The sequence below is a fragment of the Mustela nivalis genome (genome assembly GCF_964662115.1).
Source record: "Mustela nivalis genome assembly, chromosome: 4".
In the NCBI taxonomy this organism is placed as follows: Eukaryota; Metazoa; Chordata; class Mammalia; order Carnivora; family Mustelidae; genus Mustela; species Mustela nivalis.
In genome coordinates this window covers 12,688,888-12,943,869 of record NC_139023.1, presented here as the reverse complement: position 1 = coordinate 12,943,869, position 254,982 = coordinate 12,688,888, and the positions used below count along the sequence as shown (strand labels likewise).

At 36.4% G+C, this 254,982-nt stretch overlaps 5 protein-coding genes and 1 long non-coding RNA gene across 16 annotated transcripts; 3 read left to right on the top strand and 3 right to left on the bottom strand.

The window, feature by feature from the left end:
- The first annotated feature begins 8,571 nt into the window (after positions 1 to 8,571).
- Positions 8,572 to 42,137, top strand: STAP1 (signal transducing adaptor family member 1). Of its 3 annotated transcripts, XM_082726383.1 has the most exons (9): positions 8,572 to 8,795; positions 17,077 to 17,148; positions 23,165 to 23,278; positions 26,373 to 26,429; positions 29,439 to 29,608; positions 31,118 to 31,246; positions 37,124 to 37,193; positions 39,813 to 39,909; positions 41,540 to 42,137. In XM_082726383.1, exons 1-9 carry the CDS (start codon positions 8,676 to 8,678, stop codon positions 41,572 to 41,574), a joined length of 864 nt encoding a protein of 287 aa, XP_082582509.1. In that variant the 5' UTR covers positions 8,572 to 8,675; the 3' UTR covers positions 41,575 to 42,137. The 3 variants fall into 3 exon arrangements, with proteins under 3 accessions (XP_082582509.1, XP_082582511.1, XP_082582510.1); XM_082726385.1 differs by lacking the exon at positions 39,813 to 39,909; XM_082726384.1 differs by lacking the exon at positions 17,077 to 17,148 and having other exon boundaries at positions 8,580 to 8,795.
- A 12,451-nt stretch (positions 42,138 to 54,588) lies between these two features.
- Positions 54,589 to 139,592, bottom strand: UBA6 (ubiquitin like modifier activating enzyme 6). 7 transcript variants are annotated; one of them, XM_082726354.1, is made up of 33 exons: positions 139,457 to 139,592; positions 136,812 to 136,874; positions 116,605 to 116,699; positions 115,651 to 115,679; positions 111,325 to 111,419; positions 110,695 to 110,806; positions 103,229 to 103,309; positions 99,931 to 100,053; positions 97,978 to 98,101; positions 95,978 to 96,081; positions 94,210 to 94,272; positions 93,206 to 93,282; positions 92,567 to 92,633; positions 87,699 to 87,842; positions 86,296 to 86,363; positions 84,911 to 84,989; positions 83,731 to 83,811; positions 79,665 to 79,742; positions 78,203 to 78,384; positions 76,799 to 76,904; positions 74,543 to 74,632; positions 74,355 to 74,435; positions 73,466 to 73,594; positions 71,801 to 71,852; positions 71,649 to 71,712; positions 70,606 to 70,675; positions 69,402 to 69,473; positions 65,539 to 65,656; positions 64,167 to 64,360; positions 63,242 to 63,369; positions 59,256 to 59,343; positions 59,001 to 59,095; positions 54,589 to 56,856 (listed from the first exon to the last, which is right to left on the bottom strand). In XM_082726354.1, the coding sequence occupies exons 1-33, from the start codon at positions 139,525 to 139,527 to the stop codon at positions 56,721 to 56,723; spliced, it is 3,159 nt and encodes a 1,052-aa protein (XP_082582480.1). In that variant the 5' UTR covers positions 139,528 to 139,592; the 3' UTR covers positions 54,589 to 56,720. The 7 variants fall into 7 exon arrangements, with proteins under 7 accessions (XP_082582480.1, XP_082582484.1, XP_082582485.1 ...); XM_082726358.1 differs by having other exon boundaries at positions 99,921 to 100,053; positions 139,457 to 139,567; XM_082726359.1 differs by lacking the exon at positions 139,457 to 139,592 and adding an exon at positions 138,974 to 139,380 and having other exon boundaries at positions 99,921 to 100,053.
- Positions 139,433 to 143,484, top strand: LOC309862498. The gene is made up of 2 exons (XR_014310548.1): positions 139,433 to 139,561; positions 140,092 to 143,484. It is a non-coding gene; the product is annotated as an uncharacterized lncRNA (long non-coding RNA).
- LOC309862496 (uncharacterized protein) lies at positions 139,576 to 157,836 on the top strand. 2 transcript variants are annotated; one of them, XM_082726387.1, is made up of 2 exons: positions 139,576 to 140,091; positions 143,347 to 143,484. In XM_082726387.1, the coding sequence occupies exon 1, from the start codon at positions 139,607 to 139,609 to the stop codon at positions 140,054 to 140,056; it is 450 nt and encodes a 149-aa protein (XP_082582513.1). In that variant the 5' UTR covers positions 139,576 to 139,606; the 3' UTR covers positions 140,057 to 140,091; positions 143,347 to 143,484. The 2 variants fall into 2 exon arrangements, 1 of the variants encoding a protein (XP_082582513.1); XR_014310547.1 differs by lacking the exon at positions 143,347 to 143,484 and adding an exon at positions 157,755 to 157,836 and having other exon boundaries at positions 140,038 to 140,091.
- On the bottom strand, positions 155,417 to 171,430 carry GNRHR (gonadotropin releasing hormone receptor; the record flags this gene model as incomplete). 2 transcript variants are annotated; one of them, XM_082726381.1, is made up of 3 exons in its annotated part: positions 155,417 to 155,661; positions 159,122 to 159,341; positions 170,915 to 171,430. In XM_082726381.1, 3 exons carry the CDS (start codon positions 171,428 to 171,430, stop codon positions 155,417 to 155,419), a joined length of 981 nt encoding a protein of 326 aa, XP_082582507.1. The 2 variants fall into 2 exon arrangements, with proteins under 2 accessions (XP_082582507.1, XP_082582508.1); XM_082726382.1 differs by having other exon boundaries at positions 155,604 to 155,661; positions 159,122 to 159,213.
- Positions 171,431 to 185,603: 14,173 nt separating this feature from the next.
- On the bottom strand, positions 185,604 to 232,036 carry LOC309863919 (transmembrane protease serine 11C-like; the record flags this gene model as incomplete). The annotated part of the gene is given in 11 exon segments (XM_082729160.1): positions 185,604 to 185,681; positions 185,685 to 185,729; positions 189,464 to 189,606; positions 190,470 to 190,619; positions 190,622 to 190,692; positions 192,203 to 192,373; positions 218,206 to 218,364; positions 227,104 to 227,207; positions 227,731 to 227,959; positions 229,128 to 229,236; positions 231,946 to 232,036. Coding segments are annotated over 11 exon segments (1,350 nt in total).
- Positions 232,037 to 254,982: the final 22,946 nt, after the last annotated feature.

Below are 254,982 nucleotides of genomic sequence, written 5' to 3'. Positions count from 1 at the left end.
ACAAAATACTGAATCAATCCATTAATCAAGAGTTGAGCTAATAAACTTTTAAAACTTGTCATGATTTAGCAAATTTTATCTCCTGCTAAGAGTTTTTTAATTTATTTTTGGTAGGGAAAAGAGGCTATATATTAACTCTGCAATCAGTCTGAATTCCATTCTGCTCCACAAATTCTATCATAGTGGGCAAGTTAATTAAACTATTTCTTTCTCAAGTCCCTTGTCTGTAAAATGTCTGTAAAACTGCTGAGCTATTGGGTTAATTCCTTTTAATATCTAGGTGAAATGCCTGGAACATACTAAGAATTCAATAAGTAATGCTTGGTATTATTATGGAGTTTTCTACTTGATCTAGCAGAAGTTTTGCCAATCAGACTACATAATATAATTTGATACTGTCACATTTGGAATAGATTATAATAACTATCATTTATTTAGTTCATACTGCATGCCAAGTGTTTTTTTTTTTCTTAATTCTCTCCCTGCAGTAACTTATTTAATTCTTAGAACATTCCTGTTAAGAAAAGATGACTAATATCCCCATTTTACTGACAACAGAACTGGGACAGTGTTTAAGGAAACTGCCCCAAATCACACTGCAATTAAAGAACAGAACTGGGGATGAACCCTGGTTTTCTGACTCTAGAACTGAGCACATAATCACTATACACTTTCTACCTCTCAGTGGATATTTTAGCAAGCACGATCACATGTGTAAAATTTCCACATGTAAAATGATTCCACTGGAGACAGTGACTCTCAGAGGTATTTTGAGAAACTTGACATGGTGTAAAATGCTGTTGGTGATGAACTGGTCTGTTCTACAGAGAAAAGGGAGCAGCACCTTTATGAAAACCAAAGTTATGGAGACTCCACCATTCCCAAACAAAATTTTTTAGTTCCCTAGGCATCTGTCCTACTATTTAATAGCTCCACCACTATTTAGTAGTTTTTACCATCTAAAATTAGGGTTGCTCATTAATTAACTAATGTTTATAAAACTCGGATTTGTCATTATGGGCCCTCTGCCCCCCAGAATACATCCAGATGGCTCCTTATGAACTTCTATGGCAACTGACTAAATCTTGAAGTTTTCTATCACAACTACTTAAACTAGATAAGGAGTGTTGTATACGTGTGTGTGTGTGTGTGTGTGTGTGTGTGTATCAGTCCATGGAAGTATGTATATCAGATGGGTATATGGGAAATAAAGTATTCAGAAATTTAACTTGAAAGGGTAGTAGTCACATTTAGTTACTTAGGATTTTATGTAGATAATTTTAAATTGGCAATTGTTAAAATGATTTTAAAGCATATCTTTATTAAAAATGGCACTCTAAAAATGAATTTGTTTTAGAGATTATAACACAATTGATATTAAAATCAAAAATTTTCTTTATTCATAATAAACCCAGGCCGGTTATATGCCATCAACTAGTAAACAAACAAATTGTAGTACATCCATACAGCAGAATATTCCTCAGCTATAAAAACAAACTACTGATACATGCAACAACTCAGATGAATCTCAAAAGCCTTATACTAAGTAAAAGAGGCCAGACATCGAAGACAACCTCCTGTATGATTCCATATATGTGACTACATAAAACTGTACAAATAGAAATTAGACCAGTAGTTGCCCAGAGATGAAGTTGGGGATTAAAGATGCTGACAACAAAGGCCATGAGGGAACTTTTAAGATGGTAAAAATAGTCTATATCTCAATTATAATGGTGGTTGTAATACTCTGGTATTTTTGTCAGAACTCTCAGAACTGTATCAAAACTCTCAGAAAGGACGATTTTTGCTGTAAATCATACCTCAACAAACTTTACTTAAAAAAATTAAGGGCATGGGGCGCCTGGGTGGCTCAGTGAGTTAAAGCCTCTGCCTTCAGCTCAGGTCATGGTCTCAGGATCCTGGGATGGAGCCCCACATCGGGCTCTCTGCTCAGCAGGGAGACTGCTTCCTCCTCTCTCTCTGCCTGCTTCTCTGCCTACTTGTGATCTCTTGTCTGTAAAATGAATAAATAAAATCTTTAAATATATATATTTAAAAAGTAGATAGAGGGGCACCTGGGTGGCTCAGTGGGTTAAGGCCTCTGCCTTCAGGTCCGGTCATGATCCCAGAGTCCTGGGATCAAGCCCCACATTGGGCTCCTTGGAACCAAAGGCCTGCTGCTCCCTCTCTCTGCCTGCCTCTCTGCCTACTTGTGATCTATGTCTGTCAAATGAATAAACAAAATCTTTTCTTAAAATAAAAAATAAATAAAATAGAGATATAGTTAAAGCAAACATGGCAAAACATTAACAATTACTGAAACTCCATGGTACGTGTAGGTGTTTATTAATACTGCTCTTTTAGCTTCCGTGTATGTTTGAAACTTTTCATAGTAAAATGATAGGGCAAAATGCCATTAATAAAATTGCAGGTGTTTTCAGAATTTTTGCAAAAAAAAAAAATTCTGCAAAAGTCAAAAATGAAAATGTTACCAAATTACTGTAAGAGAATTCTGCAAGAAAAAAAATTACACTCCAAAAATCAAATTTGTAAAAATTAAAGATGTTGCAATTATAACTTAAAATTTACTATAGTGAAATAAACTTATTTGAATAATTTTGGAGTTTACTTTTTGGAATGTATTTTTTAATATAACATTTCAATTTTTAAAATTCCTAACTGAGAAACATTATTCCTTGTGTTAAGTACATTCTCTTTAAGTATCTTTTTCTGACAAAATCATCCTCAGATAGAAAGGCTCTACTAAGACTCTAATTGCCACATTAATAAAGTATGTTTGCAATATGCATGTAGGTGGCAGCAACGTTCACAAAACAAAACAAAACCCCACACAATTTTACTCTGGGTTGGTTTAAAGGTCCCCACAAAGACTGCTGTTTAAAAAGCACAGTTATCTCGTGCCAAGTGTTTGACTATTACTTGCAATTGAATTCTATTATGTATACATTGTTGCTCTTAACAGAAAAAAACAGGAGTGGTTGGTTGGGTTAAGTAGAGCGGGTAACCCTGGATCTCAGAGTTGAGAGTTAGAGCCCCACCTTGGGGATAGAATTTACTTACAAAATTTTTTTTAAATCAATAAATAACTAGAGGAACAAAACAAATGCACTATTCTCTGGATCTCTGTTTTGCAACCTATTTTTACTTCTGATCAGCATAATTCTTAAAAAGGAGCTTTTGTCCCTTAAAACACATTTAATTTAGATACACTATCTTGTACACCTGAAACTAATATAACATGTGTCAATCATATATCAATTAAAAAAAGAAACTAAAAAAAGCACAATTACATTTTCAAAAGCTTAATGATATACTTTCTGCATTAGAATTTTAACCTTGCAAAGACTTCAATTACTCTGGTGGTACTAGGCAAAACTTTAAATAATGAATGTTAATATTTATTGACATGAAAATGTGCTATATACATTATATGAAAAATGCAGTTTATCAAACAGCATGTACTAATCTGATCATATAAATACACACAACTAGAGAAAAAGTGTCCAAAAAGTTGTGGTACCCATCCAAACAATGATCTCCGTGGCTGGTGGAATAGCATGTGATTTTCATTTTCTTCTTTTGCCCAAAGACTTGTTTTTGCTTTTGTTTTTCTAAAGCTTATATGAGTTTTCCATTTATGAGGGAAAAAATAAGATATTATTTTAAGTATTTATAGAGCATGATAGATGTTTGTCAATTCAAGTGCCTGTAGAGTTTCATAAACAATAAAGTGCCCACACTGTAGCTTCCAGGCATTACCTAGTCATAAGAGATGTAAGGGGTGAAAGAAGTAGGAAAATAAACTGCTAGCAAAAGCACGAATCAGAAATGACGCGCTGCTGACACAGAGAAAAACTGTCAGATACTGTAGAGGGCTCATGTTTGCAAAATGGAACTAGATTACGGAGCACCTTCAATGTTAACATAATTTTTCACTTCTTCCCATAGACAGTGCAGAACTGTATAGATAGGGGTCAATTCTGTAGAATAGAATTCATAATAGCTAACTTGGGCCAAAAGGGGGCTCTATTAATAATTTATCTGTTTACAAGAATTGTTGGGAGGGATGGAGAAATAATGTACTGGGGGCTTTCAGAAATCATTCCCAAAGACACACTATGGAACTGAACCACCAAAAGCCTGCTGCTGCTACAAACTGAAAACTTGGGAAGCTGATGCTGATGCCACAGCCTTCAGAGCCGTACTGCCACTGTGTCATCAGGAAGTCACTGCAGTTACAAAACACCATGTCTAGGAAGACACAACAAATAAGAAGTCTCCATGAGCAGGAAGCCTCGTTATAGCTTCTGGCTCCAGGAACACACCATCCCTGTGATGACAGGTATCAGAAAACTGATATTCACGCTTTGACTATCACCATTATGAAACCAGTGATCAGATGTGGGGGCTTCTAATAGTGTTGCCACAGAAAAACCAGATGTCCACTGACCATGCTTCCCTCTAGAAAAAAAAAAAAAAAGCCAAACTTAGAATAAATTCTGATTTCATTCTTCCTTGCTAATATGGAATGCATCCCAGCGCTAGCTGCAGAAAATTCTGGATAGGTAGTTTTCAACTTTCAGCCTCTGTAGTAAAGAATGGCACACTGGAAGAGGCTGGAAACGGATATTGAGCACCAATCTACCTTATCCCATAAAACAGCAGTAGTGGATTTTAAATGAAGCCAAAAGGAAAAAAAAAATGTAGAACTAACCTTTCTGTATATTGAGCTTGGCGTGGTTAAAACCGAATTCATTATTGTTCTTAACCGCCCCCCCCCCAGACCATCATCATATCTGGAGATTTGAATTGTTGTTGTTTTTTTTAAAGATTTTTTATTTATTTATTTGACAGGCAGAGATCACAAGTAGGCAGAGAGGCAGACAGGGAGAGGAAACAGGCTCTCCACCCAGCAAAGTGTCCAATGTGGGACTCAATTCCAGGACCCTGGGCTCATGACCTGAGCCGAAGGCAGCGGCTTTAACCCACTGAGCCACCCAGGCACCCTGAGATTTGAGTTTTTTTAAAGCTACCATTGTGTTATTACTCAAGTCATTTAGAAACCAGTGTGTTTCCTAGATCTATGTGACATCTAAGAAATGTTTCCCAGTAATATGAGTTACACCCTACACTACAAAAATAGTGAGAACATATAACTAGAAAAACTCTTATATCTTAGATATAAGATATACATCTTAGATGCAACACTTTGTGCTAAAAATTGTGTTAGCAAATCAAACCACTCTGACAGAGCTACTAATATCACTTCTTCAACAGTGATTCCTACCCCCCCCTTTTTCCTGGTTCCAAAAGACCTAGTAAAAATATTTTCTTGAATAATAATGACTCACCATGGCACAAAGTATTCCACATAGTTGTTAAAATTAAGGCTGTATTCTTCAGTTATTGATTGTAAACACAAATGTATTCAGTTCAAACATCTCCAAAATTTACTGCAATGAATTGTGATGAAAATGGCAAAAGGCAGCAATAAACATTAAGTAAAACAAATCAGAAATCTAGAGGTACAGAGGACGTTTTGGGGGCTCCTATAAAGACTTACTGATTGAATCATTTCTAATAAGTGGATGATAAAGTACTTTAGAGAACCTTAACTGTTGTAAAAATGTGCATTCATTTGAATTGCATTATAACATAAATGTCTCCAAAGAGCACAGAGATTTTGGTGTTATATGAGTTAATCTTATACTCCAATCAAACTTGCTACATTGTATTAGCCACCTATGTGACGTATAACAAACTCTTGTGGCACAGTTACTGATGATGGCTATAATAATTGCACTTAGTGAGGGTGTAGTATTTTGATGGTACCATGATCTACATGGCAACAAAAGAATCCTATGTCAACCAGTGTTTACACATATCAGAAAAAAAGAAGCTTCTGCACAGCAGAGGCTAAAAACTCCCAAATTAGAATTAGATTTTCTAGCTAGAAGTTACTCATTTAACAAATGGTTACTGCAACCTATTTCTTATCAACTTCAATTTCAACACAATCCCTATATTTGAAAAACTCAGTTTCCTGTTGATACAGAATATATACCAATCACTAAAATACAACAGAACAAATATTGTAATAAAAAATCTGTAAGGTGCTATGGAATGCAGGAGGAGAGCAATAAACTTTCTCCCTGGAGATGAAGAAGGCTTCAGGAAATTAGGGAATCTTAGCAGACAAGGATATATTCAATGGAAGCCTTGAAGGATGGGTAGGAAGTGTCATTTTTAACAAGAAGAAGAGCATGCAAACAAGATATATAGTGATTGGAAAGTTATGGTGAGATGGGAGATACCATGAAATATTGAGAGAATTGGGAGTAACTGAAGTTCCTAGAGCACATTGTTTGGTGTTCAATATATAGTGTTGAACGACAAAATGAATGAATGACTCTCAAAAGCACATTCATCGAAGTGTTTTAAGCAGGGGAGTGACTTGATTAGACTGCATTTTAAATGAATCAGAGAAGAAAAGTGTGAAAAGTAGACAACTGAGAAACCTACTGCAGCTCTGTAGACAAGAAGAAAAAGAAGCTGTGAGCCCAGGTAAGTTACATGGTTTGGTCAAGGGCTCAGAGATGGTTAATAGCAAAATTGGCTTTTCTCTCTCTTTTCTTTTTTCTACTTTTTCTACTATGATACTTTTTTTTTTTACTTTTTCTACTATGACTACTACTTTTTCTGCTATGATTCTTTACGTACAAATCCATTATTCACCACCTAGAATCTGAGGTCTCTCTAAGAGCATTTCCATTGTAACGATGCAGTTGTACTATGATGTTGGAAACTACAGACAGGTCTAACTGGCTAATCATGTTTCAGCAGGAGTTTTGCCAGCTTGGAGTTGTTTTTTTCAGGAGACACAATTTGAACATTGGTATATCAATAATTACTGTAACTTGCAAATCACAAACCAAAGTAACTTAAGTGGATAAGCTCATTTTTTTTTAATTTTGTTAATTTCTAAAGGTAAGAGAGACATAATTAATTAGATGATTATTTCTCAGAAATATTGCTATGTTTGCATTTCTCAGAGGCATTCTTTTCTCCCATGAAACACTCTGGCCTTAACACCAGTGACTGCTTTTCTCCTATTCCAGCTACTGCTAGCTCGCAGCATCCTGCCTCCCTCCCCTTTCTCAGTTCTCAGCCCTCCTCTCCTTTCCTCCCTGTTACTCCAGCTCCCAGCTCCCAAAAGGTGGATTAGGTCATTTATCAAAATCAAGAGGTTTTTCCTTTGTCAATCAATTCATTTTCCTATTACATTGAAACTAAAAAATAGCATGGCTTTGTCTCAAAAAAAATAAGCTGGACTTATATTTTATCGTTAGAAGGTTTGAGTAATAATAATAGGAAGCAGGTCTTGACTTAATATAAAAGCAAAGGAGTAATTTTAAATCTTCAACTCCGAATTTCTGTTTCAATCTATTTTCATTTTGATGATGCATTTAACACTCTCCTCTAGTTTACAAATAATTGGTCTGTACTGTGATACCGCACTTTGTAGACAATTTGGCTGCACATATCTATAGATGCCTACCCAATGGATACCCGTACTGGTGGGGGGAAACCATGTGATGTTTCCACTAGGAAAGGAAGAAGAGACTGGAGATTCCTGCCTTATTTTGAGTTCTAGAAATCAGCTGGTCTACCTGGAGGGAATGCTCAGGCCTGATCTATACTAAATCTAGAGTAGATCTGAAATGCAGAAGGTGAAATAAGAAATGGTGGAACTTCTCAGGATCCTTGCAAAACATACCAGTCAGTGTTCCACCCACTGGTCCCTTCTCCCATCATTTCTTGCACAGTGCTGAGCCAAATCCGGTCTCTCGCAGACCCTTTTTCACATGCAATGACTGAATGAATTTTGGACCCAGGGTGGCTCTCTAAATCACATGAGATAATTGTACAGACCCCATCTGTGCATCATAGCATCAGTGACCCACAACTCAGAAAGCATAAAAGAAGAAAATTAAAGTGTGAAATATTACAGTTTTCTCTGCCAAACACATTTTGCCCCACAAACTCAAAATCTTAACTGACAAAATATAAAAAATCCCATGTTCCCATGCCTGTCGTTTGTATTTAGAGGACCATGAAAATGGGCATAGGATAAGGAACTACATTTAAAAAAAAAAAAATGTAAACAAGCTCAGTCCTAAAAGATTAACAACACAAAAAGTAGTAATAAAATTATCCTGTTAAGTGATTTTTAATCAAGTGGAGTTAACTCAATTCTGTCTTCTGGGGATGAAAATGGAAAGCAATAAACAAAAAAGGTGGAAGAAAACAGTGTGACCTTGATGACTCCTCCAAAGTCCATAATGACCGCATTGGTTCTTTTCATCCCCTGGTGACATTAATCTTCTGTTTATTTTGCTACTGTAATCCTATTCTAAGTTTACCAGAAGTTGCCCTTTCAAAGTTGGTCTATGCCTGTTCTTTCTCACCTTATGAAAAGTAAAGGAAAAAAAAAAGTGTTTGTGTGCGTGTGTGTGTGTGTGTGTGTGTGTGTACTGTTGGTGGTTAAATATCGAGTTGGGACTTCCTCTTTGAACAGTTGCTTTTTCCTCTCACACAGGAGATCTCATTTTGAGACTGGATAGAGCTGAAATCAAACGACATACTGAGAGGGTATGATGGCTAAGAACCCCCCGAAACCAGCGCCTCGCAGGATCTTCCAAGAAAGGTTAAAGATTACTGCTCTACCTTTGTATTTTGAAGGGTTTTTGTTAGTCAAGAGGTCAGAATACCAGGTAAGTCCATAGATGATAACGTTAAACTAGCGGTTTCTGTCTTAATATAAAAGTTATTTCATGGGGCGCCTGGGTGGCTCAGTGGGTTAAGCCGCTGCCTTCGGCTCAGGTCATGATCTCAGGGTCCTGGGATCGAGTCCCGCCTCGGGCTCTCTGCTCAGCGGGGGGCCTGCTTCCCTTCCTCTCTCTCTGTGATCTCTTCCCTTCCTCTCTCCTACTGTGATCTCTCTCTGTCAAATAAATAAATAAAATCTTTAAAAAAAAAGTTATTTCATGGTGATTTGATATGATGTGACAAGGTCCTCCTTGTTTCTGTTGCGATTAAACCTTCTTCCTTGAGCTAAGAAATATGATGTCAATTTTGCATAATTTAAAGACAATGTATGGCTTGAACACATACATGCATATATATTTGTGTTATATGTAATATAACGTTCTAGTGTTGTTACTAATGTAAAAAAAATTCAATAAAAGCCACATTTCCAAAGAATTTATTTAAATATTACAGATTTCAACTTAGAAGTTAAAATGTTTCCTGTATTGTTTTTTAATATTTTATTTATTTATTTGACAGACAGAGACACAAGTAGGCAGAGAGGCAGGCAAAAAGAGAAAGGGAAGCAGGCTCCCCGCTTCGCAGAGAGCCCCATGCGGGGCTCGATCCCAAGACCCCGGGATCATGACCCGAGCCGAAGGCAGAGGCCCCAACCCAGTGAGCCACCCAGGCACCCCTGTTTCCTGTATTTTTTCTGCAACTTTCTAGTATGCTTCCACAATGATGTGTACCATTAAGATAACATATTATGTCTGAAGCTAAGCTGTGTGCTTCTACTCTCAGTTATTTGAAGTTTACAAATAATGATAACATTATTTTTAATAGTTAACTTTTGTAAAAAAATTATGAAAATGATTAGCCCATACTATTAGCATTTTGCATAGTTCTATATTCTAAAAACATTAACATAGTGACTTGAAAAGCTAATATGTAGGTACAGTATGGGTAACATGTAAACTAAGCAACATAAATACATTTACTCTAAGAAAATGCAGAAAGCATTTCATATTTTTAAAATGTAAAAATAAAAACTTATAGTTAGTTAAAATTAGTTTTTATAATACTAATTATGGAGATTTGAAATTAAAGAAATAAACATGAAAGTCCTTGTTACTAACAAAAAGCAAAATAATTAAGTTAGGTCAAATTTTATGAAATTTTAATAGCAACAAAGTAGAAAAAATTAAGTGTTTCAAGGAATGTCATAAGAAATATAATGGTAATACGATATATTTTCTGAAGAGTTATTAATAGAAAAATTGTGTGTGTGAAAATATCTATAATAGCACATTCGGGGTTTTTTGCAAAGACATGGTAGTTTACATTCTGTTATGGGTGTTAAACATGTATTAGTAAATTTGGCAGCTACGTTAGAATATTTTTCCCTTCTTTATGCTTTCAAAGTGAATTCTATCTTGTTACAACAGGTTAGCCACATTGTTACACTTTGCCAGGAAACTGGAATTGGGAAAGCAAAACTTCTAATTTGTAATTTAAATTTGGTTATTCATTAAATATCTATCAAAGTATTTATAATAACTGTTCTAAAGGGTTTTTAAAAATATTTAAAGAAGGCATTCCACTGGTATGGTTAATAGAAAAAGGATTTTAGAGTCAGTAAAATATGTCTTTACCTAATGGTTTTGCCACTTAAACAGCTTGTGATCTTGTACAAGTTATTCTATCTCCTTGAAATTCAATTTTCTCAAACTATAAAATGGGAAAAATACAACTTGCCACACAAGGTAATATGTTTGGGGCACAACAGGTGCTCAATTAATTTATTCATTCAGGCAGCGTTTATTGTATGTCTCCTATGCACCAAGCATCATACTGATTTCTACAGAACATAAACAACATAAAGACCTTACTTTCCAGAGGCTTAGTTCATGGTTAGGAGGGATGACTCCATGACCTCATTGCTACTCTGCCTGTTCTTAGTATGCTTTGAAATGGAAAGACTAAAGTATAGGTATAAATATTTCTGATGAAATTGGGTTGTGTTTCCACTTGAATTCATAGCAACGTATCTTTTACTTGTGTGTCAAGGAGAAGAGACCAAGAGGACAACAATAATTTCGACTTACAGGGTGGTTTCAAGGATTAAAGAGATGTATAAAATACCTGGTTTACACTAAAGATTAGATTCATTCTCCTTCTATTTCATCGTCAAATTTTTCTTAACATAACATACTAATATCAGTTTTAAGTCTGTAAGTACAGTTGACCCTTAAACAGCATGGGTTTGAACTGCACAGGTCCAATCCACTTACACTTAGATTTTTTTAAAAAGATTTTATTTATTTATTTGACAGAAATCACAAGTAGGCAGAAAGAGGGAGAAGCAGGCTCCCTGCTGAGAAGAGAGCCCCATGTAGGACTCGATCCCAGGACCCTGAGATCATGACCTGAGTCAAAGGCAGAGGTTTAACCCACTGAGCCACCCTGGCGCCCAACATTTTCTTTTCTCTAGCTTATTTTATTATAAGGACAAAGTATATAATACATATAACATAGAAAGTATGTGTTAAATGACTATTTATGTTACTGGCAAGGTCTCTGGCCAACAGTGGGCATTTGAAGTTAAATTTTTATGGAGTCAACTGTGCAGGAGGGTCAGCATCCCTGATCTTCCCTGCGTTGTTCAAGGGTCAACTGTTAATATGGCTCAAAGGAGAGCCACAGGACTAGAGTACTAGAAAACAAAAGCTGAGAGAAAAAGCTAAGGAAAACAGTGGGCAAGCAGAAGTAAAGTGCCAGGGAAGCTTTGAAAGTGAGGGTGAGTCAGGGGTAATAAAAGGTTATCTTCAAAGAAAATGGGTTCGAAGAAGTTGGGGAGCTCTGCAGAGCATTCAGCTGGGGTCTTTGCTGAAGGAATTCAAAACATTTAACTAGAGAAAATATAACCGAGGAGTAACCTAGTCTTTAAGGAGATCACACATTTAGAGGTGTTTCTTAGCTGTTTGGTGACAGGGGCACTTTTAAGAATTTTAAGGAGTGGGGCTCCTGGATGGCTCATGGGTTAAGCCGCTGCCTTCTGCTCAGGTCATGATCTCAGGGTCCTGGGATCGAGTCCCATATCAAGCTCTCTGCTCAGTGGGGAGCCTGCTTCCCTCTCTCTCTGCCTGCCTCTCTGCCTACTTGTGATTTCTGTCTGTCAAATAAATAAATAAATCTTAAAAAAAAAATTTTAAGGAACTTTGCCCCTAGGAAAAGGTGCCAACAAATACCATTTTAAATGCAATTTCAGGAAGTCCTTGGATTCCAGGTCAAGAACCCATTAAAAATAGATAATTTCATGGAAAAGAGAATGTGGGAAGACTTACTTAAGCCACCTAGAATTTTGGATTGATCAGGAAGATTTATTTGATAATAAGAGGTATTAAGTGCCATGGCAGGACTCCAACGTAAACACAGTTCTTGCAAATGGGGAAAGTTCTCATTTTTCTGGAACTGCTTGAAAATAAGAGAAAGCTTGGGCAATAGCTCATCGTTTAATCAGTCTGTGATATGCTTAAATTAAAAACAGTGTGGGGGCGCCTGGGTGGCTCAGTGGGTTAAAGCCTCTGCTTTCTGGTCAGGTCATGATCTCTTGGTCCTGGGATCGAGTCCCGCATTGGGTTCTCTGCTCAGCAGGGAGCCTGCTTCCTCCTCTCTCTCTCTGGCTGCCTCTCTGCCTACCTGTGATCTCTGTCTGTCAAATAAATAAATAAAATCTTTAGAAAAAAAAACAGTGCGTATACTATATCTTATCAGCCTGAATATAAGAATGTGTTCAATGTATTTCATTCAAAATTGTGTTATTCAAAATTAATTTTTAAAATACTTACATATCTATGATATGTATAGATACATACCGAAGATATTGATTATGGAGATTGATATTTATAGATGACTCAGATTATACTGATAAGAGCTTATCAGAAACTAAATCAGGACTATGATCTCAGCATTCTGAATACAAGTTTGATCTGTTTGTAGCTGTGGTTGGAGTCCACAGGACCTACAGCTGTTTGTAATCTTTCTTTTCCTCCAGGCTGCCTTGACTATCAACTCAGTGCCTTTGTTCTTGCTTCTTCCTGTACTTAATAAACCCTCTTTAATCCTTTCCATGAATCTGTGTGTTTGTTTGCCAGTAAAACTCTTTTTTTTTTTTTAAGATTTTATTTAGAGCTGGGGAATGAGCAGAGGAGGCGAGAGAGGGACAAGGAGACTCTGTGCTAAGCACGGAGTCCTACACAGGGCTCCATCCCAAGACGCTGAGGTCACGATCTGAGCCGAAACCAAGAGTCAGACACTTAACCGACTGAGCCAGCCAGGCGCCTCAATCAGTAAAACTCTTATTTTTCCCCGATTATTTCTACTCAGTTCATATCATTCTCTCATGACTGAACACCTCTGTAATTTTTCTTAGAAGCACAGATGGATGTCTGTCTGTACATACAGAAAAAACTCAATAAACTTTGGCTGTGAGTGATTTTAGTTTTTCTATCTATAGTAGGTTAATACTCATGAGGCTAATTAAGAAGATGAACAGAGGGGTTTCAATTGCTTTTCTTTTCCTCCAAGAATCATAGAATCTCCAGTTTAGATCTGATCTTAGATGTCATACTCCAGTAAAACGATACAACCTGTTGTTAAGTTCTCCAGCTACAATGCCTGCATTCTGATACCTTCCCAGTCTCCATCACCCACATCCCAGTCCCAAAATACAGTGTAGCTTTGGCCGGCTGCTCATGTTGCAGAGGCTTACCACTAGAGCAGAATGTGAATGCCTTGAGAGAAGATACAATTTAAAAAAAGAAGCTCCTGTCCTCAAATTAGAATTGTTTTCCTACTCATCAAAAGTCAAACCTGAGGAAATTCAAGTATTTTTCAACACAGTGACTAGATGCTCTCATGGTTTTTACAGAACATCTGCCTGATCGTAGAGATACTAGCATATTAGATACTAGCATAGAGATATTAGCAACTTCTCAAGCCAAACATCTTTTTTTTTTTTTTTAAGATTTTTATTTATTTATTTGACAGAGAGAGATCACAAGTAGGCAGAGACTCAGGCAGAGAGATGGAAGGGGTAGCAGGCTCCCTGCTGAGCAGAGAACCCGATGCAGGGCTTGATCCCAGGACCCTGGAGTCATGACCTGAGCTGAAGGCAGAGGCCTCAACCCATTGAGCCACCCAGGCGCCTCTCCTATGCCCCTTTGAATGAGTCTTTGTTAATTTGTTCTTGGCGCAGGAGGCATTACATTATAGCCAGCTGTCAATTAGGAAGTAGGAGGGAGTGGAAAGACCACAGGTCCTGAACAAAGAAACTTGTGCCATGTTCCAGCTCTGCCCCCGGGGTAGATTGCTACAGTAATACGACCAATTTTTTCAAGCCTCTCTGTATGCCTTCCCATTTGAAATGGGACTTTTCTGCTCTTCCATAAAGAGATTGCATTTATTTTTCTACCTACCCCTTGAAATCTGGGCTGGGTCGCACTTGGGTAAACGTGACAGAAACAGATTACAAAGTACTCACCCACTGGGGCTTGCCCTCTCTTGTTCCTGGGAATCCTCCTGCCGGTATGTGAACAAGCCTAGGTTCCCTGACTGGAGCCAGGACCCTATGGAGTGAGACTCCAGTTTTCCAACACCAACAACCACTTCTCTGTTTCTCTGGACACCAAATGGGTGTTCAACAATTCAGCTTAATTCTGACACTACCCATCCAGACTTAGTGCAGACCCCATAGCTTATTTAAGGGCTCAGTCCTACAAGGCTGCCCTCCACTTCCATCACCAATTTTAAGTTCCAGGCCTCCCATAATCCTCACCAACTCACTGTAAATCAAGAGTGCTTGGGCGCCTGGGTGACTCGGTCGGTTAAATGTCTGACTCTTGATTTTGGCTCAGGCCATCATATCAGGGTTGTGAGATCAACCCCTGCATCAGGCTCCATTGTCAGTAGGAAGTCTGTCTGGGATTCTGTCTCTTCCTCTCCCTTAGCCTCTCCCCATGCTGGCATGCTCTCTCTCGCTCTCTAAAATAAATAAATATATATTTTTAAAGATTTAATTTATTTATTTGACAGAGAGAGAGAGAGAGAGAGAGATCACAAGTACACAGAGAGGCAGGCAGAGAGAGAGGAGGAAGCAGGCTCCCCGCTGAGCAGAGAACCCGACCTGGGGCTCGATCCCAGGACCCTGAGACCATTGACCCGAGCCAAAGGCAGAGGCATACCCCAGTGAGCCACCCAGGCGCCCCTAAATAAATAAATCTTGAGGAAAAAAAAGTTCCCATGACTCCCTCCTAAGATCTGATAATTTACTAGAATGGCCCATAGCTCTCAGGAAGACACTTTACTTTAATATTAAGTAAAGGATACAAAAGAACAGGCAGTTGACGAGTCCTGAGAGCAAGGTTGGGAAGCCCACCTGTTCCTATGGGTATTAAATTGGGCCGCACTACCCTCTTACCCTGTGAACGCTTTCACTAATTAGGAATCTCATCAAATCACAGCGTTCAAGAGTTTTTACGAAACTGAAATCTCCCAGCCCCCCCCATCCCCCCCCCCCCCCCCCCCCCCCCCGCCGAGGCTGGGGTGGGGCCGAAAGTTCCAATCCATTAATCAGTTGGTCTGGGGCCTGACCTACCCTGAAGCTCTCCAGGCATCCCAACCGATGTTATCTCATTTGTATAAATTCAGGTATTCTGTAAAGGGACTTATTATGAATAATAAAAGCACTCCTATCACTCAGGAAGTTCTGAGTTTTAGGATCTCTATGCCGGGAACTGGGGACAAAGACCAAATATATTGCTTCTTGTATCACTCTCAGCTCTGCATTCCCAGCTAAGACCCCAGGCAAGTGAGTGAGGCCACCCTAGAGCAGCCACAGGGAGGTATACCCAAAGAATCATCACCAGACACCGGATGAGGAGAAATAGAAAACGTTTGCTATTTTAATACGCTCAATTTTAGGGTGGGGTTTCACACAGTAAAGGATAACTAAAATAGCACTTTATCAGGAACGAAGAAGAAGGGGGGCAAAGTTCTACTAAGAAATTGAGAAAGATGGTCCTTGTAATTCGAAAACGAATTTAATTTTGAGCTTCCAAGGAGCCAAGGTAAATAAAAACAAGGTGGGTTATAGAGTTCCCATTATTTGAGAAAAGACATAAATAAATTCCGAAGAGGTGACAAACATTTTGCTGGTCAAAAAAAAGGATAAACAATATTTCAGTATTAAAGAGACACAAAATACCATTATATATACAAGTATCTTTACATTTTATAAGCACAAGAAAAAAATTTCATGTAATCCCCTACATTAACTCTCAATATGAGTTGAGATAATCCACATGTTATAAAAATTGAGCTTATTAAACCCTAAAGGAAGGAATGGTCATCCTGTTTATGAATTTGGAATTTTTAAAAACATACTTTTCGAAAGAGCTGGGTATGAAGGTTAGTCTTTAGATGCGGAAGGATTTTATTCTCAAGCACCCCCTTGTCATTCTTTTGTAATACAGCCAGTCTTCATATAAAATGTAAATTCCCCTTATATAAATGAAGTTTCACTTGAGTGAAATGAGACTAGGTCATCTAAATTTTTTTAAACTTAAAAAGTTGTATTTTTTTAAAATTTGTATTTCTATAGAACCCATAATAATGTGCATGTAGAAATAAGGAAATGTTCACCACGTGAATGAAATTCGGACTTCAAAATTTGGATTTGATGATGTTATATTATTTTTATGATTATGAACTGTTCACAGTGCCTTTATTTATATAAACATATACTATTTATTGAACCCAAACGGTGAGCCATGTACTCTAAGTGCTTTAGATTTATCAACCCATTCAATCCTTTCAGCTGCCCTGGAATGTAGATATTTAATGCTTGTCCTATCCTGGTCCCTTAAATGACCCCTCTTAGAGAGACAAACCTCCACTGAAACCTACATAAAATGTCAAGTGTCTTAAATCAATGGGGAACATTTTGAAAAATGATCTATTTAAACACACATCAAATTACATCCTTACCTCACATCTTATGCTAAAATAAATTTGTGAAGGATTTAATCAAGAGCTAAATGTAATATTAAGCCATAAAATTAGGTGATTTATCTCAAGATAAAGAAGAACCTTATATCAAACAGCAAAGAAGAAAGTTACAAAGAAAATTATTAAAAAGGAGTTGAATATACCAATGAAATAATGCTTATAATTTATTTCCCACAGGAATATAAACATTACTGGACAGAGCTGAGAGGAACTACACTTTTCTTTTATTCTGACAAAAAAAGTCCAACAGTGAGTAGTAAAACATATTCAGCTGATTCGATTTTTCCTAATATGGACTTGGCGTATAGTTCTATTTATTTGGGGTTTTCCATCTTCCGAAAGTAAAGATATTCTAGTAAAAGCAATTCAAATAAGAGCTTTTCTTATGTCTGTGGGGGCTATCAGGTATAAGACCTATGGTGAAATTTCCAGGGAACCTGGGAAAAAGGTATAAACTCATGTCTTTAACTTTGCATTTTTTTCTTTTTGATCCCAATAATAGAAACTTGGTTGAAACGTGAAATTTTTATTTTATTTTTTAAAAGATTTTATTTATTTACTTGAGAGAGCGAGAGAGAGAGAGAGTGAGCACAAGCAGGGAGAGGGGCAGAGAGAGGGAGAAGCAGATTCGGCATGGCTGTAATCCCTAGACCCTGAGATCATGACCTGAGCTGAAGGCAGGTATTTAACGGACTGAGCCACTGGGGTGCCTTGAAACATGAATATTTTAACCAAATATCTGATTACAACTTGTTTATGCCAAGGGATAGCCTTAATTTTCCCAGCTTTTTATCTTGCTGTAGCACACAGTTACCATATGAAAGGAACTAGATAATCCCCAAAGCCTTATAACATAAAAAAATATGTCACAATTTAATTGTCCTAGGGAGACAAAAACATAACCCACTGAAGAGGACTTCTAAGAGCTTAAGCATGAGAATAACAATAGATTCCAGGATTAATTTATGAGTAGTAATTTTAAATAATTGATTTATATTTCAACTTTCCCACAAAAATCGAAAACAGTGTATTTCATTTTTCCACAGATAAAATGTAGTATTTTCATGCCAAACTCTTGCCTACCTTGGAATGTTATGCCCCATAGAAGATTTTATGATCGGGGCGCCTGGGTGGCTCAGTGGTTTGGGCTGCTGCCTTCGGCTCGGGTCAAGATCTCAGGGTCTTGGGATTGAGCCCCGCATCGGGTTCTCTGCTCCGCAGGAAGCTTGCTTCCCTCTCTCTCTCTCTCTCTCTCTGCCTGCCTCTCTGCGTACTTGTGATCTCTGTCTGTCAAATAAATCAATAAAATCATAAAAAAAAGGAAAGAAAAGTAAAACATTAAAAAATAAAATTAAAAAAAAAGAAGATTTTATGATCTAGTCACTTGTTTAAACACTTTAGACCATGGATGTAGTAGTTCCTAATTCTTTTTCTTTTTTCTTTTTTTTTTTAAAGATTTATTTATTTGACAGAGATCACAAGTAGGCAGAGAGGCAGGCAGAGAGAGAGGAGGAAGCAGGCTCCCTGCTGAGCAGAGAGCCCGATGTGGGACTCGATCCCAGGACCCTGAGACCATGACCTGAGCCAAAGGCAGTGGCTTAACCCACTGAACCACCCAGGTGCCCAGTAGTTCCCAATTCTTAAAACATCATCATTACCTGTCTCGATGTTATGGAAAGGAACAGAAAAAGAGCCTTTGTGATGTTTTCCACCTGGAGAAAACATTACACACACTCAGTAGAAGTCATTTTTTTTTTAAAGATTTTATTTATTTATTTGACAGACAGAGATCACAAGCAGGCAGAGAGGCAGGCAGAGTGAGAGGGGGAAGCAGGCTCCCTACTGAGCAGAGAGCCCGATGCGGGACTCGATCCCCGGACCCTGAGATCATGAACTGAGCCGAAGGCAGAGGCTTAACCCACTGAGCCACCCAGGCGCCCAGTAGAAGCCATTTAAAAAACAAAACAACACAACACATACACACACACACACACACACACACACACACACACACAAACAAAAACGAAAAGCAAACTTAAAATAAAATAATCATCTTTCTCCAGAATTCTGGATAGGCAAGACTTGTGTAAAGCTGTTTCCAAATACCGTAATAAATTTTAATAAAACTAATTCTGCCGTTGTGCCTTCCAACTGCTTACTGATGTCAGTAAGCCTGTGACAGCCCCTGCCCTCCACCTTGTGGAGCGCAGGAGAGTGGGCGACGAGCCTGCAGTTACTGCTCTCTCACTCCCGGGCGGAGGCGGTACCACTTAGGGACGGCAGCCGGCTCTTCAGCTGACTGCCGGGGCGTTGATGATGGCTCTGCTGCCATTAACTGTGGGTTTTCAGGCCAGTTACCTAACCTCTCTCTGTCTCAGTCTACCAGACAGGTGGTAAGGAACAGATGACATGTCAAATTGGGCATTTTTTTTTTTTAAGATTGTATTTTTAAGTAATCTCTACAGCTAACGTGGGGCTCGAATCCCCGAGATGAAGAGTTCACACTCTACTGACTAAGCCCGGCAGGCGCCCCTCAAACTGGACGTTTTTGAAGGAAGTATAATGTTGATGCTATATTCAAAGCTGTGGACAGGATGTAGGAAAACCACAAAGGGTAGAGCAGAACTTTGAGGCTAGTAACGGCACCCTACTCTTGTGCCCAAGATGCATTTTAGAAAGCGGGAGAAGAGTGAACAGAGGTGCGCAAAATGAGTGTGTTGAGAGGAGTATGACCTCTGACTGGCGAAGCAATTGTATGGGACCATAAATAGCTCATTCTCCTCGGTCTTCTGATCTGCCAGTGTTAACCAGGGTCCCACCCAACAGGAAGTCAGATTTTGTCCACATCAGTCTCTGTCCTGGTGCATAGCACTGTGCAGTGAGTAGATAAAAGTAAACCTAGAGGACCAAATAAAGGTCTTGTCCAGCACGCGTATTTTCACATCTCTAAAATTAGGTTGGAAAGGGTAGTCTGTGTCATGAGGTTATCAAAAGGATTAAACGATGTAGTGAACGTAAGGACAAGAAAATAGTTGGCACATAGTAAGCATTCGGATGTTTTATAATATTTTTTAGTTTTTTAAAAGTTTACTTATTTGAGAGAGAGAGAGAGAATGCACAAGCCAAAGGATGGGCAGAGAAGCAGACTCCCCGCTGAGCGAGAAGCCTGACATGGGACTTGATTCCAGAACCCTGGGATCATGACCTGATCCAAAGGCAGATGCTTAACCGAGCCACCCAGGCACCTGCATTCAGGTGGTATCTATATGCAATATCTCATCTAATTCTCATAACAACTCTAGAGTGGGTAGTGTTTCAATCACCACTTACAGATGAGAGTAGTCAAGTTTCAGGATTCAGAAGTTGTGCAAGATCAGAGAATGAAAGGGGTAAAATCCGGATCTTGCTCCTGAGCCTGAATTCTTTTTTTTTTTTTTAAGATTTTTATTTATTTATTTGACAGACAGAGATCAGAAGGAGGCAGAGAGGCAGGCAGAGAGAGAGGGGGTAAGCAGGCTCCCTGCTGAGCAGAGAGCCCAATGCGGGGCTCGATCCCAGGACCCTGGGATCATGACCTGAGCCGAAGGCAGAGGCTTAACCCACTGAGCCACCAAGGCGCCCCCTGAGCCCGAATTCTTAACCATTATGCCATGAAGAGACTGTTGTTACAATGAAATATCGCAGAACTGTCCATCTACTAATTTTGTTAAAAGAGGGTGCAGGCCTTAGGAACTGTGTTGGGTGATAGTTTCAGGAGAAAGCACAGAGATAGAACAGGTGAGAACTGTAGATATTAAGCGGTTATTGGGGAAGAATTTAAAGCTGCTTTTATTTGAAAGGCTATCAGGAGGTCATGTGAAAGAACCCATGGATTTGTTTCATGTTATTACAGAGAAAGGGGACTGGGACCAATGGATGGAAATTCTCTAGAGAAAAAACTGTGGCGGGGCGCCTGGGTGGCTCAGTGGATTAAAGCCTCTGCTTTCGGCTCAGGTCATGATCCCAGAATCCTGGGATCGAGCCCCGCATCGGGCTCTCTGCTCAGCGGGGAGCCTGCTTCTCCCTCTCTCTCTCTCTCTGCCTGCCTCTCTGCCTACTTGTGATCTCTGTCTGTGAAATAAACAAATAAAATCTTAAAAAAGAAAAAAAAACACACAAAAAAACGCGGCTTAAAACAAGGAAGAACTTGCTAGAGTGGCATAGGAGGCATGAGTTTGCTCTTGTCTGAGATCCTGGTGGAGGATGGCTGCATGGACGGCTGCCCTGAATCCGAGTCAGACATCGGATGGCAGTAGATTAGACAGATGACCTTTAAGGCTCTTTCAACACTACAATTCAAAAAAAAAGGATAGAACTTCCTTTCTTTTAATCAATAGATCCGTTTACAGCTCTCTGTCTAATTTGCCCACTTCTTCCTCTGTTGCTTCCTCCTTTGTCTCAGCAAAATTCACTTAGCTTGATGTAGACAATCTATCAGAAAAAGATCTTGTGTAGTTTGAAATTCTGTCTGGCTTCCCTTATGCCTTCCCTTCCATTCTAAATAGCTCTTTGTTCATTGAAAATGAGTCGGCCAACCCAAATTTCCATAACTTCATCAACACAGGAATAGGTCTGGAAAAAAATTTACTTATTTTTATGCCTTACTTTATTCGGAAAAATAAAATGAGACCTACAAGAACATCGTAAAATAAGTTATATTGGGCTAAACAGAGGCAAATATAAGGACGTCAGGAATAAGGCTAATTCAGAAAAAAATTATGCCATAAAAACTTTACTGGAGTTACTTACTGGAGGTGGTTCTGGTCTAATACTAGAAAGCAAGTTTGGCCAGTTGCATACAGAGCAATCCATATATACCAGTTGTTCAGAAGAAGTATTTTTATTGTATTGGGATAAGATAGGAATTTCTTAATAGGATTCTCATAACCAGTGGCATGTGATAAATGTCCAGGATTCTGGAAAAAATTGTGTATATGTATATATGTATGTAAATATATTGTAAATATTACTGATAAAAAGAATGTGTGGCACACAGTTAAAAAAATAAAATACACAATATTCTTTATTGTAATTTCCATATAGTCAGTTGATTCTCACAGAATACTTTCATTGATTTTTCTGAACTCGGGTCCATGGCTAACTATGACTGTAATTCAATTGTGACTTGACAAATGAACTTGTTTCCAGTCTGCTCTTTCCCTAATAAATTTATTGTCATTAAATATGACGTTTGAAATGAAAGTTGGTGATAATTTTGTTTACATTAATGAATAAGAGGAAAGCAAAGCAATATTTATGTATGTCACCTCTTTGTCAATGACATGGGCAAGTTCTCTGAGTAACAATAGTTTCTGAATTATGGAAGAATATTTTGGCAACTTTCTGTTCTGTTAACAATGAAAAAGTTTCAGACACAACAAATTTTAAAGTTTCACCTGCATTATTAACATTTTTCTCCTTCACTTTCTTATGTCTCAGCCAGAGCCAAGCAAACTGTGACCCTTGAGCCCAATCTAGCCAGTGGCCTGACTTGGTACAGTCTATGAGCTAAGGATATTTTTGACCCTTTCCAAATATTAAAACAACAACAGCTATGGGAATTTGCAACAGAGACTCTATGTGGTCCACAAATCCAGATGCATTTTCTACCTAGCCTCTGCAGGGGAAAAAAAAAATTTTTTTTTTGCTGGCCCTTAGGACAACTAACAAAAGAGTAGATCAAGCCCTAATTTGTAAGATCTGCCAATTTCCAGGATGTAAATACTTCCACCATCATAGCTGATTTCAACCTATCAGTGTGATCTCAATGAGTTGGGAAGAAGCATACAGTAGTGCACCATTAGATGGCATTTCCATCAAATAGAGGTGAAGGTGTCAACAACCTCCAGAGTGTAGCAGGAATACTATTCAGTAATATAATTGGAAAATAATGAGTTTTGAATTTGATTACCTTTGTTTTAAAATAGATTATGTTTATATCATTTAATTCTTAATAAAGGCTGTGTTTAGTGACTGGCTTGCAAAATTCCTAAAAATAAAAAATTAGCTTTTTTGAACCTGAATGAGTCAGGTCCAGCACACTGCTACATAATACATTTTCCAAACGCCCTCTCGGTTCAGAAGGGTCGCAACGCCCAGCTGAAAACCAGGATGTCGTGCAAGATACAAATCGGTTCAAGGGAAGAGATTTCTTCTATTCCTGCCTGCCAGACCTAATGTATGTTACCCATGAAATAATTTAATGAGATTGCCTTTCTCTTTGCAGTATGTTGACAAGTTAGACCTGATAGACCTCACATGTCTTACGGACCAGAATTCAACTGTAAAGAATTGTGCAAAATTCACCCTTGTTTTGCCAAAAGAGGAAGTGCAACTGAAGGTGAGTAAGGAGAAGCAATTAGTTGGAAACAAGTTGTAGTTATAAATAGTACTGGCCGCTGCACAACCCAGTGGCTGAGATAAAGAGGAATTCTACGAGGAGCTGCCAAGTCTCATACTTGGTTAATATTTCTTGCCTTTTGCCAAAAACTGCAGTTTTCTAAATAGGAATTTGAAAGGGCATGTTCCCTTGTTTAGTATACAAGCACGTTGAAACCATATACTTCTGTCCTCCAACAAAGTCAGGGATTCCATCTGTTGTTTTTAAAAAGTTGTTCTTGAATTGACATTCACCGACTTCCCAGATGAATCTGAGACACGTCCGACACGATACACTAAATTAGAAAAACTAAATTAGAAAAACCCCATATTTCACAAATCGAGACACATTTGGCAAGGCAATTGGCCTATAATCTTCAAAAATACCACTGTAAGAAAAGCCAAAGGAACACTGGACACCTGTTGGCAATTTTGGAAATTGGAGTGTGACGACTATGTGAGATGTGTGATCCTGGACTGGATTCCGTATTAGAAAAGGAAAAAAATGGTGAAGAACATTATTGTTACAGTGAGGAAAAAATCCAAAAAGAACTGTGTGCTAGATAGACACAGTGAAATATGATATTCAACTCATCTAACTCTAAACCTCGCAGGAGCAGAGATCTCATTTGTTACAGTCGTCACTGTACACCCAGAACTTCCATAGAAAAAATGTTTTTCTTGAATGGACATTCAAAGTGAGCCCATTAAAATCAACCAACAACTATTGTAATAGCATAAAGAGAATGCCGTGGCGTTGAATAAGATGTTGGAGTTGGTCCTGCGAGCTCTGGTTATAAGATTCACAGAACCATAGTCTCCACTGGAAGTGATTGCAGTGACCTGTGGTCAGCTGTGGTCCGGGAGCAGGTGATCCTCCTTCTGGCCTGTTATCAGAGGGTCCATAGTAGCCCACCACTCTGTCACAGTGCCCATGTCATTCATAGCTTTTCCTCACCTAGGTATTCTATCAGCTCATATCATCACAAGGAGATGGGTGAGTAGAGTACAATAAGATTGTTTTTTAAGATTTTATTTATGTGTTTTGAAAGAGAGAGAAAGCACGAGTGGGGGGAGGGGAAGGAGAGGAGAGAGAGAATCTCAAGGAGATTCCACACTGACGGGGGGCCCGATGCCAGGCTGGATCCGTGACCTCCCGCGACCTGAGCCAGAATCAAGAACTGAACGCTTAATGGACTGAACCACCCAGGCACCCCAGTACAGTAAGATATTTTGAGAGAAAGATCACATTCACAGAACTTTTATTACAGACTATTGTTATAATTGTCTTATTACATTATTGTTGTTAATCTCTTACTGTGTCTAATTTATAAATGAAACTTTATCATACGTATGTACCTATAGGAAAAAAACATGGTGTATATATAGTGTTCAGTGCCATCTGGGGTGTCAGGCCTCCACTAGGGATCTTGCAATGTATTCACACAAATAAGGGCACTACTGGACTAGAAATAATTTTTTAAAGATTTTATTTATTTGACAGACAGAGATCACAAATAGGCAGAGAGGCAGATAGAGAGAGAGGGAAGCAGGCTCCCTGCTGAGCAGAGAGCCCGATGCGGGGCTCGATCCCAGGACCCTGAGACCATGACCTGGGCCGAAAGCAGAGGCTTTAACCCACTGAGCCACCCAGGTGCCCCTGGACTAGAAATAATTTTACTTAGGAAATCTAGGCCCTGCCCCTAACCCTGAGCCTCAGAACCTTTGTCTTAAGCAAGCTTTGCACATGATTCTGATGCGGTGGTTAAGAACACAAGATTGGAGTCAGATACCTAGGGTTGATTTCTGGCTATTTTATTCATTAGCTGTGTAATCATAGGCAAGTCACTTAATCTCTTCATGCCTTGGTTTCTTCATCCAGAAGTAAGCCTTTACTCAGATGTAACCCTCTTACTGAGATCTGCCTGGACTGCTTTATTAACATTACAATCCTTTTCCCGTCCCAACCCCTCAAGACATTCCCAATGTCTTTTACACTGCTACACATTTTATTCTCCCATTTAATTCCTTCTGAAGCTATACCATTTACTCATAATTATATTTATGACTTATTATTCCTTGTAGACCCAAAATTTCATCAGAACAAGGATTTTTGTTTTGTTCTATGATGGAAACCAGTACCTAGAAGAGTGTCTAGAACCTAAAGGCACTCAATAAATATGCTAAATGAGCAAATGCACAAAATAAAAATTTTAAAACTTTTGCAGAGTTACCATGAAGATTAAATCAGTTAATACATGGAATTACTTAGAGCTGCCATGTAGAAGTACTTGACAAATATTGGCTGCATTAGTAGGATTTAGAGTTAAGTACCAGAAATTTTTCCTTAAAAATCTCCTTAAAAAAACTACATTGGTCTTACCCAGTTGCCCCAAACTTAAAGCCAGTCAGTGTTAAATACCAGTGGCGGGGGATTGGGGGACCATTAATTGACATATTGTGGAAATAAGTGTCCTAACATTTACATTTTTTGGAGTTAAGTAAGTTTGTATAATTTTACTTGTTGAGTGAGCAAACAGCTCAAAACTATATACTTATGACGAAAGAAAATAGTATTGAAATTTCATAACAAATGCACATTAACAGTTTTTTAAAAAATATTTTATTTATTTATTTGACAGAGAGAAATCACAAGTAGACTGAGAGGCAGGCAGAGAGAGAGAGGGAAGCAGGCTCCCCGATATGTGCAGAGAGCCTGATGCGGGACTCGATCCCAGGACCCTGAGATCATGACCTGAGCCGAAGGCAGAGGCTTAACCCACTGAGCCACCCAGGTGCCCCCACATTAACAGTTTTAAGCAAAAAGAAAAATGATTTGTTTCTTCCTTTTGACTAAAGTGCTTTAAAAAATTACAAGTAACTTTTTAAAACAATGTGCTTCAATAGAAGAATATGCATTCTGTCAATCTTGCCGGGTTTTGAGACTTAGAAAATAATTGTATGAAATTCTAAAGTTATTTGAAGTAATTAAAAGTATGAATGTTTACATTCATGTCTTTTCTTCTTTTGTCTTTGTCTTTTGTCTTCCTCTTTAGACAGAGAACACAGAAAGTGGGGAAGAATGGAGAGGCTTCATTCTTACAGTAACAGAGGTACGTAGGAAAGACCTTATTTTTGACTGATTCATAAATTCAGCAACTATTTCCTGGACACTGGCTATGAACCATACAGAGTGAAAAAGGTCAAAGATACAAGAACCGAAAAGAGGAGATATAAACCCTTACACTTACTCATGAAATTTATATTTTTTATCAGGTGGATGGAAAGGAAGAAAGACAATGAACAAGATAGGGGCGGCTGGGTGGCTCAATGGGTTAAAGCCTCTGCCTGTGGCTCAAGTCATGATCCCAGGGTCCTGGGATCGAGTCCCGCATCAGGCTCTCTGCTCAGCGGGGAGCCTGCTTCCCTCTCTCTCTCTGCCTGCCTCTCAGTCTACTTGTGATTTCTCTCTGTCAAATAAATAAATAAAATCTAAAAAAAAAAGAAAAGAAAATGAACAAGATGAATTAAAACTGTGATGATTGTTATGTAGAAAGTAAATAGATCCTTGTGCTAGCTAGAGAGCTACAGGTGGTCAGGGAGATCTACTTTTTTGGTCCTATCCCTTGACACAGTGGCCCTTTCTAATGCTAATATCTATAGCTTACATTGCATCTTCCAAAACTGCTTTCTAATTCATTTAATACATATTTATAAAATGCTAAGAGATGAATATTGTGAATGACATAAACAATTTAACAGCTCATCAAAATGAAAATTCACCTTTTAAACATTTGTTTAGTGAGTCTTAAGACAAAGCAATGCTTACACGTTCAACTCTGTGGCATCTTATCAGAGACAAATAATAAGACCAACAGTTTACAGTTAACTGTTGTAGCACAATCGCCACCATTATTTTAAATGAAGATACTGTAGTGACTGCCTTATAAATGTGAGGGTCTTTGAGAGCCAGCCCCGGAAAGAGAACCATGTTCTGATACTTTTAGAGGAGAAGAAAACTTTGTATGTTTATTACAGTCAGTTATATCCAGACGCTGTCCAAAGCTAGCTCTTAAGTGAAGGCTTTGCAGTCCCACGAAATACACACCGCACTTGACCGAGATGATAGATGCTGGTTCTTCAGGGCAGCCAACAACAGGTAAAAGTTGGACTGCCCTATGCAGGGAAGTCACAGGAGGCTAGAAGAGGGGGCTGGCTGAAGATGTGAAAGGCATGCGGACTTGTGACGGGGAAGAAACTCTTGGGGAAACGGAATCAGTGTTGTGGAAAAGAGACATTGTGTGGCATGGCCCTTCTTACACGGGGATCCAAGTCCTCCAAGGGCATGTGAGTTGTATGAAGGAGAACACTAAAACCACAGGAAAGCCTTGGGGTGCATCTTCCTGACACACTAATTATTTGGGGGAAAAAAATGTTCTTAGCTTTTTTTTTGAGGTAAGGATAAAAAGCATTGTTTTCATATTAACGTGTACATAGATATATTTAGAATACAAAATACAACTCACCTGAACTTCCAAGAGAAGAAAAATTATTATTATTTAATTTTGTGTTCTGTAAATTTTTTTTAAAGATTTTATTTATTTGACAGACAGAGATCACCAGTAGACAGAGAGGCAGGCAGAGAGAGAGAGACAGAAGGAAGCAGGCTCCCTGTGGAGCAGAGAGCCCGATGTGGGGCTCGATCCCAGGATCCTGAGATCATGAGCTGAGCCGAAGGGAGAGGCTTTAACCCACTGAGCCACCCAGGCGCCCCTAAATGTTGTTTTTTATTGTGTTCCCTGAACACTCCGTGTATATTCACAGCTTGCTATTGTTAGAGGAGAACTTTACCAGAAGCTTGAGAAACACAGATTGTAGTTAAAAGAACAGAGAATTTGCTTTTGAATTAAATAAAATGGAGGTTGAGCCCACAACTTTCTAGCTGTGTGACCCTGGACTAGTTATTTAATCTTTCTGAACTTTTTTTTTTTTCTACTTGTGGAGTAAAGATGACAATATCTTTATTATAGTATTGCTGTGAGGATTTGGAATGACCCCATGCTTGGGACGTAATAGGTGATGAATAAGCAGTAGTTTTTCATTTGTTTCACCTCATTCTATTATTTTTTTTAAGATTTTATTTATTTATTTGACAGAGAGAGAGATCACAAGTAGGCAGAGAGGCAGAGCAGAGAGAGAGGAGGAAGCAGGCTCCCCACTGAGCAGAGAGCCCGATGTGGGACGCGATCCCAGGACCCTGGGAACATGACCTGAGCTGAAGGCAGAGGCTTTAACCCACTGAGCCACCCAGACAGACACTCCCCACCTCATTCTATTATTTTTTTCTGGATTGGTATATAAGGAAATAACTTTACTGATTATTAGTTTAGTTATTCAGAAGAGTAACTTTTTGATTGTATACCCTTATTATGTTTTTATTTCAAATGTCATATATATGCATATATATAAGATAGAAACAATAGGATTAATAAGAACATGTAAATAGGTCATAAGGAGATGTAAACCCGGGGTATGAATATCAGGAGGGCATAGATTGCTCAATCCAAAATATGTCTCCAGAAAAGGTCAAAAACCAAATGAAGTAGGGTAGTATCATAATCCTAATATGTGAATGTCAGTTTGAAATAGACACACAAAAACACCAGAAGATGGACCTCCGACTACCCATTCTCAGTCATCTAATGAAGAGTTCCATTTCTACTCCGTGTTGTCGAGTGGCTGGGGGAGCTAATCCCAGGTTAGCTGTGGGAGAACACGGCGCCTTGCAGGTGCTCTGGGATTTCCCGGGCGGCAAGCACTAGTGAACTCAGCAGGAACAAGGAGAGTCAGTCGTTACTTGAATTAGCCTGTAGTGCGAGGCGGGTATACCGCGCTGTGTGCCAGGCTAAAAGGAACACTTGTGGGAAGACTGGGTACCATGCACAGGTTAGAGCTCTTGGGTTGGTTTGGAGGCAGTGGAGACACCAAGATCCCCTGTGCATGATTCTGTCCCTCCATCTGTATTAGGTAACTGAAGCCCCTGAGAGCCCCAGCGGTCTTGTCGCTAACACCAGTCAGTCATCCCGCCGTCCTTGTTTGCCTACTGCTGTCTTTGGTTTCAGCTGTCAGTTCCCCAACACGTGTCCCTCCTCCCCGGGCAAGTAATTCGACTGCACGAAGTCCTAGAGAGAGAGAAAAAAAGGAGGATTGAGATAGAGCAGACCCCGAGCTCAGCTGTGGAAAAGAAGGAACCGACCGAAGATTATGCAGATGTACTGAGCCCTATGCCAGCGTAAGTGCACCGCCAACTCTGGGGTTTGTCCCTCGATTGTTAAGGTTAATTTCTAATTATCAAAGAGAGTGAGCCCTTGACCTCATTCTAGCGGGGACAGTAAGCTGTTTTGTGGATGAACATTACATCTCTGAGGAGATGCCACAGTTCCTCTTCCGTGTCATGATCAACAAGAAGCGAAATGTAGGTTGGGGCCAACCTCTGACCACACAGGAAACCCCGATCCACCCACACCTCTACACTAAATATTTTTTCCCGAAGCTCAAACCTAAATAAAAAGTGCAATGTAGAAAGAAGGAAAAGATTTGTTTTTCCCCCACCATGCAACTCCATGATGGACTGATTTTCTGTCGGAAAATTATACCCAAGAATTTGAAGTCTGTGAATGTTCTATTCACTTGTCCTGTCACTCACTGAGTGGTCACTGAACTTGTACTTGAGGAAGGCCAAGTGTAAAACGTGTAAGGTGGTGTTGGGGAAATGAAGAGGCACAGACAGGCCCAAGTCAGCAACACTTTTATTTTCTACTCTTAACTTGCTGTAAATTGTGACTAAGATGGTGAGGTCTTTCCTCCTGGAACTGTGGTCTTGTTGTCCAGGAATCTTGTCCTGGTACCACCCGTGACGTCAGCTTCTCACATATAGTCTAGCTGCCCCATACTTGCCGAAACCTGCCTACCATCACATTCGACTGAAACCAGTGACATCTGATGGACTGATGGGTTAGAAGTCACAGAGACTGCTTCTTTTTCTCTTTTCTTCCATACAAGGACTATGCATCTATTACAGCCAGATAAAAAGAACCTGAAAATCATTCTTTGTCTTACCAGTCAGACATATTCACTGTTAAGATTTCAGGGCATGGCATATCCTGCCAGATATTTCTCTGTTGATAAAACAGACCTTTCACTGACCACAATATTTACTATAAAAATGGGAAGGGCTTTCTTAAAAATGTTACACACTAAAAATAACACCAATGCCATTAGAATGTCATATTATACCCAAGGGAGTGAATTCAGACATACCCTTAAATACCAGTTATTTAAAACAGACCATACAAGAGAAACATATAAAGAAAGGCTTTGTGTCCCTGAAGAGAAACCACCAATAAATATTATTTTTGCAAGAGCTTATTATAAACTGAGACTAAGAACTGGGGATACAGTATTAATTCTTATCTTAGATTTTTAGATGATACTGGTGATTACATACTGACTAACAGATAACTTTTCAGGTCTTCTTTGGTTAAAGAAAGAGGTTTGGAGGGACGAGGGAGTAAAGGCGTTAAGCATAAAGTGTATTTAATAGTGGTCAGGATTGTAATAACAGTAATTATACAATTGTAATTATAATAATAAAGCCAGGAATTAAGAAAAGTTAATAACTGCAGCTCTTAGGATTAGTTTTGTAGCATTTTTCAAAGTAATGATCTTCGTCAGTTAAAAAAAAAAATCCTATGTTTTTTTTTTTTGTTTGTTTGTTTTTGTTTTTGTCTCACCTCTGTAGATGTTTTTATACTGTGTCCCGAAAAGAAGCAACTGAGATGCTTGAGAAGAACCCTTCTTTGGGAAATATGATCCTGAGACCTGGTAGTGACAGCAAAAGCTACTCCATCACTATCCGGCAGGAGATAGAGTATGTTTAATTTAAAAAAGTATGGAACTGTTAAAAGCATGGTATCACTTTAGAAAGCAAAGTTGCACAAGATCACCACCTGCTATGTGTTCTGTTGGGGCTAAAAATACAAACATAAGAAAAGGGAGAGAATGTTATACAAGCAGAGCCAAGGCTAACATCTGCAGTAGGAAGAATGGGCAAATTACTTTGATCCTGGGTATAATTCTCTTACTCATTCATTCACTTCACACATCTTTATTGAACGACTATTATGAGAACAAGTGATATTCTAGACACTGAGGATGGAGTAGTGAACAAAACAACCATGTAAGGAGTTTACATTCTTGTAAGGCAACATGGACTGTAAATAAATGCATAACTGAAAAATCATATGTAGGGGCGCCCGGGTGGCTCAGCGGGTTAAGCCTCTGCCTTTGGCTCAGGTCATGATCCCAGGGTCCTGGGATCAAGCCCTGCATCGGGCTCGCCGCTCAGCGGGGAGCCTGCTTCCTCCTCTCTCTCTGCCTGCTTCTCTGCCTACTTGTGATCTCTGTCTGTCAAATAATTAAATAAAATCTTAAAAATAATCATATGTATAGTAATAAGGACTATGGAAGAAAATTAAACAGGATGAGGGAGATGGGAACACTCAGAGATGATTTATAGAGAAACATTTTCCGATTGCTATTGTTTTAATACAGAAGGCCTCCTTTATTGGCTAACATTTAAGCAGGGCCCTGAAGGAAGTGAGGGAACAAACCAAGCCAGTATCTAGGACAAGAGCACTTCAGGCAACAACAGCACTTCTCTCCTAGAGACAGGAGAAGGCTCCGTTTGTTCAAAAACAAAAAGAGGTCCCTGTGATTGCAATGCAGTAAGCAGGCAACCAGTGCCTACGAGATTCCAGCGGTGGGGGAGCGAGTGATCGCTCTGAGTCATGCGTGTCGCTGAGGGACAGTTATATACTCTGAACGACACAAGAGGCCACTGGACTGTGATGCATGAAGAAGTGACATAATTGACATCCATATAAAGGACAACTTGGAGCCTCTTGTCAAGGTTAAGAATTTCTTTCTGGTAAAATGGTTTACCTTTGATGAAGTCAGAAATACTTACATGCAATAGTTGATTTTTCCATGTAGCTAAGGTGGTTGATCTGCTAAGGCCCTTTCCAGCTCTGAGTCTTTGAAATCTTGCATGTCAATAAACAAGCACTCCACGTTATTAACACTTTGACAAATGATGATAAAATTAAAACAATAGGACATTTTTTGTCCTAAGTGAAAATGTTCAGTAAGTAATTATCTTTCATATAAAAGCATAACCAGAACTTTGACTCTTTAATTTGCTATTCTTTCTGGGGGTAATACTCCATGAATTATTTTAGCTGTAACATATCTGTCGGTGCATCTGTTTACCAGTCAGTCCACTATAAATATCAGTAATTCTAAATATATTAAATATAAAGACACTGACAATGGATAGAGGCAGTAAAAAGAAAGTAATTACAACGCACCATGGTCCAACAAGCTTCCTCACTTGCCAGTTACTCCATATAAACAGAAACTCATCTTTAGACACCAGACGTGTGCCCTGAATGGACAGCAAGAATGTCAGAGGCAGATCAGGTCCCGGTTCTGTGTGTGAAGTGAGAGAGCTCTTTGTGTGAGTATATGTGCTTGACTTTCCATAATGAATACCTATGTCAACTTAACCTTCTTGTTGTTTTATTATTTTTTATTATCAAGACTGACATTTGGAGTTAATATATTTTCAGCTAATATGGTAGAATATCACAGATTACTCAATTTTACTTGCTTTATAATTCAATTGGCTCTTTCGAAACAAATCCAAAAGAAATAAAAATTGTGACTGCCCTCACATATAAGTGAGCTTAGAAGAAACGCTGGGCGAACAGTGAATTTTTCTGTTGAGTACATACTGGTCCAGGAGCTTATTCTTTTTCAGGGTTTTAGGAAATTGAATTGAGTGTGCCTTTAGAACTTAAGAGCATATAAAACGGAATTAAAATCCATTTCTTAGATTTTGTTTTTAAAAAGAAATTTAACTGCTGGAAAGGTAAATCACACAAGGGAGTAATAAGCTTTTTTCCCCTCATTTTTCTTGGTTAGATTGAGTGTTTGATCCATTAGCATGTGAAGCCTACATTATTATTCTGTATGAAATGAACAAAGTCCCTGAGACCTAATGACTCTTTAAAGACCACATATTTTCTGCACAATAGCAACCTGATCTTTTTAAGATGGTCTAAATTAGCCCAGCTTTTGCACCTTATTTTCTGTAAACGTGAGCTATCAGAAATAACAGCGCTTTCTGATGTCGATGTGGTTTTTGACCGAATGCAGTGAGTTTCTATACTTAGGATATGAACTGACTGTCACAGTTTTTACTTATATCTCTATGGTATTTAAGCTATATTTAAACTCCCAAGAAAGAGCCTGGCAAAGAAATTCATATAAAACTTCTATAATTGTAATTTTAGTAAAATCACTTCCATTTTGAATTCATATAAAAATTCATGCTTTTGTACAACTGATGGTCCTAAAAACATAACATTTCTTAAACGAATCTTCCTCCCCACATAACTTCATATATTTTTATTTTTATTTTTTATTTTATTTATTTATTTATTTATTTTACTTCATATATTTTTAAAAACATTTTATTTATTTATTTGACAGAGAGACACACGGAGAGAGGGAACACGAGGAGGGAGAGTGGGAGAGGGAGAAGCAGGCTGCCTGCTGAGCAGGGAGCCCGATGTGGGACTCGACCCCAGGACTCTGGGATCATGACCTGAGGTGAAGGCAGATGCCCAACCAACTGAGCCACCCAGGTTCCCTCAAAAGAGAACTTTTAGAAGCCTAGATTTCATATCTTCTGTTTAACAGGGTAACCGTTATAGAGAATAGTAGAATGTTACCATGTTAGACTGTAGAGCTTAATGTAAAGACTTTGACAAAAAATCTAGACGATTAGGAAGCACCCGAACACAGGTGGGTAACAACCCACCGAACCAACTCATTCTCTCACAGGTTGTAGGAGAAATGTGCAGCCATGCACATTTAGGTGTGTCTGGCAAAATACTAACTGAAAAGGACAGACTAGTTTATAGAGCAGTGCTTAAAAGTAAAATTATCTCGGGGTGCCTGGGTGGCTCAGTGGGTTAAAGCCTCTGCCTTCGGCTTGGGTCATGATCCCAGGGTCCTGGGATCGAGCCCCACATCAGGCTCTCTGCTCTCCCTCTCTCTCTCTCTGCCTGCCTCTTGCCTACTCGTGATCTCTGTCTGTCAAATAAATAATAAAATCTTAAAAAAAAAAAAAAAGTAAAATTATCTCCATCAGTTAACAAAGCAGCTGTAGGAGGGAAGACTGTAGTTCTTGGGAAGAAGCAAAAGTCATTCAGTGCCCAATTATCTTGTGACCCTCTCCTGATGGAAAATAACCTCACTTTACCCAACCCAGTGGTGTGTGAATTCATAAGACAGAGCTATTCTTACAACAAACTTAGTGGTTTGGCCTTTGTTTTCTTAAAATTATTATGACTACATGGCAAACTAGTAGTATATATATATATATATATATACACTTTGGAAAGCCATTAGCCAAGGAAACAGTAGAAAATACTGACCCCACATTAATGCCTTTGCAGAAATTTGGGTAAGAAGCTAAATACACGTATTTATATCACATTTAAGGCCACACACTTGTTGAAAGACAGGTTACTTCTTTTTTTGAGGTCATAATCAGGAAACCTCAGTAGAGAAAATTTTATCCTTTTTTCTTCTATCTTTATTTCTTGGGAAAAACAAAACAAAATATGAAAGAAAAGCAAAGGTCTTAAATGAGATTCAAAGCCTAAGCGACTTCAACGGAATTTTTTTTTCTACCTTACTTTCTGCTCCAGAACTCAGTCCTTTTAGTCAAAAGTTCCAAGAGACTCTGTTAATCTTTGCTGCTTTTCCTCCCGCAGCTTCGTCATGAATAACGATGACGATGATACAACAGTCCTTACTAACAACCATCATTGTCATCACTTCCAGCGTACCATGAGGGGGTCCTGAGGTGGTGCTTGACAAGCATTTCCTCCAGGCACAGTAAAAATGGAGACCGTTTTTTCCATGTTTTATAAATGAAGCAGCTAAGCCTTAAAGAAGCTACTAAGTTAAAGTGATAAATTTAAAACGTAGTAAAAAGAGCTATAATTTGCGGCGTGTCTACATGTGCAAGATACTGTACTAAGGACTTTTCAGACATTAATTCACAACAGTCCTGTGAGGAATGGGATTACTATCTCCATTTTATAGATGAAGAAATGCAGGCTGAGAACTTACAAAGAGAACCAGAATTTGAACCTCAGTCTTTCTGGTGATAAAGATAATGCCCTTCAAGCTTTCTGTCAGTCTTTCAAGGAGTAAGAATCACTTGTTTCATAAAAATATAGGAGATTTAATTGTTAAGGATGAGAGATGTCAAAAGTAACTATGTGATTGTCAAAGTCTTTTTCAGGTAGGGATAAAAATAAAGCCAGAGCCAATCACTCCAAAAGAAGGTACTTGGAAGTCCTTTGTCCAAAAATGTTTCCTTTACCAGTCTGCTAGTGATTCCTGAGGGACTGGCAATCAAGAATACTTTTTATTTTTAATTATTTTTTTTAGGAGGGGATAAGGTTAGTTAGGTTTTATATCATGTCTTAAAAGTAAAGTTCTAGAATAAGACACTAGAATAAAATTATTAGCTGTTTTCCAATGACATTCAATGGAGAGAATATTGGGATAGAATGGTAGATGAGGAAAAAGTCCCTTGAAAAGAATTGTAGTTCAGTCCTAGAGGAATGTGACCCATAAGTGGAGAGACGGGTGATAAAGAAGGTGGGGGACCCTGACAACAAACTCAACCTGACAGACAGCTTTGGACCGCTTCTGTAAATCGGACAGATGTTCAATTAGTTTCTCTTTCAAGCCAATGGCAGAGTAATAAATGCTTTACATTTTTCAACATTAGAAAAACTCTTGGTCCTGACACTGTTGTCACGTGAATCAAAAGAATTCAGGGCAAACATTTTTACTTCTGCTCTCAGTATAAATTAATTGTAGCCAATAGCACTATAAGACGGGCTTGTAGTATTTTCAAAATTCAGTTTCATAAATATTGTGTGCCTAATGCTGGAAGACAAAGGTGAATAGATTGTGCTTCTTGTTCTTAAGCAATTCTCGTTAATGAAATATGTGTTCAGGGTGGTAATAATTTAGAGTGCTATGTGACCATAGAAGAGGAAGACATTACGCTTCATCTACTGTGCTCACCTTCTCCCAGAGCATTTTCCAGATCTCTAAGTCAGCCTGAAGTGAGCAGGTATCTAAGGTGGTCTGTGAGCTAGCAGGAAGGACGGCCATTCAGGGATTTCTCATTGGCATAGTGATGACGTGGAATAGAAAGTAATTTGCTTTCAGTAATTCTTTCTACTTTCCTTTTAATCTAGAGAATAAAAATCTGATTTGTACGTACCTACTTAGGATATTATAATGTTGCCTGCTTTGTAAATTAGTGGCTTTAAAAATGATAATTTCTGCCTGAAAGATTTTCAGCTCAAGATTTTTTCCTGTTATCCATCACCCACTCGGTGACTCAGTATCCCTAATGTATAACCCCTCCAAAAACAGACATAGAGAACTGGGAAAATAAAAGGAAAACCACCATTTTAAATTTTTTAAATTTTTATCATTGTTATTATTATTTTTTTGCCTAACTACAGGAATGGGAATGTAGGTTTTATTATAGAGGAGATATTTTATATTCACTTTAGTTTGATTTGATCCAATAGTACATTCAAATGGAGAATAACCTTTTTTTTTTTTTTTTTTTTCATTTTAGCATGCCAAGAATCAAGCACTACAAAGTGATGAGTGTAGGGAAAAACTACACTATTGAACTGGAAAAACCTGTAAGTAGCTATTTCCTTGTTTTTGAGGAATTTTCTCCTGCTTTTTCCCAAATCTACCTCATAGAATTCAAAGAAAGGTGGAAAAGCAGACCCGTTGCCCAGGAACATAGTGTGGTGAGCAGCAGCCATGTGAAGGAGCCCCCAAAAGTGGCAGAGATCCAGGGGAGACGTGAGGTAGAACAGGTGGATCGGAGGCTCAGGAGAGACTCTGCTAACAATTCTTTCTACTTTTGTTTCCCTGTAATCTTTATCAATATGATTTTTTCAGGAAGGGAAGATTTTTTTCTTAAATGCCTGTTTTCCATCCTCCAATGATACGTATTTCAATGTGATTATTTCTAATGGGGGACAAAAAATCTGTGAATGCCTAGTCCTCGAATACCCGTCATGCAGAAGTTCAGAAATCCCCCTCATACTAGCAACATAATCATGAAGAAACAGTCCCTTCCTGGTCTGCAACTCCTCTCAACAGTACCATGGGGCTCATGATACAATCACTAGGTCACGGTATTAGGCAGACAGCTAAGGAACTTACATGTATCACTTAATTTAATCTTCACCGTGACCCCGAGGGATGCCCATGATACAGGTGAGAAAACTGGTACTTACACTCATCTCAACCAATGAAAATGCAGTGATGTGAGCTATGGTCCAGGTGCCAGAAAAAGGGAATATAGTTCTGCGATCTTAGGCTGCCGCAGTGGGAAGACTAGACGGGGGAAGTGATATCACATAAATGGAATTGATGAGTCTTGAAGATACTTATTTTAACATCTTTAAAATTGAGCTCTTAGCGCCTCTGCCTCTTCAAGCCCATTGTGTTGATCAGATAGACAAAGGGGCAGTCTAGCTGAATTTTTATGGTGGTTTTGTTTTGTTTTAAACAAAGATTTTATTTGTCAGAGGGAGAGAGGGAGCGCACCAGCAGGGGGAGTGGCGGGCAGAGGGAGTAGCAGGCTCCACGGAGGAGGGAGCCTAATACGGAACTCAGTCCCACGACCCTGGATCTTGCATGACCTGAGCTGAAGGCAAATGCTCAACCGACCCAGGCGTCCCTGAATTTTTTATGTTTAGACCCTACTTCTTAGAATGCACTAGTGACTCTTACCAAGAGGAGAGCAGCTGATGACTCCTACACCTCACCTCCCTCTTTGCCATAAATGCTTCCCTGAGCTCCTTGGGTCTCAGGTCCATGCCTGCTAGGGCTTTTTCAAAAATTCTAATGAAGGAAACAAACAACTAGATTGCTGAAGGATAAGGCAAATAACCAACTGACCGGAAGCAACAGTCAGGGAAGAAGAAGGTGCCTCTGTGACTGGTGAACGGGGCTCATTTCTCTGTAATTAGCCCGAACAGGCCCCAATATAAGGAAAGTTAACTGCCTGGACCGTTTTTTCACCTTTCACACTCCCCTCCCTTAGCCTACAACCAGGTTGACGTTTTATGAATTCCAGGGGTATTCAGGTTTAGCCTGATTTTACTTGTATAAAAATATTGGTTTGGGGGCAGCAAGCCATTTCAGGTACTCTTGGCCAAGTAAACTATCCTGTTACAGTGAGATGTTAAAATGGTAAATTCTCTGGCTTTAAGGGTTCTTTGGTTTCAAACAGAAGAAACCAAATAACTAGCTTAAGTAAAGACAGATTTAAGAACATAGGAAAACCCATGAAATGACTGGACAGCTGAAGACCTCCAGGGACGAGGAAGCAGTTACTTGTACAGTTGACCCTTGAACATAAATGCATGGGTCCACTTACATGTGTTTTTTTTTTCTTTTGATAAATACAGAATAGTACTGCTAAATGTACTTCTCTTGTGAATTTTCTTAATATTTCCTTTTCTCTGGCTTATTTATTGTAAGGATACAATATATAATAATGTATAACATACTAAATATGTGTCAATTAACTACGTTATTTGGTAAGGCTTCTGGTCAACGGTAGGTTGTTAGTCTTTAATTTTGGGAGGAGTCAAAAGTTATTATGCGGATTTTTGAGTGCAGAGCGGGTGGCATCCCTAACTCCTGTTGTTCTAGTGAGGGCCTTCTGGTTAGGAACCTGCTGTTCTTCCAGCTTCCTCTCCTCAAGTTCAGACTTCAGGAAGGGAGCATTTTCTGACCTGAGTCACATTCTCATGCAATAACTAGGGAATTGCAGAGTACCTAATTATTGTCCACCAAAATATATCCCACGGTTGGAGGGGGATTTTTCAACAGGGAATTAGATACTATAAAAGAGAAAAAAAATGCATGGGTGGGAAACACTGGCCATTCAGTACCTTGTTGAAGTATCGACATGTTTTTACTAAAGATTAGGAAATTCACAGTAATCTTCATTCAATTTCACATGACCTGGGGCGCCTAGGTGGCTCGGTCATTAAGAGTCTGCCTTCGGTTCAGGTCATGGTCCCAGGGGCCTGGGATGCAGCCCCGCATCGGGCTCCCTGCTCAGCAGGAAGCCTGCTTCTCCCTTTCCTACTCCCCCTGCTTATATTTCCTGTCTTGCTGTGTCTCTGTCAAATAAATAAAATCAATCTTAAAAAAATTTTTTTTTCACACAAGCTTTTTAAAACGCTCTCCACATGGATGATACCGAGCCTTCTCTCACTCTCTTTGTACAGGTCACACTCCCAAACCTTTTCAGTGTCGTTGATTATTTCATGAAAGAGACTCGAGGAAATTTACGACCATTTATATATTCAGCTGATGAAACCTCTGGTATGTTCTTCACTGCATTGCTGTATTAAGGAAAGCAAAACAAAACAACAATCCTTCCCCACCAACCCCCATATATGATTTGTAATACCAACCAGGTAGGAATGTAGTTCAGCTTTTAAATTTATCTATCTGTAAGCCATTTTATCATTAACCCTGTGAAAATAAGGGAGGACCAATATATTCTGGTGGCCCATTCTAGAGAAAGGAAAGTCATAGGCATGTATTTTGTGTCTAATTTCATCATCATTCTAATTGGTTGTCTTTTTAAAGATTTTTTATTTATAATATGGAGAATGAGAAAGAGAGAGCACAGGGGGAGTGGCAGGCAGAGAGAGAGAGAAGGGGAAGAATGCTTTCCTCTGAGCAGGGGCTCTGATGCGGGGCTCAATGCCAGGACCCTGGGATCATGACCTGAGCCGAAGGCAGACCCTTAGCTGATTGAGCCACCCATGTGCCCTTCTACTTGTCTTGATCAAATAAGTTCAGAGATAAGACAAAAAACCATACTCTATTAGAGTCATGGAAACCAAACGGGATTTAAAAGTATGATCTGTTAACATCAAATGCCCTCGTCAGATTAAAATGGATGAAGATGGAATTAGCCCTCCGGGGGTAGATGATTTGAGAGAGAGGCTAATTCCACTGTAAAGGCAGAGGCCTGAGTGTCAGATAACAAAATAAGTCTCTGTTCCTACAGGTTATGAGGGAAAACAACTGTGTTTGGCTACCTGCATCACAGCATATCTGAAAAGTCTGATTACATTTAAAAAACCAGCAACTTTAAAAGTCCAAGGTTGAAAACATATGAATCTTGCGATGCCAAATAAAGAAACTGAGTCTGAAGGAGCTTTAGGGAAATTGTCCAGTACAGTGTCTCACTGTATATAGGAATCACCTGCACACTCAGTACAGAAGGCATCTCTAAGATGTGACCAGTCAGGGACACCTGGATGGCTCAGTGGGTTAAGCCTCTGGCTTCTGTTCAGGTCATGAACTCAGTGTCCTGGGATTGAGCCCCGCATCGGGCTCTCTGCTCATGGGGGAGCCTGCTTCCCCCTCCCCCCACCTGTCTGCTGCTCTGCCTACTTGTGATCTCTGTCAGATAAATAAAACCTTAAAAAAAAAGAAAAAAAAAGATGTGACCAGTCAGCTTGTTTGAAAATTCCTAATGATGGTCACCTCACTGCTTTCTGAGGCAGCACACTTCACTTTTGATCACTGCTCATCTTAGAGAATTCTTTCTTAATAGTAAGTCTGAAATATTTCTTCATTTAACTTCTATATATTAATCCAATTTCTGGTTTTGGAACAACTCAGGGTTTTTAAAAGCCCATCAAATATATAAAAGCAGCCACAATGCCCCCCCCTCCCTTAGTCTTTCTCTGTCCTCGGTAAGTTATTAGTTCCTTCAGCCCTCTTATCACATCTTTAGCTTTTCTGTATACTAATTTCCGAACATCTCTCTTAAAATAGAATTACAGGGGATGAACACATTACTATAGACATGGCCAGAATAATATATTACACAGGCTTAATTCAGGAAAACACCATTTACAGAAATCTATTAAGTATTACTTAATATGATTATTAATATAAGAAGTGGTAACTATTGATATAATTTTTTTTTCAGAGACTGAAGGATCTCCTGTAACACCTCTAAAATAAAAAAAAAAGTTTAAGGTGATGGTGAATCTGATATAATTTGCTTCTTGTCAGTTATCTACTGTTATGTAACAAACCACCCCAAAACATGGTCGTTAAATCAATAACCATTTTATTTGCTCATGATTCTGTGCATTGGCAATTTGGATTGGATTTGGCTGGGCAGTTCCTTTGCTAGTCTCACTTACTGTCACTTATGCAACTGTAACCTGCTGATGGACTGACCGGGGCTGCGTGTTTCAAGTTGGCCTCATTCACACATCTGGTGTCGGTGGCCAGCTGAAGCTGGCTGAACCACTCTCCTCGCGTATTCTCTAATACTTGAGGAGTTAGCTCAGGCTCTCTCACGTGAGATCTCAGAGTTATTAAGAGATGAAGCAAACCTCAAGTCCTTGGGCTAGAAATTCTTAGCGTTAAGGATCAAGTATGGCTCTGCTGGAGATTTCAGTGAAACTGTGAATTGAATAAATGGATCCAAGTGTGATGTGTCTTATGTACAAGGGTTAAACTTCTTTCTTTCTAAAAAATTTAACTTACATGCAATAAAACTCACTTTTTGGTATACAGTCCAATGAGTTGTGACAACCACCATCAGAATCAAGATACAGAAAGTTCCATCACCTCAAAAAAATGCCCTGATGTTCTTTCTTTGTAGTCAATCCTTCTCACCCACAATCCCTAGCAACTACAGATGTTTTCCACTCCTATAGTTTTGCATTTTCCAACCTGTCGTATAAATGGAATCACAGTATAGAAAACTTTTAAGGTTGATTACTTTCATTCATCATAATGTCTAGAGTCAGGTAAGTGTTATATTATTAGCTTGTTCTTTTTTATTGTTGAATACTATTTTACTGTATGGAAGAACTAGTTTGTTTATCCATCCAACAATTAAAATGTATTAGGGTTGTTTCCAGTTTTTGGCTATTACTGACTGAACTATATTAATAGTCAAGTGCAGATTTTTGTGTAAACATAAGTCTTCATTCCACTTGGGTAAAATATCTGGGAAGGAGATTATTGGTATACGAAAAGAGTCCATCTAACTTTGTAAGAAACTGTGGAACTCTCTTCACAAGCAGGTCTCCCTTTTTGCACATCTGCCGTTGGTGCTGGGGAGTTGTAGTTGCATGCTCATCAGCACTTGGTATTGTCATTACCTTAAAAAAAAAAATTTAAGTAAACTCTACATCACACATGGGGTTTGAACTCATGACCCTGAGATCAAGAGTTGCATGCTTTACCAACTGAGCCAACCACAAACCCTGGTGGTATTACCATAAAAAAAAAAAGTTATTCTAATAAATGTGTAGTGGTATTCTGTGCTTTTAATACGCATTTCCCTGGTGATTATGTTGAGCATCTTTTCATGTGCTATTTGACATTCATATATCTCATTTGGTAAAATAAGTCTTTAAACCCTCTGCCCACATTTTTGTTGGGTTGTTTTCTTGTGGTTGAATTTTGATTATTCAGTACATATTCAGAGTATGTCATTTGTCAGGTATAATTTGCAAATACTGTTTGCTTTTTCATTTAATAGTATCTTTTGCAAAGCATGTTTTAAATTTTAATGAAGTAAAAATGATCAATCTTTGCTTCTGTATATAGGTTGTACTTTTAGTGTTGTATCTGAGAACACTTTGCCTAATTTTTTTTTTTTTAAAGATTTTATTTATTTACTTGACAGATAGAGATCCCATGTAGGCAGAGAGGCAGGCAGAGAGAGAGGTGGGGAAGCAGGCTCCCCGCTGAGCAGAGAGCCCCATGTGGGGCTTGATCCCAGGACCCTGGGATCATGACCTGAGCCGAAGGCAGAGGCTTTAACCCACTGAGCCATCCAGGCACCCCTCTTTGCCTAATCTAAGATCACAAAAATTTTTCTTCCTATGATTTCTTCTATAAGCGTCAGTTTTGTATTTTACATTATTAGGTCTATGACCCACTTCAAATTAATTTTAAGGGCAGAATTCATTTTATTTGCATTTAGGTATATAATTGTTCGAGCACCATTAGTTAAAAAAAGATGATCTTTTCTTCATTTAAATAGCTTTTGTACCTTTGTGAAAAATTAATTTACTGTATTTTTGTGGATCAATTTCCATTGATATACGTTCTTATGCTTTTGCCAATACCACACTATCTTGACTGCTGTAGCTTTATAGTAGTTCTTGGAATCAGAAGATAAAAATCCAACTTTGTTCTTCTTTTCAAAATTGTTTGGGCCAATCTAGCTTCTCTGCCTTTTAGTATAAGTTTTATTTTTTTTTATTATTATTTTTTATTTTTTTATTTTTAAAGATTTTATTTATGCATTTGACAGAGATCACAAGTAGGCAGAGAGGCAGGCAGATAGAGAGGAAGGGAAGCAGACTCCCTGCCGAGCAGAGAGCCCGATACGGTATAAGTTTGAGAAATAGCATGGTACTTACAGAAAAATCCTCCAGAGTTTTGATTTGGATTTTGTTGAAGCTTTAAGATGAGTTCAGGGAGAACTGGAATCTTGACAGCATTATCTTCCAATTCAGGAATAATATATCCTTCCAATTAGTTTTTTAAAAATTCCTTTTACAGTTCTTTATAGTTTCCAGCATATAGATTCTGAACATATTTTGTTAGAATAATACCTATTTAATTTTTGGTGCTATTGTAAATGGTAGTTTTTAACATTTTGGATTCCAATTTTTCATAATATATAGAAATACACTTTTTATTTATTGATCTTAATTCCAGGATTCTATTTGCTAGACTTTCATTCATTTCTAAAAGCTTTTTTTCTTTTTTTTTAGATTCCTTGTCATTTTTTTTTTTCTAAGATTTTACTTATTTGTCAGCGAGATGGAGAGTACAAGCAGCGGGGAGAGGCAGCCAGAGGGAGAAGCAGGCCCCTGTTAAGCAAGGAACCCAAAGTAGAACTTGATCCCAGGACTCTGGGATCATGACCTAAGCCGAAGGCAGACGCTTAACTGACTGAGCCATGCAGTGATTCTTTGCTTCCAGTTTTAAAAAACAAAATATTTCATCTTTCACTAATAAGTATAATATTGGGTGTAGGTTTTAAAAAGATGATTTATCAGATTGAGAAAGTTTCCTTTTGTCTGGTTTTGGTATTAATGTAATGCTACCATTAAAAAAAGAGCTGGGAGGCATTCCTTCTTCTGTGGTGTGGAAAATATGTGTAGGACTGGTATTTCTTCTTACTTCAGTACTTCGTAGAATTCACCCAATGAGCCATAATGACCTGAAGATTTCTTTGGTGAAGGTTTTTAACTATGATTTCAATTTCTTTAAATAGATGTTGGAAACTCAGATTATCTATTTTTTCTCGAGTGAATTTTGGTAATTTCTTTTAAGGAACTGTCCCCCAGCCCGCTCCAAGTCCTTAAATTAGTCTTCTGGCCTAGAGCTTGGCACAGAATGGAAGCTGAGGGACAGTGGTAGAAGAGATAAATGAATGAATAAGCAAAACATTAGGGAAGGAGGAAACAATCCTTCCTTCTTCCTAGAAGAAAACTGTCACGTTTAGAAACAGGGAAGGACCATTGCAAGTAACTAGAGCCTGGGTGACTGTACATTTACTCTCTGATGGGCATTGTGTGAACTGCCATGATTAGATGAATTGTCATAAAACAAGGATAATTACACTTTCCTTATAAGATTGAGAGAAATAAAAAATGAGATGATTCATCTAATTACCACCCAAGTAGTTTTCACATATGGTTAAAGAAGTTAGGGCAGAAACACAACTAGTAAATGAAGTTGGAATCCAAACCCATGTTTTATTTCTGAAGCCTTTTTAAAAACTTGTGATTCACATCTCCGGCGCTATATATTTGTAAACAGATATTCATGTCCTTCCCCCCCCCGCCCCCGCCCCTAATCCTTTCCTATTTCTTTCAGTTGGGAGTTTGGGCCTCCCTTAGGTCTTCTGCATTTTTTTTTTTTTTTTTTTGAGAGGGGGGTGGGGTAGGGAGGGCAGAGGGAGAGGGAGATGGAGAATCTTAAGCAGGTTCCAGGCCCAGCACCTGCAGAGGCAAGCCTTGAACTCACAATCTGAGTGAAATCAAGAGTCTGACACTAAACCAAACTGAGCCACCCAGGTGCCCCTGGAGATTTAAAAAAATATTTTAAAGCAGACAATCATCCTGATTAGATTGCACCAGTTCAGTCTGCCTTACTCTTTGTGGGAAGAAGTTCCAGTATCAGTTCAGTTTTCAAAGCCTTTGTTATATTGGTTTGGGTCTGTCCTATGCATGTATGTATCAGGGATTGACCTAGGACTTAGGCAGTGGTTTATAGTTTAGTTATAAACTATTCATATATACAATAAACTACGTGTATAGATAAACTATATATACCTTATCTAGTTCAATAGTTTTTACTTATCAAAGGCTTCGGTATGTTTTATATATTGTGTGTGTGCACAGCTTAGAGGGAAGCCTGGAACTTAAGTCACTTCATACACAGAACTAGGGGGTGCTTTTTCAGTTCTCTCTCCAGGGTTTCCCCCCCTCTTCTGCTATCAAAGGTCCTTTTTGGGGCGCCTGGGTGGGTCAGTGGGTTAAGCCAAAGGTTAAGTCAAATAAATAAATAAAATCTTTAAAAAAAAAGGTCCTTTTCCTGGTCTTCCAAAGATGGGGTTTTTTAAGAGTTGTAACCACCTGTGCCACCACATAGTTCTGTGGAGACTGGGACTGCCCTTGGAAGAAAAGACATTAAGAGAAGAGAAAGAAAAAACTAGTAGGAATTCCAACCCTTCTTCCTGCCAGACCCCACCCCTCCATTCTTTAGGCTACAGGGTCCAATTTTCCCAGGTTCTCTGGCCAGGATAAGCTTTCTTTGGGGGTGCTTATGCCGTCCTCTGTCGCTCTGGTGCAGCGCCGTGAGACGGAGCCACCCTCAGAGCAGGGCCAGAAGTGGGGGATGGGGGGAGCATGGAAATTAATAACCAAAAATTGGCTGTTCATGTAAAACATCAATGCTTTTATGAGACTGACGTGCTACCTACTGCGCTAACGAGGTACCTAAATGTCAATGCTTTTAGAAACAACCAGATTACTATTGCTCTGCTGGCTGAACTGAGTTAGCTTTGTGATCAGAAACAAATTATTCAGCCTCCCTGCACTTCAGATTCCCTTATTAAAGAGTGAGGAAGTGACCTATGAACACATAGAATTACATGATCACATGGAGAGAGAATTCAAATAATCAGACTATCTTCTGTAGAGTAATATATTTTCTTTGAAAAGCAGAAAGATGATGGAACAGTAAACTGGAAGAGTACATGATAGTGGAGAAAGGACTTAAAAAACCCCAAAACTACAAAACACCAAAACTCATCTTGACAAACAGTGCTTAAGCTTCAAGGAAACGGTGGGGATATGTACAATTATTTTACGGAGTTTGGACTCCATAGCTAATTGGGCATAGTGGGGATTGGGAGCCCTTAGCTTTATTTTGCCCTGAGTTAGGAAATGGAAGTTGTAGAGCATGACAGCATCAGGGAAAACATGGAAATCGATCATTTTTATTTATTTCCAGTAAGAGGCATAGTTTTTCGGTTAGAAAAGAGCTTCTAGTACATTTAATGTCTCTGATTGCTAACTAGATATTATAATGGACCCATACTTCTGTAAAAACATTAAATCTACAAAGATGGTAAAAGGGTATGTGATCACCCATTTCACAAGTACAACACAATAGCAGACTGACTTTAATCACACAGAATTCTTTAAAAATACTAATTCCTTAGACCCACACTACATCTACTGAATTAAATATATTTTCATTAATTTTTCTCTTGAAAAACAAGCTTCTAAATTGATTTTGATGGTCATCAAATTTGAGAATCATTTTTGCAATCAAGTAAGAGTCAAAAGGTATGGCTAATATTCTACTCCTGGTTCTAAGGTTCTAAGGTTTAAAATCTGGAAACTTGGAGAAAATTAAAGAGTTTCCAAAAACATATTATCAAAAAGAAAATAAGATTTTTTTTTCCTCTTTGATCCTTGATGTTAACCCATGTCAGCATTCAGCTTTTTCTTCAACAGCAAAAGGAAAAACAAAAACAGAACCAAAACAAAGATATTTCCTCAGTTTATTTTTCTCAACTTCAGAACTCAGCAGTTTAAATAAAAGCCACTTTTGGGGTGCCTGACTGGCTCAGTAAGTAGAGCATGCGACTCAGTTTTGGGGTTGTGAGTTCGAGCCCCACATTGGGTATAGAGATTACTTAAAAATAAAATCTTCAACCAACCAACCAACCAACAAAACCAAAAGCCACTTTAAAATATGGTAGGGTTGGTAAATGGTACTAAGCTATTCAGGAAGAAAAAAAATGTTCCCTAGAGAAAATTTATTAGGAGCCAAATTGCAAGTCAAGAATAAAATAAAAATTTAAAAAGCATATGAATATTCATTATTTAATTAACAACATTTCCTAAACACACCACCAATGTTCTAAGTACAGCAGGAAAATCCATTCACATTTAAAAATAAAGAACTGCCCGGTGCCTTGAAACTGGTTCTTTATTTAATTAAGCATTTCTACCCACAATTTTTAGGCTAAGAAACCACCAAAGAAGGGAGGAGAGAAAGATAGGAGAAAAATCTGTATGTTGCATGAAAGTAAAATAGGAAAACTAGCTTTAAGTATCTTGATAGCTTATTTTTTAAAAGGAAGATCTTGCTGGTAAAGAAAATTACCTCCATTTTCCTGATCAAGTTGCTTACCTCAATAGCAAAATTAAACATTGTTTAATTTCATTATCTGAATTATTGATATTATTTGATTATCTTGATTAGTCTAATCAATAGGGGAAACCACAGAATATGGCTGTGAGGGTAACTCACAGATACGTACATTTTATGTAATGATAGAAGTTGGAAACATATGGTCCTTTCTAAATGAATTTTTTTCTTAGGCTTCAGTTAAATGCATTTCCCTCTACACAATTTTCCATAGCAGATTCTCCTAAATTCTAGCAATGCCAAAAAAGCCTCAGTAGCTTTTGGTGACATCTGATTTGATGAACTTATCAAATATAAATCATTATAATATCTAGTTAGAAATCAGAGACATTAAATGTACTAGAAGCTCTTTTCTAACCAAAAAACTATGCCTCTTACTGGAAATAAATAAAAATGATCGATTTCCATGTTTTCCCTGATGCTGTCATTTCGCTAGCTTAAAATCAACCCATACTTCTGTAAAAACATTAAATCTACAAAGATGGTAAAAGGGCATGTGATCACCCATTTCACAAGTACAAGACAATAGCAGACTGACTTTAATCACACAGAATTCTTTAAAAATACTAATTCCTTAGACCCACACTACATCCACTGAATTAAATATATTTTCATTAATTTTTTTCTTGAAAAACAAGCTTCTAAATTGATTTTGATGGTCATCAAATTTGAGAATCACTTTTGCAATCAAGTAAGAGTCAAAAGGTATGGCTTATATTCTACTCCTGGTTCTAATTATTTGGTTGTTTTATTTGGCTTCTTTGGTTCATCTGAAAAAAAATTGAGTTAGGATAGACTCCTAAGGTCCTCTCAGCTCCAATAATTTATACAGATAGGTCTTGAAAGGAAGAGGAAATCAGGACACACATACACAGAAGACAATGTGAGACAGAGGGAGAAGATGACCATGTACAAGCTAATGCAGCCTCAAAAAAAAAAAAATCAACTCTATTGACATCTTGATCAGGCTTAGCCTCCAAAATTCATGAGAAATAAATTTCTGTTGTTTAAGCCACTTAGTCTGTGGTATTGTAGCAGTCCTAGCAAACCAACTTAATGAATTGTATGGGATGCCTGGAAGTATGCAGAATTCTAAGCCTCTCTCAGACTTAGAGAGTTCATTTTGGGGGATTATTGATCCAGAAATCTGCCTTTTTATCATATACAAAAAAGTCTGTTCTGTACATCAAGTATGCGAACTATTTCTTTAAAATCTACTGTGATATCAAATGACTCACTGATGCAAAGATTACAAAAGATCTATCAAATCTGTCTTATATTCTAAAGGGCCTTACGATTAAGTCCAAATATTGATAAATAAGAGACTGAAGAACTCCAAACTGCAACAATCTTAAAATATTAAGGGTAAATTCTTGCATTTTATGAGAATAAAGGGCTTAATATAGAATACTTAAAAAAAACAGACTCCTGAAGATGATGAGGCAATGTCGTTCACAACAATAAAGTGAAAAAGAATGGATGAGGGACACAGAAACACTTGAGGGTCTGGCCAAGGAGGAGAATCTAAAAGAGGACCACCAACAAAGTGAGCTGGGACAAACAACAGAAAAAGAGCCACAAAAACTGCAGAAATTGAAACTGGCAGACAAAGACCATAAGATGCCCCTACAGTTTAAATAATAGACATTAGAAAAGTTCTGCAGGAGATAGAAAACTATAAAAGGTAAGCTAGCAGGTTTTTTTTTTTTTTTTTAAAGAACTAAACAGAACTTCAAGGACTGAAAAATACAGCCAAAATTAAAAATGCAAAACAGATGGCCGTAACATAAAAAAATAGATGAAGTAAACTAGAATATGGGCAGAAGAAATGATGCAGAAATAAAGCATGAAGAGACAAAAAGAACTGGCCAATTCAGAAAAGAGGGTTTTAAACACAGAAGGCAGAATAAGTCCTCTTGTGTTTTTAAAAATATTTTATTTATTTATTTAACAGAGAAAGGGAGAGAGAGAGAGAGAGGTATCAAAAGCAGGCAGAGAGAGAGGGGGAGCAGGCTCTCCACTGAGCAGAGAGCCCGATGTGGGGCTCGATCCCAGGACCCTGAGATCATGCCTACACTGAAGGCAGAGGCTTAACCCACTGGGCCACCAAGGTGCCCCAAGTCCTCTGTGTTTAATGAGAATCCCCCACAGAAGAGAATGGTTAAAGAGGCAATATACGAAGGAGAAGTATCGAGACTTTCTTAGAATTAACAAAAACCCAAATCTAGATTCAAAGAGCTGAATAAATCCCAAACAAGATTGATAAAAGAAATCCATATCTAGACATATAATAATTAAACTTTGTAAAATGAAAGCAGATAGGTATTTCTTTTAAAGCTGCAATGTTTAATTTGCCTGATGACTGACTCAATAGCAACAGGGGAAGTTTAAAGAGAGTAGATAAATATCTCCAGTGAAAGATCATGAAAGCCAAATTAAAATTTTACATTCAGCAAAAGTATCTTTGCAGAATGAGGGCAAATTTATTTTCAGACAAAGAAATCATAAGCAAGTATGCAACCAGTGTACTTCCACAAAGTGAAATTCTAAAGCATTTCAGGTAGGAAGAAATTCCGCCCAGATGGTAAGCCTGAGATACAAAAGAAGAATAAAGAGCAAAGAAGGTGAAATATGCATATGAGTAAATATAAACATTGACTTCATAAACAAAATAACACAATTAAAAGACATTTATGTAAATGAAAACAAAATTAAAGTAGTAACAGAAATAAAATACATGATCATTCCTAGCCAAACTAGGAATTAGAGTAGTTATTATAACAACAACTGTGTAACAAATAATCCCCCAAATTTACTAACATAAACCATGCATGCTCATGGATTCTGTGGGTCAAGAATTTGGCAGGACAGAAAGAATGGTTTGTCTATGCTCCATTAAGCTTGGGAGTTGGAATCAGCTGAACGTGCTTAATCATGTTGGACACCTGATGTTGGCTGCAGGTTGGGGACCTCAGTTTCTTCATGTGGTTTACTTTAGGCTTCCTTGTGACATGATGTCTAGAATCCAAGGGTGAGCTTTCCATGAGGGAGAGCGCAAAGTAGAAGCCATATAGCCTTCTGTGACCTAACCTGAAAAATTGTAGTTACGTATGAGGCATTTTGTTGTATTAGTTAGGGCAATCATAAATTCTTGTTCAGGTTCAAAGGAGAGTGAAAATAGACGGTCTCTTATAAGGGTTTGAGGAGGTTGCAAGATTCTAGAAGAGCATGTGAGACTGGAAATATTGTTGTGGCCACCTTTGAAAACTGTCATCACCAAAGTAAAGATAATAATTAAAATTTCATCTGGTTTAACCCGAATGTGCAAACTGTAATACAGGGTAATCATCAAAAGACAAAAGGTACTGAACTAGAAAAGAGAAAAAAAATGTGTATAGCTTAGGAAAAGAGAAACCATATCATGTATATTAAGAAAGAGTTTAACATAAAGAATTGGTTAAACAGGTTTGGGAAAATAGCAGCAAGGGACACAGCTATTAAAGGGAAGAGGGTGACCTTATCAGAACCTGGAAACCTAGAAGAGACACCCTGCTGAGTGCCAGAGAAAAGCTAGAGCCCAAGAACCTCTATTGAGAAAAAAAACCTCTATAGAGAAAAAGCCTCTATTGAGGTGATGCTGACAATGTCAGGAAGCAAATGTGCCAGCTTCCCAGTCCTCCTCTTAGTGCCATCTATTTATGGAACATAAAGGAAGCCAAATGGCAAAAGAGAAATGCAGTTTGCAAAGTTCCAGAATATGAAAGGGTATCTAGAGTTAAGATGTAATATTAGTAATCGGCGCATATGGAACAAAAAAAAAAAACTACAAAAAATTTTTTTAAAAGGCCAGAAAATAGAGACAAAGAATCATAGAACTGGCTAAACAAAAACAAACACAAAACAAAAAACAAAAGAAAACCAAGAAAATCAAACCAAATCCCATAAAATAAAATGTCAGAACTAAACCTAAATACATCAGCAATTACATTAAATGTACATGGCCTAGGTGTTTCAGTTAAAAGGTAGAGATCATCAGACTGGGTTAAAAAGAACACCTAAAATCTAAACTCTATGTTTAGAAATGATGTAAGATAATGATTAGCGCAAACAAAAGAAAAAAAAAAAGAGGCCCACAGGAGAGTTCCAGATTTGGGATTAAACACACATAATAAAATAATGCTTTTCATGTCCAGGTAAATAAAAGATTAAAAATTTTAGCAAGATAACTGGAAACTGCAAGAGTGACAAAATTTGCATATTTTAAATTAGAAACTGGAGAACTGAAAACACAATGGGCTAAGAATAACCAAGATACTCTTATAGAACAGTAAGTTGGGAGGACTTGTTCTGCCCAATAAAAAAAACAATACATCAGTTACAGTGATGAAAATACCAGACTAGTACAGGGATAGGAAAAAGAAACAAAAATTCAGAGATAAAAACATAAATAGATATATGACTTTGGCGGTAATGTAGAAGAGTGGCAATGCAAAAAAGAACATACTTCAGTAAAAGAACATATTTCATAATTCAATAAATAGTGGTGAGGCACTTCCAAGCATACACAAAATTAATTCCTCATGAACTGAAAACTGAAAATGTGAAAGGCAAAGCTAACGCCTTTAGAAGACAATATATAGGTAAGTACATTCATGACCTTGGATAGAGTACAATATTTTAGGCAACTCACAAAATACACTAACCTTAAAACAAGAGTGATACCTCTTTTAGCACCTAACTATTGAGAAACTCTTTTTAGCAAAGAACATCATAAAGAGGGGAAAGGGGAAGTCAGAACGGGAGAAGGTATTTGGAAATGTATAGCTAACTAAAAACAGGATTCATAAAGCAACGAGGAAAAAGACTAAAGACTAACACAACAGAAAAAGGGGAAAAACAACTGAGAAGACACTTTGCAAAAAAAAAAAAGAAAGTATAAGTGGCCAAAAAACTTAGAAAAAGGTGCTCAATTTCACTCAGTATCTTGCAGTTAGGGAAATACAGAGTAAAACTTCAATGACATACAACTGCATGTGCACCAGATTCACAGAATTAAAAAAAAAAAATCTGTTAAAACCAGTGTCAAGCAAGGTGTGGACATACTGGCTATCTCTACTGCTAAGGCAGTCCTCTGTTATTGTCCAGTAAAATTAAAGATGTGAATACCTACGACCAAGTAATTCCATTCCTAGGTATATTACCTCAGTTGCATTAGGAAATACATACAATATGTTCAATGAAGAACTGTGATTGCCCCAAAATAAAAACATCCCATAGTCAATACAATGAATAAATAAGTTGTGGTATATTAATGTAAAAGTAAACTATATAATGATGGATAAAGTGTGACTATGAGCAACAATACAGATGATTCTCATGTTGAAGAAAGCAGCAGGCACACACACAAAAATACAGTTTGATTCCATTTACATCAAGTTCAGAAACCAACAAAAAGTAAACTATATTAGTAAAGTACATGACAGGTGGTTAACATTATAAATAAAAACAAAGAATTATCACAAAAGTTAAGATAGTGCTATTGCTAGAGAATATGTGTAGGGAAGCATTGGGCTGAATGCTCCGTGGAGAGCCTGCTTCTTCCTCTCTCTCTCTCTCTGCCTACTTGTGATCTCTGTCTGTCAAATAAATAAATAAAATCTTAAAAAAAAAAAAAAAAAAGAGATTTCTCCTTAAGATCTCAGAAGAATCATTTTCTGTCTTCATTTTACTAATTATAAATTATTAAAAAAGTGGACTCTAAACATTGCTGACTTTTATGCCTTGTCACTGGCAGCACCAGGTAGTGTTATAATAGACAAAAAATAAAAATGAAGACATATATCTATTTCTAAGTTCTAGCTCTGGGACAATTTAGAGGAAATTACTGACAAATGTCAACAAAGTTTTGACTCTAAAAAGGATTATACTTTAAGGGTGCCTGGTTGGCTCAGTCGGTATAGCATGTGACTCTTGGTCTCATAGTTTTGAGTTCAAGCCCCACACTGGATGTGAAGCCTGAAAATAAAATTAAAAAAAAAAAAAATACCCTCCCCAAAATATATATGGTTTTACACAGTCACCATTTTTCAATTGTTTTAACAGAATTTCCAGAAGCACTTTTAAGTAATGTTCCTCTATCCTCAGTGACTGTTACATCTGCATGATTGCAAAACTTGAAAATCAGAAAACACCAAAGAAACATTACCCACAAAATGAACAGCAAAGTTGGAATCTCTGGAGTCAACCATGGAATAGGATTTACAAAGATACTGTCAAATTTCTTAATTTATTTTTAATAAGTAAAAAATCACTCAGTGGTACCATACAAAATCAAATAATTTTTGCACCTAGTATTTTCACCAAAAGTGATCTCATGGTACAGAAATAAAACATAATGAAAAAAAAAACCGTCATTAACTTCACACCTGGCTTTCAAGCTTAGTAGAACTGAACAGAGATTATTAATGGCAATTACCATTACCTACTAGGGGAAAAAAAGGCAATGATAAAATGGTTTCAGGTGTAATGACAAAATAAAGTTAATCCTTGTTGGTTTTGTCTATTAAAGCACAGATCACTATAAATAAGAACTGATAGCATGGTTCCAAATTTACTTCTGAAAAGGTATGGAGACTTAGATAAAATATAAGCAAGCTATTAGATCATAGTTGAGGGTTACTGAATGGGTACCTGGAAAACATCAGTTACTATTGTACAAAGCAAAGTGAAAATGGGGAAAAGGCTTCTTACAGAAAAGTCCTTTTATTATTGCTAGCATCAAGAGTTCCAAGACAGAGAACCCTGATGTTCCTGAATTCAATTTTAAGTAATTTTAAACATTATACCTGAATAAACATTACTTATTTCAAGAGTATCCATTTCCTTTAAGTTCATCCCGTCCATCTATCCTTGCCTCCAATGCAGAGTATCTTTTTTTTTTTTTATTCATACAAATTCACCTTCCACTCCCAAATAGAATTTTCCCAATTGGATTATACTTTTACAAAAGAATGAAACAATACAGTTGGTTGACAAAGTAATTTCAACTATTTATAAATGAAATAAAAGGGAAGTTAAGTAGGGAGTATAAAAGATACCAAACAGGAGTAATACTGATGTAAATCTAGTCTTGAGTTTATCAAAGTACCTACTAATGGCCTCAACAGATCAGACTAAAAGCAGCTAGAAGGAAGTGACTTCCTGTGGTTACAAAATGCCAGTAGCTTTAGAATGCATGACAGCCTTAGAAATAAAATACTTGCTGTTTTTACCAAATATACAGTGTTGAGTACATTTTACATCATTTTAATGAAAGCATTTGTATGAATTTTCTGTAATATTTCCTACCAGAAAACAGATAGTTTCTATCAATAAAGACCTAAAAAAATAAATTTTTATCTTTGTCAACTCCCTTTCTGGGAATGCAGAATAAAATAAATGTTTCCCTTTAAAATAATTTTATTTTTCTATCCATTAGGTTGCTGGAAGAAAAAAATCAAGACTCAACTAGTAATGATTTCTTTTAATTTCTAGTTCTCATCTACTTCTAAGGACACTCCCTTTACAAAACCTTTTAGTCTTATATACTATGACAGTCAGGTTTAGAGTTCTGAATAAATAAAACAGCTACATTAGAAGGCATATTGAAGAATCAAATGATTAGCCACATTTAGCTGTTCACATTTATGGATCCTCTAAGAAGGTTGTCAGAGTTCATATAATACTGTTAACATTTAATACAAGTTAACATGTGTCATCTGACCTACTGCTCATGGGTTACAACACTGATGCTATCAACAGAGATCCTGATTTTTGGGAGATAGTGATATTAACAAACGCCAGTTAAATTAGCAGGACAGTAAACTGTAACTGTATGTACAATTTAAAATGGCTGCTCTTCATTTACTGCTACCATCTCTCCTCTTCTCAATGGTGTTAAACTCAAAAGCCTAATTTTAAGAGGTGCGGGGTGCCAAACACTACTTGTGTAGAAAAATTGGGTCTCAAATAGTGAACAACAAAATTCACAAAAGATTAAACTTTTTGGATAGTTGCATTTGTTACTTTCAATTTCTTGATCTTTTATCTCTTCTGGTGATGGATACATACTTTTTTCCTTTTCTCTATCCAGAGATGTTAATACACACATTTTTTCTAAGCATTATAAAACGTCAGTCCAGTTCAAAATTGCTTGTGCTCATATCCACATATGAAGCACTAGACAAGTACAGATTATATTCCAAAATGCTTTAAAATTCTTCACTGTAGTTTTCTACTGATGTTTCCCTTAAATTAAAGCTTCATCAGAGAGAAATCCATAGTATTATGAATTGATTCCTGAATTAAATGCAATCTTTCCAAAATCAAGTAGTCCCGGAGTAAATTTACTACAACTTCTGTTAATCAGTGTCATGACTAAAATAGTATCTTACTGGAGGTCCAGGCAAATCTTCATCTCCATCAGTGTCTGGAGCAAATGATACAGTAAGATCCACATATTTCTTTTCAGTAGAAGGTTTCACAAGTTTATGCATTCTAAGAAAGATAATCAACGACAAATAATTTGGTAAATTCTATAAAATGAGAGATTTGCTGTTTAATGTTGCCCAGAGATTCCAGACCTGTGTGCCTAGACTTTATATTTATTTTTAAATCTAATAATCCACCTGCTTTCATAGATTATAATTTTTCTTTACTAAAATCTCTAAACTCAAGACATTCATTTATCTAACAGTGAATCAGTCTGGACTACTAATAGTATTGGTAAAGGATACAGACCATTTGTTAAAAGACAATCCCCACCCACAAATCCAAAATGTAAGCAATGTTTTTTAAAAACAAATACTCCCTAAAGTGTGGAGGCATCATAAATTCTTCTCAAGCATTTCTATGTAAAGAGTAAAAAGCAAACTAGATTGAAATCTTCAAATACAAGCTAATCACAGTGAAAGACATTAAGTTTTACCTTTCTCTTATATCCCATTCACTAAAAAAACCACTTTGCTGTTGCTATTGTCACTGATACGGTCTTTTTTTTTTTTTAAAGATTTTATTTTATTTGCCAGAGAGAGAGACAGAGAGCGAGCAAGAGAGGGCACAAGCAGGGGGAGTGGTAGGCAGGAGGGAGAAGTAGACTCTGCTGGGCAGGGAGCCTGATGTGGGACTTGATCCCAAAACCCTGGGATCATGACCTGAGCTGAAGGCAGATACTTAACAGACTGAGCCACCCAGGCATCCCTGTCATTGATACTGCCTTAAATCAAGTTATTATCTGTATATCCTTAGATTAGTAGATTAGCCTTGGGCCCACTGCCTCCTACCTCCAATCTACTCTGCTGCCAAGATCCTTCTAAAATGTAAATGTGATTTTACTTTCTTGCCTAATAATGTTATATATCATATGCCATGTACCTATCTCATGGCAGGCTCTGAACTATGTGATTTATTTAAACCTCAATAATAGCTCTTCCCATTTTACAAAGAAATTCGTCCCATTTATAACTTGTTATTCTTTCTACCATTTATTCTTATCACCTCATTCTTAAGTTCTTCCAAAATACTGATTTCCCAAACAGATCATGCGTGCTCATTGTTAGCTGTATGCTTTTGCATAAACTGTTGGTTTTGCCTGATACCCTTTTTCAAAGGCAGCTCAAATGAAATCTACCTACAGGGAAGGTCTGAGTTAATAGTGCCTAAGGTAGTCTGTAAAAACCTTTATTATATTAATTATTCAATTACATTTTAATGATTAACATGTCCCTTTGTCACAAGAGACTGTGAATTCCTTGAGGGTACAGGTTACTTGATAAAGATGTATCATGAAAAATATCAATAGGATTATTATTTATGGGCTACCTCTCAGTTGCAATTACACTACTAATCTTTACTATTATTTTAATGCTCAATAGTTATGGGCACAATCATTCCTATTTGTGGACAGAAAACTGAGTTTCAAAAAAGTTCAATAAGCTACTCAATGTGACAAAAGAAGTAGCTGGACATGTGAATCCAGATCTTTCTGAAGCCAAGCTCATCCAGCCACTTAGTGGGTACTTAGTAAATATCTGGTAAATGAAAAATACCATTCACAAAGTATATCATGCTGGAGATTCCAAATACTGGCCAAGTTATAAAGCACTATTGTGAATTACTTGCAACAAATTTTAAATTCCACTAATCAGTATGCTTCAGGACTGCACATTCCACTCTCATCTATGTACTATATAGAAAATACCATTATTTATGCATCCAAGACATACTCAGGGATCCTAATGACAATAATATAAGATAAATTAGTGCCTTATTTTATGTAATAGCAATTTTGTTTTTTTTAAAGTATAGATCATTAAGCCTGGATTATAGTAATTAAAAGGGATTAATCTCATTGATAATCATAGTTAAAATGTGCATATGTTAAAGCACCTATCATGCAGAGATTCATATGACAAATATTTTTATCCTAGCTTTTATTTATTTAATACAAGGTAACATGCATCATCTGACTTACTGCTCATGGTTGTAACACTGATGCTATCAACAAAGATCCTGATTTTTAGGAGACAGCGCTATTAACAAACTGGTTAAATTAGCAGAGGTCAATCTATTTGATTTCCCAGTGTGCATCCACCTTATGTTTTAATCCTTGTGAATCTTCTGATATAAAGTTCAATACTTACGTTAACTTCAATCTTTTTGCATGACCCGGCATTATGGGAACATAAAGCATTTTGACTCCCTGTACCACCATCGTTGGTTCAATTCCATACTTCTCCTAAAAGTAAATGCCCAAAGAGAAACAATCAAAGCTATGTCCAGATATAAAAGGCTGGGTGACAATGTTTTACAACCAGTAAAAACACAGCAGACAAATTTCTGCTAAATATGATTTATAAAAACCTCCAACTGATGAACTAAGTAAATAAATGTCTCACTTTGACTGCATTAATGAAATCCAAGAGGGTGAAGTCTTCTTTACCATGTATAGTCCATCTGTCCCAAATTGTAAATGATATTCCATTTCTGTTGTAGAAAAATATTCAAAACAAAACATTTTAGTATTTTTCTCTTTAGTAGTAATAAAAAGCCTCAGAGGTCCATTATTTGTGATTTAGCTACATAATAACATAGGGGAAAAAGAAAAATACAACTTATTTCTCCATTACACTATACGAGGTGACCACTTTTATCTGTACACCTTATTGATCCTTCCAGTCTCTCACAATAAACCAGCATGTCTTAGTAAGAGTTCTCTAATAGCTACATGGGTTTCACTGTGCGGATGTTCTAGTTCTCTATTACTGAACAGCTGGGTTGTTCCAATCTTTGGCTATGATAAACAATGCCAGAATGAATATCTTTATAAATATATCATTTGAGAGGAGTACAAATGTGTCTGCAAATCTGAAATATTACACTATATTTCTGTTATGGATTATACCATTCTATACTCCTATGAGTACTGAGGTATGAGGAGAGTGCTGTTTCACTCTTGCCAAGATAGGTATTTTTAAATTTTTGGTGGTTGTCAATTTAAAAGTGAAAAATGGAGGTCCAGGGGAACTGTTTTGCTCTGTCACATAATTTCTGAAACCAGATACTCAATCTCATAACATTAGTCAGACGTTATAATGCCTTCTAACTCAACTGAATTAGGATAGCAGATAAAACCGTAAGAAAGTACAATGCTAAATTATGTGGCAGATTAAATGCTGTGAGAGTTCTATAGCTAGTTTAGTCAGAAATGCTATCACAAAGCAAAAGTATAGAATTGGACCACTATCTTACACCATACAAAAATTAACTCAAGGGGTTCCTGGCTAGCTTAGTTGGTAGAGCAAATGACTCTTGATCTTGGGGTTCTAAGTTTGAGCCCTACACTGGGTGTAGAGATTACTTAAAAATAAAATCTTAAAGCTCCTAGAAGAAAACAAAAGGTGGTAATAAGCCTCTTGATGTCAGTCTTGGTGACAGTTTTTTCACATTTGGCACCAAAAGTAAAAGTAGACAAATGGGACTACATCAAACTAAAGAGCTTCTGCATAGCAAAGGAAACCATCAACAAAATGGAAAAGCAGACAAGGGGCGTCTGGGTGGCTCAGTTGGTTAGACATCTGCCTTTGAGTCAGGTCATGGTCCCAGGGTCCTGGAATCGAGCCCCACATCCAGCTCCCTGCTCAGTAGGGATCCTACTTCTCCCTCTCCCGTTTCCCCAGATTGCCCCCCTCTCTGTCAAATAAATAAATAAAATCTTAAAAAAAAGGGCAGATAAAAATGAACAGTGGTTAACTGTACAAACTAATAATCTTGTATAGAAGAAATCTAGAACTAGGCAAACCAGGGGTGTTTCATTTGTTTTATAAAGTTCCTAGTGATCCAGGCTTCTTGCACTATTAGGAGGCAATTTTTCATGACATTTCTATATGTCATATGACAACTTTTATCTAGAAATATCTTTTCAGGGTGCCTGGGTGGCTCAATTGGTTAAGCAGCTGCCTTTAGCTTAGGTCATGATCCCAGGGTCCTGGGATTGAGTCCCATATAGGGTTCCCTGTCCAGTGTGGAGTCTGCTTCTCTGCCCCATCCCCTGGCTCATGCTCTCTCTCTCTTTTAAATTTTTTACTTTTTATTTTGTTTTAAAGATTTTATTTATTAATTTGACAGAGATCACAAGCAGGTAGAGAGGCAGGCAGAGAGAGAGAGAGGAGGAAGCAGGCTCCCTGCTGAGCAGAGAGCCCGATGTGGGGCTCGATCCCAGGGCCCTGATTCATGACCTGAGCCGAAGGCAGAGGCTTAACCCTCTGAGCCACCCAGGCGCCCTCTCTCTCTCTCTTTTTAAAGATTTTATTTATTACTTTCACAGAGAGAGAGATAGCCAGAGCAGGAACACAAGCAGGGGGAATGGGAGAGAGAGAAGCAGACTTCCCACTCAGCAGGGAGCCCAATGTGAAGCTTGATACCAGGACTGTGGGATCATGACATGTGCTCAAGGCAGACACTTAACAACTGAGCCACCCAAGTGCTTGGCTCATGCTCTCTCTCTCTCTTGCAAAGAAATAAGATCTTTTTTTTTTTAAAGATTTTGTTTATTTATTTGACAGAGAAAGAGATCTCAAGTAGGGAGAGAGGCAGGCAGAGAGATAGGAGGAAGCAGGCTCCTCACTGAACAGAGAGCCTGATGTAGGGCTCGATCTCAGGACCCTGGGATCATGACCTGAGTCGAAGGCAGAGGCTTAACCCACTGAGCCACCCAGGCGCCCTACAAAGAAATAAAATCTTAAAAAAGACAGGAAGGAAGAAAGAAAAACAACCCCCCCCCCCCAAAAACAAACAAAAAAATAGAAATACCTTTTCAAAGATGTTTTCAGAATAAACAGCCCTAAATGATGAAATAGTAACTCCCTAAAGGTCAGGAGCCAGTTTTGATTCCTGTGCAACATATGAAAGATAAGACCTGTCTGCTGGGCAGCAACTGCTCAGATTTGCCAGCAGTCTTTGTATAAAAATGGTGTGTTCTTAAGCTCAGTATTCCTTAGCTGTGACACAGATCTGTTAGATCTATTGTATGTGCACTATCAACCTGGTTCCTCTGCATTATCCCCAGGGGACTTAGAGAGCGAGAGAAAATGATGCAAACATGAAGCTCATGTTACCTGCCATGCCAGAAGTAATGAACTGTCTGAATTAAAATAAAAAAAGGCAACCTATGGAATGGAAATAAATATTTGAAAATCATGTATCTGATAATGGGTGAGTATCCAAAATATATAAAGAACTTGGGAGATATACAGATGGCCAACAGGCACACGAAAAGGTGCTCAACATCACTAAACATCAGGGAAATGCAAATCAAAACCATAATGAGGTATCACCTAACACTTGTTAGTACAGCTAGTAGTAAAGAAATAGTAAGTGTTGGCAATAGTACAGAGGTTCCTTAAAATATTAAAAACAGAATTACCATACAATCCAGCAATTCTACTTCTGGGTATTTATCCAAAGAAAATGAAAGCAACAATTCCAAAACATATCAGTACCCCCATGTTCACTGAAGCATTATTTACAGTAGCTAAGATACTGATACAGAAAAAACGTAAGTAAGTGTCCATCAATGGGTGAATGGATAAAGAAAATGTGATACACACACACACACACACACACACACACACACACACACACACACGGGTGAATGGATAAAGAAAACGTGATACACACACACACACACACACAATTCGGCCACAAAAGAAGAAATCTTGTTATTTGGAACAATGTTAGCATTATGCCAAGTGAAATAAGTCAAAAAGAAAAAGATAAATAACTGTATGATCTCACTTGTATGTGGAATCTTAAAAAAAAGAAAAACCCCTGAAACTGAGCTCACAGATACAGACAACAGATTGTTAACTGACAGAAGTGGGGCCGGGGAGTAAGCAAAATGGGTGAAAAGAGTCAAATAGTACAAGTTTCCAGTTTATAAAATTAATCATGAGTATGTAATATGCAGCATGGTGACTACAGTTCATAATACTATACTGCACAGTTAAAAGTTGCTAAGAGAGCAGATCTTAAAAGAATTTATTACAAAGAAAAAAAGAAGCTAACTATGTATGGTAATGATATTAACTGGCTTTACTGTTGTGATCATTTCGTAGTACATACAGGTATTTAATCATTGTGTTGCACACTTGAAACTAACCTAATGCCTATCAATTATTTTAATTAATTAAATTTAATTTGTCAATTAATTAAAAAAAGATGCTTCGTGAAGATGGGATTGAAGTGATAGTCTTGAAGTGATGGCAAGGATCACTTCATATATATATATATGAAAGGGAGAGGTGAAACTACAATTTTTTCCTTTAAGAAGGTAAAAATTTTATTTCATTTTCATTATGCAAGAGAAAAAGAACTTCACACATACCTGATTTCAGTTCTTTTTACTTCAGATGTCTCTGTAAACACTATAATTGGAATGGCTAAGTTAAGGAAACAATTTTTGTAAGCTTCAAATGGATAGTCACCAGCTACTTTGATCATCTCCAATGCAACCTAGATAAAAGAAGGTGATCTGATTATATAAGGAGCCTAAACCTATTCATGACTTTTCTAAATTGTTCTCAAGCATTTCTTTATAAAGAATAAAAGCAGCTAATGGATTGATATAATAGGAATTTTGTATAAACCTGTCCACTTTTAGCATATCTTATACTTTCAAACTTTTCACCTGTTCTACATGGGGTGAGCAAAGTTACTTAAAAAATTATTTTGATCATGTAATCTTCCTGTTTTGAAAGATGCCAGAATTCAAGAAATACAACAGTCTAAAATCACTTAATATAAGGGCAGATAATTACACAGCTTCCAACTATAACACTACAGTACAGCAAAACAGCTAGAGTCAGCCTAAAGGTTTTGAATCATTAAGAAAATATTAAATTGTAAGAAATATTAATCATTAACAGGAATTATATTTTTTAAGCCAAAGAACTAAAATCTAATACAATCAAAGAGCAACCATTCGAGCAGTTCATCTTATTCAAGAAAAATATAGTATCTGCTTTCAATGGAGGATACAAGAATGACTAAAAGGATTGTAAAAATTGTAAAGGATTGAAAAATTGTACTCTGCCTTCACACAGGTTAATTTTTAAGTTAAAATATCTATATAGCTGTAAAAATTCAATATGTGAATTACCGAATCTTCAGAAATTTCTTGAAATTTAAAATCAATATGGATCTCTCCTTCTCTAAGACCTCTACGGGACTTGCTAGGTTGGTACAATGGGGAAAACAGGTAAGACATAAATGAAAAAGAAGTATTTCCATTCAAAGAAAAATAAACTCACCAAGCCAGAAACTGCAGCAGTAGATGTTGCAATAGCAGGTATAATTTTACCAGCTATGCGTTTCGTTTTGAAACGGTCAGCTGGTTCAATGCTATACATTTTGGCACGAAGGTTTGATGCAGCTGTAATGAAATCTATGTGTCCATTATGATCATCATCTTTTTCAAATGAAAGCACTGCCATCTGAAGATCACCTGATCATAACAACCAGAAAAATAAAGTTTTGTAGTAATTTGTTAAGATTTTATTAGGTAAAAAGCAATGTGGATTCATTACTCTTAAATATTCCTTTATGTTTTTAAATGACTGAAATATATTAGAAAAATCCAGGAAAATGAAGTTATTGAAGGATATGAAAATGATGGTTCTGAAATCACTAAATCAGAGAAGTTTCTATATTAAAAAATTCTTTCTAAAACACAGAAAACAAGAAAGCTATGTACCAACTCTGCTATTAAACTCTTTATGAATAAAAAATGTTAATGTTGGGTAGTGTTCTAAAGTTGATTCCATAAATAGTCTGAAACATTTTGCCTCTGATAAGTACAGGCTCAGTTAGTCTAATAAGAGTATGTATCTATTTGAAATATTTCTAGATTAGTGGTTCTCAAAAATCATTCTGTAGATAGGTGTAGTTTCATATGTTATGAAATGAGAAAGTCAGAAATGGAAATTTTTAAAGAATTGTAATGCTTAAATTAACATATATTTTATTTACAAAATAAATAGTTGGTTAACCTAGGTTCTTTTTTCCTGAATTTTACTGGTTTGTGCATAAATATCCCGAAAGTCTGGAAACTGCTGATTTATGTAATAAAAGATGGTAAGCAGGTCTAAAAATGATCAAATGGTGCTGTTTTTTTTTTTTTTTTTAAATGGTGCTGTTTTTAAGGAATCCAAGTTTGGTTTCCTTCAGTTTAAAACCATTTAACAAGGATGTATACAGGTCACGCTGTATTCCCTGTATGTAACTATGGAGACTAATAAGCCAAAAGAACTCTGTCTATGGTTTTTTATTCTAAAGTGATTTCACTGGGTCTAAGTGTTAGTCTATATAGGAACTCCATTTTTTTGCTCATTATGCTGGCCATGAGTTAAAAAGGAATCACACAGTAGACTCTTAAGGACTAAACCGATCAGAACAATGACAATAAAGCAGAGTACATTTCAGCAATTGAGGGTAGGGCAAGGGTGAAAAAATAATGAATTTAGTCACAAAGATGAACAGTGACTTTCAAATGATCACGAAATCAACTAACATCATCATTATTATAATAGTTATTATTTAGTCCCCAAAGCTTTTGGGTATAGAGTTTATTGAAAATAAAAACTCCCTCCAGGTCAAAGCATTTTTATAAAGATTTCCCCTTACTTGAGGTAGCTTTATTAGATGAAATAGCCTTTTCTAGTTGGAAAACAGCATTCCTCTCATCTTCACTGCTAATAGGAACATGCTCTGGTTTCCTTGCAGTTTCATCTGTCTGAACAACCTTTAAATACATGGACATATATTCATTAATGTTATCATATCCTGTACCTAAGTTTGATTAGCCTGTTTTATCAAATCAGTCATACAGAGAAGATATTCCTTTTATCCAGTTTAACCACATCATTATTTTTTTACATATGTTTTTAAATCACTGAAATACACGAGAAAAATTCAGGAAAATGAAGTTATTGAAAGATATGAAAACAATGGCTTTAAGATCACTAAATCAGGGTGTGGAGCCTAACACAGGGCTCCAACTTACAATGGTGAGATCAAGACCTGAGACTAGACTAAGAGTCAGACACTTAATGACTGAGTCAACCAGGTGTCCATAATTTAAACACATTATTAATCATTATGGTCCAATTTATTTTACACCTTCCATTGTTAAATAATATTGTTATTTAAATATTTGTTTTATTATCTATCTCCTCACACTGACATGTAAATTAGAAGAGGGATCATTACCTTGTTCACTGAGAGAACTTCAATGTATTTAAAACAAACTTGCTTGTGTTAAAATATTCACTGAGGGGCGCCTGGGGTGGCTCAATCATTAAGCGTCTGCCTCTGGCTCAGGTCATGATCCCAGAGTCCTGGGATCGAGTCCCGCATCGGGCTCCTTGCTTTGCGGGAAGCCTGCTTCCCCCTCTCCCACTCCCCCTGCTTGTGTTCCTTCTCTCGCTGTGTCTCTGTCAAATTAATAAATAAATAAAATCTTTAAAAATAAAATAAAGTAAAATAAAATATTCGCTGAATAGCTTGTAAGATCTGCATTCATACAGATCTCTTTTAAAATGCCACAGTAGAATACAGTTAATATTAATGAGCAGTCTTCAATTCTGACAAATGTACCTCAAACCAAACTGCATAGCTCTAACTAGTACAGAGCTGTTTTCAATCTCCAAAGAAATCCATAAAATATATATGATAGGCATCCTTTAAATATTTATTGATTGCTTACAAGAAGCTGTTTCCTAAAGAATATGTCTTCCTTCACATAGATGCATACTCAGAGCAGCACATCTAAGTAACTTATCTTTTTAAAGATTATTTATTTGACAGACAGAGATCACAAGTAGGCAGAGAGGCAGGCAGAGAGAGGGGGAAGCAGGCGCCTCACTGAGCAGAGAGCCCGATGCGGGGCTGGATTCTAGGACTCTGGGATCATTCATTACCCAGGACGAAGGCTGAGGGTTTAACCTAGTAAGCCACCCAGGTGCCCCTAAGTAACCTATCTTTAAGAAATTACTTATTTGACATTCTACAAGGGTACTAATTAAAAATACTACTTCTTTGTATAGTACACATTCAACTTGTGTTTTTACAGATTAAGTATTCTTATGAGTATTTAAGAAATAGTAAAGAGTCAAGGAAGCAGAAACTTTTATCTGCCAGAATGTCTAGTTGACATTTTTGGCCTCTGTTAACAGTGCTAGACTCTGAAGTTTCAGTGTGAGTTGCTTCAGGGAGTTGTGAAAAACTCATAATTCATTTTAAAACTAAAACCGTAGCTAAATTGCTCAGGCTAATTTATTACCCCAAAACTCTGATAGAGAAAGAAGCAATTCAGGCCACAAAACACTGAAGAGCAATAAAAATTAGTAAAGTTATTCATACATATTTCTTTGGCTTCTGTCTAGCAGTTCTGTCTACTAGGAACATGTGGTAGGAAACTTTTTAAAAAAATATTTGAATATAGTTGATACACAATGTTACATTACTTTCAGGTGTACAACATAGTGATTCAATTTCTCCATAAATTATGTTATGCTCACAAGTACAGCTACCATCTGTCACGATACAATGCTAGTACAGTATCACGGACTGTATTCCCTATGCTATCTTCTATTCCCTTGGTTTATTCATTCCATAATTGGAAACTCCTTAATATAGGAACTCTGTTTACTTTTCTATTTAATTCTTGATAAGCTACAAGTCATGAACATTTCATTCAGCACACCCATTTACTTGTACAATATCAAACAGCTACAAATTTTCCTTTTCCCTAAAATAACAGTGCAAGTAGAAGACTGCACACACCAGCTTCTGCTTGAATTTTATAGGATAGCAATCATTATTCCATATTTCTCAATACAGCTAGAGGGTAAGGGGAACAAAAGATTGTTTTGTACATGATTTTTAAAGTGTATGAAAAAGGCATATAATAAGCATGTGAACAAGAAAAATACTTAATATTTTAAAACTTTCCTATTTATCCTGCCTAAATTTCATGTTCTATCTTTATTAATACTCCTTACCTCTTTTTCCTTCCAATATACTTGCCCAGCAAAACCCAAACCTTCATTCTATCCAATTTTCCAGCTATTCTAAAGCAGCACCCAGACATTTAAATTCCTTTTTTTCCCAGCCACATTTAGTGTAATACATTAAGTGGATTAATATTAAGTGGATTCTCACTGCTGTCTCAAAATTGTACTCTATCTTCTAGCAAGTAACTTTCCCACCCCCTGGAGCAATTATTTCACACATTTTTTTCCCTCTGTTCATTCAAATTCCTTCCTTTAACTTCACGTCCTCATCATGTGGAGTATTTAAGCATGCTTCTTACTTCAACTAAGCAAATAATCTTTTTTCTTTTACAATCCAACTCTAATCCCTTTCAAATCCTGTCAGGACTATTACAACATATACCAGAATCCAATCCCTTATCACAAATTACCTTTACCTACTACTTCATTCAAAACACCACCATCTTTTGCCCATAACTGAGCTTTCCAAGCTTCCCCTCTTGTGTCCTATATGATCATTCTTAACGCAACAACAAGTCATCCTTTTATTGTTATTTTATTTTTAAATCTTTTAAAAAGGATTTTATTTGAGAGAGGGAACACAGGAAGGGGGAGTGAGAAAGTCAGAAGCAGGCTTCCCACGGAGCAGGGAGCCTGATGTGGGGCTTGTTCCCAGTACCCTGGGGATCATGACCTGAACTGAAGGCAGACCCTTAATGACTGAGCCACCCAGGTGCCCCCAGTCATCTCTTTCTTTCTTTCTTTCTTTCATTTATTTATTTGATAGAGAGAGATCACAAGTAGGCAGAGAGGCAGGCAGAGAGAGAAGGGGAAGCAGGCTCCCCGCTGAGCAGAGAGCCCGACGCGGCACTTGATCCCAGGACCCTGAGATCATGACCTGAGCCGAAGGCAGTGGCTTAACCCACTGAGCCACCCAGGTGCCCCCCCAGTCATCCTTCTAAATATAAGCCAGACTGCATACTCTGCTTAAAATCATACTGGTTTATCTCACAATAAAACATTAAGTACTTATCATAACCCCAAGTATCTCACTTATCTCACTATCTACCATTCTTCTTGCATATTCTCCCTCAGAAAAATTCTGGCCTTCTAAGTCTTCCAAGGCCTTTCTCTGAACTTGTTCCTTTCACCACATAATAGCATGGCTCACTCCATCACTTCCTTCAGACTTCTGCCCAAATGGTATTATATCAGAGAGGCTTTCCTCTTTAGCCCAACATAAAATGACACCAGCTGCATAACTCTTTATTTCTTTTCCTTGTTTTATTTTTAGTCCTTAGCACTATGCCCATAGTGTAATATTATATAATAGCATTTCTTTTCAACAGTCCATCTCTGGCCCAGTAGACTATAACTTCCATCAGAACAAGACTTTTGTTGTGTTCGATGTGGGATTCTGCAGGTTTAGAATGGGACCTGATGCAATTAAAAGTTCAGTAACTATTTGCTGAGTGAATAAATTTCTAAACATACCTTGTTAGAAGGTCTGAATTCTTGAATCTTTACTTCAGAAAGAATATTCAAGAGGGCATCTGCTGATAAGTCCTGTTTTTTTTAAAGAGTAATTTTATGAACAAACACTTTTAAAAATTCTGAATTCTAAAGCTAAATGCTAAAAAGGTCATTTAGCATACTAAACTATTTGGATGATTTATCATCAGACTATTTAGACCACATCCACTTGTGACATTAGCCCTTATTCTACAAAATACCATTCATAAAGGGTGGGAGGCAGGGTGATGTATATGAAAAATTACTTACTAGTCAACAAACCTGAAATCTTAGTTCTTCCCATAGATTTTTTAAAAAGTGGTTTAAGGGCTGGTTGTATCAGACTAAGTGCTCTGTGATCAGAGACTATTTTGTCATTGTTTTACAAAGTTTCCTGAACAAAGTTATACTGAATAAATAAAATATGTACGTAAATGGAATTCATACCTTTGGAAGCAGAAAAATATTTAAATGGTTCAAGATGAACCTAGATGAATTCAAGACTATCAGATCTATATTCATTATTAAGCTGCTTAGGAAAAACTGAGACATACTGCTTTTGAAGTCACCTACACTCATCACAAAACTGCCACAAATATTTTTATTCTTTTTACAAAAAGAATACCAGACTGAATGGCACTATTTTAACCAGACATTTATAGTATATTTTATCATTATACTCCAAAAAGGATTAATTTACAGTAGGCATTTTTATCTGGGTCCAAAACTGCCAGTGTTAATTACGGCTCTGGTTCTTACTTCCCCATTCAGCCTATCTAAAAGTATAGCAATTAATTTGGCTCTATTTTGTATTTGTAAGAAAAAAACCACGAATGCACGTCTGCCTCTCAATTAAAACTGTATTAGACCATTTAGATGTTAGTCAATAAAGATGATGTCTAAGGAAACAGGTAAGATAAGGGTTAAGAAATGTCGATATGGGATAGCACTTTAAATTTCTTGAAATCTGAAGATGTAAGTTATTATCACTAAATAAATCAAAGAAATGTTAACAAAGAGAATCTCTAAGGAATATTTAAAAATTATTATGAAATCCTTCACATTCTGTTTTCGGAATTCTGATTCTTGTAACATAAAAATATATTTTGATGATGTAATTAGCTGGTAGGTCATTGAATTTTTATCTGGTTTTGTATCACTTCCTAGAGCTTTAAGGTTATCTTACCTCTTCTGTAAGTGGAATGCAATAGACTGCAGCATATAGTTTTGCAGCATTCAGAAGAAAACTGAAGTGCCTTTTGAAATTAAAAAGTAAGGCAAAGTGTGAATGTACAGTTTCAAAGATGTTTAATTCACCAAAAACTACAGCCTTTGAAATGTTTAAGAAAAGTAATCACAGAACTTTTGATACAGGAATATTTAAAAGTTAGGCAATGAACTTCTGGCTTAGACAAAGAAATTACAGAACCTATAAGAAACATTAGGTATTTATCCTTCTAAGTACAGATATTTAGGAAATGATCGTGACTGCCTGGGGAGAGGAGTGGCAAAAAGGAGAAAAATTAGACTAGCGAAAGAAAATTCATTTTAATTCATAAAAAATTAGAAATTTGGTTTTAAAAAGCATACATTAGGTTCAAATTAAGCAAATGAAGTTTGTTTAAAAACATAAGTAAAGTAAGTTTTACAGGAGAAGCAGTCAGGATAAGGTGACTGGAAGCCTAACATAAATATCACATAAGAAAACTAAATGGGAGTTATTTGTTGATAGGAAGGAGAGTGTTTAATTGGAAAACAAACATATAAGTATGGGTGTGTGTGTGTGTGAATGTACAAAAATGTCCATCTAAACATTAACTACTTTGAAAATTAATTTGAGATAATTTAGGGAGACATTTAGTAGTAACAATATTTCCCCCCATTTAACAAAAGTTTCTTAAATAGTGGCTTCATTTAATAGGAAAACATTTGTTGTCATTTTATGGTTTTTGCTTATGGATAAAGCCAGAGATGTAATACTTTGGTTTCATTTAAGATAAAAATAATGAAATTATTTTACAATTTAAACAAACAGATTCATGTATGTGTGGGGAAGAGGACTGTGGCTGGCTTTGTTGGCCAGACTAATACACTAATTCTTAAGAGTAACAGGGATGCAATAATTTAACATTGCCAGAGCCTGAGGTTTTCACCCTGCAATGTAAACTGGTAAGACAGTTAAGAAATTTACAATAAAGGAGGCATATAAGACTAGATACAAATACTTACAAAGGCTCATTTAAATCAAATTTTATTGGAGAAGGGGGCCTCTTTGGTGATTGCCAAAACAAACCTAACAAAAGATACAAATATTATTTTCATTATAGGGACCTACTAATAAATTATATTAAACATTCTTCTCAACACTTGGTCATACTTACTGCCATCTTTTAATCGTGTGTCTAGAGGAAAACAGTGAAGAAGCTGAAGAGCCTAAAGAAAAAACAATCAATTATAAAAATCGCTACTTAGTATTATCTGAGGTAAAAAAAAAAATCAAAATGCATAAAAAGATACACAGTGAAGCCTCTAGCTACCTTTGTACTCTATGTTTCTCTTATCGCCACCCCTCCACATGTGGAATAACCTCTACTATTATTTTTTAATCAACACTTAACAGTTGTTTCTTTTCTTTATATCTACAGCAAAATGAATATACATTATTTTATCAATTTTTACACAGACAGTATCTTACATACCATTCTGCTCCTTTCAAAGAGTTAATTTAAAATAAACATGAACCAGTAAAAATATACCATATTCTGTATTTTGAAATGATAAATGATATTTGAGATTTGCTTCAAAACCATCTGGGGAGGATATATAGATGAAACAAGATTATCAACAAGACGATAAATGTTAAACCTGGGTGACGGATTTGTGAAAATTATGTGGGGGTTCATTATACTATTTTTTCCACTTCCCATGGTTGAATTTTTCCATAATCAAAAGCTTAAAAAAAAGTACAAAAGGTAAGGACTTAAAAAGAGTCCTTTAGATTTTGAAACAAGGGGTCATTAGTAATTACAGTAAAAATAATTTGAATAGGAGTAAGGAAAGAAGACGCATTTACTGGGTGAGGAAGTAGCAACAGTAAGTATAAGACCACTTTTCTAAGCAGCAGAGACAAGAAGGAAGTGAAAAGCAAGGATAAGTGTAATCAAAAGACTTTTTAGAAAAGATGAACTTACTTTATATTCCGATAGATAAGAGCCTAAAGAGAGGGAGAGACTCAAGAGAGAGTGGAGAACACATTCTAGCAACTGTCAGTAATGGGAGATAAGAGTAACAGCTAATATTTAGCGAGCACTTATGGGCTGGGTTCTGCTCAAAATGCTGTGCATGTATCATTCACTTATTTGATCCTTACACTACCTTATGAACTATGTACCAATTTATTATCCCCATTTTACAAATTAGGAAACAGACACAAAACAGATATAAAATGTGATTTTGGGTATCGGTGGGCAAGGCAAAATCCAACAAAATTTCTTATTCAAAATCTCTATTTTCTCAGTTTCTTGCTTTATTCTGAACAACAAACTTCTTTCAGACTACTGATGAAATGTATTCCTTATTCTCCAGAGGGAAGCCCTATTTAAAACCGACTTTTGCACAAGGACAAGGATCAAGTAAATGTACGACTGACATACCAATCGGTGGCGATTATTAAGTGCACTCTTTTAACATGCAAAGAGAAATCAGTTGTGTGCCCTGCACTTGTTTTCACTTAAGATTCCCAAAAGAAAGAACAGATGTTTGGTCCAATGACATTAATTTGGTAGCAATTAAATGCGCCAAGGTCATATCTCTTACCTAATGGTTCCCCCCCGCCGCAAGATTTTATTTATTTGACAGAGATCACAAGTAGGCAGAGAGGCAGGCAGAGAGAGAGGAGGAAGCAGGCTCCCTGCTCAGCAGAGAGCCCGATGCGGGGCTTGATCCCAGGACCCTGAGATCATGACCTGAGCTGAAGGCAGAGGCTTATTAACCCACTGAGCCACCCAGGTGCCCCTTTTACCTAATGTTTTATAATGCATACTTACCTTATGGTTAAAATATTTTTCAAACTTTAATCTTGCTAATTCTACACACTGGGACCAATTTCTAGGTCTTCTGCTAAGTAACTTAATAACTTGGAAACAGCCTTCTAAACTGTGTCCAGTTTGTAACTTCTAGAATGTGAGAAAAAAGAAACCCAAATAAATACATTTCCAATTAAACAAAGAACACCCACCTACCACCCACATCATTCCCAGGAAGTATAAGCTAAAGTTTGAAGTGCCAGCTCGTATGACCTGTGATTTTAATTTTTTCACCAAGAGCTCCTTGTCCCTGCCTTTTTCTTTTCCCTCTTTCTTTCCTTTTTTTGGGGAGGGAGAATGGGAAAAGACAGCACATGAAATTTCAACGGTAGTTTCTTATCTGACAAGTTGGCCTCATGTCTTGCTGGCTGTAAGTTGTTAGTACTAGAGATGTACTTCATATAAGAAGTGCTTATGAGTAACATTTTATACTAAACAGTTGACCTGTTTAGTACAGGAATAAAAGTAAGAAAACATCTTTAAAGTTGTCCTCAAGTCTCAGACATTCCTGTCCACTCATGAAATTTTCACTGGGACTCACATCAGTGTTTTTCCAAGAGTTTAACAAGCTACTTATTATTTTATTATTATGTTATCTTTCTTAGGTTGAATCATGTGAATTTCTTTTCTGTGGATCAAACATGGTCAAATACTGGCAATTCTGCATAGTTCATACAAACTAAAAAGGGGATCATTTCTGACTTGCTAATTTGATTCCTCATGGACTTACTATGTACAATAATGATGCTATACTTTCTTTAAAGAGGTAAAATAAACTCTTTATAGGCAATTTGTAAATAAGATTACACCGACACAGTGTTGGATTATATTAAAATGTATTGATTTTTACCTGTAAGACTTCTTCTGCAGATGGATAAGTTTGCCAAAATTTGTTAAACAATGAAGGCTTGTGGGAAAAGGAACTTTCAAACTATAAAGGAAAAAAAAAGAAAAAAAGTTACAAATAGAAGTCTGATTAAAAATCAGAAATACCTTCTTTTCTACTTCAAATAAAAACAAAATAAAGATCTTAATTACCTTATCTCTTGCCCACTGTATAGTATGTTCAATAGCAGCTGGAAAGGATTTTAGAGTACAAAATGGTATTTCCTCTTCTGGGGGATCCCGCTTATTTATAAAATATGACAACAGATAGTTAAGCAATGGCAATTTTTCGTTGACTGAATTTACTTCAGTGTTTTAAGACCATTAAAAATTAAAATGAATTAATAAAATGAATCTAAAATTTTTATATCTTCTTTCTCCTAGGCAAATAAGAGGAAAAGTGAATTCTTGAGACACTTAACCCATTTGCTAACAGCAATGTAACAAAAATCATGAATTTTCTATGACTTATCTGTGCACTTATTTGGTACCATGTGGTACTTACAGCAGGCTCCCATATATATTTCTCCAAGAATCAAGGTAACATTGAAAACTTTGCAATTCCCTACTTTGAAAAGTAATTTAAGAATTCCCCAAACAGTTCTCAGCATACCATGAGTTTCCTTCTCCATGGAGAAAAAAATTTAGCAGCAGGATCGTATGTCCTTGATGCGTGGTGTAAGTCCCTTACAGATCGTGTGTATAAATAAACAACAAATAAAAAAGAATGAAATCTTGCCATTGCAATGACATGGATGGAGCTAGAGAATATTATGCTAAGTAAAATAAGTCAGAGAAAGACAAATACTGTATGATTTCACTCATATGTGGAATTTAAGAAATGAAACAAAGAGGAAAAAAAGGGAGGCAAACAAGGAAACAGACTCAATCATAGAGAACGAACTGATGGTTACCAGAGAGGATGGGGGTGCAGAGATGGGTTCAATACGTGTTCGGGATTAAGCAGTGCACTTGGATGTACACAGGATGTTGTATAAAGTGCTACACTGTATACCTGAAACTAGTATTACACTGTATATTAACTAACTGTAATTTAAATAAAAACTTAAAAAAAACCCCAAAATTTAAAAAAATTAAAAAAAAAGAACTTTCAAAAAATAAAGAAAAGAAACAGCAGATATCTATGTTTCTTATGTAAAAAAAATCTTTAAAAAGACCCATTTTCTTTTTTAAAAAATTTTATTTTTTATTAACATATATTACTAGCCCCAGGGGTACAGGTCTGTAATCGCCAGTTTACAAACTTCATGGCAATCACCATAGCACATACCCTCCCCAATGTCCATAACTCAACCACCCCCCCCACCCCGCCGGCAACCCTCAGTTTGTTTTGTGAGATTAAGAGTCTCTTATGGTTCATCTCCCTCCTGATCCCATCTTGTTTCATTTTTTCCTTCCCTCCTCCCCAAACCTCCCACATTGCCTCTCAAATTCTTCATATCAGGAAAAAGACCCATTTTCTATTATAGGGTACATTTGGCTTAGGCTTATTGGTTTAACAAATCTAAAATGACTCACTGTATCTCTTTTTACCTAGAGATTTATATTTCAGTTTGTTCATAAGAAATACCAAAAAATATTTTATAAACCAAAGAGGGAAGCCAGAAGAGAATTCCATTTTTTTCTGAATATAAAGTTAGATAGGAAAAGGTCTGGAAAAAATGTGGTAGAATGACAGAATCAAGCATTTCCTATTTTGAAAATCATCTACTATGACCTCAGCCTATCATGATTTTCTCTAACTTCCTTCAAATTAAACTTATAAATTTTGTCTACTATAATGTTTTTACTATATAAACTTCTGATTTCATGAGAATTAATGGGAAAACAACTTATAAATATTTAAAAATTTTACTAAAGCAAACATAACTATTAAAGTGACATTTATACTTGTAAACGAAAAAATACTCTTTCCATTTTACAACTTGGATTGGTCTTTTTTAAAATCCTAATGCCTACAATTGTTTCCTAGGCCAGGGTTTTTCAATTTTGGCAGTGTATCAAAATCACTTGTGGAGGTTAAAAAAAATTACATCTATATGTGTGGTATATACATAGAGAGCTTGATTCTGCCCATGGATCAACTGAGTTTTCAGTAAGATTGTGGATGGGTCAGTTCAAATGCTGTTAGAAAATCAATTAACCACCTCTGAGAAATGAACAGTAAACACAAGAATAAGACTGCAAAAAGGCTATAAACAAAATTTTGATGACTTAACCTCTTTAAAAAAATACCGATATACATATTTATGCAAATTATTGACAGACTGACCAACAGATTAGGAAAGCTAAATCAAATCTGCTGACTAATGAAGAAAAAAAATGAGATATAAAAATTACGAGATATAAAGAAGAGAGACATTTATTTAAAAATGTCAGTTCACTTACATGACTATTATAGGATTCAGTTAAATGAGGTACAATAACTTCAGTGTGTCCCTTAGTGCCCATTGTTCCAGAATCCAAGAGGGGTCGTAGATTTGCTAAGCAACGGCTATTTGAAAAGGTAACATTTAAGTGAGCAGTAACAATGTAAGCAGGGGACATCTTACCACCTTCTGTTAATCATTTCACACAGTGATCACTTATTGAATGTAATATCAGGGAATAGATACATTACCTCCAAATAATGCATTTATCATTTCTGTCCCCCTCCTCCCACAAATTTTGTTGCTCAACCTATTAATTTTTGTCCTTTTCTTCTTCTATTACTACTACTACTACCACTACTACTAGATTTTGGGCTTCAACTTTCTTTTACTCTAGGTTAACTCTTAACTAATGTACTGACCCTTCTTGTCTTGCTTTCTGTTTCTTCTTTGGTTATTTTCTGACTACAAGTTCTGTCCTACTATATCTTCTCAATGTTCTCTTTACCTCAAACAATATTAACATTCTTTCTTAATATTCATAATACCTATATTCTATATACTTTAATTTCTTAAAGTTTTAATTCTTCCTTCCTCTGCCCAAGATAACAAAACTTTCAAGTACACTCTCCACTGGCAAATTTTTCTGTTAATAAATCTGCTCAAGTCATAAAAAGATGTAAGAAAAATTATGTAAGATGTACACATTATAGTCACTCACTCATCTACTTATTTAACGACCATTTACTGAATGACCTATGTTGGGCACTGAGGATACAGTGATGGGAAAAAAAATGGTCCCTGAAGAAATGATTCAGTGACAAAACAAGTATTAATTAAATAAGTGCATCAGTAAAATTAAGCACTATAATAGAAAAAACAAGAGTGCTGTGAAAGACTGCCATAGGAGGACCTACAGAATTTAGTGGTTAACAAAAGTCTGTTTGCATAAAGATATTTAGGATGAAACTGGAAGGCTGGAAGGAAAAAACAAAAAAAACAAAAAAAACAAAAAACCGAATCAGGTAGATTTGGGGTCGGGACTTTTAGAACAAGATAAGCATGATTTCTGAGTCTGAAGGAGAGTATGTAGAAGTGTCTGAGGTGAGAAAGTGCTGGATGCCTTATAAGAACTGAAAGAAGGAATGTACAGCTGGGACGAGGGGAGCCAGCGAAGACAGGTCAGTTTTAAGCTAGAGTGGTAGACGGATGGCAGACACTCTAGGAGAAACATTTAGGCCATGTAACACTTTTGAATTTTATCCTAGGTATAATGGGAAATCATAAAAAGGGCCTGGGCTTGATAACTATAAAAGAAACACAATGAATGTTCAGAAAAATGGGTAACTTTTCAATAAACAGGTGTGGAAAAGAGTGAAAACAGAAGAAAAAATTTTTATAAACCTGAATTTCAAGAACTTACCTGTCTACGTATCTCCTGGCTTCCACATTATCTAGTGCTGTAATAATTATATCTTGTTTAGTATAGAACTCATCATTGTAAATAGCCTCAGTGGCTGGACATACTTTGTTCAAGTGTGCATCTATCTTTAATTGAGGATTTATTTTCAGGGTTGCATCAGCAGCAGTATAGCTTTTAGGTTTCTAAACAAGTAACAAATAAGATCAGAAGAAATAAATGTTAAGCAGAAAAGCCAGGCCATCACTGAACTTACACATTTTTCATATGAGAGTAATGACATCAGCTTTCATCTTTAGTTTGTGGAAATTACATTCACCATGGTCACATTGCATTTAATAACCCATGTTAGTCTGAATAATTAACACATTATTAATGGAAACCTAAACAACTTCTATTTTGGCCATGTGCTTTAGGGTTCTTAAAATATCAGTTATTAAAAGTACATTTTTCCTAAGAACCTGGTAAGTGCCTAGAAAAAAATAAGAACATACTCAGTTAATTAGCAATCCTAACTGCAGAAAATAAGCTCTAAGAGGTATGGGAAGTTAACACTTTGGTACTGAAATCATAAATATATTACTATTTCTGGATGAAAATATTTTAAAAACTATTATATATGTTTCAATTTTATAAGAGTTCCCCTGACACATTTTTACTTCTCAGTGCTCTTAAGTATACAAATTGTAAGTTTTGTCAGAACTCAGTAAAATAAACAGGCCTTAAAAGTTCTTCTATAAATACAATGCAGAGTGAATGAATCGTGTGACATACATTTTGGTTCCTGACAGACGCTGTTAATTTTTTTTTGTATTTGGACAGGTGAGGGAATTATGCCACCTGCTTTTGTAGTTACTTTTTTGTTAATTACATTCCCTAATTGATCAAGATTATCAATGGGTTGTTGAAAAATAAATTGCAAAAACATTTTTAAAGTGAAAGCAAGTATGTTTCACTGACTAAAATGTTTCTTTTCCTAAATATTTTGAATTCTATAAAAAGACTGAAAACTGGCATTATTTTACAATAAAGAGGACATTAAACAGTAAGATCAAAGAGCAAAAAAATTCTAAGTGCTAAATTTTACCTATTTTGTAATAAAGACTCCAAAAAAGACACTGTCAAATGTGTGAGCTATTAAAACTTTAAATTAGGAAATCTGTAACCTTCGTTTCTAAAGTTAAATATGTAGATACATCTTGATTATATAATGAAAGAAATACTTCCCATTACTCACAACTTAAGATTTTATATCCAAAATCAATATAAAAACCAATTTTTACATTAAAAAATAATTATATATTTGTCACAAATGTCATTCCTAATGTTTGACAGTTTGAGAGAGTCTAATAATACAAAAACACCTTATGCTTGCTCATGCACCATTTTCTATTTATAAAATGGAAACCCTCTTTTTTGTATAACACAACAAATGTTTTAAATTTGAAACAGAGTAGCAACAAACCTGTATGTGGTGAGGACGAAATAGGAACTGTCTATTCAAGTTGGATTTTTCTATCAGGTCAGGATCTGTAACTGTAACCTAATGTCAAGAATAGAAAAAAGCTAACATTAGGTAAGAGAAAAATTTACATCTATTTAGCTTTTCTCAGAAAGACCAAAATAATTCCCACAAGTTATTCTAAATTATTTTAGCTGGTAGAAGTTATAACACAAATATTCCAACAGTTACCAATACTAATATTTTTATACTATGTTCATCTATAATTAATGCTCAGCATGGGAACATGTCAAACAAAACTGCTAAAACTGATGATAATTCGTGTTCAAAACTTTTTTCTAATTATTCATAACAAGAGGCTAAAACGTCACTACATTTTAGAAACATGTGATGGACTAGCCATAAAGGAGTTAGCTCTTCTTTCTAAACATATTTATTTTCAATTGCAACAAATTTGGAAAGAATGTCTGCATGTTTCAGTTTGAAAGAACTCTTGCTACATCAGAGGTCTACAAACTACAGTGTAGGCGCCTGCCTGTTTTTATAAATAAATTTTGTTGAAACACTGTCATGCCATTTGTTTTAAGTACAGTCTATGGCTATTTTCATGTTGTAATGGGACAGCGGACTTGTGACAAAGATCCTTGGTTCACAAGCCTAGAATAGCTGCAATCTGGTCCCTTAAGAAGAAGTTTGCAGACATTCTAAGGGATGCAAAATTAAAATAAACGGATCCAAGATAATCTGAAAAGCATGCATTTGTCACTTAGATTAGCATTTGTGTAAGATCTGACTAGGAGTAGTATTGCTAGAAGCCAGTTTATGTATCAACTTTATATTGTGTTTGAGTTGTTAGGTATTGACTGATGTTCACATTCACTTTCTTTTAGCTGGTATTACCTGAATACATCGGTTTTTTGGGGGTTTGTTTTCAACATCACTATACAATTATGTGTTAGAGTGTCTCTTTAAAATAGGAAACAAAAGGCATCAAATAGAAAATGTCTTTTAACAAAAACCTTATAATCAATATATGATTACTGTGATTACTGATATAAAGCTTTTTTCCTACCTCCCCCACCCCACTTTTTTATTCACTCCCTTTTGGGGAAGTCTTAAGTTTTCTTAACTCCAGTCCCCCTCAATCCTTACTAAGTTGGTTTGGAAGTCAACCACCTATTTTTATACGGTTATACTCAAAATTTTCACACACACATGTGACCTAAGCTCTAAAATTAATACAGTATCTTCCTCTCGAATAGAGAATATTTGAACTCTCTCTTTTAATATCAGTGAACATTTTACTTATTTTTAATCATCCCATCCCCAATGTCAATATTTTAATTAAAGCTTAAAAAATCCCAATGTTTATTTATATCTAAGAATGCTGACAAATGCCTCTACTTACCCTTGCTTCAAGCACTGCACATATTATCTAATAGTTCTTTCAGTGAGAACCAATAAATGATCATTTTTCATCATTTCACCTGTCAGTTATCTTTACCTCTCTTGAAAACTAATGTAGCTGGGTATAGAAATCCAGGTTGATAATTATTTCCCCCTATAATATTAAGTATAGTATACTATTAAATAGTATATTAATATTAAATAGTATTACTATTAAATAGCATATTAATAGCATATTATAAATAGTATGCTAATTATACTAATAGTATAATTATAGTATTAGTATAATTAGCATACTAATTATAATATACTATTAATTACTATACTACACCATTAATATTAATAGTATATTAATAATATATTAATAGTATATTGATATTAATTATATAATTGTTAATATCACTTATATAATAACTATATTTATATATAAAATAATAATTGTTCTTATATAATTAATATTAAATAGTATACTATTTTCTCTCTGAAAATTCTACTACACTTCTGTTGGACTATGCAAATGAATCCTCTTTCATTAAAGAAAGACATCTTTTTTAGAAAGATAGCTTTCTGGGTTTTTAACGTCTATGCATCAATTCTCATTTCAGTTGTTTGTGAATTTTAGGTTCACTGACTACACAAAAAGTCTTATTTGGTTTTCTGTAAAAATTTTAGTGCTTTCTGTCTCTCATGTTTCTATTCCTTTTTTTTTTTTTTTAATTTATTTATTTAACAGACAGCGATCACAAGTAGGGAGAGAGGCAGGCAGAGGCGGGAGGGTGGGGGAAAGCAGGCTCCCCGCTGAGCAGAGAGCCTGACGCTGGGCTCGATTCTAGGACCCTGAGATCATGACCCCAGTTGAAGGCAGAGGATAAACCCACTGAGCCACCCAGGCGCCCCCCCCCCCCTTTTTTTAAATCTTTGGTCATTTTAAAGTTTATTTTAAAGTTTGTTTGATCTATTACTTGTAGCACTCCTGTAATCTAGTTCGTCTATTTTCATTAACTTATTATTCTTCCAGGTGGTACTTTTTTTCTCATAGATTGTCACTTTTTATTGTGAATTATCTTGAATGGGTATTAATTTCTTCACATAATTCTATGTACTTTCGGTGTTTATTTATCACCACAATGCAGTTCCACATTTGTTATTGTCAGTGCTCTGAAGATTTCAATGGTCTTAACTGTTATATTCATCTCTCTCCTTAAAGTTTTTGTAAGATATAATTTTGGATTCTACACACCAGTATGGTACATACTCTTCACTAACAGTTTCTCATGAGTTACTTTCTTTTCTATTTAATGTTTGGGACATATACTCATATACACTTGTGAATAACCACAGCTTTTAGCTCAGAAATTAATTTCTCTCTTGGTTCCTGGAACCTGGGGATATTTCCTTCCTTCTTCCCAGTTAGTCGGGCTACACTTATAAACACTATAAAAGAGAATAATTTATATGGCAAGTCTATGTATTTGCAGGATAGAAATGTGTGCACATTAACTTACTGTGCTTTGTCATCTGAAATCAATAGGATTATTTACTATAGTACCTTTATATGCTGATACGCATTATGAATTTCCAGGAGTTAAGATATTCAGGTGATTCCCAAACTTAGGTAACCAAGATTTCTTAATTCCTTTATTTATTTATTTATTTAATTAGAAATACCTTTTAAAACCACTAGAACTAACAGTGGCTTGTGAAACACAATTTAGGAAATGTTAAGCAGGAAAAATATGTATGTAAGAATATCAGTCTACAACTGTGATAGTTAAGTTTTTAAGTGGAATATGAAGACAATGTTAATATAACTATAAACTGTGGGGCGCCTGGGTGGCTCAGTGGATTAAGCCGCTGCCTTCTGCTCAGGTCATGATCTCAGGGTCCTGGGATCGAGTCCCGCATTGGGCTCTCTGCTCAGCAGGGAGCCTGCTTCCTCCTCTCTCTTTCTGCCTGCCTCTCTGCCTACTTGTAATCTCTCTCTGTCAAATAAATAAATAAATCTTAAAAAAAAACAAACTATAAACTGTGAACTAGCATATAAATTTTAGACATTACTATTAATCACTATGATAAAATATGAGATTATGACTCTTGGAAGCTAGTTTATATATCAAAGGCAAAACAAATTAGTGAAATATATTCTTATTTAAATATATGACATGGCTTCCCAATTAACTCACATTTATCATCTTAAGAATTTAAACTACACCAGTTTTTATTATTCCCTTTTCTTTTGATAATCACTAACTGAAAATTTATCTGAGAACTCTGCCACTTTCTAATGTTAGCTGCTCCCATCTTAAAGATTTATTTAATAATTTGTAAGGAATCTTAACAGAAATAATAACAATTCTAATGTGCTTTATAGTTTGCAAACCCACTTCAAAAGAATTTGATCTTCATAATTACATTATGAGGTAGAAAGTAGAGATATCAGTTTCATAGTATTAGAAAAAGAAATGGAGGAACAGAGAATTAAAAACTATTTTGCCACAAGATCACTAACTTTCAAAAAGTTGTCAGAATAGAATCAGAATCTCCCAATTTCTAGCATATTCTCTCCTCAAAAATTAGTATTTCAGATCTATGCAGTCAAATATAGTACAAAAGCGAGCAGCAACAGAAATATAAACTTAATTCTCAAGGATTTATATCTTACCATTCCTTTTTCTTTGCCTGTACCAACACCAAGTAAAGCAAAGTTTTTTAACATTTCACAGCCTATGGCTCCACATCCCACCTACAGAGGAGGAAAAATGAAATATATCAGATTAAATACAATTAAGATGACTTACTACAAGGAAATTTCATCTTAACTTTCTTCAAATGCCAATTTTTAATATATACATATGATTTCTAAAATAATTTGGACATTGGTGATTCACTTTAGAGTACACAACTAGTTTATTATACTATTTTAATGGTTTCAGTTAAAGGAAAAAAAGGTATAAATTAAGTAGGGAAAAGCTTAATATTTACAATTCCTTTAAACAGAAGATATTTTACTATTCTAACAAAAGCAAACAATTGAGCTAATTATTTGTATGAAATAGAAACAAACACAAAACATCAGTGCAACATTTAGATGAAAAACATTCCTTGTTTATAGATAATCTTCAAAATTCATTTGATGAAGTTACCTACTCTAAGACTTTCCATAGTTCAACAACAGCTATTAATACTCAAAACATTATTTAAAAAACAATTACTACAAAATCAGCAATATTTTCACAACCGATTGTAATAATAAAAACAACCCCATTAATGGCAGGAAAAGGAATTTTATGGTACTGGGGTACCATATCCTGCCAAAGCACTAATTAAGATTTAAGAAAGACAGATTCTATTTAAATCTTCCTTGATTCGGTAAGAAAAAATTTAAATGGTGGAGGGAAAAAACCCATCCCAAATCTAATTTTTAATGTATTTCTAGAAAATCATTTAATTTTCAAAACTTATCATACTCATATTTTAATTCTGAATGTATTAATTCTTTATACTAGGGGTTGGCAAACTTTTTTTTGGTAAAGGATCAGATAGTAAATATTTTTTGTTTTGTAGGCCATATGGTCTCTTTCGCAACTACTCACCTCTGCTATTATAGCATGAAAGAAGCCACACACAATACATAAATGAGCAAGCTTGGCTGTGTTCCAAATGAAACTTTATTTACAAAAACAGGCAGCAGAATGGATTTGGCTTATCTTAAATTTCTACTGAATGTCTATTCTGTCAGGAATTATACTCACTTAGACTCAAATTTGCTTTAATAAATGAATTTGAGGATACACAATAGCAGTTTGGTTGTACTGTATATTCTCATCATTATTTATACTTACTAAAAAGATACTCAATTTTTGTAGCTTCTGACACAAAGTGTCTCCAATGCAAGCTCGTAAGGCATCATATCTATCTCCTCTGAGGAAAATAACATATACCAAAAACCAGAAAGGCATAAAAACATTATTAAGATTAGTTTCACCAACTTAATGTTAATAACAACTTAATGCTGTATTTTAAATAGAATACTCTGAACTTCCTCCAATCTGAAAGGAAATTATCTTATTTGAAAGACAAATGCCCTATTAAGAAATCAGTTTTTCTTTCTCCATTTAATATCCTATATTCAAATGACTTAAGTAAAGGTGACTTCAGTTTATCTAGAAACGACAATTTTCTAAAGCAGGGGTTTTTTTTTTTTTTTTTTTAAATAGAGTGCACGCACACACAAATGGAAGGGATGGACCGAGGGAAGAGAATCTTAAGCACGCTCCATACCCAACGCGGAGACTGAAGCCAGGCTGGATCTCATGATCTTGAGATCAAGTAAGGGAAAGTAAGGGAAAATTTTTTTAAAATTATTTATTTATTTATTTGATAGAGGGAGAGACGGAGTATGAACAGGAGGGCTTAAGGGAGAGAGAATCTCAAGCAGACTCCACACTGAATATGGACCGGATGTGGGGCTTGATCTCACAACCCTAAGATCATGACCTGAGCTGAAACCAAGAGTTGGACACTTAACTGACTGTATCACCCAGGCATCCCAGGTAGGGACTTTTAATAAAAGTTCCTAGAGAAGTCTATGGTAGGGCTTTGGAGTTGTCAATGCACTTAAATTGAAGGCAGAACTTTGGGACATGTGAATTTTGGGGGGAATAATCCATAAGCTTCTATCAGATTCTCAGAGCTCTGTGACTCAAAGATGAAGAATGATACAAATAAAAGGTGCAGATAGCAATTGTTCTCATCTATATTTTTTTAAAGATTTTATTTACTTATTGGACAGAGAGAGAGAGAAAGAGGTCATAAGTAGGCAGAGAGACAGGCAGAGACAGAGGGGAAGCAGGCTCCCTGCTGAGTAGAGAGCTGGATCCCAGGACCCTGAGATCATGACCTGAGCCGAAGGCAGAGGCTTAACCCACTGAGCCACCCAGGCGCCCCTGTTTCCATCTAAATTCGGAATGGTACTTTGAATGCTAACTATTCTCATGGCATATAATTTAAAACTTTATGTTCATTATTTATAAAGTGATAAAGAGATTCTGCATTATTCTAACACTTAAAAATAAGCTCTAAGTAGAGAAAAAAGTAACTGTACAAGTCAGCAACTTACAGGAAAAGACATCTAAAACAAATGCATATTTGAGCAGAAAATCTTTTAGCCTTGTTGTCTCTTACAAATATTCAACTAAGAAAAATGCAAGAAAAATTTCAGAATTACCGTGGGAGAAACTGTTCACGTTCAGGTTTACCTAGGGTTTCGACAATATCTGCTGCTTCAATGTATAACTTTAAAGTAGAAGATAAAAACACAACTTACTATGTATAAACATTAAATTGCTAAAAAAAAGAAAAGCAGTTTTTCTCTTCCGTAGTTACGAATAATCATTAAGGAAAACAATGATAAAAATACCAATCCTGAGTAAAACAATACATTAAAAAACAATTTGTTGCTTTTTTTACAATATACATCCCTATATTACTTTATTAAAACAATGGTTAAACTTGAAGAACTGTTAAAAAGATATAATTTGATTCATGTCACTTATCCATCTTAAAAATGATAAATTTTAACAAACCAAAGGAAATTTCACCTCCAAATCTATTTATAATTACATAAAAACTCTGGAAGCCCCATTCAATTTCAGCTACGTTTGAATAAATAATCTGATTACTTTTAGATAAGAAAGTACCTATTTCTGTTTTATTTTCCAGTTTGGGTATATTATGTGATTTATAATTACATATAACAGAAGGGAAATGATTTAGAAAGTCACAATTTTAACATTTAAAAAAACACCATGTTAAAGTTTATTAAAAAAAGAATTCACTCTCATTTTCATTTAAGTAACTTATGTGGCAAATTTGAACATAACTAAATGGCTGTTTATTATAACAACCCAGAATCCATATAAATAACAACTTATATTCCCCATACTGTTAACAGCTGCATCTAAATTAGACATTTACAACTGAACTTGTACTCTGTGTTAAAATAAATCAAGTAATTAAGCAGCAAAACAGAACTATGTGGTACTTTTTAATACATAAATGTTATATTCAAAATGTTACAGCGTTTTCAATAAGGAAAGGGCCTGAAGGGTATCCTTTGATATACCCTCTGCCAATTATTCCTTTTGGTAACAGAAATAAGGATTTTTTAGTTCTTTTTTGAGATATTTTTACCCTATACATAGATCGTTCTCATACTTACACCATTCCCATGCTTTTACTTTTAGTTTAAAACTAGGAAGGAATTTTAAAGATTCCTGATGCCCAAAGATTCCATGGAACTGTTTAAAAGTCCTGAGAACCCATGAATACTAAGCTAATAGTACTAAAAACTAAGTATAAAGAAAATTCATTCCTTCACTCTCACAAATGAGGGAAATATACCCTAGAATGCAACTTTGGGTTATATTCCACTAGCTTCAACCAATGATATTGTCAGTTTCAATTAGAGAATTAAACTTTGGTGGAATATCACATCTAACTCATGCATCAAAAAATATTTTAAGGTTGCTTTTATAATATATTAATACTATAATTCATAACAAACAATCATTGTATGGGTGGGAAATTCAACCTTTTAAGTATAAAACAACATTAAAATACAGAACTAACCCACTGGCACAACGGAGAAAACTTCCCTGTCACGGCTTTCAATACTTCTTGGCTGGCAACACCTCCTACTGCTGCAGCAAGTGGGGGTAAAAAACCTTGAGCAGTCCAAGACAGCCAATGCACAATGTCAGCATTTACTTCTGGCTGAAACAGAAGCCATGAAAGATGACAATCTTAATAGTTTTTACAGAGACACTTAAAATTTCAATGGCTTACTGTGAGAATTATTAAATTACTGTAGCTTAACTTTGTAAAAAGCTACTCAATTTTCCTACTAAATAGATATTAAGTCCTAAAAAATTTCCAATCTCATAATAAAAGATCCAACTGCATGTTAGCTACCATAAGCAGTATTTCTCTATATCAGTAACTGCCCATTTTTAGTTTTTGAATCTTTATGTTTCACTAGGGCAAGGTTTAAGATTAACTGGAATATCTACCATTACAGTTTTTGTTAAAGAGCAGTTCTGTGATGTCAGTCAATATTTGTAAACAACCAGAATTTTAAGAAAAGTGTTTTAATGAAAACTACAGGAAAAAATAGTAAAAGGGTCAAAAATAATGAGGCAATACATTGTTAGAAACAAAAAAAATGGAGAGTAAAGGCAATTTTCCACACTAATTTAAGAACCAATCACCATGAAGTTGTCATTATCATACTTTAAAACTGAAATGATGTTTCTTGAAATAAGACTTATTTATTAGTATTTTTAAGGAAATATTGGGGAATTGGATTCTGGAGCGATTATTAGCACAATTTATTTGTGAGAAAGATCTTTTCATGAGCTCTGGCTTCTCTTTCTCTTCCTATTCTTTCAATAGCAATAACCTTAATCTTAACTTTAAAATTCAAATAGGGCTCAACTGCTTTGAAACCCTATGTAAAATAACACTACTTGTGCATTTGGGGGGGAACAGGGAAAGCTCTTTATTCTTCAAGACATCTGTGATACAAAGAGGATACTATCAATTTAGTTACTATCTATTTACTATTCGACCCACTCCATTTCAGTATTCTAGATTTCATTATTTTTCAACTACTTAGCACTAACTGCAACTCAGATTATGGTTTCATTTAAGCTGTGCCATTTCTGAATGCAGAGATACTGGTGGTAGTGACAATAGTAAAAACGATGAGAATGCGAATAGAAGCAGGTAGTTTGAGCACCTACTGTGAGTTTATATTAAATTCACATGTAATTTATAAAATAATCCTAGGAAATATAATTTTTATCATTCAAATTAGAAAACTGAAACTTTGATAAAGGAATTTACTTAAGATTTTATAGCTAATAAAATAGAATCTGAACCCCAAAAGTGCAAATTACCATTAGGTTACACTATCTCCCAAGATTCTACTATTATTTAATTAACAAACAGCCAATCTGGGGAATATTTGGTTGCCTCAGGATAATGACAGCAGCCTAAATCTAAATTTCCCCACACAACCTCTAAAAACAGGTATGTATCCATAAGAGAAATAAACCAGTGGCAGAGTTTCAGTATTACTAAGAAACAAAACATTATGAACTTCAAATTACCTGTAAATAGAAAAATAAATACTAAACTCCAACAAAACTACTTTGGACATCATACTACTGCAAAGCTGCAGAGAGAGCAGGAAGTGTGTAACCACAGAAAACAGAATGAAAGGCCTAAAAGTTACAATCATTCTGAGAAAACAGAAAGCACCATACTAAGTGCAAAAACTACTGAAAACCTATGAAATCTAGCAGGTCTCAGCACTGACTATGGTGTAAGAATTTATCTGGGAGAGAATGATATTAATAGAAATAGGGAGACATCCTTTGACACAAAAGGCTAAAACAGGAAGAGAGGAAGTTAAGGATTTAATAGAAATCAAAGAGATCCACAAGACACCAACACCTATCCTCTAAAACAAATAAAACAAAAACCCATTAAAGAATCCATTAAAGAAACTCCAGTATCCTAAGAGAATAAGGGTTTTAGAAGTAGTAATCTGGAAAAGAATCCAAAACCCTTGCCCTGAACCAAAAGTATGGAGAAAAACCAATTTACTATACTAAAGTAATGTAAGAAGGAAACAGAAAATTAGAATAAAAACATTTCAGCTACTGAAAATTTCTCCTCCAAACTAATCACAAGGCAGATGAAATTTGATTGAGTGAATCATACATCCTTAATGAATATTTGGGAGATGTGGGAAAACAAACACAAAACACCTCACTTTGAATTAGAAATTTAATAACTAAGTATCAAAATAATCCATCCCACCAGCAAACACCCCCTAACTGATCAAAAAAGGGAAGAAATAAATAAAATTTATATCCATGTATCAAAATGGGCTCACAGTATACCTGAGAAAATGGACTGAATGATCAATTCTGAGATATAACCAGGTAAAATTATTACACTTTATAGATAAAAAATATAAAAAGTCATGAGGCAAAAATACCAAACTACTTATAAGAATAAGAAAATTAAGCTGGCATTACATTTCTTAACAAAACTTGTCAACAGTAAGATACAAAGCAAGATACCACTGAAGAAAGTAAGGCCTAGAATTTTATATTCAGCCAAGTTGTCTTTCAAGCATGGAGACTACTGAAAACATTTAAAACACGTAAGAATCAGAAAAATACATAATTCTGAGCTCTAAGAAATATCCTAGGATTTCAAGATTTACCATAAGGCTGTAGTAATCAAGATAGGATGGTACTAGAAAAAGGACAGAAACAACCAATGGAAGATAACACTGAGTTCAGAAGTAGTCCTACTCATAGATGTTCAATAAATTACTGAAAAATACCCAGAATATTGAATTAGGAAAGAACTACCTTTTCAACAAGTGGGCTAGAATTACTGGATATTCATATATTTAAAAATTAACCTTAATCTATGCCTGGCAGGGTATAAAAAATCTCATAAAAGCACAAAACCGTACCCAATGAATATAAAATATGAATTATATACACTTGACCCATACTTTGCATGTATACAAAAATGAACTCATAAAACCATAAAAATTTCCAAAGAAAACAAAGGACAAAGAAAAATTCTCCAAGAAAACATATGACCTTGGATTTAAAAAGATATACAAACCACATACAGAAGAACTGGTACTTTGAAGTTTATCAAAATTAAAAACTCCTTAAAACACACTGTAATAAGATGAAAAGACAACCCATGGACTGGAAGAGAATATTTGTAAAACATGTATCCCATAAAGGACTGAAATCCAGGACATATAAAGAACTTTCTCAATCAATGGGAAAACAACTTATCTAATTAAAAAACAAAGATTTGAAAGGACAATTTATCAAAGAAGAGATAGGAGTGACAAATAAGCATATGAAAAGACACCAAAAGCAAAGTTAACTATGAAATGCAAATTAAAACCAAAACAAGATCAATACATAAACTTTAAAATGGCTCAAATCAAACAAACAGATAATATACCATTATGAAGATAATACAGAGCAATTCAAACTCTCATACATTTCTGGTAGAAATGCAAAAATGGTACAGCCACTCTGCAAAAACAATTTGGCGGTTTCTTCTTTAATTTCTATAAATTAAACGTATACCCATCATTTCACTCTCTAACACGATACTAGGTGTTTACCCAAGAGAAATGAAAACAAAAGTCCACACCAAAATCTGTATGGATGTTTGCAGGATTTTTACTCATAATTGCTCATATTGGAAATCCAAATGTCCACCAACTGCTAAAGGGGAAAACAAATTGTGGTATACCCATATAATGGAATACTACTCAACAATAAATAGGAATGAAAATGCAACAACATGGATGAAATTCAGGTTCATTACATTTAGTAAAATAATCCAGACTCAAAAGGCTACATACTACATGATTCCATTTATATGGCATTACAAGAAAAAGGCATGATTGGTTGGGGGAGTGGGAGATGATTATAAAGACGCATAAGGGAATTTTTTGGCACTACAAAAATGTTTTAGATCTTGATGCTGGTGGTGGTGACATGACTGTACACTTTGACTTAATTGTGCACAGTTTAACTGCATATAGAATTTTGTGTACTGTGTATCTAAAAAGGGTCTAATTTTCTTTTAAGTTTTATCTCAATAAACCTGATGAATTCTTAACATCCTTCCTTTTAATCAGACTTCATCAATCTATTTCTAGATTTTCACACTTTTCTGTAACCACTAAATGCATAAAAGGTCTTTAACTTGTGGTTAATGACTCACTGTTTTCAGTACATTATTTCCTTCTTTGTTTAATCACATAAAATATGAGATCATATTCACTTAACCACAAATGTGAAGACTTTTCATTTCCTTCTTACTTTTATAGTATAATAACGAAAACAAAAAAAATGAATTTGCACAAACACTGCTATTTTGGTATCTGCTAAAATAAAACTATTGGCCAGCAGGCACGGCATCATAACATGAAAAAGACATTTTCTAGGTGAAATGTCCAAACATGATATGCAAAATGCAATTAAGAAATATGAATATATAATGGATAAAAGATGATTTATAGGAGAGCTTACAACTTTATACAGTGAGTTTCTGTGGGTTAACAAACTAAGTAAATGAGCAGAGATAATATTAATACTAAAAATATAGCAGCAATAGCAAATAGTAATTACTATATGCCACATACTCTTCTAAGCACATCACAAAATTAAATCACTTGATGTTCATAATAAACCCCTGAGGTAGGTAAATGCTATTTTATAGATTTATAAACTAAAGCAGAACAAATTCAAGTAACTTGCCTACTGTCACAGAGTCAATAAGCAGCAAAGCTGGGATCTGAAAGGTAAGAGAATATTAATATATAGAATGTATCTATGTTACACCTTTTTTGATGGTCATTAACTTTGAATATTCACCTTCTCTTCCAAGGTCTCACTTATAGATGTTGCTAGTTTCAAAAGCTCTTCAGAATCTTTTTGGCATCTAGGATTCAAAATGAAGGATCCCAATTTCAATTTTCTGAAATGCTATAAATTGTAACTCATATTCAAAACTAAAATTTAAGAAATGTGTTAAGAAAAAAAAGTGGAATTTTGCCACCAGGTAGCACGAAGTGCTTACCTGACTTGAAGGTAGTTGATTAATAAATGCATTAATTAAAAATCATGATGCTATATAAATAGGATTTAGTTTTAAATTGACAAGGAAGAAACTATTTGCAACAATACTTCTGACTTAATAGGCTAGAAAGGAAAAAATTACATAGTGGACTCATAACTCAGTAATTCCCAGATTTTTTTATTTTAAAGTTGTAGCTTCTGAAGACTTCAAAGTGGGAAAATTCTTATTTAGCATAAATCCATTTTAATAAATTGATCTTTCCACTCCTCCCAGAACAAAGAAGATGTCATAATAAAGGTTTATACAGTTTGGTGTATTTAGTAGTACTGCAACTATTAAGGGACTTTAGTTACTTTTTAAATTTTTTAAACTATCATTTCCAAAATATTGCTTTTATAATAAAAAAAAAAGTTATTTAAAACAGAAAACATTACCCAATATTTGGCTTGCGATTATAGCTCTCCTGAAACTGGTCCAAGGCAAGCATCGCTGTGTGTATCTCTAAAGGTGCCTGTTTAGAACATTAAAAATTGCTCAACAGTTATTGCCAGCATAACATGTGCTAGACAGGCACTGTGCTAAAATTTTGTAAACATTATTTAATTCTTAAGATAAATCAATGACCTTAATACTACTATTATCTCTAATTAACAGATAAGGAAGCTGAAGCTTAGAGAAGTTAAACAACTTGACTTAAAGGCCGTAAGGCTATTATTTAACATAATAGTGTGTCAGTCCCAGGTTTTAGTACGTTATCTGCATGAAAGTCACAGTAATATCAACTAACAACAACAAAAATTTGTATAAAATCAGTATCACCAAATCCATTTCCTTGATCAATGTTTATAAATCTGGAAACTGTTCATATAATAGTTCTTTCCTTACCACAAATAAACTCACTGCTGCACAATTATATTCAGGGATTTAAAAGTACAGAATAAATGCTTCCAAGGTTTTTAGGAAGAAACATGTATCATATAAAACTACATGGTTCATATGGACACCGGGGAAGGTATGTGCTATGGTGAGTGCTGTGAAAGGTATAAGCCTGATGATTCAGAGACTTGTACCTCTGGGGCAAATAATACATTATATGTTACTAAAAATAATTAAAAAAAAAAAAAAAAACCTACATGGTTCAGAAAATCTTTTAGTAAAGTCATCTGCATAAATTACTGAAATCATTTTTTTAAAAACCAGAGCTAGTATATCATTATTAAAGTAACATATATTCCTATTATTTTAAAAAGTTTTCCATGAAATAAATTCCTGTTTTTAATTCTTGGGAGTCAACTCTAGGTATGTGAATCCAACCTTTATTAAAAAAACCTGACAGAAAGGTATATACATGGTTAGCCTACTTCAACTTTAAAATGTCTCTTACCAATTCCCAACCCCACTTTGCTTCCTCTTTAAAAACTACAAAGTGTTTATTTACCTCAGGGTTGCTAAAATCCGCAATAAGGCACTTTGGATGTTTTATCTGAGTCTCCAATGGCTCCTTAAAAAAAAAAAAATTTTTCTTCAGAGTAAGTGAGTGATTCCTTGACAAAATATATAGAGCACTAAAAGGAATACATCTCTCTCAAAGGTCTGAAATAACTATGGATGGTTGGGCTAATACGGTTTAATTGAAATATAAAAGAGTTACTATTCCCTACTGCCCCTTGTTTAAACAATTGTATTTCATTTTTTTGAATGTTAAATGCAATTAGACAACCTGCTACTATATTTGGGAAGAATTGGTGAAAACACCTATATACTTGAAAAAAACTACTGTTTTAATAAAAAAGCTACTGTATTTTTTTGATATCGAATTATCAAGATTTGTTATGCCTGATAAGACTTGAATAAATACTCAAAACTGAAATTTTCTGCGTGGAGCAGAGAACACACGAAGGCCGAAAAACCCAGCCAATCAACCAACCATCCCCTCAAACATCCACCCAATCTGAAATTTACTTGGGGTATAAACCTGAGGCATTATTAAAAACTGGGAACAGAGCCAAGAGGAAATAATGCAGGGACAGATTTGATGAACTATATTTTGATCTGTTGTTTTCTTCTCACTTTGGCTTGGACTAAGCCTTGTAGAGGACTATGGTTAATAATTGTTCTGGAAAGAAGAGGCAATCAAGTTAAACCTTGAGAACTTGCAAGAAAATATAGAGATGTAGTATACAGCTTATAATGAGAAGGAGCCTGTGGATTTAAGCGGCAAGAAACTCCTTAGTTCCTTATTACACAGTAGCTACTATATTCTCTCTCTGTCTCTTTTTTAAAAGATATTATTTATTTGTCACACAGAGAGAGACAGCACAAGCAGGTGGAGTGGCAAGCAGAGGGAGAGGCAGGCTCCCTCTGAGCAAGGAGCCAGATGTGGAACTCAGTTCTAGGACCCTGGGAACATGACCTGAGCCAAAGGCAGATGGTTGAGCCACCCAGATGTCCCTGCTATATTCTATTTAGAAACTTAAATTTCCTTTCAATGTCAGTTTGTATAGGCTTATTTTATATTCCCAACATATACACTCTTTCCTGAAATTAAAATTTAAAAACCTGAACTAAGTATGAAAAATATTCCTTTTAATTTAAAAATGTAAATAATTGAGTAGTAAAACAAAACATAGCTTCAATGCTTGTTAAATCCTTCAAACATATATTAGTTTTATCTTTTGTCTTAGGGAATAAGAAGAATGATCAACTCTTTGATGATTCAAAAAAGTAGAGTCCTTTTGAGGTAATTTTTATACTTTAATTACATGCATTGGTATTCTAGATATAAATTTTTTTTTCTAGATGTAATTTTTAAAAATTGTTATCAGTTTATTTCCCTAAATTGATCCCATTTCCCTCCAAGTATGTACAAATTAAAAACCAAAAATCTGGGGCGCCTGGGTGGCTCAGTGGGTTGAACCACTGCCTTTGGCTCGGGTCGTGGTCTCGGGGTCCTGGGATCGAGTCCCGCATCGGGCTCTCTGCTCAGCAGGGAGCCTGCTTCCTTCTCTCTCTCTGACTGCCTCTCAGTGTACTTGTGATTTCTCTCTGTCAAATAAATAAATAAAATCTTAAAAAAAAAAAAAAAAAACCAAAAATCTGTTCAGCTACTAAATCTACTGAATTAATTGTCTGGTTAACTATTACTTTTTTTTCTCTTCTACAAAGAAATATATTTAAAGCAAAAAAAACCAACAAACAATACTTACAAAGCAAAATGTTTTAGGAGTCTTAATTTGGACAGCTATGCCTCCATGTAAATAAGGTTCCAGGTCTGTAGTATCACCAATGCTGAAAGAAAATGGTGATACCACTAAAAGAAAAATAAGAAAACCATTATGTACTGATATAGGTATTTAAATTTGAAGACTTATCATGATAAAAATCTTAATTTTCCCTAACTTATACAATTAGAAGATCCCATTATAAATCTTTTTTTGGAGGGGGCAGAAAGTGTGGAAAACTAGACACACTATTTTTCCAATGTGACCTCAAGCACTTACAAATTACCAAGAAAACCCAAAGGGGGTAACAGTAATGAGGGATGCTTACTACTAACTAGTAAAATCATTTTATAAGACATCAATAACTAATACTGATAACTAATAATTATATACAATTAATACTAAAATATAATGTGGTACTGGCTAATGAGTAGGTAGGCAGACAAATGGTCGCCTGAAGATTCTGAACTATCACAATCCCCCATGGCACAGATCCCAAAATAACAATAACCCTAAATGATTAGCTGAGTCGATTTCTGCAAAAGCAGATAAAAATTCTTTAATGTTAATGATCTAACCTGTATTTTACGTATCTGGATATAGTCTGGGAAACAAAATCCAGTAATTTTGTTACCAAAGATGCTCAATTAACCATAGATCCAAAATTGTTTTAGTATAAAGAGTTCACAACAGGACTAATTTTTTCTCTCCTAAGGATCCATTTTGCAGTCATTACAAGAAAAAAAAAGTAATCTATTTACTAGTCTATACAGTAATTACATAATTAGATTTTCAAATGTCCTAAAGATTAACATGAATCGTTCTTAGCTAACAGGTGTAAACATGCCACCTTTGAGTTACAAGATGTCTAGCAATGTCTTTACATCTTTTAAACATGGCTGAAGGAAAATCACAAACTATGCAAATTAACACTGCTAAAAATTCACTATCTTCAACTTCAAATGGGCACTAAATGAAGACTGATAATCCTTCTATTTTCTTTTAAATCTTTTTATTTTTTAAAATGTTTACTCTCCTCAAATCTCTAACTGTGGCACCTTTCCTCTCCTTTGGGCAATGACCTCATCTTAGTCTATTAAAAAAACCAAATTCCTTCGGCTTTTGCCAACAAACCCACAAACATGCCTGCAACAACATCCATTCACTTTTTCCATCCAAGCCACTGAATAAAAACACATTTCCATGTATAGTTCATAGCCACCTTACAACGGGCCTGACCTGCCCTTCCACCTTACCTTCTCTTCAAAACTTCCCTTTTGCACTCCCTAAATGAGTAAGTTGCCCGTGTTGCAATATTTCCCTCCTTACTGAATGAGATCATGAAATTTCCTCTTACATGCCTTAAGACTTGCTACCTCAACTCCCACTGCCACCCTGCCATATTATATCTTTTAGTCCCTTGAATTGTTTTGCCTTTTATTATTTGGCCTTGCATAGAATATTCTTTTTACCACTTTCCTAAGTCAATCCAATCTTAAAATTTTTTTTTTTTTTAAGATTTTATTTATTTATTTGACAGACAGAGATCTCCAGTAGGCAGAGAGGCAGGCAGAGAGAGAGAGAGAGAAGCAGGCTTCCTGTGGAGCAGGGAGCCCGATGCGGGGCTTGATCCCAGGACCCTGAGATCATGACCCGAGCCGAAGGCAGCAGCCCAAACCACTGAGCCACCCAGGTGCCCCAATCCAATGTTAAAATTTTAATCAAGATATTCTGTCCTCACTGCTGCTGTACCAAGACTGGGTAGATTTCCTTGCTACATTTAGAGTTCCCAGAATGCCTGTATTCTGTTTATACCATTGCTGCTTAAGGTAAGTATCTCCTCACTTGGATCGAATGTTTTGAAGCCAAGAACTAGATCATGTCGGAGTTAATGCTGAATTCTCAGCACTGAGTAGATTGTCTGAACTACTAAAGTGCTAAATAACGAGTAAGTATAAATGAATTAATAAAACAAATAAACTTACCAGTTATTTGTTGTGTAGATCCATTTAAGCCCGTCATTCCATTAACTTCTCGAAATGTTACAAACTGCCCGGTCTCAAGTTTGTGAGGATGATTTTCAAGGCAGGTGACAATGCCAGGATTAGCCTAAAAACAAGTTCACGTATACCTTTTTTGTACAAATTTTAAATCTCTCACAAAAGGGACCATGTTATCATAAAATTCTCAAAATAGTCAAAATACTGGGACATTCCTTTTTTAGTAAAAGCCTTTTAAGAATTCTCGCAAAATAATGATCATCTTATTTTACTATCAATGTTTAAAATAGAATTTTTATATTTCGGGGAGACAGATTCTACAAGGGAGTTCGGATATTTCACATATATAAAGATTTCTGTGACTTCTGAAAGACATTCAAGTCATCAAATTTAAATTTTAAAGTTTTGTTACAAAAAACTGTACAAAAATGATGAATCTAACTTTAAAATCAAGGAAATAGAAGGAAGAAGGACAGAAATTTAAAGCCAGAAAACTGGTAGTTTAAAGCTTGCCCAACACTTTAAAGGAAAAAAATACATAGCCCAGTTTACCAGGATAAAAATAGGAAGAAATTGGCTTATCTTACCAAACAGGATGGATGGGATAGGTCAAAGGCCCCAAAATTTCCCAACTACATATAATCCAACACACTTCTTGAATAAGATAATGATAACTTAATCTAGTAAAAGCTAAAGAATTGTCATTCTGTCTTTCATAATTGTGAAGATTCTAAAAATTCTCTTGTGGACTGAATAATTTGGAAAAGAATAAAATCATGATCACAAACATGTAGATAAAATTAACCTAATGTGGTTTACTAATGTCTCAAGAAGAATAAAATTCATAAGGACTTTATTAAAAAAGAGGAATAATTTGAAGGTAAGTTAAATGGGAACACTTATGGTTATTTTATAATTCTTTATGGATAACCTTCATACTTTGTGCACTGTTCAATAAAAGAAAATACCAACGTAATACAAGCATCCATACTAGACCCGGAGCATATTCTAACTGTATGATATTTGCAGGGACAAACTAAAATCAAGTACAAAGGTTAAAGGTTGAATAAAAAAATCATTCTGTAAGTAGAGAGACAGAAAATGATTTTTTCAAATGCATTCTTCCTAAGAAGGGGTGAAAAGGCAACATTACACTGGGTTAAAAATCAAGCATAAAGACAGAAGCACAAACACTATCAGGTCAAAATATATTACTCCCTTATATTTGGCTTCTTTTTGAGCTTTAATGTAAACTGACTAAAAGGATGCAAATAAATGTAATGATTTAGACTAAAACAAACAAACCAAGAACTAAAAAAAAAAAAAAAAAACAAGTAAGAAATTGATCATGATGATTTTTCTCCAATTCTTTTAGGGAATTAAAAACTTAAGCTTATATGAACTTTCTAATGTGACTAGAAAGTACATACTTTTTGATCTTAAGGGTAATTCTTAACTTTTTTCCTCCTCCAAATGATGTTTTAGAAATATAACAAATTTTAAAAAAGCTCTTGTCTATGTATCCTCCTGTAGTCAAGTGATGGGCCAGGTGACTTATGACATACTTAGTACATCTACAATCTGACATAATAAACACTGTTCAGTAAACACTGAATCACACTTCATGTCCAATAGGAGCACCACACTGAACAAAATTAAAATTATGACATAAGTAAATGTTTATGTACCAATTATTAATGTTAGAAGGAATCCAGATACTCTTGTCTATTCTAACTTTATAATGCAATCAAGAGATTTACACAATATTCCCTTACAAATTATCTTAAAATATTATAAAACAAATGAAAAATACTGCATATTACAGCATTTTGCTAATATCACTATTTGCAAAATTATATTCACATCAACATTAAAAAATTAATCATATAAATACACAATTACATATATATGCATATATATATATACACACAATCATACTTGTGTAATATTTGAAATGAAAATTTCTTTTGGCTCTTCTCCGGTAGTATCTGAAACTTCAAATTCATCACCGAAATCACAAAACAACCGTGACCAAATTCCATGCATATCTGCACTGATGAACTGTGAAATGATAAAAAATAAGTTCAAGCTTATCTATTTACCTAAAGAAAAAACCTCCACCTCTATTTTAAGCCCCCTCACAACATGTTTATTTGTAATTAAGATTATCCAAAAACCCCACAAAAAAACAGAACAAAAACAAAAACAAACAAAAGACTATCCTTTGGGATATAAAATGAATCACAAATAAAATACATTAATTGTAAACTGTTTCAGGAATCAAGGATATTGGTATTTGGGACTGGATATTTCTAAGTATTACACAATTAGAAGATGACACAATCATCATTATACATTCTCTGATTTTTTTCTTTTTAGAGATTTTATTTATTTATTTGACAGAGATCACCAAGTAGGCAGAGAGGCAGGCAGAGAGAGAGAAGGAAAGCAGGCTCCCCGCTGAGCAGAGAGCCCTGGGATCCAGACCTGAGCCAAAGCAGAGGCTTTAACCCACTGAGCCACCCAGAGGCCCCTACACTCTCTGATTTTTAAATGACAAAAATTCTTTCCTTGTCCTAAAACTCAAGTAAAATATTTAAGAAATGGTTATTTTGGTTCAATGGTCTTAGCAGCGAATTTTTACTTTCCATTTGAGAAAATAATGAGTGCCTAGTCACTAAAAGTAGAGTTAATGGAAACTAGAACAGAGCTCAAAGCTGAAAATAAAGGCCACAAACAGAAAAGGGCTGAGGTACTAACAGTATACATCAAAGTGAAGAGAGATAAAAATCAGATTCTTACACACAATTGTTAATCACTGTTTTATTAAAAGTGATTTTTATAATATTCTCCATTCTAAGAAACTGTAAAGAAACTGTTTTTGTGCTCAAAATTATTTTTAGAGTTAAAAATAATAAAGGGAAATTCTTACTCTGTAACACATATGATCCTGTATAAAGTCATTTTTTTTTAAATAAAAACTTGTATATTCATATTTGGATATAAAAATGTAGCCCATTAAAGTATTTTATACCACTTATTACATGAAGTAGTGAGAGTCAATAGAAGACTACCTCCTACTGGATCATGTACTGCCTTTACTATCAAAATGGACACGCACAGCATTTTTTATGAGACAAAACTGAGCAGAAATTTAGAAACTTTTTAGCTTCAAAAGCTGTAAACTTGAGGACATTTTCTTTTGAGAACAACTTTCAAGTAAGACAGTGTATATCAATTACATAAATAAAGATTTTAGCTCATAACTCAGTGTAATTAATTTGTAAAACTTCTGTGCCCTGTCTTAAGTTTACTGACTACCTTATGTCTTATTCATCTGTTTAAAGTGTGAACCACAGCATAATGTTGCACAGAATGCAAATATGTTATGTAAACACCACAATCCAAAAATTTTCACCACATCTATTTAATAGAGTGTGGCTGTTGGCTTAGTGCCTACCTCCAAGGAACGAACAGTTTTTTCTTTTTCCAAAGGAACAAATAATCCCACAAAGGAGGAGGGGCTAGTAATATATATGTAACTGCAGAGGATCAATTATGATTTTTCCAATCTAAACCTATTTCTGGTCTTTCCAATGTCACCACAACTCAAGTACTCCAGAAAAATCTAGAAGTCATTCTTGATTATTCTTTCCTTCACAACTCATATTCATCTATTCTCATATTTCAAATTCAGTGATTTCTTACAATCTCTATTTCCACCTCTCTTGATTAAGGCACCAGCATCTCTCACATAGGCTACTCTATTCTACCCTCATATTTCAATGGCTCTCTTTTCTCTTTGGGTTTTTTTTTTTTAGATTTTATTTATTTGTCAGAGAGAGAGTGAACACAGGCAGACGCAGAGGGAGAAGCAGACTCCCTGCTGAGCAAGGAGCCCGATGTGGGACTCGATCCCAGGACGCTGGGATCATGACCTGAGCCGAAGGCAGCTGCTCAACCAACTGAGCCACCCAGGCGTTCCTCTCTTTGGTTTTGTAATTCCTTCATGTTCTTAAGAATTATTGAGGACCGAAAGAGTTTTTATTTCATAGGTTGTAACTATTGATATTTGTTGTGTTAGAGATTAAAACTGAGAAACATTTAAAACACAAGAATACACACACATTCCCTTAGCTGTCAAAGCAATAGTATCACTACGCATCATCTAGACTTTGGAAATTCCACTGTACCCCATAAGAAAATCAGACTGAAAAAGCAAATAACATTTTATAATAATATGATGAAAATAGTTTTGACTTTGCAGATCCCATGAAAAGATGTCAAGAATTTCAGTATCCTTGGACCATACTTTGAAAACTACTGCTCTAGACTATTTTCTATACAGCATATCCAGAGTAAATCTTTTAAAAAACATACATTAGGCCAAAATCATGGGCTTAAAACTCAGCTATCCTCAAAGTTATTTAAGTTATGGCCTTCTAATTACTTCTCTGAACCCAATCCTCTGAAAATGTGTACTCATATCCTCTTTACCCAAACTCCGTTTTGGTCTTGCTTGCGTCTTCCTGTTCCTTAAACACACCAAGCAAATTTTTATACTTGTAAGTCTTTATACCTGCTGTTTTCCATGATTTGAATCTCTTTCCCACATTTTCTACAGCTGGCTCTTTATAATTATTCAGGGTTCTATTCAAATGTTATCTCCCCAAAGAGGAGTTCCCTGACCTTTAATTTAAGAGAACCAACACTAGTTCCCATCCCAACGTCATGTAGACATTATACTCTACTTTTTACCTAGCTTTTTTTCTCCATAGGACTTGAAACTAGGTATTTCTTTGCTTTTTTACTATGTATCTTCCTTACTAGATAATTTTCTAGAGTAAGAAAATTTGTTTGTCCTATTCACTAATGTATTCCTACTGCCTCCAACTGTATCTGTAGCAGATGCTCAGTTTTTCTTACAAGAACCAATAAACGTCTGGAAAACCACCATTATGCCATTTTTAGAGTTAAATGATGAAGTCAATATTCACTATTCTTTCCATTCCTAACCTTATTTCTTCCTTAGTTTTGGTAATTTGCTGTAAGTCAAATTTAGATCTTGGTTTTGAAAACAGGAAATGAACATGATGCCAAAATTGAGAGGAAAATATTACTGTGAGTATCCTCATGTAAAAAGAAACTTTTTACACAACGCACTGAAAAACTACAAATTCTAATAGTGGAAGTGTTCTTTCTTTAACTACCTGTCATTATTAAATGATACTATTACCTTAATTGGAGGGCAATGAGAATGGCAAAAGTTATTGATCTTCTTCTGCAATGGAAGCTTGATCTCAGTTAATACAACACACTGTTAAGAAGAACATAAGAAATTAAATACTAGAAAATAAACAATTAGTTTGGAAAAATACACTTCTAAATCAGAAGCATTTCAGTTTGCATCATGAGAAAAACATTGTCTTCCTTACTAAAAAATACTATTCTATTGTACTCCATCCTAAGGTTAAAACCTTCAGAGTTATGGAATAGCAAAAGTAAAAATAACATACTACATTAGTTGGCTTAGCTTGCTTTTACTTCAGATATTCAACAGATTCACAATATGACTTTTGCTTTATGACAGGGTTATTAGTGAAACCACCAATTTCTGTTATTTTAAAAAAGCAGATTATAATTTTTTTTTCTTTCATTTATTTATTTTATTTATTTATTTACTTATTACAGAGAGAGAGAGAGTGAGAGAGGGAACACAAGCATGGGAGAGCTGGAGAGGGAAGCCCGATACGGGGCTCGATCCCAGGACTCTGGGATCATGACCTGAGCTGAAGGCAGATGCTTAACGACTGAGCCACCCAGGTGCCCCAGCAGATTTTAATTTTCAATGCTTACCTTTTTATCATCACCCTGTGAGATAATTACAGCTCTATAATTAGATTTTATCTTAAGTAACTTAGTTTCATAAAGGTCAAAAATTTTCCTAAGGTTATTCATCTATCAAGTGGCAAAAGCAGAACTAGGCTCTCATTCCAGACTTTTTCTCTCTGCTCATTCCCATGAATTAATTGTATAACTCATTTTCACTACAAATATCCAGGTGTGAATTTATTCTTATTCATCTAGCTCAGAATATGGTATGCTTCCTGCAGGGAGATATTTCTCTTCGATGGGTCTCTTACTTTTTGTACATGTCTCAACTGGGTCAGCCATGAATCCAAGGCTCTCGACCATTCCTGGGTCATTTCTCAGGATTATATTTGCTTTGTGAAAGCTTAGGAATGAGGTTTGATACCCTCTGGAACAAAGAGGGAAAGCATATATCTGTTGCGTGCTATAAAACAGCAGGTTTCCCAAGCTCAGTGCTCCTCTTCTCAAAAGGGACCCATCACATGAGCAGACATCCACTGAGTCCTCGGCACTACACTAGTGGGGTTGGAGGGAAGACAAAAGGAAATGAAACAAATAGAACTTTTTTTTAAGTAGGCCCCATGCAGTGTGGATCCTAATGTAGGGCCTGAACTCACGACCCTGAGATAAAGACCTGAGCTGAAATCAAATCAGATACTTAACTGACTGAAACACTCAGTTATCTCATGACACTCATACTTCTTACCATGCTCTGAGTAATAAAGTCCTTAGTCTCTGACCCAGAAATCTCATGTTTTCTGCCAGCAACCAGTAATATTAACAGGCTAACTTACTAAGTTTGTAAACAGAATAAAATCTGAGACTTATCATTCACTGAATCTAATTTGTGTTTCATCAATGCTGGAAAATTCTCAGCCATAATTTTTTTGAATATTGCTCTTTCCTAATACTCGCCTTCCAGAAATCTAATCTGATGAACTGAACCTTTTCATTTAAGCTCTCTCTCTTAAAGATCTTATTTATTTATTTGAGAGAGGGACAGAGAGAGGGAGAAAGTGTGCATGACCAGGGGGGAGGAGAGGTAGAAGGAGGCAGAGGGAGAGGGAGAAGGGAGGTGGATGCCCTACTGAGCAGAGAGCCAGATTTTTGGGGGGCGGGGGGGGAGTGGGAACTGATCCCAGGACACTGGGATCATGACCTGAGCCAAAATCAAGAGTTGGATATTTAACTGACTGAGCAACCCAGGCAACCAAAGCTCTCATTTTTTTAAATTTCTTTCACACTTAACTCTAATTTCAATGGGCTATAGTCTCAATAATCTCTTTAGCTCTTTAAGTTCACTAATTCTTACTCCAATTGTATCTACCCACTGCTTAATCTACCTAGTGAGGTTTAATTTTTAAGACGATATTTTCCTTTCTAAAAGTTCTATTAATTCTTTATCATATCTGCCTGTTTTTAAGTTTTTTTTATTCCCATACTGTATATTTAATTCCTTCTGTATTTCCTTTTCCATCTGTAATTCCTTTTCCATACTGTATATTTAATTCCTTCTTTCAAGATTCAGTCATTTGAACACCTATATTTTTTAGTCTGTATCCAATTATTCTATTATCTGAAATTCCTGGAGGTTAATTCTATTATTTGTTATATTCACTGACTCTTGATCACACTGCACCTACATTTCCTGTCTTGTTATTTTGTATCCTGAATCACCTTCAAAGTAGCTTTATATACTGGAATATACCATGGTTTAGTTGGAGGTAGATTCCTTTGTATTTGTTTAATTTCTTTCTGGCATTCCAGGATATCACCAGTTTACTTCTTACGTCAAATTCTCAGCTTGGGAAATTTTACATTGTAAAGAATTGTAAAGTTTATCTCCAAACTCGGGTGAGGACAAGCATATGGTTGTGAATTCCCAGAGAAGAGCATTATTTTTTTCATCCAGAGCTCAAAAGAAAACAGGCAATCTTGTTCTGATGGGCAAAAGACTATTCTAATCAACACTTTCCTTGTATAGCTCTCTTAGGTTCTAACTTTACGAAGAGGGGTAGGTTGGAAATCCATTTCTCTCTCTCGTGTAAACCATTTTGTTTCTTCTGTTTCTAAATTATCACTAATTCCCAAGAAATGTGGTTACTGAAACCAGTGATCCCTGTCTAAAAGTGACCATAGCCAATAAGCAGTTCATTTCCTTTGGCTAATGTACATTTTTGGTCTCTGAGCACACCCCTTACATTATTTTAGGCTCAGATACTCATGTAAAAGAAGTCTATCAAAAATCAAATCAATAATCAAAAAACTCCCAGAAAACAAAAGGCCAGGACCAGCCTTACAGGTGAATTCCACCAAACTTTTAAAGAAAAGTTAATATATATTCTTTTTAAACTATTCCAAAAAAGAGAAAAGGAAGGAGAACTTTCAAATTCATTCTGTGAGGCCCTGATTCTAAACCAAAGATACTATAAAAACAAACAAAACTACAGGCTAATATCTCTGATAAACAGAGATGCAAAAATCTCAACAGAATATTAGGAAACTGAATTCAATAATACATTAAAAAACTTCAAAAAAAAAACCCTCTCTACCAAGATTAGTAGGATTTATTTTAGGAATGCAAGGGGCAGTTCAATATTTATAAACTGATCAAAATGATAAATCACATTAACAAGAGAAAGAATAAAAACCGTAGGATCACTTAAATCTCAACAGATGCAGGAAAAGCATCTGACAAAGTACAACATCCATTAATGGTAATAACTCTCAACAAAGTAGGTTTACAGGGAACATACCTAAACATAATAAAGGCCATATGTGAAAAACCCACAGCTAACATTTTCTTCTCAATGGTAAAAAAATGAGAGCTGTCCCTTTAAGATCAGGAACAAGTTAAGGATGCCCACTCTTACCGCTTTTATTCAACACAGTACTGTAAGTCTGAGCTGTAGCTATCAGACAAGAAAAAGAAATAAAAGGCAGCCAAACTGGTAAAGAAGTAAAGCTGTCACTATTTGCAGATGGGATGATACTATACATAGAAAACCCTAAAGACTGCAAAAAAACTATGAGAACTGCTACATGAGTTCAGTAAAATCACAGTTTACAAAATTAATATACACAAATCTCTTTTTATATACCAATATGAAGTAGAAGAAAGAGAGATTAAGAAAACAATCTCATTTACAACTGCACTAAAAAAAAAATCTAAAAATAAAACCAAGGAGGTAAAACTATGAAACACTGACAATAGAAATTAAAGACACAATACAACAAATGGAAAGATATTCCATGCTCATGGATTAGAAGAATTAATACGGTTAAGAAGTCCATACTATTCAAAACAATCTATAGATTTAATGCAATCCCTTTCAAAATACCGGCAGCATTTTTCACAGAACTACAACAAATAATACCAAAAATATTAAAAAATACTACGGAACCACAAAAGACTCTAAACAGTTCAAGCAATCTTGAGAAAGAAGATCAAAACTGGAGATATCACAATCCCAGATTTCAAGATATACTACAAATCTGAGGTAATCAAAACACTATGGTACTGGGACAAAAAGAGACACATAGATCAACCGAATAAAGAACCCAGAAATAAACCCATGCTTACCCATGCCCTTATGTTCAATTAATCTAAAAACAAAGGAAGCAAGAATGTACAGTAGGGAAAAGGCAGTTTTCTTACAAATGGTGATAGGAAAACTGGGACAGCCACATGTAAAAGAATCAAAATGGACCACTTTCTTATACCAAACACAAAAATGAACTCAAAATAAAGATCTAAATGTGAGACCTGAAACCATAAAACTCCCAGAAGAAAACAGAGGCATAATCTCTTTGACGTCAGCCACAACAACATTTTTCTAGACATGTCACCTTAGGCAAGGGAAACAAAAGCAAAAATAAACTTTTGGGACTATATCAAAGCTTTTGAACAGTGAAGGAAACCATCAATAAAATGAAAAGGCAGCCTATCATTTGCAGGTGCAAATGATCTATCTGAGAGGGGTTAATATGCAAAGTATATTAAGAAATTATACAACACAACATCAAAATTCCAAATAATCTGATTAAAAATGAGCAGAGGACCTGAACAGACATTTTCCAAAGACATACAGATGGCCAACAGATGAAAAGATGCTCAATGTTACTCATTATCAGAGAAATGCAAGTGAAGACCATAATGAGGTACCATGTCACATCCGTCAGAATGGCTAGAATCAAAAAGATAAGAAATATCAAGTATTGGTGTGGATGTGGAGACAAAGGAACCCTTTTGCACCGTTGGTGAGAATGCAAACTGGAGGAAAAGCTATAATGGAATATTACTCAGCCATAAAAAAGAGTAAGATCTTGCCACTTGCGACAACATGGATGGGCCTGCACAGTATTACGCTAAATTAAATAAGTCAAAGACAAATACTCTATGATCTCATTTGTTGGTAGAATCCAAAAAAATAAAAGAAATGAACAAAGAAACAAACAAAAATCCCGGTATTCAAACAGAAAGAACAAAATGGTTGTTGCTGGGGGGAGATGAGTAGCGGGATGGTAAAATAGGTAAAGAGGATGATGAGGTATGGGGTACAAACTTACAATTCTAAAATAAATAAGTCACAAAGATGAAAAGTACAGCATTGGGAATATAATTAATAATATTGTAATAACACTGGTGATAGATAGTGACTACACTTAACATGGTGAACATTAAGTAATGCACAGAATTCTTGAATCATTATACTGTATACCTGAAACTAATATGTTAATTATACTTTAATAAAAAAATTTAGAAAAAGGAAGTTTATTAAACAATTTTACTTAGAAAGTCTATTATGCATTTTTGTAGAGGATGGATTTCAAGTTATGCAGTCTAGAATGGAAGCCTATGCTGGTTTTAAAATTAGTGTGATATTATAATAATAAATATACTTTTGGGTCATTATCCAAGGTTCCTGGCACATAGAGCCAAAAACTCTTGTAATTTCCTATGTAAGAGCTATCGAGGCATTTGAGGCATCTTTTGTCATAGTATTTAGTTTTGTCCCAAGTCCTGAAATAGCTCCAGAGTGATAAAGGTGAAATAACATCTTTTGTTATTCATAACAAGCCTCTTTCAGCTACACCTGAGTTTAGATTAATGAAATGACATTTGGATGTCATTAAGGATGGGGCGCTGATTGTTAGGGGAACCAACCTTGTGATTTAAAATTCAGAACTTTCAGTCCTACGTCTCAGGCCTCCATGGAGAAGACAGGGGCTGGAGATCTACTTAACTGCTAAAGATCAATCATTTAATCAATTGTGCTTTCATAATGAGGCTGTCATAAAAATCCCTGAACTAGGGGCTCAGAAGGCTTTCAGGATTCATGCAGGTGCTGGGAAGCTGCCATACTTGGAGAGGGCATGAAAGCTGTGTGCCCCTTTCCCCATACATTAGTCTATGCGTCCCTTCTATCTGACTGTTCCGGAATTATAGCTTTTTTTTTTTTTAAAGATTTTATTTATTTATTTGACAGAGAGAGATCACAAGTAGGCAGAGAGGCAGGCAGAGGGGGGTGGGGGGAAGCAGGCTCCCTGCTGAGCAGAGAGCCCGATGTGGGGCTCGATCCCACCTGGGATCACGACCTGAGCCGAAAGCAGAGGCTTTAACCCACTGAGCCACCCAGGTTGCCTCTGGAATTATAGCTTTTTAAATAAACCAATCTGGTAAGTAAACTGTTTTCCTGCATTCTATGAGCTGCTCTGGCAAATTAATTAGACCCTGGGAGGGGGTGTGGGAATCTCTGATTTATAGCCAGTCTTTAGAAGCACAGGATAACAACCTCGACTTGTGATTCATGTCAGAAACGGGGCAAAAAGGGGGCTGTTGTGGAAATGAATCCTTACTGTATGGGATGTGAAGCTATCTTTTCCAAGTAATAGTGTCAAAACTGAACTGAACTATAGGACACTGAACTACGTGTCCAGGGAGTTGGAGAACTGCCTGCTTGGTTGGGTAAAACCCCCCCCATACACATGGTCACACAGTGTCAAAAGTACTGAGTAAAGGTGAAACAGAGTGCTTCTCCCTAAATGGGTAATATCATAATTTACTTGCAGAGAAAACCAGGGTTAACCTAGTCACTTCTGAAACATCTAAGGTGTGGAGAATTGTTGTTACTATTTAAGGTTAACTAAAGTTAATCTTAACTAAAGTAGACTGAATGTTGATTTGCATTTTTTATTCCTCTGCCATTGGATTATACATCATCCTTTGCCTATGGCCTTAGGAAGAGCAGTGTACTACATTCCTGCTCCTCGACTTCGGGCTTGATCATGTGACTCGCCTGGGCCAATGAAATATTAATGGAAGTAACATGAACAGAATTTGAAATGTGCTTAGATAGTTGGACTTGACTTTACACATTTCTTTGGTTGCCATGAAACCATGTACTTGGTGGACTCTTGGTTCTAGAAGAGAGCATACAGAACAAAACACGGACTCTGCAATTTTGAGTTCAGCCCAGAATGGCCGAACTCCAACTGACGTGTAGGTGCAGGAGAAAGAAAGACATGTTGCTAGAAATACATGCTGGGTAGTTTTTGATGAACATTACTGTGACAGTAGCTGGGTTTCCACATGTATATGGTCATTAGTCAAAACCATTAGTTAAATGTAATGGTTTTGTCAGTAGTTCTCAGGGTGTTCCCTAAAATGGGGCATTAGAAAAGTATTATTCTAAAGGAAGTCTTTTAACTTAAAATTTTCTGTTCTGTTCAGAAGACTAGGTTTAATTATATACTAAAATAACATGTAACAATTTGCCTTATAATCTGTCAATAACATCTAGTATAAAACATATAAAATAGAGTACCAACCTGGTATTTATCTAAGAAGGAGAGATCTGTGGTTTCATCTAAAGGAACAGAAGATGATGTGACATGAACGTATGGATTTAGTTCTGCAATATGGTGAAGTACAGCTTCAGCCCTAAAAAATAAATAAATAAATAAACAAACAAACAAATAAATAAAGAAAGAAAGAAAAGACTTTTACTATTCTTTCCTTCAATATACCCAATCTCTCATGCTTGGACACTTCGACAACATCAAAGAAACCTGAATGTTAGAAAATTTCAGTGGAAATTTATAAGACTTTTATAGATAACTATACAATCTTGAGATGTAGCATACTGTCATATTCCATAGTAAACCATATTAGTCTCAAAGTATACCCCTATGGTTCCATACTAAGTCTTTTAATAATAAAGACCCTTAACAATCATAAATTCATTTCTAGGTAGCAATATGAATATCTTAAAAATTTCACAAATATAAATAATTATGTAAGTATATGTTAACACTTATTTTACTATGGTGATGTGAATTTATGGTGATGAGTCAAACAACTCTGAATGAACTAGTGCACTGGACACAGAAAATATTCTAAGTAATTGCAAGAGTAAAAAAAAAATCCTACAATAATATATCAAAATATTCTATCTTCACCTGTTTCTCATATTAACAACATCATCTTCACAGAGAAAGAAGTTCGTTCCTAGATCCCACATTTGGCATTTTTCTGTATCATGAATGGTAAGTGCCTTTGAAAAGAGAAAAATCTCTGTTAAAGTCAGGAATAAGACAACTATCTCCAATACCTTTTATACTGTATCAGAATTATCCTGTGTAATAAACAATACAAAGTAATTAAAAGCTTCAGAATTGGGAAGCATACAAAGTTGGATTCATTCACACAGAGTATAACCATATACACCTGGAAATCCAGGAAAATTAAAGGAAAAACTACTTTAAGCCATAAGAGAATTTTAATTTAGGAAAGTAACATACTATATTAATCAAAATACAAAAAAATCAAAAGAACTCACAAAAGCAAACAATTTCAAATGCTCTGTATTCAAAGTAAGAGAGACAATTGGCTAATTGGAAAGAACATTTTTAACTTACATTAGAGATCTTATGGAAAAAGGGACAAGGTGTAAGAACATGGGGTATACTGAAAAAGAAATGCATATGGCCTTTTATTAAAGTATTTAAGCAGGTTCAACCCTGCTCAAGAATGAAATTCCTTTTCTCATGCATCAGAATGTATAAATCCAAAAGTTCGACAATATACTGTATTGGTGAATGAGGTGATCAGGCATTCTCATATATTATTGGCGGGAATATAGAATGGCCAATGGGAAATAATTTGGCAATCTCTAGCAAAAGTGTGCTTTTATTTGATACAGCAATCCCACTTTTAAAAATCTATCACAAAGACACACTGGGAAAGATACAAAAAAGACACATGTGCAAGAGTATTAACTGTAGCATTATTTGTAATAGAAAAAGCCTGAAGACAACAAAAATGTCCAATAAGGAATTGTGTAATAATATATGATAATCCATACAATGTATCCCATGCAGCTATAAAAAAAAGAATGAAATTTATATATTTAGCATTAGGGAGTAATCCCAGGATATGTTAAGTGATAAGGAGCAAGGTGGAGGCAAGTATGACACTTTATCTAAGAAAGGCAAGTGGGGATAAATATGTATACACATGCATATACAGATTTGCATATTTGTATGTATGCATTTGCTTATATTTAAAAACATGAAAAAAAGGCGGGCAACCTAATAAGGGAAGGAGGGAATTAGATAAGAGAGAAAGTAGATTAACCTGAATAAACCTTGCTTTATAATTTGTCTTTTTTTTTTTTTTTTAAAGAGAGAGAGAATACGAGCATGTGGCAGGGGAGGGGGTATGTAAAAGGAGAAGGAAAGAGAATCTTAAGCAGGCTCCATGCCCAGCACAGAGCCCAAGGTGGGACTTAATTTCATAACCCTGAGATCATGACCTGAGCCAAAATCAAGAGCTGGACATTTAACCCGACTGAGTCACGCAGGTGCCACTGTAATTTCCACTTTGAATTAGGTATGTCTTATAATAGTAAAAGTTAAATTTAAAAAAGTGATCCCTAAAAATCCACTACTACTGCTTTCTAAAAAGTAGTTAATTTGCCTGCCAAATCTGGATGGGATTTTTCCTAAGGATAAAAAAGAAAATCATTAAAGTAAGTTCAATAATTATATTGTTATTAACAATACTTAAACTGTTAACCTAAAGTTATGTCATAAATAGGTATAATACAACATAGGATAAAGCAAATACATAATTAGGTCCCTGTCATTAAGACTCAAACCCTCAGAGTAAGAGAAGAGATACAAATACAAAATCACAAAATTAAAGAGGTAGATATGGCTATCATCCTAAACTTGAAACTCAGAAATTTCAGTGTTGACTCATGATGAATTTTCTAGCTCTGTCCACTGAAAAGTCTTTACCATCAGTGACAAAGGCTACTAGGGTTGTATCTGAAGGACTCCAGAACTTGATGAAGATCCCAATAAGCCAAGATGAAACAATTTGAGCATCAACGAGAATAACAACTACACTGATCAAAACAAATTATACATGTTTAAATCCATGTTTATCATGATGTTCACACACATGCCACATAAGTTCACTAGTCAGTGTTGGGGGATGAAAGGAAACTAATGAATGATTTTGAAACCTGGTAAGTGAGGGGTGAAAAAAAATCAAGTATTTATTCTGCCTTTTATTTTTGTTTTTTTTTTTTTTTTTAAGATTTTATTTATTTATTTGACAGACAGGGATCACAATTAGGCAGAGAGGCAGGCAGAGAGAGAGAGAGAGGAGGAAGCAGGCTCCCTGCTAAGCAGAGAGCCCGATTCGGGGCTTAATCCCAGGATCCTGGGATCGTGACCTGAGCCGAAGGCAGAGGCTTTAACCCACTGAGCCACCCAGGTGCCCCTATTCTGCCTTTTAAACATGTACAAACTACACTTTAGTGAAACTAAATATGTGATAAATGGAAAATAGTTTAAACTATTATTCCAGCTAATAAATCAAAAAGAAATGACAGAATTAGAATGTCATTAGCCCTAATGAAATAATGTATTTAGGCAATGATCATTAATCGCTAGTAACAACCAGAAAAATAAGGCCAATAGATTATGATTTTCTCCTGATGAGAAAACAAAATTATCTGTGAAGCAATAAAAAGCCAAAAAAAACCAAATCTTGAATTTGAATCTTTGGATAGACCTTACCAGTTTACAGGAAATACAAGGGCAGATGTGTATGTGATAAATGACCTGGTTTCATTTACGAGTACACTGTAAGGGAAAAAATCAGGGAAGGGCAATCTCTACATTGAAAGTTCAGTACAAGTTCAGTACATGGACTTGACTTGGATCCTGATTAGAACAAAACAAATAAAATTTTCATAAGACAAGTGGGAAAATTAGAACTCTAACTAGATATTTGATGACTGAGGTAGGCAGGCTGTAAGACAGCCTTAATGGCTCCCAATTCCTGTTATTCAGGTCTTCATGTAATTCCCTTTCCTAACATTCATAAACTAGTGAATTGCTTTTAGCAAACAAGCATAGATAATGGAATGTCACCTCTGAAATTAGGTTACAAAAGACTGTGATTTGTTTTGCTAGGACACTCCCTTTCTTGTCTTCTTGCTAGCTTACTCTGATGAAGCAAACTGCCATATTGCGAGCTGTCCTATGGAAAGGGTCACATTTCAAGAATTGAGGGCAACCTCCAACCAAGAGCCAGCAAGGAACTAAAGTGAGAATGTGAAGCGGAACCACCCTGCCACTGAATCTTGTCAATCACTATGTGAAGGAGCTTGGAAGCAGATTCTTTTCCTAGCCTGAAGATGACTGCAGCCCTGCCAATATCGTAATTGGAGCCTCATGAGAGATCCCCAAAGAGACGAACCAGCTAAGTTGCTCCCTGATAAGTGCTAAGCTGCTAACCAGCTAAGCTGCTCCCTGATAAGTTCAGTTGCTAAGTTTTGGGGTAATTTGTTTCCAGCAATAGCTAACTAAGACAATGCTATTAAGGAATTGGTTACATTTTTAGGTGTGAAAATGGTATTGTGGTTATGCTTTCACAAGGCACCCTTATCATTTAGAGATATATATTAATATATTTAAGAATGCTATAGTAGGGTGTCTGAGGTTCCTTAAAAATAGTTTCAGGGGTAGAATTTAGTGATTCATCAGTTGCAAATAAGCCCCAGTGCTCATTACATCAAAGCCCTCCTTAATGCTAATACCCAGTTATCCCCTCCCTCCCACCGCCCCCCTCCTGCAACCCTCAGTCTTTTTCATTGGATTCAGGGTCTCTTATGGTTTGTATCTTCCTCAATAAAATAATAAATTATTTTATTTTTCCTTCCCTTCCCCTATATGGATGTTTGAGTTTTATATCAAAATAATTTGGGGGGACACCTGGGTGGTTGAGTGGGTTAAGCCTCTGCCTTCGGCTCAGGTCATGGTCCCGGGGTCCTGGGATCGAGCCCCGCGTCAGGCTCTCTGCTCGGCAGGGAGCCTGCTTTCCTTCCTCTCTCTCTGCCTCTTTGTGACCTCTCTCTGTCAAATAAATAAATAAAAATCTCTATTTAAAAAAAAAAAATTTGGTGGCTTGGGGACAGTGGGGAATGGGAAAGAGATAATATGGAACAAATTTGTCTATGAGCAAGTAACTGAAGTTGCATGATGGGTACATGGGGTTTTGTTTAGATTAGTCTCATAAAATTTTTAAACTTTCTGTAATAGTTTTTTTTAAAAAGAGGAAAATACAGAATTAAAACAATTTTGCTACTAAATGAAGCAGCAGCAATAATTAGGCCAAAGTGTAAAAATGATTGCCACTAATGATGAGCAAAAAAAAAAAAAAAGTTTACAACAAACAACTACCATAACCAAGGACGTTTATTCACTTACCTTAATTCCGGCAAGAACAAGATTCTTTGCTATGAAGGAGAAAGAAAAATAGCTTAATATTAGGAATGTATATTAGATCATTTGGATGGAGCTTGGTCACATCTTTGGATAATTTTAACTTTTTTAGTACCTAAAAAATACTAGTTCCTTAGAAAATGCAGACAAACCAAAAGGAAAAAGTTGAATTTTCTATAATCATACCACACTGAGGTATATATACACTAAAGTTTTACTGTATTATTTTAGACAGGTTGTTATAAATATGTATGTGCTCTATCATAATGAATTAAAGATACAGAAATGAGAATTAATGGCTATTAACATCACAAAGAAAAGCAAAAGCGTCATTACCAGTTCTTTGTGGAAGAATATAATAGTATTATGAGGGGCGCCTGGGTGGCTGAGTGGGTTAAAGCCTCTGCCTTCGGCTCGGGTCATGATCTCAGGGTCCTGGGATCGAGCCCCACATTGGGCTCTCTGCTTAGTGGGGAACCTGCTTCCCCGCCCCCCTGCCTGCCTCTGCCTACTTGTGATCTCTGTCTGTCAAATAAGTAAATATAATCTTTAAAAAAAACAGTATTATGAAATAGTGTTGTCAACGGGCACTTGGGTGGCTCAGTTGGTTAAGTGTCTGCCTTTGACTCAGGTCATGATCCTAGAGTCCTGGGATTGAGCCCCAGGTCAGGTTCCCTGTACAGCAGAGAATCTGCTTCTCCCTCTGCTCCTTCCCCTTGCTCCTGCTTACTCTCTTTAATAAATAAGTAAATCTTAAAAAAAGAGAGAAAGAGAGAGAGAGAGAGAAAAGAAAACATACCCAAAAAGACCCAAAACTGAATCTTCTCAAGGTTTTGGATCTAATTTCCTTTATAGGAAACAATACATACAAGGGGAAAATTCTTTTAACTTATGTTGCTCGAGGTGTCATATAAAGTTATATGTAAAAATACTACTTACCAATTTCCAAACCAAGACCACCCATACCACTTAAGAAAACATGGGACTTGGCCATCTTCTGCATTGCTGTGTCTCCAAGAACGTACCTCTGTCGACTATAGGTAAAACAATAAAAAACAATAAATTATTTCACCAAAACTACATATCCTTTAAAGATGTTTGTAAATGAACAGCATAGCAACTAGATCCTGCCACAGACATGGTTTGGATCACAGTATTTGATATTTCTAAATTAACTGCCAAATATATGACATATTTTGAAAAAAACTAAAGATCTGGCCCATCTTCTCTCATAGCAACAAACAGATGGAGTTGTGTTGTCCTGTTTAGACAGGGACGACTATGTGCTCTAGATTTGACGTAGTCCCCATTTTGCTCCCTTCATTTATTACCTCAGGGGCCACTACAGGCATCTGAGTATGTTATCTACCCTGTAGACCTTTCACTATAAATGGGATTTCTGAGCCAAAGATTTGGTTTCCTTCTTGGAGTTTAGGTGACATACAGCAGTTTTCTAATGTAATTTTATTTATTTTTATAAGTAATTATCTACACCCAACATTGGGCTCAAACTCCTGACCTCAAGATTAAGAGTCACATTCTTTATCAACTGAGCCAGCCAGGTGCCCCCAAACATTACTTTAAATACAAATGCTGATAAAGTATATAAGGGATCTCATTAAGCCATCCATATTAATAACCATAAGGTAGCCTCAGAATAGGTACTTTAAAAAATACATACTGGCTATTTTAAAAAGTCAGATACAGTAATAAGGGCAATAGAAAATTGACTTGAAAGAAGAGTGAAAAACTTGATGCTGTATCAAGTTTTTGAAGATAATGGACATTCCAATGGATTCTTACAACAATCACTGAAAGATGAGTTAGGTACAAGTAAGTGAATCCCTTGGTTTACAAGTACTTTTTTTGGGAATTCATAATATACATGCCGGTTTAATGTATGTTTGTTTAGTATATAGATGTTTATTTATTTATTAAAAGATTTTATTTATTTATTTGACAGAGATCACAAGTAGGCAGAGACGCAGGCAGAGAGAGAGGAGGAAGCAGGCTCCCTGCTGAGCAGAGAGCCCGATGCGGGACTCGATCCCAAGACCCTGAGATCATCACCTTAGCCGAAGGCAGAGGCTTAACCCACTGAGCCACCCAGGCGCCCCTAGATGTTTATTTAATTTCTGTATTTCAGCTATTTATATTCAATTTAAAAGCCTGAAAACGGATTTCCTGTCTAGTAAGAACAAACTTTATAAACATCATTTATATGTTATTTCCTTCCTTATTCCTTTATTTATTTATTTATCTGATGCAGTAAGAGAGAGAGAAAACAAGCAGGGGGAGTGGCAGAGGGAAAAGGAGGCTCCCCAATGAGCAGGGAGCCCAATGTGGGCTCTGGGATCAGACCTGGGCCCAAAGCAGGTGCTTACACAACTGAGCCACCCAGGCACCCCTCCTTCCTTATTCCTGCAAAATAAAACTTAGACTTTTCTTTTTAAGTCAGTATTAACCATTTCTGTTTCAGAAAGCCAAACCAATCACTTTTTCATCAAATACTTGCTGATTATCTACTATGATATGTATGGAATTGTGTATGATACAGTCTTGCCACTCTTATTTGTGTAATTCTAGGCAATATATTTAAGTATTGTCTGTTTTGGAACTTTATATAAATGGGATCATTTTGAATATTCTGTGCCATGCCTCTTTTGAATGATATTGTATTTATGAGATTTACTTATTATCAGTGCACATGGCTACTGATTTTCAGTTTTATTTTATTGTATTGTACTAATCTACTGCAATAACATAATTTATTCTATAGTTTTGTGGAATGACTTTTTTTTTAAGTTTATTTATTTACTTAGTAATCTCTATTCCCAATGTGGTCCTCAGACTTAAAACCCTGAGATAAAGAGTCACATACTCTCCTGGCTGAGCCAGCCAGGCACCCCTGTTATTCTATATTTTTGGACAGTTACTTATAGTGAGACTATCAGCATTCTTAGATATGTCTAGTGATACACATGTGTACACAGCCATTTCTACAGAGATACAGACAGACAGACAGATATCATTATATATCTAGGAGAGGAAATGCAGGGATAACTTTATTAGATAATGCCATACTGTTTATCTGAAGTGTACCAAACAACTCTCCTCCTGCAGTGTATCAAAGTCCCTGTAGTTTCACATCCTTAACATGTAGGAAAAAGTTAACAGTAGATCTGATCATTAGCCTATTGACAAGGCTAGCCCTTGGCTGGTGTCTTCTATTTTATTTTGTCCTAATTTCCTGAAATAAAAACTTATTAGTTTTTAGGTTTTCTTTTCTAAAATACACACGTAAAACTTGAACTGATCTTAAACAGCATCCCAAGTTTTGACACATAATACTTCCTTATTTTCCACTTTTAATTACGATTCTTTTCTAACTTTTGGGTTAATGTGAAGTGTATTTTAAACTTGTAATTTCATGGGGAATATTCTAGCTACCTTTGTGTTAAGTTCTAGCCTAAATGCATTGTGAATAGATATCACAATCCTATATGATCTCATTTTTTAGTATTTGAAATCCTGCAAATTTTGCAAATGTGCTCTTGAACAGAATGTACTCAACAACTGGTCACGATACAACATTCTTTATATACACTGTTACATTAATTTTAATATCCCTGTTGATGAATTCTATTCCCATTCTGATTTTTTTTGCCTGCTTGTTCTCTTGATTACTAAAAACACTTAAACTCCTCCTCCAATATAACAGTAAATTTGTCTATTCTTGTATATTAGTACCTCAACAGTGCTGACATGTAAGCAAACTGCTAACACTGAGTATTTATTCTGCACCACATTGTTTTAGGTTTTCACTTGTATTAACTTATTTAATCCTCACTAAATTCTACAAGTTCTATTATTTTTCCATTTTTACAGATAGGAAAACTTGAGCAGAGAGAAATTAATTAATTTACAAACAGTGGAAATAAGACTCAATTCAAGCAGTCTGGTCTTAGCATCCATACTTTACCTTTTGTTTTTTTTTTTTTTAATTTTATTTATTTATTTGAGAGAGAGAGAGAGCACAAGCAGGGGGAGTCGAAGAGGGAGAAACAGGCTCCCTGCTGTAAAGGGAGGCGGATGTGGACTTGATCACAAGACACTGGGATCATCCACTCTCACCCACTCTGCTACAGTGTAGATTAAGAAAGTCAAATCATTCCAATAAGGTTTACTGGAGGAATAATTAAAAAAAAAAAATCAGTTCCCTAACTCTTCCTAATCCAGATTTGTATACATCAAAGGCAACCACTCTCAATTCTTTAAGTTGTGTCTTCTAAAAAAGTTAGCCCCCTTTTTTCCCCAGTAATATGTTTACACTTTTATTTCATAGTCTTCAGTTTTATATATAGCCTATTAACTTTCTACTAACACGAATAATATTTTTGAAATACAAATCTGGTCAAATCATTCTTCTGCTTTAAAAACTTGAATGGTTTCCTATTTCCCTTATGATAAAGTCTAGATTGTGACAGTAGTCACAAGGCTGTTCATAAGCTAGTCTCTGCTTGTCTCTCTGGTCTCATCTTTTGTCACTCCTCCATCAAACTCCATGTTCTAGGTGGGCTAAAGGTTTTCAGTTCTCCAAACGTGGTATGTTGTCTTTGGCCATGAGACATTTTTTTCTGGAGTATCCCTCTCCCTCAATATTTTCTGCCTGAAAAACTTCTGCTTATCCTCCAGTCTTGGCTTATATATTACTTTCCCTCTTGACATGTCTCCAGACACCTAAATTTACTCAAGACAGTGCTGGATCATCTTTTATGTGCATTCATAACATCCTACATTCCAGCTATTACAACATTAATCACAGTGTATTTTGCTACTTGTCTACTATTCCTAGGAGACTGCAGATTCCTTAAGGCAGGGCCTTTCCTTTATTTACTACTGTATTCTCAGCGGATTAACAGGGCCTGGCACATTATAAACACACACAAAAACAATTTGTTAAAAATTGGCACATAAGAACAAAAACATGTTTACGTTCTACCTGGCAGAGGACTTGAGTCCTTTTTCTCCTATTCAGAGTCAGAGGAACTAGGTTAAAAAAACGTTTTTCATCTCAGACTTGTTCCCATGAATTATTTTGAAGATTACTTCAGTAAATAATGAATAGCCATGACACAAATTTGGTTATAAATGACAAAGAACTTACAGACAAAAGGATAAAACAAAGATAAATGAATCAAAGTTTTCCAAAGAATCATAAAATCTCAGACAGATTCTCAGCAGCTACCTAAATTATCTACCTTTTTAATGTCTGACCACCAAGGGGAAGGGTACTAAGTACCTACTTTGTGTTAGGCAATGTCAGGTACTTTGAAATTGACACACTTAAATCCTACAAAGTTCATTTTGTTAGTAAGTAGTAGAGATGGGATTTAAAGAGCCTAGACTGTAACCTCAAGTCCAGCACTATTTTATTACAGTTTACTCTATTAAGCGGATACTCAAAATATTAGTGGAGTATTCAGTGGAAAGAAATTACCAAGTTATCTACTCTGCTTTTAGAGAGCCCTATTCATTAAAGATTCTCTCTTTCATGAAAGTGTGGTATCTCCCTACAGTTTTCACCCACTAGTCCTAATTTTACCTCCTTGGGACCATAGAAAATTGTCTAATCTCTCTTCAATGTGACAGCCCTCCAAACATTTGAAGATGGTATTCAGGTTCCAGAATCTTCTTTCTCCAGACTAAATATCTCCAGTTCCTTAAACATTCCAAACATAACATCATTTTGAGGCCCCTCAACACACTAATCACTTTCTTCTGGATGGATTTCAATTATTTTTGTCATGTACTCATAAATTCATTAAAATATCTATCTCTAACCAGGCACTGGCACTCTGTGGAGACCTTAACAACAACATCAAATGGGTACTATGAGGATTAAATTAAGTAAGAAAAAATATATGGAATACTTAGCAGAATGCCTGTGACATGTTATTGACAGAGAAAGATAAATAATCAAATAATTCTTTATCAAGTACTATATACAAAAGTACTAGAAACTAAGGGAATCTGAAATACAGAACAGGGAGTAATTATCTCTATCATTGGAGATCATGGAAAGCTTCACAAATGAGTTTCATCCAACTCAAACTCTGAAGACTTAATAGGAGTTAAAAAATAATCAAAAAAGGAAAAGCATTCTGTAACAGGAAAAAGAAAATCATCGAAAAGAAAGGCATGTAAGAGATACATAATAAATATAATAATATGTTTACATCTAGTCATGGTGAATTAACAGGCCAGATTTATCCTCTGCCTACCTTAAACAATTGGAAACTGGACAATATAAATAAACAACAGACTTCTGACACAGAGAATAGGCATCTCAGGACAGTAATCTCGAAAAAAAAACAAATGAGGTGAACCCTTTATGAATGCACTAGCTACTTCCTTTTCAGACTGCAGTGGAGAAGGAGAGCCCAAATAGAATTTGGTGGTCTCCCTGAATTGAAGAGATAGGGCTGTGAATTCAAGAATGCTAAAATTTGAAAGCAGAGAGATGCACAGATAGAGCACCAGAGATTTGTAAGGGTTCTTCTTGAGTCTTTAGCTGAATAAGATCAGCAAGTGCATATGAAGAAACAACATCAAGCTGGGGAAAGAACAACCTGAGAGGGGCTGGTGAAACAATGATGGTTATTTAAATAGGGCCAGAAATAGTCTGTGTTCCTCTCCACCCAAGTGGAAAATGTGAATACTCAGAAGGATATATCGATAGTGGGCAAAAAATTAGCCTCAGACTTAGGTCTCCTCTAATCTTGCCTAACAAAGCTTAAAAAGCAAACTTTGAAAAAACTAAAACTGTTTTCAAGTGATTTAACTGGGTCTCTCAACAAAGCTTAAGAATTTAGAGGAATTCAAAATGATGCAGTACCCAAAAAGGTAAAAAAAGATAAAAATTCACAATTGCGGACATATATGAAAAAGGTTTTCAAAAAGGTAGAGAGATAAAATTTATAATGAACAGAAAAATTCACAATAGAACAGACTTAGGAATGATACAGATAACAGAATTTATAGACAAATATGTTGAAATAATTATAAATATAATCATAATTATAAATATAATCCATATGCTCAAGAAGGTAGAGGGAAGCATGAGCAGCAAAACTTCTAAAGATAAAAGCCATAATATCTAAGATAAAAAAAAATACTGGATGGAATTAATAGACTCAACTCTGCAGAAGTGAACTTGAAGATACAGGAACAGAAGCCTTCCAAAATTAAACACAGAGATTGACTAAAACCCCAAAAAGCCCAGAGCATAAATGAGTTGTGGAACAACAATTAGAGTCCTTGAAAGAGATTGGAGAAAAAGAGAGATAAAAATATATTTAAAGGTCTAATGGCTAGAATTTTTCCAGGAACACAATCAACTCACACACCATAATGTGAACAAATCCAAGAATAAGAAATATGAAGGGAACTATACCAAGGCATATTGTAATTGTTTAAACCAGGATAAAGAGATAGTATTAAAAGCAATCAGAGAAAATAGGGCACATTATTCACCTAAGAAAAGATAAGAATGACAGCTGACTTTCTTCCAGGAAGTACTACAGATCAGTAATAGTGGCCCAGCATTTTAAAAGCACTGAAGGGAAAAAACTGTCAATGTGGAATTCTATACTCAATTTCAAAAAAGAAAGTAAAGAGTTTTTTAGACATACAAAAACTGAAAGAATTCATTGCTGACGGACCTTCACAATAAGAAATGTTACACTGAATCTTCAGGGAGATGAAAAATGATACTAGGTAGAAATCTTAACTTGCACAAAGGAATAGAGAATACCAGAAATGACAAATATGTGAATAAATACAAAACACTTTCTTGTTATTTAAAAATTCTCTTTTAAAGACAGTTGACTATTTAAGCCCAGAACAATAACGAATTACAAATTTGTAACATATACAGCAGTAAAATGTAAGACAACAATAAATGAAATCCTGGGACAGGAGCAATAGAAGTATATTGTTGTAATATCCCTATAACATATACGAAGTGACAAATTATTTTAATATATTAACAATATATGGTACATACCATAAAACAATCACAAAACAAGGCAGAAGTATAGTAATATGCCAACAAAGGAGATGAAATATAATGATAAAAAATGCTCTACTATTAAAAAAAACACAGAAAAAAATGGAAAACTAGTAAGAAATGACAATTAGAAAGAAAAATCAGGGTTTCACATTTAATGTAAATGGTCTAAACACTCCAATTAAAAGGCAAAGATTCTTAGCCTGAAGAAAAAGAAAAACCCAACTATATTCTATTTATAAGTAGCCAAATTTAAATACACAAGTAGGAATAAATGAGTATAAAAAGATAAACCATGCTACCAATAACCAAGAGAAAACTGGTTGAGTTTTAATAGAGTGGCTCTATTAATATCAGACAAATAGATTTCAGAACCAAGAAAACTACCAGGATAAAGAGGGCCATATCAAAATGATAAAGGATCAATACATCTTGAGGACACAACAATTCTAAAAGTTTATGCATTAATAACAGAGGCTCAAACTATACAAAGCAAAAACTGATAGAACTGAAAAGAGAAACGTTCAAATACAAAATGAAAGACAATATGCCTTTCTCAATTGGTATAAAGAGTGGCAGAAAATCAGTTATGATCTAGAATATCCGAAAAACACTATCAATCAATTTGACATTGAAATGACAATCCAGTAAACAACAGAACACACATTCTTTTCAAATGCACATAGAACAATGGCAAGATAACCCATATTCTACAGCAAAACACTAAAAAAAAAAGCTGTCATGCAAAGCTTATCTACAGATACCAACAAACTGAATTAGAGATTAACAACAGCAAGGTCTCTAAAAAAATCTCTCAGTACCTGGAAACCAAATAATACACTTCTAAATGACCTACAAGGGGAGATGGAGAGGAGAAGGGAATTGAGGGAAATTGGAAGGGGAGATGAACCATGAGAGACTATGGACTCTGAAAAACAATCTGAGGGTTTTGAAGGGGGAGAGGGTGGGAGGTTGGGGGAACCAGGTGGTGGGTATTAGAGAGGGCACAGATTGCATGGAGCACTGGGCGTGGTGCAAAAACAATGAATATTGTTACGCTGAAAAGAAATTAAAAAAAAAAAAAAAAAGACCTACAAGTTAAAAAAAAAAAAAAGATTATAGCTTTCTGAACTAAATGAAAATGGAGACATATCTGTGAGACACATACAATGCAGTGTTTAGAGGGACATTTTTAGCATGAAATGGACATATTACTAAAGAATAAAGGTCTCAAAAATTGATTATCTCAACTTTCACTTTAAGAAATTAGAAAAAGAACATCACACCAGCAACAGAAAGGATAAAAAGTATTATGATCATTTCAATAGATGTAGAACAAGCATCTCGCAAAGTATAATAGCCATTCATGATTAAAACCCTCAACAAAGTAGGTTTAGAGGGGTACATATCTCAACATAATAGAGATCTTATCTGAAAAATCCACAGTGAACATCATATATGATGCGAAAACACTGAGAGCTTTTCCCCTAAGGTCAGGAATAAGACAAAGATGTCCATTCTCACCACTTTTATTCAAACACAGTACTAAAAGTGCTAGCCACAGCAATCAAAGAAGTATGAAGTAAAGAAGTAAGAAGTAAAACTTCAACTATTTGCAGATGATATGATACTATATATAGAAAACACTGAAGACTCCACCAAAACACTAGAACTAATATATGAATTCGGTAAAGTTCCAGGATACAAAATCAACATACAGAAATTGCTGCATTTCTATACACTAATAATCAAGCAGCAAAAAGAGAAATTAAGAAAAAAATCCCATTTACAATTGCAACAAGAATAATAAAACATCGAGGAACAAACTCAACCAAAGAAGTGAAAGACCTGTAAACTGACAAGTATAAAACACTGATGTAATAAACTGAAATTAAAGACATTTCATGCTCATGAACTGAAAGAACAAATACTATTAAAATGTCTATACTACTAAAGCAATCTACAGATTTAGAGTCCCTATCAAAATACCAACAGCATTTCTCACAGAACTACAACAAGCAATTCTAAAATTTGTATGGAACCACAAAAGATCCTCAATAGCCAAAGCAATCTTGAAAAGAAAATCAAAACTGGAGGTATCACAACCAGACTTCAAGTTATATTAAAAAGCTGTAGTAATCAAAACTATATGGCATTGGCACAAAAATTAAAACAGAAAAGAAAGCCTAGAAATGAACTCATAATTATATGGTCAATTAATTTTCAACAAAGGAGACAAGAATATCCAATGAAAAAAAGTCTCTTCAACAAATGGTGTTGGGAAAACTGGACAGCAACATGCAAAAGAATGAAACTGGACCACTTTCTAATACCAAACACAAAAATAAATTCAAAATGGATAAAAGACCTAAATGTGAAACCTGAAACCATAAAAATCCTAGAAGAGAGTACAGGCAATAATGTCTTCTTTGACACTGGCCATAGGAACATTTTTCCAGATATGTTTCCCAAGGCAAGGGATATAAAAGCAAACATAAACTATTGGAACTACAACAAAAAGCTTCTGCACAGTGAAGAAAATAGTCAACGAAACTAAAAAGCAACCTACTGAGTGGGACAAAATTATTTGTAAATGACATATCTAATAAAAGGCTGGTATAAAAAAATACATAAAGAACTTATAAAACTCAACACCCCAAAACCCTCAAATACTCCAATTTAAAAATGGGCAGAGGACATGAACAAACTTTTCTCCAAAGACAACATAAAGATGGTTGACACATGAAAAGATACTTAACATCACTCATCATCAGGGAAGTGCAAACCAACCACAATGAGATATCACCTGTCAGAATAGCTAAAATCAAAAACACAGGAAACAACAGATGTTGGTGAGGATGTGGAGAAAAAGGAACCCTCATGCACTGTTTGTGGGAATGCAAGTTGGTGCAACCACTGTGGAAAACAGTATGGAGGTTCCTTAGAAAGCTAAAAATATAACTGTTCTACTATTCACTAATCAAACTACTGTTTACCCAAAAAATACAAAACACTAATTCATCACTAATTCATCATTCATCACGCACCTCTGTTTCTTGCAGCATTATTTACTATAGGCAAATTATGGAAGTAGCCTAATTGTTCATTTATAGATGAATGGATAAAGAAGATGTGGTACATATATAAAATGGGGTACCATTCAGCCACAAAAAAGAATGAAATCATGATATTTCCTACAACATGGATGAAGCGAGAGAGTATAAGGTCAAGCAGAGTAAGACAGAACAGCAAACATTGTATGACTTCACTTATGTGGAATTTTAGAAATAAAAAATTTAAAGAAAAAAAATAGAGACAAAGAAATAGACTATAGAGAACAAACTGATGGTTACCAAAGGGAGGGTCTGTGGCGGGGAGGGAATAGGTGAAAAAGGTGATAGCGATTAAAGAGTATACTTAACCAGATAAGCACTGAATAATGTATACAATTGCTGAATCATCGTACTTTACACCTGAAACTAATATAATACTGTATGTTAATTATACTGGAATTTAAATAAAAAACTTAACTAAAAAAGAAATTAGAAAAAGAAAAGCAAATTAATATCAAAGTCAACCAAAGAAAAATCCCAAAAAGAACAGAAATCACAGAGATACAAAACAGAAAAATAATATGGAAAATCAATTAAACTAAAAGCTGGTTCTTTGAGAATAAAATAAAATCAATAAACCTCTAGCCAGAATGATCAGGAAAAAAAAATGATCAGTAATAGAAATGAGTGAAGGAACATCATTTCAGATTCTATAGACATTAAAAAGGGTATTCACAGAAAATTAAAAACAATTTTATGCCTCTAAATTCAACCACTGAGATACAAACATATTCTCCAAAAAAGACAAACTCTCAAAGCTCACTCAAAAAAGAAAGGCAGCTGATTCTTAAACAATGTTAGGGTTAGGGACTGGTACCAACCCTCCACACAGTCAAAACCCTGTGCACACCTTCTGACTCACAAAAACTTAACTAGTAATAGCCTATTGTAGACTGGAAGCTTTACCAGTAACAAAAACAGTCAATTAACATGTTTTGTATGTTCTGTGTACTGGATACCATATTCTTATAATGAAGTAAGCTACAGGAAATGTTATTTAAAAAATCATACAATGAAAATACATTTACAGTACTGTAAATTATCATCTGTTTATAAGATGAATCACCTGTCAGTACCTATATCAATGTTGTCTTATTGTCTTACATGATACAAAACACTGTAGATGTTATATGTATTATTATTATTTGTCATCAAAAATAAAAAGATAACGTGAAAACAAGCCATATTTATTTATAGGTTTAACGATCCATACTAAAAACAAAGCAGCAGCAATAGGATTGCTTTTGGTAGCCTAGCAAAAACAATTCAATTGCTTCATGGTAGCGTAGCTTACATACTAATGAGTAAATCCTTACAAAATTTTTATGGCATATATTACTGTAGCCATACATCTAGACAGTACTGGAAACATCATTACATTTTCTAAAAAACCCACTTACTTGTAATTAGAAAGCTGATAAGCAGTTTCTCAATGATGAGAGAAAGGGGGTCATACTGTAGAGTAATGCAATTCTTTGAAAGCAAAGATATGAAACACTAAGATATTAATTTTGTATTACATATTCATCTTAGGCCTATTTAAGGACAGGCTATCCACTTCTATTAGTTTTGCATATGATGTTCTACACAATGAATACTTGATGTCATGATACAAAAATGTCTCATACAGTTCCCTCTGTACAGTTATTAGTTTTTCATATGAAGATACATATACAACTATCAGCTTATTAACCGTGCAGCAGTTTGATCATTTACTACTCATTAAGTGGAAACAGATCATAAGGGTCTTCATTCTCATTGTCTTACTGAACAGGAGGAGAAGGAAGAAGAGGGGTAGTCTTGCTGTCTCAGGGTAGCAAAGGTGGAAAAAGTAGAGGGGGAAGGGTAGGCAGGAGATACAAGCACATTCAGTGTAGCTTTATGGAAATACATCATGATCTGTTTTTTGCTTTTTCATTTCTCTAAATGTGTTTTGATATGGTACCAATCCTTCTCCTACAATTTGCTTTAGTTTCAGTGCTGGTATCCCAGAAGGGTCTGTGTCATGAAAAAAGTCAAACACAGTCTTGAATAATCAAAACTCTTCTGCCAGATTGTCAAATGTCAATTTGTTTTCTGGCAGTGTTTCTTCTACATCTTCTTCCACATCGCTTGGCACTGTTTTGGAAGTACTAATTTCCATCAAGTCATTTTCTGTTAATTCCTCTGGTATGGTGTCTATTAACTCTTGAATTTCTCCAAAATCTGTACCTTAAAACCCGTCCCCTGCCCCCCCCCTTTTTAACCATATCTACAATTTCTTTACTAATTTCCTTGATTCACTCTATCGTAAATACTGTGAAGTCATGCACAACATCTACACAGTTTTCTCCAGCAGTAATTTATTGTTCTGGGCCTGAATGCCTTCCTGGCATTTTCTAGAATAACAGTATCTTCAATGGTGTAATCCTTCCCAAGATGTTCTGTTGGGTTTCTACCCCATGGCATTAATAATCCTTTCAATAAAGTACCATTTGTAATGAGCTTTAAAAGTCCAATGTAAAGCCCCAATCTAAAGGCTGAATTACAGACGTTATACTTTGGGGACAAGTAGACCACTTTGATACCTTTCATACTGAACTCATAGGGTTCTGGGTGGCCAACGGCATTGTCCAATATCAAAAGTATTTTAAAAGACAATCCCTTACGCAAGGTACTTCCTAATTTCAGAGACAAAACTCTGATGGAATCAATTCAGAATAAAAAGTTGAACTGTCCAGGCATTCTTGTTGTATAACCAAAAGACTAGTGGCTGGTGTTTACTTTTTATCTTTAAGGCTCAAGGACAGGGGTGGGAAGGTAGGGTGGTGGGGTTAGCAGCTTTATAGGTAAGGGCAGTGCTAATCAAAAACCCAACTGCATTTGCATAAAACAGTTGAGTTAGCCCATCCCTTCCTGCCTTAAATCCTCTTGCTTCTCTTCCTTACTAATAAATGTTCTTTGTGGCATTATTTTTTTCCATAATAGGATACTTTCATCCGCATTAATCTGTTCAGGTATTCTTTCTCCATAATGATTTTCTGAAAGGCATCTGGAACTCAACTGCTGCCTGTTGTTGACATTTTTAAGCCAAGTCTCTTCCTAAATTATCAAACCATCCTTTGCTGGCATTAAGTTCTCCAGCTTTAGCTTCTTTTGCATTAAGTTGTCTTATAAGACTTCGCTTTTTCTCAAATCGTATTAGAGTGTATCAGCATGTTTTTCTTAAAGCAACTCTCATACCCACATAAAAGCTGCATTTTCAATGCAAGATATAAAGGAATTTTGCAAAAACTGCAAGGTTTTTGTGTCTGTTGATGGAGCATAAGCTTCAGCTTCCCTTCCCTTCCTCTCTTTCTCCCCCTCCCTCTTCTTCCTTTTTAAACAGTGCTTCTTATGCTGCGTTTATTTATCTTGAAATGGCAGGCAACCACAGCTGCAGACCTCAATCTATGGTACATACCAGGTAACTCAACTTTTTCTGTATTGTCATGATTTTTCTCTACTTCTAGGGAGTGCTTCCAGCATCATTAGTGATACCCTCTATGGGATTCATAGTGGTATTCAAGGTCTGCAGAATTCCACTAAACACAATGAAAAATTGTGTGAGATCACTTTTTACTGAGATACACAATTTACTAAAGAGAGAAACTGCTCACACTAAGATGATTAGCATCACATGGTGTTCTAAGGGAATACTCGTCAACACTTCAGCTTACCACAATAGCAACAGGAGGTGGCTACAGAATTATTACACTAATATATGCACTACAGTTAATTTTATAGTTAAGATTTTTAAGTTTTTATTTTAATTCCCACTAGTTAACATACAGTATTATATTATGTAGTTATGATTTAATACTGCATTTTTATGTTGGCTTACTTTTCTCCTGACTATAAATGACACAGTGAGCGTCAGTTTTTTTTTTTTTTTAAAGATTTTATTTATTTATTTGACAGACAGAGATCACAAGTAGGCAGAGAGGAAGACAGAGAGAGAGAGAGAGAGAGAGGGGAAAGCAGGCTCCCTGCTGAGCAGAGAGCCCAGCGAGGGACTTGATCCCAGGACCCTGGGATCAGGACCTGAGCCAAAGGCAGAGGCCTTAACCCACTGAGCCACCCAGGTGCCCCTGTGTGTAAGTTTTGATAAATTTGTTAAATAATAGATTAGTGTGTATTTTATGGTATTAAATGATAAAACAGACTAGTTTCTACATATATTTTATACATTCCTGATATACCTTTTTGTAATTTTTAAGTATTTCTAGGCTGTGTAGTTTGAATTTTTTCAAATTGTTGCAAATTTATAAAAAAATTTCCAATATATCTCCTGAAAAAAATCCACATAGACCTGAGCAGTTTAAACCTATGCTAAGGGTCAATTATATATTAACTGAATGTTACCATGTTTATTAGGTGTTAAATTTGTAGTTAAAAACCTTCCCACAAAAAACCCCTCCAAACTTCATTATTATTTCTACCAAAAATTTAAGAAAGAAATAACACCAATTCTATACACTTTCCTGAAATTTGAAGAAATACTCAGCTCATTCTATGAGATTAGCATCACCCTATATCAAACACATAATCACTGCACTAAAAAAATACTCTACAACAATATCCCTCACATACACAGATGCAAAAATTCTTTTTTTACCCATTTTTTAAGGTCAACTAATTAACATATAGAGTATTATTAGTTTCAGAGGTAGAGTTCAGTGATTCATCAGTCTTATAAAACCAGAAGCAAAACTTAACAGAGTTTTTATACATATTGTAAACGCACATCATGACCAAATGGGTTTTATCCTAGAATTCGAATGCAAGGGCCATATAATAATCTAAAAGCCATCATTATAATTCACTACATTAAAAGACTAAAAGAAAATCCATATGATCACCTCAATAAATGAAGAAAAAGTGTTTGACAAACTCAATATCCATTTCTAACTTAAAAAAAAAAAAACACAAACCACAAACCCAAAACAAAACTCTAAGCACACTAGTAACAGAAGGAAATTTCCTCAGCCCAATAAAGGGCATCTATGAAAAACCGACAGCTAACAATATACTCCACCATGGAAGAATGAATGTTTTCCGTATGTACACCAGGAACAAAGTAAGGCTATCCACCTTTATCACTTCCGCTAAACATTGTATTGGAAGTTCCAATCAGTGTGATTAAGACAAGGAAACAAAATGCATCTAGAATGGAAAGGAGTTAGTAAAACTTCTTTATTTTCAAACAGGACCGTTATAAAATCCTATGGTGTTTACAAAAAAATTTACCAGAACTAGTAAGTTTAGCAAGCTTGCTGGATAAGAATATTATTCAAAAATCAATTGAGCTTGAATTTAAGAATACATGGTAATTGAAATTTAAAAATGACCATTTACAATAGTAGAAAACTGCAAATTACCAAGGGACAAATCTGATAAAAGCTGTGCAAGATCTCCACACTGGTAATTATATAACACTACAAGAAAAGACTAAAGAAAGAAACAGACAGACGTACCATGTTTATTAATGGATCTTGAAATTCAATATTGTCAAAATGTCTATATTCCCAAAACTGAACTAGAGATTCAACACAAACTCAAACAAAATTCCAGTAGGATTTTTTTTTTAAAGAATCGACAAGCTGATTCTAAAATGTATGTGGAAATTCCAAGGACATAGAAGACTGAAACCAACTCTGCAAAAGAAGATCAAAGTTGGAGGAATAACACTCCTAGAGTCCAAGATTTATGACAGGGTTACGGTAAGCAAGGCAGTGTGATGTTGTAAAGTGAAACATTCAGATTACTGAAAAAGAAGATCCCAGAAATAACTCAACAGATACATACTCTATTAAATTCTGCCAAAGACAGATACCCAGGGAATTCAAAGAGAATGGATAATCTTCAAATGGGGTGCTAAAACATTAGTGCTATATGGAAAAAAAATAAACTCTGATATTCAGCTCACATTATATAAAAATTAACTTAAAATGAATCATACACAAGTTTAAGAGTCAATATTATGAAGCTTCAAGAACAGAACATCAGAGAAAATCTTTAAGTCTTGCAAACATTTAAAAAATAGGACAAAAAACATCAGTTGTGTCTGATCAGAATTAAAAATTTTGCTCTGCCAAAGACATTTATGAAAAGTAAAACAAGCCACAAACTAGGAGAAAACATATGCAACCATATCTATAACAAAGGACATACATAAAGAACTCATTAAGACAAGCTAATAAAAGAGAAAAGATTTAGAGATATTTCCCTAAATATAGGTAGCAAATAGTCTCATGAAAAGATGTCCATGATCATTAGTCATTATGGAAACACAAATGTAAAATAAATATATATATATATATTTGTATTATATTCACTGTATAATATTATACAAATATAATACTACGATACACATACTAGAATGCCTAAAATTAAAAAAGATTTGACTATTTCAGGTGGTGAATAAACATGTGGGCTAACTCAAACTTTCATACACTACTGGTACAAAGGTAAAATGGCATAACTGCTTTGGAAAACAGCTTGGCATTTCTTAAAAAGTTAAAAATACACTTTTAAAAAAAAATAATGATTTTATTTATTTGACAGAGATCACAAGTAGAGAGAGAGAGAGGAAGGAGTGCCTAGCAGAGAGCCCGATGCGGGACTCGATCCCAGGACCCTGAGATCATGACCTGAGCTGAAGGCAGAGGCTTAACCCACTGAGCCACCCAGTCAGCCCCCAAAAGTTAAAAATACACTTACCATACATCCCAGACATTTACTTCTAGGTATTTATTAAAGAGTAAATGAAAACACACGTCGACCTTAAAATGCATAGAAATTCTCACAGCAACATTTGTGATAATGCAAACCTGGAAACAATCCAAATGCTTATCAGCAGTTAAGGATAATTCAAATTCAGATCTAATACCAAAGATTATCCTCTCAGCCACTGTTACGTTGTATAGAAAAGGAGACTTAAATGCATTGGCTTCACTAATGTAAATGATAGGGAACCATCTAAGCATTTTAAATAGAGAAACCAGGAGCTTTGAGGTAAATTTGAAAAATATCACTTTGAATAAAGTATGGAAGGTGGATTAAAGATTCAGTAGCTCTAAAGAGGTCATATAAGAGGCTATAAATAATAGTTCAACTGAGAGATACTGAATGCAGGGAGAGAGAACCCAAGAGTTGGAATTGAGAGTTGTTTAGAAAGAATTAAAAGGGTTTTTAAAAAACTGAATTTGGAGGATGACAAATAGGGAATAATCTAAGATGAAACCAAGGTTTCTAGTTTAGGTTACACAGTAGATTTGGTAGCATTTAATTAAGTTTGGGAATGGGAAGTGGGAAGAAGGAAAAGGGATCCAATGGTGTTGAGTGCTCTTAAAGAAAAGACAATGAGGTGTTAAAGTATAAACTGTGTTTGGGAGGAAAACAATCTGGTAAGGCCAGTATAGTTAGAGGTAGAGGAAAGTTGGGGCTAATACATGGTATTGGCAAAACTGGAATTTTACATGTGAAAGATGAAACTGGACCTTTACCTTATACCATATACAAAATCAATACAAAATGGGTTAAGGACTTAAATTTAAGTGCCAAACTAGAAAACTTATGAAGAAAACATAAGAGAAAAGTTTCTTAACATTGGTCTTGGCAAGAATTTCCTGGATATGGTACCAAAAGCAGAGGCAATAAAAGCAAAAGTAGACAAGTGGGGTGACTTCAAACTAAAAAGCTTCTGCACAGCAAAAGAGACTATCGACAAAGTGAAAAGGCGAACTACAGAATGGGAGAGAATATTTACAAACCGTGTATCTGATAGGTTAATATTCGAATTATATACAGAACTACAACTCAATAGCAACCCCCCTCCAAGGAATATAATTAAAAAATGAGCAAGGACTAGAACAGACATTTCTCCAAAGACACAAATGGGCAGCAGGTATGAAAAGGTACTCTACATTACTAATTGTCAAGGAAATGCAAAACCACAATGAGATAACACCTCAAATCTGTTTGGATGGCCATTACAAAAAAAAAGCCAGAAAATAAAAAGGTAAGAATGTGGAGAAAATGGAAGCCTTGTGCACTATTGGTAAGAATGCAAAATGGTCTAGCTGCTATGGAAATAGTAAGGAAGTTCTTCAAAAAATTAAAAGTGGAACTACTTTATGATCCAGCAATACTTGATCATATATAAACTACTATATTCTGTATTTTGCACTCAAGCAAACTGCAGCCTTACTTATACGACACTGTAAATGGAGTATTTAATCTCTGGTTTATTGAAAATTATGATCATTAATCAGCCATTACAGGGTTCAGGGATATAAAAAAGTGTTATAAGAATTGTAACTGAACAATGAATAGAATTAGCCAATGCTTTTCCAAGAAGCTGACATTTGTTATCCCAAGGATATGATTGAAAGGACGTTAAGAACATCATTATTATAGAGGCGCCTGGGTGGCTCAGTGGGTTAAGCCTCTGCCTTTGGCTCAGGTCATGATCCTAGGGTCCTGGGATCGACCCCCACATGGGGCTCTCTGCTCAGCAGGGAGCCTGCTTCCTCCTCACTCTGCCTGCTTCTCTGCCTACTTGTAATCTCTGTCAAATAAATAAATAAAATCTTAAAAAATATATTTAATTGTTTCATATTAGTCACCATAAAATACATCATTAGTTTTTGATGAAGTGTTCCAAGATTCATTGTTTATGTACAACACCCAGTGCTCACGCAACACGTGCCCTCCTTAATACCCACCACCAGGTTCACCATTCTCCCACCCCCTCCCCTCTAAAACCCGCAGATTGTTTCTCAGAGTCCAGAGTCTCTCACAGTTTGTCTGGCCCTCTGATTTGCCCCAATTCACTCTTCCTTTCCTTCTCCTAATGTCCTCCATGTTATTCCTTATGTTCCACAAATAAGTGAAACCATATGATAACTGACTTTCTCCTTAAGGTGATTATAAATATAATCAGGAAACCATATGGTAAAATAATTTTCAGAAAGCAAAATTTAGTTTTCTCCCTCTTTTTCCAAGTGTACAACATAAAGCAATAATTGAAATCAACCTATTAAGTTGATTCAGCTCTTCCTAAAATGCTCAAAATTGACTCTGCATCCCACACTAAACAAAAAGGATTAAAAATAAATAGCCCATTATTCCAATTCTTTCTACATAAAATATATTTTCCATAATTATATAGAGAGGAAAGCTAAAAACTTCAAAACTGAGATTATACTATCTTCCATACAAACAATCTGAAGTATTAAAAAAAAGTCTTAAAAGTGATAGCAATATAGGGGCACTTGGCTGGCTGAGTTGAAAGAATGTGCCACTCTTGATGTTGGGGTCCTGAGTTCAAGCCCCACACTGGGTACAGAGGTTACCTGAACAAATAAATCAATAACTTAAAAAAAAAAAAGAAGTACTAGTTATGTATATATTTTTAATTTCTCTTTAACTCTAAGAAAAATATTTTCACTTTATGAAAAGGTACAGTAAATAAGAATCTCACTAAATTCCATTCAAATCATCTTCAACCTCATATTTCCTTGCTGTCTATATCATGCAAACAAGCAATGTGGTCAATGAGATTACACTGAAGTAAATATATTCTCTATATGTTACTGTATGAACCAAAGATGGACTGTTTTTCATGAGACTCTTGCACTATCAAGAACATAAATATGTACTCCTATCCAAAAACAAGAGGAATATTTTATAGTGGGTAACAAAATCATTCTTTGTCATATCACCTAAACCTAAAACAACTGAGACTTAAATATTATTCAAGCTTTCAGACTGCAGGGAAAAAAAAAAATCCAAGAAAACTCGAATTATAACCTCAGAGGAACTCTTAGGATATATTTACAAAACTCTGCAAAGGCCTAATGGTATTTTCAAATAGAGTATTCCATTACTATAGAACAATAAATGAGGAAAATAAGTTTCAGTTTCCCTAAGGTTCTCACCTGTACAATGCATCATCAATCTCCACAGATTCTGCTGATATGATGGGCAAATTTGTATTTGTACTGAAAAAAATAAAACACAACTTATAAGGGCAAGTACAGTTATTCAATATTCACATTCTATAATCTAATACGCAATTACACATGGCATTTACTAGATGGGATTTTACAAACCAGATATATATTTTGTTTTCCATCCCTTTATTTCCATTTTAAAAATAGGTCAAAATTAAATTCACTGACTGCCGGGATGCCTGGGTGGCTCAGTTGGTTAAGCAGCTGCCTTCGGCTCAGGTCATGGTCCCAGCGTCCTGGGATCGAGTCCCACATCGGGCTCCTTGCTCCGCAGGGAGCCTGCTTCTCCCTCTGATTCTGCCTTTCACTCTGTCTGTGTATGCTCGCTCTCGCTCACTCTCTCTCTGACAAATAAATAAATAAAATCTTAAAAAAAAAAAAAAATTCACTGACTGCCTACTCCGTGTGTATTGTAAAATTACAGCCAACGCTTTTATTCTTAGGTGTTATCAGATATTGTTTTACATATATTCTGATGGATCTTTATTTTAGCAATTTTGTTGGGAGTGCCCCATACACCTTCCCCAACATACATACATTGTTTTAAGTGCTTTAGATGTACTAACTCTGTTAACCCTTACAATTTAATGAGACATGCACTATTACCAACTCCACTGAACGGAGAAGTAAAACAGGCTCATAGAAGTTAATTTAAATAACTTGCCCAAGGTTCCAGAGTAGGTAAATGGTAGACCCAGAATGTAAACCTAAGCAGTCTAGCTCTTGATCACCATCCTCTACTGCCTATTGCATTATAGAAGGCATAATGAAAACACTCAACAGTTATCTGTTGAATGAATTTTAAAAATTAAAAAAAGGGGGGGGCTCCAGCTGGTTTGGTTGGTAGAACATGCGACTCTTTCAGGGTTATAAATTTGAGCCCTATGATGGGTGTAGAGATTATTTGAGGAAATTAAAAAAATTTTTAAAGAGCAGCATACTAGCATGATAAGATGTACTTAAAGTGATGTATCACTTACCGTAGCTCAAATTTTTCACAGCGTGGCACACAAAAATGAAATGAAAATAAAAACAGGATAAACACTGGGAAACTGAAATAGTTCCCAGACAGAGGTGGGGGCACTTTGGCCTGAGACACAGTGACTGCTAAGATTAATATCATATTGGCAAAAATGTAATCCATTCCAGGTTCTGGGAAGCTCTAATTATCAATTACAGGATTCTAAAAATAATGGGAAGGCACAAAACTTAGGTTCTGAAATCCAATTTTCAGATTGGTATTGATTGATAAGCCAAAAGATCTGTAAACAGAGTTAATCAAAATGTTATCAGCTTCTAGCTAAGTGATACATGGATAACTCTTAGAAATATTTGATTCCAATTATGAAAGCAAACCAAGAGATAGCTGTATTTAGATCAAATAACATCTAATTAAAACACACACATACACAATATGCCCTGCTTTGGCACAGCAATGAAACACGAAAATAAGCAAAAATTTCCTTATCCCTGGTCTACTTTCACTGTCTTCCTTGCAGGGAGGACACCAGTCTAGTGGGCAAAGCTCCTCAGGAAAGGGGAGATCAGCTCCGTTCTAACCAGCCTTGTCACTTAATGATCTGACTGGCACTTACTCTTCACAAAATCCTGCCTCACCGGAACGTTTCAAAAGTCATTTCTGGAATAACGTCTATAGGGCCATCAAAAATCCTTTAAATAAGGGGAGGTTTTGTCTGTATTACGTAACACCCCCCACGGAAATGTGGCAGGGTTGGCCTGGGCACTACCACGGTACTGACCGCATCCAACCAGCGGAAAAGCTACAGGTTTACGGACAGTTTCCCATTAGCTCCGAATCAGGCACCCAGCCCTCGTACCTCTGGAATACGGAGTTCTGGTGTGCGCGGTAGGCAACTAACCGCTGTGTTAATTACAAGACGGCCGAAAAGGCCGCACACGATCATTTCCACCCCCGATTTTGCAGGCATGCAAAAGATGGGAGGAACCTCAACACCGACAGGCAAATAAGAATGAGTAACTCGTGGGGTTTTTTTCTTTTTTCTTTTTTTTTAAACCGTAGTCAGCGAGGCCTCAGGGTGTCCCGACCGCCTGTGATTCATCATTACCAAGTTCCCTCTGGTAACAGTTTTCAAAGGAGGATCCTGGCGCCGGATCCCGCACAGCGGCGCTCTTCGCTGTCATTTTCGCCGAAGGAAGGAGGGACGGTGTCTGGCAACAAGGCTGCGGAGCTCACGCCGCGCGACCCGGGCCAGAACCCGCCGCCGCGCTCGCCGCACTCCGCCCCACCTCGCGTCCCCTCCCCCCAAACATGTCCGGTGACTGAGAGACCGCAGACCCCAGGCGGAACTGAGAGGGCGCCGAAAGCACCGACAAGCGGCCTTTCTCCTCAGCGAAGCCGGGAGCCGCCGAGGTCCGAACCCACGGCGCCACACCCACCGCGCGCGCTCCTCTCGCCTCCCGGGGCTGGCCCTGCCCGGCTCCGCGGCCTCGCGCGCGCTCCCTCCACGCCCCAGCGGGAGCCGCAGAAGCCGGCGCCCCGCTCCCGGCCGCCACCCCTCGCTGCTTCGCGCTCACACTCCTCCTCTCACCTGACGGCCCCCCAGGACGAGCAGGACGCCTCTTCCCTCTGAGGTGCGGCCACCGGCTCGGACGCCTCCATCGCCTCCAAGAGACGCCGCCGCCGCTGGATACGGGTAGGCAGGGAAGGGGGTGGGACCGCGGGGGTCAAGGGGCGGGTGATGACATCACCGGAGGGGGCGGGGCCGGGGAAGCGCGCCGCCGGCCGGAGCCTTCCCGTCAACCCCGGGGGTGTCCTGGCTTCCGGTTTGGGTGTGGCCGCGGGGGAGCGGGACGGGCCTCGCCGCAGGTGTGCTCCGGGAGCGGCTGGGCTGCGACCGAGCTTCTCGCGGATGGGGTGGGCCGAAGTAGCGACGTTACGCGGTGCCGCAGGCTCTGGGGGAGGCACAGAGGTTCCTGTGGCCGGCAAAGGGATGGGGTTGCGTAGGCCGGAGAGGAAGCCCCTTCATTTAGTAAATACAAAACCGAAAGTGGGTAGCGGGGAGCTCCCGATTTTCGGGGTTTCCGGGGTTCCGTTTTCAAACGTTAGGCGTAAACGTACCATCGTGGGCGTCCAGTGCGTGCCGGCCACTGCCGCAGGTGGACTCGAGTCGTGGTTTTTAGAGCCATGAGTGACATCGTCGTCCGGTTTGCTTCCACTTCACAGGTGAGGGAGAAGAGCTTCCAGACGGCCGGGGTGACTTGGTCAAGGTCACAGACAGGTCACTGTCAGACGAAGTTCTGGACACCTACGGACTCATCTGTTTTTTTCTGTTGGTTCCCCTTTCCCCTTTCTTAGAAAACAACAAGAACCATTAGTACTCAACATTGAGGTTTGTCTTTCATTCTCAACTGCATTTGAGGAAACGTCTGTAGAATTTTAAAAAATTAGAATGTACGATGATTTTATATCAGCGTCTGCAATGTACGATATTTTTAAATTGGAATCTTCTTCCTCTCTGGTGTGGAGAGAGGGTGGAGGCAAAACGGCGTGATCCTTTGTTCTCTTCATTCTCATTTCAACATTGAACGTTTCCAAATACCTGGAAACTTGATGCTGCTTGTCTCTGGCATTTTTCAGGTTTCTTAATCTCGTTCTGTACCTTTTCTACATGGTAATTAAAAGGAACTCGGTCTGTGCCCCATCTTTCAACAGTCTATGTAGTGCTAAGCTTGTACTATGTATATGACACATTGTTATACAATAAAAATGGATACCTTGAATTTCATCCACAACCCACGTTTCTTTACAGTTTAATATCCCTATAATTGGAATGTAGTTTTTCCCTTTTTCATCAAGACAGAAAAAATGGTACTCTTAAATTTGAGGTCATCTTAGATTTAGCGAAATAGAGTGTGCATTATTTCAAAAGCACAACAGATACCCCCAGTTTAATGTATTTTAAGGTATTATTACATTCACAAAATGTAGAAAATTGGAATATCACTAGACTTTAGACAGTGAAACTTACTGTCAAAAGAAAGTGGAACAGCATATTTAAGATACTTAAGGGGAAAATGTAGGCTAAAGATTTTTATGCAGCAAAAGCAACTCTAATGTACAAAGTGTATAAACTATTATCAACACTTGATATGGTATCAATATTTGATGAACTATTGTCATAAAACCTTCCTGAAGAATTACTAGAGAATGAACATCAGACAACCAAAATGACTAGAGGACCTAAGGATGGGCTCAGGTTCTTTCCAGGAAATCATAAACCGTTACATGCATTAGGTTCTGTGTTCCTTCTAGTTTATTCTTTTTTTCTTTTGTAATATTAATACAATATTACAAATATTAATACAATATTTGTTTTGGTGTACTTTTCATCTCTGTAACTCATTTATTTTATAATTGGATATTTGTACCTCTTAATTCCCTTCACCTATTTTACTCATCCTACCCACTCCATTTCTAGTTTATTCTTTTTAAAAAATTTTTTTATTAAGGTGATTTGTTTTAGAGAGAGAGAGCAAGCTTGCAATTGGGAGCAGGGGCAGAAGGAGAGGGAGTAAGTGAATCCTCAAGCAGACTCTATGCTAAGCACAGAGCCCATCACAGGGCTCAAGCCCAGGAACTTGAGATCATAACCTGAGCCAAAATCAAGAGTTGGTCGCTCAACTGACTGAGCCACTCAGGCACTCCTTAATTTGTTCTTTATTACTAATTCTTCTGAGATCTGTCACCTCATTTGTGAATTTTTTTCCCACCCTTTTGAGATAATTAACAAAACTGTAAGATATTTTAACTGCAATGTGATGATTTGATAAAAATATACATTGTAAAAGGATTCCTGCCATCAAGCTGAGTTTTTCTAATTCTGAATCATGTTGCTCTTTGCTACTTTTTATTTTTTTTTGTTTAGGTAGTTTAAAAATAGTAAGTTTTGATCTATTTTTGTGACACATCTTTCAGTTATGTTTTCATCATCTGTAATGATGATGTTATGCTCTTTTTTAAAAATAATAATTTTGTATAGTGTTTGAGCTTAGAGTTTTTTTTGTTGTTCATTTTTGTCAAATTATTACTCCCGAATTTTTAGTATGGGCGAGGCTTCCTCATTCAGAAGGCTAAGTCCATTAGTAAAAGAATATATATTAAGAAAGTCGAGTTTCTAATTTATTGCAGGGAGGGAGTTCACATTCCAGAACTATGGGATGCCTCACCAAACAAAGGAATAGATAGGAATTCCTTTGTTATAGGAATTTGGGGAAGTGTGGAGTTGAGAAGAAATTGAAATGAAGTAGTGGTGTGTAGGCTCAAAAGAAAGTGAGGCTTTTGTAAAGGGGTCTCCGTTCTTTCTGGACTCCAACATAGACACAGGCTGCATTTTTTCTGGAAACTGCAGTTAAAAAAGTTGTGTCTTTTGTCCACAAACCCGTTTTTAAATTTTTTATTTATTTATTTTTTTGGGTGCCGAAACCTTGGAACGAACAAACCACTTTTTTTAAAGTTCTGCCCCTGGGTTGGAAGTAGAGACTGCTGCTCTGTGTTAAATGATTTAGGTCATCTAGCTAAGATTAGGATATTTTAATCTTAATGGATTGATTTCAAAGAGCAAGCTTTTAGACAATCTGTGATTTTAGAGAAAAAGATTCTTTGTGAGTAAAAAAAAAGAGAGAGTAGCAGTTTAAAACCCCCAAAGTCGGGGGGTTTTCTGACAATTTACACAGCATGTTTGTGGGAAAAATATTATCTTCTGTTAACTTTACAGCTGGCTTTACCTGCATCTATTATCTATACCTGATGAATGGCAAAGCAGATTTATGCATTCTTAGTCCAAGTTTATCTTTCCTTTCTCACAGCGATGAAGTTTTAGAATATAAGTGAGGTTCAGTGGGGTAGAGTCTGGAGCTGATGGCCAAGAAAGAATTCTTGAGACGTCTTTGGTGCAAAATGATGGTTTATTAAAGCTGAGGACAGGACCCGTGGGTAGAAAGAGCTGCTGCCTTGGGGATTGTGAGGGATGGATTATTATATACTATGGGGTTGGGGGAGGTAAGGAAAAGGGAGGGTTTGAAAGAACTTTCCTATATTAAAGAAGACACGCAGGATACCAGAGCTTTGCTATTTGTCTAGATAAGGTTGTTTTTTCTTTTTGTAAGGTATTAGTAGTATGATAGTGGAAAGCTTCGTGGAGGAATGTCACACTCCTGCTATTACACGTCCTTATAAATTAGCTTTAGGTTTGGAAGAAATTTAACCTTATTTACACTTCCCTGTGCCTCAGCCTCCCTCCATTTTATGGAGGGGAAGATGACGTTAAGGCTTCAGGAACTGAGTTATGGGTCTTTGGAAGTTAGGCTATTGATAAGAAAGCATCTTCTTTGTAAATCACTAGGATATTTGTAAACTAAGGGGGACTCAGGTCTTGCAGGATTGTGATCTCTATAAATTAACTATTTGTTTTTCCTTTAGGGCATCCAGGAATGCCTGAAGAAATGTTGCATATATCCCATGGGGGGGGGGTTGCGGGGTGTCATCTTCTGTTTTGTTCTCAGCTTCACTCTGTTCCCTTATCAACAGCTTTCAATAAAACTTATCTAACATCCAAAAGCTCTCTTTTCTGCTGCTTCTGTGAAATATTAAAAAAAATGTGGTTTGATTTTGTGATTTCCTGACTCTTCCCTTCTCAGTTTTGTCAAAGACCCACTGTCTCTTTCCTTTATTTGTGTCCCTGTGCTGCATATATATATATATATATATATATATATATATATATATATATATATATATGTTTTCATAGTTATATTTTGAAGGCATAATACAATAATTTATTTTAAAATATTTTGGCATAATTTTAGAAATTTTAAAATTAGAAAAGTTGCAAATGTAAGACAGAGTTTTTTTCTTTTTAATTTTTAAATTTTTTTATTAACATATAATGTATTTTTAGCCCCAGGGGTACAGGTCTGTGAATCGCCAGGTTTACACACTGCACAGCACTCACCATAGCACATACCCCCTTCCCCCAGCAACCTTCAGTTTGTTTTGTGAGATTAAGAGTCTGTTATGGTTTGTCTCCCTCCTGATCCCATCTTGTTTCATTTATTCTTTTCCTACCCCCAACCCCCCCCCCCAACGTTGCATCTCCCTTTCCTCATATCAGGGAGATCATATGATAGTTGTCTTTCTCCTATTGACTTATTTCCCTAAGCATAATCCCCTCTAGTTCCAAATGACAAGATTTCATTTCTTTTGATGGCTGCATAGAATTCCATTGTATATATATACCACTTCTTCTTTATCCATTCATCTGTTGATGGACATCTGGGTTCTTTCCATAGTTTGGCTATTGTGGACATTGCTGCTATAAACATTCAGGCACACATGCCCCTTCGGATCACTACATTTATATCTTTAGGGTAAATACCCAGTAGAGCTATTGCTGGGTCGTAGGGTATCTATTTTCAACTTTTTGAGGAACCTTCTTGCTGTTTTCCAGAGTGGTTGCACCAGCTTGCATTCTCACCAACAGTGTAGGAGGGTTCCCCTTTCTCCATATCCTCACCAGCATCTGTCATTTCCTGACTTGTTAATTTTAGCCATTTTGACTAGTGTGAGGTATTTTCTCATTGTGGTTTTGATTTGTATTTCCCTGATGCCAAGTGATACTGAACACCTTTTCATGTGTCTGTGGGCCATCTGGATGTCTTCTTTGTAGAAGGGCAGAGAATTTTTATATATACTTTACTCAGCTTCCTCTAATGATAACATCTTATATAACCATGGTACATTTTTCAAAACAAAGGAATTTTTAAAAAAGATTTTATTTATTTGACAGAGAGAGACAGAGCAAGAAAGGGAACACAAGCAGGGGGAGTGGGAGAGGGAGAAGCAGGCTTCCCGCTGAGCAGGGAGCCTGATGCGATGCGGGGCTCAATCCCATGACCCTAGGATCATGACCTGAGCCAAAGGCAGATGCTTAATGACTAAACCACCCAGGTGCCCCAAAACAAAGGAATTGATATTGGTAAAATACTCCTAAATAGCTATACACTTTATCTGTATTTCACCAGTTTTTCACTAATGTTATTTTTTTCTGTTCTGGATCCAATCCAAGATACAACAATGCATTTAAAATCTCCCCATCTTGATCATTATATGGTTTACATTGTTATGAATATCTTCGTGAAATCTTAAATGCCAATTGGATTTCTATAAATCAAATAGTTCACATATAGGAAGTACTGAGTCCCGAGGTCAGAACTTCATGAACATAGTTGGAAAACAGCCAACCTCCTGCGTTTTGAGGCAGGTTTCTTTGCCCAAAGGTGTTGCAGTAGCTTGAACTGGCTTGAAGCTAACTATTTAGAAGAACCCAGAGAAATTCCTTTGTGAAGGAAATAAACTTTTACAAAATGCAAATATTCTCTTAAGTTGTCTATGAATTAGAATATGTATATAATACATTTTCCTGAAATATTTTTAAAATATTGCCTGCAGAGCAATAAATAGACAAATCATAGGTTAAAAATTAAATATAACTTTCCAAGACACTTTTCTTATTTGACTTAACTACTTATGCAACATTAAATGGAGGTAAAATGTAATAAATGATACTTCTAATTTTAACTTGCTATTATTGATAGAAAACAGGTAACAAACCTAAAAATGCCTAAGAGAGGCTTCAGATCCTTGTGGCTTTCTAGGAAATGTCCTGTATGTGCATTAGGTTCTGCCCTAATTGGAGGATAAGGTCACCCTCATAAAGAAAATTCCTTTTATGGGGAGCCTGGGTAGCTCAGTCATTAAGTGGCTGCCTTCAGCTCATGATCCCAGGGTCCTGGGATTGAGCCTCACATAGAGCTCCCTCCTCAGCAGGAAGCCTGCTTCTCCCTCTCCTACTACCTACCTGCTTGTGTTCCCTCTCTTGCTATGTCTCTCTCTGTCAAATAAATAAATAAAAATCTTTTTTTTTAAAAAAGCCTTTATAATAGAGGACATTCAAAGCCCTATTCCAAAGATCCAAATTCAGCCACAATCACTGTTCACCATCACACTCAGATTGCCTCCCAAAGTTACACTTTTTTTTTTTTTTTCTTGACGGAAACAATGTTCACATGGTCCTCCTCATCCTTGGCTTATTTTTCCACCTTCAATTTGATAACCAGAACCTCTAGCCCCAGGGGCCATCAAAATTCAGATACCAGAATCCCTTGGCTAGCCTGTTAAAGCACAGATTGTGGACCCCTGCTAGCATTCCTGCTTCAGTATGCCTGGGTAGGGCCTGAGAATTTGCATTTCTAACAAATTCCCTACGGATGTGTATGTGTGGTGCTGCCAGACCTATGACCATATTTAGCACTGCTTCAACCTGCTTCCTCTAATGTATGCTTTGCCCATGGGTGTATATGTTCTCTTTCTCGCTCTCTGCCTTTCATTTACTACCAAGGGAGAGAGGACAGACAGACAAGAATCCTTAGCCCTGAGCCCATATAAATATCAGGTAGAAGGGAAGGAGCACAGAATGAAACTGAGAAAGAACTGTGAGTGACATGGGAAGAAAACCAGGAGGGGATGGTTTCACAGAAAGAAGAGTGTCTCAGCTGGGAAGTGAAGAGCTGTAGGATTCCATCACTATCCAGTTCCACTCATGTATTGATGCTGGGCTTTCTCCTCAAATTCTTAAAAACTTATCCTTCTTCCTTTTAAGGGGAATTAAAAATGTACTAGACTAATGAAAAGTAGGATTTCCACACAGAGTGGTTATTCAGATAGAGGCTCAGCACTGTTGAGGACATTGACTATTTTCATGAGTGATCAAGGGAGGATGTGCAGAATTCTGAAAATGGAAGGCAATCACTAGATAAGGATAAGGAAGCCATCAATAGGTTGCCTGCATGAGGGCAATATGCTTTACTCAGTTGAAGGAAGAAGGATGGCCTTCAGACATCAGTTTAGCTTCCACGAAGCTCCCTTGTGCTTGGCTCTCTCCTGACCCACTGCCATCTCATGTAGTTTCTCATAAGTCAAGCCTACTCTTCCATCTCTCTCTACTCCAGTATTTTCCCACATATGATGAAGTCCTTCTCCACCTGAGCTCCTTAAAGAGAGAATGGACAGTTGTTTGAATATTGATGAGCATTACAGTAAGTCCAGAATAGAGAAATCACCATTAGTTTTGATAGTAGGGTGATTTTTGGTGGCCTTGGTAAGAGTTTCAGTGGAGTAGAAGGAACAGAATCCAGGTTAACATATGTTGAAGATTAAAAGGGAAGTAAGGAAGAGGAGTGATCAGCCGTGGACAACTCTAGAGTTGTCATTTTTTCTGTGAAGAATAGAAAAATGGATTGTGGATAGTGAATCATATATATAATTGATTTTTTTAAAATGATGTGAGACGATAAAGTATTTTTCTATGCCAATGGGAATGATTTAGTAGAGAGGGAAAGATTGATGGTGTAGGAAAGAGATCTGAAGAAATTATGCCCTTGAAAGTTGAGAGGGAATGGTATCTAGAACAGAGGGGGAGGGATTGGCCTTTAAGTGGAGCGGGGAAAAGTCTTCCGTTGTAATAGGAGAATACAGAGAACGGATGTCCTTGAGGAAATTTTATAGATTTAGTAGTGAGAAGTTGAGAGATCTCTCCTCTGACGGATCTTTGTCAGTTTCTGCATTTGTATTTCTCTGAGATCTATTTCTATTGAATGTGAAGGTGTTATTCTGATGGTGGTGGTATTTTGTCAAATGGCAGGTTATGGGATTATCACAGTAGACTTGGGAAGACTTTGTGAAGTAGTTCTGGGAACTGCATCTATTGGGGTAAGCAGTTGTTTGTAGAGAAACCAGCTATTAGTAAAAATATAAAGCTCAGCCTAGAAAGTGGAACACATCTAACATATTTAGTGATAAATAATGAGAAGTTGAGGGGAACTGCTAATAATGGGGAAAGAAGTAGTTGAGATATAGCAAGACACATCCTATAATGTGGGTGGAGCACAATAATTAGAACTATATAAACGCAGGCAGAATTAAAAGTTTTGGTACACAGCCTGGCATATAGTTTGCAGCTGTGATGTCTGAAATCAGCATGTCCTTCCCTAGTTAAAGCTGATTTAGGAACAGAGTTCAGTCCAAGTGTGATGGAAAGGAGGCGTTAGAATGGCAAATACGAGGCACGACCTCATTCTAGCAAGTATAACTTTCTGGAGAGGTCATCAAGATGGTGAACTTGGCAAGAAAATAAGATTTTATCTTTTTACTAGGACTAATGTATAAATTTGGGAAGTGGAAAGTGACCTAGAAATAACATAGGGGTGGGGGCCTGAGTGGGTTATTTGGTTAAGCATCTCACTCTTGATCTCAGCTCAGGTCTTGATCTCTGTGTCTTGAATTCAAGCCCTGTGTTGGGTTCCATACTGGGCGTGGAGCCTACTTAAAAAGGAAAAAAAAAAAAAAAAAAAAAAAAAAAGAATGCAGGGGTTTATTTCCTTCCTATCAGAGGATTCATGTTTTCTGGGGCCTGAAGTTTTTATAGTTTTGAGAGCTCTCTGTAATACATAAGTGGGGATAAAAGAAAAAAAATTGTTAGAATGAGAAAGGAAATCACAAATTATAAAAAGCTGACAAATACCATAAACATCAATCTATAAAAATAATGAAATAATTTTAACCATTAATTCCTTGCCATAATCTAAAGTACTTTTTTCCCTAAGCTATTTTGAATGTAAACTCTCTAATTATGTTTTTATGTAATAAGGTTTTATAATATAACTTCCTATATATTTATAATTTTAAAAACTTTCTTTCAATTTCACAATTCTTTATTAGTAATGACCTCTGATACTTTGAGGTGCATAAAACAGACATACTTGATGTATTTAGTACTGCATATACTTGTGTCCTACAAATACAGAAATTCAGGTACATTGTACATTTTCAGTCAAAAATGAAAAAATATATTTGTATATCCTGCATTGTTGAGTATATTTCTGAACAGAGAATTTCCATTTTGACTCAGATTTGATGAGGACCAAATCTTTTCCTTATTATTCTCCATGTGGAGTAATTGGTTTTCTATTGTTGCATAATTAATTACCACAAACATAGCAACGTAAAGCAACACACATTTCTTATGTCACAGCTTCTGTAGCTACACAGTCCTGGAGGGACCCTGGGTCCTCTGCTCAGGGGCTCATCAGGCTGTAATCAAGACGTGGGCCAGGGTGTGCTCTTCTCTGGAGGATGGACTAAGGAGGAATCCACTTCCAAGTTTATTCAGGTGTGTTGGCAAAATTCACCTTCCTGCATTTGTGTGACTGAGGACCCAACCATCATGGGAAACTACCCATAAGTCCTAGCGGCTGCCCATGATGTCTTCTCTGCAGAGGTAGTTCACAGCATGGCTGTTTGCTTCTTCAAGAGCAGCAGAATATTTGGTTCCAGTCAGCAAAGATGGAGTCTTATATAACAGAACATAATCATGGGAATGACACCCCATCACCTTTGCCTTATATTATAACCCAACCAAGGGAGTCACATCCCATGAGCTTTGCCATAAGTAAAGCATGGTTGGAAGCAAATCACAGGCTCCATCTGCCCTCAGAGTGGATTATACAAAGTTGTGATTTATTGGGAAATACTTTAAGGTGTTCATCCTGACGACTGGAAAAATTTTCCATAGACCAGATTCTGTACATTTTATATCCTGTTTTCCCTCCATGACCCACATAGTTCTGGTGCTGTATGTACTGTATGTCTGGACACATTTATATCATGACATGACCTCTGACCTTACACTTCCCTGCCACTATGAGAGATAAATCAGTATGATGACTACCGATATTTTATCTAGCGCTGTGCCTAGGAGCTTACTATGACGGTTAGCAGTGACTTAACTGTACATGAAAGTGACCAAGAGCCACATAATATACCTCTAGATTCAGTGTTAATATATCCCTATTTTAACTCGCCCTTGGCAGGATCCTATAGAGATCCATGGCCGTTCCAAAACTGACTCCTCTGAGGGGAAGAGTGCAACAAAGGGAAACAAGAAGGGAAAGAGATAGTCTTAACCCATTGCAATTATAATATCTTATTTTTGTAAATTTTATAAAAATATATGACATTCCCAGGGCCTCAGGAGGGAACGGAATAAGTAAGGAACTTGAAGTTAAGTTTTATTAGTGTCATGGAAAATCTGCTTCAGATTGCCACATATTTAATTACTAATTTATTTGACAGTTACTCTCTGGATCTGAAGTGATAGCCAGGATTTTAAAAACTTATGAAAATTTCTTACCCAGTGGAATGATAAAAAACAGGCAAACGAAAAACAGGGACCAAGAGTTTCCAAGAAAGTAAATTGAGCAGAAGCCATCCTCTGCATCTACTGAACATTCCAATTACGGGAGTTTAAAATATTTGGATTTAGATTATGGAAAAAATAAAATCTGTTCTTTCCCCTAAGGCTATATTTACTATGCAATTACTATGCTATGATGATAACTGTATGTAGTCTGTATATTTTGTATTAAATTGTGTTCTATTTAAACTTTGTGGTATATGTATTTTCAATTTTATTTTGATAGTAGAAATCACTGCTGCTTTCTGGCCTCCAAAACATTCTCTTTCTGCTCTTAGGACACAGAAAGAGAGAGACAGGACAGAGAGAGAAAAGAGAAGTAGGAGAGGTAGGGGGGAGAGAGAGAAAGAGAGTGGGAAAAGAGAGACAGAGAGAATGAAGTACATTCTTTATTTTTGTTATCTGATAACTAAATATTCAGGGAAAGGAGCCCTGCCTCCCTAAAATGAAACATACCCTCAAGGTGTTTAAGGTAATCCCCCTCTCCTTTGCTAGTGATTGGTTTAGAATTGGCCATGTGTTCCAATTCTAGTTCATTTAAAAGCAGGCGCTGAAAGTTCTGGGAAGGAGAGCCATGTTTGAGACTTAGAATGGCAACTAACTCCTAAGGAAAGCCGTGTGGAAGCAGAGAAAATGACTCAAAGCTCTGAATTAACCAATTCTGCATGCTTACCTGTGAACGTCCTGTAACATGAGATGAAAACATGTGACTTCTATGGCGATTCAGAGACCTGAACCCTTGGGGCTAATAATACATTAGATGTTAATAAAAAAAAATAAAAAATTTTAGTGAACCATGAGAGACTATGGACTCTGAAAAACAATCTGAGGGTTTTGAAGGGGCGGGGGGGGGTGGGTGGGAGGTCGAGGTACCAGGTGGTGGGTATTAGAGAGGGCACGGATTGCATGGAGCACTGGGTGTGGTACAAAAACAAAGAATACTGTTATGCTGAAAATAAATTAAAAAATTAAAATAAATAAATAAATAAATAAATAAACAAAAGTCAAATAAAAAATTAAAAAAAGTCACTTTTAATCTGACGTTTCTAATACGGCAGAAAACACTCTAACAGTTTTAACAGCAGAATGTTTAACAGCAGAGAGTTTAACAGCAGAAAACACTCTAACAGAAATAGTGACATGTAAAATACAAACACACACACAAATAACATTTTTTTTCTCATTACAAAAGCAATATATGTTCATTCTGGAAATTTGGAATTACAGGAATTCACAAGAAAGATTAAAAAAAATCACTCAGAGATAATGATATCAATAGTTTTTTTATATATTCTATTGAACCTATACATGCATTTTATATATTACATAACTTTAAAAATTAGGCTAATAGTTTTAAACTTGATTTTTTAAACTTAATAACCCTAACAATTGAAGATTTAAATAAATTAGTTTTAATTAGAGATTAAACTCAACCTTATTCTTTTATTTAGTTTCCTATGGACACAATTTTTAGTAATTAGACAAGCTCAAAGAATTGGCTCAACATTTGAAATTAGGCTAAAGATAAAACAGATGAAATTCTAAACGTATTTTAACTGCCCATAAATATTATCTTTATGATTACAAAGTAAATTGTGAGATCATGTCACTTTAAAGAATTTCCTACCTCATTTACACCTATGTATATATATATATATATATATATATATATATATACTCCTTAGAAAATAAAGTTTGTGATACTACCTCATTTGTGATCCTACCTCATTTATACCTATATATATATTATATATATATACACATATATATGTACACACACATATATATATACATATATATACTCCTTAGAAAGTAAAGTTTATGATACCCATTCCTTTTCTGGTATTTTTTTTCCCTTCTTAGTTGGAGGAGCTAATTCAATTTCAGCTCTGTTTCTTAAGCCGAAATTGAATTAGTGCAATCATTGTTCAATTCATTGTCATCCATTTATATCATTTATTGACTAAATTGAATTGCAAGAGGAAACCCAAATTATAGCCAGTTTTATATGCTAAGTAAAAGAAGATAGCCTAGATAAAATCTTAATTATCTATATATTGGATTCACTCTACAGAGCATATCCTTTTTTTACAAGGAATCTTCATCTTTTATTATGATTGGAAATAGAGCAAATGACTGTAATATCAAATAGTGAATGTTCTCTGTTGAATGGTAGATCTTTAATTTAATGCCACATTTACCTTTTGAGCTATAAATTTTAATTTACATATCCATATTATAATTTATGGACTGAAATATTTATATAATATACTTATTTCTGAAAAGTTTTTCATTACATAAGAAGCCTTAAGAAAATTTCTGAATCTGAAATGGTGAGTAACCAAATTGAAACAGTCCAGTTTAATAGTACCATTAGTATGCATGCATATAAGCAAATGAATACACTCATTTTTTAAAAAAAAAGATTTTTATTTATTTACTTGAGAGAGAGTGAGAGAGAGCACAGAGGGAGAGGGAGAAGCAGACTCCCCACTGATCAGGGAGCCCTATGCAGGGTGATCCCAGAATCCTGAGATCATGACAGGCAGATGCTTAGCTAAGACTGAGCCAGCCAGGTGCCCCCCACTTTAAAGATTTTTATGTATTTAAAATGAATATGATCTGATACAATTTTATTGTAAGACACTTTCTTTTTTTTTTTTTTTAATTTTTTATTTTTCATAAACATATATTTTTATCCCCAGGGGTACAGGTCTGTGAATCACCAGGTTTACACACTTCACAGCACTCACCAAAGCACATACCCTCCCCAATGTCCATAATCCCACCCCCTTCTCCCAAACCCCCTCCCCCCAGCAACCCTCAGTTTGTTTTGTGAGATTCTTATACAAAATCGATTCGGGGCTCAACCTTTCTTTGTGACTTGAACTCCTTTGGCAGTTGGTTTGGCCTATAAACCCCTTTCAGGATAATGTTTCTGAATGCATAAAATAATACAAATAGAAATAAGAGGAAAGCAGTTGCATTGAAATACAGCTTTGTATATGGACCATAGGTTATAAACCCCTGCACCAAATTTTGAATAGCCCTTTAGTTAATGTATAAAAAATGCCTGAGAACATACCTAAAGAAAACAGTTTCTTAAACATCCAAGAGCCAAGCTGACGTATGTGTTCATTAAGCACATATCTAATGAAGCCCTTAAATTACGTCTTATATATGTGTGTTATTTTGTCTTTAAATATGGAAGCAAGAATTATCATCAATTTAGGATTAAGTATATGATAAAGATTAAAGAAGAAGATTGATTTGCTGTGGCTTATCAATGGTATTGTGTCACCTGGTAGAACTGTTAAATCTTTAAAAGATTTTACTTATTTATTTGAGAGAGAGAGAGAGAGAGTAAGAGAGAGCATGAGAGAGCAGAAGGTCAGAGGGAGAGCCAGACTCCCCACGGAGCTAGGCGCCGGATATGAGACTCGATCCTGGTACTCCAGGACCATGACCTGAGCTAAAGGCAAGTTGCTTAACCAACTGAGCCACCCAGGCACCCTAAATCTTTGCATCAATCTACATGACTTAAAAGTTAACTTTGAGCATTTTAGCATGTTACAAATTTTGAGCCTTGCCCAACTCAACTGTAGAGTTGGCACATGGATTGATTAATTAAAGGTATGGGCTTAGTAAAATAGAAAATATGAATGAAAGAGTAGAAGGAAGGAGTGAATCGTGGCAAATAGGATCAGTGAAAGTGGAATCGGAAAAATAATGTAAGATATGGAAACACACACAGTTACACTGAAGAGTATGTATGAGAAGAGAAAAATAAGGAAAGACTACCATTAGTTTGATTAGTAATTTGCTTTCCACAGTTTCACTGCTCTGGAAAACTTGAAATTATATTTCATCTTTGAGAGCCACTACATATCTCATATGAATATAATGGTATTTTGCCTATTTTTAGAGAAGTTAAATGAGGCTGAATTTCTTTAAAGTCCTTTATAAACTTTTCTTGTCATGTATATTATATTCTCATAATTTTCATCCTTCCCCTTTCTCATGGAACAGGTAGAAATAGGCCTGAATTAAAAGAGGTATCGTGCCCCACATATTTTGAAAACCATACCACTTAATGTGAATATTAGTAGGTGTTAGTTACACATTTACAGTTTTTCTTTTCCTTTTTTCAATACTTTGTTGGTCTCTTTGACCTGTATATATTAAAACTGTAGCGTTCAGTGTTCTTACGTATCAAATATCTTTTCACTTATGTTTTTGGTTGATTTCTTATTTTTCTCAGGGACTTCTGATTTTACTTTAGAAAATTTTATGTTAGTAAAATCAGAAGATAGAAAAAAACTCTCTCACATTAAAACAGAGGGTATATTATGTATAAAACATAGTCTTTCTTTATTGTATTTAAAAACAGTGTTATTACTCCAGTTAATTACCACGAACTCCACTGACCATGCATCCTGGAGGAATGTTCTAATCCCTGTCCAAACGCTACTCCCTCTAGGCCTCCCCTTTCTAGGAGGGCATTTCTCACGGTTCCATGTAAAGACTAGGAGGAAGGGGAGCTACAGTGGAATGGATGGCGAGCTGCTTGCTGACTACTTCAAACTTCAGAATGCTTTTGAAATTAAAAAAAAAAAAATTAGATTCATTGCATTTTTTTTTTTTTTTAACCAGAGGAAGGAAGATGGATCTTATGGGCAGGGGAAATTCTTTCTGCTTTAGATATTATTATAGCATAAGATATAATTGCTGCTAAGCCCCTTGGGGAAAAAACTCTCAAAGGCATGCCTTGGTTGTTGCCTAGGTTGTGTTGTGGTTTCTCAGCCTTACTTTTTGGAATCTCTTTGCCTTAGGCCGTGGCTGTTTTAAACCTATATACATTAATAGACAAGGAGAAAGTGATAAGAAACCCATGTAATGTGTTATAGGAGCCCAGAATGGGCAGATGTTAATTCAGAAGTTTGCGATTATGACGGGATATTTCATTATTTTTCTTGAAATTTCTTTTTCTTTGTGTTTGTATTTTTTATTTGCACTTGAGTTTCTAACAATGGGATTTTGACAAGAAGAAGGATGTTAATATAAACTTAAACTCTGCTTTGTTTGTATGTACATGTGCTGCCACCTTTGTGTTTATTACTCCCATTTGATGAAATTCACTACCTCGCTCTTCTTTATCTCATGTCCTACATAGTCTATCAATTACAGAGAGAAATATCCATATATGAGGGGATCAAAGCATGGATTTAAAAGAGCAAAGAGAAAGAAAAAGTGATTTACTGGATCTGACACCCTGTTTAACATCTCAGGATCAAACCAGTACCAAATTCCTAGGACATAGTAGGGAGTCCAGCAGACAGTAAATGAGGTCGCAAATGCAACCGTCATCTTTAGGGTCCTCAGCCGAGCTCTTGGTATATTATTCTTGGATTGATTCAGTTGTAGCTCTGTGAGAGAGAGAAAAAAAATAGGTGTTTAAAGACCAGTTTTATTACAAAACCAAAAAGGACAAAAAGGAAGAGTCACTAATTCAAACTAATTAATGGAATAGGAATAAATTTCCAATATCCTTAATAATCGAAATAAAAATTAAAAAAAAAAAAGATTATTTATTTATTTGACAGACAGAGATCACAAGTAGACAGAGAAGCAGGCAGAGAAAGAGGAAGGGAAGCAGGCTCCCAGACAAGAGGAGAGCCCAATGTGGGGCTCGATCCTAGAACCCTGGGATCATGACCTGAGCTGAAGGCAGAGGCTTTAATCCACTGAGCCACCCAGGTGCCCCAATAATTGAAATTTGTTTGAAAAGGATATGAATGTTCCAAGTTTTCCACTATGTCTTATAATGAATAGAGAAGATTAAAGAAGACAGTGCTCTTAAAAATAAGTTTCCACCAGACTAATCTGGATCTGAAATGTGTGCGTACTCAAACTCTTAAAACATAAAGTTTCAGAGAGTAGACTAAAGTTCAGCTGAATTGAATTATGTGTTTACACAGAACTATACTTACTGAGTATCTCTGACAGTGAGGACGATGAAAATCACACGGGGATGAAAGGGTGTTGCTCAGTGATCTTTCTCAACCATGTGCTTCTCTATGATATTCAAAACAATTTCCCTTTTCATATCAATAAATCATTTAAAGTTCACGTGTATGTGCGTGCGTGGTGTGGGTATGGTGTATGTGTGGAGCTCCTGTGTGTGGCATCTGTGTGGTGCAGGTGAGGTGTGTCTGTGTTTGTTACATATGTGATGTGTGTGGTATATGTGGGGGGTGTGTGTGCATGTGTGTGTGTGTGTGTGTGTGTGTGTAAATTCACTGGAGTTTAATGGAATTGTTGACTCTGACAGGCTGCTTGCATGATGTTTAGCATGTAGTTCTTAACTGCAGTTTTTTTTTTTTAAAGATTTTATTTATTTATTTGACAGACAGATCACAAGCAGGCAAAGAGGCAGGCAGAGAGAGAGAGGGAAACAGGCTCCCTGCTGAGCAGAGAGCCGGATGTGGGGCTTGATCCCAGGACCCTGAGATCATGACCTGAGCCGAAGGCTTCAACCCACTGAGCCACCCAGGCACCCCTTAACTGCAGTTTTAAAGTACCCAAAATCTATTCTTATATTTCATAATCCAGAACTGAGTTTATTTTAGTTTATTTTTAAAAAAGATTTTATTTATTTATTTGAGAGGGAATGAGAGAGAGAGAGAGCACGAGAAGGGGGATGTCAGAGGGAGAAGCAGACTCCCTGCCAAGCAGGGGGCCTGATGGGGGACTCGATCCCAGGACTCCAGGATCATGACCTAAGCTGAATGCAGTCGCTTAACCAATTGAGCCACCAAGGCACCCCCAGAACTGCTATTTTAAAATAAAAAAATACTCTTCACATGCTGTATTTTTTCCTGACGGAAATAGATCATGCTTTTCAGTAGTAGCCGTTTTGCAACTTACTCATTGATCACAAAAGAGTGGAAATATGGAGGAAAACATTTACATGTGTGATATTTTAATTATAAAATTAATTTTTGACTAGAAATGTTACCATCAGGAATTGATTGAGTACAGATTAGTTGTAGATTTCTGTCATACAAATCTAATTATCATTTCCTGTGTACCTTGTTCTTTTCATATGTCATTTCATTTAATCCTCAATATCTGTAAACTTTAGTGACATAAGTAATAAAGCTATCAGTAGGAATGAACACATTAAAAAAAGTATCTTGGCTTAGCACAGGGGCTGAATCTGAAAAAATGTTGGATCTTCTGTAACATACGGTCCTTCTACCTCTTTTGAGATATCATCATATTTCCTTATTGGTTTACTCTTTTACTGTCTGTCTTCTTCTAGACTGTAGGCTCCTTGAAAGTGGGAAAGTGACTGGGCTGTTTTATTCACCGTGGTATCCGTATCTATCACCATTTCCAGCAATACTGAGAAGTAATACATATTGGTTGAATAAGAAAAATATTAATTAACTAAATCTTAATAATATTTATTGGTCTATTGGTCCTTGCCTCTGCTCACTCGCTCTTTCTTTCTAAGATTTTGCTTATTTATTTGAGAGAGAGAGCATGAGAAGCGAGAAGGTCAAAGGGAGAAGCAGACTTCCCAAGGAGCAGGGAGCCTCATGTGGGACTTGATCCCAGGACTCCAGGATCTTGACTTGAGCTAAAGGCAGTCACTTAACCAACTGAGCCATCCTGCCTCCACTGCTTTTTTTTTTCTCTGCTTCTGCCTGGCTCACGTTTTTTCAGATTAACCCCTATTTGAGATCTATCTTCTTATTCTCTGTGTACCCTTCTTAGACACCCCTTATCGAACTGAATTTCTCTGGGATAAGATTTTGAGGGCAGTTCTGGGGGTGCCTTGGTGGCTCAATTGGTTAAGTGACTGCATAAGATATATATTTGCAGTATATTTCTGAAGAAGTATCAAATATCATTTTGTGCCAGGAACTGCCCAAGTATCTGCTATAGAGCATTACCATAATTATTTCCTTGGGAAAATGTCTGCTGAGAGTAATCTCACTGCAATAATTAAGATGATTCTCTGTTGAGTTGTACCACGTCTAACTCAGGCGCCATGCCATCGGTAACATGTCTTCTGGATGTCATGCCAACATTGCCATGTTGACTTTGCAAAGTCCTCCATTTTAGTTTGGGAGACTGCTCCGGAGTATGGAAGCAAAAAAGGCACCACCACAGCTGTGAAGATTCAGGTGAAAGAGCCCGTTACGTATTCAACAGTATTTCACGCACCAACACAGGCACGCACACTGGTGCCGGTTATGTTGTGTGGAAAGGGGATCTGAGTGGGGAGCGGAACAGCTTCACTTTAGGGAGTCTCTTGACTACCGTTTCAACGAGGTGTGCTTTGCAATATTCTAGAAATCCATTGTTTGCTCTAGTGTTGTGTGGGCCCAGTGGGATCAATTTGCTGATGCTTATGCTGGGTAAAATGAGGTAATGGTTCTTTCATTTTTACTTTCATGATACAAATTTGGAACACTGGGAGATATCAAATTACCTCATCTGAAAATTGGGGGTAATAAAAGTGTAATAAAAGTATCACCTTACGGAGTTACTGTGATTATTAAATACACAAACTGCTTGGAATAGTATCTGGCACCTAGTAGGTGCCACTCTGCGTTGAAAATTGCCATTTAAAACCTGTTCATGGGGGGGCCTGGATGGCTCAGTGGGTTAAGGCCTCTGTCTTCGCCTCAGGTCATGATCCCAGGGTCCTGGGATCGAGCCCCGCATCCGAGCCTGCTTCCCTTCCTCTCTCTCTGCCTGTCTCTCTGCCTGCTTGTGATCGCTGTCTGTCAAATAAATAAATAAATAAAAATCTTAAAAAAAACCCCAAAACCTGTTTACGCACAATTGGCGCCGAATCCAAGGAATACGTACTGTGGGGATCCTGATGAAGGACCCGCGTCAGGGTGAAGATGATTTTTGCGTTGCAGATTAACGTGATGAGAAGAGGGATGAGGAAGAGGCAGCTGAAGGTGAAGAAGTTATAAAAGGCTTGATGCCACCATTGCGGGAAACTGCAGTGTGTCACACACTGAGAGAAGCCTTCTGTCTGTCCAGAGCTATCGGCTAAGTGGATCATCCTGAAGATATATAACTGTGTGAGGAAAGAAAAAAAAAAGTAGAAAATGGCGTTACTTTCTTTCAAACAGTATTTGCATGTTTTCTTGAAAGCTTTTTTCCTTCTGCATTCTGCAGGCCTTTGACTGTGTTGCCCAAAGCAACGGCTCAGCCCCTTGATGTTATCCTTTTGGTGCTTTGGTGAAGAGTTGTAAGTGGATCTTTACTTATATTTGGGTATATTTGGGTAATAAGGGATTTTGGATTTTTTGGAAATTATTTCAACCTAGCAGAACAATCATCAACCAAGGATTTAAACACCGTTTGTATTTCAATCTCAGATGCAATTATGGTGAGTTAAGTTTTTGCAGGTGATTTTGTCTGTCACTCTATCAGCAGCACCCAAACCTGTGTCTAACAGTTAGAATGTGCCCCCAAAATTCATATTTAAATTTTATTTTTGAGATACTCAACTCTATTAAAGTGGTCAAAAGACATGAATCGACCATTCATGAAAAAAGATACAGCAGTGTGCTTTGGCATGTGAAAAGATGTTCAACCTCATGTGTGATAAAGAAAATGCCAATTAAGGCTACACTGAAATGGCATTTTTCACTCTCAAGACAGGCAAAAATGAAAAATAGCAACACACTGTCATGGCCACATTGTGGGGAAATAGATACTCTCCCACGTTGCTAGTAGACATGGAAATTGGCACAACCCCTATGGAGAAGAATTTGGCAAGAAGTAGCATAAGTATGTCTGCATTTACCTTTGACCCAGCCATCTGACATCCAGGAATTTACTCTGAAGATACTCTCCTACTTCCATTATATGAAAATACACAGGCACAGGTTATTCCTTGATTGAAATTGATTGAAATTGAAAAATATTGAAAAAAGCTTAAATACCAATTCATACAACAGTGGCTGAATACGGTGTGGTGGCCCACACTATGGAGTTTGTACACCTGCAGAAAAAGAGAAAGATCTCCATGTAGATTTCTGTGCACGTGTGCGTGTGTGTCTCTCTGTATGTGTATTTTCTAGCTCCGTCTGTCTGCTGGGAGCCTAGGAACGATGACCTCCTAGTGGCAATAAGCACATTCAGCACTCTTGTACCCAGGTCTTGTTTACAAATACATTCTCTACCAAAAGGAACCAGAGCTCATTGGAGAAGTGGGTGATTCCCAAGGCTGGCACAGGCAAACTACAATATGTGCTTAGAACAGCTTGTGCTGAAAAGCCAGGAAGTACTAAAAGAATAGTGGAGCATGTCAGAAGAGCTCTAGAGCCAGCTTGAAAGAAAATCTGGGGCAGTGTAAGCATTGAAAACCAAACCACAAAACCGAAAACAAAGCCCCGATAAAAAGGAACGATTAACTGTTGGATAAATTAAGGATCCAGGAGTCCATGCTGATAATAGATTGCAAAACAGTAACAACAAAGAAATGGGGAGGGGGAAAAAACTATTATTGTATAAAACCAACTAATGTATAAGGAATAATGAAAGTAGTGATTACCAAATGGTAATGATAAATGATTTAGGCAAGAATCATCAATGGGTAGTAAAAACACGGGTGAAGTTTGAGGAAAGCAGGATTTACATAATTTCTAAGTATCTACCTGTAAGATACTTATTCATTATGAAGAGTAAAATTAATAACTTGACAGTAGAGAAAGAACAAAATAATTAAATTAGCATTGCCAATAATGGGACCAACGGACAGCAGCTGCTTCCTTATTAATGCTTTGAGAAGTACTCACCAGCACGTCTTTGGTATTTCTGTCCAAAGTGCATAACCTGCATCTAACCATGAGAAGACACCAAACAAAATCAAATAGAGGGCATTCTACAAAATAAGTGGCCTGAGCTCTTCAGAAATACCAACGTTATAAAACACAAAGAGAGACTGAGAAATGGTTCCAACTGAAAGGAAGTTCGTGAGATGTGGCAGCTGAATCCAATGTATAATCTTGGATTTTCTCTTGTTAAAATGTTAAAAGGGACGTCATTGGGACAGTTGCTGAGATATGAATAAATTATATGGATTAAATAACAGGTTTTTGTTTTGTTTTTTACCTTACTCAGTCTTTTTTATTGGAATTCTGCGTAAGATTTTGGTTGGAAATTTTTCCCTATAGCTCACACAACCATAAATAACAGTATTTTTTCAGTGTTAATTTCCTGATTTTGATTTTTATACTGTATGTGCCAGAAAAAACACATTGAAGTATTAAAAGGGACGTCATGTGTGAGTTTACTTTTAAATAGTGCAGGAAAAAAATGCGTTTAGGAGACAAAACAAATAAACAGAGGCAGTAAAATGTTAATATTTGGGGAAGCTGAGGGAAGGGTATTCCAGAAATCTTTGTATGATTCTTGCAATCTTTCTTTAAATGTGAAATTATGTTTTTTTTAAAAAGATTTTATTTATTTATTGGACAGACAGAAATTATAGGTAGGCAGAAAGGCAGACAGAGAGGGGAAGTGAAGCAGGCTCCCCGCCGAGCAGAGAGAGCCCAGATGCCGAAGACAGAGGCTTTAACCCACTGAGCCACCCAGGCACCCCAAAATTATGTTTTTTAAAAAATTACAAATTACCTAAACTATTAAAGAAATGCTGCAAGTAGTTTTCAAAAACAAATTCTAGTAGACATGCACTCATTCTTTCCCCATTTATCAAAGCACACTTCTTGTCCAGTCATTTCTAAGCTTTTCTACTGAGAAACTTCATTTTACTATGATACATTATTAAAATGAAAAGAGTGCTGAAGCACTATAAAACTAACAGCAAGTAAATTCAAGCAAAAATGTTAAAGGTTTTTAAAATTTTAGGGAAATGAGAGATAGTATTTATTTTTTAATGTTTTTGATTGAATTAATAAATTTTAATTTAGTTAATTCCACAGGTCTAGGATTTCTTTCTTTTTTGAGGTATTGGAAGTGTGTTCCTTAAAAAAAAGAACTCTTTTATTTACTCTCTTTGCTTGTAGATAGAAAAATTTAATAAAATGAAAATATAATAGATAATAAATAAAATATAGTAAACATAATATAAAATATAATGCTGTATCTTTTATTTGTAATCAGAATGTTGATTTTCAGTTTCAGACCTCTTTTCAAGGACAAAATAGTATTTTTTAAATTAATCCACTAGAGGGCGCCCAATGATCATATAATCAAATTTAAAAGCTCAGAAACCAAACACCCATTCAGCTAATTCTACTTTACAATCCAGACCAACTTTTCCACATCACAAAGTAACCATTTCAATTTTCCGTACTTCTTTGCAACCTGAACTTATTTCAAGTTTAGTTTCAAATTTGGCCTAACAGATGTAGTGAGTTGGAGGGCTTTGGAGGGCTTACTTCACATAGAACCTGAAAATCTAGTATTTCTTTAAAACCTTAGCTACTTCTCTCCGCATCTTCCCAGTCAGACTTGAACCCAGATGGCCCAAGTTTGACTTTCTGTTCTGCGCTGCTCTGCCAAAATTTCACTTTAATATTTCATATTTTTAAGTCATAATGAAACTTTCCAAAAAATTACTTTGAAATAAAGTATTGTGATTTGAGCTAATGGTTATCTTTGTTTAATAAATGCTTATTTTTAATTAATTTTTTTTTGGTTTCGAGAGAGAGAGAACATGCATGGGGGGCAGGGGAAGGGCAGAGGGAGAGGAAGAGAGAATCTGAAGCAGACTCCCCATGCTCTGTGCAGAGCCCTTCATGAGGCTCGATCTCACGACCCTGAGATCATGACCTGAGCTGAAATCCAGCGTCCCGACGCATAACCAACTGAGCCACCCAGGCACTTTAAATGCTTATTGTTACAGTAGTGGTCTCTGTCATGAAAGATGAACCAGATATATCCTGCTATCAGAGGATTTAAAATTAGGTAGGGGAGGTATAGCACATATGTGACACCAGCCACACAAGGTAGACTGTTGTAAGTTCTCAAAGAGTGTTAGGGTAACTCAGGTTCTTACTTGCCCATGGATAAGCTGAGCCTAGCTTATTTGTGCTCCAAGGCCGTGTTCGTTGGAATGATTAATATAGGGGTCCACTTTACTTCCAGTGTTTTGTTTTTTTGTCCTTGGATTATAATTCTTTAATTTCTTAGTTTCTCCTTTCTCATCGTTGGCCCCAGTACTCACCAATGTTTGCTTTATTTTACCATAAACAAGAGCATCTATTTTCCTTCTTGAAAGCCGTTGGCAGATGCTTCTTGGAGTATTGTTTTTGACCCTCACTTTACCCCAGACTAATTGCATTATTACCTAATCCTTTCCAGCGGTGATTATCGCTAGGTGACGTGCTTTCTCATCTATAAAATGGAGACATTGATACTATTTACCGCTAGGAACTGTCAAGACAATTACTTGAGTTAATGCTTGCAAGGCACTTAGAATAATGCCTGGCACACAGCTTTGTGCAAGTTGAAACCATTACTATTGTAAAAATTGCAAGGCACACCACACAACTTGTAAATGTGTATTCATAGATATTTATTTATATATTTATTTATGTATTTATAAATATTTACCATATATCTTTACCGGCTTACTCTTAGCCATCTATTCTCAACTTAAGACTTTCCTGCCTTTTCTTTCTCTAGTCTCCTACAGGCAAAAAAATGAAATAGACGACATTGCATAGTGTGATATAGTGTAGTAGTTAAAAGCTCTGGGTATGGAGTTAACTGAATGAACTGACATCTGCACTTACTAGATGGTAATCTTGGGCTTTTTCTTTTTTTTTTTTTTTTTTTTTTTAGATTTTATTTATTTGGCAGAGAGAGAGGGTGCACAAGCAGGGGGAGCAGCAGGCAGAGGGAGAAGCAGATAGAGAGAGACACAGGCAGAAGGAGAAGCAGGTTCCCTGCTGAGCAGAAAGCCCGATGCAGGACTCGATCCCAGGACCCTGGGATCATGACCTGAGCGGAAGGCAGATGCTTAATGGACTGAGCCATCCAGGAGCCCCAGTCTTGGGCATTTTATAGAACATTCTTAACCTTAGTTTCTGTATGAATGAAGATTATAACTGTATATAATATATAGGGTTTTGGGGAGCCTTACATGAGATATGCATGAAAAAGGATTTAACATAATTATGTATTTTGTAAATAATGTTTATCACGATCATCATCATTATTGTTGTTATTTATTTATGTATGTATGCTCTTTGTTGTTATTTATGTTATTAGTATGCTACTTCGATGTTCCAGTATAATTCTTGGCGTATTGTATACCTGTGATGAGTATTGATTGCATTTAAACTGCTTGTCACGTTCAGAAGTACATTCTAGTCCGATCAAGTACATTCTGTGTGCCAAGGCAAGCCTCTGTGCATCTTCAGATCACATATATTTACACCAAAAACTAAAGGGTGTCTCATCTATCTTGCCTTGCAACCTAGGTTAGTGATAGAAGTTAAATGCTGTCAGCTCCGAATGAAATGCTCCAGATTAACACAGATGAACTAGGGGTATGAACTTCTGCAAAGGGTTCTTGTGGCGAGAGATGACTGCCATTGGAAACCACGTGATTTTTGATTAGATATGAACACGCCTACTTCAAGAAATGTTTTCTCCTCAGCGTGTGCTTACCAGCTCAATCACAGAGTCTGAAGGCAGATTTTCTTTCAGGACATGTTGTTTCCTTCCCTTCCTTTTTTTTTTCTTTTCTCCCTCTTTCTTTCCCTTATTCTCTCTCCCGCTTCCTTCTTTCCTTCCTTCTGACCTTATTTTACTGTTACAAATAATACCTTCAAAACTTGAACAGTTGTGCTTTGACAAAACTGCCTTCAGAATGAGTAGGGCAGCTTGGTAATGAGAGGTAGTTTGGCAAACCTGACTTATCAGGCAGGATGAATGCTATAATTTTGAGAAATTGGAAATAAACCAATCTTCAGGTAAGCAATTCTCTTTGCTGTCTCTTGAAGAATCGTTTAATAGTCATGCTGTATTTCCCTATTATTTTCCCTCCTGACTTCAAACACTCTATTGTGAACAAAGGAATGAAAACAGGAGAAGAGGAAGGAATGAACATTAGTGGAGTGTCTAAGCGTCAAGTCTTGTACTAGGGGACTTCATGTATCTTATTCTTTACCGCTATTCTTTTAAATTTAGTTAAATAACTTACTCAGAGCCACAGAGATGGTAAGGGAGAGAGAGCATTAGGGTTTAAAACTAACTTTGTTTAAATCCAATACTCATGCCATTTCTATTATTTGCCTCCCAAGCTTTGCTGTGGGGAGATCTAAGGTCTTCAGAGACCGCGGGCAGGGCTAGTGAATGCCGCCTTATCCCTCTTCAGCAAGAACAGCTCCACTTATATGTTTCATGTACTTGTTGGGGCTCCAGATAGAATTTGGGTTTTTGAAAAATTCCATTACTAGGAAAGTTCAGCTATGCAATGCTGAAACTTCTGAAAATATATCCTCAAATGCTCATAGAATTACTCAGTGACAGATGATCAATCTGTGCACCGGAGGATGATGATTAAAGTCATCCTTTCAATGTGAATTAGCCGCTAAGGATGCACCTTTGTCCGTGGGCTTATCTGGAGAGCCTGGCGAAGCACGAGGTTGACTTGGGATGTGTCACAGTCTAGAAATAAAAAGCCCTTTCAATCTCTCATCTTTCCCATTAAATATGTGTAACATTAGTCATGGGGTTAAACCTCTTTATTCAGAGAGATAGCAGAGGGCTCTAATAAAAAAAAAACAAACTGGAATTAATAAAAAGACATGAGTCCAACAGCCCAAGTGACTGGGAAAGTCAATGAACCCTTTCAGGCGAGTCATTTTTGAGCTGAAGATTTTTTTTTTTTTAAATTTTATTTATTTGTCAGAGAGAGGGAGAGCGAGCACAAGCAGGGGGAGTGGCAGGCAGAGGGGGAAGCAGGCTCCCCACTGAGCAAGGAGCCCGATGTGGGACTGGATCTCAGGACCCTGGGATCATGACCTGAGCTGAAGGCAGAAGCTTAACTGCCTGAGCCACCCAGGAGCCCCTGACTGCAGACTGTACCCATCAGTTAGTTGCAACCAACATTAGAAAATGAAATGGGGGCACCTGGGTGGCTCAGTGGGTTAAGCCTCTGCCTTCGGCTCAGGTCATGATCTCAGGGTCCTGGATTCGAGCCCCACATCCGGCTCTCTGCTCGGCAGGGAGCCTGCTTCCTCCTCTCTCTGCCTGCCTCTCTGCCTACTTGTGATCTGTCTCTGCCAAAGAAATAAATAAAATCTTAAAAAGAAAGAAAGAAAGAAAGAAAGAAAGAAAGAAAGAAAGAAAGAAAGAAAATGAAATGAAACAGAGTTGAATTTTCATGAAAATTCTTCTTGGCTATAGGTGTGTGGGAGACAGACAGACAAAATCTCTGTGTGGTATGTACTTCTTCCTTTGGGTGACTGCCAGAAAGATTTGCACACTATTGCTCTCAAAGGTACTCTTTGTGCTTTCTCTGATATGCCGGATGGGGATAATAACATGGCTGTTACATACTGCATAGAATGAGGAAACTTCTCAGGAAACTTCAGTAAAGTGCTTTATAAATATAATCTGCTGCTGAAAATAAGGATGAGTCATGGGTTTCACCATGAAATAGTACCATCATTTTCTGTGGCCCAGATGCACATAAATCTCTCAGGAAGAGTAATGTGTTTGAGGTCAGGCTATTAGATGAACATCCTAAACAATTCAAAATAATTTCATATTTTTTCTTACTACATCAAGATAGATAAGTATTTGACATTATCTTTCTATGATTGCTTTGATATACTTAGATGAAAATAACTGAATTAATAAAGCAATTTATTTTTTATGGCCTCTGGGACAGTCCTTTAAAGGAGACTGACATTATTGGTTTGCATTTCAGATAGTATCACAAATTGACCTATTTCTTTTCTTTTCTTAAAAACGATATTTACTTATTTTAGGGAGAGAGAGAGCGCACGAGACAGTGTGCACTGTCACAGGAGGGCGGGGCCAGGGGCTGGGAGCCGAGGGAAAGGGAGAGGTTCCTCAAGCAGGCTCCCTGTAGAGCACAGAATGACTTGAAGGGGGGCTTGATCCCATGACCCTGAGATCTCCGCCAGCGCTGAAATGAAGAGTTGAACATTCAACCAATTCAGCCCGTCAGACTGACCTGTTTCTACTTCTGGTTCGACTTTCCTCAGTACCCAACTTACCAACTAACTACTTTCCAAACACCTGTACTTACACAATGACCTTATATTGGTAACACTATGTCCCAGGGCAAATGTTTTTGGCTCTTTCAGAGCCTGCCTTCTCTCCCCCTTCAAACAAACAAAGAAATGAACAGGCCGGCAAACTCCATTTCTCAACCCACCTGCCTATTTCAGTGGTTTTACTGTTAAAACTCCTTGTCTAAAAATATTGGAGCTGTAGTTTACACCCTCTGGCTATTAACTCCCTAAATCCAACTTGTTTCCAAGCTTTGTTTTTTGTTTGAAATGTCCCTCTTACAATCAGTTCTCTCTGAGACTACCCCAGCCACCAACCTAATCACCTCATGGCCAGAAAAGCTGCAAAAGGGTTCTCTGTCTCTTGCATCTGTTTGGGTCTATGTGAATTTTCTTCAAGTATTTTTCTTTAAAAAATCACTTTATTTCTTGCCCAGGACTCAAACGAAGGATTAATGGTTCCCACATTTATTTCAGAATTTCCCCAGGGATCACTTTCTTCCTTAACACGGGTCCATCGTACTCATTCACTGACTCCCTCATCCAAGCTTTTTGTTTAAGGAGAAGGTGGAGGATTTATTTGATCGGAAAAGAAATCACATTATCCAAACATTTTAAATTTCTATTTTTGCTAGTAATCTTATTAGGTACCGTGAATATTAATTAAGTTGGACATAACAGAGGCTCGATCACTTAAGACTGTATGCCTTAATGGCAGTGACCAGGAAATACAGAATCAGGATGTTTTATGACAGATCGTTCACTACGAGGTAGAAGAAAAGGGAGCAACCACCAAATCTGATTTCCTGCTAGTCCTACCTCTCAATCTGTTGTTTCAGCCAGACAAGGCTCCTGTGAAAATTAATCACACTTTTCAAGCCTTCCTGAAAATATATGTGAACTTTGATTTATTTTTTTCATCCAAATACGATCCATTTAAAAATTTTCAACTTATCCTATCTTTAGCCTTAAAACATTCCTTTCCCATTTCAACTCTTATTCATCTCTCCTTCTTCTTACACTTGTAATAGATTAAAAAAAAAAGACTTTATTTATTATTAATTTGACAGAGACATAGCAAGAGAAGGCACACAAGTGGGGAGACTGGGAGAGGGAGACGCAGGCTTCCCACAGAGCCAGGAGCCCAGTGTGGGGCTGGATGCAGGGCTGGGTGTGAGCCTGCATGGGGGACTGGATGTGGGGCCTGATTCCAGGACTCTGAGATCATGACCTGAGCCAAAGGCAGCTGCTTAACCGACTGAGCCACCCAGGCACCTTGTACTTGTAATAGGTTTTAAAAGTGTTTCATATAGGGGCGCCTGGGTGGCTCAGTTGTTGAGCAGCTGTCTTTGGCCCAGGTCATGATCCCAGGGATCCTGGGATCAAGTCCTGAATCAGGCTCCCTGCTCAGCAGGGAGTCTACTTTTTTTTTTTTTTTTAAAGATTTTATTTATTTATTTGACAGACAGAGCTCACAAGTAGGCAGAGAGGCAGGCAGAGAAAGAGTGAGAGAGGGAAGCAGGCTCCCTGCTGAGCAGAGAGCCCAACACGGGACTCAATCCCAGGACCCCGAGATCATGACCTGAGCCAAAGGCAGCGGCCTAACCCACTGAGCCACCCAGGCGCCCAGGGAGTCTACTTCTCCTTCTCCCTCTGTCTGTGGCTCCCCCTGTTTGTGGTCTCTCTCAGTCTCTCTCCATCAAATAAATAAGTAAAATCTTTTTTAAAAAAGCGTTTAGTATATAGTTGTATTAGTTTTATATAAGTTTTGTCTCCATAATTGAATTACACTTTCTTTGAGGGCTATTTCTTTGTTTCATCAGCATCAGACTCAGTGTGAAGAGCCTAACTTACATATCTTCCCTAAGAAAATCGATAAATAAGTAGTACTTCTACTTTAAAGAAACAAAATGGAAAACTTCAGGCATAACATCATTTGGAGAGAAACATTTACTAAGCCTATTATTAGATATTTAGTCACTGTGCGAATCATTGTAATATGCTTTTCTCCAGGCAGATTGAAACATTTTAGCTTTTCCCATTTTTCCTGCCATAAAATACATCCTAATTTAATTGATCTAGTATCCAGAAATGATGAATTAAGTGAGGAATTGGTAGGAAAATGTGGTTATCCAACTTTCTAGTATTTTGCTGTGTTTACTGAATTCTGCAGGGCAGGATTTTTTGTTTGTTGTCTTTTTTTTTTTTTTTAAACCACCTGGCTCATAGTAGAATGTCTAGATAACTTCCATTTGTAGAGGCTGGTTTTTGGAATATCCGGGTTCACTTGGACGTCCCCTCTTGACATATCCTTGTACCCTAGGTTCATCATCACACAGCCCCTTTACAAGCATACAGATGACGTCTTTATCTGCTATTAAAGGATCTTTGCCGGGGGTGCCTGGGTGGCTCAGTGGGTTAAAGCTTCTGCCTTCGGCTCAGATCATGATCCCAGGGTCCTGGGATCGAGCCCCACATCGGGCTCTCTGCTCGGCAGGAAGCCTGCTTCCTCCTTTCTCTCTCTCTCTCTCTCTCTCTGTCTGCCTCTCTGCCTGCTTGTGATCTCTGTCTGTCAAATAAATAATAAATAAATCTTAAAAAAAAATAAAGGATCTTTGCTCTCTGCAAAAATGTGTCCTTTTCTTCAGAGATATGGCTGCTGAAAAAGGCTGATTCTGCAGGTCAGTTCATCAGGTTGCCTCTGATGAGGACAATCTGGAGCAGTATCTGGTGCCTACACCAACAATCCTGAAGTTGCTGTCAGCCTGTCGCAGTCTAGCCTACCTCCAGATAAGCTCAAATAAATCTCAGAGAAATATTCAGATTTCAAAAGTCGACGATTTCCCACTATTCTGCCCAGCTGCAAACTGAGGAGCGACATGCTAGTTAAAGCATAATTCTAAGTTGCAACAGTAACAGAGTCATTTCCACTTAAGAAGTCCCAATGAGACAAGTTATGAACACGTTATACCTATGCAAATTTCACAGTTTCTCAAGATTATCTCCATTTACCATATCAAACAGAGTGAATGGAAAACTAGATGGAAGAATAAGATGGGGGTGAGGCCAAATTTGACAATAGCTACATTTTTTGAGGAGCATTTACTACGTACCAGAGCTCATGCTAGACACTTTAATGCATTGTTTATTTAATCTTCATGAAAGCTGCATAAAGTAGGCGTTACCTCCATTTTATAAGTGAAGGAACTGAAACTCCAAGAAGTTAAAAGATGTGCCCAAGATAACAGAGCCAGGATTAAACCCCACTCTCTAATTCCCCGAGTCAAAGCTTTCAAAGATAATACAATGCTGCTTTTGACTTGCCATCATAAAATGCAGCACTCGAGTTTAGATAGGGAATCTGTGATTGCCAGATCCTAAGAAGTTCACGTTAGTGGGTTACCTGTGGTCCAGCAAAGATACCACTGAGGAGCCAGGCCAAGCCAATCATGGACTGTCCAACGCCATTGCTCTTCATAGCTAGAGGCCTCGTGATGGCTAGGGAGCGGTCCAGGCTGATCACTACCATCATGAAGGCTGGGGCATACATGGAGAAAAGCTTCAGGTAGCTGAGGACTTTGCAGAGGAACTCTCCAGCATACCATTGGACCGTAATGTTCCACATTCCATCCAGCGGCATGACAATCAGGGTCTCCAACAGGTTGGCTAAGGTCAGATGTTTTAAAAGCACCTTCATTCTCGAGAGCTTTCTCCCTTTCTCTTTCTTTTGAGTCCACCTCTGAAGTTTCAATAAGAAAGAAGCATTAAAACTTGTAGAGAGTAGAAAAAGGAAGAAAGTAACTGTCACTCGGATCTTTCCAGATAAGGTCAGGGTGGGGAGGTTGCCCTGCACCAGCGGGTTGCTGCTGTTCACCACTGAGCAGTGATTTTGATTCTGTTCAGGAGAGGCGCTTGCCATGTTTCCTGACTGACGGAGAGCTTCAAGACTTGGGTTTCTGGCCCTTGTGATGTTTTGTCATAATCTAGCCCAAAGCTCCGTTTTATTTCTGCCTTCTTTGGAAACGTCACAGGTTTAGATTTATGTCAAATTTTGTCCCTGAGCGACTTTATGTTTTAATGTAAAAGATCAAGGTGAACTTGTTTTGTGGGCTAATAATCCAACAGAGTGCTAAAACAGAGCATGTGGGACACATTCTGAGGGCCAAATGTAACTGTAGTACCGCAGCAGATGGCCTGGTTTTCACAACAATTTTCCCAAGTACAGAAGGACACTTGAGGCTTAATTCTGAATTTAAAATTCACTCATGCTACTATTTATGTAACTTAAAGAGATTTTCTAAAAACAATGAAGTGTTACTATTCTGTCCAACAGTTACAAAATGAAGATGAAGAAAAATACTAAAAAAGAACTTTTATCCAGTTAAAATCTGTTGTTTTAAAAAGTTAATTCACTTCTCAAAAACATTTGTTTTTCTTTTTCAATCACACACTGCTGTACCTTCACACACTAGACAAATACATTCATTTAAAATCATCCTCCACAAAACATCAAATTAATACCTTTACAGAATTAATTTGATCGAATACAAATTGATGTGCATTCAAATTTATCTATTCATCGATATGGACCCACTCCCCATGCTTAGGCTGAAGTAAAAATGATTGATTAACTCTTTATTATTGCCTTGCTTTTATAATTGCTTAAACATTATACTTGACATTTTTGCACATTATTGCATACGGTAGCTAGATATTGGAGAGAATGCTGTATAAATGCTGTACTCACATTTATATATGTTTATATATAATATGAATATTTGCTTAAATTCCTTTGCACGTTATCTGATCATTTCAAATTGGGGCCAGTTAGAAACTCTGTGTTACTGCTGTAGCTTTCATGATGAGTGTTTGATGATATTATTTACTAACACTGAGATGACCTACACTGGAATTTATTAAATCACTAGCTTGATTTGTCTTTTGTCAGCTAGTTTGCTTTTGTGGTAGCTAAAGCAGGAATAAGAGCATACTCAGCAAGGAGCCAGCCTCTCTCTCTCCCTCGGCCCCTTCCCCTGCTCATGCTCTTTCTCTTTTTTTTTCCCCTCTCTCTCCTGAATAAATAAATAAAATCTTTTTTAAAAAATAAAATCTTTTTAAAAAAGAGTATAGGTGACTTTTTTGACTCCGATGGTCCATTCTTATTGGTTCATTTGTTTTTTTTCTCCATCCCATATTCATCAATTTAATAAAGAGTTACTAGATACCTGCTACACGTACTCTTAGCCTTTGCAGGTGATAAATTGTGCACCTGACATCCTCCGGGCCCTGAAGAAACTTATCTGGTACCCCAGAAGATTAGATGAGAGTATTGGATATGTCTGTGTGCTTCTCAGACTCCCTCTGCTCTGGCCGCCTCCTGCATCTGGAGGAATGAAGGGCGCTTGCTTACCTGGGCTCCCTCTTGGCTATTGCCTCACAACCAGAATTCCTGGCTTTCTCTCACCACTTCTAGACTTGAAGGAAATATTACACTGCAGGACGTGGACTCTGGCTTCCTGAGTGGCTTACTGAAGGGTCTGGAAATATTTTCATTTAATTGGTGAATACAATTTCTGCATATCAGAAGTCTTGGGAACAATGTTTTAAATACTGCTAAGTGTTATACAGGAAAAGGGTTATGTGAAAAAGCAGGTTTTCAATAATGAGACTTCTTATTTTATGAGTATGTTGGCAAATGAACCTATGCTGGCAAATCGTTGTGGCTCACAGGAACCTAACCCCATATTTTTGTTAGGAACAAGTGTTCAGTATTCACCAATCAAGTGTTCACGGAAACCTACAAGTTGAACATTTTTTACACCATGTGGCCTTTTGAATTGTGTAGGTCAGTTACCATAATTTTTTTCGGCTTTCACTGTCACAACAATGCTGTCCACTATATTTTTAAAAAAATTAATCCTCATCTCATGAATCCAAAAATTTTCCCACTTTTCCACTTTTTCCATGATTTCATCACACACTGATTATGTTTTAGAGCTCTCTAGAGCAGCCACATGTTCAGATCAGCAAATGTTCTCTTCCTTTTTCTGGATGTACCATATTGTTGATTCATTACCAATGAACTCACAGCCACCAGCACTCTTACTCTTGCCTGAAGGAAGCTTATTCAATCCATGTATTTTTGGGGCAGCTGGGTGGCTCACTTGGTTAAGCATCTGCCTTTGGCTCAGGTCATGATCCCAGGGTCCTGGGCTCAAGCTCTGCATCGGACCCCTTCTCAGTGGGGAGCCTGCATCTCCTCCCTCTACCTGCTGCTCCCTCCTGCTTGTGCTCTGTCTCTCAAATCAATCAGTCAATCAACAATCTTAAAAAAAAAAAACCTGTATTTTCTCTGTAAGGTATATTGCGGCCTTCTTGTGCTAAGGAACATTGGACAGCACTTCAGCACTATGTGGCCATTTTAAGCACTGGAATCACTAACAGAAAGCACAAAATATGAAGAACATGAAGAAATATACTATGGAAAGGAAGCTTGCTTCTAGTATGGAAGCTGTAATGAGATTTGCACATCAGGTCATTCACATTTCTCCCCACTCTGTGCATGCACCTGTCTGAAAATAATCATAAAAGCACTGTGGATGTTGATTTGGGGTTCATAAATGAATTTTAGTGAATAGGTGACTTTGCAAGTAATAGGATTGCCTGTACATAAAATCAGTAAGTAAAACCAGGAAACAAATTCCCACTAGAACTCCCAAGTAAGTTCAACTCTATTACAAACATAAAATGTTTATAGCATTAAAAAACATAGTGTTTTCACCCAGAACTTCACAATAGATAGAAAGAAATACTATTTGTTGTGTCCTCAGCTCTTGAGAGTTTAGAAGAGGTAGTGGAATTATGTCTATATAGAATAATTAAAAAGGCATTTTTTTACATCTGAGATATGTGACCATAAAATTTGTACCTACTATATTAGCTATATGAGGTTCCTTACAACAGTTTGTTATTCTGAAGAACTCAAAGGCTTTGCATATACCTAATGTCGGTTAATCTGAGCAGGGCCATATGCCTGAAACCATATAAAACAACCCTTGGATAGATTTTACATATCGGGAAAGGTGTTATATGTGGGCCCAGAAACCAAAAGAAGAAAGGAAAAATGTTCATAGTAAAATCTGATTATATTGAAATACATCTTGCCTTTTGCCTCTCATTTAGGGAAAGAACTGGAGCATGACTGCTTTATTATTAATTTCTACCTTTCCTTTCCTGCCTCTTTCCCTTTCTCACATTCATTCCCCACACTGTAAAGTAATGAAGGAACCAGAAGACAGTGTCAGAGAAGTAATGGGAAGAAAGAATTTCAGGACCGAGGGAGCGATTCATGCATCAAATATCTCAGGGACAGGATAAGGCCCAAAGAGAATTAGGACGATGTGAGAATTGGGAGGTCATCAATGACCTGCCTTGAATAGCTTTGGTGCTTTTGCTGAGAATGACCATTAAAGAACATATGAAATCTGAGAAAGTAGATATAAAGAAAAGAGGGTTTTAGAAACAGATATGTAAGTCTTGAGAGGATGTTTAGAGATTTAGAGATGGAATCAGTAGAGAGGGAGAACAAGTCAAGAGACCAGGACAAATAATAGCAGGAAGACAAGGGAACAGATCCCTTAGCGGAGCTGATTATGCAGGAAGGCAGTAAGGGTTTAGGGTTGAAGGAAGTTAGGGAAGTTGAGAATCAGGGAAGGAAGTGGATCTATGGAAGGGTGGAGGTGGGGTAGACTGAGCTAACAGGAAGGGTCAAGAAAAGAGGATCCTGTGGGAATGAAGACAAATGATAATGGAGGAAAGAAGTCTTAAGCCAGGAGGGTGTAGATAGATATTTGAATTCAAGATTCCAGATGCGAAGTTGTTTGATGAACAAGAAAGTACAGGATGTGGCCGTGAAAGTGGCTAGATGAAGAAGAGGGGGAATGAAGTTTGATGCCGTGTTAATTATGTCCTTTTTGTTGCAAGAAAAATTCTCTTAAATTATAGAGGCTTCTTTCCTAATATGCAATGCCTAGAAAGCCAGTAGGAACCCAGGCAGCTCCAGGGAGGAGCAAATTCTGTTTCATGATCTGAGTTGGTCCTCCAGCGGGATATCTTTGCTTTTCTTTATATTATCTTCTCTGTCCTCTTCTTGTACCTAATTGCTCAGTTCTTTCCAGATTACAAGAATAAATTGCGAGTTGAGAAATAGAGATGGTGCTTTAGAAGTGACCCAGAGGAGCCAGAAATGGATTTTTAACACCTCTTTACCAATAAGACTAAAAGAATAGAAGAAGACAGGTCATTTACTATTTATTTATTTATTGGCTTATTTTATTTAGACTCAATTAGTTAACCTATAGTGTGTCATTAGTTTCAGATGTAGAGTTCAGTTATTCATCTGTTGCATATAATACTCAGGGCGCATCACATCACGTGCCTTCCTAACGCCCATCACCCTATCCACTCTCTTGTTTCCTGTAGTTAATAGTCTCTTATGGTTTGTCTCCTTCTCAGATTTCATCTTATTTCTCCCACTCTTCCCCTTTGATCCTTTGTTTGGTTTCTTAAATTCCACATATGAGTGAAACCATATGAGAGTTGTCTTTCTCTGATAGCCTTATTTCACTTACCATAATACCCTCTAGCTCCATCCATTTGTTGCCAATGGCAAGATTTCATTTTTTTGATGACTGAGTAATATTCCATTGTGGAGATCTATATGTATGCCACATCCTCTTTATCTGTTCATCTGTTGAATAGATAATAGATCTGCTCATCTGTTGATGGACATCTGGGTTCTTTCCATAGTTTGGCTATTGTGGACATTGCTGCTATAAACATTGGGGTGCAGGTGACCCTTCAGATCACAACATTTGTATCCTTTGTGCATCTTTTAAAGGAGAAGTATGCAAATGAAGAGTATTTGGAAGAACGTTTTGCTTCTAATAGGAAGAAAAGATAGAGGCAGCAAATTATCAGAGAAAAGGAATATATATGTTTTCCCCTGTTTTTCAAAACATGAATTAACTTCATTTAACCAAGAATGATAGTGTCTGTGACACTGAGTCACAGACTTAGTGAGTAAAAGGGGGAGAATTTTCATTTCAGTTTAATTGGAAGGATTTGAGGAAGGAATGTGGGCTATTAAATATATATATATATATATATGTATATATATATATATATATATATACACATATAAAATTATAAAGAAGTAGTTCCATGAAATTGCTATGGAAATGAGGAACAAATTCTAAAAGCTATACAATTTTTTCTAAGCCATGTTAAATTATGCATAGCATTTAAAATGGAAGATTCACTTTCATTTTCTGAGAGTATATCTTATTTGGAGAATCACACCATGATACAGTATTATAGTTCTTATTCCAGTATAGTGGTGTCAGATGTAAAGGATAGGAAATTATGGTTGATAATTTAAATATAATATGAGAGATCAGATTAGCAAAAGACATAGAACAAAAAATCATTAATATTATGAAGTGAATGAAAAAACAGGAGTATAATAATCACATTTATTTGTCAAAATTGATACCGTCACTAAATACTGAAAGTAGTAATCTTTTTTGTTTTAATTATAATTAATGATATGTAATAAATATGAGGTAATGAAGCAAGAGTGATCATTTATACTTCAAGAATTCAGTTAATTGAACATTTATTGAACATTATGTCTTAGGCACTGTAGTTACCGAAGAAAGGCCAGCCAAAGCTTATTATATTTGATATTTCCAGACATTTAATAATTACATTATGTTGAGATGTTTTATGCATTTAAACTTCATGTGGGCTGCTGGATATTGAAAGTAGTATAGTTTTAATTTTATTCTTTGCTGATAATTTTCTGTTGACACATTTAGCATTTCCATTTTATAAAGTAACTCAATCCTAAAATATGACACATCTTAATCTCATTTTCAGCTTAGGACATTTGAAAGCTACATGTCTAATAATTATTTTAGGAATTTATGATGCTGTCTACGGCCATACTGTCCTGAACATGCCTTATCTCGTCTGATCTTGGAAGCTAAGCAGGGTCGGGCCTGGTTAGTACTTGGATGGGAGAATTTATGATGCAAATGTGTAATAACATAAATTAAATTAAAATACCGTTTAGAAAGTATCTGTGGTTATTGGTATTATCCATTTCTTTCTTTTTTTTTTTTAAGATTTTATTTATTTATTTGACAGAGAGAGAGAGAGATCACAAGTAGGCAGAGACACGCGGCAGGTGGAGGTGGGGGAAGCAGGCTCCCCGCTGAGCAGAGAGCCTGATGCGGGGCTCAATCCCAGGACCCTGAGACCATGACCTGAGCTGAAGGCAGAGGCTTAACCCACTGAGCCACGCACACTCCCCCCCCCTTTTTTTTAAGATTTTATTTATTTATTTGACAGAGAGAGACAGAGAGGTATTATCCATTTCTATTCAAATTAAGTTTCAGTAATTTATGGGTTCCCATAAGATTAATTGACAACCTATTAATTCCTGTATAACATACTCACTATTATTTCATTCAGATTCCTTCTTTTAGAAGTGTTTCTATAAAGGCTCTGATGTTTCTAAGAGTGGTTTATTGACCTTTATATTCCTTCATGCTCCTTTCAGTGGGCATTTATAAAAAATTATCACTATTGCTTTAAATTGTGTTATGTGCCCCATACAGTCTAGTATGCAAAGGTCTAATATTTTTTGTGACAGAATTAAATAGGTTTCCAACATTTAATTTCATTCTATATCAGAGTGAGGTATAAGAATATGGCAGAAGTACTTTTGAGTGCCACTGAAGTTAGCTTAGAAATAATTAGTATAATGTTACAAATATTTAATATGTAGTATTTTTTTTCTGGGAAAATAGTAAAGAAATCCTTTTAAAATTTATTTTACTACTTATGCTACTTCCAGAGAAAGCATAGGAAATTTCTCTGTATTTGTAAAATTGAACAATTTCCTAATTTCTACTTAATAAAATAATGAGAATAATGTATCATAAATTGACACAGAATATTCCACCAGAATAAGAATATACTGACTTAGGGCGCCTGGGTGGCTCAGTGGGTTAAGCCGCTGCCTTCGGCTCGGGTCATGATCTCAGAGTCCTGGGATCGGGTCCCACATCGGGCTCCCTGCTCAGCAGAGAGCCTGCTTCCCTCTCTCTCTCTCTGCCTGCCTCTCCATCTACTTGTGATTTCTCTCTGTCAAATAAATAAATAAAATCTTAAAAAAAAAAAAAAAAAGAATATACTGACTTAAACAATTCTCAATTTAGTATTTTTCCCTGTTTTTTTCTAACATACTTCTTTAACAGGGGAAGTAACATCAAATAAATGGTTATCCCAATTCTTCAAGTATGTTGACCTCTTGTAAATAAAGATTTTACTTAACAAATACCAATATAGAAATTATAATGTACCAGGAGCTATTCTAAGTGCTTTGTAGCTAGTCATTTAATCTTTGTAACTACGTTTTGAGGTAAATACTATGACCATTCTGAATCTAAAAGTGGGGACACTGAAGTATAGAAACGTCAGGGAAACTGCCTTCACACAGCAAATTGTGAGGCAGAACCGGGGTTGGAATCCAGGTGAGCTGGCTCTTAACTCTATGCTTTGCTGTTTCACAAAACCCACTCAGCAACCTTTCCTTCTCCATGAGACATAACTATTCCTTTTGGAGTTATTGACAGTGATATCAATTCTTTTAGGATAATTTTTAATAAAACAGTTTTTAAAAATTTATTTTTATAAAAATCAATATGATGTTTTTAAATCATTAGGACTTAAGGTTGAGAGAGAATGGATACCCAGAGATGCTGTAGTTATTTAATAAGGTCTACAAAAAGGTTTCTACGCAAATAGATGATTTTACTGTCCTTTATCTAGAATGTTTTTGTGATTGTTTTGCTAGAATGTGCATTTTGAAACTAATTAGTATTATTTTTTGAAGGTAGGTGTAATAATGGGAAGCGTATAAGTAACCCTTCCTTAATTTATTTTCCCCAGTCTATAATGCAGATATCATATATTCAAGGCTTTTGTTATAAAGAGTAATTTCATTGATAGGGGTCTATATCTGTGATATGGTATTATTTGTTATATAGAATTTTTTCTTGACTAGATCATCAAAGCACCCATGGGGGGGGGGGGAATCTCTTAAAGCAAAAGTCTTTGAATAACAAAACTTGATTAGCTGGAATTTTACAGACCAGGACATGGCTAGTTACTTGGAAGTGTTTTTGCATGATACTTCCATGAAAAGATGAATTAAAAACAAAGTGAAGTGATAACTTTGGGGGTTCAGTTAAACAGAGACCATGTCCGGAAATCAGTACCATTAACATTCAGATGCTTAAACCACCCGCATCTGACCTTATAGCACAATACAAGGAAACATCATCCTTGTAATAATGAATATGAGGAAAGATATTCTGGAACAGTAAAGATTCATTTGGGTTTACTATAGTGGGTTTATTGAATTAGAAAAACACATTCATGTATTTTAGGAAAAATATGGCATCCCCTAACTAATTAATCTGAAAATGAAATCAACCTATGTATTAGGCTGAGTTCCCTAAAATCAGAGCTGGAGATGGTGATTTTTGTGCAGGTGATTTGAGGAAGTGCTCCAAGGGCAAGCCTACTGTAAGGGAGTGAGGAAAGCAAGATATGGCAGAGGAAGGAGCCCGGCATATGGGGCTTCAGCGGGACTCCAGCCTTAGCCAGATCCCACGTGGAATCCTGCCATGTAAATGGCACCATGGTTTGCCCACCATGTGGACAGGGGCTGAGCTTCTGTTCTCCTGCATCACTCACGCACTGGCTGAGTCCCACCTGGTAGGTGGGGAGAGGTATAGCTTCTCAGGCCCATTTGGGTGGTGGCTCCCATAAACCAAGGGCATTTCTCAGATGAGAGTAGCTCAACAGCAGGTGGAGGTATGTCCGCGTCTGTTAGAGGCATCTGCGTGGAGCAACAGCAACGTCCCCCACAACCGGAAAGTCTACTTCTAGATCATCCTAGGAAATCAGCGTCTGAGGGCAACATCATTCTCTGCAATGGAATTTAAACTATATTTTCATAATGGAAATAGTAGAGAAGAAAGAGCACAATGTTGGGAATCGAGCGATCCCCATTTTCTTGTGTGATTCTCAAGCCTCTGGGGTCTCAGCTCTTAACCTGGGACATTCCTGAGATGGTTTTTAAGTTCTCTGTCAGCTTCAAAAATAATTTTCTGTTATTTTCTTTTATTATGCACAGATTTCTATGAATTAAAATGTTGGGCTTTCATTTTTTAGATATGCCTTTTTTAATAGTCATAGGAACTAGTTGCCAAGCTTTACTCATTCATTCATTCTTTCATTAATTTAACAACTGTTCCTGTGTGTCATAATTGTAGATATGGAAAATATAGACTGAAAGCCTATAATATGGATGTTACATTTTTGAAAAGAGATTTTATTTATTTATTTGAGAGAGAGAGGGAGTGTGTACAAGTAGGGGGAGCTGCAGGCAGAGGGGGAAGACGAGTCCCCGCTGAGCAAGGAGCCTGACTCGGGGCTCCATCCCAGGACCCCAGGATCATGATCTGAGCTGAAAGCAGACACTTAACCAACAGTTACCCAGCAGCCGCTACGTTTTCTTAATATGAAAAAATTTTAAGAAATGTCATTTGAACTATATGGGAAAATAAGAAATTTCCTCTTAGATAAAGAATGTCACTTTATATTAAAACCCCCATAGAGTGAAGGGTTAAAAGAAAATGTGACAAGACTATTTTTTCCTCATACTTGAAAACGTATGTCATATGGCTCTCTCTCTTTTTTTTTTTAACAGAACAGTCCTTGGAAATTAAGGAAAAAAAAAAACTATCTACAAAAGTTTTTGCTTTTGTTTTGTATTGTTTAGTTAGTGAAAGGTCTTGATGAAAATCATTGAGGAAGCCAGCTTTTTACCTAACCAATAAGATCTTCTGAGGGAAGTTAAATTATGGCAGGGAGAGTTTGAACAATGCCACATGCATTTTCTGGTGGCATAACAAGGATCGTTTGCTTAGTGAAAGAGTCCTGAAAAGCAGCAGTCTGAGTAAAAATGAGACAAATCAGAGTTCAAAGTGAAAAATACTAATCTGCAGGAAGGGTAGCAAATTCTAATAAAACTGGTTTTTATCAGATATTCAATTACCTGATAAAAGAGTCTTTAAGCCACAGCTGAGTGTAAACAGTCACAAAGATGCTAAAGGAGATGTTGGAAAGTTCCGGCCGTGGCTGTCACAAAGGCATGGAGTTGGAACAGGCGAAAGAAGAAACCAACTGAGAAGTGAACCTGATAAATTAATTAAAATATTACTACTTAGCAAATATTACTACTTAGTCGACGGAAAAAGTGGACTTCAACATATAGTACTTACTTGTTTAAATTATATAATGTTTAATGTTTAAATTACCTGTTTAATAAACTTGATAATTATTTATACTTAGTATATTGAGTTTTCACTATTGTCTCAAAGTTCTCATTTTTAAGTCTTGCCGGGTACCAGTTTAGAGTAGGTATGCCTGAATCTGGGGAGACCCATTGTTGCCCCAGGGGGCAGCCACCATTCTAACCGGTGTTCCCTGTTGTTCAGTCTCTCCCATAAAGAGCAGGAAAAGGAAGTCTGTCATCCCAGATTGTATCATTATGCAGGTTGATTCACTTAAGCCGACCCTATTTGGAAGTGGCAGATTTCTTTTTAAAAATTATTTTTTATTTTTTAAAAGATTTTTAAAAACTATTTGAGAGAGAGAGAGAGAGAGAGAGACAGCGAGAGAGGGAACACAAGCAGGGGTTGTGGGAGAGGGAGAAGCAGACTCCCCACTGAGCAGGGAGCCGGATGCAGGTCTTGATCCTAGGATCCTGGGATCATGGCCTGAGCCAAAGGCAGACACTTAACTGAGCCACCCAGGAGCCCCTGAAGTGGCAGATTCCTTAAGTGTGCTTACTTAACATACCTGTTTTTATGTCAACTTATTTTCCAAAATAAAAAGTATTTGTATTCCCTCCCCGCCCCGCCGCCAAACAGGAATATCATACACTTGCTATACACAAAGAAGTCAGGAAAAGAAGAGTACTAGTGACTTAAATCATCTTGCTTTTTTCTAAGATACCAGAATAGGCACAGCATAATACTGCTTTATCTAAAATCTGTAGTTAAAACAAGAAACACATGAAAATATGGTATCTGTTGTGAGGTAATATAATTTAGAATAACACTGGTATTGATTCAGAAGATAGCACATTTTGCACAGAGTAGTAGATGACCATTATTTTTTTGTCAGCCAACATTTCTTTTTTTTTTTTTTTTTCTTGAAATGCTCCTCCCTGCTCTGAGGGGCTATTGATGAACCTCCCCTTCCCCCCTCCTGGAGGGATACCCTGATTCAAGCTGGGTTCATCATAGGCAGCCTCAGGATTTTTTCTTTTTTGTTTTCTTTTTCTTTCTTTTCTTTTTTTTTTTTTTTTTTAACTGGAACCAGAGGGCAGGAGTCCATATTTTTGTGGGACTGTTAGCTTCGCGCTAAAGAAAACCTAATCCTAGAGCCAGTGAGCAGGTCTTTACTACCTCCGTGGTAGCATCCGGCCATGAATGAAGACAAAGGAGGGAAGAGTTCAGATGGGGCTAGAGATCCTGACACTATTTGAGCCCCTAGAGCTAGCTTCAGCTCTGCCTCACGTGGATCTCTAGATTTTTAGTTAACTGGGTTGAAAATGTGTTCTTTTCATTTAAGCTACTGTTAGTTGGGTTTATCTCACTTGTGACCAATGAATCCTGACCAGTATCCCAATATCCATATAGTTTTTTGTAAATACTTAATTTCTAAAAAATTAAAAAGGAGGGATACTAATTCTTATTAATGTATAGCTTGAGATATGTCAAAGTATTTTTTTTTTTAAAGATTTTATTTATTTATTTGACAGAGAGAAATCACAAGCAGGCAGAGAGGCAGGCAGAGAGAGAGAGAGGAGGAAGCAGGCTCCCCGCTGAGCAGAGAGCCCGATGCGGGACTCGATCCCAGTACCCCGAGATCATGACCCGAGCTGAAGGCAGCGGCTTAACCCACTGAGCCACCCAGGCGCCCCGTCAAAGTATTTTTAAAATCCATCAGATAATAAAGCTACTATGTCAACTCATCTATATAGTCTATGACAAATATTATATTTTAGAATACTATGCTAGGTGGATCTTAGTTATAGCCTTATCACAGAACATAGCTGTTTAAAGTGTGGGTTCTGGAATCCGGTTGTTTGATTTTGAATCCCAGCTCAGCCAGTTATAAACTCTAGGCTTCCTTTCTCTCTGTCTCAGTTCCCTTATCTATAAAATTAACATGGCGAGGGAGCCATCCTCACACAGTTGTTGTGAGGGCTCAGTGTAAAAATGCATGTCAAGTGGCACATAGTAAGTGGTCTTAAATGTTAGCTACTGTTATTTATTTTTGGGGTCTATGGACAAAATTTCTACCATAATGAAAGCTATTAGTGGTAGCTGTAGGAATACTGGTGATGAAGAGAAGGGCTGGAGCGCAGTCCTGGAAAGTACCGCCGTGAGATAATATTCATGGTAAAAGCCAACTGATCTGTTTACGTGGCAAGTTGACATGAACCCTAACAGTGCGTTTATACACTTCTATGCCCTCAGGTAGAATGTTTCTGTGTAGGCAAAAGGAAAGTGAAGGGAAGGCAAAATTTCCATGTTATTTACTTCTGGCTGATAATTGATATTGTTGAGGACAAGAGAGTGGAGCTAGGTAATACAGTGCTATCTGCATAGCATGTTCAAGCCTACATAGTCAAACATAGTCCATGTGCCTGAGGATAATTTTACTATTACGTGTGTGTTTGTGAGAAACATCTTCTGACCTCACGTATGGAAGAGAAACAGGAACAAGTCAACCAGCATTGGTATTTATTCATTGTACCCCATAGGACTAACATGCTGTTTTGGGTCATCAAGGTGAGGAAGCCATAAATAGAAAGAGATTAGCATTGGCACAAAGACTGGAAAGAAGACATGTAGATGTAAGGACCTACTTAGCAAGAGGCTTTCATTAAAGTTAAACTGTCCCCGCTCCCCTTCCCCCAGGGGATTCACTTAAAAACAAGTCCTGGAAACCAGCTCCAGGTAACAAAGCCCAGATACAAGGATAGGTCAGGCCAGGTGGAGACATCCGATCAGTGGCGGGTTGCATACTGTCTCCCTAGCTACCAAGGAGTAGGGGCCCCCGCCCTTTGGGAGCCTTTTGTTACCAATCCTAATCAAGGCCTGATAGGCTGGTTCAAATGTCTACTAGGGTAAATTGTAACTCTATTGGTCACCTAGCATCACTGTGGAGTTTCCTGTGTGTGTTACATCTCATTGACCACCTGTGCGTGGCCAGGCCCAACTGCATGGCCTTTGCCCTTAAAAGCTAGTCTGTGAAACAGAGAAAGGTCTCGCCCTCTCTTGTAAGAGGTGCGTCCCCCAACGTTCGGTTAGATTCCTGATGCTTGGCGGGGGAAAAAAGCTTTGCTTGATCTTCACTTTATATCAGTCTCGCTCCTTTAATCATGGACCCATTATTGGGGCATAACAGTAGACAAATTTTCTTTGGAAAATTTTATAGGCACTAAATGGCAATTCACTAGGCTACAACCTACCAATATATGGAGCTTGTGGCAGCACGTGATTTAGCAGGGGGTTATTTATACACTCAGAAGGGACCTTATCCCTAACACCTATACTATGATTTCCTAAGGGACCTAGATCTACAAATCAGTAGAGAAGACCTCCTTAGTGAACTGTAATCCATATTTGTTCATATAATTACCTTCAGTCTGGAGAGGAGTAAAGGGGAAATTATATATCCTGGTTCATTGTTGTCACTAACCCCTCTTCAAAATCTAGTATACAAAATTCTTCATAATTCTAAAATTGTATATTTTTATATTTGCAACATTAAATGCACATAAAGAAATGTACTCTAAATTAAATGTGGTTTGGGAATTACAAACACATTTAGCAAGGGTATTATTTTCAAATTTGAAACTATAAAGAAGTTCTGCACTAGAGACCAGTTTTGGACAGGATCCAGTCTCGACAGTGTGTTACTCGAGTGTAGACACCAGGCTTGTTTGGGAGAGTTCATTCATCTCCCCAGCTTACAGTGCCAGCAAAGACCCAAGTGCCTTTCTTTTTTTTTTTTTTTTTAAAGATTTTATTTATCAGAGAGAGAGAGGCGGAGAGAGCGAGCACAGGCAGACAGAATGGCAGGCAGAGGCAGAGGGAGAAGCAGGCTTCCCGCCGAGCAAGGAGCTTGATGTGGGACTCAATCCCAGGATGCTGGGATCATGACCTGAGCTGAAGGCAGCTGCTTAACCAACTGAGCCACCCAGGCGTCCCGACCCAAGTGCCTTTCTAATCTGTACCAACCAGAGGTCCGCTGGAGTTACCCTACAGAGAAAGAGGGTGCATACAATTACTATACTTTAAAGATGAATACTGCTTCATCTCCTCTTTTGTAATAAAGACAGGGAGATGCAGAAAAAGGGGAAAAAAACTCTAGATATTTCAATATTGAATGAAGTCATACAGTATTTGTTCTTTTGTGACTGACTTATTTCACTTAACACAGTGTCCTTCAAGTTTCATCCATGTTGAAGCATGTGTCAGCCTTTCCTTCCTTTTTTACTCATTTTTTTGTATATGCAACACTTTGTTTATCTGCTTATCCATCAAAGGACACTTGGGGTTTTTTTTTTCTTCATCTTTTGGCTATTATGAATAATGCTTCTATGGATTAAATATACAAATATCTATTTTTGTCCCTGCTTTCAATTCTTTTGGGTATGTGCCCCGAAATGGAATTGCTGGATCATATTGTAATCTATTTTTAATTTTTTGAGGAACCACTATGCTGTTTTCCATAGAGGCTACACCATTTTACATTCCACAAACAGTACACAAAACTTATGTTACAGTTTTTAAAAATCCAGTCTTTATTTCAAATTCATAGAGTAAGTGGAGAATAATAGAGAGCATCTCTCCATTTCTTGTTTTTGTCTCTTTTGACTTCCTAGCTCACCTATATCAGCTCACCTCTGTTTTATACTCATTGTCAGATAAATGGAAGTATTTAGTTCTTTGCAAGGCTAATCCCTCCACCTGGTTTCTGGATCAAGGACACTGTTCTATCAATAATCTTCTCTTGTTTGTTTTCCTATGTCTTCATTTCCTGCACTGGCTTTCCCCACCAGACATATACTTTTTTTTTTTTTTTTTCCAGTTTTTCCCATCAAAAAAAATGACAGCCTTTTTGGATCTTAAGACCACCTCCATTGTCCTAGTTATCTTCCTTTCATAGCTAAGTGCCTTGAAGTAGTAATTTATACTGAAAGTTCCATTTTCTTGTCTTATTTTCAATTTTCTTCTAAATGGTTTTTCTTTCCACTGACAAACCTAAACATTACCAGTAAGTGATTGTTGAAGTTGACACACTCTTTCCAGCATCTATCTTACTCTTTGGCATGTGTCACTATTGACTATTCCCTTTTTCTCTGATCCCTGGAATCCTGTGACACCAATTTCTTCTTGTTTTTGTTATTCTGATCTTTATTCCCTCTTACTCTTTGCCTCTTAAAAGCATTTATACCAGAGTTCTATTACTTAGGTGTTTTTTATTTTACATACCTTATCTGAACAACTGTATATGCGCTCATGAATTTAACTACCACCCAGATGATTAGAATTTCAGATTTTTATCTAGTAACTTTTTCCTGAGCCCAAGGTTTTTATTTCTAAAGGCGCACTGGACATATATGCCTGGGTATTATGTAGGCACTTCAAATTTAGCACACTCCAAACTTCATCCTCCACAAACCTTCCTTATCTCTTGTACATCTTCTTTCAATTGTTCAGGAAGCATGTATGGTCATGCCTTCTGGTCTGGCCAGAAGCATGTATTCCTCCTTTTCCCTCTTCCTCACTTCTAATCAGTCCCACGGTCTTGTCTACCTGTCTTGTCTCTTCATTCCTACTGCATCTCTGTTGAAGCCCTCATTACTTTTCTCAGGCAAAATAGATCTCAGTATCTCTGAGATCTGTTCCAGTCCATCTTCCACTCTGCCTGTATTGGATTTGGCAATTAGATCATCATTAGTAATCTTGGCTAGAACATTTTCACTGGTCTCACAAAAGTCTGCAAGCAGTGGGATAGAGAGTGAGTAAGTTAAGAATATGGAACAATGATGGTAAACTATTCTGTAGAGATTTGACCAAGAAGGGAAAAAGAAAGACAGAGAGGGTATATTAAGGGAGAGACCTACTTCTGTTTGCTGGATATGAGAAAGAGCCCATTGGGGTGGGATAGTTCGGAAAATAGGGAAGAAAGTTCAAATTAATATAAAGTTCAAATGCTTGTGTAGATTGAGAGGGGATGAAGAATACAGACAAAAGATTAGATTTGAAGAGCAGAAGAGATTTGTTTGCCTGAGCCTGGAAGGTGAGGAGAAGTACAAATACAAATTTATCATGTAGAAAAGAAATTAAAGGAGTTCTCATGATTTCTTTCATTCTTTTTTCTAGTTAGTATGAGGGAAATGTCATACGTTAAGGAATATAAGGGCATATAGGGACACATTCAAACAATGTAATGAAAGGCTGACGTAGACTATGAAGGACGTATTAAAAAATTCTATAGGGTATTGAGGACCCAGCTGTGATGATATGACACCAGTTTACAAGGCTGCAAGATTTCTTCTAGTTGTGATCAGGAGTATACAAATGGGAGCCAATGAAACAGTCCTATTGCTCTGTGGTTAGAGATTATTAGCATGGGTGTGGGGATGTAGAAGATGGTGAAGGCGCTGAGGGGGCTGTCAGTTGAGTGGTTGAAGTGATAAAACCTCTAGGCTGCATAAGGCTATTAGAGAGTCATGGCGCTGAGGGCGATGGACTGAGATAAAATCGCGAGAAACTAGCATTTAAAGCCATGACTTGCAGTGGAAGAATAGGGTTAGTGGGACAGTTGAAAGATGGGAATCTGTAATTAGAGATGATAATTATGTATTGCAAGTACTTGCTTGTGTGTCTTCTCGTTCCTAGAGTGCAGGAATAATGCCTTTTGGTCTGGCCCGTAGTAATCCATAAAAAATGAATGGATAAAATAAAGGTTTTTTCTGGATTTACCACTGATTCTGCCTGCCTAGATAATTGCAGTAGTACTTTTGTTAACTCTGAGATTATTACTTGTAAATAGCACCAGAGGTGTTTGAAGCATATTAAGCATAAGGAAAGGCAGCTTCGTGTGGCATTCAGAGTATAGACTATGTAGCCCAGGGTCTAAGGTCTGAGATCTACCACTTAATACCTGTGTGAGTTTAAACAATTTACTTAGTCTCAGTCTCTTCATCTGAGTAGTAGTAGTTTATAATAGTACATAGTACTATGTACTAAATAGTAGTAGTTTATAATAGTACAAACATATACCACAGCATTTTCGCAACTTGAATAAATTAATATTTGTAAAGAGCTTAATACAGTGCCTACCACAGGGAGATGCTATATAAACACTGTTAAATAAACAAAATATTTAGGGTATTGGAACCACCCTCAGTTAAGAAAGTTCCATGATCATTAGGTTTGGGGTTGGATTCAGTTGAGTGCTTCTCAGTGAAAGAGCCAATCTGACTGAAGTTGTCAATATTCCATTCATCTCTTTATTGCTTGTTCCAAATTTCTTCCCTACACCTCCTGACAGCTTCTTATAATGGTAGGAGTGGTTTAGCACATTAGTATCTTAATTTAATAAGTATCTTATTAAATACTAAATTTTTCTTCTTTTGAGAACATTGCACAAGCAAATTGGAATTAAAAAAAAAAAAAAAACCACAGGAAAAAAATCTTGAAAATGGAGTAGGCAGATTTACCTGGCAGGCATCCACACTTCCCTTCAGGAACCCCACACGCAACATTCCAGGTATGATCACATGACCATATACCTCTTCACTGTTGCAGGTTTTATTATCTATGATCTTCACTAATCCTTTCTGGAGTATATTAGGACTTGTTCCTAAAGGAAGAAAATCATACAATTTTTGTTAAGTTAATATTAATATCTCTGGCTAGGCTTATTAATTCCTAATGGTATGTACAATTTCCAAATCAATGTAAAACATACATTTTAATTAGGCTTTTGTCTCCTTTCTTAGTTACAAAGTAGATTACATGTATGCCTTAGAAAACAAAATGAAAAATTCATATTCCAGAAACATACACTTTATAATCATTTTAAAATTTTCTGCCATTACTGTAATTCTGAATCATAAAATTTAGATTTATTTTTTCTGCTTTCAGATGCATTTATGAACATAAATAGCCACTAAATCTTTACATTATTAAGGTCATGGGGGTGCATTGCCTTGTCACACAGGACTACTCATTTCTCTCCATTAGAAATGCCTAGTCCTCTGCAGTCTTGTTTGTTTGTTCTGGTGCTTACCTGCATAAAACAAATATTTATTATATTTTGTGGAGATTCTCTAAATTTAAGCTTTGTGAGGGCAGGAATATTTGCCTATTTTATTCATTAATATATCCAAAACACTTGGACCTGTATTTGGAATAAAGGTAATAATCAAGATAAATATTTATTGTATGAGTGAATGAATGAATGAATAAAATGGAGGAAAATGAATTACTTCTTTAAATAATGCATTTAAAAACTGCCATTGTTAAGGGAAATTATGATACAAGCTCTATGAAATTGTGGTTTCTGTGTGAATGTGGTTGAGAATAATTTCAATCTATTGCACATTATCCCCTTTAAAATGATCTAGAGAAAGTATTTCTCAGATTAGTTATGATTTGGAGTATTTATTTTTAACTTCTAAAACTCAAATTCAAACCATGTTTGGAGGAAGGTTAGGAACTCACTATCAGACTTCAGCGTTCCCCATCCAGTGACCACCACATCTGACTTGGGTGGGAATGTGTGAGTAGCTTCTGGAAGACATGCTCTTAGAATGTTGCTTGTATGTAATACTGGTGAGGGCAGATGCACAACAGCAATGTCATTATCGCGTGTGGGTACTTTTCATGAATTATAATATCCTTGATACTTTGCTGTGTTTGTGGGTCACTTAAGAGGAGTCCAAAACTAACATTCCATTCTTTTTCCTTCTTTTATTTTATTTTATTTTATTTTATTTATTTATTTGACAGAGATCACAAGTAGGCAGAGAGGCAGGCAGAGAGAGGAGGAAGCAGGCTCCCTGCCGAGCAGAGAGCCCGATGCGGGTTCCCGATCCTAGGACCTTGAGATCATGACCTGAGCTGAAGGCAGAGGCTTAACCCACTGAGCCACCCAGGTGCCCCATAAAATATATTTTAAAAGACAAGCCATGGGAACTCATTTTATCTGTCCAGAAGGCTAAAAGTAAATATGGTAAGATTAAATAAAAAGTGCAAGATTATGACACAGAGTAAACTTATGGAAATTAAGAAAATAGCCTAAATCTTCTTTTACAATCATTAAAAACTATAAACATATGGACATTGGGGAGGGTATGGGCTACGGTGATTGCTGTGAAATGTGTAAGCCTGTTGATTCACAGACCTGTATCCCTGGGGAAAATAATACATTATTGTTCATAAAAATAATTAAAAAAACTATAAACAGGAAGATATTTCTGACTTTTACTATTATTTGTTAATCAAGTGTTCGTATATTAAACACTGAAAAACAGTGCTGTGAGAACATTTCAAAGTCTGGGTGCTTGGGTGGCTCAGTCCTTAAGTGTCTGCCTTCAGCTCAGGTCATGATTCTGGAGTCCTGGGATCAAATCCCACATTGGGCTCCCTGCTCAGCATGGAGTCTGCTTCTCCCTCTGACCTTCACCCCACTTGTGCTCTCTCTCAAATAAGTGAATAAAATCTTAAAAAAAAAAAAGGTGCACGTCAAAGTCTCAAGGTAAGAGGGATTAAAAAAAAAAAAAAACCAGTAAGTGTCACATAAACCAATAGAAATTAGTAAAATGAAACCTCAAACAAAGGGCTAAAAAACCCCACAAATGCTTGGTGCAATAATAGATCCTTTAAAGAAATAATAATTTCAAATCGGGCTGCTAAGTGTATGGGAGGATGCAGGATGAATTCAAATACTTATGACTAAATAAATAAGACCAGATGAAATAATTCTGAGAAAGAAATAGGAGACCAGTGCTCTGTTTGGGACTTAGTTTCTTTATAAAATTGAATTAAGTCTAGCTTAGTGATTCTCAACTGAGGGCTATTTTGTCCTCCAGGAGACAGTTGGTGTTAATTGGAAACATTTGTTGTTGTTAGTCCCTGGGGGATGCTACTGGCATTTGGTGGGGAGGGACCAGGGATGCTGCTAAATATCCCGTAATGCTGCACGGAACAGCCATCCCAAAGCTAAGAATCATTTGGACCAAATATAATAGTGCCACTGCTGGCCGATCCTATTCTAGCCTGAATATCTCTCTCTTTTTTTTTTTTTTTAAGCTGATTCATTGAGTAATTTTTGAGAGTATACGTCACCATATGGAACATTTGGAGGCTTAGTTGTATGGCCATATTCTTGAAAGACATGTATCAGACTTCTGGTGCATGAGTGGCTTTGAGACCTTCCGTGGTGCAGAGCTTACTTTATGAAGCGGTGAGCAGGAGTGAAGAGCCCGCTGTTACTAATCAGAGTGGCTCCCCACCGGTGCACTCCGTTCTGTTGCAGGCTAGCTTGCCAAGGCCATTCCCCTTCCTGGGCATCCACGCCCCTGCTATCTTGTTGCCAGAAGGAGTTATTGTTCCTTGTCCACAACCTGCTCAAAAGAGAATTCACTAGCATACAATGATATTGCTATTATTATGCAGGCATTGCTCTAGTAAACAAACTCTCCACTGAGGAAAAGCCCACAGTCTTGGAGAAGTTAGGACTAACTGCGGACATGAAGTTTCCTGAGAATTTATTCAAACCAGATGGACATCTTCCTCCCCCAACCTCATCAGTCATGTCATGTGCGCTCTCCGTATATCTGTACAGCCTTGCTCTGATCTGTTATAAGAGGCAAGTGAAATGAAATGTTTGAGTTTGGAAGATAATGATCAGTAACTGTTGTCTATATGTGCCTTTTAATTTTGTGAGCAGTTGTTTAAAGGAGTGATTGCCCCGAAACATTCATAAGAAAGAGTGAATAGATGTGAATGTCAATGGGATATTGACAAGAGAAAGAGTAGACAAAAATGCATTCACATTCAAGGACAATCCACCATATCTGGCTAAAAGGAATAACACACAAAGAGAGCCAACCCTTTCCCAAAGTGATATGCTTCTCTGTGTCAGAACTGTGCTCTCCTGTCAATTTAGATCCAAAGAAACTGCTAGACTCTTTTAAGTCTTTAAAGAAAATTTGCAGTAATCATACAACTTCCCTCTAATTCTGTCTCTGATTCTCTTGACTACGTCATCTTACTCTAACTAAAACACTGAGCTTATTCCCTAACAAGTTTATGGCATCTTTTACTAGAGATGGTCAGTCTCATTAATTAAAATTTTTTCGAGGGCAGGAACCATATCTTAAAAAAAAAAATATTTTTATGGGGGCGCCTGTGTGGCTTAGTGGGTTAAACCCTCCGCCTTTGGCCCTAGTCATGATCCCAGGGTCCTGGGATTGAGCCCCACATCGGTGGTGGGGGGTTCTCTGCTCAGCAGGGAGCCTGCTTCCTCCTCTCTCTCTGCCTGTATATCTGCCTACTTGTGATCTCTGTCAAATAAATAAATAAAATCTTAAATATATATATATTTAGAATCTATCATGGAGAACCTATCACCTATAAGAAGTTCAATAAATGTTTATAGAAATGAAGTCTATGTCCTATGACCCATAAGACATCTTGAAATAAAAATGATACTTGACTTTGAGACCCCTTTCTGGAATGGGTGTGTTCCTAACATTTAGAGAATAAGAAAAACTTGCCATAATCAGTGCAGTCGACATCGATAAAAGCAGTGGTACTCAATCAGGGGCAATTTTGGACTCCACTCTTAGCCCCAGGGCAAATTTGGCAATATATGGAAATATTTTTGGTTGTCATAATTTGTGGGGGGTGTGCACTTTTGGTATGTAGAGGCCAGGGATGCTGCTAAAAACCCTATAATGCATATGACTATTCCTGAAACAAAGCATTGTCTGGCCTAAAATGTTAATACTATTAAAGCTAAGAAACTCTGAATTAGAAAAAGGTATTTGTATCAAGAATGAGAACATTTAAATTAATTGGAAAGGTTAGATGGTCAGTTGCTTCCCAGGGATGTGACAAGATAATGTCTTGAGATAGTCGTCCCTGAAGATGGAAAGGCATCGGGAGCACGGGGGAGGGACATGTAGACTTTTAAAAAGGTCTCTGTTAGCCTTTTGAAGTCCTTAAATGTGTATATTGCTTCTGATTCTAGATTGTTCTCTTTGATGCAATCTAAACATCAGATTCTTAAGGCAACCTTTTCGTAAAAACCACTTACCTGCAACACAGCCTAGGTGGTTGTTATTTTTGAATGCAAGAGTCTCACTTTTGACTCACTGAATATAACTCCCTTTTCTTTTCCTCTTTCTTTCCACTCCCTTATCATGGAATCTACAGAGGATAAAAAAAATAACTCAGAACCCGAATGTATAAAGGTTCATCCTTATCCTCCCTTCTGTTCAGACAACTCCTAAAGGAAGTTGGCTTTTACTCATCGTCCTTCAGAGAAATATAAAAACAAAGATGCTTCTCTGTGGGCTAGGAGAACCTCCCTGGGATGACTCTACTTTCCTGTTTGTGCATTTGTTCAGAATTGTAATCTAATTTATATTCATGCCTCAATTTCCATTCTGAGTTCTCATTTACTCATTGTTGCTATGTCTCTTAAGCTTCTAGCTGCCACCTCTGCAGTATTACCTTGTTATAACCTCTACTGAAATCTTACATGGCACCTTTTAGCTTTTCTTATATCAGAAGAGGTCATATAGCAAACTCTAAAAGTTTAAGGAATATAATGAAGACTTGATGGCTGATACTTCCAGAAACGTCAAAGAATCTACCAAGCTCTTATAGCCTCCCACTCTTCTAACTTCCATCCCATCATTTATTACTATAATACACTTTGTCATGTACCAAACTCTATTCTTTCTTCAAACCTGTTTGATTTTTCTTGCCTACCTCTCCCCTCTTGCTATTTATTTAAAGTACAATTAAAACCTCAGATAGGCCAAGTAAGGTTCAGAATACTGATCTGGTTGATTGCTTAGTGTTCTAGCTAGGGGATATACAAATTGGCTGATCTCTTTCTTATTGCTGTTTTTATTCCTGTCTTGATTACTTCTCTTCTGCCAACCTGACTTATTTTTAATTGTGGATTTTGATTGTATCAGTACTAAAATTTTCAACTGGAATGACTGACTTTAAAATGTCCTAATAGGATTGTTCAGTCAAAATATATTAGAGAAAAATAATCTAATACAGCTTTGTGTTTAATTTTGCCCAGGTTGTTCAACTCTGCTGTGACTGAAAGGTAGTAAGAGCCATCAAGGTTGGTGTCACCTGGCCCCGGAGGGTGATTTCCAACTGCCCTAATTAGTCTCAGTGCCCAGGTAAGAGCAGTGCTTCTCTGACAGCCTGTGACAGACTCTAGCAACCCTGGGGATCATATTTCCCAGGGCTGTTGGTGGGAGAGTGGAAGCAGAATGCCTTTGACAGCAAGGAAGCTGATTGTGTGTACGTCTCAGCACATGAAACTTGGCTTGCATGATCAGAATTCCACAATGAGTTCCCAGGCCTAAAGTTTTTATAGGTAGAATAAAAAATACAACCAACGTAAGTACCTTGTGTGTGCTATCTTCTTTTATCATTGCAACAGCTTGGAACTGAAGGTTTAAGAAACAAATTAATAACCATCCAGTTAGTATGTGTTGGATCTGGGCTCAAAACTGATGTGTAGCTGGTTTTCAGTCCCAAGTTCTTAATTATCACTGCTTGTCTCTAGATACCCTCTGCCATTATGGCCTGTAATAATGTGTTTCTTATTTAAAATCAGTTGTAGCAGTCAATTTAATAAATTATATCAGTCAATTTAAGACCAATCATAATCATCTTTTCCCAGGCTTCTAAAAGCAGACTTCCCATTACATCTTTGTGGACACTGTATTGATTGTCAAATGTAAGTCTTTTTTTGCCATTCAGGGAATTAAATTTCACTAGAAGATAACTCTTTGTTAATGAACTTACAAAGCATTGAGAAGATTTTCTGCTGTCAGTGTTGCGATATCTAAGAGTCAAAGAAAAGGAAATAGGAAACATTTACATTTATTACATATTTTTCAACATTAATAATTATTTTGTTTTGAGGAACACATTATTCATAAATATAACCACATTATTCAATTTTGACTCTATAACTTCCATGTTCATGGATTAACACAGAAATAAACTCTTAGTATTCATTCTTCTGTTTCTAAAAAGACTCTCAAGTTTCCCATTATAAGTTGAAAAAGAGTTCTGCATCCTGGAAAGCACTAAAATACATGAAAAATAGTGACCTTTCACTGTATCTTCAATCCAAATCACCAGATAAAGGAATTATCTGACCTCATTGATGCACCACTTTAAATCCTCTTAGCCCCCCCCCCCCAAAATTTATAAAGAACTTATCAAACTCAACACCCAAGGAACAAATAATTCAATCAAGAAATGGACAGAAGACATAAATAGACATTTCTGCAAAGAAGACATCCAAATGGCCAACGGACACATGAAAAAGTATTCAGTATCACTTGGCATCAGGAAAACAGAAATCAAAACCAAATGAGATACCACCTCACACCAGTCAGAATGGCTAAAATTCACAAGTCAGGAAACAACAGATGTTGGCGAGGTTGCAGAGAAAGGGGAACCCTCCTACATTGTTGGTGGGAATGCAAGCTGGTGCACCCACTCTGGAAAACAGTATGGAGTTTCCTCAAAAAGTTGAAAATAGAGCTTCCTATGACCCAGCAACTGCACAACTGGGTATTTACCCTAAAGATACAAATGTAGTGATCTGAAGGGGCACGTGCACCGAATGTTTATAGCAGCAATGTCCACAATAGTCAATCTGTGGAAAGAGCCTAGATGTCCATCAGCGGATGAATGGATAAAGATGTGGTACACACACACACACACACACACACACACACACACACAGTGAAATATTATGTAGCCATCAAAAAAAAAAGAAATCTTGCCATTTGCAACAATGCGGATATTATGGATATTATGCTAAAGGATATTATGCTAAGTGAGATAAGTCAATCAGAGAAAGGTGATTATCATATGATCTCTCTGATATGAGGAATTTGAGAGGCAGGGCAGGGGGTCATGGGGGCTAGGGAGGGAAAAAATGAAATAAGATGGGATCGGGAGGGAGATAAATCATAAGAGACTCTTAATCATGGGAAACAAACTGAGGGTTGTTAGAGTGGAGGGGGCGGGAGGGATGGGGTGGCTGGTGATGGACACTGGGGAAGGTGTGTGCTATGGTGAGCACTGTGAATTGTGTGAGACGGATGAATCACAATCCTGTACTCCTGAAACAACTAATACATTATATGTTAAATAAATAAGTAAATAAATAAATACTATTGACCCGTATCTTATTCCAGCCACAATGTGGTGATGAATTCCACACATATTTGAATCCTCTTTACTCAGAAGTAATTTCACACATGCCCTTCTCAAGTTAGCGCCTTATGTTTCTCACTTTGTGCCAGAAGGAACCCATTGGACATTCCCAGATGGGCAATGGGAAATGTGGGAGTTAACTCTGTTGGAGCTGGTGTAATGCTTCCCCCTTTTGTCATACGGGAGCACAGTCCTGATGTTTAACTCAGAAGATCCCATGGGATAGAGCTAGATTTGCCTGTGATGCTGAAAACTCTCCCTCCCCATTTCATTCCTTTTGTTCTATACTTTCTCAGATCAACTACTATGTGCAAGTCTCTGCTGCAGGCTCTGATTTTTGAGAAACCAGGCTAAGATAATTAAATAACCATATATCATAACAAATAATGTTAATAACTAGGAAAGACTATGTATATTGTTTTTTAAAAAAGATTTTATTTGTTTATTTGATAGAAATCACAAGTAGGCAGAGAAGTAGGCAGGGCTGGGGAAGCAGGCTCCACGCTGAGGAGAGAGCTCGCTGTGGGGCTCCATCCGAGGCCACTGAGATCATGACCTGAGCCGAAGGCAGAGGCTTAACCCACTGAGCCGCCCAGGTGTCCCAAGACCATGTACCTTATTATATTTAGTGCATTTTTTGGTGTTGAGTTGTATTTTGCTATATTTTGTTCCTTTTAAAATTAATATCTTTTGTATGATTTCATTATTCAGAATACTCAATTAAGCATGCCATTTCATTTCCCATTTGCTTGGATTAAAAAAAATTATTTGGTAATAAGGCCGACTTTAATATTGTCTTCTCATTCCTAGACACGTTGGGAGTTTTTTGGGTTAGATTTACAATAGACAATTTTGCTCTTGGTCCCAAATCCCTGCAGAACCACCAAATGATGATAAAAGTGTTTGAGAAGAGTGTGGACAAGTGAATCACAATTATGTCCCAAATTTCAGATGTGGAAAAATGTAAATATACTAACAATTTCTACTTGAGAGTTTCTCTTCAAAAATGAATCACCACTTGCTTAATAGGTTAAATACTATAAATGCCAATGAAAGTTCATCTTTATTATACTCTTGCATTTCTATAAATCCAGGAGGGATTATATTCAACAATTATAGTTACACACTCTTTCATTAGGTTGCACAACAAATCAAGGAGACAATCCTTTACCAGAGCATCAACTTGTTTGAACAAAAAGGCAGGAGCAATTTAACCATCAGACAGACTGACTAGATGTGAGTCACACCTACTTAAACAGAAAGGTGGCCCATTTCCATCTAATCCTTTATAGCTGCCTTCCAGAAGCTAATTTTTATTGGGTAGGATAATTTAGAGTTTGATTTTGAGCTTTGTGTGGTTAGTAAAATGTATCAAACCATATTAAGAGTTTGGGAAATAATTTACCTCCTGTAAATCAACTGGAAAAATGTCAAATCCTATACCTTACAAGAACTAATCATTTAGAAAACCCTACTATGTTCACAGAACTTTCTTCTTTCTTTGAGGTTTCTTTATTGATGTATGACTTGCTAAAGGGAAGAAATGTTTGTGACTTATAATTTGCTTTTAATAGTTGTGTTATGCCAGAGCTTCATAGAGTAACTATCACTTGGGTGGAGGAAGGGCAGGCGCAGTACATGGGGAAGTGACTTAAGTTGTCACTCCCTCGGATTGAGTCACTGCTGTTTGTGTTTCCTACTTTTTAGTTTCCTTGGCTCACACTCAAAGGCTAGAATTCCTATGGATTTACGTTTGAATCAGGAGTCAACTCTGTCACCTAAGGTGCTCTGTGTACAGCTGTAGCATCTAAAGGAAGAGACAAAAAACAATGGCACTGCCCCTGCCAAGAAGGAGATTCCATCAAAGGATAGTAAGACAAAGCATTTTTTTTAATACTACTTACAAAGGATACATTTATTTTTATTCATTTTAAATTTTTTATTTTTTAAATTACTTTTCACTGTACTAGAATTCATTGTTTATGCACCACACCCAGTGCTCTGTGCAATACGTGCCCTCCGTAATACCCACCACCAGGCTGGCCCAACTTCCCACCCCCAGCCCCTTCAAAACCCTCAGACTGTTTTTCAGAGTCCATAGTCTCTCATGGTTCATCTCTCCCTCCAATTTCCAACTCCCTTCTCCTTCCTCTCCATCTCCCTATGTCCCTGTATTATTTCTTATGCTCCACAAATAAGTGAAACCATATGATACTTGACTGTCTCTGCTTGACTTATTTCACTCAGCATAATCTCTTTCAGTCCCGTCCACGTTAAATCCACTCTGAGATACCACGTTACACCAGTTAGAATGGCCAAAATTAACAAGACAGGAAACAACATGTGTTGGAGAGGATGTGGAGAAAGGGGAACCCTCTTCCACTGTTGGTGGGAATGCAAGTTGGTGCAGCCAATTTGGAGAACAGTGTGGAGATTCCTCAAGAAATAAAAAATAGAGCTTCCTTATGTCCCTGCAATTGCACTACTGGGTATTTACCCCAAAGATACAGATGTAGTGAAAAGAAGGGCCACCTGTACCCCAATGTTCATAGCAGCAATGGCCATGGTCGCCAAACTGTGGAAAGAACCAAGAATCCCTTCAACAGACGAATGGATAAGGAAGATGTGGTCCATATACACTATGGAGTATTATGCCTCCATCAGAAAGGATGAATACCCAGCTTTTGTATCAAGACAAAGCAGTTTTTTAAAAATATTTAATTAATTTATTTATTTCACAGACAGAGATTACAAGTAGGCAGAGAGGCAGGCAGAGAGAAGAGGAAGCAGGCTCCCTACTGATCAGAGAGCCCGATGTGGGGCTTGATCCCAGGACCCTGGATCATGACCTGAGCCCAAGACAGAGGCTTTAACCCACTGAGCCACCCAAGAGCTCCTCAAGACAAAGCAGTTTTAAAAACAGCTCAGGAACTGTGCATTATCTTCTCCTGTGGGCCAGAAATCACAGACAACTGACATGGACCCTGTCCTCAGTGAACTTGGAGTGTAGTGGGAGAGTTGGATGACGAAGTAGATAATGTAATCTTGTATGATTAGTGCTATGGTAGATTTGTGCACAGAAAATTGGAGGCACCAGGAAAAGTCACTGAACATAGAGGGACAGCAGGGAAAATAGGAAGAGCTGGCGACAAAAATTCTTTTGGAAAGGAGCCAGTGAAACTTACGGGGGGCAAAATAGGCATGATTCACTCATCGTTGAACATGAGATTAGAAAAGATGCTTAGATGCTTTCTAAATGAGGCTTTGGATCTGTAATTATTTAATATTGGGTGTCTTTCTGGGATTCAAAAGTGAGAAATGAAAATTTGGATGTATTGGTGAAAGTTTGATATCTAGTGACTATTTTCTTCCTTAAAAAATATCTAAAACACATCGCATGCCCTCCTCATTGCCCTTCACTCAGTTACCCCACCCCCCACTCACCTCCCCACAACCCTCAGTTTGTTTCCTGGAGTCAAGAGTCTGTCATGTATTTTCTCCCTCTCTGATTTCTTTCCATTCAGTTTCCCTCTCTTCCGCTGTGAGGTGATGAGCACTGGCTGTTAGGCACAACTAATGAATCACTGAATATTAAGTCAAAAACTAATGAGGTACCATTATGTGGGCTAATTGAATTTAAATAAAAAATAAAATAAAATATACAATTAAAATTATAAAAATAAATGAGAGAAATGGAGAAAAATATCTGAAACATAATAATCATGAAAACTAAGCTGTATGATTCTGAAGTAGAAGGAAGACTTTTATAGTAGCAGAAGATAAATTTATAATATGAATTTCACATAGATCATGGGCTTTAACTGTACTTAGGTGAATTTATTACTTTGCATAAGTCCAAATGGTAAATAAACTGATTAATCCTACTTTTCAAATATTTTCCCAAGGGTTTCAGCATTAAAAATATAGAGATTACTGATTCTCTTTTGGAGTATTTTATGAGATGTTTAAAATTTTTCATCTGTTAGACTTGTGAAAATTTTAAAAATATAAGTAAAAGTACATGAACTTACTAAGTAAGGTAACTACTCTAAACTTTTTTTTATAACTCAGGAATTATTCTTTTTTACCTTGGAAGTTCATTCATAATATTTTCACTGCCCCCTTCCTCCCAAAAAGGAGCATTAATATGAAAGGTCTGAATTAAAAGGCAAAGAAACGGAACAGGCACTTGGATTGTGGTTGAACAAAATGTGATTCTTTGCACACTGAAGTTTTAATTAATCACCTGGCTGTGTAATTGGCCTCAGTAAATGCTTTTCTTTATGCTTCTCAGTAGACTGAAAATTATTTCTGTGGTTAGACATTACATATTTGTTATTCCTTGGAGTGATGTAGATTAGTTCTTTACAGCACATATCTTCAACATGTTTTTTTTTTTTTAACGATTTTTATTTATTTGACAGACAGATCACAAGTAGGCAGAGAGGCAGGCAGAGAGAGAGAGGAGGAGGAGGCAGGCTCCCTGCTGAGCAGAGAGCCCGATGCGGGGCTCGATCCCAGGACCCTGGGATCATGACCTGAGCTGAAGGCAGAACCTTCAAACACTGAGCCACCCAGGTGCCCCTTCAATATGTTTGCTATTTTGACTCTGAAGATGAAAATTTAAAAAGTATTTTATTAAGAGATAATTATAATAGATACATCTTTTAATAAAATGTTTTAGTAAAATTAATACATTTTAAAATTAATTAAGTCTTTAACATTAGTTAAATCTTATATATGCAGGTGGTAGTTTTTAAGGTAGAACTGTGCTTCCATTTTTTTATTTTTATGAAGATTTCAAGAAATATGAAAAATCCAAATTTATTTGGATATTATTCTATACTTAGCCATCGTTGATTTTAGCCTTGAAAGCAGTACAGAAGGCTACTGCAATGAAGAGAGGACAAAACATGTCCTGGGAAGTTTGTTTGTTTGTTTGTTTGTTTTTAAGATTTTGTCTATTTGACAAAGAGCAATACCAGAAGCAGGGGGAGCAGCAGAAGGAGAAGGAGAAGCAGACTCCCCACTGAGCAGGGAGCAGATGCAGGGCTTGATCCCAGAACCCTGGGATTGCGGCCTGAGCTGAAGGCAGACACAACTGACTGAGCCACGTAGGCCATCCCATGAAGGGTATATTTAGACAGTTATGTTGATACAGTGAGCAGTGGACAATGTAAGTGATAACATGCATGGCTTAAGCTTTTGAAATGACACACTTATGCTTCTTTGTTTTCTTTTTTTAAAGATTTTATTTATTTATTTGACAGACAGAGATCACAAGTAGGCAGAGAGACAGGCAGAGAGGGGGAAGCAGGGTTCCTGCAGAGCAAAGAGCCCGACGTGAGGCTCGATCCCAGGACCCTGGGACCATGACGAGAGCCCAAGGCAGAGGCTTTAACCCACTGAGCCACCCAGGCGCCCCAACACACTTATGTTTCTAAGTGGCCCTTTTGAGGACACATATTGGACAGAAAGTTAATATTTAGGATTAGCACTTTCACTTTGAAAAGTTTCTATCTTGATTCTGCCTCATACCTAGACATCTTGTGAAGGTCTGCATTTTGACGCCATAACTCTGGTGTAACACCCAGCTGAGAATACTTTATGGATGGATTTCTTTCAGTTCATGTCCCCTGTTTTCTTTATGAACTATTTTAAGAGGTAGTTTCTCCAAGAAGCTTTCCTTCTTAATTCTGTCTTCTCAGATAATTTCTTAGCTTCATATTCTCTTGCCAGTTTGCAAATAGTAGTTTTTGATGCAAAATAACTATCACCTTGTAATATTTTGTTCATTCTGAATGAATTAAAATTTTTTCTCTGAAATTTATTTGTTTAAAATGTATTTTTTGGGCACCTGGGTGGCTCAGTGGGTTAAGCCTCTGCCTTGGGCTCAGGTCATGATCTCAGGGTCCTGGTATCAAGTCCCGCATCAAGCTCTCTGCTCAGCGGGGCGCCTGTTTCCTCCTCTCTCTCTGCCTGACTCTCTGCCTACTTGTGATCTGTCTGTCAAATAAATAAATAAATAAATATTTAAAAAATGTAATTTTTTACACTAAAAAAATTCTGAGAACTATACATATTTGAAAAAAACAAAAACAAAAACCCAGAAGGGTTCCTGGGTGGCTCAGTGGGTTAAGCCTCTGCCTTTGGCTCAGGTCATGATCTTAGGGTTCTGAGATCGAGTCCCACATCGGGCTCTCTGCTCGGCGGGAAGCCTGCTTCCCCTTTTTCTCTGCCTACTTGTGATCTCTCTCTCTCTGTCAAATAAATAAAAATCTTAAAAAAAAAACACAGAAAGATAAAAATATTCAGGCATTGGTTAATAGACCCAATGACAACCATAAGAGAATTTATACTTATTTTATGTAATACTTATGAATAAATCCATGAAAATTGCATAGTTTTTGAAGTTGCACAAGTAACTGTCATTGAACACAAACCACAACTATTCTTACTCAGAACATGTAGGACTCTTGTATGTTTCTTTAGACATCCTACACAAGAGACAAAGAATGTAGAAGTCAAAAAGAATAGAAAAACTGGCTAGGAAAAATTTTCTAAAATTTTAAAATTTCTTACTGACAGACTGAGTGAAGACATTTCTTTCTTCTTCTTCTTTTTTAAAGCTATTCATATTTTGAATGCCTTTTCGTGTCCCTTATTGATTTTTTCCACATTATGAGCTTTTTTTTTTTTAAGATTTCATTTATTTTATTTGACAGATGGAGATCATAAGTAGGCAGAGAGGCAGGCAGAGAGAGAGGAGGAAGCAGGCTCCATGCTGAGCAGAGAGCCAGATGCAGGGCTCAATCCCAGGACCCTGGAATCATGACCTGAGGCTTTAACCCACTGAGCCACCCAGGCGCCCTCACATTATGAGCTTTAATCAAAGCTCTAAGGTGTACAACCTATCAGTAACAGGAATCACTTTAAGGGAAAAAAAAACCCATTGAAACTGGCATCTAGTATATGGTACTTTAAGCTATTTGATGTGTACTGCATTAAGAGAAGTAGGCAAGTGATTTGTAGGCATAACAAATCAGTTATGTAAAGGAAGAATCAAAGTGGTCTTGCCTGATGGCTTTAGTACCTTTACAATCTTTTATTAAGTGTTTATGAATGTAAAAACATTTTAATATTAAAAAAAAATCTCAAGTAACCTAACTTGGCGTTTCAAGGAACTAGAAGAAGAAAAATTACCATGAGGAAAGAAATAACAAATATCAGAGAAGAAACAAGTGAAATAGATACTAAAATGATAGAAAAGTTCAATGAAACTAAGAACTGGTTCTTCAAAAAGAAAAAGACAAACCTTTAGTTAGACTAACCAAGAAAAAAAAAGAGAGAGAATTCTAATAAATAAAATCAGAAATGAAAGAGATGTTATAACTGATGCCACAGAAATACAGAGAATCCTAAGAAGCTACTATGAACAACAATAAACTTGACAACTTAGAAGAAATAGATAAATTCCTAGAAACATACAGTCTACTAAGACTGAATCATGAAGAAATACAAAATGTGAACAGACTGATTACTGCTAAGGAGATTCAATCAATAATCAAAAAGCTCCCAACAAACAAAAGTCTAGGACCAGATGGCTTCCCTGGTGAATTCTATCAAACATTCACAGAAGAATTAATAGCAATTCTTTTCAAATTTTTCCAAAAAATAGAAGAGGAGGAACACTTCCAAACTCATGAAGCTAGTATTACCCTGATACTAAAATCATACAAGGATGTCATAAGAAAAAACAATTATAGGTCAATGTGCTTGATGAACAAAGATGCAAAAATTCTCAATAAAGTATTAGCAAACTGAATTCAACAATATATTAAAAGAATCATACACCATGATCAAGTGGAATTTATTCCAGGGATGCAAGGATGGTTCAACATCTGGAAATCAATCAATGTGGGGTTGGAGAAGGTGGGCAGAATTGGTGAAAGGAGTCAAAAGGGGGTTATTTTCCACTTATAAAATAAATAAGTCATGGGGCTGTAATGTACAGCATGCTGACTGTAGTTAATAATACCATCTTCCAGTTTTGAAACTTGCTAAGAGAATAGAACTTAAAAGTTCTCATTATAAGAAATTTATAAAATAAATATGTATGGTGACAGATGTTAACTAGACTTATTGGGGTGTTCATTTGGCACTATATACAAATATCGAATTGTTATGTTGTACACCTGAAATTAGTGTAAAGTTACCTCTCAATTATACCTCAATAAAAAAAACATTTTAGGCTGCTAGAATATGGAGGATAAAATGTCATTATTATATTTTAGTGGGAGTAACTACATAGTGCTAGTTTTTCAGTCTTAAAAGATTGCCAAGTTTCTCAATGTCATTTAAAAAAACTCACACTATGACTCATTTAAATAATGTATGTTACAACAATAACTCAGAGATCTAGGAATACGAGATAAAGAGCCAAACTCATCAGAGTGTCTAAGATCTAATCCCAAGAAATGTGTGTATTTTTAAATGTAATTTTAAGAAATCTAATATTTTATTGTGATATAATAGCGATTCAGATGCAATTGTAATAAATAATATTTATTTACCCCTTTCCTAATTTTCCCCAAAGGTAATATCTTGCAAATATATTAAAGACAACATCTTCAAAACTATGGTACAATATCATAACCAGGATATTGACACTGATGCTGTCAAAATACAAAACATTTCCATCATCACAAGAATTTGTTGTGTTGCCCTTTTATAGTTACATCTACTTATTTCCATTCTTCTCTTCTTAATCCCTGGTAACCACTAATCTGTTCTCCTTTTCTACAATTTTGGTATTCAAGAATATTATATATTCATATAAATAGAGTAATACAATATATAATTTTCTTCATTGGCTTCTTTCACTTGGTATAATTTTCTAAAGATTCATCCAGGTTGTTTATCACTGAGTAGTATTTCATGGTATGATGTTCCCATATTTGTTTAGCCCCTGAATTCTTGAGGATATCTGGATTTTTTTAAGTTTTTGGCTATTAGGAATAAGGCTGCTATAAACGTCATGTAAAAATTTTTATGTGAACACAATCATTTGTATGAGATAATACCTAGGAGTGTAATTAATGGGTTGTATGGCTGTGGCATGTTTAATTAAAAAAATACCAAACTGTCTTCTGGAATGGATGTGCCATTTTACATTCCTGTAAGTGTAGTATGGATGACGCAGTTTCTCCCTATCTTTGCCAGCATTTGGTTTTGTCATTATTTAAAAATTATTTAGCCATTCTCATAAATATGCAGCAGTATTTCATTGCAGTTTTAAGTTGCATTTATCTAACTGCTAATGATATTGAAGTCTATACATGTGCTTGTTCGCCATTTGTATATTCTTTTTGGTTAAACATCTCTTCCCATGTTTTGCTCGTTTTCTAAACTGATTGTTTTATTCACTGAATTTTGAGAGTTCTATATATATTCTAGACACTAGTCCTTTGATAAGTGGTGTGCAAATATTTTTTTTCCAGTCTGTAGATTGTCTCTCCATCCTCTTAACCAGGTATTTTGCAGAACAAAAATTTTAATTTTGATGAAGTTTAATTTGTCAAATTTCCTCTTTGAGTCATGGTTTTGATGTCAAATCAAAGATCTCTACCTAGCCCTAGCCAAAGATTTTCCTTCCACATTTTTTTTCTAAAAAAGATAATCCTGAAGTTCCTGGGAGGCTCAGTCCATTAAGCATCTGCCTTTGGTTCAGTAAAGTATTGATCCCAGTAAAGTCATGATCCCTGGGTCCCAGCTCCGTGGGGAGCCTGCTTCTCCCTCTCCCTCTGCCTGCCACTCCCCGCCTGTGCGCACACTCTCTCTCTGGTCAAATAAATAAATAAAATCTTAAAAAAAGATAATCCTGTATATCAACTTGGGGACAGTTGAGAGGGTTTTGATCCATAAAGATGGCTTTTCTCTTCATTTTTTACATTTTCTTAGATTTCTTTCGTAAGTGTTGTGTGATTTTCAGCATTTAAGTCCTGTGCATATTTAGTTAGGGCTCAGGAAGGGTGGAAGCAGAGGATCCCTACTCAGCCTTTGCCGGCATGGGTTGAGGTAAGGCCATAGTTTTTTCTTTGGTGTTTTGGCTGCAGCTGGGCAGTTATTGTCAACAAACATTCTATCTTGTTATACTGATGCTTTCCTGGTCTTTTGAATGAAGAAAGCAAGCTCCCCCCACTTTCCCCCCTCTATTCTTGGGAATTTTAGGGTCAATGGCTTCTTCAGGTCCCCTCTGAGAATATATGAAGCTAACTGATGGGAACCCACCACCATGTTGTTTGGGAGGCTCTTGTTATGTTTGTTTTCTATATAATACCTAGGAATTTTAGCTGTATTTAGTGGAAGGAATAAGAGAAAGTATATTCAGTCCATCTTCCTGGAAGGGAAAGCATGAATTTCTTACTGCATATTTATAAAACTTTCTTCTTACACCTTTTATTCTATTTTTTGTTTTGTTTTGTTTTATCATCTCAAATCCTTGTTCCTCTTTTTTACTTCTTAATAAATGAAAATATTTCCCAAAGCTCTATGTTTGACTCTCCCTTTTCTCACCTTACTATATTTTCAATCTTATTATTTTTTTAGGACTTCATTATCATGTTATGAGGATGGTCATCATATTTATGGTTTTAGACCCAAGCTTCCTCCAGAGGACCAATCTTTTATTTCCAAATGCCTCATAAATAAGTTTATCTGGAGATGTATAGGCTATCTAATACTCAAAATATAAGCTAATCATTTATATTCTACTACTTCTTTATTCTCTATTTTTTAATTTAATTTTTTCAGTGTTATTCTCTATTTCTATATGAAGTTAACATCCCACGAATTACTCAGACTTAAAACTTGGATGTTGTATTTAATTCCTCTCACTCTTGTGCCTCACATCAGTTACGTTCTGTCATTTTTTAAAAAGATGTTTATTTATTTGAGAGAGAGAGCAGAGCAAGAGACAGTATATGAGCAGGCAGGGAAAGGCAGAGGGAGGAGAAACAGACTCCTCGATGAGCAGGGAGTCCAATGCGGAGCTCAATCCCAGGACCCTGGGATCATGACCTAAGGTGAAGGCAGATGCTTAACCGACTGAGTCACCCAGGCACTCCATTCTGTCAATTCTGTAAATATAATCTCTTTGATATATGTTCACTATTTCTAATATTATTTTCACTATGATAGTTCAGGTTTTCAATTCTTCACACGTGTACCATTTTAATTTTCTTCTAACCAGCCTTTCTGCTTAAAGACTCTCTCCTCTAGCTCATTTTATACAACATTATCAAATTAAATTTTAGAAAGCAAAGCTTTAACCTTGTGTTTCTAATAATTTAATGGATCTTAATGGACCTTATCAAAGTGCAAACTCTTTAACCTAAAACACATCACTCTTAATTTTGATTATGTTATAACTCCACTCAGCCTGGGTGTAAGAAGTACAATAGCCTCAAAGGCTTAGGTTTTTGAGAAATAACAGAAAGCTAGGACGAACTTGAAGGGAGACAGGAGCATTAGTCTTGCTATATATAAGTACAGTTGGCTTCTTAGGAGTATATAGGGCAAGTAGGTTTTTTTGAAAGCCCATAGCAAATTTGAGATTATTTGGGTTTGATGGTGATTGGCAGTATTCTCTGGCAGGTTATATTAGTCAGAGTTCTCTAGAGAAATAAAAGTATTTTTAATTAATTAATTAATTAATTAATTAATATATAATGAGGAATTGGCTCATAGACAATTATGGAGTCTGAAAAGTCCCATGATCTGTCATTTGCAAGCTAGAGACCTAGAAAAGCCAGTTGGTGTCATTCTAGTTCAGATCCAAAGGCCTGAGAAACAGACTGCCTATGGTGTAAATTCCAGTACAAGGAAGAGGAGAAAAATCAACGTTTTAGCTCAAAATCAGGCCAGAGAGAGAGAATTTACCCTTTCTGTATCTTTTTATCCTATTCAGGCCTTTAATGAGTTAGATTAGGCACACCCACACTGGGGAAGGCAATCAGCTTTATTCAGCCCACCAATTCAAATGCTAATATCTTCTGGAAACATCCTCACAGATGCACCCAGAAATAATGTTTAACCAGGTATCTCTGTGTCCTGTTCAGTCAAATTGCCACATAAAATTGATCATCACACCGATCTGTCCCAACCTCAGATGCAAGATGTTGGCTATCAGGACAGTAGTGTCTGTGTTCCAGATGTGTCTAATACATAGCTGTATATTCAAAAATTTGGATTTCAAACTCTAAGCTCAAGGTTGCATTTTAAAAGTCCTTAAATATTATTCTAAGTAAGTATCTAGCTTTATTGGAAAACATTTTGAAATGCCAGGAATAATGCTCCACATCTTTCGGGAGACTTGGCAACATTTTTTTTTTTGGAATTAAGTCAAAAATTAGGAAATGATGGTGTCTGAAGAGCCATAAGTTACATAAAAGATTTACTCACTCGAAGTTATTTAATTAAATAAGGAGACCCCAAACACCCTCATTCAAAGACTATTTGCCTTCGAATTTATAAATTACTATGAAATATTTAAAATAAATTTGGAGAATGTAGAAGAAAGATCACAGAGAAAAGAGAAGTGACAGTAAGAACTCTGCTTGACATCGAAGTATGAGGAAGAAGTAAAATATAAAGGACAAAGAAGAGAACCAAAAGCCTTAAATATTGGGGTCATTTAATGAAGATAACAATAATCCTACATTTCCCTAAATGCCCCGAGGGAACTATAATACCCACTATATATTAATGACTGTTCATAGTAATGTCAGAAAAAGTAGGTGTTAAGTTTGAGATAAATTTTTTTTTTAAAGATTTTATTTGTTTGACTGAGAGAGAGAGAGAGAGAGAGAGAGAGAGAATAAGCAGGCAAAGTGGCAGGCAGAGGCAGAGAAAGAAACAGGCTCCCCCCGGGGAAAGGAGCCTGATGCAGGACTTGCCCAGGACCCCGGGATCATGACTTGACCCGAAGGCAGCGGCTTAACTGATTGAGCTACCCAGGCATCCCAAGTTTGAGATAGATTTTTGAAAAAAAAATTTTTTTAAATAGACTTTCTATATTTTATTAAAAAAATAAAATATAAACTCTTTAGAAAACTTGCCTATTTAGAGTACTTCCAAGAAATTTTGAATGGTTAAGGTCTTATACTAAGAATATTTTAAGAAAACTTTTGCTCAAGATTGATTTTTAGAATATTTATAGCAGCAATGTCCACAATAGCCAAACTATGGAAAGGACCATCAACAGATGAATGGATAAAGATGTGGTGTACATATACACAGTGGAATACTATGCAGCCATCAAAAGATATGAAATCTTGCCATTTGCAATGATGTGGGTGGAACTAGAGGGTATTATGCTGAATGAAATAAGTTGATCAGAGAAAGATAATTATCATATGATCTCTCTGATATGAGGAATTTGAGAGGCAGGGCATTGGGTTGTGTGGGGTAGGGAAGGAAAAAAAATGAAACAAGATGGGATCAAGAGGGAGACAAACCAAAAGAGACTCTTAATCTCACAAAACAAACTGAGGGTTGTTGGGGGTGGGCGGAGTAGGGAGAGGGTGGTTGGGTTATGGACATTGGGAGGGTATGTGCTATGGTAAGTGCTGTGAAATGTGTAAGCTTGATGATTCACAGACCTGTACCCCTGGGGCAAATAATACATTATATGTTAATAAACATAATTTTAAAAAAAGATTTCAAAAGAATTAAAAAAGAAAAAAGAAAGGACACTCTGGGGAATACAATGCTTTTATTTATTTATTAAAAAGATTTTATTTATTTATTTGACAGACAGAGATCAAAAGTGGACTGAGAGGCAGGCAGAGAGAGAAGAGAGAGAGGCTCCCGGCAGAGCAGAGAGCCTGTTGTGGGTCTCGATCCCAGGACCCTGGGATCATGACCTAAGCCGAAGGCAAAGGCTTTAACACACTGCACCACCCAGGTGCCCCTACAATGCTCTTAAAAAATGTCCTCTAGGATTAAAGAATCATTAAAGAATGGTTAATTCAGTTCCTTAAAGCATGGTAGAAATGAAGCCATGCATTATCTCAGGATCAAGCCACATGAATGGAATGTATTCTACTAACATCATCATCCATATTTCAGTCTTGGCCAGCTGTCCCAAATTAATGGTAGGCCAGAACTTTATTTTTCCTCTTGTAAAACTCTTAATAATGGGTCAGGACTGTCATCCTTATATATAAAGTTCTATGTTATTATTCCTTGTGCTACTTCCATAGAATTTGAGTTTTTACTTTAACCATATGTGATTTACCATAAGTATTTAAAATATTTCTCACACCTATTCAATAGATAGTTAAGTGTACCAGTATGTACAAGGCATTTTTGTGTAGGAAACTATTATTTTTAAATATACTTATTAAAGTTATGAGCATTAACTTTGTAAGGTGCTTCATTTAAAACCCTTACTTAGCTTATGAGATATTTCTTCACTTTTTCAAGGAATGACCTGATTTTTTCCTTTCAGAACTTTTAGGAGAGCCGCCATGTGGTCATCCTTGTAGTCATGTAGTTGGTATATCTAGCATAGTGTGACATTTTTTTCTTAGTTCTTGGTGTGTTATTTTATGGCTGTGAGTGTCAAGTACATCATTCTGTGAGGTCCACTTGTTTGGTGAGATATCATTTACATTGTTTTCCTGTTCTCTTTTTGTGCACTAAAATTTAAATTACATGAACATTAAGTACTATACATATGTTCTGTTTCATTGTTAAACTATAGAATAACAAGATCATGTAAGTAATCTTGTTATAAAATAAGTAGTAAAGGAAAATTCACTGTGTTAACCAATTTTAACTGTTGAGGTTATCAGCTCTATTTTTTTTTTTTTTAGACTTTATTTATTTATTTGAGAGAGTGAGAGAGCATGGGAAGGGGTTGGTGGAGGACAGGCAGAGGGAGAAGAAGACTCCCCACTCAGCAGGAGCCTGGTGCTGGGGCTTGACCCCAGGACCCCAAGATCACGACCTGAGCCAAAGGCAGACACTTAACTGACTAAGCCACTCAGGAACCCTAATCATCTCTATTTGAAAGGAATGTGGTATTGTTTAAGCATAAGAGAACATAAATTCAGGAATTTGGGAATGTATAAAAATTTTTCCCATTGAAGTCAATGTTAATGGCTTCCTCATAAAGAATTTGACTTATGAGAGATTTTAGAATTGGTGGAAAAAAATGTGGCTAATTAAAGAGTGCACTTCATAAATACTGATTGTTATTACCTTGGAAGGTGGTCAAATGTCATTTTTTGTGGAATCCAGGAGTGACTGAAAAATTAAACATTGTGTTCGTGGGCCTTAATAATTGAAGCATTCTTTCCATCCTAAATCTGGGAGTGGCAATATCTACTAGTAACACACTTGCTATCAGCCCTCCTTAATTGGGATTCTAGAAGAGAGTTAAGCTCTAATGCCCAAGGGGGCTTTCATTTTTATGAAATTAAGGAACTCCCTCCTTTTATTATTGAAATATAGTCAACAATCATCGTTGTATGAATTTCAGGTGTATAATATAATGGCTCAGCAATTTTATATATTACTCCGGGTCCATCGAGAGGAGTTCACTCTTACTCCCCTTTCTCTTTCTGCAGTTCTCTTTTTTGAATCTGGAATCATGCTGTGTATCATCCTTAAAAGAACTGACAACGGTCACTCACATCATTTTTGTTAGGGCTTCATTCTTTTTTGGAACTACAGTTGAGAAAGGCTATAGACATTCTCTCCTACTTTGATTTTCGTTTGCAACTTTCATATTATGGAATTCATTAATTCACCCAACAATCATTTACTGCTATATGCCAGGCCCCGCGCTAGGCTTGAAGACTTAATGGTGAACAAACAATGACATGGCCCCTCCTCTCATGGAGCTTATCTGATGGAAGAGAGGGTCAGTAATCGAATAATTTAGTGAATTTATAACTAAAACCTGGAAGGTGCTGTGAAAGAAAGGAACTGGCTACTCTGAGAGCTGTGTCATATGGATCTGACTTCTACTGGGACTGTTGGCTAAACGTGATGACAAGGGTTTAGAGGTCAGTGGATTGAGAAGCCTGGAGTTTTGGGCATGTTGCTGACAAAATTATTTTTCTACTATTCTCTTTTAGCAACTTGCAATCACTGTTTGATTTTACCAGCTGATGACAGCATTAAGTCCAATCCACATCACACTGTTTATATTGGATAAGCTTAAAATATATTTGTGTAATAGTGATACCGGTTGTGCCTTTCATACACACTATGTCAGTCTAAGGTCAAATATATATATTTGTATATGTATTTATTTATTTTATAGACTTTTTGCTGAGAGGGACAATATTCTTTTTCTCTTTGATTTCCCCATAGTGCCTGGCGAAGTGTTTGTACAAGTACTTCAAAATTGGTTATTCAAGTTAATATTTCACAATATTTTATTTCAACCCCTCTCAGCGATTCTTTAAGTTAGATATGGATTTACATGCTTTCTTCATTGATGTTAAAACTGAGGACAGAGTTTAAAAGACTTTGATTTGTAATGACTGACTTTAGATTTAGAAAAAGAAGCCAGATTTTTCTTCCAGTGGAATCTTTAAACCTGCATCTTAAGTAGATTTGTAGTGCAGTTCTCAGTTTTAAACTGATTCATGAAATAGTGTAGAGAATGCACAGTGCACTTAGATTCAGAAGATATGAGTTAAAGTGAGCTTCACTGGAGATGAGGAGTCAGAAACTAGAGGTGTTGCTAAGGGAGAATGACTACCCCGCCTCACAGCACTAGTGCAGCAGGGGCACCTTTAAATCCCTATCCCTAAAACCGCACCAGAGAGAAATCGCTTTATCTGCAAGCTTCTTCCTCTTTATAAAAGATCATGGTCCATAGACTTCATGGGAGCTTTCTTTTTTTCTGAAAAAAAAAATGAACACGCACATCTAAGGCCCTCAGTGCAATGCCTGACAAAGAGGGAGTACTCTAAAAATAGTAACCCAGATAGATTTTCTTCTATATATATATATACTTTGCTCATTATTTATTTTATGACTTAGAGTGAAAAATTTTTTTTAAAGATTTTATTTATTTATTTCACAAACAGATCACAAGTAGGCAGAGAGGCGGCAGGCAGAGAGAGGAGGAAGCAGACTACCTGCTGAGCAGAGAGCCTGATGTGGGGCTGGATCTTAGGACCCTGGGATCATGACCCGAGCCGAAGGCAGAGGCTTTAACCCACTGAGCCACCCAGGTGCCCCGACTTAGAGTGAATTTTACTTCATTGACTCTTCTTTACCTATAAATGAGGCAACCAGACCAGATTTCTCTAAAGTCTTTTTCAGCTATAAGTTCTTCCAAATGTCTACTGTTGCAATAAATAGTACACTTTCATGAATTTAATTTGGACCAGAAACCAGTAACCTATTTTCACTATTCCTAATTTTGCCAACTGATCTGGAATAAATAACTTAATATGCATGACAGTTACAGAGAATAAAAATTCTAAATGGAAATTCTGTGAGATTTTGCCTTTTAGTCATGATAATACACAGCAAATTATTAAAAATATCATCAACACTACCCTTTTTAGATACTCATTCCTATATCATTTGGTATGTGCATAGGAAAAGAAAATGAATTTTATATTAGCATAAACAGAAAATGGTAAGGTAGAATTTTATCCAAATTTCCTGGGCCATAGTCAGTATTTAGTTAGTATTTATTTGGTAAATGAATAAATAAATTAAGCCAATAGTAATTTAGTATTATAACTAAGAATGATTTAAAGCAGTTTTCTTGGGGTAGGTATAATTATTAAGTGCTGAAATATTAATAGACACTTGAGTTGATTAACTTTTTATTTCTACAGAAGTAATAATTTTATCTCTCAGTTCAGTTGCCACTGATTTACTTTATCCTTGGGGCTTATAAAATCTCTTAACATGGGCTATTACCCTGTTTTGACTCTATATATCAAAGGCACATAGGAATGTTCCCTAAGATTCAGTTGTTGGGCAATGAATATCCCAGAATACAGTTAGCAGAAGAATAACCATGTTCTCTGTGAAAATAATCTTGCAAAGTATATATATAGAAGAAAATCTATCTGGGTTACTATTTTTAGAGTACTCCCTCTTTGTCAGGCATTGCACTGAGGGCCTTAGATGTGCGTGTTCATTTTTTTTCAGAAAAAAGAAAGCTCCCATGAAGTCTATGGACCATGATCTTTTATAAAGAGGAAGAAGCTTGCAGATAAAGCGATTTCTCTCTGGTGCGGTTTTAGGGATAGGGATTTAAAGGTGCCCCTGCTGCACTAGTGCTGTGAGGCGGGTGGTCATTCTCCCTTAGCAACACCTCTAGTTTCTGACTCCTCATCCCCAGTGAAGCCTGAGTTTGGCAGGGGGGTGGTGGGGGGTGGAGGGGAAAGGTATGGGCAGGACTATTGATAAAAAGAATAGCATATACATATATATGAAGTTAACTTACAAATATATAACCTATAGGACATAAAGTTTTTTTTTTTCCTGATAAAAAACAATTAATGATACTTACTTTACACCAGTCCTGTTTGTTTTTTTTTTTTTAAAGATTTTATTTATTTATTTGACAGACAAGTAGGCAGACAGAGAGAGGAGGAAGCAGGCTCCCTGCTGAGCAGAGAGCCCTATTATGCAGGGCTCCATCCCAGGACCCTGGGATCATGACCTGAGCCAAAGGCAGAGGCTTTAACCCACTGAGCCACCCAGGCACCCCTACACCAGTCCTGTTTTTTAAAGTTTATGAGGTCTTTGTAGTACAACAGCCTTTTGCAATATTTTTTTTTTTATTATCATCATCCCCATGATGAGATGTTTGGACTGAGGCACAGAAATGTTAGGCAATTTTTCCTAAGTCACACAGCTGATATATAGAGGACCTGCGTTTCAAATCTCATCATGTCCCACAATTTTAACCACTATTCTCTATCTTTTCTTTCCAGACATAATAATATAGGAACACTAGTTCTGTATTCAGCCCATTACTGTAACTAGTAGCACTGGGAAGTGATGTGTAAACCACAGCTGTAGGAAGTAGTGACTTTTTCCTCTTTGTTAAGCAGCTTGCATAAAAATGAAATTCAACAGTGCCAACATACTTAGGAGCAGGCCTCTAAGCAACCGAACTAACAAGGAAGCATAAGGTCAGGCTATCAATAAGACAGCAGCAACCTTGTGACAGCAGCCATGACTATCTAAATAAGCTTTCCATAAATCCCTAAACCAGAGACCCGTTTACGTGGTGACTGATGAAGATTCATAATTGCTTTCAGTACAAGCTGTCTTGAATGTGAGCTTTGTGTTAACTTATTTCTGTGTGGTTTTGCAGAACTGGTCCAACTGACTGCTGGGTTTGGTTTCGTACCTTCGAACCCCCAGTTTCACAAGGCATCTGTCTTCTGATAACCCCAGGAGGGAGGTGGGGTTTCTAAGCAGCAAGTAGAGGCTAAGACAATACCAAAGGGCTATCTGTGCTTAAGTGTATTGCTCTTAACAGTTACTATTCATAAAATTGTAAGGTAGCATTATATTAAGTAGAATTATGGAAAGAAATAGTGTATCTGGAAAAGGCCCTCAGGAAGTCAATTTTCTTGGGATCCTATATAATGTTCTTAAATGTTGGCGGAGTATTGGAAATGTAATGTTGTTTCTTTCCATTTAAGTTCATGTTTTTAGCAGATGAATTTTCGAAAATATATCTTTGGTGGCAAATTCTCTGTAAATTCCAGATCTGCTTTATATTCTGTGTTCTTTCAAGGTCACCACGCATAGGATAAACTGTATGAGAAGGAGGGTCTAAGACAAAGCATCTCATAAGCTGAGGAGAGTCACATTTCAATAACATGATGGTTTCTCATCTAGGAGAAGCGTATTCAGGTTTTGCTTTTTGATCCTTTTGATGTACTATGCAAATGAAACTTTGGCCTCGATTTATTTTTCCCCACACACATTACATCCTTTTCGTCCTTCCTGTAGGGGCAGGGATACTTTTCTGCCCTTGGTCAGATTTGTGGCAGCAGAGAACTGATAGCCGAGCTTAGCTGTGCCAAGCATTGGCTGTACTTTTATCAAAGAGACATTCCTTATCCCGGGAATAAAGGGACATTTGTCCCTACCTTTTAGAAGCTATCTTTCACGATATTGTTTGGTGACCAGGAATAAGAATTAGATTGTATATTGCACACCTGAAATTAACATAACACTGCATGTTATCTACACTGGAATTAAAAAAAAAAAAAGAATTGGGTTGTATGTAAGAGTAAGAGAAACAATGTCTATTGAAGGCCTATCAGGAAGTTGGCTTGATGCTAAAGAGATGCAGACTAATTTCTGGAATGCAGGAGTCTAGATTCTTGAGATATTCAAAAGAATTGAGGGAGAAAACACAACCCACAGAATAAGTCATTAAGAGTTTATGGCTGCCTTATGGGGCACCTGGGTGGCTCAATAGGTTAAGTGTCTGCCTTTGGCTTGTGTCATGATCCCTGGGTCCTGGGGGGAGGGGTTCCCTGCTCAGCGGGGAGTCTGCTTCTCCCTCTTTCTCTCCAACCCCCCTCCACCCCTGCTTTCTCGCTCGCTCACTCGCTCATTCTCTATCTCAAATAAATAAATAAAATCTTAAAAAAAAAGAGTTTATGGCTTCCTTGTTTTGCAAAGAAATGTTATTTGGGGCCCTAATTTTTTTTCTTTTTAAAACTCTATCATCAAGTAAGGTTTAATTCCAGGAATACAAGAATGATATTATATTAAGAAATTCATTAACATAGACATTGATTACTTTAACAGTGGTTACAAGCAATAATCATTGTATATGAAATTCTCTTTGAGGGAAGTGTTTTCATTTTTATAAAAAACACAACATTAAAATTAAAAGATGAAAATCACTCTATACCATACATAAAAAGGCTCACCTGAAAATTTAAAAGAAGAAGAATCTACGCATAAAGACCCAGTTTTGCCCTTCAGCTTCTGATATAAAATGGTTTCAATCCTATCCTGAAATTTTCCTGCTGTATTTTTAAAACACGATTTAAACTTCAGCACAGCATGTATTATCACTTTCCCCTGGGCTTGGCTGCAGAATAGAAACAGACAAATAAATCATGCTTTTCTTACTGGATCATTCTTAGTGGAGTCATTTTAGTATTTTATTGAGCAGAGCTCCTGGCAGCTATTCCACTCTCAAGGGAGTGGAAATGGTACTTTATGGACACTGTGAACAGTAAAGAGAGGGTGATTTAGACTCAGAGAACTGTGTTTGTGTTCTAGATTCACTATCTGCCAACGCCTTGACCACAGCAAGCCATTGGTTGTTCTCTATACTTAAGCAAATTTCTCTATCTCTGTAATGGGGATAATGTTATTTCCTGGGTTATTGTACACACCATATAAATTAATATAAATTGAGGTATTTCATAAATCTCAGTGCTGTGCAAAAATATATTTATTAATATAAATATAACTATGTATCATAAATCCATGATGGACTTTCAGAATGTAGGGCCAATAGCAAATAACAAATGAAACATAACAGGTGAGATGAGAGAATCACTGGTTATCTTGGGTTTGGGTTTTGGTTTTTTGTTTTGGTGGGGGCACCATTTGCAAGAGTGGGCCAGTGCTCTCTCATTTGTTGGAAATCATGATGGAGCCAACACCTTAGACTGGATTTATTTTGTTTGTAATTCTGACTTGAAGATGCAAGTGTATAAACCAGAAATTTTAAAAGGGAGTAACTATTACTGACTGGATGGTATGTCTGTTCTGCTTGATATTAGGTTTTTGTGCCTCCTTCCTTCTTCCCAGGCATTTCTCTGCCTTTATGCATTCGAAAATCCACACAACCTCAGATTATTTGACTCAAGAGAGATCTTGAAACCACCCACTTGCGATCCTTCATGATACCCATGAATAAAAACAGAAACCGTGGCTAAGATCCAAGATTTTCTAACTGTAAAGCTTTATAATTTCAATAATGTTTTTCCAGATAATTCTAAATAATGGATTAGTTGAGTTCCATATCACCCTTTGTTATTTTGTTTTAGGTTGTACATACACCAGATATTCTTCCTTTGAGCACTATACTTGTATTCTTTTTATTTCCTCTGTACGGTAGTCAGCTTTTAGTAGTTATGTGTCAATTTCTTTTTTTTTTTTAAAGATTTTATTTATTTATTTGACAGAGAGAGATCACAAGTAGGTAGAGAGGCAGGCAGAGAGAGAGAGAGGCAGGCTCCCTGCTGAGCAGAGAGTCTGATGTGGGACTTGATCCCATCACCCTGAGATCATGACCTGAGCGGGAGGTAGCGGCTTAACCCACTGAGCCACCCAGGCGCCCTTATGTGTCAATTTCTTAAGTAGTCTCACCACTTCTGCTTTTGCGCAGGTGCAATGCTACTTTGTGTGTTTTATGGAGACAAACCCTTTACTTCTCATGGAATAGACAAGGGCATATTATATTGCTCTCTTTATTCTAAAGATTTTTGTCAAACCATGTATTTCCCTTTTTTCCTGGATTGAATAATGATCTAAAACTAACCTAAACACAGACATATGTATTCTTAATGTGACATCATCAGAGTCACGATTCTCTTTTCTACTGAAAACATGATCTAAAAGTTATTTTAATGTTACCTTCTCTTGACTCATTCAAATAATCTTTAGTTTCTTAGGACAAGTGCCTGTAATTCTTTGCCATAGGCAGTTTTCCTTTCATTCCTGAAGTTTCAGTTAATTCCTTCATTCATTCACTCACCTAACAGATATGTGTTAGTCCAGGCAGTACATCAGGCAGAGTTCTAGGTACCAGATCTACGTTAGCCATCAGCGTATAAGACGACAAAATGCCTGCTTTCATCCTAGTAGGAGAAACAAGAAAATGAAGAAATAAAATAATCTTCAAGGCGAGTTCTATGAAGACAGTAATGACTGGAAGGTTAGAGGTGGGAACATTACAGACAGCTACAAGGATGGCCTCTTTGAAGTGAGGTCCTAAGGACAAGAAGGAGAAGAACTGGTTGGGGGTGGGGGATGTCCCAGAAAGAAGGAACACCAAGTACAAAGGCCCTGACCAAGACAGACTTATACTCCCCTCAATTCTATTAAATGTCTTCTTCCTGACTCTAGATCCCATAACCCTTTCCTTCTAGAACATTTACTTTAGAAAAGTTATAAATTCTTTCTCTACCTCTTTGAACAGTACGCTAATCTTTTAAAAGCCTGATGCAGTTTAACCACCTCAGAAATGTCTTTCTCAAGGACCTGAAAGCCATCTCTTTGAAATGTAGCCCTCAAAGCAGTTAGAGCCTCTATCTCTCAGTTTCCGTGAGACAGATGGAGGCCTCACTATGGTAGGCACTTAACTTACGACCGGTTGTAAAACTATCTCCTGTCATGAAGGTATGAGAAACTAACTTTTTCTTGGGCAAAGCCCACTAGCAAACACAGAAGACCCAAGATATCCCTGTTGCCCCAGCCTTTAAAATCTCTATGGTTAAGGGTGCCTGGGTGGCTCAGTGGGTTAAGTATCTGACTCTTGATTTTGGCTCAGGTCATGATCTCAGGGTCCTGGGATCAAGCCTCTCATGGGGATCTGCACTCTCTTTGCTCCTGCTTCTACTCCTCCCCCTGCTCATGTTTTCTTTCCCTCTGATAAATAAAATCTTTAAGAAATAAAAAATAAAAACATTATGGTCAGAGAGAGGCAGGACCAGATCAGGTAGGGTCATATGGACTCTACAAGGACTTTGGTATTTGTGAGAGGCTGTCAGAGGATATTGAGTAGGGGATGCTGTGCTATTCAGGTTCACTTTGATGGCAATGTGGAGACTAGCCATGGGATAAGAGTCAAAACTGAAGTTGGTGCAGTAATCTAGATATGACTGCTTGGGTCTAAACTACAGCTCTATTATTTATTACATGTGTGACCTTGGCAAGTCACCTAAGCTACATTTGCTTTAGTGTTCTCATCTGTAAAATAAGAAACTAATATGTACATACCATATAGGGTTGTTATCAGGTTAAATGAATTGATATAAATAAAATTTTTTTCGGGGTGACTACTGGTTAAGAACATGGGTTACTTAAAAATAAACCAGGAAAATCAAACAGCAAAAGTTCTAGTTTTAGATAGAGATAGATTCCAGAGCACATTAACTTTTCTATTTATGCTCGTGGCCACTATTTTTTCATATCTGTTGCGGGCTATCTGTTCCTTGCTAGTGTTTGGATACACATCTTCGCTGCTAGCAATAGCTGTAGAATGGGAATTCTAGGGGGGCCAGGAAGGTAATTAAGAGGAGTGAAGCTGGTTGGGGGCAAGTGTATATGCAAGCATCATGTGAGCGTTGGGAACTGCCACTGTGTGGCCTCGATTTCAGTGGATCATGTGGGGATGCGGGCCCTGTATGGTCAGATCTTCTTATTTTCAACACATTCTGAGGATTTTGTGTTTTATATGATATTTACCAACTTTTACATTTAATCCACAATTCCAAGCTAGATTTGGGTCTCTAGTAGTTTGCCCCCCCCCATCAGATATTCTGTCCATAGCTCTCTTATCTTATCCATTCTTTTCTTATATTGAAATAATCTCCTGACTTTAGAGTTGTTTAGACCTTGTGCCTTCAGTTAAAAAACAAACCCATGCAACATTTACCTGAAACTCATAATCAGTCAGAATTCTTGGGTCTGGTTAAAAAATTTTCCAAAAGATCTTGAATACCTTTTTTTCACATTTGAGAATGCTCGTGGTTTGGGAGCCTCAAGCTGAGACTTACTTCAACCTTTCAGTTTATACCAAGTGAAGAGGAGGCGTGGAGGTGAAGGACAGAATTTTCTGCTCTGAGCCTCTTGGGCTATTTTACGTACCCTATTGGACAACATGAGATTTGACATACTGTCTTCTCAGTTGGGATCCGTGAAATGTTTCATGTATCAGTTATAAAGTAAAATGCATTATAATTTAAGTTTATTTAAAAAAATACAACTTAAAATTTTTCGTTGTGGAGAACTACAAACATATAATAACAAATGAAAGACTATAATGAACCCCATGTACCCATCATTCAGCTACACTAGTTATTATTAAATAGCTAAACTGGTTTTATTTTCCTACTACCTGCATCCCAGGAATTAAATGAATCCTTAAAACCATTGAATACACAGAGGTTTGAGAAGAGAAAAAAAAAAAAAAGAGATAGAGGGGAAAAGTAATAAACAGTGAGGGAAAATGCTTTTGAGTTAAAGATCATCATTCACATACCAGCTGAGAAAAATACATGACTAGGGACTCTACTGAAGCAAGATAAAAATCAGAACTGAGATCTCAATAGAGGGAGGGATGAAGAGGGGGGTCAGCGGTAACAATGAAACCTGAGCAGGGTGTGCGTTCAATGCAATGAATGTATAAAAGTTTGCAGTGGAAGCAATATACTTTAAGAAACATCCCAGTAATAGTTTAGAGCATCAGATACTATTTCAGCAAAACCTAATCACTAGAAATGAGGGGGGGTGGGAAAAAAAAGTGTTATAAATCCTCTCCAAGAGTAAAGAGTGGGAAGGGAGGAGAGGGCAGAAATGAAAGTAGTTAAAAACCTCTTCTATGGTTGGGGCTTAGGTAAGAGAAATAACATTCGATGGGCCAATAATTTCTATAGGACTAGTGGAAAATATATGCATCCAAATTTGAGTTCCAGGAAAAATGAGTTAACTATTAACTAGATATATTGAAATTTCTAAGAAGGAAAAAATGCAATGAAAAAACTATTTATTTATTTAAATATGGAATGCTTCACGAATTTGCATGTCATCCTTGTGCAGGAGCCATGCTAATCTCTTTATCATTCCAATTTTAGTCTATGTGTTGAAGCGAACACATGAAAAAGAATTTAAACCAGTCACAAGGAAAAGAAAGCAAAAAAGTAAAATAGATAATTTACTTAAAGAAAACTGGAGAAGTAAAATCAAGTTATACTACTCATTACAATTGATGAGAATAAGTAAAAGTTTGTCATTAAAGAATCTATCAGTTGCATTCAGAATCAAAACCTCATTATCTATTATTTAAAAAGTACTTATAAATAAAGGAATGAAAGACTATTAGAGATGAAGCTATGGGAAGGAAATACTGTCCCATTAATGTGGAGCCCAATAATGGAATCCAAAAGTATATTCTAGAAAATGTGGACATTTAGGATATAACAAGGATGGCATTTTAATCATTGGAATAGGCTGGATTACTTAATAAGTAGTATTAGGTCACTTGGCTCTCTATTCCAGGAAGAAAATAAATCTGGTCTCCTACCTTAAACTAAAACTACTTCCATATGAATAAAGACTTAAAAGTGGGAGCAAAAACTTCCTAGGAAACTGAAAACACTTCTTTTATGGACTTTGGAAACCATTTGAATCAAGACAGAAAATTTAGTAGAAAATCGAAAATACTGATTCAAAGAGGCACATACAACTTGGTGTTTGAAACAGCATTATCAACAGTAGACAAATTGTGGAAATAGCACGTGTCCATCAACTGATGAACAGATAAAGAAGATGTGGTGTGTGTGTGCGTGTGTGTGCTAGTGGTGTGTATACACATATACACACAATGCACTATCAGTCGACATCAAAAAGAATGAAATCTTGCTATTTGCAACAATGTGGATGGAACTAGAGTGCATTATGCTAAGTGAAATAAGGCAGTCAGAGAAAGACAAATACCATATGATTTCACTCATATGTGGAATTTAAGAAACAAAACAGATGAACATAGGGGAAGGGGAAACAAAAAAAGAGTGAAGCAAACCATAAGAGACTCTTAACTATAGAGGAAAAATCTGAGGGTTGATGGAGGGGAGTTGGGTGGGAGAGGAGCTAAAAGAATGATCAGTATTAAAGAGGGCACTTGTGTTGAGCACTGGTTGTTATATGGAAGTGATGAATCACTAAATTCTACCCCTGAAACCAGTATTACACTATATGTTAAATAACTAGAATTTAAATAAAAATTTGAAAAAAATTTAAAAAGTTAGGATATAGTATTTATTTATATAGTAGGGCTATAATTTCATTAAAGATAAACAAATAAAGCTTAATGTTTGAGATAAAAAAGTAATAGAGTAGACATAAGGCCGCCTAAATAGTAAGTTGTAAAAAGTATATTTGAAAGATATTTTTATGCAAATAAAAGGTATATTTGAAAGACATTTCATGCAAATTAATATCTGTATTTTACAGAGATTTTTACAAACTGACAAGGATAAGACAAATAACTTACTAGAAAAATGGGACAAAGGATGTAAATGGGAAATTCACATGTGAACAAGTCCAAATGGCCACCATACAGAGAAATAGATTCTCAACCTCACTACTAGTCAGGGAAATTCAGATTAAAGTGACAATAATATACATTTATCAAATTAGCACGAACTACAAGTGTATTTGCACCTGTTGCTGGTGGAGATGGGAAGAGTACTCAGATACATGACTTATGGAAGTGTGAATTATTTCGACCCTTTGGAAAGCAATCTGGCAACATTTCTTAAAATATTTAATGAAGAAATCTTATTCTGTACACCTATCAAATATGTGTAAATATAAGGTTGCAGGTAAGAGGATTTGTTTTGCAGTGTTGGTTATATTAGTCAAAACCCGGAGACAAATGCCTATGAGCCGGGGAAGGGTAGGGTGTATTGTGCCACATGGACACTAAAGAATAGTATGCATTTACTGACAAGAATACATTATACCTTTAAGCTGGCTTGGAGGAAATTCAGTGAGATATTGCTGAGAAAACAAACTTTATAAAATTGTGTGTAATATGAACTAATTTTGGTAGACTATTGACGAACAACCCTATGTCTTTTATTTTTCTATATATTTTCTATATATGCTAATATAATCAAGGAGGAATATTGTGGATCATTTTGAATAGAGTTTGGGGGTATGTGTAGAAGGAGAAGGAGGAGTTGGGGGAAAAGCAGAAAAGAAAAAATTCTTTACTTAAATCCGTTTTATGTGTTTTGATTCTATTTCTCCACTTATGTAAGTTTTCTGTTTTCTATTTCTTTTATATGTTTATATCCTTATATAAACTTGAAGATTTTTGGAACTTGAAGATTTTTGGAACTTGAAGATTTTTGGAAAGTTTTTAACATGGTAAATAATGTGATTTGATTTTTCATTTTTAAATGCTCACTTTAGCTAAGGGTGGAGAACAGATTAGAGGGAGACTAGGTGAAGAAACCAGTTAGGAGGCAAGAAATGACAGGGGCTACAATTGAGGAGAGAAGTAGATCAAATTATTTTCTGGTGGTAGAATCACTAGAATGTGCTGGTTTGTTGGTTGAGAGGGGTATTCCTAGCAATTGGGTTGATTTTGGTGCTCTTTCCTGAGAGGGTAAAATGGAGAAGAAATAGATTTTGCGTAAAGATCAAAAGTTCTCTTTTGGTGGTCACCAATGTAGATGGCTTTTAAACAGGAAGTCTGGATGAGGAAGTTAGAGGAAGTATAGATCGACAAGAAAGGAGAGGATAAAATAAATGAGAAAGATGGAGAAGTGGGGGAAACTGTGGACAGTGCAGTGGGGACCACTTGTATTCAGAGATCTGCATATGCTGAGGAACCAGCAAAGGCAACTGGGAAAAGCAGCTAGTGAAGAAGAAGAAGAAAATGCAGAGAGGGAGGTGTCTTAAAAACCAAAAAGAAGAGGTTTGAGGAGAGAAGAAAGTAATGCTGAAAAGCTCAAGTAAGAAGAGATCATAGGGGTGCCTGCCTGGCTCAGTCAGAAGATGATGCAACTCTTGATCTTGAGGTTGTGAGTTCAAGCCCCACATTGGGTGTAGAGATTACTTAAACAAAATAAAAACTTTAAAAAATAAAATAAATAAATAAAATAAGTTTATAGACCCTTGAGTAAGCTAACCACTTAATAAGGATTATGCCAGGAATACAAGTAACATTACTTCCTATATTCTTCAGATGGCTAGTTGATTGTCTCAAAACTATTGAATATGAAATAATGTTATAAATTAAATGATTGTACTGAATTTAAAAGAATACTTTGGATAGGATTAATATAATTAAAATAATGAGTCTTTCCTTACAGGAACATGTTTTTTCTTCCTTTCATTCTTTTTTGCTATTTAGTAAGATTTTATACTTTTATTTGTATAGACTTTATGTAATTTGTGTTAATTTCATTGAGGTATATTTTATACTTTTTGTTGTATTAAATGGCATTTAAAAATAATAACTTTTATATTTTATTATTGGTGATTAAGAAAGCTATTACTTTTATGTATTAGTCTGGTATTTGGCCACTTTACAAAACTCAAATATTTTTCACTTGAGTCTCTTGAATATTTTAAGTATATAGTAGTATGGTCTGTAAATAATGACTCCCCCACCCCGTTCTTTTAATAAACATTTTTAAGTTTAAATTCAACTTCATTAACATATACTGTATTAATTTCAGGGGTAGAATTTAGTGATTCATCAGTTACATATAACACCCAGTGCTCATTCTATCAAGTGGCCTCCTTAATGTCCATCATCCAATTACCCCACTCTCCCACCACCTCCCCTCCAGCAACCCTGTCAGGACCTGAGCCGAAGGCAGAGGCTTAACCCACTGAGCCACCCAGGCACACCAGGGCTGACTATCTTAATCTAGAGCTAAGAGAGTGGTAAAAAATAGTGTGAATTATCAATTATTTCCAACTTGAAAGGTGATTGTTAGATTTCTGGCACATCTAGGAACATAACATTTAAAAGGGCAGAGCACAGAAAGAAATTTCAACTTTCCAAAGACATTTTTATTGGTTTAACTCCATATATTCTTGTGAATCCATTTTTTCAAACTTGCTGTCATAGTCGATGTTATTGACTTTAAGGCTGATGTGATGGTAGAAAGGTGTCTTCTCTTGAAGAACGAGAAAAGAAAAGAATAGTTCTCACTTCATTTTGTAATTAATTTCATTCTTAAGAGGATCCTGCGAAATGTAAGATTGCAGTGAAATATAAATTCTAATAGAAACCCTGCACTTCATTTGTCTTGATTACTAGTGATTGCTAAAATAACTTCTACAGAACAATGTTTATTAAATTATACCCCTACCAAAAAGTGTATTCACATTTTTTTTTTTTTAAAGATTTTATTTATTTATTTGACAGAGAGAGATGACAAGCAGGCAGAGAGGCAGGCAGAGAGAGAGAGGAGAAAGCAGGCTCCCTGCTGAGCAGAGAGCCCGATCTGGGACTCGATCCCAGGACCCTGGGATCATGACCCGAGCCGAAGACAGTGGCTTAACCCACTGAGCCACCCAGGTGTCCCGACATTTTTTTTTTTTTTAAGATGTGCTGGATGGGTCTGTAATTCCTTTGGCTTAACAACTACAGGCATGGGGGCATTTTACAAATAAAGGCAGAGGTGGCACTTCAAACCTGGCCTCCGCCACCATTAAGCTGCATGAGAGTGAGGACAGGTCTCCAAAAATGGCACTCTCCCTCTGCCGTGACATTTACATCTTCATGTGCCTGCACACAAGAAACACGTCCGCTGTTAGTGCTGTCATTGCTTGGAATGACGGAGAAAACATGGTTGCAGGTAACACGAGTTATGCCTTTATAAAACGTCTTCAACCGCAGAGCAGAACTCCCCTCGGAGCACGTGCTGGGGGTGCGGAATCACAAACAGCTGCTTTGCCAGGAGGTGCTTTTGACGATTGTGAGGACATTCTTTCAGCAAAACCATTGGCCACATATGACTGCTTCTCTGTATCCAATACTAAGAAATACAAGATTGACTCTCATGAGAGAGAGAGCGAGGGAAGGAAAGTGCTTTCCACACAGAGACTGGCTGGGTTTCATTGTGTACGATGTTTTTATTGCATCAAAGTAATCTTCTGTATTCAGAAGATTTAAATTTAAAAAAATATTTATTTATTTTTTTGTATTCAGAATTTTTAAAAAATATTTTATTACTTATTTGACAGAGAGAGGTCACAAGTAGGCAGAGGGGCAGGCAGCTGGGGAGTGGGGGGTGGCGGGGAAGCAGACCCTCCGCTGAGCAGAGAGCCCTCTGAAGGCAGAGGCTTTAACCCACTGAGCCACCCAGGTGTCCCTGTATTCAGAATTTTTAATGTAAAATTTTAATGTGCCTGCTTCAAATTTGGGTCATCTGAAAACATATATATTACTATGATAAATTATATTAAAGCATAGATAATTATCTTAGTTTTTGTGATCATCACAGATTACATATAGGAAAACCAGTGGAATCCAGGTTGATCATTTTTAAAGCACCTAGAAAGTGTTTCTGAATCTCTCCTGAGACAAAGGACCCAGAAGGGTGGACTTTCTAGCATTTCAAGGACTTTGTCTGTGGCTGTGGTGGTAGCGGGCTAGGGATCTGTGGGGAAGCCTTTAAAAGAATATTCTCAAGATGCAGATGTGATTTCTTTACATAATCCCACCTAGGAAAGAAACCCAGAGAAGGAAACAGAAAGGGGAGAAATGGAAGGCTCTCAGGTAAGTGTTTCCTGGGTCAGGGGGTGTCTACTTTTCTTCCTGCAAAGCCATGGTTTTAGAATGAGCAGACATTTACTTCTGTACTTCCGGTGTTTTTGCCTAAAAAATGTGTTTCAAGTACTTTTTTGATAGTTTTTTTTTTTTTCACAACAATAGACTCGAGAAGTTGTCATAAAGATTATAATGGCTCACCAAGAGGAAAATATTTACTTTTTTGGCCCTTTACAGGAAAAGTGTGATGACTGTGTTGTAGATGCTGAGCACTTTCAGCCCAAGACTAGTGTGATGCTCTAGAAACTCTCCTCCATTACTGCTGTTTCTTCATTACGGCACCCGGCCTGCTACCTGTCGTGAAGTACATAGTCGTCATCCAGTGAATGCTTGTTGAATTCAATCGACGCAGTTTCAGAAACCCCTTTTCTGGATAAAAAGCACAATATTTGGTTCAGCAGATTGGCATTTGGTTTATTTAGTGACAAATATGTAGATTTCTGAAAAAGTCTTTCTGATTCATTTAATGTTTTAGTTCATACAAGATATTGTGACATCAGGTAGGTAGACTTAATGTGAAAAACCAATGATTTTTATAAAGACAAGTCCAACCAAATATTACACACACTCTCAAGAGGCTCTACAGGTCTTGTTCCCACAGGTTTATGGTCACTTGAGAAAACTACATTATTAACAAGACTTACTTATTCGGATGCAGAAGTATTTAATTTGGGATTTTTTTCTTCTTAAGAAGTTTTTAAGTCGCTCAAGTTTATCATTTCTGGGAAATAGGTATTACTGCAAGTAATTCTGAGAGTGAGTTCTTAACTATATTAGAACTCCATATTAATTTTCATACAGGTAGTTTCTTCTAGGCACACTAAACATATCTGTATAAAATATTGCTCTAGAATAAGCTTCAAGTGGTGATTACACACACACACACACACACACACACGCACGCACAATTGTGTGTGGTATTTGGTATTGGTGTTTGGTATTTCAAACAAGTCTATTTTATAGTATGTAACTATAAAACAATTTTGTTTTAAAATTTTTTAGTAACAAATAGTATTATTGCCACTATAAACCACAGAACATGCTCTCAATTCAGAAATTAAAATACCCAGGTCTATTTTTTAATCAAAATTTGAACTAGATTTAAAGTTAGGATTTTTTTTTTCCTCCCTCTTCCCAAGCTCTTTACTCACCCATTCCTACTATTCTTCCATTTCCACTTCATTAACTGGATTTGGACTCCTGTAGGTCCTTACTTGAATGGCTAGGAATTTGGCATCTAGTTTTAATGGCATAGGACCTTAGTACATATTTAAAATCAATTGGCTTCTAGGTTTTCCTGAACTTGATTTCTCTTTCAAAGCCCATATCTCAGCTTGACATGAGGGGAGAAAACATCTGTTGTTCATATATTGGGGAGGTTGTAGTAGTATAAAAAGTTTATGGTATGCCTATGTCCAAAGTTAACATCTTAAAATATCTTTTCTCCTCTCCAGTGTCTGGTACTTTTACTCTTTTGATGAAAGGCAGCAGGTTCTGTGCCTATACCTTGAGTGAGCAACTCTTTCTCAAAGATTCATGGGCATATGCCATGACTTTTGATCGGGTAGTAGTAGCAGCTGGCATTACAATCGACCTAGTGAGCTTGTTCACCTGATCTGTCTCTAGGAAGACTGTGCGTGGAAGATGAAGCCTAACAGTAGGAACAGTATCTGGGACAGATGGCCTCTTTTCTCTACTGTGTAAAATGCTGTCTCTCTCTATGGAAATTATTTTCCCCTTATCAACAAAGGGCTGCTTACTTAGCTAGACAGCTTTTCCCTAAATGTACTTTTTCAGAAAATACTACTATGTTCTAAAGCAAAGATTCCCAACTTCTGAGTCATGAATTTTAGAATAGGGGCATGGTGACAGCAGAAGATGATTCTAGGGAGAAATATTTATATATCCACTAGGCATTGTTCTAGACTGAAAAAGTGATGATTCTTTTTTATTATGTTCAGTTAGCCACTGCATAGTATGCAATTGGTTTTGATGTAGTGTTCAATGATTAGTTAAGTATAACACCCAGTGCTAAAAAGTGGTGATTCTTGTACATATATGTACTACTGATTTTCAAACATAGGTAGATGTAGTTAACTAAATACAAGTAATCAAAAAGAATTACTAAATTTATAGTTATCTTTATTTTCTTATTCAAAAAATAATTATTCTCTTGTGGGAATGTAGAAATATTTTTCTCCTATAAAAAAATCCTTCATTTTTGAAAGGTTAGAAAATAGTGGGTTAAAAAAAGTACAAGAACAGCACACAGCAAATCTGGCATAAAGTGCTATTTTTAAGAGAGATTGATCTTGAGGAACCCATAATTTTTTTTGTACTTGATGCAAAATATATACAGAATTTGTATTTGTACTGACCTTTTAGATTACATCCTTCAATATTAGAGAATATTCTAGTTTTTAGAAAGAATTTTATGAAAAGAAAACATTACATAGGGAGTATTATATGCTTTGAAACAAAAAATCTTAGCTTAGAATCACATATTCTGGGCTTTTATATTTGTTTGTTAACTTATTGATTAGCTCTTCAGAAATTTATAAATTCAACAAAGGTAGGAACTATGGCTTATACATTAACATATTCCCAGAACCCAAATCTTTAGCAGGAATTAAAAAAAGAATACACCAAATCCCTGAGTTTATAATACCCCAAGCCAACGTTTACTAAAGAAGTTTGCAATCAGTATTTTATTTTATTTTTTTATTATTTTTTTTTAAAGATTTTTTAAATTTATTTATTTGACAGAGAGAAATCACAAGTAGATGGAGAGGCAGGCAGAGAGAGAGAGAGAGAGGGAAGCAGGCTCTCCGCCGAGCAGAGAGCCCGATGCGGGACTCGATCCCAGGACCCTGAGATCATGACCTGAGCCGAAGGCAGCGGCTTAACCCACTGAGCCACCCAGGCGCCCGCAATCAGTATTTTAATCTTAAGAAATTCTGTCTGCTAAATAATCTTGTCTGACTTTTTTTCTTCCCCCATGCTTAAAATTCTTAATTTTCCCAATAATAGAATCAATAATTCTGTGTAATTAGAAAGTTAGACACAATAAGTACTTACCATAAGTGACAAAATAAACAATGAGTTCAACTGCAGAAATAACCAGCATTAAGGTGCCCAGTGTAATCTTTTCACATGCTGTGAGTTTCATTTTTGTGTTTGACTCTGTCCCTCTGAGGAGAAAGGACGGGAAAGCAAGTGTTAATCTGAGCAAGATAAAGGACATTCTCAGAAATATTGACCTGATGTGAAGTATAAAATGGATTATTTTACATTATGGATTCAATGGACTGATGCCTTTGGAAAACAACATGTAGAACCAGTAAATATAATATCTGGTCTCCTTATTTTTCAGTACATGTGAATAATTATGGTAATACTAAAATCAAAATTTATTCACTTAGCATATACTTATAGATGTTCTACTATGGACTAGGCATAGTGGTAAGAACAAAGATCTCGTTCCTTATGGAGATTGCATTTTACTGAGGGGAGACAGCAAACAAGGTATAAATAATAAATAACAATCTATATTTATATGTATAATTAATAAATAAGTTATATAAGTGGTAAAAAGATCTTAAGTGTTATAGAAAAAGTAGAGCTAGGTGAGGATCAGAAATGTGGGAGTGTGCGAGATGATGCTGGCAGGATATGATATTAAATAGAGTGGTCAGGTTAGGCCTACTGAGAAGGTAAAATCTGGGAGACTTGAAACAAGTGATGTTGTTGGCAATACAGGTATCTGGAGTGTCCCAGGCAGATGGAACAACTCCACAAAAGCCATGAGGGAGAGGTATGGCTAGAAGAACATGCTAGGAGGGCAGCGTGACTGAAACATTGAATGAGAAGAACAGTAATAAGGAAGAGGGGCACCTGGGTGGCTCAATGGGTTAAGCCTCTGCCTTCGGCTCAGGTTAAGATCCCAGGGTCCTGGGATCGAGCCCTGTGTCGGGCTCTCTGCTCAGCAGGGAGCCTGCTTCCTCCCTCTCTCTGCCTGTCTTTCTGCCTACTTGTGATCTCTGTCAAATAAATAAATAAAATCTTTAAAAAAAATAAGGGAGAAATTATGAGATGTACCAAGGCCTCAGTCATGCAGGGCTCTCTGGGTCATTGTAATAATTTTGGCTTTTTCTCTGAGTGAAATATGAGTTATACGGGGCTTTAGGCAGGATACTGATGATGTGATGACCTGATCTAATTTCTAAGTGGGATTTCCACAACTGCTTTGTGGAAAGTAAATCATAGAGGGCAACGGTGGAATCAGAACCACAAGATAGGAAATGATTATAATAATTCAAGTATAAGATGATGTTGATTTGGACCAGAGTGGTAGAGATGGAGGAAATAGGGTTTGAATTTTGATATGTTTTAAGTATAAGTTGGTAGGATAGAGTCTAGGATAGTAATATAAATTTGGCAATCTTCAACATATAGATTCGGATCTGAGACTAGAAGAGATTACCAAGGGAGTAAGTATAGATAGAGACTAGGATATGGTCACTGGAACAGTCCCATATTAAGAGATTAGCAAGAAGAGGAAGACTAAGCAAAGGAGACTGAGAGGGAGCAACTAGCAAAGGTAGGAGGGAAAGCAGGAGAAAATGGGGTCCTGGAAACCAGTAGAAGTCTCTCAAGAATCAGGAAAGGAAACAACTGTCAAATATTGCTGATAGCTCAAGATAAGCAAATGAGCATTGAAAATTGACCATTGGATTAGCATTATAGAGGTAATTGATGACCTTGATGCAAGAAGTTTTAGGAATGGCAGGGAAGAGAATGGTTAGAGATGGTTTCAAAGAGAATTGAAGTAGAGGGACAGGAGAAAGTGACCACTGGCCATTATTTCAAAGATTTTGCTGAAAAAAGATAATAAAAAAGTGGGACTATATATGGTAAAGGATTGGAATCAAGAGAAATTTTTAGTAGAATAGTTTAATAAACCTCCATATATCCATCACATAGATTTAAAAACTGTGAACACCTTATAATATTTTGTCTATTTTTCTGAAAAAATTTAAAGTAGTTGCAGAAAAATAATTGCATCATGGCATTCACCCCTAAATATTTTGTTTTCCCTCTAAAAATAAGGACATTAAAAAATATGAGTTTTGTAATACCTAATGAAATTACCAATAATTCCTGAACAGCCTCTTTTACCAAGTTCATATTCAAATATCTCTAGTTGTCCTTAATTGTCTTCTATGATTTTGTTGTTGTTGTTGTTGTTGAGCAAAAGTCAAATCAAAATCTTCACGTTGCATTTGGCTATTATACTTATCTTTTAAAATCTCGAACAGCTTCAATACTCTGCCCTCACTTTAGTATTTTTCCATGACATTGACTTATTAAAGACACTGGGTCAGTTGTCTTACAGGATACTCTCTACCTGAGACGGGAGAAGAAATTTGTGTATTTGTGTTTCAAAAAACTTTTTTTATTATTTTTTTTTATGTTAGTCACCATAGAGTAGTCATTAGTTTTTGATGTAGTGTTCCAAGATTCATTGTTTACATATAACACCCAGTGCTCCATACAATAGATGCCCTCCTTAATACCCATCATGGGGCCAACCCATCCCCCCACCCACCTCCCCCCTAAAACCCTCAGTTTGTCTCTCAGAGTCCTTAGACTCTCATGGTTCATCTCTCCCTCCAACTTCCCCCACTTCATTTTCCTTCTTCTCCTAATGTCCTCCATGCCATTCCTTATGTTCCACAAGTAAGTGAGACCATATGATAATTGACTTTCTCTGCTTGACTTATTTCACTCAGCATAATCTCCAGTCCCGTCCATGTTGATACAAAAGTTGGTAGTCATCCTTTCTGATGCTGAGTAGTATTCCGCTGTATAGATAGACCACATCTTTATCCATTCATCCATTGAAGGGTATCTTGGCTCTTTCAATGGTTTGGCTTTTGTGGACATTGCTGCTATGAACATCAGGGTACAGATGACCCTTCTATTCACTACATCATTGAGGTAAATACCCTGTAGTGCATTTATAGGGTCGTAGGGTAGCTCTATTTTTAATTTTTTGAAGAACCTCCACACTGTTTTCCAAAGTGGCTGTACCAACTTGCATTCCCACCAACAGTGTAAGAGGGTTCCCCTTTCTCCACATCCTCTCCATTTGTTTTTTCTTGCCTTGTTCATTTTTTTTCCATTCTAACTGGTGTAAGGTGGTATCTCAGTTGGTTTTGATTTGAATTTCCCTAATGGCTAATGGCGAGGAATATTTTTTCATGTGTCTGTTAGCCATTTGTATGTGTTCATTGGAGAAGTGTCTGTTTATGTCTTTTGCCATTTTTTGACTTGATTATATGTTTTTTGGAAGTTGAGTTTGAGAACTTCTTTATAGATCTTGGATATCAGCCCTTTGTCTGTAGTGACATTTGCAAATATCTACTCCCATTCCATGGGTTGCCTCATTGTTTTGTTGACTGTTTTCTTTGCTGCATAGGTGCTTTTGATTTTGATGAAGTCCCTGAAATTCATTTTTGCTTTCGTTTCCCTTGCCTTTGGAGATATGTCTTGAAAGAAGTTGCCATGGCCAATGTTGAAGAGGTTATTGCCTATGTTCTCCTCTAGGATTTTGATGGATTCCTGTCTCACACTGGGGCCTTCCATTTTGAGTTTATCATTGTGTATGGTGTAAGAGAATGGTAGAGTTTCATTCTTTTGTATATAGCGTCCAATTTTCCCAGCACCATTTATTGAAGAGATTGTCTTTTTTTCCATTGGATATTTTCCCCTGCCTTGTTGAAGATTATTTGACCATAGTGTTGAGGGTCCATATCTGAGCTCTCTACTCTGTTCCATTGGTCTGTCTGTTTTTGTTCCAGTACCATGCTGTCTTGGTGATCAAAGAATTTTTTAATTAAATATTTTTTGTGACAATTAGACTCATATGTTGCAAGAATAATACAGAAGAAACTCTGGTATATTTTACCCAGGTTTCCAATAATAACAAATTGCAGAACTATAATACAGTATCATAATTAGGGTATTTATAGTGATATGGCCAAGGGACCTAGCATGTTCATCACAAGGGTCTCTCACAGTTTGTGTGTGTGTGTTTTAATAGCCTCATCAACTTGCCTTCAGCCCCTTTACCCTTCTTTATCCCCTGGCAACCACTAGTCTCTTCTCCTTTCCTATAATTTTGCCATTTCAAGAACGTTATATAATTGGGATTCTATAATATGCAACTTTTAAATTTTTCTTTTTTTCACTCAACAAAATTCTCTGGTGATTCAGGTTGTTGTATATATCAATAGTTGTTTTAAATGTTATCAATGTTGTTTAAATGTTTAAAATGGTTTTTTTTCCCCAAAATTGCTGATATATGTAATAACTCTTTCTTTGATATGTCATTTGCAAATATTTTCTATCATTCCATAGGCTGTCTTTTTGTTTTATTATTTGTTTCCTTCCTTGTACAGAGCTTTTTATTTCAATGTAGTCCTAATAGTTTATTTTTGCTTTTGTTTCCCTTGCTTCAGGGGAGTTCTCTAGAAAAAAGTTGCGATGGCTGATATCAGAGACATTACTGCTTGTGCTCTCTTCTGCAATGTCCTTCATTCACTCTGAGTTTATTTTCTGTATGGTAAAAGAAAGTGGTCCAGTTTCATTCTCTTGGATGTAGCTGTCCTGTTTTCCCAACATCATTTGTTGAAGAGACTGTATTTTTCCCATTGGATATTCTTGCTTCCTTAATTGATAATATAATTGTGGTTTTATTTCTGGGCTCTGTATTCTGTTCTATTGGTCTATATGTCTATTTTTGTGCCAGTACCATAATATTTTGATTACTACTGCTTTGTAGTACATTTGAAATCTGGGATTATGATACCTCCAGTTTTGTTATTCTTTCTCAAGATGGCTTTCACTAGTCAGAGTCATTTTATTTCCATACAAATTTTAAGATTATTTATTCTAGTTTTGTGAAAAATGCTGTTGGTGTTTTGATAGGGATTACATTAAATATTTAGATTGCTTTGGGTAGTATGGACATTTAAAAAATACTTATTCTCCAAAATCATGAGAACATAGTATCATTCCATGTCTTTGTGTCATCTTTGATTACTTTCATCAATCAATGTTTTATAGTTCAGGGTGTGGGTGTTTCACCTCCTGGTTTAAGTTTATTCCTAGGTATCTTATTAAATTTGGTGCAGTTATAAATGGCCTATATTGTTATTTTGAAGTGAGTTTCTTGTAGACAACATATGGTGGGGTTCTATTTTTAAATCCATTTTGTTAAGATCTGTCTTTTATAGTTGTATTTAGATAATTTACATTTAGGGTAATTATGGGTATTTTAGGGATCAAATCTGCCTTTCAAATACCTTAATCAAAACATCTTTAAGAATCTCTGGGAGATTATTCATTATTATTCATAGACTCATGGGATTGTTAGAGGCATGGGATGGCATACACAGTCTGGAAACAGTAGTTGAATAGAGTAAGAGAATAACAATAATAAAAGCTTTTAGAATAAACGATCATATTATTTATTTTTAAAAAGATTTTATTTATTTATTTGACAGAGAGAGAGATCACAAATAGGCAGAGAGGCAGGCAGAGAGAGGGGAGAAGCAGGCTCCCCGCTGAGCAGAGAGCCCGATGTGGGGCTCAATCCCAGGATCCTGGGATCATGACCTGAGCTGAAGTCAGAGGCTTTAACCCACTGCCACCCAGGTGCCCTGATCATATTATTTACAAATTAAGAGGCAACTTTATTCCAATGTATCTATGTTTCAATACTGTTAAATGTTTTTCTTTGGAGCACACAAAATGTGGGTGGAAGAAATACCTCTTTATAAGTTGAGTAGTTTACTGTATTCATGTTTATTAAGCATTTTCTATGTGCAAGACATTGGACTAGGCAAAGGGTAACAATGATGAACAAGATTACTAATAAATGTAACCTGCAAGAACTGTAAAATATTAGTTTTGTTTTATGTACTTATATACTATATTATTATACTTGTTTGCAAGTATACTGGTAGTACTAGTTTGGGCTACCATAACAAAGTATCACAGACTGGGTGGCTTCAACAAAAGAAATCTATTTTCTCACAATCTGGAGGGTAGAAGTCTGAGGTAGGTGCTGGCTGGTTTGGTTTCTTCTGAGTTCTCTCTCCTTGGCTTATAGATGACTTTTCTCCTTATGTCTGTCTACATATCATTCCTCTGCACATATTGTGTCCTAATATTTTTTTCCTGACTCAGAGAATGCAAAAATTTATTTTCTTACAGTTCTAGAGGCCAGAAGTCTGAGATCAAGGTATTGGCAGGGTTGATTTCTCCTGAGATTTTCCTCCTTGGTTCATAGATGGCCATATTTTTCACATGGTCTTTCCTTTGTGTATGTCTGTGTCCAAAATTTTTCTTCTTATACGAACACCAGCCCCACTGGATTGGGCCCACCTTAATGACTTCCTATAATTTAATTGTCTCTCTAGAGAGACCCTATCACCAAATACAGTCAGATTCTGAGGTTTCTAGGGGTTTGGATTTTGACATATGAATTTTGAGGAGACACAATTCAGTCAGTAACATATTTTGGATTATATACTTGATATTGTATATTTTATATTTTATATATAATATATCCATATGTACAATATGCCATGTATGCTTGTATGTTTGTGTGTATCTATGTTTGATATCTGCATGTCAATGTATGTTGAAATGAACATACTAGATATTGATTAGTTTTCAATACCCACATTTGATTTTTATTTGACAACAAAATCAAATGCCTATAAAAATTTATTTCTAGTTACTTAATAGTCATTCCCTGAATAGATGATACTCCCTAAAGAGCTAATGTTAATTAGATATCCAATGCAGGTGAAATTTTCAAGTCTTACGTTTTAGAAATTTTATTTTACTTAAAAACCACTTTCATCATTTAAATATATTTTGTCTAAATTATGTTTTTACCTTGCACATAAAAATATCTTGATATTTCTATGAAAGTATCATGCCCATGAACATTTTGGTTCATTATAAAATAAAAATCCCTAAAAGACACTTCATTATGAAAATGTTTTCCTCTAAATATCTACAATCTGGACAACTCATTGAGTCTAAAAGAGTGTTTAAAATTTGAGGGAAAAATAAATGACTAAATTACATGGTAAAACCCTGGTAACTTAAATTCCTGTTATCCTCAAGCAGCCTTGTCCACACCCACATACATATGCCTGTATATTTTATTCAGTACAGCGTGCCATGGAATAAGCCTCAATGAAAATGTGATGATTGTAGTATGAAACTGGTGTCAAAATCTTGGAGTATATTTTTTATTCATCTCAAACTGTGTCCTTTTAATAGATTGAACTATCTAAAATGGTGCTTTTGTAGGTTAAAAACTCAAACATTGGTAATTTTATAATAATTCACCCTATAGCAACACAAGTACACTTTATGTATTGTATCCTCTAGTCATAAGCTAATAGAAAGTGATTCTTGTAAACAAGAATTTGTTTAATAGGGAGATTGACTTCAATCTGTAGTGTTCCTAACAGGAGAGACACATACCCTCTTGGAACTAGAAGGGATTTTGCAAATCACCCATTCTGGTTTCCTAATTTTAAGAGGACATGTAAAACAGTATTTTCTCTTCAGGACCTTTCAAATCTAGAGCAGATAAGTATTTTAGGTAGAGATTTGTCCTTTGGTTATTATAGGCATATTTAGGATTAGAGTTAGGATTAGGATTCTTTTCTTATCTCTAGAAGGAAAGTTAAGTTGTATGGGCCACTCTAACAGGCAACTCTCACTTATCTTATCCAAAATGTGAGATCACGACAGTGGTTATACTATCTGATTTGCAAATGTAAAATTTTGGTTAATGAATAAAAATTAATTTTAAAGGCAAATGAACTAAGTGTTTCTGTCATTATCACCTGAGGTTTCTAAGATACAGATGTTCTTCCTATTTGCAAAGGGTGTTACTGATTTGGAAGGTAGTTTCCCCTGTGTGTTTGTGTGTGTGCACACACGTGTATGTGTGTGTATTCCCGAATTCAAAAGGAAAATTAAACTTCATCAATATCCAGTTCTTCTAAGTATTCTTCTAAAAACAATGCCAGATATATAAATTCCATGTTCCCAAAGTATTATTACGTGGAATATTGGTTGAAAATAGACTACTTAATTTGACAGAAATTGGTCTTGGGTGTAGTTTACATGAGCAATAGAAAAACCCATTTTGATTTCAGCAATGTGCCTTAATTTTTTCTAATTGTTTTACTATTCACCAAGTATATCCTGAAGCCATTCAGGTGCAATAATAAAATGATAATGATACTGAGAATTATTTAGCAATTTCAGAAAAAGTGGCTTTCTGGTGAGTTGTACTTTTTATTAATTCTTGAATGATGAAACCAGAGTGTGTCTACATATTATTTCTCACATGTGTTTATGGAGCACAAGGAGTTGAGTGAGTTAACATGGATATAAAACACATTAGAGCCAAGATAAAACATTTTTACTAGATTTTTTGTTAGTCCATAAACATTAACAGTTAGTCCATAACATTAACATTTGGAAAACATTTTTGGGATTCTCTTGTAGCTAATTAAGCTAAATATTAACATAAAAATGCAAAGTGACTGATTATTAAAGCTGTTTATTGTGAAGTTACATTCTGGACAATATAGTAAACCGTTCACCTAGAACCTAGATGTTATAAAGATATGGCAACCAGAAAAGTTGTCTGAGGATTTTGTTAAAAATATGGGCCAGGCTCAGTGGGTTTATCAAGGCCTTCATTTTGTTGAGAGTGCTAGGAAACACTGTCACGCATATGTGAACATTCATCTTTGTCTTAATTTGATTAGCTTAAGAATCAAAATAAGTATTTTGTTCATATGTGTACCATGGAACAAGTCAGCGTATTTGTTGACTTTCAGGCCAACTGCTATCAGAGCATATGGCACAGCTAATGGGACGACAGGAAATCCTCTATTCTTGTTTCCAACTAAAATTTTATTTTTTTATTTAATTTTTTTCCTTTTCACAAATATTTTTCAACTATTTAAATCACATCATTAAAAATGTCTAGCAGTGAAACTTCAAAAATTAAAAATTAAGACTTAAACTTCTTGTGAACATAAATATTAATGTCTCTATTATCAGCATGCATCATTAGAAATACATACATATAACTATCTTGTATTCTTTCAATTTTCAAAATGAAATTCTTCTTAAAAGTAAAGTGCCTCAATTTCACTTCAGCAGTTTCAGCATACTTTTCATGAATGCTGTAAGTTTGCTGGAATGATTTCTCACAAAAATTATCAAACAAAACAGATTCTAATGATGAAAATTTATCAATCTTAATCATTCTTGTTTTTCTTTTATTTGGGATATATACTGCTATTTTTTTTTTTTTTAGAGTTTTATTTGTTTGAGAGAGAGTGCGCGTGCACGAGAGACAGAGTGAGAGAGAGAGAAAGGGAGAGAGAGAGCGAGAGCAAGAGAGAGAGCAGGAGAGCACAAGAGGGGATAGAGGCAGTGGGAGAAGCAGAATCCCCACTGGCAGGGAGCCTGATGCGGGACTCAATCCTGGGACTCCAGGATCTTGACTTGAGGTATAAGGCAGCTGCTTAATGGACTGAGCCACCCAGGTGCCCTATATTGCTCCTATTTTTATAAAAAATCATTATTTTAAAGAATTTTAAAATGCAAATGGAATTAACTGATTTGATCCTTTCAGAGACTTTCAGAGCGCTTTCTGAACATTTACTTAATTAGTTTTGTATTAGTAAAGCATGTGCTCCATAAAGAATAAATAATCCTATGAACTAAGTGGAGGCAAAAGAACTCTCACTTCTTGTAACTGAGGAAGCAATGGGGTTACCTGGTTTTAGAAGGATAGTGAGTCTTTTCTCAGTTTTGCTTTTTGTGAATTTTGGAGACAAACAGCTGTTCTCACTCCCAGTATGTTCTCCCTCTCATTTGTCTTTGTAAATCCGACTCATTCTTTTTTTTTTTTTTTTTTAACTTATTTATTCTCTTAGAGAGTGAGAGAGAGAGAGTGGGAAGGAGGAGCAGAGGGAGAGAATTAGCAGCAGACCCCCCACTGAGTGTGGAGCCTGACAAGGGGCTCCATCTCATGACCTTGAGATCATGACCTGAGCTGAAACTAAGAACTGGACACTTAATCAACTAAGCCACTCAGGTGCCCCAATCCTAACCATTCTTTATGGTTCGCTCAAACTTTACTTTTTCCATATGGACTTCTCAAAGTATACTGCTATATCATCTGAAGCTCACAAACTCCTAGGATCTTGCACCTTGTGAAGTTACATGTGCCATCATGGTAGTTAAGCTTTTAAGTAGAGAGACTTCACAATGTATTGAGGCAGAGAGACCCTGAAGTAATTTTGCTTAGTTTGGAGGTGTCTGAGAGTAGTGGGGACAGTGGTCCATTTATTCTATGCCTCTAAGAAATGTGCGGAAAATGTGAGAAAGCTGGTTGACCTGTTGGAAACTTTGCCAGCAATTAGTAGCATGATTTGTTAAGTTTGAATCAGACATAAAAATGGGAATGACCTCTGAGAGGACAAGTGTGGAGGGTTGATAATGCCTGCAGACCACATGGGGCAATGTGTCTCTCCGGAAAGAATGGTCTGGACAATGGTGACTGTAGATTAGCCCCTTTGCCCCAGTCCTTTGGCACTGTGTAAGCTAGAATACCTGGAACTTAGGTAATGGGAAAGAATATGGTAACTTGACTGAGAAAACCCCAAACTATCTAGGAAAACCCTGGACTGACCAAATCTGCCAGGAATTAAGTATATAGTTACCACCATTAGGCAGAATGGAGGCTTGAAAGAGACATAATTAAGAAAATTGCCTTTGGTGGGGGCATGCTTCATTGTAAGAAAACACACCAGCTAGAGTAGCACGTTTGAGTGTGAAGTTTAAAATTGAGGCAGCTTTTAAGTTGTACAGAAAAGAGGTTTTCCAAAAAGTTTTTGGTTTTAAGCAATGAGATGTTTAGAAGTACTAAGGAAAGACATAGGATAGTAGTTCAAAGAAAGTATATAGAAAAAAGATGCCATAGTAAGAGGTTATAAGGAAGTTTCAGCTCTAAGTTTCCTTTTAAATTCTATAATTTATATGTCTGAAAGTATCTTCCCTATACATCTAACATTTGTGATAATGTATACTAGAGCATTTTAGAAAACTAAAGTGCTACAACTCTAAGTGTTCACTTTAAAAGCTTTAAAAATAACCAAGTATAGGTTTGAAAGGAGAAAGATTTAAAAACTAATTTTAAAATAGAATTAATCAATACATTGACATATGAACTAAGTGAAAACTTAAAATATTTTGATAATTACCAAAATATTTTGATAATTATGAAACAGCATAAAATGATGTTAAAGATAAAATATAAAGTGAATAACGCAGAATGCAAAGTAGTTTTGTATTATTGTTAGAGGAGGTCGTGGAAAGGAGGTGACCGCAGGTTGACCCTGGAGCAGAGTGAGCTGTTAGAGGCCCTGTACCCCCCCCCCCCACCCGCCGCCACACTGTACGCATGGACCATAATTTCTGCCCATGGTTCCCAAAGGGGGAGCCATATTCAAGGTTGCAGCCTTGAAAGAACACTGTGTTGAGACCTTCTGGACAGGTTATGTGACTGAATCTGGTTGATGCCTTTACATAAGCTGTTAAGATTCTGTCTGGGGGTGTAGAGGTTTACTCTGGACCAGGTGCCCAAGACTAGCCTCATATGGAAGTTCCCTCGCTTCTTAAAATTTCCATCCACCCGTCTGGAGTGGTTTGCCTCTTTCTTCTGTTGTTCTGTGCACTCTGTATAGGGAGGGGCCAGCTTGCGAATCAACAATTATGGTTACAAACCAAGTAAAATTATATTTATGTTTAGAAAAAAACTAGAAGAGAATTTGAAAAACTAAAAGTTGATAAAACTGTCAGTGTCCCTTTTTTTAAGCTTTTAATTCCTTCCCATTATTTTATTTTATTTTTTGAAGATTTAGAGAGAGACCAGAGAGAGAGGGGAGAGAGAGAACACATGCATGCGTATAAGCAGGTGAAGCAGGGAAGAGGCAGAGGGAAAGGGAGAGAAATCCCCAGACAAACTCCTGGGGCAATCCCTTCACTTGAGACTAGGACTTGAGCTGAATTCAAGAGCCTGTGGTAGTCCAACCATCTGAGCCACCCAGCGGCCCCTCCTTCCCATTATTATAACATTACTTACAAGGTAACATTCTCTGAAAACGAAGGAGTGTTCAAAAATTTTTTTAATTTACCTATTCATTTTTATCCACTTTTAACATTTCAGGTCTCCTTTAAAAGTAAATATAAAATACACACTATCCACTTTCCTATCCAGTTTTCAAATAGAAAACATTTAATGAAAGAAAGGTTGGGAAAGCCGTAATGGATAAAATAGAAAAACACCTCCATGTTTAAAAAGCGCTTAGGGAAGAGGAAATATTATTGGTTTTTAAACATAATGAGCCATAATAATAAGCCATAATAAGACACTGTTCTGTGTAAAAATTTTTATTCACGATACCAAGAAAACTAGTTTAAGAGGTAATTCTGGAATACATGCAATTAATAGTTTGTGAAGTAATATTTATAGATTTTATTAATATATATGTATACTCATTGTTGATAATTCATTCTAAACTATTTTTGTAAAAATTATTTAATAAAAACAAATATTAGTCAAATTCTCTAATTTTACCTGAAAATAGTTTTTTTGATTTTTTTGTTAATGTGCATATGATTGTGTTTCTATAAGTATATGTAATTCCTTTAAGTTCCATAATTGTATATATTTGAAAGTATTTATATCTATGTCCATGTCTCTGTATATAGCTAGCTGATCCATTAGCACTGTAGCATTTCTTTCTTTTTTTTTTTTTTTTAATTTATTTACTTGACAGACAGAGATAGGCAAGTAGGCAGAGAGGCAGGTGGAGATGGGAGAGTGTTGGCAGAGATGGGGTGGAGAGCCCAGCTGTGGGGCTTGATCCCAGAACCCTGGGATCATGACCTGAGCCAAAGGCAGAGGCTTAACACACTGAGCCACCCAGGTGCCCCAGCATTGTAGCATTTCTTAACTGAGCTTGCATACTAGGAAAATTTTTTGAAAGAATTTTACTAAAGTCTAGAACAAATCTACTCTAGATTATTTTTTCCAAAAGTATTTTGATTTTAGAAGCTATAATAAAAAATAGCTGCATATAAAATAAAATTTCCTGTGGCTACAATCTCCACCTACTGAGAAGAAATGTAATTTTCCCATAAATGTCTTTGAATTTTAACTTTAATGCATTCATTCCTTTGGCAAACATTCAATGAATGTCTGTTATCTGTTGTACATCCTGATGGGAATTCTGAGATAAAAGTCAACAGCATTTTAATTTATTGAAAATTTAAATTCCACAAAGATTTTGTAGAAAGTCTGTCTTTGTGTGTTGCATGATTGTGTGGATTTCACGAGAAAGCTATGACCTAAACTAGTCATGAGATCAATTGCTGTATATTTTTGTCTTCTCAGTCCCAATGATTATATGATTCAATATTGTTGAATCCCATAAGAAACCTAATGTGTAAATGCATATACACAAATCTTGCTTTTTTAGATGTTTAAAACTTACCTGAGAAATTAAAATCTAGTATGTCAAAATGTAAGATCCTATTGAATTTTTCCATATGTACATAAGTAGTTGAAAATACATACTCACAAACTGGTAAATATTTTCTTTTAGTTGATGGATAATTTCACATTTGCTTAACACAAACATTATTCTGAAGAGTATCCTCATAGATTGTAGGCCCTCTAGTTCTTATTCCTACCATTTTTTTTTTGCCTCATTTACAGTCTTTTTATTGGTCCACTTTTGAAATTATTTAGAAATTGTCAATTTTACCTTTAAAATTTAAGAACATATTTTAGAGGAGCATAACAAAAATCTCTCTCTCTCTCTCTCTCTCTTTTTTTTTTTTTTGGGAGGCAGGATAAAAGAATCCCTCTAATTAGAGAGCTCTTTCTCATGAGAGAGTTACTCTTATTTTCTAACTTCCTTAATGTTGCCACTGAGGAGAGTCTTATAACTATATGTTTCTATGCTGACATTTATCCTTCGGAGTATATCAAACTATGAAAAAACAAAAAGTCACACTTATTGTTGGTTCTCTAGAACTGGTGGAGAAGAAAGGAAGTCTTCATTTCAATCTCTGCCATGGGTAAGTGTTACCATAAAATTAAGAGCATTTCATGCTGTCACTGATGTTTCCTGAGCAAGGTTTGGGGAAAAAAAAATGAAGTTACAGTCAATTTATATAAAACAAGTTTGAGAAGTATATATAAAAAACTCTAGAGAAGGGATTACAAAATCTTCAGAGTTTTAGAAAAGGAAAGTTTCCTTGTTCTGATAATTGTTACAAGTCAAATAGGATTTCTTTTTTTACCAGAATAATATAATTAGATAGACTTTAACATCTGGAGAATAATTTTAAAGATTTTTAAAAAAAATTGATTCAAGGGGCACCTGGGGGCTCAGTGGGTTAAAGTCTCTGCCTTCATTCAGCTCAGGTCATGATCTCAGGGTCCTGAGATCAAGCCCCGCATTGGGCTCTCTGCTCAGCAGGGAGCCTCTCTCTCTCTGCCTACTTGTGATCTCTGTCAAATAAATAAACAAAAATCTTTAAAAAAATAAATAAAAAATTGATTCAAGTAGGTGGTAAAAGCATATTTTTGGAGCTAGTGTTGATTTAAGAAGATCTTTATTGTTTGTGATTTCAACAGTTCTTTAAAATCTGTATCTTATTAAATTGCTCTGACTCTCAAAAGTAGAGAGAAAATGATGTATTTAAGACTGAAAAGAGGTCCCCATTAGCTCGAGGCACCTGGGTGGCTCAGTGGGTTAAGCCGCTGCCTTCAGCTCAGGTCATGATCTTAGGGTCCTGGGATCGAGCCCCGCATCGGGCTCTCTGCTCAGCAGGGAGCCTGCTTCCTCCTCTCTCTCTCTGCCTGCCTCTCTGCCTACTTGTGATCTCTCTCTGTCAAATAAATAAGTAAAATCTTAAAAAAAAAAAAAAAAGACTGAAAATGGGTCGCATCCTAAGCCTCTTCAGTACATAAAAAATGTTGGTGAAATCACCGTGTGAAAAAGGCATAATTCATCAGAAAAGGAGCGAAAGCAGGATTTTTCAGGTGGCCCATGGTAAATATGAGTCTGAGTGGTATTGAGTTAGGACAGCATTAGAACTAGAAAAGACGTTTAAGAATTCCAGATAGTATATGATTCATTCAACCACATGTGCAGAGAGAGACACAGGAGTTTGAAGCTATAGTAGAACACTATTTCCAGTTGAAACTTACCCATAGCCCACAGGCTTTCACCAGTACCTCTCAGACCTTCACCAATGTTCCCTCTCAGCATCTGTTTTCATCACATGGATTTGTGTGCAAGCTTTAGTGTTCTTTTTCTTAGAGAGGGGAATTTATTGGAGGCAGTACCCAGAGGAAGTTCAGGTCCCTGGAACTGCCTCTCTCAGGGTTAGAGGAGTCCAGGCCCCAAACAGAATTTTTTATTATAATGAGGAGTTTGGTAAAATTTTAAGGAAGAGATGATTAATAAAAGGCTGAATAAAATGTTGAGAGCTATTTCTTGAGACGCTGGAACCCACCAGAATTGTCTTTTTAGGAAAAAGTGTTACACAGGTTTTGGGGAAGACTGAGAAGCCACACTTTCTGCCCCTGGAAAGACAAATCCATCTATCCTGAGGGTTGGAGGTTTAGGAAATCTCCAGAGATGGTAGCCTTTGTGGCCTGGATGTGAAGATAGTTGTCATCGCGGTGAGGCGTATGCGTGGCTTTGTGGGTACTGACTGTGAGCATGTTTGAGCCTGGAACGAAAGGAAAAACCAGACGAGCTTCTCTGTGGTGCTAACAGATGGAAGCAGCGTGGTTCAGAAAGGAGGCATACGTGTTACATCGGCACGCTGAGAGTGGGAGGAGGTCTAAACAGACATGAGGAAGAACGTAAAGAAATTTGCCAAACCATCTGAGTGACCTGATTTTGTAGGTACCAATTTGAATTAGAGCCAGTGTGAATTTGTTGATAGTAAGAGATGGGACTACATAATAACTTTTGGAAAACCTACATTATCAAAACATGGTACCTCTCCTAATGCAGAGGGCACTAGTGAGAACTTAACTATCCTTATAATGTAGAGGAAATTGTTTTTAGAGAGTCTGTTTCTTAGCTTGAAAACTCAGAGTTTGGAAAATAAAAATAGCATGCCGAATTCAAATTGTGCTAAAGATGACTTTCTAAAGGATAAATATACAGACTTTAGACTGAAAAAAATGCCTTGAAATCCCAGCTCTGCAATTTATCAGCTCTGTGATCTCAGACATTTTATTGAACTTCTCTGAATTTTTGCTTCGATAGTTTCCACGTATCACACGCAAATACCCCCAGTGAAGTAGATTAGTTAGTGAGGAAATATTTGTAAATTCCAGGTTAAAATAAATTTTCTTAGCTGAAGCATAACTTCAAAACTGGTCAAGTGAAGAGACTGTGAATACATTTGTTTAACAGGGATAACCCAGCAAATCTGCTGATAAGGGAGTATCTTAACAAAAATACTGTCAGGGGGCACCTGGGTGGCTCAGTTGGTTGTGTCTGCCTTTGGCTCAGGTCCTGATCCCAGGTCCTGGGATTGAGCCCCTCCTCCTGTTCTCTGCCCAGCAGGGAGCCTGCTCCTCCCTCTCCTTCTGCCTGCCTGTCCCCCTGCATGTGTTCTCTCTCGATCTCACTGTCAAATAAATTAAAAAAAAAAAAAAACTTAAAAAAAAAGATCAAAACTACTGTCAGTAAAAACAGATATCCTTGTTATCTGGAGCAAGTTTTAACAAAATAGAGGACTTTTTTTGGATAATCCATAGACTTTGGTAGCAGGTAGGCCTAAAATATCAATGACCACAGTTTAAATGCATATATGTTAGAATTCAGAGAATATCTGTACTTCATGGGTTCTATCTAAATGAGTTTTATAATCATGTAACAAAAACTTACTTCATAATATTCTAGATATGCTTTATTTTCTTTTTTTTTTTTTAAGATTTTATTTATTTATTTGACAGAGAGAGATCACAAGTAGACAGAGAGGCAGGCAGAGAGAGAGAGGAGGAAGCAGGCTCCCTGCTGAGCAAAGAGCCCGATGTGGGACTCGATCCCAGGACCCTGAGATCATGACCCGAGCCGAAGGCAGCGGCTTAACCCACTGAGCCACCCAGGCGCCCCTGATATGCTTTATTTTCATAAGGAAAGTGATCCTGAAGGAATTTTTATGAGCACTTACTCTTTTCCCCTACTAAGAAAAGCACTTTGCTTGATCTGTGTATATAAAAAGGGAGGTTTATTGTTCATTTCACTTAATCAGAACATGTAGATAATTGGTAACAAGAGCGTGTGAACGTTGAAGCTTTCATGGTTTAACTTTTCCTGATCAGGTTTTTTCTGGCATTCTGACAAGGAGCTCAATGCAATCTGTTTTTTTAAAAAAGTGATGGCCTTTATTTAATTACCCAGCCAGACTGGAGGGAACTGAAGTCTTTCACCTAATAGGATTGGAAATTGCAAATGTGAAAGTATTTTGCACTTTCTTCAAAAGAGGGGCATACCCTTTTTAGTGTGATTAGATCTTTAGAAAAAGACATCTTAAAATTAAAATCAAGGTTTACTATAAAATAGGTTTTTGAAATGTATAGCTGATGGTAAAATAAATTACTTGCCTGTGTGACTTCAGAGCAAAAATTCCCACTTGAAAGTTACTTTTTGGCTCAGAGTTATTCTATTTTTCTATCTTTTTTCTTGGTAATTTTTATATGGTCTATTTCATGTGTTCAGTTTACTTGAAGTAAAACCCTGTGAAGTAGAGAAAGTTATTGTTGCGGCCTTACAGATAAGGGAATGGAAACAAGAAGTATGGCTCCCCATGGTCCTTCATTAGATCATGTTGAGTGGAGGAGTCATGCAAAGGGCTGCAGAGTGGTGGTGCACAAGGGTAGAGAGCTCTGGTGTGAGTCAGAGAACCAGCAACTGAGCTGTCTCCTGTCGCTTCCTACTGTGTGGGCTCGCTTAGTCACCTCAGTTAACGTCTGACGTTTTACCTGGAGTTCAAACAACTTTTCCAAGGACAAAGCTTGCTTCTTCAACTAAATGTGACCATTAGGTCATATTAGGAGTCAAATTTATTTCCTTATCCTTTCCTTTTCTAAAAATAACAATATATGGGAGTCTCTGATAATGTGAAAATCCTAACCAATGCCGGACTGTCGTAGTTCAAATAATGGTATCATCACTGTTTATCAAATGTTCTTTATATTGTTGTCATCTAAAATTGTATCTCTAAAGCTCTGACAACATGTTAAAGCTTCTTTTCAGTGTGGATGCCTGCAATAAAACCTATTCTAAAAATTATAAGTATATGATAGTTTAGAAAGCTGCATTAAATAGGTTTAGGCAAACCTCTGACATTTTCTCTGTTATGAGTCCAAACGTCTAAATATCTAGTAATATCCAAAAAATTTACTGAATTTATCTCTTCTGAGCATATGTTAGTGTCTTCAAGTCAGAATTGGCTACTATATTTGGTAGTTTTCTTTCTCTGTTGTTAATCAAGTAAAGAAACAGCTGATAGGAGACTCTGTTTTTCTTGACTAGTAAAACCAAAACAGGAAAATAAATTACTGTAGTCATGGAAATGGAAATGTTTAGAATATTAAAAGAAGCTTATTTCAAGACAGCTGTAAAATACTAGTCCTGATTTTGTAACTCTTTTAGAGAGGGACAGAAAATGACAAGGCAGAAAATTACCAACAAACTTAGGGTATCTGAATCCCTAAGTACTTTTCCAAGTATTACCACAGATACTCTATTTATAAACACATAGAAAAAACATACTGCCTTTTTTTACTTAAGAATTTTTTTAACATTTTTTAATTATTGCAAGTATAATTACTTAATAATCTCTCTGAATCATTTGAGCTTGTCTCTTGCTACAACGTGGGATTATATATATCTTTTTATTTTACCCTCAAACTTATAGTTTAGGAAAATTACTAATTGCAGAAGAACTAGTACCAGATAATTTAATAGTACCATGTATACTAGAAATGTTTCTTGACACTGTTAACATTGATAGGTAATCCTGCGAGTTCTATAAAAATTCAGTGAAAATATTAATGTGGATTATGAATAGAAAAAAAATTGCTTTTTCTGCTATTGACCATGAAACATACTTTTAAAAAAGTTTCATATATTTACTTCAAGGGCTCTTTTCTGAATGACCTGAGAATTCTTGATTGCTTTCCTTCGCCATGCCTGAGGATACTGACAATTGTTCTGATCAGAGATGTGAAAAATACTACACAAAAAGGAAAGTACATAAAACATAAATGTACAACTTAATGACTTACTATAAAGCAAATATCCATAGAAGTTTGTTAATAAGCCAGTAGCTCTCTGCTTTTCCCTTCTTAGGGATAGTTCTACCCTGCTACCCTCAAAGTGAACATTGCTTTATATCTTTTGGCAATAGATTCCTTGCTTTTTTTTGAAAATAGTTTTTCATGAGTAAAAATAAATTTTTAAACAATACAGTTGAAAACAGAATAGAATGTATTTTTTTTAAATGACTGTCTTCTTTAACTTTGTGTTTTTAAGGCTTATCCTTTTTTTTTTTTTTAAGATTTTATTTATTTGACAGATAGAGATCATAAGTAGGCAGAGAGGCAGGCAGAGAGAGAGGGAGGAGGAAGCTGCTGAGCAGAGAGCCCGATGTGGGGCTTGATCCCAGGACCCTGAAATCATGACCTGAGCTGAAGGCAGAGGCTTTAACCCACTGAGCCACCCAGGTGCCCCAAGGTTCATCCTTGTTAAGTGTGGCTCTAGTTTATTCATCTTTATGGCTGTAGGATAGTCCATTGTATGACTATACCAATTTATGTATTCATTCTACTGCTGATGGCCATTTGTTTGTTGCCGCTATTTTGGCTATTATGAATAGTCCTACTTATGTGCACCCATTTCTAACATACTCACTTTGGAGTAGAATTGCTAGATCATAAGATATGCATGTGAGATACTTTGTTGGATAATGCCAATTTCCACTTGTTGTTTAAAGCAGTTTATATTCTGCCATCCCTGTCAGTTTTTGAATTTGTTAGACTTTCAATTTTTATCCATTGGTGTGGTGTTGTGGTATATTATAATGGCTGTATTTTTTATTTTTCTTATTTCTAATAAGATGGAACCCCTCTAGACAAACCATAAGTGACTCTTAATCTAAACAAAACAAACTGAGGGTTGCTGGGGGGAGGGGGGTTGGTTATGGACATTGGGGAGGGTATGTGCTATGGTGAGTGCTGTGAAGTGTGTAAACCTGGCGATTCGCAGACCTGTACCCCTGGGGATAAAAATACATTATATGTTTATAAAAAAATAAATAATAAAAAATAAAGATGAAGGAAAAAAAAGAATAAAAAAGTTGGAACCCCTCTTATTGCATTTACTGGCCATTCAGGTTTTTTCTGATATATCTAATTTCAATCTTCTGTCCATTTTCTTTTATTATTTGTTTTACTTATCAAGTTACAGTCATTTCTTACACATTTTAGGTCTGAGCTAATTTTTAGTTATGTGTATTGCAAATATCTTCCCTCTGTCATTTTCCCTTTTTATTCTTTAATAGTGTCTTTTGAATAACAAAATGTTCTTAATTAAATATGATAAAATTTAACACATATTCTTTAAGTCTTTTGTTGTGATACTAAAATAATTTTTTTCATCTTAAGATATCAGGATATTTCTCAAGGTCATCAAGATATTTCCTTATTTTCTAAAAAGTGCATTCCCCATTCTTCCTTCCAGTCATCCAAATGGCTTTTACCCCCTCTTTCCCTGAAAGTGTAAATGCCATCAGATTGATATTCCCAGTTTCAGTCCCTTCTCTGAGCCACAGATATGTATGTGTAGTTATTTGTCTGACCCCACTGTTTATACGATTTAAATGTAACAGATTCAGAAGGAAACTCATTTTTTAAAAAAAGATTTTATTTATTGATTTATTTGAGACACAGAGAGAGTGCCCTTGTGTGTGCAAGGGAAAAGGGAGAGTCCAGAGGGGCAGGAACAGAGAGGGAAGGCCAGGGATAAACAGTTTCCACATTCAGTGCAGAGTCCTAAGGGGGGCTCCACCTGGGCCTTGACCCAGGGCTTAATTTCACAACCCTGAGATCATGGCCTGAGCCATAGTCTAGAGTCAGATGCTTCACCAACTGAGCTACCTAGGGTGCCTCAGAAAGAAACTTTTGATTTCCCATCCTCAACTGTTGTTCACCCTTCAAACTTTCTTTTCAATTGTTCAGGCTTAAAATTTGAGTCATCCTTGATCACACTCAGCCCCTAAATCTAGTCTAAAGGTAATTTCTGCTGTTTCTTTTCACACATATTTCCTGAATTTCAAGTATTTTTCACCGTCTTCACTCTTGGCTCCTCAATCCAAGTAAAGCCCATCATTTCCCTGGATTATTGCAAGAGCCTTCTGACTTGTCTCCCTTCTTCTAACCTTTGTCCTGTTTTAGATGATTTGTTTCATGGCTGTGCACCAGGTAAATAAACACTGTCCCAATGCTCTGCAATTCCTCTTTCTCTCAAGGATTTTATGCTCCCTCAGAACTATTTCCATAATTGTAGGTAGAATCTTAGCCTGGAGTGGACAATGGAAATGGTCTGTTTAAACCTGACTCATGGCAGAAATCCTCCAAAGCATTTCTGGAGGTGATTATCCAGCTTCTGCTTAAGTATTTCTCTTGATAAGTGAACTCTTCCTTCAAAAGAAAACTCATTCTTTCAGAAATTAATCACTATAAATATGCTGGGAAATGACCCGTTTCCCCCATAGGAAATTAATCAAACTGATTGATTAGAAATGAGAAGGACAGTGTTTTGGGATTTGGATTATATAGACATATGAAAAAAATAAAGAAAAAAACCCATTTGGATCTGTTTGAACTGTTGAATGTCTACCAAACTGGAAAATAGCAACTGAATCCTGTAAATTAGAGCCTGTGACAGGTTTAGGGAAACACTCCGAGACGTTCCTTGCTCCATTCCCCTATAAACTATAGAGTAACTATTATCCTGGCAAGTCAGTGCTCTGGAAGAGTCACTTTTGATATCAAAAAATATTTCTCCTGAATCTTCTAGGACCTCCACCCTTCTTTTGTTATCCTGTAATAAATATCCTACCCTTTATCAATGCATCCATCAAGTTATATTGTATGTTTATCGATACCTCCATTCTCTGGGTGTCCTACAGGTAGGTACTATGTCTTATTTATCTTAATGTTATCTAGTAGAGAGCCTAGAACATAGCAGGGCTCAGTAAAGTTGCTAAATGAATGATTTATCTCTGAAATTAAGACCTCCAAACAGTGCAATAAACAACCAATTGTTTGTTCTAAACTTCCTTGGAGAATTGTCTTTTCATTAGCTCTGCTTACTATTTTAAACCCAAGAGGATTCAGTTTAAACATCAAATATTCACTTTGTTTGCTTTTTTTAATTTTTTTTTTTTTTTAACTGGTTAGTCTGTGTTTTCTATATTCTGAACAGGGTTTTCCGTGGTATTAATAATTTTTTCTGGCACTGAATTAGGGTGCTAGAAAATTTTTGCCAGAGCTTTCAGAATAATTTTTTTAATTTTTAAAAGATTTTATTTATTTATTTGACAGAGAGAGAGAGAGATCACAAGGAGGCAGAGAGGCAGGCAGAGAGAGAGGGGGGAAGCAGGCTCCCAGCTAAGCAGAGAGCCTTATGTGGGGCTCAATCCCAGGACCCTGAGATCATGACCTGAGCCGAAGGCAGAGGCTTTAACCCACTGAGCCACCCAGGCGCCCCGATATTTTTTTTTTTTAAGAACTGAAAGGACTTATGAATTACCACTCTTCCCAAAAATACACAAAATTGCTTTATTTACTTAGCTTTCAGGAAATGGAACCCATCAGTACATTAA

Excerpts from the sequence above, each read along its gene's own strand:
- LOC309862496 (XM_082726387.1), top strand. The coding sequence starts at position 139,607 with ATGACATCACCGGAGGGGGCGGGGCCGGGGAAGCGCGCCGCCGGCCGG.
- UBA6 (XM_082726354.1), bottom strand. The coding sequence starts at position 139,527 with ATGGAGGCGTCCGAGCCGGTGGCCGCACCTCAGAGGGAAGAGGCGTCC. Across the intron at positions 96,082-97,977 it reads ATCTACACAACAAATAACTG|TGGTATCACCATTTTCTTTC; the intron begins GTAAGTTTATTT and ends TTTTTCTTTTAG. Across the intron at positions 74,436-74,542 it reads TACAGTGGGCAAGAGATAAG|TTTGAAAGTTCCTTTTCCCA; the intron begins GTAATTAAGATC and ends TTTCCTTTATAG.
- STAP1 (XM_082726383.1), top strand. The coding sequence starts at position 8,676 with ATGATGGCTAAGAACCCCCCGAAACCAGCGCCTCGCAGGATCTTCCAA. Across the intron at positions 17,149-23,164 it reads CTGACAAAAAAAGTCCAACA|TATGTTGACAAGTTAGACCT; the intron begins GTGAGTAGTAAA and ends TTCTCTTTGCAG. Across the intron at positions 26,430-29,438 it reads TCATTCTTACAGTAACAGAG|CTGTCAGTTCCCCAACACGT; the intron begins GTACGTAGGAAA and ends CTTTGGTTTCAG.